Below are 236,818 nucleotides of genomic sequence, written 5' to 3'. Positions count from 1 at the left end.
CATCCCCGCGGTGTGAAAGTGGCCTCCCACGCTCCAGCGGCACCCCCGTAGCCCAGCAGCCTCCCACAGCCTCACAACCGCCTGCAACCGGTTAACCCCCACCCGGTGCCTTCCCTGGGGCCGAGCAGCTCCGGTGCTGTGTCATCCCATGCCCCGGACCGGGGGCTGCAGCCGTACCCCTACCGTACCCCTACCGTAGCCCTCCCCTCCCGCCGCCGAGGGCACCGCTGGGACACCCCCCAGCTGGGGGCCGCCGGCCCCTCCCTCCCCGGGAGAGGGGCGGGGAATCGGCAGGGGGGCGGGGCTTCGGTAGGGGGGCGGGGCCACGGCTGTCCTGGCGGCGGGTCCCCGGGGTGCTGCTCGCCCCCAGCATGGAGCCCCCGACCCGCACCGAGAGCTCCCGCCTGGTCAACCCACGGGACGGTCACGCCGACGGCAGCCTCCGCCTCAAGAGGTACCGCCAGCACCGGCACCCCATCGCCCGGCATCTCCATCACCATTTACCACCGGCACCCCATCACCCCGGCACCCTCAGCACCTCCATCACCGGCATTTCTTGGCACCGCCATCGCCGGCACCCCATCACCCCGGCACTGGTAGCGCCATCTCCCAGTGCCCCCGGCAACCCCGACACCACCACCCCTCCATCATCCCCTGCATCTGCAACCCTCTATCCCACGCACCCTCACAGCCGGTACTGGCTCCCTCATCACGCCCGGCATCTCCATCACTCCCCATCTCCCCGCATGCCCGCACCCCTGTCTCTATCCCACCCGGAAGCGTCAGATCCCATCCCCCGGGACCCGCAAGCCCCCGTCACGTCCCGCAGTGGCCAGCTCCCCCTGTCCCCGGCATCCCCCAGCACCTGTATGGCCAGCACGTCCGTACCCCCCACCCCCGCGCCTTCAGCCTACACGAACATCAGCACCTTCGCAGACCCCAAGGTAGCCCCGACAGTCCGTGTACCGGCACCCTTATCCCCGACACCGGCAGCTCCGTTCAAGCGGAACCTGTGCGCCAACCCCGCTCCCCCCTCGGGCGTCCGTCTGGCTGAGTACCGGCGCCCAAGCGTCACCCACCCGCAGCGGTACCGTCCATCCCCCCTCCCGCACTGTTGCCCCATGCATCAGCGCCTCCGCCCGCCCCCCTCGCCCACCGGCCCCCGCCTCCGCCGCCTGCTTCCTACGCCTCACGTCCCGCGACAGTGACCCCGTCCAGCAGCCCGGCCCCAAACGCAAAACCTCGGTCCCAACGGTATCTCCGCCGCAGGCACCTGCTCCCACACCGCACTGGCCACCGCACCTGGGCTCCCCGCCGCTCCGCCGTGCAGTTGGTGCGATGGGGACGGCCCCGGCTCCGCCGAGAGCTCCGTGGCTGTGCATCCCGACGGGGGCGCCCGGCTGCGGACCCCGGTGCGGCAGCGGGACACGCCGGTGGCGGGGCTCGGGCGGGCACACAGCGGGCCCCGCTCCGGGGTCACGCCGGCATCGCACGGGCAAGACTGGTGCTTTGAGGGTCGATGGCGCTCGGCCACCGGGAGCCCCAGGCAGCTCCTGGGGGGGCCGGACAGGGGTTCTGGTAGCCGGTACGGCCGGAGTGACCCCTGCCCCCAGTCTGTTTGCAGGTTCCCAGGACACCCTGACACAGCCGGGACCCCCGGCTCTGGCTCCCCATTGCCGCTGCAGCCCCCGTGCCCCCAGCCCGGGTCGGGGCAGGCTCCAGGCCCGCCGGCAGCTGAGCATTGCCTGCACCCTCTGCTGCATCTTCATGATCGGGGAGGTGATAGGTAACAGCAGGACAGGGGTGGGAACAGGAGGCTGCCCCAGCACCGGGTGCCAGCTGCCCTGTGCCTGCAGGTGGGTACCTGGCACACAGTCTGGCCATCATGACGGACGCAGCCCACCTGCTGACAGACATAGGCAGCATGTCCGTCAGCCTCTTCTCCCTCTGGGTCTCTACTCGCCCACCCACCAAGATCATGAGCTTTGGCTGGCACCGCTCAGGTGAGCTGGGGGGGACACAAGGCTCCACAGGAGCACTACAGCCAGGATGGATGCTGACAGTTCCTGTCCTGCAGAGACACTGGGTGCACTGGCCTCTGTCCTCTCCATATGGGTCGTGACTGGGGCCCTTGTCTACCTGGCAGCTGCCCGCATCATCAGCAATGACTACGAGATTGAGGCACGAGCCATGCTGGCTACATCTGCCAGTGCTGTTGGCGTCAACTTGGTGTATGTCCCACATGGGGCTGTGCATACCCACATCCCCCTGCACACCCCCTGCCTGAGCTCTGGCCTCCCCTCCCACACCCCTGCTCCATGGCTGCCCCTGGTACCCCAAGACCCCCAGAAGCCTGGCCCACAGGTCACCTTTTATCTGTGTGTACCAGCCTCATGTCCCCAAGCACTGCCTCCTCTATTCCCCTTTCCCCATACACTCCAAGCTTCCAGTTCACATCTTCTAGACCCACACTCCCTGCCCCCCCAAGCAGCACCCATTTCAGCCCTACCCCCATGCCCAGTCTGAGCCCTGGCCCCACATACCTTCCTGCAATGCTGTGACTGCCCTGTCCCTGCTGCACCTCCAGCCCTGCCCCACACCTCTACTCCCTCCTGGGGCACAGGTGTGCCTTCCTGTGCCCCCTGTGCCTGTGATGCCCAGCCACCATCGTCTGTGTGAGGGTGCAGGCAGGGCCACTGCATCTTGCCCAGCACAGCACTGAGCCTTCCCTGCTCTCCCCAGCATGGCCTATATCCTGCACCAGTCTCCTGTCAGCCATGGCCACGGCCACAGCACAGGGGGCTATGAGCAGCTGGAGAGCACTGGGGGCTGCCTGCCCAGCCATGTCCCCCTGCCTGGAAGCACCAGTGTCCGTGCAGCCTTCGTCCATGTGGTGGGTGACCTGCTGCAGAGCATTAGCGTCCTTGTGGCTGCCACCATCATCTACTTCAAGGTGCCCAGGCTGGACTTGCGTCCACAGCCTGTGGGAACAGCCCCCTCAGTCCCACACCTGGGTGCCCAGCTTGGCTCTGTCCCAGAGCCTCACACAGACCCTGCTCTCCACAGCCCCAGTGCAAGATTGCAGACCCCATCAGCACTCTCTTCTTCTCAGTCTTTGTCCTTGGCTCCACCTTCACCATCCTAAGGGATGTCTTTAGAGTCCTCATGGAAGGTAAGCAGTGGGTGAGGAGGGTGCAGGAGCTCACTGGGGCTGCAGCTGCCACAGCCCCTTCCCCACATGGGAGCTCACCTGTCAACCCAGTCACAACCCAGCCCATGCTCCCATCCTTCCCTCACACCCCTGAACCCCCACCAGGCAAACGGCCCATGGTGAGAGGTCACCTCACCCTGGAGCCACCATCCACAGCCCCCAACCCACCCCTGGCTGCTCCTACTACAAGCCCTGACCCCAGCATGGGGCTGGGGGCCAGGTCTGCCCCCTGTGACCAGGTGTTACTGGCAGGGACACCACGGGACCTCGAGTTCGATGCAGTGAAGGAGATGCTGCTGGCGGTGAATGGGGTCAAGGGTGTTCATGACCTGCATCTCTGGGCCCTGACGCTGAGCCACCATACCATGTCAGTGCATGTGGCTGTTGGTGAGTGCCCCATAGACAGCTCCTATGGACCCCAGGGCACAGCTGAGGCACCCACTGGCTGCACCCATGCCAGGGCCGAGCCCCACTGTGCTGCATCCCCAGACACCAGCGCTGACCCCGAGATGGTGCTTCACGAAGCCACCACCCAGCTGCAGAGCAGGTTTGGCTTTGCATCATGCACGGTGCAAGTGGAGCGGTACCAGGAGGAGATGATGGGCTGCCAGCACTGCAAAGACCCCTGTGCCTGACACCTTTATGCCCCAGACCCCCACCTGCTGCAGAGCTGGGTCAGGCCTGGCCCCAGCCCCACATCCCAGGAGCAGGGGGTGCAGCACTCTGGCTCCTGTCCCAGTGTTGCACCCCCAGAGCCCTGGGGTAGGGCAGTGCCCCTGTGTGCAGGGTCCCAGGGGAGACACATAGCCTGCCCCCCCAGCACAGAGGCTTCCCCAGGATCCTCCAGGCCCAGCTGTGCTGGCAGCAGCCCCAAAGGAAGAGGATCCTGCTCCATCACATCTCCCTGGAGCCCTCTTTTACCCAGTGGGATCAAGGGCAGGCAGGGACACCCCCTGGGGGAGCAGTGGAAGCAGCCATACCTGGCTATTACTCCAGCCGTTCCTGTGCCCCCAGGGCCACAGGGGCTGCTCCACTGCCCCCTTAACCCTGGGTTTGCAGGTACTGGGGCCGCAGGGGGGCCAGGGGAGATGCTGCTGGGGTGCAGGGTGAGGGAAGCCCTGGACTTTGCTTCCCTGCCTCCCAGCCAAGACTGGGCCAGATGCTGCCACACCTTGGCCTGATCCTTCCCCACTGTTGTGATTTCGTGTCTGTCGCAGCTGTGGAGTGTGTGTGTGTGTCTGTCTGTCCGTCTCTTTGTGCAGAGCCCAGCGGGCGGTGGCAGAGTCTGCAGCCACCAATAAACTTGTTGGAGAGCAGCAGCCAAGGCAGCCAGGAGGGGACTGGGCGGGGGGACAGCCCTGGCTCTCACAAGGGCAGAGGTGGGGACACAGCCACCCCAGGTACCAGCGCCTGCCCCACAGCCCTGTGCCAGCACCACAAACAACCTTTACAAAACATCACATTTACTGCACAGCTGAACACAGCTCAATGTGAGCAACTCCAGAGCTGCCGGCCCCCCATGCCGGCCCCATCAGCCCTGCCCACGACATGGCTGGGCTCCCCCAGCCCCCTGCATGGGGGTGGTCAGCACAAGCACAGCCCCACAGAGAAGGGGGTCTATGGGTACTTCCCTGGCATCAGGCCCCAAGAACCACAGCTCAAGCCAGGGACATGCACCAGTCCCAACACCCCCCCTACCGCACCAAACAGCGCAAAAGGATCCTCCTGGGCCCAGAGCACGAGGATGAGCGTCCTGAGCATCCCTGGTGGCAGCCAGGAGCAGCCGTCCCTCCCCTGAGGTGGGGCCCAGAGGGCAAGAAGCACCGAGAGGGGGTACACAGCCCCCCAGGAGAGCACAGCCTGTCCCAGCCCCAGCTCCTGCCTGGGGTGAGAACACATGGCAGCAGCATGAGGGACCCACCATGCTACTCTGCTGGTGGCAGCGGGGAGCACCCAGTGGGGCTGCCAGGCTCATCCCCATAGAGGGAGCTGAAGCGGGCACGGTACTGCGGCAGGAGCCGGCGGCTCCCAGCGGAGGCCAGCCCCACCAGGCAGTGTGCCCGCACAATGCCCGCCTGCCCCCCCGACACCAGCCACCCATGAGAGTCCAGGTTGGGGCTGAAGCGCACCTGTGGGAGGAAACGGGGGTCAGGAGGGAGGGAGCCCCAGGATCCCAGCACCCAGCAGGCACCAGGGGCAGCAGGGCAGAGGCAGACCCTGACTCCTCCTCCGCCTCCTGAGTCTCTCTCACCTTGTGCACAGACTCCAGCTGCAGGCGGTCGAGACTCAGCTCTGCCTTCATCTCCTGTGTGTGCATCCTGCGCATGGGCTCCCGGCTGGAGAAGTTCTTGAAGCTGCGCTGTGAAGGGGTGGAAGGCAATGGGCTGCAGGCCTGGGGTAGGAGCGCTGCGTGCACAGCCCCTGCAGCACCGGGACTGCCGCAGTCAGGGGCCGCTCTGGGGACAAGGGGCACCCTCAGGGTCACCCACCAAACAGCCACAGCCCAGGGCATGAAGAGGCAGACCCCAGGGAGGGCCAGGGCAAGGAGGGCTGGAGCATGGCAGACCACACTGCATGCCCCTACAGCAGTTCTGAGCCCCTCTGTCTAGAGGACCTTTGAGCACAGGCTGGCCCTGGTGGCTCAAGCTGATATCCCAAACACAGCTTGGAACACTGGGGAGCAGGCTGCAGGCAGGCTGTGAGTCCCCAGTCTCCTTCCCAGGGCTGGGCACTCCAGGCTGCTGCCACAGCCATGACACCAAGAGTGCAGCTCTGCCTGGGACTGATGTCCACAGCCATGCCCCGCATAGCCCTGTGACCAGGGAGGAAGGCAACCCATCCCCATGCTCTCGGGGCGGACAGGTGGGGCTCCAGAGGTGAGGGGCTGCCACAACACCTGGGCAGCATCTACTCACCCTGCTGCTCCCGCTGCCCAGCCCCAGCTCCACAAGCCCCAGCCCCACTCCCACAGATCCCACTCATGGTCAGCACCACCCACCACCGAGCCTGCCCCCTGCCCCTCCTACCAGGTCTGTGTCCCGGAATAGGATGTAGCTCTTGGTCACCATCTCGCTGTAGCGCCTGGTCAGTGGGGGCACCAGCTCACTGCCCTCTGACCCATCAGGGCTGCAGGGCAGCAGGTCAGCTTTGTAGACAGGCTGTGGGCAGGATATGGCTCAGGGCAGGGGGTCCATGTGCTCCTCCACAGAGAGGGACCACCAGGAACTGAGCCAGGCTGGAAGCCCCACGAGCCCTGCCCCAGGATCCACAACATCAGGGCTGCTACCAATGCTGCTCCCCACCACACAGCCCCTTCCTGGGCAAGAAGGGTATGACATGCATCCAAGACATGCTCACATGTGTGGGGCAGCAGAGGCCCTGAGGCTGGCTCAGGATACTCTTCCTATGACCCAGCATAGAACTCCCACCCTGCCCAGTCCCACAGGTGTCAGGAACAGGCCCTGCTGAGCATGACGGTCACTTACAAATCTACGGTCTGAAGTGCGCTTGACGTTGAGGGGGTTGATGGCCAGGTCGGGCAGCACCGCAGCCACCAGCTCACCAGTCATGTCTCCCGCAGCCACAGTGTTCAGCCAGTCTGAGCCAGAGATGCTCTGCAGGAACAGACGTCCCTAACGCACAGGGTTCCAGCCGGCTCTACCACCCCCAGCCAGGCTGCAGCAGCAGCACCACCACCACCTTCCACCCACCAGGGAGGGATGGGCTCAGAAGTGCAGCCAGCTTGGACACAGGCAGGGGCAGCACCTCACACAGTGGCCATGGTCCCTTATCCAAGGAGCAGAGGGTGACCCAGGAGCCAGGGCCTCACACGGCCGGACTCTGTCACCCCTGCCTGTGAGCTGCAGGACCCAGCTGGCACTGGGTTTGGAGCAGGTACCCACCCCTCTAACATGGACCCAGGGCACAACTGCCCTGCACCAGCCTCTTACCCACACAGTCCCCTTGCGAGGTGCCACAAAATAAGCCTTGAAGCCCAAATACCCTGCATCAATGTAGTGGATCCCACAGAGACCGTAACTGCAACAGAAAGGGAACAGATGAGGACAGAGCTCTATGGTGTCACCCCAAAACTGCAAGAGCCAGGCTCAGCTCCCCAGAGACTCCTGGGACCTAGGCAGACGAAGAGGGGCTGTCCTCACTCTAGCAGCATGTCACAGCATCATGAGTTACCCCAGGGTGGCTCCCAGAGGCTTGAGAAGACACCAAGAAACCAAAACCCTTCTGCCAACTTGTACCAACCTGGGGCCACATAGGAGGCTTGCTGCTCACCCAATTCAGGGGCCTCATCTTTCCCCTTTGCCACCTTGCTTGTGCCCCAGGACGAGATGTGCCCCAGCAGGAGCAGAGCCTGCCCTCACCACAGCACAGTGTGTGAGATGCCCCTTGTGAGTTAGAGCAGATCCGAGCCCAGCTGGCCCCCAGGCACAGAGCAGGTACTGCCATGATCCCGGCACTCACGAGGCATAACAGTTGTCCTGGGCCACGGTGACTCCATTGTAGGGCAGCAGCCAAGCCACCTCTGTGCTGAGGAACCTCTTGATGCTGTTGATGGGCTCATAGAGCCGCCGCAGGTCCCAGAACTTGATCTTACGGTCGCTCCCTGCTGTGACCAGGAAGTTGCTGAGAACCAAGAGAAAGGCAGCACTGAGGTTCTAGTGCAGAGCCATGCCCAGTCCCTGCTGCAGCCATGGGTGGCCCTGGTCCCACAGAACAATGCTGCTCCCCCAGGCAGTGGCTCAGCCCCAGAAAGCCCAACCCAACCTCTTCAGTGCTTCATCAACACCAAGTCCTCTGAAGCCCATCTTGGCAAAGGACCCTCATCTGCAGGAGCGAGCCAGCTCTCCCAGGCAGTGCCCACACCATCACTAGCTCTCCTGCCCTCACCTGTCGGCCTTGCACCACTCGATGCTCCGGACTGCGTGGTCATGGGCTAGAAAGCACTGGAAAGGATAGAGCTTGAAGGAGCCATTGGGCTGGTGCACACATTGCAGCAGGGACTTGGTGAGCAGGTTCCAGACAGCCACAGTGCCTGCAGGACGAGACCTGTGCCTGTGAGGAGCTGCCCTACGACTGCACCAACGCTGCAGCCGGGAGCGTGTGGGAATGGAGGGGACAGGCAGCAGCACAGGCAGGGACTGCAGGAGCTGAGAGGCCCAGCAGCTGAGCCAGAGCTGGAGCTGGGGCTTAGAGCACGAAAGGATGGCTCAGGTACAGCAGGTCCTGGCAGCGCAGCAGAGTGCTGTGGATTGCCTGAAGCCAGGCACAAAATTGCATCCAGGCAAGTCAGACACATGTGGATTAAGCCAGAGCCATGTCTTGGCTTAAACTGGAAGGTATGTGAAGGAGCCTGTGGCCAGCCAACAATAAGCTCTTCCCTATCCCAGGGATGGGCAGGGGTTCCTGCACAGTACCCACCACTTGCTGCTCCTCATCCTGACGCTGCCCCCATACTCATCCTCAGGTTCCCCCATTCCCTGCCTGAGGCTGAAGGAGCACAAAGCTCCACATGTATCTCTGCCTGCTGCAAGGTGAAACCTGCTCCTCAAAGGCTCCGCCACAGGATGCAGGCCATTCTTGTGCAGGGTGGGGTACTCACCGTCATAAAAACCAGCTGCAAGGTAATGGTGGGGCTTGGATGGCATCCACGAGAGGCTGAAGCACTGCCCACACTCAGATGCATTTCCTGCCTGAACAGAGCCCACCTGGAGCGTGGCAATACCCTGCACCTGAAGGCCAAAGGACAATCATCAGTCACAGGCCCGTGCCAGCACCATTGATGTCCCAAGAGCTGGGGACACCAAAGGATGGGAGTATGGGTCTCCTCTGCCACCCCAAAGCTGGGGCTGGAGAGCTCCACCGGGGTCCCGATGCCCTTCCCAGCTCTCCCACCAGCCCCACTTAGGAAGCTCACTGGTGCCAGCCCCAATGGGGGACCACAGTGGTAGGGGACACTGACCTTGCAGATAATGGGCTTGTGGAAGGACCCATCTAGAAGAGAGCAGAGGAGGGTCAGGACAGGCCCCAGCTCTCCCAGGAGCTCCCTGCGGCAGGAACTGCTCAGTGGTCTTGCTCACTGCTCCCAGGCAGCCACTCCTGGGGCAGGCAGATTGTGCAGACCCCTGCACTCAAACAGCTCAAGACAAGGTACCCGCAGGACCCCCCATGCAACACCTTTGTTTGCTGGACAATCTCCCTCATCGGTGAAACAACACGAGAGCCTTAGGGTCTCTGTCAAGCACCTCCTGGGCCAGAAGGACCCCCCCCCCCGTGCAGAACCTCAGGCACAGTGAGCATCAGACAAGCACATCTGCACCTCAGAGCCTGACAGCCGCAGGCGGAGGCGGTGTCCTCTAGAGCTACAGAGGAGCCATGCATCTTCTCTGGCACCTCTGTGACAGCCAGGGCATGGCGCAGAGCACAGCCTGGGCATGGCACACAGCACAGCCTGGCTCTGTACGGCAGCAACCCTGGGTGCAGGTACTTGGAGCCCTAGGAAAGCTGGTGCAGCCACACCATGCCATGCCGACGCATGAGCTCCCGGCAGCACTGCAGTCTGGCACTGATCCTGCAGCTGTAAACCAGCACCCCCAGCCCGGGTGTGAAGCACAAGGACGGTACGTGCAGCCGCAGCCTGGCTGATGCTACGTGACAGGACCCGGCCTGTCCACAGGAGCTCTGCAGGCGGGGGAAGGATCTGTGCCTGCTGCAAGCTCCTGACGTGGCGGCTGCAGCAGCCGGAGCAAACCACCCAGAGCTGGTGCTCAAAGAGGGGGATGAAAAGGCAGTGCCAGCACATGGTGTGGGGCCAGTGCTGCTGGGGGTCAGCAGCCACGTTCAGGTGCAGCAGGGAATCCATTTCCCATTGTCAGCCAGGGATGTGCAGTGCAGGCTGTCAGCCATGGCTGAGCGACCACGAGCAGAGAGCAGACCATCAATCTCCCCAGACTCTCAGCAGATGAGACTATTACAAGCACCATTAGTCTAAGGCCAGCCGAGTTGCTCAGAGCCCCAAATCCCTGCTCCCAACAAACAGTTCGAGCCAGGCTGGAATAAGCAGCTCTGCCACAACAGGACATACTCCCAGAAGCAAACGGTGAGCTGGGGAAAGGCTCAGGAACACACTACCACAGCTATGCCTCATCCTACAAACTCACTGTGGTCACAGAACTAATGCTGAGAGCACCCTCCCAGTACACAAAGCCCCAGGCAGGGCTGCCCAGGAGCCATGCCCCGCAGCATCCCTGGTTAGCAGCACTTTGACATCCTCTGACACCAAAAAGCAGCCTGCTGTGCCCTTCTGCTAGAAGCCAGGCTGGTTCCGAGCCTGAGGTCATGCCAGGGCTGCTGCCCCACTGCACACAGCCCTCGGGCAGGGCAGCGCTGGCTTTAGCACAGTCCCACTGCCCCACAGCTGTGTGCCAGCCCCACGACACAGAACAGGCTCCCTTGCACACCGGCAGAGGGGCCCCAGCCCCAGGGCTCACGCGCTGCCCAGCCCAGCATGGTGGGACGAGGGCCAGGACACCCCTGCCCGGCAGCGCAGCTCTTCCTACCTTTTACCTGGATTCTCTTGGAGCGCCGCAGGGCCCCGGGGTGCGGGAGGGAGTACAGCACCACCTTGCCATCCGAGAAAGCCACGGCCAGCAGGCCCAGCCGGCTCATCTGGGGGTGCTGCAGAACAACACACAGGCTCAGGCACATGGTCACCATCCCTAGCCTGGGAAGGCAAGGCTTTAGCAAGGGCATGGACTTAGGAACCCTGGGGGAAACCAAAGGTAGTCTCTAGGGCCTGGGTAGCTCTTCCATCAGCACACTCACCTTCCTGGCAGTGGTGGGCAGCTCCCAGGCACCGCTAGGGCAGAACTTCATGTCCCAGACGCAGCCATGATCAGCAGCAATGGCATAAGCCAGGCCAGCGTTGTCTGCAGAGCTGCAGGCATGGGTTGAGCCATAAAGAACACAGTAGCTGGTGCCCAGCAGTTCCAGTATACACCAGCAGCTTCCAGTGTACACCAGCAGCAAAGCTGGTTACTAGCACAGCCCATGCAGGGTTCAGGCCATGACTGTTGGCTCTGGGAGAGGATGATCTCACCATCCACTCACCCCTGCTCCGGCTGCAGCATGCCCAGGCCCCAAAGCTGCAGAAGTGCAGGGCCTCCGTGGAGCCCAGCCATGCTGTGGGTCTCCTCCATGCTCCTGTGGCAGTAGACAGCCACATACTGAGAGGCCATGGAGCCCTCCGGGGACGGACACCACTCCATGGCCCACACAGGGCCACCCACAAAGAAGGACACGTCCAGGCGCTCCTCATGGGGCTGCAGGGAGCTGAACCTGCCAGAGGAGAGGTGAGTAAGGGCATAGGGCAAGAGCAGTGCTGCTGCAGGGTGTGAGCACATGGGACAGACAGGGCAGCACCCAACTGGTGAGAGCCCAGGCCTGGCTGCTGAGCCCACAGCCTCTCCTGCTGTCCTGGGGTGCTCACTGGGTTCTTAGACCTGCCAGAACCATAGCCCTGGGGGGTTCTGCCTGTCCCAGGCATGACAGCCACCACCCCAGCAGTGCCTCGGGACACCCCGTCACAGACCTGTTTACCCTGTACAAGACACCATTGTCTTCGATGCCCTCCCGCTGGATGGAGAAGAAGGGAGACTTCTCCTCTGCTGGCAGGTATGGAGCAGCTTCGCTGGGGAAGAAGGAGGTGGTGAGAGGACTTTTCCTCACCCCTCACCCAGTCACCCCCAGCACAGCACCATGCCCCAGCACCCATCCAAGCCTGGTGTGCCCTGTCACTGGCCACCCAAAAGGGCTACTAAGATTCCATGGCCCAGTCCATGAAACTCTCAAAGCCCAAAAGAAGGCCACATCCTTTCTGCTGGAGCCTGATCCTGTCTGAAGGTGCAGGAGTACAGCACCAATCATGCCCTCATTCCCCCCGCCAGCACTCTCCCTGCTCCAGCACAGCCTGAACATTGCCAGAAATTGCCCCATCCCACAGCCTGAGCACAGGCAGTTCCTGCGCAGTGTGTCCCTCCCAGCCCCTCTCTCTTCTTACACTGCTCCAATGGTACCTTTCAGAGAGGCATGTCCAGTTGTGCACTAAAGGGATCCAGTCAGGAAACTCCCACTGTGAGTACTTCTGCTCCCGCCTGCAGGGATGTCCAGACATCAGTGACAGCCTAGCCCAGTCCCTGCCTGCAGCACAGGCAGGCCCACGCCAAGGGGTCTCAGCCCTTGCCCTTCCCCACATCCCATTTTTGACTTGGCTGACATTTCTCATGTCAGTCCTGATGCTCCTTTGCCCTCGTGCCTTCAATAGCAACAGTACCCAGGGCACCAACAGCTGCTCCTCCCCACAGCCCATCCCGAGCCCTCCACTCACAGGCTGCAGGTGAGGCTGTAGCATTTCTCCACTGGGGCCATGATGGAATTGTGGAAGCCGTTGGGAGCGAGGCCTCGGCACTGGGGCTTGGATCTCTGGGCACAAGAACAGATTCAGAGTGGGTACCCAGCCAGGGCTGTTCCCATGGGAGGCCTGCCTGTCCTGCAGCCCATGAACACAGAGGTCCCTCCAGGCACAGAAGTCACCAAGACCAAGTCATGCATGGCTAAAGATACAATGTCCCGTTCTGGGGACTTCAATGAACTACAATCTCCAAGACCCTGCCCCTACCTCCCACTAGCTTCAGGAGGAGCTCAAGACAACAGCACTCGCTCCCAGGAGTACTTGTTTTCTGTCCCCATCCACCCTCACTTGGAGCCGCCTCTGTCCACACTTAAGCCCAAAGAGCTCATGCCCAGACTCATGGCTGAGAGGCACAATGCCATCCTCACATCCTGCTCCAGGATTTTCCTGCCCCCAAAAGCTGGGCTGAGGACACCAGAACAGCTCAGACACTTTGACAGGCCAAAGGTAAGAAGTGGCCAAGGCAGAGATCCTGCCCTTACCCCTGCAGATGATGTCTTCCCACTGTGTCCTCGGAGGACCTCTAGCTCTGGCTCTGATTCTTCACTGAGTGGTTCCTCACTCCCTTCTTCCTCCTCAGCCTGCAGCAGTATTTCCTTTGAGGGCACAAAGTCAGCATCTTGGGCAGGGTCATCACTATCTGCTTCATTCTCCTTTCTCTTCCGGCTTCGACGCTTCTTCTGGATATGCTCAAGCTCTGGTTGTGGCTCCTGGGCACCCTCGGTGGGAGCTGGAGGCTGGTACACTGATGTCAGCTCCTCTGCCAGCTCCTGCAGGTACAGCAAAGCCCTGGGACACCAAAGACATTGCCCAGAGGTGAGTGGAAGCACCACACAGGGCCCAGCCAAGCCTCCCTCCAGGACCAAGCAGATGCACTGCTCAAGCTCATTGTCTGGGTGAGGAACTTGCTCCAGTGCTGCCCAGCCAGGCTGCAGCAGAGCCCATGCAGATGCACTACCAGCCTGTGGACCACTTGGGCAGCCAGCATCCCCTGCTTCTCCATAGGGAACACCAGCCTCCTCAGCGCTTTGGCAGCCGGCAGGGAATGCATCCAGCAGGCAGAGCAGTGCATGGCCCTTTGCCAGCCAGAAAGCCAGAGATCTTCCTGCTACTGCCATCAGCAAAGGGAATTCCTGCACTGGCCATGCTGCTGCAGGTACCACATCTTCCCTCTGCACAGCAGAATGAGGGGACTTGGGGCACTGCAACCCCACCCTTGCAGCTCCAGGGCTTCTGCAGGCACGTGGAGAGCATAGGCACTGCCTGAGCTGCCTTCAGAGGGACCAAAGTACCCAGGCTCCCCCAGGACCACCTTTCAAGCAGTGGGGGCTCGCACAGCTTGTTCTGCTCCCTCCCTGACAAGCCTCCTGGCTTCATCAGGAACCAAGGAAGCCTCTTATTCTCTGCAGACAGTCTACTACTGTCAGAGACCCGACGCATGCAAGCTCATTTAAGCCCCTGCTGCTCCCCCCACCCTTGTCCTCCTGGATCCAAACACCGTCTCCTAAAGGAAAAGGTCATTCTGTGAGGAACCGGTCTATCCCTCCACCATGAGACAGTCTTTCAGAAAAGACAATAGGACCCTCTGGTGAGGCAGAGATCTCCATAAAACCCTACAGAAGTGGGTCTGCCCATTCTTCCCCATCTCCCCGCAGCAGCCCCTTCCAGACCCCAGCTTACACTTTGGCTGCTCGCCTCTTGGGCCGCCCGCTGTGGGGGCTGTCTAGGATTTCTGCAGTTTCGCTGCTTCCCAGCATCTTCTGTACGCAGATGGGCTCCGGGGTCGGGCACTCCACGTCCTGAGACAGCTTCAGCAGCAGCATCTCCGTCTTGGACTTCCGCCCGCGCTTCCTGGGTGTCTTTTGGGGCAGCACAGCCCCGTTCTCAGAGGTCCTCGAGGCCTCCCCATGACCCTCAGTCTCTGCGGGGACTGGACCATTGGGGTCACTGGGACTGCCTTTGGGGTTTTGATTTCGGATAGGTTGTTTTGGAGACTTGGCAGCTTCTACTCCCTCCTCAGAGTGGGCCAAAGGATCCAGATCTCCAAGCGGCAACAGTTCCCCTGCCCCAAAACACCAACAGTTAGCACGAACACACACAGCAGGGCTTGCCTCCCCGGCACAGCAACTGGGGGAGCTGCCACTGCCCAGCCGGGAACTGGCCCGGCGCCTGCAGCCAGAGCAGCAACAGCGGCACTCAGCAGGAGCCGGGCACCCGCAAACAGCGGCTCCCTGCTCGCCAGCACGGGGCCGGAGCAGAACCACCGGCAAGGGTACACACACGGACAAGCTGGGGCCGCTGGAAGCCGGGGAACCGGCACACACCGCCCCGTCCCGCCCCTCCGCCCGCCACCGGTACGTACGGAGAGCCCGGGGCTCGCCCGCCAGCTCCCGGCTCCGGCTCCGGCTGCGCCCGCCGCCCACCGAGCTCTTCCCCGAGCGGCCCCGGCGGCTCCGCTCCCGGCAGCGCGGCCCGCGGGAGGCGCTGGAAGCCATTGACGGGTCCCGACGGGCTCCCGGAGCCACCGCCCCGCTGCGGGCCGCGCCGCCAGCACGGAACAGGCTGCAGGAACGGCGGCGCAGGCGGATGGCGTAACACGGAAACGTCACAGCGGGCAGCACCATGTGACGGGGCGCGTGGGCGCGCGCAGATACCGCGGCGCCGGGAGCCGAGAAGCAGGATCGAGCGCGGCAGCGCGCACCGGTGACTGACAGGCCCGTCCCACGCAGGGGGGAAGGGAGGCGGAGCCGGGACGGGAGGGGGGAGGTGCAGTCATGGGGGGAAGGCAGCCAGGGCAGCATCGCTTGGGGCAGAGCTCAGACCCCGCACACAGCAGACACCGGAAGCGCACGCAAGGGGAGTCAGGAAGAACGCAGACAACGGGCGTGGACTTGGGGCTGGGGCTTGTTTCAAAACATGGGAACTGTTCTATTGTTAACCAATTAGACCAGGGGAGAGCGCGAACGCAGTCCCCCACTACCACAAATTATGCAGTCGAGTTTCCCGCATTTGGGGAAATCGCAGGGGTCAGCACACCCGGAGTGCAAGGGATGAGCCTCGCCCTGGGAAAACCACCTGCTTGATCATGGTGTCTCCCCTGCCAGGTAAGTATGACTGCCTCTCCCCCACACACCAACACACGCCAAACAACACACACACACCTCACGGACACCGCACCCCACCATACCCACACCAGCCCCGCACAACCGGACGCGCTCCCCACCCCTCTTCCTGCCGCCGCCGCGCTCCCAAACAGCGCCCGCGTGCGCCCGAGCCCACGGGGGTGGTTTTGTGTCGCGGGAGTCCCGTGATGCCTCGCGGTGCTCATTTGCATGGACACGCCCCCTATCCGAAGGCCCCTCCCCCGCTCTCACCCAGGCGCCCCCTGCGGGTTCGGTCCGCGGCCTCTCGAGCACCGGGGGCCGCTCGGTCCTTCTGTCCCCCCGCACCGGAACCGCGCTCGGCACCGAGACAGGAACCGCCGGGAGAGGGCTCGGTCAGAGCCGAGCGGGACCAGGCCGGAGCCGCCGTGTGTGCGCCAGGGGAGATGTGCCCAGCGGGGCCGGGGACAGGAGCTCAGCTCCACTGGGGGCTGATCCTGCAGAGGCAAAGGGATCTGCGTCCCCCGCCTGTGGTTGTCACGACACGGACTCAAGTTGATGAGGAGACTCAAATCCCCATCGAGACTCAAATCCAACCTTATTACAAGCCAGCCCTTTTTCTCCCCTTGTTCGGTACTTTCCCAGCCTGCACAAACATGCCACGTTCAGTCTCATTGGCCCCTGTAAAACTCTCCAGGCAGACAGTCCAATAACACTGTTGCAGCACACGTTGGCCAGACGGCGACAGCTTCACCCCGCCGGCTCAGACGCTCTCGCAACCCCGGCATCGTCTGGCTCCGACTGAGACTCCTGCCACAACCCATCCGCCCAAGGCTTGTTTTGCGACCTTCCGTGTCCTTCAGCAGCCCAACTCATCGCCTCAGGGCTTGTTAAGCATTAAGGCCTCGGAGCTCATTCTCAAACTGTTTCTCATGCAACTCTTATCGCCTTCACCCCCACAGGCAGCCAGAGTAGAAAGCCGGGTCCCCAGACATGGGGCTGGGTTCTGGTAGCTGGGCAGCCCCCTCTGGGTGGCGCTGGAATGGCTTCTGGTCGAAAGGCCAACATTACAGCAGTACAGGGCGGATGGGCAAAAGCGTTCACAGCCTGTGACCGCCGATGCCAGAACCATGGGGTCTGGAAGCTGCCAGCAGCATGGCAAGAGCAGGTACCCACGGAAGAGCCAAACCACGGGCACAGGGTGCCATGACAGCACCAGGGAACATTTCCTGGGGAAGCTGAGGGGCTGGGAATTGCAGTGCTTGCAGTACCCCAGCCTCACCACAGCTCCAGTGCTCCAGGCTGTCACCCCTCGAGTCTCTGCACTCCCTCGGCACACACAGACCCCCGATTCCATGCCTGGTGCTTGATACAGGGTATTTAGCTAATGTACAGGGGGGTAGCACAGGAGGGGCTTCCAATTAATGCACAAGAGGCTTGATATAAGAAAAGCTAGTGCCCGAAAACCATAGAATTATGTTGTGAGTCTGTGGAAATTGGTGGCCCCACTAAAACATGAGTTAATTGTTTCACAGTAACCTTCAGAAGTATCCTTAGCTTTAAAGAATAAGGTCTGTGTTGTAAGTCTGCGTTGAGATACCAGGATTTAGTGACTCCAATAAACATGAATCAATTCACACCATCCTTTAGCTTATCAGTTAGTTAGTTACTTTAGGAACAGAGCCTCCCAAACAAACTCCTTATTTGCCAGTCCTGCAATTAACTTTGCAGGAAGGTCACACTGTCTTAAATCCTTGCTAGTTAATCAAAAGAAATACAGATATAGCAGGTTTCAGCTAACTGTGTGATTACTGGGGCCTTCAACTGTGCCAGAGGTGAAAAGTACACTGTGAGGAGGACACTTCATCTTGAAGACCCCTGCCCACAAGAGGAAGACTCATTTACTTCATCCTGAGACCCTTGCCCATGGCCGGGGGGGGAGCACTGTGCAGGTGCAAAGGACCTTCTAGCTCACTATAATACAAAGCAGGAATAGATAATAAATATATATAGATGTATTGACTAACTTAATGCATATGTATACCTTAAGAGAATAAATGTAAAGGGAAAACAACCCTGAAGGGTGCATACTTTGGAGGAGCTATCCCCATGCACCTCAGCGCTGAATAAAAGCATTCCTACTTTACAACTTTAACGAGTTGTGGAGTTTTTCCATGCCTGGTGCCTAGGCACGGCTGTTGGGACTCTCAATGGGCATCAGAGCAGGTGAGTGCTGCTGTTGACTCTGCTCCAGCCCCACAGCCACAAAGAGAAGACCGTCAGCACGGGAAGTCAGAGCTGCTGAGGGACACGCTGGCTGCTCGAGGGCTGCTGGTGTGTGACAGTGGCACACGCTGCACTCGTGGAGCAAGGCCAGAGCCCAGAAACGGCCATGATGGAAACTGGGGGCAAACGTGAACCATGGCTCATAACGTCTGGGGAGAAACGGGTGGGAACAGCTCGACGTGCAGGTGGGCGGGTGTGAACCGGTGTGAGACAGCACCGGGGCTGGCCGGGCTCGTTAACGGTGGCGAGAGGCGGGAACGAGGCCGGGGAATGGCGCTGAGAGCACCGGCGGAGAGGAGACGGGACGGGACCGGAGCCGCGAGGTGGGGTCTGTGGGTGGGGAAGGGTCCATGCAAATGAGCACCGCGAGGCATCACGGGACTGCCGCGACACAAAACCACCCCCGTGGGCTCGGGCGCACGCGGGCGCTGTGCGGGAGCGCGGCGGCGGCAGGAAGAGGGGTGGGGAGCGCGTCCGGTTGTGCGGGGCTGGTGTGGGTATGGTGGGGTGCGGTGTCCGTGAGGTCTGTGTGTGTTGTGCGGCGTGTGTTGGTGTGTGGGGGAGAGACAGTCATACTTACCTGGCAGGGGAGACACCATGATCAAGCAGGTGGTTTTCCCAGGGCGAGGCTCATCCCTTGCACTCCGGGTGTGCTGACCCCTGCGATTTCCCCAAATGCGGGAAACTCGACTGCATAATTTGTGGTAGTGGGGGACTGCGTTCGCGCTCTCCCCTGGTTTAACCCGTTTAAAGAATAGAAATGGGATTGATCTTTGTGCAGACCTTGTTACTGTCACTAGTTCATGCACTGACATGTTGTATAAGCTCAAAGTAGACATCATTTGGTAAAGAGCATAGTCCCGTGAGTCAGTTTTGAGATCTGGATGGGCTGTAGCCATTGGTGTGAGGTTCAACAAGGTGAAGTGCCGGGTTCTGTATCTGGGCCACAAGAACCTCTCACAGCGCTACAGACTTGGGGAAGAGTGACTGGAAATCACTGGAAAAAGTGGTGGACAGGGACCTGGCGGTGCTGACTGGTGGCTGCTGGCCATGAGCAGCTTGTGGCCAGGCAGCCAAAGCAGCCAACAGCATCCTGGCCTGTATCAGCAATAGTGTGAGCAGCAGGGCCAGGGCAGTGATCATCCTCCTGTACTTGGCACTGGTGAGGCCGCACCTCAAATCCTATGTTCAGTGCTGGACCCCGCGGCACTGGCACCCACAGAGCCGTTGTCCTGCTGAGGCCTCGCAAACCAGGGAGAGCTCCGCTCCTCTCTGCCCCATTCTCATATCGGCGGTAACCGGACGCTCAAGCACGGCCTCGGCGCACCGGGAGGAAAGGGAGCTTCTGTAGTGTCCGGCCCGTCGTAAACTGCTCTGCTCAGAACCCTCCCAGGCGTGCAGATGCCAATTATCCGACGTGAACACAGCACCAACTACTTTAGGGTGTCTGCTCCAAGACCTGCCTTTTAAACTGGTTAAACCAGGGGAGAGCGCGAACGCAGTCCCCCACTACCACAAATTATGCAGTCGAGTTTCCCGCATTTGGGGAAATCGCAGGGGTCAGCACACCCGGAGTGCAAGGGATGAGCCTCGCCCTGGGAAAACCACCTGCTTGATCATGGTGTCTCCCCTGCCAGGTAAGTATGACTGTCTCTCCCCCACACACCAACACACGCCGCACAACACACACAGACCTCACGGACACCGCACCCCACCATACCCACACCAGCCCCGCACAACCGGACGCGCTCCCCACCCCTCTTCCTGCCGCCGCCGCGCTCCCGCACAGCGCCCGCGTGCGCCCGAGCCCACGGGGGTGGTTTTGTGTCGCGGCAGTCCCGTGATGCCTCGCGGTGCTCATTTACATGGACACGCCCCCACCGACATGCCCCACCCCTTGGCTCCGGTCCCGTCCCGTCTCCCCTCAGCCGGCTCCCTCAGCACCATTCCCCGGCCTCCAGCCCGGCCTCGGTTCCCGTGGGCCACAGCAGTTGGCAGCAAGGACAGACGACACCGGAGTATAAATCACCTTCTGCACAGGGCAGACTCACAGGCACCCCAGCAGGGCTAGGAACACGCACTGGCACCAAGAGCCCACAGCAATCCCTGACAGGAGTGGGGCAAGCAACAACTTTACCATACCAGAAATTGATGGGAATGCTTCAGAACAAGCAGCAGATCCTCCTCCCTGTGCCAGAGCCCCCAGCTTTTGCTCAGGCTGGATCCTGCACCAGGAGCAGCCCTGGCCCCCTCAGGGGGTCAGACGTATCCAGCTCTGGGCTCTCCTGCACAAGCCCATCTTAAGTGGATACCAGAATGACAGCCAGAGATGTGCGCTAGGGACTGTCACCATGTCACTGTTTCTCCCATGTCCCAGAGGAGGGGCCCCGGGACAGGGAAGATCCTTTGCTGCTGCAGCTTTGAGTGATAGGAACAGGCTGGGCAGCAGTGCCATCATCCCCAGGGACCACACAGAGCTGAGCCTGTGGTGACATTGGTCATCAGGGCTCCTGCCACCGCACAGAAAACAGACAAGGTGTATTGTGGCGCCTGGTTTATTAGTGTCTGTGCTGCTGCCCCTACTACTGGTCCACGTTCTTGACCCGCAGGACAACAGGCACTGAAGTGCAGGGGATCATGCCCAAGTCTGTGATGACCAGATCCACCAGGTCGGGTGGTGTCACGTCATAGACAAGGTTGAGAAGGCGCAAGGACTTATTCTCTGCCCAGCCACCCAGCTGAGCCTGGCCCTTCCGGAGCACGATCAGATCATCAGGGTCATCTGTGGAGAGAACAGGCAGCAGGATCAGGGACAGCACCTTTGAGTCTGCCCCGGGAGCACACACACTGCTGCCTGCCAGGCCACCCTTCTGAGAGATAGCCCCTGGCCTGGGAAGGGCAGGGCAGAGGAGAGCAGCCCATCCTGGCCAGCAGCAGGCGCAGGTCTCAGGTGGCAGGAAGCAGACAGAAGCCATACCCAGCTCATTGGAGACAAAAGAGTCCGTCTGCACACGCTCACAGAACTTGTAGGTCTCGCAGCACACCAGGACGGGCACATTGTAAGCCTTGGAGACAAGTGCTATCTGAGATGTCCCCACTCGGGACATGACAGAGCCGTTGGCCAGGAGTGCATGGGCTCCCAGCAGGACTTTAGACACCTGTCAGGGAAGCACAGGGATCTGTTGGCACCTTTCATCACCCTGCAGCCTTCCTTGAACTGCCCTCAGTACAGCCCCACTCTGCTCCTCACCTCAGGCAGCACATAGGAGATGGCGTTGATCATCACATAGGTGCAGTGAATGCCCTTACGAACCAGCCGCCGCAGTGTCTCCCGGCCTTCCAGCCGCGGACGGCTGTCCACCACAATCACACGGAAGGCTCGGCCCTTCTTCACATGGGCATCACACAGTGTGCGGTTCACAAGGGAAGAGCTGACAGACACCAGTTAGGAAGCTCTCACCCGGCCCATGCAGGCACTCCATGCTGCCAGCACTGCCCACAGGTGGAGCCCCATGCCAAGAGACTTTCCTTGGTGCTGGCTCCAGTGTGGGACTCATCGGGTGCTGGCTAGGCAGGAGGTTTCCTGAGTGTCACTCTGGGGTCTCGCCAAGGGGACAATCCTGACAGGCACCCAAAGCAGGGGCTGGCTGCCAGCAGCTGCAGCAGAGCAGGCACTGCCAGGCACCAGCTGACTCAGCAGCTCCCTGGGCACATCCAGCCCAAGCAGAGCAATGTCTCCCTTACCCAGGGCAGGACTTGGGCTCCTTCCTAGACACTGATGGACTAATGCTGTCTGGAGATGAGTCCAAGCAGAGCTGGGGTCCACACTCACCATTATAAGTGCTGCCACTTCCTGACACTCTCCTGCTACACTTGCTTCCAGGACCCTCCTCCCTGTCTTTGCAGTGGGGAAAGTTGTTTCATCCCTCCCTGGAAGCAGCACTGACCTCTGCCTGTCCATGACCACAGTGGGGGACTCTCCCCTCCGAACCCTCTCCAAGTTCTCTCAGAATGCTCCAGGACCACAATGACCTCCTGCTCCTTCCTTGATGATCCCCCAGGAGGCACATCACACCTGGACTCTTGCCACAGTGGTCTCTGTCTCCTTTTCCCATCTCTACCTTCTGGGACACAGTCCCTCAAAGGAAGAATGAGCTTCTCTATTTCTGCTTCCTGACATCTGACACTGCTACATTCTGTTTAAAATGCCAGTTAACACTCACAACTGTTCTGTAGGTGCCCTGTATTGAAGAAGTGGTGAATTTCTGTTTCTTAAAACACTCAACACTGGACACAAGCAAACACAGGACAGTGCTGAGCTCTGAACAGCAGAGACTCAGACAAGCCTTTGGTGCAGGCTTTGCTGACAGTGATGGCTTTAGGCCTCTGTCAGGCACTTCTCAGCCCAGTCAAGCTGTCAGCCGCCACTGCAGGCTGGTGGGCCTGTGTAAGTTGCAACAGCAGGCAGGGCAAACTCAGGCATTCACAAACCACGTGCTAATACAACTACATTAATCTGTATAGGTTGGTATAAGTCTACTTGATCAGACCCTCCTGTTTGTTCCCTGAAAAAGTCTGAGGACTCCAGTGCTTCCAGCATCCAACCTGTCCCAGCATAGAGAAATCGTAAACCACATGAGCAGGACACAACCCTCCACAGTGGGGCTCTCCAGGGATGCCTGCTCACAGCCAGCCCTGCCAACATGGTTCACTGTGCCCCACAGACACCATTTAGCATTCCCCTTGGCAGCTGCCAGGCAGAAAGCGCTCTGTCACCACCTCGTGACGTGAGCTCATCAGCCTGCCTGTCTCTTAGGATAGTCCCAATGAGCTCTCTGATTTTTCTAAAGCACTGACAACACATTTGTATCCATTGAGCAAGTGCTGATCCCACGCCATGCTCTGCTCTGTCCTGACACCCTTGTACAGCCTCTCACTTATTTTATTGCTGGTTGCTGGACCCAGAGCCGCAACCCCTCTTCTCTGCCCTGGCCAACACCAACTTTTCCAACCTTTAAACACTGCTTTTGCAAGAGCTTCCTGTGTTCCTTCAGGTTTCCTTTTCCTATCTACTGGCCTGGCTGCCCTGGCTCTCTTACCATCCATACACCAGGATCACATCGTTGTCATTTATCTTCTCAAAGGCAGACCTTGAAATGGCTTCAGCTGCCAGAAGAATCTTCTCCCGCAGATACTTGTCAATAGTGTCCTGCAGCTTCTCCTTCGCCTGGGGAGACAGTGCCATCACGTACAGCACAGCCTTCCTACACCATGGACACTCTGCTGTCCCTCGCAGCCTGGCATGGCTGTGGGCTCAGCCCTGCCTGGCTCCCAGTCAGACTGTATGCTGAATAGCAGCTTCCCCTGAGACAAGGGATCTGCAAGACACATGGGGCCACTCCTGACCCAGCACAAGCTCCCAGCAGACCGTGGTGCCTCACCATGTGTTTGAGCTGCCATAAGGCCCTCCCCAGCTCTGCCCTTGCACCTCCTGGTCAATTGCTCTGGTCACCCCATAGAGATTTTACTACTCAGCCTCTCCAGCTTGACTCCTGTTAGCCCACCAGCCACACAGCCTCAGGGGTTCTCATGATGTTCACCACCCCCCTGCCCCTTGCTCCATAGCCAGCAGGCTCCTGGGAAGCTTTTTACATGGAACATAGCTGAGCATTGAAAAACCACATTCTTCTGCAACTGTGACTTTACTAATGCTGTCAGTAAGACACCACCCTGGTGCCTGCTGCGCACATGAGGCCACTCACCTCTTCCTCTCGCAGGGTGTCAGGTAGGCACAAAATCTCCTTCTTAAGGAACTTAATGGCATTGCCCATGCTGGCTGAAAGGGGCCGGCACTGGTTCAGGAAGCTGCAGAGAGGAAATACACTTAGTGCCAGAGCAGCCTGGAGAACAGGACAGCAAGAGGGAGAGCACAGCTGGGCTGGAGATAGGGGGCTGGGAGGTAGGACTCAGAGCCCCAGTAAAATCAGACCAAGTTTGGGCGGACACCAAGCCAGAGAGGTGATTGACAGATAACACTTAGTGCAGCCTCAGTCCCTCTGCTCCAGCACCAGGAGCCCTCACCTGATGTGTGGCTTCAGCTTGGCCACTAGGTCCCTTGACAGCTCCTCACTGGGGGGAGTTGAGTAATCTCGGATCAGCTAAGACAAGAAGGAAGAGAGCATGAGCTCAGGGCACCTGCCCCTTATGGCTAGGCAGGGCATGCAATCACCCTCACACAACAGGCTGCAGACCAGACAGGAATGTGTATTGCACAGCTTGACACACTTTCACAGTGGGATAAAGGCGTGCTGCACGAACTCAAATTTGCAGGGGTAGCACCAGAACGGGACACCAGCAGGGACAAGCCCTGGGAACAGTCAGAAGGAAGAGGCTGAAGATGACTGAGCACAGATATAGTCTCGATAGCCAGGGAATAGGAAGAGATGCCTGTGCATGGTGTAACACCCCACTGCTTGGTGGGCACAGGTAGCTGCTCACATACCTGTTTGAAGACTTCCAGCAGGGCGATGCAACGGGCATTGGAGCCATTGATGATGCCCTGGGAGTATTGGAGGCCAAGGCGCACCACAGCTGGGTGAATTACAGTGGAGGGGATGCTGCAGGGACAAATATGAGAGAGCTACCAGCAGGGGCCCTCTACAGCCCAGGAACAACCAACCCAGTGCCAGGCCTCCAGCCAAACAACCTGAAGGGTGGCCCAGTACAGCCCCTCTTTGCTTTAAGGAGGAGTCAGGCTAAGCCCACAGCACCCTTTCCAGTGGCCCTGTACTGCCTGAGAGCAGCTCTCCTCACCCCATAGGTATGACATCTCACTGCCTCACTCACTGCTCCTCAAACAAAGCTAAAAGTATCCCCCACCACCCCATCAAGACTATTCCACACACATGGCTATGATACCCCTTCACTACAGCCATTTTGCAACCACAACCAAAACAGAACCAAATGCTTGCCAAGGGCCTGGGCTGGGGAGGCCATGTACCTCATCTGCTGTGTCAGTGGCTTCTTCCGGCTGTACTGGTGCAAGTGGGAGAACAGGTTGACCTTGGTGCCATAGTCCTGCCTCAGAGGTACCTGCAGCCAAACAGCATTGATGACTTAGCCAAAGCTGCCATACAGCCCTGCTCACTCCAGCACCACCGATCACACCCAGCACTCACTCACAGCACACTAGAGATCCCCTTTGCCCAGCAGAGAACAGACACTAGTCCCATCATGCACACAGCCTGCCCCCCACCACACACACCTGCAGCATGGCTGCCCTGAAAGCATGTGGCTTGTGACCCAGTCCTCCTCCTACCTGCTGCCGCTCCAGCTTCTTGGCCAGTTTCCTCTGGGCAACAGGATCATCCATCTGCACGTGTTCCGGCAGCCGCTTTACCACTGTGAGGGTAGCAGGGAGTGTAGTGTGAGGTGATGCCAGCCTGGTGCAGCCCCAGTCCAGTCACACTGCCTCAAGGCTCAGGAAATACACGGCATGGCAGTGCCCATGGCACTGTGCAAGGGTTGGTTGCCCACCCTAGGCCCCTCCCTCCCTGCTTACCCACCCTATGGTGACAATGGCTTTACCAGACTGGGGCTCAGTCGGGGTCAGCCTGGGCTTGGCTGCTGTGGCTGCCTGGCTCAGCTCTGCTTTCTTGGCCTGCTTCTGGGCCCGCTCAGCCTCCTGCTTGGCCCGGCGCTCTGCTCGCAGCTCAGCTTTGCTTTTGCCTCCTGTAGGCTTCTCACCATCGTTGGGGCCATCAGCCAAGGCTGGGGGGGATGTGAGATGAGCAGCTACTGGAGGAGATGGAAGAGGGAAGGAAGTCAGTGCCCAGCCTCAATCACCCTGAGACACAGCCCAAAATAAGGGGCAGCCTGTGGCAAGAAGATTCTCTTTTGAGCAAGGGTCTGCGTTTGGAGAGACAGATGTGAATACATGCCAAGTTGTCCAGCACCTTGCCACAACCCCTGTGCAGCTGACATGGGACCACCAGGCCAGCCCCGTATTCAAGAAGGCAGGGGACTGTCCTCTCTGCATCTCAGTCCCTGCAAACACCCAGGCACTCGAGGTAGTGAGGTCCTGCTGCAGCCTCCCATGACTGCAGGACGCTCCTGGCTCAGGCTGTTCCAGCACAAGGGTTCCAAGCCCCGGAGGCCACCGGGGACTTGCACATGGCTGCCCCTCTTTGGGGCGTGGGGAGGGCTGCCGGGGGAAAAGGGGTCCTCACCCTGCGGCTGCCCTGCCTCGGAGGGCGACCCCAGCTCCGGGGTCTCAGCCAACGGCCCCTTCTCGCTCTTTTTCTTTTTCTTCTGCTGTTTCTTCTCCTTCCGCAGCTGCAGCTTCTCCTCCCGGGAGAGCTCCGTGGCCTGCGGACGCAGACGGTCAGGTAACCCGCGTCCCCCACGCCCTCCGCGGTGCGGCGCGGCTCCCAGCACCGCTGAGCGGTCCCGGCCCTGCTCACCTGCGGTCCCTCCGGCGCGGCTGCTTCGGGGCCCGCACCTAGAAGAAGGAGAAGGGTGAGCGGGACCGGGTGGCTCCGGTCCTGTCCTACCGCCCCCCAGCTCCGCTCCGGTCCTACCGCCCCCCCAGCTCCGCTCCGGTCCCGCACTCACCGCCCAACGCAACCCGCTCCGCCATGACGCCTGCTCCGCCGCCCCGCAGCGCCCCCTGCCGGCGGGAGCTGCCGTGACGTCAGCGGTCCTCCGCATGACGCGCGGTGACGCCACGCCGTAGCTGCTGTGGGGGCTGTTACCTTTACCGGGGCGCTCCCCTCCCCCGCGGCCGGGGCCCGTCCGGCTCCGGGGCCGCGCTCAGCCCCGGAGCAGAGCCGCCGCCCGGTGCCGCTGGGACGCTGCTGGCACCAGGCGCGGGGCTGCCCCTGAGCTCTTGCGGGGCGGAGCGGGGCCGGCCCCTGCGGGCGTGTTCCGCCGGCCGCGCCATCGCGGGGGCCCCGCGGGGCGGTACCGGGGAGCGCCGGTCTCCGACATGGCGGCTCGCGGCAGGTAGCGGGGGCGTGCGACCCGGCCCGGCCCCGCCATGCACTTCTCCATCCCCGAGACCGAGACCCGCGCCGGCGACGGCGGCGCCGCCTACGTGGTGAGCGGGGTCGGTGCGGAGCTGTCCCGCGGGTGCGGGGCGGATCGGGGCGGAGACCCCCAGCCGGTGGGGCCGCGTCTGAGTCCGACGTTACGGGGTGGTCGGTGCCCGGCGGGGCTGTACGGGCCGGTAGTCCCGACGCCGGTGCCAGTGGCCTTGTGCGGGCCGGGGCCGCCATCCCCAGCCGGTATCCCGCTCCCCGGCCGCGCCGCCCCGGCTCCCTAGGGCCGGCAGAGACGGGGCCGAGCCGGCTGCGTTGCGGGGCGGGGGGAAGGACAGCGGGCGGCGGCCGCATCCCGTCCCGGGACCCGGCTCATCCTGGCCCCGCAGCCCGTCCGTCCGTCCCGGCTTCCTGTTTTGCTCGGCGCGCCGTGAACGCCCTCCGGCTTGGCAGCTCCTCCGGAGCCGGTGCCCCGGTCACCGGAGGGACACTGCGGAGGGCTGAGCCCCATGGGCTGCGCGGCGGTGCGGCCGGAGGGGCCGGGGCCAGGCCCACTGCTTCTTGCTCGGGGTAAGGGTGGGCGGCTGTGGGCTCATGGCCACGCGGCTGTCAACATGGGGGTCCCTCGCCTGCCCCTTTTGCCGCGATCCCTCTCTGGGAGGTCTCCCCGGTGCTGTCGGCAGCAGGAGGTGGTGTCAGGGACACACAGGGTGGTTGTGAGCTGCAGGAAGGGCTGTGAAGCTGCCTTGTGATCCACAGGCAGCGGTGGTGGTACAAGGGCCGCAGGAGCACCCTGCACTTTGCCCTCAGGTGGTGTTCCCAGTATCAGAGGAGAGCTCCTTTGCAGCTCTGAGTCTGGGCAGGAGCTGGTGACCCCACAGGGATGGTGTGAGAGGCCAGTGTGAGCTCCTGTGTGTGCAGGGCCAGCATGGCCTGGGCGGGTACCTTTGCTGACCCCAGGCAGCCCCAGTTGTCAGGGGCCGGAGGATGCTTGGGGCTTCCAGTGAGTGAAATGGCCATGGGATGTACGTGCCTGGGCTGCAGTCGCTGGCTGGAGGCACGTTTCCATCCTCTGTGGTGCAGTCCTGCCTTCCCAAACACTGTTCTGGGGATGGCAGTCCCTGCTCTGGCACAGAGGGGAACAGCCTTGTCCCCTTGGAGGATGCTGCCTGTGGCAGGGTGCTTGGGACCTCGGGCATGGAGTCATTGGGCCCTATGCAGCTCTGTCTGCAGTGACAGAGGGTTTCCATCCTCTCCCCTTAGCTGAGGAACATGTCCTGCTGAGCTCTCTGCCTCAGCTCTTATACTTTCAAGCAATCCAAAGTGCTGGAGCATGTTCTGGTGGCCCCAGGGAGGGCAGGCAGTACACGAGGAAAGAATCCCTTGCCCTGTGGTGAGGGATGGCTGTGGCCACGTACCCTGGGAGGTGCTGGAGGGAGCCCAGATCTGCAGCCTTTGGCAGTGGGTATGTCTTGGCCATGCAGCTCTGCAGCTGGCCATCAGGCTTCCCTCCGCTGGCCTGAGTGCAGCCTCGGTTGCTGTGCTGGGCACTGTGTTACTCTGCTTGCTTCTCCAAATGTGTTTGGGGCCTGCAGGATGGAGAGCTGCCGCCTCTCCTTGATGCCAGGAGTGTGGAGGGGTGTTCTTTCCTGCTGACTGGGGGGACAGCTGTATCCATGGGGCTGCAGTGTGGCTCTGCACTCTCCCTGTGGCCAGGCAGCTGCAGGATTAGCCCTTCTGCTGTCTGTCGGGCACATCTCTTGGATGTGCTTCTACTTCCTGAGTGGTTTTGACCATATCCCCAGGGCTGCATGTCTGCACCAACGCTGCCTTGTCTTTGGAAGAGCAGCACACAGAAACCTTTCAGTGCTGTACTGTACTCTTCTGTGCAAGTCCTGGGCGTTTGACCTGTCCTCACTTGCTAGCCCTTGGATGCTGACATAGCTCCTCCTGGTCCTGGCTGTGCATGGGGCCATGGCTGTGCATACCTGAGGCTGTTTGTTCCATGTGTCCACCTCCATTGGGGTGCTGCTCCAATGGGCTGGAGAGGGTCCTGGCCGCACACGGGCAGCACTGCTGTGTGCTCTGGGGCAGGCTCTGGAGGGGTTCCAGGTAGCGGGCAGCATGATGCTGGCATTGGCACCTCCGGGCTGGGGTTGGTGCCTGCAAGGCAAACACAGCTCCTGCAGTGGTGCCCAACCTGGGAAATGGCATGTGAGGGGAAAAGGTGGGTCCTGGCCCTTCCCAGGAAGGGGGCTGAGCTCTGGGGAAGGCTGGGGTGCCCCTTCTGCCCCTCGTAGTGTCTTCAGGAGCATCATCTCCTCCTGGGCTGTGGCCCTGCAGGGGCTTCATCCTGGGGTAGCCTGTGGATCTGGGGGGTGCTGGCATCTGACTGGTGTCTCTACCCACAGGCCTACAACATCCACGTGAATGGGGTGTTGCACTGCCGAGTGCGTTACAGCCAGCTCCTAGGGCTGCACGAGCAGGTAGGGAGCCATCCCCAATGGTAGTGGGAGCTGCTGTCATCCAGCCCCTGTCCTGTGGGCAGCACGGTGGTGCCTGCTGTGCTTTTGGCAGGCAGGGTGCTGGGTCCCACGGGCTGCTGTTGGGTGCTGCAGGAAGGCACCGTGTGAGAGCAGCAGCGTCGAGTGCTGTGCTGGCTGCAGGCAGCATGTGCTGCCCATGGGGCTGGGCAGGGGATTGTTCTGTTCCTTGGCATTGGGTACAGGCCTTTTCTCCTGTCCTGTGATGTGCTGGCTGGGTTCTTGAAAACTCCCCTTGCCAGGGCCCTGGAAATCAGCTGTGGGGGGGAGGTCAGACTAGCCACCATCTCCCTGGAGGCTCTCAAGGCACTCTGCTCTCTTCCCAGTTAAGGAAAGAGTATGGCGCTAATGTGGTCCCAGCCTTTCCCCCAAAGAAGATCTTCACACTCACCCCGGCAGAGGTAGAGCAACGCCGGGAACAGCTGGAGAAATACATGCAGGCAGGTAAGCTGGATCTGCACCGTGCTGCAGCTCAGGGTTGGCTGCCCCCTGCTTGGTCACTCAGGACACTACCTGTACCTTCCTTCCCACACTGCTCTGTCTGCCGTGGCACATCTTCATACTCACTCTGGCATTAGCTGGCCTTGTCCACTGGACATCAGCCCTGGCAGAGGTGGAGCCCCCTGGTGCCTTCACCTGTGGGATGTCCATGGCCACCCATGTGCATGCACTACACACAGCATGTGCTTAGTCTGAGTGTCTTCTCTGCATGGCTGCAGAGCAGACAGGCATTGCTGTGGGTCCCTCCCCCTTCCTGCGTAACAACTGACTCCCTGCTCATCTTCCATCCCAGTGCGGCAGGACCCGACACTCGGAGGGAGTGAGATCTTCAACAGCTTCCTGCGCAAAGCCCAGCAGGTGAGGTTGGAGCTGCTGGAGGTGTTGGGCTGCTGGGGCAGCCTGCATGGGGGTGAGTGCTGACCACTGGGGCCCTCGGACTGTGAGGATGGTCAGCAGTGGTGGGGCCACAGTGGCAGTCCTGTTTCTCTCTCCAGGAGACGCAGCAAATACCCACAGAGGAGGTGGTGCTGGAAGTGCTACTTTCCAATGGCCAGAAGGTCAAGGTCACCATCCTTACCTCGGACCAGACAGAGGATGTCCTTGAGGTGCCAAAGTTCTTATGCTGGGCAAGACCAGCTCTTCCTGTGGAGTTCAGTGGCTTCTCATGCATCCAGGAGCTTCCTTAGCCTGTCAGCCCCTAGCCCTCCCTGCTGAGTCCCTACCCCAAAGCAGCACTGTCATGGGCTGAAGAGCTGGAAAGGGTGTGCTGATGTGTGGGCCCAGACTAATGTCAGGAAGCCCCCGCTGTCTCATGGTGGATGTAATTCCCTCACTCCCTGTCCATTGTCCCCCCTGCCCTGGCCTCCTGCACAGCAGAGGTGCTGCTTTCCTGCTGTTGGGAGGCCCCAGAACACACACACAGGCTTAATCCTGCCACGGGGTAAGGATGTAGAAGGGCTGCCTCTCTGCGGGAAGTGGTGACTTCCTGCTCTCATTCCCAGGCTGTGGCCTCCAAGCTGGATCTGCCAGATGACCTGGTTGGCTACTTCAGCCTCTTCCTGGTGAGAGAGACCAAGGACGGAGCTTTCTCGTGTGAGTAGAGCATGCTGGAGCCCCATGAGGGCTGCAGTGGGACATCTGCCCTGTACCCTGCCCTGGCGCAAGAACTGTGTACTTGGACCCCACAGCCCTGCCCTGGCTGTGGGGATCCAGCAGGGTCCCCTGGGGTGCCTTGGCTGGCAGGGGTCTGGTGGGCTCCTGCTGCCCTGAGCTGCTGCCAAGTTGCTGTTTCCTTGCAGTCGTGCGGAAGCTGCAGGAGTTCGAGCTGCCATATGTGTCTGTCACCAGCCTGCACAACCCCGAGTTCCGGATCATCCTGCGCAAGAGGTGAGCAGGGCTGGAGGGGCACTGCCTGCTGGAGCAGTGGGGTCTTGTCTGGGCTTTGTACTCTGCAGAGGGACCTTTCTCTTCCTGCCATTGCCACCTGTGGGGGCTTTGGCCTGCAGGAACACACCTGGGCTTCCCCAGCCATGACATGGGGTGGCTGGACTGCCCTACTGGGCTTGTTTCCACTTACCCAGACACAGCCCTTCCTGCCTTTGGCAGCTGTTTAAGAGGGGGAGTGGGACCCGGCAACTGATGGTTAATGGGGGAGCTGGCCAGAAAACCAACCCAGCACCTTGTCCCAACATGGGGGGTGTTTTTCTCCCCGTTGCTGTTAGGAGCTGCGGAATAGGTTGACCCATGTGGTTTCCTTCTAGCTACTGGGACTCCTCCTATGATGACGATGTAATGGAGCATCGTGTGGGGTTGAACTTGCTGTATGCACAGGTGAGGGTCAGTGTGGCCCAGATGGGTGAGGAGGGACAGTGCATCCCTCATCTATGGCTGTGCAGGGTCTCAAGTGGCTCTGGGCTCAGCTGCTCACCAGCGTCTGCTCCTTGGTAGACGGTGTCAGACATTGAGCATGGATGGATCCTTGTCAACAAAGAACAGCACCGGCAGCTGAAGTCCCTGCAGGAAAAGGTCTCCAAGAAGGAGGTAGGGGAGGGCACAATGCTGTGACTGGAGCAGTCCCAACACCAGACTGGCACCGCTCACCTGTGAACTTGTGTTGCTGAGATTGTGGCCTGTTGCTGGCCCATGAGGTATGTTGGGAAGGTGGCAGCCTGTGCTGAGCTTCCCTGGCTCTTCCCTGCAGTTCATCCGCCTGGCCCAGACCCTCAAGTACTACGGCTATCTCAAGTTCGACCCCTGCATCACTGACTTCCCGGAGAAAGGATGCCATGTAGTCGTCAGCGCTGGCAACAACGAGCTCAACTTCCAGGTGCGGCTGCCCAACGAGCAGATCAAGGAAGGCAGCTTCAAGGTCACACGCATGCGGTGCTGGCGGGTCACGTCCTCGGTGAGTCCTACATGTCTGTGAGACCCTGGCGAGCAGGGAGGGGTCTGGTGAGAGCCGGCTGTGCTGGGCTGGTCTGACAGCTCTCCTCAGAAAAGGTGCTGGCTGTGTTGCCTGCTTCCACCCAGCTGCCCTGGGAAGGGTCTGGGTTGTGCTTTGGGGGTTGAAGGGGTCATGGCTTTGAGGACTTTGAGGGGATTGGTTGTGGTGAAATGCCAGTGGGAGCTGGGCAGGGTGTGCAGTGCCCAGCTGCAGCGTGCCCGCTGTCAGCACCGGGACCTGGGAAGCTGGCTCCTTTCCCTCTGAAGCCTCCCAGCCTCAGCATGTGCCCTTGCAGGTGCCAATGAGCAACGGTCCCTCAGGCAGCAGCCCGGCAAAGTCGGAGGTAAAGCTGGAGCTGGCTTTCGAGTATCTAATGAGCAAGGACCGGCTGCAGTGGGTCACCATCACCAGTCCACAGGTAGGGCTGCCTGTGTGCTAGGCTGGCTGTGCACAAGCATGGAGGTGAGGGAAAAGGCTGGTCTGGGCTTGGTGTGCCATGCTGGGAAAGCTGTGGGGGTGCATGAAGCCTTGTGACACGTCTTTCTTGCAGGCCATTATGCTGAGCATCTGCCTGCAGTCCATGGTGGATGAGTTGATGGTGAAAAAGTCTGGAGGCAGCATCAGGAAGGTGAGGGTTGGGGATGAATGTTGTCTCTGGAGCGTCATCCCATTCTGCCCCTCTGACTCCCTGGGGTCTAGGCTGGGCCCTGCTTGCTCTCCTCAGCACAGAGCAATATGAAGGATCCCCAGGGGCTGTCTTAACCTCTAGAGCTGCCCATGGGGACCCTGTGGCTGAGCTGAGCTCCTTCCCTGCAGATGTTTCGCCGGCGCATGAATGGAGCCCTGCGGCGCTCAGACAGCCAGCAAGCTGTGAAATCCCCCCCACTGCTGGTGAGTAGGACCCTGCAGCCCTGGTACAGGAGACAGCTGTGACCATGGGCTTCACTGTATGTTGGGTACCACAGCCCATTACCCCCGGAGGTCCTACTATCCCCTTGGCAGGGCTGGGGCAAGCGCAGAGGACAGCACGGCTGCAGTGCCCCACTCCTGCAGCCTTGGGAAGGGGGCCTGGACTCACCTCCAGGAGCCAGATTCCCTGGGGAGGGTGGCCTGGCCTTGTCTCAGGAGCGCAGGGAGATGCAGATTTGGGAAGGGAGGGTGGCATGTCCCACCACCTCAGTGCTGCCTGACCCTGCTGTCCCTACAGGACTCACCTGATGCCTCCAGGGAGCCAATGGCCAAACTCTCGGTGAGTTGTGTGCGGGCACACTGGTGCCATCACCCTCGGACTGAGGGGGGATCCTCCCTAACATCTCCCCTCTCCACAGAGCAAGCTCACCTCTGTCAGCCTGCGAGGGATCAGCCACTCCAGCTCTGCTAATGATGTGGGCGCTAATGACTTCCATGGCAATTATGCCTTTGAGGGCATTGGCGATGAAGATCTGTAGTGTCCCCCTTTGTAGGACAGCACCCGCCGAGGGCCTTCGCTGAGGAATGTATGACCTGCAGACAGGTTGCAATCAACGTGCCTCTCACTTGCTACTTCCACCTTTCCCTGCTCCCCTGGGCTGGGGAGCTCACCCCCTGCCCACTGCTGCCTTTGGGATGGGGGCAGCTGAACTCCTCCTGCTGCTGGCTCCAGCTGGGAGAGGGCCTGTTCCCAGGGTGGCACCAGCTCAACCTGAGCAGCGTGCCCAAGCCAAGCCCTGGAGCAGCATCACGGAGCCTGGCCCAGAGCTGGGGGGGCAGAGCTGCCCCTTCCCCAGAGCTGCCCTGCGAGGCTGGGCACAGCCTGGTGGCACCAAGTGGCCCTCGTGAGACTCCGTATATGCCAAATTAGCATTTAGGTTTCTGCTCAGAGACAGGCTGCCGTAAACTGTCTCCAGGGGGCTCTGCGCAGAGTCCCCTCTCTAACCCGCTCATAGACTCCAGCGTAATCTAGGCTTGTAACCGAGTATCTTCTGCTGCTCAGACCGACGAGAGCATTAATGGACAGTAACCGATGTTTACACACTGCAATGATGATTAAATGGATCCTGATTGGTATTGGGCTGTCCGTTGGGGGGTGGCTGCTCTCCCTCTCCTCCCTGCACACCCTGCCAGCCCACACTGTCCTCACCTGAAGCAGAACAAGGTCCCCTGGGAGAATAGCAGATAACAAAATTGACTGTTTAATGCTTTTATACACAATATAAATTACACTGACCAGCATGGCAACAGCCATGGAACCAGTCCTCCCTCCCCCCTTTTCCCCAAGGTCCGGCAGAAGATGACTCCAAAAGGCAAGAACAGGCAGGTATCACCCTCAGGGGCATGGCACTACCACCTCTGGGGCAGGAACCTGAGCTGCTGTTTGTAACTTTGCCAAGGAAGGACAGGGCTGCTGAAGGTCCCAGTGCACCCATGGGCACCACATAAGGCAGCCGTGAGCCCCTGTGGAGTCTGCTGCCTGTCCCTCCCCCAGGGAGGGCAGGGGCTGAGGCACCCTGGGCCTGATGCAGGGCTGGACACCCCTGCAGCTGGGCTAAGTGCTGTCTCAGGGCAGGGCCGTGCCCACAGCTGGAGGGGCCAGGAGGGCTTTGGCATTCCGTGGGTTTACCCAGCTTTCGGCTGTGTGGCCGTGGATCTTCTGGTGGCGCTTGTAGTTGTCCCAATGGCCAGTGGTGTAAGAGCAGTTCCGGCACTGGAAGGGCTTCTCACCTGTGTGCCGCAGCATGTGCCGCTTCAGGTTCATGCTCTGGTTGCAGCTGTAGCTGCAGAGGCTGCACTGAAAGGGCTTGTCGCCCGAGTGGATGCGCCCGTGACGCTTGAGGTTGGCCAGGTTGCCACAGGCGTAGTCGCAGAGCTGGCACTTATAGGGCTTCTCGCCTGTGTGTACTCGCTGGTGCCGCTTCAGGTTGTCAAGGTGGGCAGAGGCGTAGGGGCAGAGTGGGCAGGCGAATGGCTTCTCCCCACTGTGCGTCTTCATGTGCCGTGCCAAGTGGTTGGGGTAGTGGGTGACGAATGGGCAGAAGTTGCAGGAAAAGCCTTTGTCCCCAGTGCCCTTGCGGGGGCTGGCGCCCGGCTCGGTGCCCAGCACTGCCAGGCTGCAGCGCCCACAGACCTGCTCAGCCCGCCCCTCATCCTGCGCAAACCCATCGTCCAGCACCAGCCCGCACATGCGGCATGTGAAGGGGTAAAGCAGCTCGGGCAATGCAGCCGCCTCCTCGCCCTGCAGCCGAGTGCAGCCAGGCAGGAAGGGGCCACTGCCGCTGCCCACGTGCAGGCTCAGCTCCGGCAGCATTGGCTCTGTGGGATGAAGACAAAGAGGGCTGTGAGCAGGACAGCACAGCGCTGGTCAGCCTCAGCTCCATGAGAAGCCCCAGCTGTGGCTGGTGGCACCAGGTCTGGCACAGGACACACACCTTCCCTCTCCCCCATCCCCAGGGCTGTGCCATAGGGGTCCCCCAGCAGCTCCTCCCTTCCCCTCCACATTTACCTGGGTCCTTGTCCTGCTGGTGCGGCACTTCACCTTCGGGCAGGCGGTGGCTGAGCATGTGCCTCTTCAGGTTGCGGCTCTGGTTGCAACGATAGTCGCAGGCAGCACACTGGAAGGGCTTGTCCTGGCTGTGGACCCGTTCATGGCGTTTGAGGTTGCCCAGGCTGCTGCAGGCAAAGCTGCAGCATGTGCAGTGGTACGGCTTCTCCCCGGTGTGTGTGCGCAAGTGTCGGGTCAGGTTCACCAGCTGGGCAGAGGCATAGGCACACTGCGTGCATGCGAACGGCTTCTCCCCGTTGTGTGTTTTCATGTGGCGCTTGAGGTGGCTGGAGTAGTGGGAGGCGAAGGGGCAGAGCTGGCAGGAGTACACGATGCGCTGGCTGCGGCCCCCCTCCGTGCCTGCACACTGCAGGCAGCTCTGCCCCAGGCTGGCAGCCAGCTGCAGCCCACACTGGCGGCAGGGCAGCGCCGCGGGGCCGGGCTCCCCACCCTCCTCGGGGTCGCTCTCCACGCTCAGCTGCTGGTACCCAGAGGAGCAGTCGTCGTCGCTCAGCGCATACGCCGGCATGGTGATCTTCCCCACCAGGGTGTCTGCTGAGAAGACCATGGGATGGGATGGTGTCAGCACAGCTGGCCCAGGCACAACCTCTCAGTTGTGCAATTGGTCCCAGCAGGGCGCATCTCAAGAAGGGGACTGCAGCCAGGAGGGGCTAGGCAGCTGCATCCACCCAAGCAGCACCCAGCAGGAGCCCACCACATTGTGCACAGCAGGGTGAGGAGTCTCACTGTCATGACCTGCTCTGACACCCTGCTGCAGGGCCTGTCCTCGCCACGTTGGGAAACCCTGTCACCTCCACCCTATGGCTTGCTCCAGGAATGACAGGCATTGCGGAGCACAAGGGTGGATTGGGCACCCACCAGCACTGCTGGGACTGGCTGGTAGGAAACAGTAATAGTGGGAAGGTGTTGGGTGCAGCCTGACCCAGGCAGGAGATTCTCTGGGCTCCCTCTTGCTATGCTGCTGCCCTAGCAAAGGAATGTGAGCCAGTACTGCTCCCATGGCCAACCCTAAGGGGCTCCAAAACCAGACCACTTCCATAATGCAGGAAAACAGACCTTCCTGGGCCCCAGCCAGTGCTGCTGCCTCATGGCAGTGGGAGGAAGTCTGCACCAGGCTCTCAGAGAGCACTTCTGCTTCCTGCTGGGCACAGACCCATCCTCCTGCAGCCCCAGGAAGGGATGACAGAAGCTGAGCCCAGTGCCCTGCAGCCACCTCCAGGCTGGTGCTCGGGGCCAGAGGGGCAGCAACATGCAGCCAAAACCTTGCTACTATCAGCCTCAAGTGGTGTTCAGCTGTCTCCATGCAGTGCCTGACCTGGAGCTCTGGGGCCTGTGAGACCCGGCAGATGCCACCACCCCGGGAAGTGGCCTGGGCTGTCCACTGCTTCCCACCCAGGTGGGTCCAGCTCCCAGAGTCCCAGCCAGGTGCAGGGGTAAGGCTGCTCCCATGCTGCAGGACAGGGCTGTCCCTCCTGTTTCCAGTGCCTTTTCACAAGCACTGCCTGACGTGCAAATGTCAGAATGGGACACCCCACACTGGACTGGCTATTGCTGGATAAATTCTCGACCCTATTTCAAGCCTTACACTGCCCTGTGCCTATTCAGCTCAGGCCCACAGTCCTGCATTGCCATAGCATCCCTGGAGCACTGTTCCCTGAGCATGGCTGTGTCAGTGCTGCCCTTGGGGTAAGGATGAGGATATGGCCAGTGATGGCTCTCCTGACTTCCTCAGTGGGCTCCGAGATGCCCAGTCCTGCTCCCCAGCTGGGACTGGCAGTAGAGAGTTTGAAGAAAGGTATTTCTGACTTTCAGCTCTCACAGCATCCAGCCCCAGAGCTGCTGAGAGGCCTTTGTCCTGGCGCTGGGCTCTGCACACAAGCTGTGGGGAAGTGCAGCCCTTGGAGAAGAACCACATCTGCCAGGCAGCTGAGACTGTGCCTCGGCACGAGAGCGGGAGCTGCCGGCACAGCCCAGCACGGGTGCTGAGCACGCAGACCGCAACACAGCCCTGCTAGACAGTGAGGGGACAGAACCACAAGAGATGGGTGGTCTGTGCCCCCCTCCTCTCACCACACCTTATTCACCACACACTTGAAGGCAATGAGTGATGCTCCTGCCAGTCCTTGCAAGGCATCTTAATGGAGCTGATCAGTGTTTGCCCCTCTGGCTACGCTGTAGTGCAGCCTGACCTGCTGCCCGGTGTGCTGCCACTGGGCTGGCACAAAGGGGCTGGGGGACCCCTGGGCCAAGTGAGAAACAGGGAGCAGGAGCTGGAAGAGACAGCCCCAGCCCAGCTCCCCATACAACATCGAGGGGCAGCAGTGGGGCAGACTCCAGCTCCCGGATGGGCAACAAAGCCGTGCCCTGGGGGCTCCGGGAACCAGAGGCTCCCGGGCAGACCGGTGCGGGCGGCTCCGGGGATGAGACCCCAGCCCAACTGTGGAACACACGCGTCTGCAGCTCCTCACGGGAGGAAAACACGGGGATCGGGACCACCAGCGCGGGACCCCACCCCGGGAGGTGATCCGGGACGGGGAACACGCCCGGGGACAGAGCCGCCACAGGGCAGGCCTGCTGCCGAGAACAGGGGAGGCTGCCTGACAGGGCCGAGCGCGGGGCCGGTGCCGGCAATGTCCGGGCAGGGTCCCCAGCCGGCAGCACTCCCGGAGCCGGGGCCGTCCCCGGGGGGCGCCGCTGCCGGGCCCGGCCGGCGGCACACACCTGGCGGTCCCTTCTCGAAGCGCAGGCCGCGACCCAGCAGCAGGTCGCCGGGCAGCACCAGTGCCGGTCCCGCAGGCTCCTCGGGGCCGTCCTCAGCGTCCGCTGCACCACACCGAGCGCCGCGGGTCACCGCCGGGCCGCCGCCGCCCCCCGGCCCCACCGCGCACTCACCCTTCACCGGCTGCGGGTGGCTCTGCTTCCGCCGGGGCATCGTGGTCGGACCCGGCCCCGGCCCGGCCCCACCGCCTGCCCGCCCGCGGCCCGCCAGCCGCCCCCGCCAGCCCGGGGCGGCCGCCGCCGCCCCGCCTCGACCGGGCACTTCCGCTTCCGCCCAGCCGCGGGGCGGGGCCGTCGGCGGAAGCGGGAGCAGCACCCCGGAAGCGGACCGGGCGGCCGGAAGCGTGCGCGGGGGCCGCTTCCCTGCCGGCCCCGAGCCGGCGGCTCCGGCATGCGGCGTACGGGGGAGGGGGCCGGGCTGCGGGCGGGGCGGGGGGGGGCCCGGCGGGAGCGGGGCCCCGGGACATAGGCGGCGGTGGCTGAAGGGGGCGGGGCCAACGGGAGCCCTGCCCCTTCCTGGGCGGGCGGTGCCGCCGGTGCTGCCGCCCTGGGGAGCCGGGGGGCGCCGGGCCCAGCGCTGACAGTGTCCGTGTCCCGTCGGGGCGGCAGCGGCCGCTCCCCCTCCCCCCAGCACGGCCCTGCTGTGGGAGGGCGGGGGCCGCGGAAAGCTTCGGCAGCCCCAGAGCAAGGTGTCCGGTAAGAGAGCTGCGGGAGGGAGGGATGGCACGGTACGGCACGGCACGGCACGGTACGGTACGGTACCGGGGTTCTGTGTGCGGCACAGGCGGTCTCAGCGGGTCTAGAGCCCGCGTTGTGCTGGTGCAAGAGGGCAGGGAACGGGTCGGCAGCAGCGCACCTGGCTCGCAGTGAGTGCGCCAGACTTTGATCATCTTCGTTCTTCCGGCTCTGAGATCCTTTCAGCCTGAATTTGGTTGAAGGATCTGGGGCTTTTGGGAGTGCAGGGAGAGATTCGCTGTTGTGCGTATGGTCTAATGTCATGAGACAACTGAAAACGTCCTTTGGAAGTACCCATCAGTGTCCTGCTCCTTTGTACTGTCCTGGGGAGAGGAATGAGGCCAGTAATGGATTCATGGATTAGGCTGCCCAGAGACGTTGTGTCATCCTTGTTCTGGGAGGTCTTCTAGACCCATCTGGCCTAAAGCCTTTAGCCACAGGGGTGACGCTCATTTGGGTCACCAGATGAGGGCAGGAAGGTGGACTGCAGACCTCTTGCGGTCTGTTTCCTCCTGAATTACTTGGTGATCATGGTGACCCCAGTGGGAACTGGCTGCAGAGGGGGAGCCCAGCTCCCCACAGCCCAGGAGTGGCCCCAGTGTTGGGTACAGTGGCCATGCTGTGGTTCCTCTGCAGCCATTCCCTTTGTCAGTTCTATCTCCACACTCTCACAAGGACTGCAGAGCTGAGCATTATTGCTTGGTTCTCCCAGGAGTGGGTGATGGGCCTCCCTGCAATGCAGCTCCTGGAATGACCCTGTGGTTCATAACCCCTATTCCCAGAAAATCTCCCCTACTTGGCTCCCGGGTCCTCGGGATGCCACTGTGGCACTTCACAAAACTCAGTCACACCTCTGCTCATAGGGAGCTCAACCGTGTCATGCTTTCCTCTGCTGTGGTTGGTTTCCTGCAGCTTCTCTCCCTGGTGTCCCGGTGTTGTGCAGACCAGCGGCACCCAGGGCTTTGCATCCTGCTTCTTGGGGAGAAGGCCCCTGGTTACCCTGCCTGGGGGCTTGTTTGTCCCATCTCTGGGGGTGGCTGGTGCACAGCTGTGTGTGTTGGGGCAGCAGCCCCAAGATAGCCCTTCAGCCCTATCTTGTACTCATTCTTTTTCTGCCTAGGTCCGTGCCCTGGATGTGGTCCCCATTTACAGAACTTGTTCTGCCTTCTCTGTGGCTCCATTAGTAGAGGTGTCTGACGTGTCCAAACAACCCTGGCTGCCTGAGCTGCTGCTGACCCTCTTCACTGGTAGTTTTTGCTTATTTGCAGGTCCTTGAGGCTATCGAATGTGTTGGACTTGCGGCAGTCCCAGGGGAGCCATGTCTACGTGTGTCAGCAATGCTTCCCTGCTGACAGGTACCTCGGGGCCAGAGGATGGGGCTGATGACATTCCTGCCACTGCTTATTCACTTGTGTTGTGCAGCCATTTAGTCCAGTGTTGCAGTCCTGCTGCAGGAGCATGTTCCTTCCTGCTCTCCTCCTGCAGTACTTTCCACTCTAACAGCCATTTAAATCCAGTCTCAGTCCAATTTCCATGAGCTCTTCAGTTGCTACAGGAAAGTCCTTTATTACTTTGAGTGGCATGGTGAGCACCTTGCTTGTTCGCAGCAGACTCATTGGTCTTCCTGAGCCATCACTAATACCTGTTTCTTCCAGTGCTAGCACTTGGGGTATTTCAGCTGTGCTCAAAAGGAAAAAGCAGCAGAGGAGGTGGCTGTTGTGGGGGTGTAAAATGTAGAGTGCAGCTTTTGGGGTATAGATAAGGAAGGAGCAAGGAGAACTGTGCTCTCATGTCAGGAGGATGGATTGTCATGTGGCCATGGACTTGTAAGCTATAAATAAGGGAAAACTGGCAGATTTACCTCCTCTCTCTTATAATCACTTGGCTTTTGGGTCCCTTGGCTTGGTTTCCTCTTCTACAACCTCAGCAGAAGTTTGGTGATGCAGGTTGTAGGGCAGCACTAGTAACATGGGGAATCATTCAGAAGTGACCTCTCCCCATGAGGTCCTGCTGCCCTGGGTTGCAGGGCATGTGGATGAGCCCTTTCTTCCCAGGATGTGTCAGGACCCAGCCTTTGTGGAGGAAGCACTTTCTTTGTGGCAGTGAGATGTTCCCTGCTTTCCTGTGAGCTAACCCTGAGCAGGGTAGTGAGTGATGGTAGTTGTGATTTGCACTGGGTTTTTCTCTGGGCTCCCTCCAGCTAGCCATTGCTGGGAGCTTCCTGATGCAGGCTGGGTGAAGGAGCTTGTTTCTGCAGTGCCAAGTGCTGGTGTCTGTATGGGCCCAGTCTGTGGTTCTTGGACATCTGAATTTCAGTCAGAGCTTCATCTGTATCTCTCTTTGGAGAGGAAAGTCACACAGACTTGGAGTGGTGAGGGGTGTGATTGTTGCACTGCCCTATGTACAAACTCGTTCTCACAGTGTTTGCCTCTGCCTTCCCTGCAAAGACTGCTGTCTCCCCCTCCTTGGGGAATCTGGGAGGTCCTGTCCCTCTGGACATTATTGCTGAACTGAAAGAGATGGGAAGGGGCAGAACAGAGCTGGCTCAGGGGCATATGGGCAGCTGGAGAGGGGCTGTGGCTGCATTGCCCAAGCTCAGCGTGAGATAGGTCACCCATGGTACTGTCACTGGGGCCTTTGGGCCAATGTGGGTGGGCTATGGGTGACCATGGGTGTACTGACCAGGCAAGATATGTTTGTGGGAGCTCAAGGTCAGGTGCTTTGATTCTTCCCTTTGGTTTGATGGGAGGGAGCACATCAGCAGGAGCACGTCAAGGAAGGACAGGGTCTATCTTTGTGCTCAGTGGCTGCGCTGCCGTGCTGGAGGATGCAGGAGGTGGGCAATGTCCTGGGCCCTGCCAGAGTACCGCTGGCAGCTGTCTTGGCTTGTCCTGGAGCTGCTGGGGTGTTTTTGATGGTATAGCCCTGGGGTCAAGCAGGGTGGCAGGGCACTAGTGGGGTTTGTGGATGCTGAGGCTGTGTTCCCATGCCTGCAGCCCAGGGCTTGCTCTCATGTGTGGTTCCTTTGCAGGCTGAGCAGCGCCGACTGCAGCTGGAGATGGTTCAGCCACTGCCTGTGGGGAGGATGCTGGCTCTGAGGCCCGGGTAGGAGCCAGGCCATGAGGGCCGTGCTGGGGCTGGCACCTCCCTCCTGCCCTCCATAGCCTGACAGCAGTCAGCTGCCACCCTGGCGGGCCACCATGGAGCGGCCCATGCGTGTGCACCTCCGCCTCCTGGGCTTCTTTGGGCGGAAGCCACAGGCTGTCGGAGGGGAGACATCACCAGAGCAGGAGGCAGAGCTGGCAGAACCGGAGGAGATGTGCATCGCGCTGCCCCTGGGGGAGGACGGGCAGCTGGTGGAGTGTCCCCTGTGCCTGCTGCCCCAGCCACCCGAGGCCTTTCCCACCCTGGCCTCCTGCGAGCACCGCTCGTGCCGGGCCTGCCTGGAGCAGTACCTGCGCATTGCCATCAGCGAGAGCCGTGTGCAGGTGGCCTGCCCTCACTGCCCCGCCGCGCTGCAGCCCGACGACATCCACCGCCTGCTGGCTGAGCCCTCCCTCCGCGACAAGTACGAGGAGTTCCTCCTGCGGCGGCTGCTGGCGGCTGATCCCAGCACCCGCTGGTGTCCTGCACCCAACTGCAGGTGAGCGGCTGGGTCCTCATGTGGAGCTGGTGTGCAGTGAACTGTGCCTGTGCTTCATAGAACCACAGAATGGTTTGGGTTGGAAGGGACCTTAAAGCTCATCCAGTTCCAACCCCCTGCCACAGGCAGGGACACCTTCCACTAGACCAGGTTGCTCCAAGCCCCATCCAACCTGGCCTTGAACACTGCCAGGGATGGGGCAGCCACAGCTTCTCTGGGCACCCTGTGCCAGGGCCTCAGCACCCTCATAGTAAAGAAGTCTCCTATGAGTTTTTCTCAGACTCAGTCCTCTCATGACTTAGCCCTGTGTGGGGTTGGGCTTGCACAGAGATGTCCCAATTCCTGTCCCATCTGCAGAGCATAGGGAGCTGTGTCTGTGCCAGGGTTGGTGCTCTTGGCCATGCTGGGCCAGCCCATGAGATCCCTGGGGAGCTGTGGGTGCTGGATGGGGAATGCTGTGCTGCAGTGTGAGCTGGTTTCAGTGTCTCCTGGCTCTCCTGACCAGGGGCTGCAGCTCTGTTTCAGCAGGGAGCTGGGACCTGCCCCTGCATGGCCTGGCTGTGCTGGGGAGGGGAATGGCTGTGTGCTGTGCAGGGATGCAGAGAGGGTACTGCTGACCCCCCCCACACTGATTGCTTTCTCCCCACAGTTACGCTGTCATCGCCTATGGCTGTGCCGAGTGTCCTCGCCTCACCTGCGGGCGCGAGGGCTGTGGCACTGAGTTCTGCTACCACTGCCGGCAGCCCTGGCACCCTGATGGCCCTTGTGTGCCAGCGCTGCCAGCCCCTGGCCTGGCCACCGCAGCACAGCCAGTCCACCCGGAGGACTCGACCCACGGTGAGACCCCGGACAGGGTGGGAGCAAGCAGGTCAGAGGTTTGGCATAGCTGAGCCACACAGTCAAATACCTTTGTACCTTCCTGCCTGTGGGGATGCTGGAGCTAGGACCCAGGGATCCCCACTGGCTGCCTGTCTGTGGAGGCACGTAGCCTCTGTGCCAGTTGAGCTGGGGCTGTGGAGCAGGACCTTTCTTTGCCTAGCTCACTCCGATACCTATGGAACAGGCTGAAAACCTTGGTCAGTGTATATGGAGGTTAACTGCACTGTCCTGTCCTGCTCCCCCTGTCTCATCTCCTCTCTTTGCCCCTGGCAGCTGAGGCTGAGAACATCAAGGTCTGTCCCCGCTGCAGTGCCTTCATCATGAAGATCAATGATGGGAGCTGCAACCGCATGAACTGCACTGTCTGTGGCTGCCTCTTCTGCTGGCTGTGCCTGCAGGAGATCTCTGATGTGCACTTCCTGAGGTCAGTGCAGGGCTGGGGGGCCATGGGGTGTGCTGGGGGGTGAGGGTGGAGGATCTGCCAGGAGCTCAGAGGTGGCTGAGATGCTGGACTGGGGGTCCTGCCAGGAGTTGTGGGGATAGGAATGGGGGACAGTTAAGGCCCTTCTGAGAACCACAGCCACATTTGGGGATCCCGGGGCTGTGGGGCTGACTTGAGAGGGGAAGCAGAATGCTCTGTGCTGTCAACAGCCTTTGGCCCAGCCCTACTCTATCCTCACAGCCCCTCTGGCTGCACCTTCTGGGGGAAGAGGCCTTGGTCAAGGACCCGGAAGATCCTGTGGCAGCTGGGCATGGTGCTGGGGGCACCCATGGTGATCTCCCTTGTTGCAGGCATCGCTGTCCCTGTCATTACCATCGGGATCCCTGTCTACATGGGTAGGAAGGTACTGGCAGGGGCCCCTGGAGTCCCAGTGATCCTGCTCCCCTCTGAGCCTCAGGCCTGGACAGACACACAGTGCTCCCCACTGCATGTCCCTGTGTCACCTTTGACTCCCCACAGCCTTCCTTGTGGGGACCCTCGCTGCTGCCCACCCCAACAGCAGCTGGGTACTGTCAGCCTGGAGAGGTGGGAGTTGTGGATGATTGAAAGGAGGAAAGGGTTTGGAGCCCAGGGATGTTTTCCAGGGACACCTGAGTAGTGGTGGCAGCACCACTGTGGCAGCCTGTCCCTGAGGAGGTGAATGGGGTGTCTGGGAGCTGTGGCTGCAGCTGGAGGTCTGCCAGGGCTGGGAAGAGGCTATGTCCCTGGGGATTGTGCACTGAAATCTCTGCAGAGCCCTTCACCTGTCTTGCTCCTCCTGAAGGTGCTGGGCCAGAGCCGGAGGAGCAGCCTGTCAGGGTGCCAGCAGTGCCTCTCTGTCACCAGCAGTGTCCTTCTGTCTCTGTTTGTGTCTCCCATCATAACAGCTGTCACCGTGGGTAAGTGCACTGTGCCAGGGCTGAGGGTACTGGAAGTGGAGTGTCTCTGAGTGGGGGATGTCAGACCTGGGGCACAGGGTTTCACCCAGTACCTACCTGTCTGCCTGCAGGAGTCGGTGTGCCCCTCATGCTCACCTATGTCTATGGGGTGGTGGTGCTGTCGCTGTGTCGGAGCCGCTGGGGCTGTGGCCGCAGCCCGCCCGGGGACCTCGGTGTGGTGGAGCTGGAGAACCTGACCAAGCGTGAGTCCAGTGCTGCCATCTGTCTACTGGCCTGTGCCTGCCGTTGGGCCCCATGGGCCCTGCTCCTGCTTCATGTCTCTGTGGCTGTGAGCTCTCCAGAGGAAGGAGCTCCCTGTGGAGGTTCTGTTGGTTCTGCCCCAGGTGCTACCACACACACCTCTGTCCCTGCAGGCTGGTGTCCTGGGAAAGGTGCTGCCCAAAGGGCTTTGGGAGCAGCTTGTTGGCACCCTGCGCTGAGACCCTTGTGGGCTATTCTGCTCCCTGTTCTGACAGGAGCAGTACTTGCAAACAAGGTGCTCAGCTCCATATCTCCTTCCAGAAGTGAATGAGCTGCGGTCAGTTCTGCCCAGCCCCAGGCCCGTTGAGGATGGAGTCCCAGACACAACCATCTCTGACCCCAGCAGCAGCCATAACCCACACCATGGGATGGTGTGGCAGGAGCAGGACAGCCAGTCAGCCAGCACGGTGGCCCTCACAGGGAGCATGCTGACTGAAGGCGTGGACATGTCCAACAGGTGAGTGGGGGCTGCTGTGCTGGGGAGGTGGGGGTGAATGGCACATCCCCTTCCTAAGTCTTCCCCACACCCACTGTACCAGCCAAGGGCATGTGGCATCTCCTGTTAGGCTGCTGCCCACAAGCCCTGTATTTGTCTGCAGGGAAGGTATCAGCATCGAGGTGGAGGTGTCCATCGAAGCAGTGCCACATCCTGCCCGGCAGCAGAGTCTGTGCAGCGCCCCATCAGGGCAGAGCCTCTCTGAGGACTCCCTGGGAGGCACCAGCGACAGGTCCAGCAGTGTGGGCATCCCCACGGAGTGAGGGGGGAGATCCTCAATCCACAGAACCCCCCTGCCACTTGCACAAACATCCTGTGCCCTCCTGGGGCAGAGTTGGTCACTCTCTGCGCAGCACCACCAGCCCCACGCTGGATGGGCTCTGACTGTGCTTGGTGCTCCCTGTGCCCAGCCACATCCACCCATTACCTGAAAGCAGCCCTGAGCATTGGCACAGCTGGGAAATAAAAGCTACTCTCTGAGGGTCTGTCTCCTGCAGCACAGCCATGCCCTGATAGCTCATTTCCCATCACAGCAGGCTCTGATTGTGGTGCATTCCCTGATGGGTGTTACAAGAGAGAAGGGTGGGTAGGGTGGTCCCAGCCCCACATAGGTGCAGGCAGGGGGGACAGGTTAGACCCAGGGAATAGGGCAAGCATGGGGATACTTCCTTGTGCAAATACTCCAGCAAACTGGGCTCCATGGTGCCTGGCTGGCAACTGAGAGGGTGGGATGTTGCTGCAGAGCCCCTGCCAGCACCAGCAAACAAAGCAGCTCACACAGGGGCTGAGTCCTGCCCCTTCTGGGCCAGCTCCTGGTGCAGTGTGTGGCACCCATGGGTCCTTTGTGCCCCCAGCTACTGTTCTGGGGGCAGCATCTGGCTTCCTGCAGACAGACCTCAAGCGTGGTGCAGGACAGCAGCCACCCCTGATGGTGGGAGACCATGCAGTGCACCAGGGCAGAGCTGGGGAGCACAGGGGGCTCGCTGTGATGTCCTGTGTGTCCCTGCCTGCCCGTGGCTGGTCCAGCAGCATGCAAAGGGTTGCCAGGGCTGTTGGAGGGCTGTGCCTGGGCCAGCTGGGGGTGATGCTTTAGCCTGTGGGGTGCTGCAGCACAAGGACTTACTTGTATCCTTGTTGTGATGGGCACCCACTCCGAAGCAGGAGCGAAAACTGCTGAAGGTCCCAGGTAGAGGCACCAGCATAGCTGTGGGGATCCACATCCTGCATTGGCATCCCTCCCCACCCCGTGGGATGCTGTCACAGGCTGTAGGGACCCCATAGCTGGATATGGATGAGGTTGTCAACCTGGCACCTCCAGTAACCAACTCTCAGACTTCTGGTTGCTCCAGGAGGACAGAGCACATAGTAAATGATCTAAACCCTGTTACATCTCAATACAAATTACTAATGTGAGATCACCACTGGCCAGAATCATTTTAGAGGATACCACAGAGACTGGTGTCAACAGCTGTATCAAAACCTTTCCTTAATGACCAGGAAGAAAGTCTAAAACCAAACTCTAGACGGATGCTTTGCAGCAGGAATGGAAAGTGGGCACATAACAATTCAGACAGTGGTTTTAACCACTGAGTGAAATTGCCTCCTGGCCCAGATTCCCAGGGCAATGCAGCTCTGGGTGCTCCATCCAGGACTGGGATTTATCTCAGTGTATGAGACTGCACAGTAGCACTGCTGTCCCTGTTCTAAAAGGGATGTATTGAAACTAGAGGGACTTCAGACGTAACACATGCTTTTAGGACTGGAGAAAATAATTCCCAGTCATTCCTGTGACAATTCAGTCTGATTATTCAAAATCTGGGGGGCACCTTGGCCAGCACATTTATAGGATGGAGGAAGCACCAGGTACTGAGCTGCCCCTTAGCCGGAATGATCCTGAGACAAACCCACCTGGCAGCACATGAAAGATGCCCTGAGATGAAATGCACTTTTGTGAAGGAATAAACCCTCTCCTTGTGTGCTTTACTCAAGCAGCACCTTTCTGGGAGAATGCATCAACTCATCCAGACAGTTTCTGAGTGCAGGAGCAGTCCAAGCAGCAAGTCCAGCATCTGCAGGAGTTTGCGGCTCTCAACTTCCAGCCCTGAGCAGGGCTGCAGGAGCTGTATGATCCAGGGACCAAACCAGTTCATGTCTGGACATGTCACCACTGGAAAGTCACTAGACAGAGGGACTTAATCTCAGGGCCATCACAGAAGGGTTCAAAGATGGCATGAGATGCACCCATCCAGACTGGTGAGCCATGGACTGACTGAACTGCAGAAGCCAAACCAAGAGATCGGGACCAGGAGGGTGGACTTCATCTTCAGAGGGAAAACTGAGTGCAAGGCATTGTCAAGGGCACTTCCCTGAGACACAGGAACCCCTGAACAGCTGGAAGAAGTTGTGTTGGGTGTCCTTGCCTGCAAATTTTATCTGTGCTCCCACACCATGCCAGGTGGAAGGTGCACAACAGCAGGGAAGGACAGCCAACCTTTCCATCAGTGGTTCATAGCCCAGGGGCTTCACTCCTGCAGGAGTGGCTGCAGTATTGACATATGCACAAGCTTTACACCTTCCAGCACATCAGGTAGGAGTTGCCTGTTGTCATACCTTGAAGAGAGCAAACAATTCACACAGATGGGGTGCAGCAGACTGCAGGCAAGTCACCTCAGGAGGGTGAGACATAAACTGTCTCTAGAAACTTGTCTTCTGCTCTGTGTACAACAGACTCCTCACCTGAGCAAGAGAGGCAGCAGGCCCAAGCACACAGCAGGAGGTGGCACTCTACAACCACATGGCAAGATGCTTCTTGTGAGCTGCAGCCATTCCCCCCAGTGCCCTGAGACACCAGAGATTCTCCTCCACATCCCACCTTCCTCACCCCCCACTTCCAGGAAAGAACCAAGGACTAGGAGCACATGTATGTTTTTTGGGCTTTTAGTTTGAAAAAGGTATTGATTGAAAGTGTACAACAGAATGCGGTGTGGCGGCAGCACCACAGCCAGATTGTTTCACAAATAAAAACAAAGGGCCTTAAATAATTGGGTGTGGATTAAAAAAACCTCAACAGTGAAAAAGTTCTTCCCTCTGAACAGAAATTCACAGGCACAGAAATGGCAACAACCACATGGAGACAATGGGGGGACATCCTTCTCCTAACCAAGGGCTCCGTGCTCACAGGCTGCAGTGGGCTCCTGCGCTGTGGCTGGTGGCTGCTCCCGCACGCAACTGTGTCCTCAGCTCCCTCTTTGGAATGGTTACAGATGAACAGTGCGACATGCCTTTGCTAACCAGACCCACCCCCCACCCCGGACACGGACAAACAAGGCCTCTGCTAAGGCTAAAAAAAGGGCAAGACTTTGGAGTCTTGCATTCAGCATGTTTAAGAAACGAGAGTCTGGTGAGTGCACAGCAAAGTCCCTGTGCGAGGCCAGCTATTCCAGCTTGGCCTTCTTCTTGTTATCGCCACCATTCTCTTCTGCTGGTGCTGCCACGTCCTCCAGTTTCCGCTTCCCACTCTCAGCAGGTGGATGTGCATTACGGGGTTTGAAACTGATAATGATGCAGGTCATGTTATCGCAGCCGGTGCCGTCCCCTGAGGTGTCTGGAGCCAAACACTGATCCAGCAGCTGAAGAGGGACAGGACAGGTTAGCAGAGGGCACAGGCAGAGCACTACGAATAACTGAGACACCAGGCACCTTCTAGCAACTGATAGTGGCTTAGGGGCTGCCCAGGCCACAGTGGTGAGGACTGGGCTCAAAAGGCTGTTCTCAGCCAGACAGGGGACAGAAACAGCCTCAGCAGCATTGGTTTTCTGGAAGTGGACAGAAACTCTTTCAGCTTGACAACAACCTAGAGGTCAACCCCAGCGTTGAAGCCCAGACACCTCTACTGCTGGAACAAACCAGTCTGATCAAGAGAGAGGGCAGAGTCAGGCACCAAGCTGGGATGCAGAAACACTGTGTGCTGAAGGGATGGTGAAACTCTGGACCTTACCTCTTCTACAATGGAGGAGAGTGGCCTCAGGACTCCATTCTCATCCTTTTGGGTGATCTTGGACTGGATGAAATCCACCACTTCCTGGCTGCTCATCACATTCCTGCATAGAGTGGAGAGGTCAGAAGGGCAAGCGAAGGGAGCAGTCATGCCATAGTGCCTAACTAGCAGCCAGGGTCCCTGGGCCTTTTCAAGGCTCAGCTCCAGAGAAAGATCACAGTAGTGATCCAAGAGACACAGCTCCCTTTGCGACTCACCAGATTCCATCACAAGCAATGACCATGAAGTCGTGGTCATCATTTATTGTCAGCACTTTGATGTCAGGCAAAGCAGAAATCATCTGTTCTTCTGGAGGCAGATTCTTGTTCCGCTTGTAGAAGTGATCACCTGTGGTGGAGAGGAGGATTACTTTTTCTCTGTTTGGGCCCTGGCAGTGTTGCCTACCCCTGAACCATGAGAAACGCTGCTCTGTCAAAGGGCAGCCCCAGCAGAATCAGAGCCTGTGCTCCCACAGCCAGAGCAGATATGGCTGTTGGCCCATCAGACAGACACAGCTGCCACATGCTTTTACCATACAATGAGAAAGAGGTGCCTTTGCCAGTTCAGTGTCTTTTCACCCCAAAGTGCACCACATCTGACAAGGCTAGCTGATAAGTGCTAAGTGTTGCTTTGCACTGACATCTACCAGTTTCACAGCCATTTTCTCTAGTTAGACTGAAATCTCACCACATCAAATACTGAATAGGTTCTACTCATCACCTAGTTAAAAGCTGTTCCTTAAACTTAGCAGCTGGTATGTGCTGGAAGCCTGGATGTCCCGAGCACAGCACTCTGGAGGCCAAAGCCATGCCAGCATCCACCCCCATTCCTGCTCACCGATTGCTCTGGAGAGGTTGAGACCACCATTCACTCTCCCATCCATGGTGACCTTGCCACCAGCATTCTTTATCCTGGCCAGCTCCACCTCATCCTCTGGCTTGTGGTCATATGACATGTCGACGGCTTTGCCACCTTCTGACACCACGCAACGAGAGTCTCCAGCATTAGCCACGATTAGCTGCTTGCCCCGGATAAGTGCCACGACAGCAGTTGTGCCACTGTCAGAGCCAGGCTGAAAGAGACAAATTTTCCTGAGGCTCCTTTCTCTTCCTCCATTATGTCAATAGGGAACTGGCACTAGCCACTGCAGACCCACCAGTGTCTCAAACCCTGAGGTGCTGTGTCTCACCCCTTCTTCCCATAAGCATACACGAGAACAATGGAGAAATTGTGAAAGACAGCAGGAACATGTTCGTTGAGAAGCAGGGTCAAGCACTACCTCCATTCCAGCCTCACAAAGCATCAGTGGCTCAGGATTCTCCTGTGTTCAACATGTCCTGCTATACAGTCAGCTCTAGTGTGCTGATCACAGCCCCAGCCTTCAAGCAAAAGCTGGGGCATCTCTCCAAAGAGAAAAGGCTGGTACTTAAAAGCTGTAGTCCCCCTTTCCCTAACATCTTAGGTCCCTGGCCCATCGGCCAGCACTGCCATAGGCTGAGAGGCCACAGCCTGGGCCTGGCAAGGAGCAACGCTCTGCCCAGGAGCAGCAGTGCTAGTAGAATAGTCCTGCTACTGTCCTGTACTCGCTGTCCACACCAACCCCACAGCAGTTTCTAAGCACAGCATACCCAGCAGTGGGGTCAGCCTCAATGATCTCAACCTGTTGCCCAAATCTATGCCCTATCCCTTAGGCTTTTGCATAAAGTCAGGCTGTCAGCAGCTGTGTTCAGCCTCAACAGAACAAAACAGATGTTTTATCCTCATCCAAACAAAAGATGAGGATAAAACATGGCCTTGCTGAGCTCCCCCCCAAGTGCCCTTGGCTCCATCCTATGCTGCAGAACACAAGAACAGGGTGTGCACCTCCTCTTTCCCCTCCATGCCTGGTAACAACATTTCTTCCTCTTCATCCTCATCCTCCTCTGCTTCTTCAGTGTCATCTTCATCATCTTCGTTCTCTGCCTCTTCACTGCTATAACCATCTTCATCTTCACTGCATTCCTGTAAGAAATGAGAGACACCACCATGAATCACACAGGACACTCACAGTGCCCTCCCCAGACAGCTGGTCCCTCCATTCTGGGGACAGATGGTAACTTGCCCCAGAAGAGTGACATGACCTGGTACATTTCCCCCACACCTGATGTCTACAATCAGAGCAGCTAGTTTCAGCTCCCACAGTTAATGAAGGGATGGTGGATGCAGCAGGACCAATGGCCGCTGCACAGATGAAGGTATGTTTCCTTCAGGGTTATCTAAACAATTCCCAATGCTCCCATGAGATGGTCTCAAAGTATCAGCCTGAAAAACCTACTCCTAGGATAAACCTAGGATGAGCCAGAGGCTCGTAGATCAAGTACCACAGTAAGCAATGCATTCTGCCCAGACAGAAGGCCACTCTGTCCCAGTGCTGTTTCCTACCTCACTGTCTTCCTCCTCTTCCTCAACCTCATCTGACTCATCCTCACTGTCCTCAAAAAATTTGGATTTGGTTGTGCGCTGGGGCTTTCCCGTAGAGGAGCAGGAGGGCCCGGCCTCCCCAGTAGAAGAGGTGACGGCCTCGTCACCTTTGCCTGCTTCAGGCTTCTGCAGAGCAGGGCTGTTGCCTCCAGCGCTGGCTTTGTCTGAGGTGGAGGAAATACCCGTGATTTCTTCATCTGGCTTCCCATTCTTCCTCTCCTTGTGGTCGGTAAGCTCCCCTGGGTCAGCCTCTCCATTCATATTTGACTCCCCATCATGCTGCTTGCCTGTCCCCTCTGCAGCGTTCTCCCCAGCTGGAGCTAATGACTTGTTTTTGAGGTTCTTGGTGCAGTTTTGTCCGTAACGTGTGAGAAGCTCCTCAATGGTCATTGTGGCTTCTTCATGCAGAAGAGCAGCTTCCTCATTATCCACTAAAAATGCAAAGGGGGAGGGAGGATGAGGACAAAGAAGGTCAGAAAACAGAATACATCACCACAGCAGCACCGTGCAGCACACAGAGTTCAGTGAGCTGCCCTGGCTGGATGTTGCTATTGCAGATAAGTTTCAGCAATGCTCAACAGGCTGTTCACTAGCAGGAACAGTGCTCACTAGCAGCCAGGCCTACACCATTCCACAGCTTCCAGGCACTGCAGATGACCAATAAGCAAATGGCAGGGGAGAGGCTTCTAACCACAGCTGATGCATGCAACCTGCAAGTCCCCCTAACACCTCCAGCCTCTGATGCTACCTGGCTGATTTGTGGGCAGCACAGAGTGTTGAAAACAGACGTAAGGTTAGAGGGTGAAGAGCCTCACAAGAGCAGGCTCATCTGAAGCCATGGGGGAAGCAGAAAGACCACTTTCATGTAGAGATCTGTTCATTAATACTGCAACTGGGAATGAGAAGATTTTGTTATAGCAGTTGCCCCATGGGCCTGAGGCACCCCAGATATCCCAACCAGCTTAGAAAGAGATGATGGAATAGCTTTTAGGCAGTGAATGCACTATCTCCCAAGTGGGATATTAGACAGAAAATAGGATGACTTTCCCTAAACTATGAGCCTATGACCACCACTTCCCTATTGCCATCCACTTGGTTGTTATTTTCTTTGCTATTTAATCCCAAAAGGAAAAGAAACATCTATATCCAAAATACTCCTGAAAACACAGAACGAAGAAAAAAAACAAACACCCAACCAACCAAAATCCCACTTTGTCCCTGTCAGCTGGAGAACAAGGGCCACAAATTCAGCACTTCCAGACCCCATGCAATGTTCAAGGCAATGGTTATCACTTTACATCTGCTTCAAGGCTAGTCACGAGATATTCAGCTGAGAGCAGCACAGAGTTCCACCCTGGGATTTACCTTCTAGCTGGCTTCATAGTCTGACAACTACTTGCTGGTAGAGAAGAACATATGCACAAAAAATATTGCTGAAGAGACCAGAATCTACTCCAATCCTGCCTGCAGCTGGTGTCTGCCACCAGCTCGGGAGATCTAAGCACCAGACATCATAGTCTCACTTTCACAATGTAGCCTACCTCCCAGCTCAGAGGTTTCTGACATATCCTAGAACTCTGCACCCAATGGAGGAAGCCCTATGGAAAACTGTGACAGTTTTTATAGGATTATTTGTAGGATTAAGCTACCAAATGGATCAGAATTCCCCTAGCACCAGCCTGAAGCAATAAACGGTGCTGAGGGGGTGCAGTTCAACGCCAACTGAAATCTGGGAAGAAAACCTTCTGCTAAAGAAGGCCAGGCCCACCTGCTCTCAGTCCCTGTCCTGGAGCTGCAGTCTTGTGTATTCAGTGGCATCTGACTTACCATCATCTTCATCAGCAACCTTCTCCTTCTCATCTTCATCATCTTGGGGTCGCCCAGCCATTTGAGAGAGCTCTTTAATCACCTCCTCAGTGGTAAGCTTGGCATCTATGGCTAAGAAAGCATCTTCCAGGGCCTATGTATGAACACAGACATAAAGAGTGTGCAGTTTCACCTTCCTTACAGAGTGCCTGCCTGTCATGCTATGCAATCAAGTTTCGTTCAGAACACAGACCATAGAGAATCACAGAATGGCTGAGGCTGGCAGGGACCTTTGGGGTCCCCCTGATCCAACACCCTGCTCCAGCAGGCACACAAGGAGCTGGTTACCAAAGATCAGGTCCAGGCAGCTTCTGAAGAGCTCCAGAGATGGAGTTCTCTGAGCAACCTGTGCCAGTGCTTGGTCACCCTCACACTGAAAAAGGTTTCCTGATATTCAGAGGGAAACTCCTGTGGTCCAGTTTATACCTGTTGCCTTCAGTCCTGATACTGGGCACCACTTAGAAGAACCTGGCTACATCCTCTTGGTACCCTCCCTGTAGGGGTTTCCAGCCATGGATTCCATCCTCCAGAGCCTGCTCTGTTCCAGGCTGAGCCATCCCAGCTCCATCAGCCTTTTCCCACAGCAGAAATGCTCCAGTCCCTCCAGCACCTTGGTGGCCCCTTGCTGGACTGAAGATCTCCAGTCTGCCCACATCCCTCTTGCTCTGGGGAGCCCAGCAGGGGCCCAGTGCTCACAGGGTAGCCTCACCAGCACTGAGCAGAGGGGAAGCATCATCAATTCCCTCAACTGGCAATGCTTTTTCTAATGCAGCCCAGGGCACCATTCACCACCTTTGCAGTAAGGGCACATGGCTGGTTCACAGTCAACTCTGTGTTCACCAGGACCCCATGGCCTTTGCTGAGCTGCTTTCCCACTGGGCAGCCCCCAGCACGTGCTGGAGTGGTGGGTTTGTTCATACCCAGGAGCAGGACTTTACACTTCCCCTTGCTGAACTTCCTAAGTTTCAGCCCATTTCTCTACCTGTCTGAGTCCCTCTGCATGACAGCAGTACAGCTGCTGTGTACAGCTGCTCCTTCCAGCTCAAGGTCACCTGCAAACCTGCCTCAGCATCCAGATCATTCACAAAGATGTTAGATCAGACTGGACCCAGTACTGACCCTGGTGGTACACCGGTCATTACTGGCTAGACTTTGTGCCACAGATCACCCCCCCCAGACCTGGCCATGCAGACAGCATTCAATGTACCTCCCTGCCTGCTCATCTGGCCCACACTGACACAGCTTCTCCTGGAGGATCTCAGTGAAGAAGGCATCACAAGCCTTGCTGTAGCCCACAGGAGCCTGAGGACAGGATAGCATTAAAGCTGCTGTGGAATGGCTCAGCATGCAGGCCCATCTGCTCAGCAGACAGGCTTATTTGCAGTCAGCGAGTGCAGCCAGCTTGGGGTCAGCAAAGCATGATACTGGGGTGTTTCAGCCTAGAGCAAGAGCCACGAACTGATTCAAGCTTGCCTTGAAGGATATCCTCAGTCTGCATGTAAATGTGTAAGTTCTGGAGGGACTGATTCCCCCTCACCCACACTGCTACAGAGCCCAGCACCAACTCACTGGACATCTGACGTCAGATGAGGCACTAGTACTATGAAGGAGAATTACAACAGAGGGATTGCTTGGTGGAAGCAAGACATGAACTAACCTCTCACCTCTGACAAAAGCTATGCCTGCCCCCCCCCAAACAACATACCAAAACCTCTCCAAGAACCAGCCCATGCCTTTGACTGGAATGAGTTTGAAAATTTAAAATCAAAGCAAAATAGGCAACAACAAAAAATGCTGGAAAATAGAAGAAGGTTTAGCTTTGAAAATAAACCACACTTGGTATTTGCTCCTAGAAATAAGGAAATTAAATGGAAGACATGGCAGAGCCTGGGGGGACAGTGCCCTGCATATAAGCATCAGGTACGAAACAACAGCTTTCCTCTGCAGTGATGCTTACTTGTTTCAAGGCAGAGCTATATTCTTACCTTTTGCAATTTGCCCTCCTTATAGGCCTTCTGGTCTTTGATTATCTCAGGAAGATACTTGGCACAGTATAGGGCAACTTCTTCTCCTGAAAGAGCAGAAATCATTTAGAGACTGGTACTCCCACAAGCAGAACACATTCCTGAGCAACTGAATTCCTGAGGCAAATCTGGAGCCAAAAACTAGAACTATCCCAGACACAGGAAAGTTATGCAGCAACAGACTGCTGGGGATCTCACTCACACCTACCCACAGGCTGCATCTCCAGAGCAGCAGGATTTGCTGATGACCCCTGGAAAACCTCAATGAGTGCTCATCTATCAGGTTTAGCCAACACTATAAACTTCCTGAAAGGGAGTTTAGGCCCATTTTAGCACATAGGCCAACAGTTTACGCCCTTTTTTAGCACATAGGCCAACATTTTAGGCCCATCTTACCTAGAAAGCTCTATTTTCACATGTAAGCACAGGGATAAACAACAAGCAGAGAAAAAGGAAGCTGTTGGTCACTGTAAGCATTACCAACCCATGATGAGCAGCACAAAAAGTGTTACATATTCTAGTGTATGTTCTAGACCAAGGAAAACACAATGCCACAACCTTGAGACAAGCCTTTCAGGAAGATGGGTGTCCTAATCAGCAAAACAGGACAGGAAAGTGTGTCTGTGTGTGCAGAGCATGAGTGAACAGTGGCCAGAACACCAGGCTGATGAAAGCACAGAGGTCAACTTTGACTGATGGTCAACACTCAAACCAAGCATCCACTCCTAGAGCATCTAAAAGACTTTTAAAAGCCAGAAACACTCCAGCAGGACTTTATACTGGGTCTGAAATGAAAAGGATGGACAATTAATATCCACTGACACGAGCTTATGGAAACAGATCTTGCCAATTCAACATATGCTCTTAAAGATACTGGGATTTTGCTGATAAAACTAAGCATGCTGATGTAACTAAGCATGCTGACGATTTAGGTAAGGAATATAACATGTATATATATTATATGTAATTTACATTTCTATATATATATATAAGACATCACTTGGCTTAAAAAATTAAACTTTCAACACAGCAAATGCAGAAGAGGTTACAGAACTGCCAACTACCACTCATGAGATGAAACCCAACAAATCACAGGGGAAGATGTATTTGTATAGTCTGGAAGGACCAGCTTAAATATAACATTTTTATCACAGCCAAAATAAAACTTAATTTCTATGACATAACTGTAGGTGGAGGGAGTGGTGAATGACAGTGATAGGTCTTTCAAATCACTTGAATGGGGAAAGTCAGCAGGGGCTGCTGAGAGAGGTATGGCCACTGAGGAAAACATGCACAGCCTTAGATCATGGCAGAAAACCACCCAGCAGATACAGACTCTATAAGGACAGAGTCATGGCCAGAGAGCACACTATGTACATCTTTCCATTTAGGCTGCTTTTACTTAAAGCTAAGTTAGCAGGTCATAAAACAGTAGCCCTGACACTCTTGAAGACAGCACTGACAATTGCTACGTATGGCAGGGATTGAAGGTGACTTGGTCAGTCTGCTGCAGGGACACAGGACCCTGCCATGGACAGGGCAGTTCCAGGACTTGGCTGAGACATAGACATGACAGTAATGTGCTGCCACATAAAGGTTTGACCAATAAGCAAGGCCCACCATGTGTCTCTGCAGTCTAAGGAGGAGGAAAACTAGAAAAATAGCGGGGATACTCCCAGATCAGGAACTACAGGACATGGAGCAGGCCCAGTATAAGTGGGCTGCTGATGCAACTGCTGCAGTGGCAGCTGCAATTTCTTCCAGTTTCTTTTCCAACTTGCAATCATTCCTGCCTGCCCAATCTGAACCAGCATGATGGTGTGACATCTCTCATTTTGACACTCTCTGGGGTACTGAACTGCATCATCCATAGTGTATAACAGACACAGAGGTGGGTCATCTGCATGCAAGCCATGCAGTGTCCTGAAGCTCTTCAGAGGCTTCCCTGAGAAAAGAATCAAACTAGGTTGGAAAAGACCTTTAAGATCACCAAGTTCAACTATTATCCCATGACTGCAAGGACCACCACTAAATCACATCACTGAGGGCCATCTCTACATGGTTTTTGAGCACTTCCAGGGATGGTGATTCCACCATTCCCTGGACAGTCTGTTCCAATGCCTGGCCAATGTTTCAGAGATTTTTTTCTTACTATCCAATTTAAACCTCCCCTGGTGCAGCTTGAGGCCATTTCCTCTTGTCCTATCACTTGTTACTTGGAAGAAAAGACCAGCCACCTCTTCTCTCCATCCTTCTTTTAGGTAGTTGTAGAGAGTGATAAGGTCCCCCCTGAGCCTTCTCCTCTCCAGACTGAACACCCCCAGTTCCCTCAGCCATTCCCCACCACACTTGTGCTCCAGGCCCTTCACCAGCTCCACTGCCCTTCTCTGGACCTGCTCCAGCACCTCATTGTCTCTCTTGTAGTGAGGGGCCCAGAACTGAACACAAGATTTGAGGTGTAGCCTTGCAGTACCAAGTACAGGGGGATGATCACTGCCCTGGCCCTGCTGCCCACACTATTGCTGATAAAGTCCAGGATGCTCTTGGCTTTCTTGGCCATCTGGGCACAAACTGCTCATGTTTGGCCTGCAGTGTTGGATGGGCCTGCTGTGGCCTAAGTGCAGGACCCAGCACTGAGTCTTGTTGAACCTAAACACTGATGATCACACTGATGGTCTTACCCAAACGCTAAACAGAAATGGGGTGGGTAAAAGCCTCCGTCACTGTACCAATTAACTGTTCTGGCAGAAGAGGACAGGCCACAGCTACCTGCTGAGATCAGAAAAGGACAAGAGAATGACCAAAGGGCACCCTGATCTATGCTAGTGGAAGCAGCTGACAGATCTAATAATACCAGCATTGGCACCTGATCACCCACCTGATGGAAAAGATGACCCAACAGTGCAATCTTTCTGCCACAGCTAAGGGACATGGGATTTTCTTCACAGCAAGTAGCTTGATCTGAGAAAGCCACTGACAGCTTTGCAGCCTTGGTCCCATCCCCTATAATCAGGCAGAGCACAGGGCTGCAGACAGCACTGTGCAAAGCAATGCACTAGAGAAAGCTCTTGCTCTGTCGCCGCAAAAGTGGGAAGCCAGCCCCAATATGGAAAGCTTTGGCAGTTAAAACAAGCCATGTCTTTAACACCAGGATACTGAAATTAAATAGTGATCTGGGAACACCCAATGTGCCTCACTGTGGCTGCCCAAAGACATATTACTGTACAAGAATGTGTAGGTGCCGCAGATGAGGAATCTTTGCTGCTTCCTGTGTAGCTCCAGCACAGATGTCACAACAGACATTGCTGCTGAAAGTTGACGAGGCTTCACAGGAGACCCTTCTGCCAGTCTCACAGTCATCTCTCCATCGGCTGTAGCTCAAACCAGACCATTCCCTATAAGGAGAGTAGTCCTGGTGGTGCCCCATCTCCCTTGCTCAGGGGATACAAAGGTGCTTACTTACAGAGTTTTAACCAAAACATCAAGAATAAAAACAAGATTCTCCTTTGGAGTTCTCTGACTGTGGAAGATGACCCACCAAAATAACTCTTCAAATCTAAAGGCATGTGTTCCTTTGGGGCACAGGAGGCAGCTGTCAGCCCAGCACACAGACCTCAGGTCTATTTGCTTGCACAGCAGTCCCAGCGAGATATAATGGATTTTATAAGCTGAATCAGTGACTCAAAGCACATTGTTGCCACAGTGGCCAGAGAAATTGAACTGGCTCAAAGAATTCATCTTCTACACACACAGATGTACTACATTATACTGTCTCAGCACTTCTGGACCTGTCACAGCAAAAAACCTGCCAGGTTTTTCTCACTGAGGAAACATTTGTGAGAGTGCAATAGAGAAGCTCTACTTCATTCCAGGTCCTGCCTTTGCACATGGAGTGGCCTCTGGGTACCAGGGCCACCTGTGGCCTTTCTGCAGTCTATCCTGGGAGCAATTGGTGTAATTACCTGGTGGATGCTAATAGCTCCTTCCAGTTCATTCTATAACATACTCCTGGATTTGGTTACACTTAGATCAAAACCAGCTCACCCACCACATCTTACCAAGGTCTTTAAGCATCAAACACACTCCCTCAGAGGGTGGGGGTGAGGACATCAGCAACAGGGCTGAAGAGCCAGGTAATATGAAAGGCAATTTAGATACCTCAAGTCCTGCTTTGTGCTCTTTATCAAAGTCCTTCCCTGCCAGCTCCACTAAGGATCGAAGGATCCAGCCCCATGTGCCTGTGGCATGGAATTAGGGAGAACTACTATTAAAGAGACACCAGCTGCAAACAAGTAACAGTGGACAGACCAGAAACAGCTCAGAGCAAAAGACTCCTTTTACAGCCACTTGCTGCTTTTCTTTGATGGTGCCTCACCTGCTACAGCACTGTCTCAATTAAAGCTTCCCTCACTCCTGCAGTTACTGTTTTATACACACAAATTTACATTCTTGTTACAGTTGTATAGAGAAGCAACAGAGAATCCACCAGGATAAAACTTTCCCAGACCCACTCATGCTCACCTGGCCATCAGAAATTGACCAAAAACCTCAAAAACATCTGTCAGCCATGAATTAAGTGCTCAGGGCTGTAGAGTTTCCTAAGGAAATGGTCCTGGTTGCCCTCACCTGCAACAAGCATTTGAGACAACATTTCCAGCAAAATAGAAGTTGGGAAGAACTCTTTGAAGCACAAAACTGATCTGCAAAGCAGTAAAATGGAATGAGTTTTCCAAAGATGCAAACATCCAGAAAACAATTTTGTTGAAGCAAGAGAAGGATGAGTGCATAAGTACAATATGTCAGAGTAAGGTGTGAGAGATCACTACCCAGGCCTTCCCCCTCACCAAGGGGAGCAAGACTGCAGGACTGCCTCCTCAGGGGAAGAATGAAGCCGGCTGCTTTTAACTTCCAGATGAGGCTCTACACACTCCAAGGTGCACTTTAAACTGCAACAGGAGTCCTGGCACTGACAGTTTTAGAAAAGCAGAGAAAAGAAAACCTCACCAAATGCAACTTCCGCATCTTCACACTTCCCAGAGGAGCAGCAGAGAGGACACTGGAGGTACAAAAGCAGGCCCTGGTACGAATGGGTGTGGAGAGCCTTTGGCTGCTGGGGACTTGGAAAGCTTTCAGTGGCTGAATGCTTCAAGAATACAGTTACTCAGCTATAACCATATACATAACTAACAATGAATCCAAGATCACATCTTCCACGTCTTCAGTGCAAAACTCACTGTAAAACTCTCAAAGTCTCCATGAATCATTGTCTTAATGTTTTCTAGAGAGGCAGCTTCCAGCTAAGTAATGCCAAAGACTCAGCTGCATTTCCCCCTTAATGCAACACAGATGCAGTAGTAGGAAGGTCCTCAGAAGGCTAAAGTAAAATCTATCCTGTGTAGCACTGAATTCAGTGAAAAAGTAAATCTCCAGAGTGCATACTTTTGTGTTCCAACAGAATTATCCAAAGGGACTGCTTTTGTTCATGAAAGAGCACGTGGAGTTTTCAAGATGTCTGAAAGATCAGGCAGAAAGGTGAAAGCATACATGGGAAAGTTCAAGCCTCAGAGCATATTGCTGCACAGCTAGATGCCACTGCCAAAACCTACATCTCATTCAGGTTTAAAAGCAGGAGTCACATTCAGATGAAATATGGAACAAAGTCAATTTATCTTGGCATTTCTGGCAAGACTGGCTCCAGAGTACCTAAGGCCCAGCTGGAGTCTCACTGCAGTAAGATTTCTCTATCTCCAGAAGCACAGGCTTGAATATGACATGAGAAGACAAGAATGGGCAGCAGCCTCAGGGCAGAAACCAAGGCAAGAAAAAGGCCTCCAGAGATACAGGTTCCTAGATCAAATCCTTTTTATTATGTACATGCACAAACCCATTCTATCTCATCTTCAGAGCTGAAAGTAGATCCTGCTCCAAGATTTGATCTGTATTTAGACACATACAAGCTATTTAAATATAAAGTAAAGCAACCTTAGAGTCAAATAACAAATAAACTAGCCAAGAACAAAGCCCCATCCAACCTGGCCCTGAACACTTTCAGGGATGGACCATCCACCATTTCTCTGGGCAACCTGTGCCAGTGCCTCACCACCCTCACAGCCAATGATTTCTTCTTAATGTCTAATCTCAATCTCTCTTCCGTCAGGTTAAAGCCATTCCCCCTTGTCCTGTCCCTACAGGCCTTTGTCAAAAGCCCCTCTCCAGCTTTCTTGTTGGCCCCTTTAGGCACTGGAAGCTGCTCTAAGGTCTCCCTGGAGCCTCCCTCCAGGCTGAACAAGCCCAGCTCTCTCAGCCTGTCTCCATAGCAGAGGCGCTCCAGCCCTCGGAGCATCTTGGTGGCCTCCTCTGGACTTGCTCCAGGAGGTCCACATCCCTCTTGTGTGGGGGCCCTAGAGCTGAACGCAGTATTGCGGGGGGAGGGGGGGGTGAGTTAGGAGGTTGGGGGGAGGGGTGTCTCCTGTGTAAACAAGGCACACTGCTTTCAAGTTTCTGGTAATTTATTATACAGAGGATGCTCTTAAGCACAGTGACCATGATCACTTCCAGAATTTCTGGGCAGTTGTGGTTTCCTGGTGAAGCTCACTGTGTGAGCAGCGCAACCCACTTACCCCATGGAGCATGAGTTGTATGATGTGTAGAGGGGACTCTTTCTATGAGCGTTCAGCCCAGCACAGGCAATCAAGGTGCCAAAATGAGCTGCACTTTAGTACAAACTACTTCTGAAGTGGGTCAGACTCCTTCATACGCTGGTAATTAGAGTGTAACAGACTTCAGATCCTCTCTATCACTGGCATCAAAACCCGAGAGGTTGACCTTGAGTCTCCCCAGGTGCTTTCTGCCAGAAGCCCTGGCAAGCAGGCTAAAGCATACTTTTCACATCCTGTCCTGTCCAGACTGGTCCAAGGGCTACTGCACAAACTGTCTCCTGTTTAATCTGTTCAAAGACTTGCTGCTGCTCAGGGCTGCATTCAAAGTCATTCTTCTTTGACAGAGAAGATCGACAGTTGCCCGATACCAAAGGTTTATGATCAGAAGTATGCATTCTCCAAAACCCCACTTGTGTTTCTTTTTTGTTAGCTGCTGCAGACATAGCTGTTATTTGATTGATCACATCCACTGGGATATGATAACATCCATCTTGACACTTTATTCTTAAAAACTAGATTTCCTATGCAAGTCCTTTGACCTTATTTTGTTTTATAGCAAAAGCAGCTTTCAAAAGGATCTGGATTACTCTTCTCTCCTTCCCAAACACTTCCCCCACTGTGCTGCCCCACACAATGATGCCATCAGTATACTGCAGACGTTCAGGAGCTTCATCTCCTAGTTCTAGTGCAATCTGCATCAATCCAGCATCAGAGTAATCAACTGAGAATTAGCTCACCTGGTTAATGGCTAAAATCTTCTTACATAGCTCCCAGCTTACTTAAGGACAGGGTGATTCCTGTCATGATTTCAGCCTCTTTCTCCTCCTGTTCCTGTGACTGCTCTGCAGCAGTACAGGCTGCCTCTTCTTTCTTCTGCTCCCTCCCAGGAGAAGCTTCTTCATCCCTTACTAAATGAGCAGACTTGTACTTCCCTTGTTTCTCCAGGGGTGCCTGATTTAGTGTTTAGTTTACCCATTGTGCCTTTTGGCATTTTTTCCCTCTCTTCTTGAGGGTGCTGCATGACATCAAGTAGCACTGGTAAGTGCTGGCCAGGGCCCAGCACAGTGTGGTACGTTGTGCCTCTCTGGAATACCCACAACTTTTTTTAACATTCTATCCCTGCATCAGGATCCTGCACTTGTTTGGGAGTGAAGATCCAGAGTACTGGAGGTGAGAAGTTCTCTAGACACCTGCCCATATTCTCCCACATACAACCATATACCATGGAGTCTGGGTCATATTCCTAAATTGCTTGTTAGCCTTAGACAAAACCAAAGCAATATCCCAAGAAGTACCAACATATTTTAGCTACCCAAAGATGTTCAATATACTGAGACGTTACTGTAATGAGGGAGAAAACATGACAGAAGAAGGTTGCAAGGGCACCATTCTGTATTTCCTCCACAAAAAAAAAACTCTTGGAGGAAGAAATATAATTGCTAATTGTCTCCATGAGATGGTACCCAAAGTACTGTAATGGCTTCAGCACACAGCACAATTATCAGATTAAGCTCAAGATTGGTGTTTTAATAGCAATTCTCCCAGGTAAACATCACTTATCACTGTGGAGCACAGCAAACTGCAAAAGCAAAAAACCACCAATATCTTACAAATACAGTCGTTACGGATTAACCCCAGCTGGCAACTAAGCACCACACAGCCACTCACTCATTCCCCCCAGAGGGATGGGAGTGAGAACTGGAAAAGTGGGAAAATCATGAGATAGAGACAGTTTGATAGTAAAGCAGAAGCTGTATGTGCAAACAAAGCAAAACATGGAATTAATTCACCACTTCCCATTGCAGGCAGGTGTTCAGCTATTTCCAGGACAGCAGAGCTCCATCATGTGTAAGCTACTTGGGATGACAAACATCATCACTCCAAATATCTCCCCCTTCCTTCTTCTTCACCCTGCTTTATATGCTGATCATGACCCTAAATGGTCTGGAATATCCTTTTGGTCAGTTGGGGTCATCTGTCCTGGCTGTGTCCCCTCCTCGCTGCTTGTGCACCCTCAGCCTACTGGCTGGTGGGGTAAGAAGCGGAAAAGGCCTTGGTGCTGTGCAAGCATTGCTCAGCAATAATGAAAACATCCCTGTGTTACCAACACTGTTTTCAGTACAAATCCAAAGCACAGTCCCCTACCAGCTCCTGTAAAACAAATTAACTCTATCCCAGCCAAAAGCAGTGCAACAACCAAGATGGGGCAAGAGACATTGATCCCTCTGCTTATCTGCTTACAGACTGGAAAAATTATTACATGAGGGCTCACTGTATTCATATTAAACATCCTGGTAGCAGCAAAAAGAAAACCTCACTACGATAATATAGACCTCATATATAATATGAAAAGAGGGAACTATGTTAATGAAGGCACTTATTAAAATGAAATTAAAAGAAACAGCTAAAAAGGACAAAGCATGTGTAGATAGCAACAGAGATTAATCAGAAACATCATACTGGAGGTGCAAAGTACCCATATATTCTTCTCCAAGATTTGGGGGCAGGGAAGTGAGGGTAAGTAAAAAGGAAACTGGGAAAAGCAAAATATGAGCAGTATCTGTCAAAAACTGGAAGGGGGAAAAACATTAAAGAAAAACTGAAGAGTGAAACTGAAAGCTAAATATGAAAATACAAAACAACCATACAAAACCCAACCCAAATCAACAAAACAAGCACAACCACCAAAAAAAAGCAGCCAACAAAAAGCTAACGCTTTTACAAATAGCACATTAATAAAAACTCTTCCTAACCCATTTGGAGCAGGATGCTTACTGAAGAGTTTAAGGCTGAGAAATGAGCAAGGTATAAAAGAAAAGGTTAATTATTTTTTTTTTCCACTGGCAGCTAATAAAGCTGAGAGAGGTTCTCACACTAAAACCTTCCTTTACGTGGGACAGGCCTGAGAAACTGTTTCAAACTAAGAACTAATGCATCAATAAAATCATACAAATGTAAGGATGGGCAAAAAGTTCTTCAGTGTCAGATTCAACTATATCTGTATTATTCCTGATAAGGCTTGTCCAGTAAGAGCTGTAGAAATCCCATCACTAGAAATGTAAAATACAAGTTAGAAACCTGAAAATACGAATTAGAAACTCATGTCAATGCTTTGCTATTCTGAGTAATGCCTTTCCCTAATGTCTATCTTGAATCTTTCCTGTTGTATCTAAAATAAATCCCAACACATTATGTCACAAAGTGTCCAAAGTCTTTCTAAAATGCAACACATGGAACAGACCTTCCTATTAGCTGAGAAACTAACACACCAATCTTAAGGAAGAACAGGTTGGTTTGATATTATTAATTCTTGGCCAGTTTTTGGTAGATGCTCCTTATCTTTGTACCTGCTAGATGCTTATAAATGGTTTCTGAGTTTCTACAAGAAATAACATTAAGTTGAATAGTTGCCAAATCTGTATATTAATTTTCCTTTGTCCTTCTCTGCCTTTCATAACCAACTCATTACCCTGATGTTCTTAAAGATAACCTGCAGGATATCAGCAGTTGCTCCATCCAGCTCTCTGCATGCTCTAAGATGAAGCTCAGGAGAAAAATAATTTTCAAACATTAAATATAAGTGCTTCAGACCAAGATGACATCTTCTGAAGAGCTCCTCATCAGCTACCTACTCAGACTGACCTTTTTAGTAAGAACTATTGCAGAAAAGTTCTTAAACTCTTATTTACCCATTGGCAGAATGAGATCTAACAGTTCTAGAAGAAAGGGAGAAATTATGAACTGTGGTATGTAACCTTCCACTTGAGTCTCCATTATCAGAGAAATGAAAGGCATACATATCATACAAAAGAAATCTAAAATCCTCAGAGTGGTGGAAACTGGGTTCACAATACTACAGACCAACTTAGCTGGTTCATGAACATATCAAACAGTAGAAATAGTAATAAACAGAATTAGCAGATACACGGATACATATGGTGTGTTGGGCAGGGGTTAAACATACAACAGAGAACATCACAAACTGGTCACTGTGTTTTCAGACAGTCAATGAGCAGGAGGAAGCAGGCAGTTTAGTTGATCTACTCCATACAGATTTCAAATAAACTTTCAAATAAATCATCAGCAGTTTACATACTGAGGTGCTATTGCAAAGGAAGCAGAGTTTTCAAAATGGAGGATGGCACCGAGGAGGGTTCCTTGAAAACTTCTGTTGTTCAAGATCTACAAAAATAATCTTGAAAATCCATCAGAAAGGAGCAATGGATCAAAACTAAAATAATCTGTAAAATTTGACAGCAGGATCTTGTGCTTTTACATAATATTGACAGATGATATTCGTTGCTGACAAAGATCAGAAAAGAAGACAACCTCCATATGCGCACTGGATGGACTCAAAACCATCTATTACCACTTAAGGAAAGATCTGGAAGAAACTGGGGACAGAGTCCTAAAAATATCACCTTACAGTTTATTTGTGTCAAAATAGCTAATATGGAATTGTTAGGAAAAGAACTGAGAACAAAGCGGAAAACACGACACAATAAATTCATGATATGTCTGTAACTTAAAGGATATAGGCAGTTCTATTCAGCCTAACTAAAAGCATAGTACAGAGCTAGACTAAGTCCAAAAGAAGGACAAATACAACCACAGCTGTGGTACAATACAATGTTTAGAACCTGTGTCTATTTCCAGCCTACTGAGTTCTGTGGCCCAGGCATTTTATCACCTATGCTAAAAACTACTAGAATAATCCATGATGCAATTTTGGCATAAGCTAGTTATCACTTTTTTCCCTATTCTCACTCTCCCTAACTCCTGGACACAGTCCAGGATCTAGTAGGAACCAGGGACCAACAGCCAGTTTGGATGCAGCCACACTGTGCTAAACACTAAGACAGCTGAACAGCATTAGTGTGGCCAGACTGTGCCAACTGACCTCAGGGCCAGAAAATGGGTGCTGCTGTTTTTTTTTAATAGCAGAGATTCAGCTGTATGACCAGAGACAAGTCTGGGACTCTTCTGACTGGAAGAAAGCGCATGGAGTCCAAAATAATGAAAGTGAAAAGTGCTAACAGAGCGATCATTCACAGATTTCTCCTAAGTGTGGGGATACTGCAGTGAGCTCATCAGGCAGCAGACTTAGATCAAAGTCTTTTTTCAAATAACAAAGTTCTATTCAAATATCCTATGCAAATAATCACCACATAAACCTGGTTTAAAATGCAATTAGACAAGTTCATTAAGAGTTAGTTCATCAAGAAGACTCGAGAGTGTCTATAAGATCAAATGGCTGCAACCTCTAGCTCTTACGTGGAGAATGGAAGCTGGGAAGGTATGTCAGAGAATGGATCTGCCTTTTCTCTTCCTTCACTCTTTCCTTGGGCAACCAGTACTGTTAACCACCAGAACACACTGATCAGAGGCAGACCTTTAGTCCAATCTCGTGTAGTTTTTCTTACCACCACTATTCTGTGACTATCCTGTCTAGTTATCCATCAAGAAAACATTCTTAACAGTTTTAGAAGATGGAATGCAAATCTCATTTCAATTACTTATCAACCCATGACCTTCCTTCTAGAACACCTAAGAAACTTTCAAAACCTTAGTGAATTACATCTATCAAAGAAAATGGTTCTTAAAAAGGAGCAGGATTTCTAATGGTAGATAGATGCTTGCCCAGCAGCCACTAGGCAGCCTAGAAGAGCCACACTGAAGGACTCAGGAGAGAACATAATAGATTCAGTTACCTCCGTGTCCATCGTAGACTGAGAACATAGCTGTTTCACTGTCCAGCTCAGGTATGCAGTTGTGTGCATCCTGAAAGAGAGGGCAAAAGTCTGGAATTACATGGTTGCATCAGATCCTGCATAGAAGTGGGAGAAATGAGCAGGAAGGCTATGCACATTGACAAAGGGATTCTCAAACCTGCAGGGAGAGCAAGAACAGCAAGAACGCCTCCCCTCACATTCTCAAAAGCTTACCTGGTCAGCACTCATCTTCAAAGAGGGGGCATGGATCCTTAATGTCATGGTGTTCTCAGTGCTCAAATAGTAACCCAGCCTTGTCACCATGACATTATATCGGAAACCCCTTCAGGTCCTCAGTACAACAACTCTAGAGGTGGCCAAGCTGAACCTAGAATCAAATCCCTCTGCTTGCAGTCCTTGTAAGGCTTCTGTTACTGAAGTAGCTCACAGTCATTAATGAATGTGAGGCAACAAGCTGTGCTGTTGCTCAGACTGGTACCTATGCTGAGGGCTGTCTAGCCAAGTGTAACTACAGAAACACAAGTCATACTGGTACTAACACACTGGCTACTTCCCCCCACCCCCCAAGACAAATGCAATTGTCTCAGGGTCACCTGTGGACCCTGGTCACTCCCACAGATGCTCTCTTCCCTAGTTCTTGCCAAACAAGAGCCATGCAAACGGAAAAGCCAGAAGGTCAAAAATGAAGCCTCCTGACCTCATGTGTTCAGTCAAATGCAGCTTTGCCTTTGCTTATCCTGGTGAATACAGTCACAGACAGCACCAGTTGTCTATCTGAACAGCAGATGAAAGGGTCTTGCAGGACACGGGATTACCACATCCAGAGAGAACAAATTTGGCTGGAAAACCTTCTCTCGGGATTCCTGCTCTTCTTGCCATGTGGGATGGTCCAGGTTCACTGCTGGCCTCAGACACAGCTACCTGACAAGCAAGGCAAAAAACCTGGCCTCTCTGGTGTCATTTAAAAGCAGTGAAGCAAAGAATGAGCAACTACTCAACTAACAGTGCAAAAGCCAAAGTACAAACATAGGTATCACTTCCTAAGATACAACATATGTCTTCATTCTGGCAACTGTCCAGAAACTCTGAAAATCTCCGGGGGCAAACGAGAAGGAAGGCACATCTCCCAGGGGCATTTTGGGCTTAAATGTCGAGCTGCATCATCTTTTCCTTGTGCATGTTCCCAAACTACAAAGATCAATAAGAACATATAAGCTATATACACTGAGCAACCTTTTTCTTCACAGGGTCTCTCAGGAACAGCAGAGTTTGAAGAAGGCACCACCAGATTTTACAACCAGCTGCCTGACCTCTTTCACCCTCTGGGCAACCAAATCAAACTTGGCTATTTCAATGCAAAACCTCAAACTGATAGATGGATTGAATCTTTCTCTTAAGCCCTCCCCCTGCCCAACTAATCTACTGTTCCTTGAAGTTCAAGCTCAAACCTACCAATTAGCAGCATGACCGCACCCCACATGCTTTTGTTCAACAACAATCATGTGATTCTTTAAGCAACATGATATAGCCTCTTTGCTGTGGTTCAAGTTCATCACCTTAAAGTTAAATGTGCTACAGCTGTCCCCAAACACTGTACTTACTCCAAGACAGTTGGCTCAGAGATTTGGATGTGTTTATATTGCCAGCCATAACCCAAAATTCCTATACACGCACACACCTACACAGCCAAGTAACTGTTGAGCTCTTCTACTTTTTTACTGTAGGGCTTCTCGGATAAGAGCTCTTTGCCCTCCAGTCTTGTCAGAAGAGAACTCCGTTCCCCTCCAATTTCTATCAACAGGAAAAAAGAGGATCTGGCTTTACACAGTACTTAGTGCAATAAAACTCCTGACACCACAAAAACAGCATCTGAACAGGCAAATTGCAATCTTAACTCAAAATGAAAAAAAATTACTCTGAATTGTAACATAGGAAATTTAACCAGAGAGCTCACTGGAGATAGTGAATGTAGTAAGTATAAACAAAGAGCCAGCATGTTATGTGCACTTTTCAGAGCGTTTACAGAAGCTAGTGAGACAGCAAAACCACAACAAAGTAACTGGGATAAGCCCCAGGTGGCTAAACAGCAGTTTAATTAGAGCAAGTAATGCAAATGCTGCTGGGGAGGAAACCCAGTACTGACAGCAAAAATGGTCTCTACTCCATTTGCAGAACACTGAGAGCAACTTTTCCTGACCCTCATCCACAGCACTGCAGGCAAGGAGTGCAAACAAACGACGGCAGCATGTGTTGGTAGGAGATGGTTCAGCTCCCACACTGAGCACACGGCTTTCTCTACGTGAGCATGAGTGCTCATGGATTCACAGGGCAGGCTGTACACCAGTCCCTTGGCATTTGTAACACTACATCAGAGTGCCCAATGGACCACAAAGACCACCTTGTGCTGCCAGAACAAGAGGCTCAGTTACACATCTCCATCCCTGCTTCTAGGCCTGGTAAGCTCACTGCAGCAAGTGTTGTCCAAGTGACCCTGCTTTTGTGCTTTTCGGACCAAGGAAGAGCCAAATTCTAGGTCTCCTCCAGCCACCTCAGTGGTTACTACATCAGTACTGAAAAACAGTAGGTTTGAAACATAAACCATCAAATTCAGTTGAAATTAGCAAGCAAGATAAAACTGAGAGTTAATCTGGCAAATCTCCAGATTTTGAACCAAATTATTGCCTTGGTTTTTTATGCAAGGTTTCAGGAGTGAAATGAAGCTGCATATGGGGGTCGTTGGGTGTCTCGTCTTGAAGCTACAACCAAAACAGCACAAAAAAGCTCAGAGGCCCCATCCACCTACTTCCAAAGTGCCTCCTGCACATTTCACTGTATCCCAAAGCCATAAAGCCATCTTCAGCTTTTTCCTTTTTCTTATTTGCTCTTAGTACCCAACGCTATTTTCTGGGTATCCTTATCCTTTGGGTCCCTCATCTGCCCAAAACATTTCCTTACAAAGCAACTTCTCTGGACTAAGAATGGATTTTTATTATAGCACTTCTTTGGAGCCCCATGTATCTACCTCACTTGTGGGCTCCTAAATGTAAGTTAAAGGCAACAGACAACTCCTTTACACAAATTTCTGCTACCCAAAAATGCTTGTGTCCTTCCTAGCACTTGCACACACTCTGAGTGGCTTTGCTATCATAATACATAACTAGCACCTTAAGTGTGAACATTTGCTTAAAGCTATTCCCAAGCTTTAATTGCAAAAGTACAATTAAACACTTAGAAAAAATACAAACCAAGACAAGACACAGAGAAGAACACACAGGACTGGAATGCAAGAAAAGGCAACAGAACTTCTACTCAGTGGTGTGTGAAGCAACACACTTCTCTTCCATCACAGTCTCAAAAGCAATCTGCAACAGGTTCAGCTTGCAACACAAGTGCTCCTGCCATCTCTTCATTTCTTGTGATAACACAGTTAAGCCACATCTACACCAATGGCCTCAGTATTGCCCCTGCCAATAGGGAGATAAGCTGAAGATATTGGCTAGTGCAGAAAACCCAGCTAGAAGCTCTGGGCGTCATCCAATTTCCATAAAGGTCAACAGCAGCAAGAATAGACCTGAAGTGACTGAAATGATGAGCCAATGCCCCACCTGTGGAAAGGTTACTTTAGCCCACCAACATTGTAAATAGGGGCAATGCTGTTTTCCCTCATTCCTGTCTCCTTAAACTACTTTCAGCCTCTGTGCACTAAGGATGCCAGAGCAGTGCCTGCACTCAGCCTCTTAAACACGAACTAATCTCTTCACAGAGATTACACTGTGCATCACCTCAGTGTCCCAGGAATGCCTCTGTGCCACATTTCATCCCTCCAGGGGTCACCAGGATGGACCAACTGAGACACTGTGACAGTCACAGTCAGCATAGACTACTCTGAGTGGATCTTAAGAGCAGAAGCAGCAATCCTCCTGCATATTCTACCAAGCCCATGGGTTCGCTGAAATCTGATGCACAGAGGAAAAAACATCTGGTCACCGTTCTGCCACCAGTAAGATGGTTGTAGCACTTCAGTAGCAGTAAAGTATCTGACGGTATGGCTCATAGAAACATATTTGCGAGAAATGGTCTGAATGAGACAACCTCTGGCCAAAGGGTTACAAACAAGGTGGCTCCTTTACTGTGTTCAGCCAAGATGTAGCCTGAGGGGAGCTGCAGGGACCAAGATTAACCCTTAATTTACCCTGTTTGCTGGCTGCCTGGAAGGGGAAATAAACCAGCACGTTAACAGTACTCACAGAGGGTGTCAAATTCAAAGCACAAGGAACTGCTGGCCAGGCAGTGTATTTCCAGCAGCTCGACATCGCCCTTGTACAACAGCTTTACAAAGTATTCCAACAGACTCCCCCACCGGCAGAACCCAAAGCCAACACCTGGCTTCCACAGCCAGGAATGTATCCCGAGATAATTAATTTTCCCAGGCTGATAGGGCAGTAAAGCCAGGACTGGCTACAGGAGGCCGAGAGCAGCAACGACAATTCCTCCAGTAAGTTTGCCTAGAAAACAATTACAATAAACCCAGGGAAACGGGATAGAGAGAGACTGGCACTGCCTGGAAAGAAAAGCAGGGATTTCGCATAAGGATTTCTCACTTGCTTTCATTCAGTGCTTCATCCCAAGAGCTAAACTGTTCTATCCTCCTCCCATTTTAGCCCAAGCCTTTATTCCTCCCGGGATTTCTATGGGCTGTATGTGCCGGGAGAACCCTGACGGGAAACCAGCGGGAGCCAGGACAAACGGCAACCCATGGGCCGCGGTGGCACGGGAAGAGGCAGCCCCGCCCCGACAGCGCGGGCACCACGGGAGGGACCAACCGCCCACCTCCCCTCACCCCCCGCCCCCAAGGTGGGCGCCGGACACCGGGAAAGGTCCGGGGCAGCACGAAGCCTCCCCGCCATGCTCCGAGCCGCAGCTTCAGGTGCCCTGCTCACCTCCATGGAGACGCGCCAGCCCTGCATGGCGCTGAAGCCGAAATGAAGCGGGCGCGGCCCAAGCCCGGCCCCATCCCCAGAGCTCTTCACCGTGTTGGGCTGCGACAGGTACGCGCCCATGGCGGCCTCCACCGGCGGGGCGGGCGCGGCCCCCCGGCTCGGCGGCCCTGCGCTGAGGGGGGTGTGGGCTCGGTGAGGGGAACGGCGGCAGCCGAGCCACGCGTGACCGGACCGTTCGCAGGCGGACGCGGAGGGCGCGAGCGGCCCAGCGCGGGCGACAGGGCGCGAGGGCGGCGGAACCTCTCTCCCGCGGGCAGCCAGGCGGAAGTCGCGCGGCCGGAAGCGCGGCCTGTGGGAGTCGCCAAGGGAAGGGAGGGCAAAACGGCGTTCAGCCCTCGCGGCCGGAAGCGCCTACCATAGAGACGAGCCCCCGGCTAGCTCGGCCCTCTGCTCTGCAGGCTCAGCCCCGCGGGGCTCGGCCACCGCCCCCTCTCCTCCCTCCCTCCAGTGGTTCAGGGGCCCAGCCCGGCTCTGGGTGCGAGCAGCCCAGTAGTTCCCTCCGCTCCCCCTTCAGCCGGGCCGGCCCAGCAGCACGATAGCCAGTCGGGAAACACGCTCGTCCTGTAGCTGGGAAAGGGAACGGGACTCGGGACTGAAGGTACCACCGCGGTCTGTAGCGGCCCCACTCTCAGCCGCCCGGCTGCGGCGGCTAACCCCGACCGCGGAAACCTAAAGCCCCCCCAAGAGCCGGCACCCCGTGATCCTACAGACACTGATGGACGCGTGGAGGGCGGGCCGCAGCACCTTTATATAAACTCAGCCACGCCCATTGACCAATCAACGTAGACTGACGGTCCCTTTCTTGAGCTCTCATTGGCTGATCCTCTGGAACTAAATCGTTCCGCCCCACGGTCTTTCTCGCCGTGAGCGCGCGGGCCCCCTGGAGCTCGCCGTGAGCGCGCGGGCCACCCTCGAGTTCCGCCCACCGGCCAATTCGTGAAGGCTGACGGCACGCTCCCGAGCTCTGATTGGCTGTTGGGTGGGAAGCTCCGCCCCGGACGGCGTGTTACGCAGCGCGGCGGTTGGCGGCGGCGGCCCACCGGCAGAGTAGCGAGGCGCTTGGGGACCGGGAGGTGCCGGGCAAGCCCGGTAAGTGAGCGGCTCTGGTTTCTTCAGCTCAGTCCTTGTGCTTTCACCTCACTGTTTCTCCGCCGCTCTCTGCTTCGGGCTTGAACCGGCTCGGTCGGGCTCCGGCAGCAGGCCCGGGGCGCGGCTCTGGCTGACAGGCCCGGCGGGCGCGGCCCGGTCCGGCCTGGCGGGTTTGGCCTGGTCCCACCGCCTCCTCGCCTTATGGTCCTCTCCTCTGGCTCGCAGGTTGTACGACCGCAGCATGTCGGAGGGCGAGTCCAAGCAGGTACCGAGCAGTGGCTCCGACTCGAAGCCGGAGTCTGCGTCGTCTGGCCCGGGAATGACCTCAGTGTCTGCGCCGGTGACTTCCGCGGCGCCCCCGGAGGAGGAGGAGGAAGAGGAAAGTGAGGACGAGTCCGAGATCCTCGAGGAGTCGCCGTGCGGCCGCTGGCAAAAGCGGCGCGAGGAGGTGAGTGCGGGGGGCCGGGTGCCAGGGCTGGACCGCTGGGTGAGCAGGGGAGCCCCGGCCGAGCCGGGCGGGGGGCAGGAGCCGGGTGGCCTTTTGTCCCGCCCCGCCGGCTGTCTTCCTTCCACCTGTCCTCGGGCCCCAGTGGCAGGGGTCTGTCGTGCTTCCGGGGCAGCCGGGAGGTGTGGGGTTGCCTTTCCTCTGTCTCGGAACATTAAGATCGAAGCATGGTTTGCTTTTCTCCCTATACATTCGTTGTGCTGTGGGCTCTGTATGGGCAGTGTCACGGCCAGATATTGCCACTGTGTGGAGCGGGGAGTGTCTCCAGCACTACAATGTGTATCTCGTTTCACAGGTCTTCTGTTCTGGGTATGATGAAGAGCAATGACTAGGTTTTGCTTGATGTTTGCTGGGGTGTGTGACAGACAGTGGACCTGTCTCATCAACTTTAGAATTATGCCTTGGTTTGGTTTGCTTTGATGTCTTCAGTTAGGATAAAGCATAACCAGTTCATGCAGACTTGTTTCTTGGTTTGTCCTGTTCACATTCACTTCTCAGTATGTGTTTTGGAGTTGTCCTGTATGGACACACAAGTAGATGAGATCTTGTTGGTTTGGACCTCTTCTTTTTTCCCATCTTTGCTATGCTCTGTTTATCTTATTGGGGACTGTCTCCGCAAATTGATTTCTGCTTCATATTGGCTCAGTGAAACCTGTTCTGGGAGCTGCTGAAAGACAGAAAACGTTCATTCCAGTGCTGCAGCACAAGCGCTGATGTAGCTTTTCTCAGATGAGTCAGGGTTGAGCATTAGTCTGCTTTATCCATTATTCTAGACACAGGGTAGTTTCAGCTCCCGGGGTGGTGAAAGAGTCATTTATTGTGATGTAAATTTGGAGGTCAAAGTAAGGTTAAGGATCCCCTGCAGTTCCTCACCTTTGCTTGCTTGAAAGCTGTCTTGGTTTTGTTAACTTAGGCTAAATCCTAACATGGCTAGGTAAGAACGTGCCTTTTCTGGTGAAGCTGTATGGTTTGAGTTGCAAAGGGAAGGCATCTTTATGAAGCTTTAATTCTGTCTTCCACAATGTTTCTTATGATAATCTGAAGTGCTTTTTCCTGTGGTTTGTGCTAACATTGGGGATCAAAGCTGAGGTTCAGTTTGTGCATTCTTTTCAATATGCTTTATTTGATAATGATGATAATGACACAGAAGGATAAATTTCCTTCCTGGCTTTTCTGTAATCTCCTATATAAAAAGTAAGATCTAGTAGGTTTTGGTTTTCTTTCTTTGGATTTTAGTTTCCCTATCTGCAGAAAAATTAAAGCCTAAACATGTGAAGTTCCTTTATTTCTAAAAAAAAAAAAAAAAAAGCCTTTGGCATGGCTTAAGTTACTGTCTTCTGCTTCAGAACAAGGGTTGCTGGTTGGTTTGAAGGCAAGCTGCCTCTGTATGTTAGACACATTAAGCTTTGTGCCACCTTACAGTGAGAGGAGTGACTGTTGAAGCCCACAGATCATTGGCTGATCTGGGGTAAACTCAGGGCCTCTGATTCTCGATCCTTCATCTGTCCAGGTTGTGCTGCCTCGTTGCAGGAGATCTGCTGACTGGGCAGCTGCAGCCACTATTGGTCAGCCTCATGTCTCACGTATGGGTATGAAAAGCACAGGCTTCTAGTTATCACACAGTGAAATTCCGTTTTGTCTCTTCATTTGGTATGTGAATTTGTGGCTTGATTAGACCCAAACTTGTGCAGTGGCATTTGTTCACTTGAACCATATGATGTCCTTGCTGTCTTCAGCACTTAAGCTGATCTGTTCCCTCAAGTAAACTCCTGCTGCAGATGTTCCAGTGTGAAATTTATTTAGGAAAAAAAGCTTTGCTTTATGAGCATCTGGGCCTACCACTGCCAGCAGTGTCCTGAGAAGGGGCTGTTCATGTGGTGGCTTGGTCCTCACTGGTTATTCTGGTCAGTGCAGCTCTGCGGGCAGACTCTTACTCACTACCTCTTGCCAGTGAGGAGGTGTTATTCCATGGAAAAAGGATGTGCTGCCCTGTCCCCCAGCAATGCAATCCTGATTCTTTATCTCAGCAGTATCTTCTTTGGATGCTGAATTAGGCGGCTGCCTTGTAAGGCGATCAGGAGAGAAAAGGGCACATGTGATGACAGAGTGTGATCTGTATGGTGTTCCTTGGACATTACTTTCTTCACTGCTTGGAGTTCCATGCTTGAATGTACATGTGGACTTGTCAGAACCTCGCTTTTTTCTTTTAAATTTTATTATCTTTTAATAGCTGTAGTCTCGTTGAACCTCATAGAACAGATGTGGCGTTGCACAGTGGCTGCGCTGAGCTGGGTGCTGTGGATGCGAGGGGGCAAGCTGTAAGTTCTCGGGGTCGTTTACATTCAACCAGCAAGTTTAGGTCGAACACGGCAGCGATTCCCGAGCCCGTCCGCTACTCGCCGGAGGCTCTGGTACAAAACGGTCGTGGGGCGGCTGAGCGGCCCCGCTGCCCTCCCGGTGTCTGCCTGCGGAGCGCAGCAGGGGCAAGAGCCGGGCGCCGGCCGGGGCGGGGCAGCTCCCTGAAGGACAGCCGCTCCAGCCAATGGCAGAGGGCGAGAAGCGTTACATCACCAGCGCCAGCTCCCATAGGCTGCGCGCTGCTTTGGCCGCGCCCTCAGCGCCCTCGCCCTCGTGCCGTGGCGGCTCCGCCGGTGTCGGGCCGCAGGCCCTGGGCTGGGAGTGGGGCCCGGGAAGGGGCATCCCGGGGAAGGGCCTGGCGGAGCGCTGGAGCTGCTGGAGCTGCCGCCTCGGTGCGGGGCTTCTGCCGCCACCCGCCTGGTTCTCTCCGCCTTTGTTTCTCTCTGAGTCACATGGGAGCTCTGACCGTGCCCGGGTTCTCCAGTACATGGGGTGTTCACCAGTGCTTCGGGTTCGGGGTGCTCGACCTGTGTCCAGATCAAGTTAACAGGTCATCAGAGTCAGCCCTGGGAAGCATTTCAGGTGTTGGCACAACCAAGTGAGAGGGATTGTGCATTAGTTTGTCATATTTAGATACAGCAGCTTAGACTAAGCTATATCAACTGGGGAAAATAATGCTGGGCACGAGTCTAACCTGGGAGAGGAGTGGCTGGGGAGCAGCCCTGCAGGAAGGGACATGGGTGCTGGTGGCAGCAGGATCACTAGGAGCCAGCACTGGGTCCTGGCACCCAGAGGGCAAACTGCACCCTAGGGTGCACCAACCATAGCAGAACCAGCCTGCAGAGGGGATGCCCTGTTGTATTCAGCGTTGGTGCAGCCTCACCTGAGCATTGTGTGCAGTGCTGGGCCCCACAGTTTGAGAAGGACATGAAGGTCTTCAGATGTGCCCAGAGGAGAAGGAAGCTGTGAAGGCCTGGCAGCATTGTCCTGTGAGGAACAGCTGAGCACTTGGGGTTGGTCTTGTTCAGACAGAGGAGGGTGAGGGGTGACCTTGTTGCTCTGAGCAGCTCTCTGGGAGGGGATGTGGGTAGGGAGGAACTGAGCTCTTCTCCCTGGGATCCAGCAGCAGGGTGCTTGGGAACAGTTCAAAGCTGCGTCTGTCAGGGGAGGCTCAGGCTTAATATTAGGAAGCATTTCTTTACTGAGAGGGTGTTCAAACCCTGGCACAGGCTTCCTGGAGTGCTGGTTGATGCCCCAAGTCTGCCACTGTTGAAGACGTATTTGGACAATGCCTTTAATATGACACTAACTTTAGGTCAGCCCTGAAGTGATCAAGCGGTGGGACCAGGTGACCCTTGCAGCTCCTTTCCAGCTGAACTATTTTGTATTCTATTCTATTCTTGCTTAAACTTTAAGAGTTCAGAGTAGCCTAAACAAATTAAATGCTGCTGTGGCACTTTTAACCAAGAACTTATTTTAGATACAGAACACTTACCTTTCCCAAAGCTTGTTTCTTTGTGGAACATTTAACAAATCTTTCATTTATTGAAGTGCATATGGCCATTCAAAGGATGAAGTTGCTGCGAGGGTGAGGTGCCTGGGAGGTGGAGGGTAGAAGGTAAATGTGGCTAGTCCCACAGGGTGCTTATTTTCTGCCGGTTGAACACCTTGTGCAAGAGACTTGGCATCACTCTGCTCTTTCCTCACTGTATAAACTCACTGTATATATAAATAATGTGGGCATTTTCAGACATCCATTTCCTGTCCTCAAGGGCTGCAGGGACAGTTACAATCTGCTTTCTCATGCTGCTGCTGTGTGTGTGTCACAAACGTGGATCTCCTGGTGTGTTTTAGACTGCATTGCTTTCCTCCCTGTGCTGAATTCTCTCTGCAATTGTAACCACGCCCTTGGTTGGTCTCCTAATATATACAAAGGTGAGGCCTTAGCCTCTGCAAGGAACTGAAGATAAACTTTTAACAAGGGGGATCTAGTCTCATGGTAGAGGGGCTCAGAGAAAGGTTTACAGTGTGAGATTAAGGGAGAGACCAATGTCAGGCTCTCTAAGCTTGTGCTTGCCTTGGTCTGTTTTGACTGCTTCCTCTGCCGAAAGTCTCCCCATGTGACACCCCCTTTTCTTCTTTCAATCACCACCTACATGACTTGTTTTTATTTGGTTGTCCAGGTATCCTCAGAATTATCTGCTGTGCCTTCTGGGAATAGAATCTGCTTAAATAGAGATGGATTGGAGACTCTTTGCACTTCATTTTTAGATTCTTGTTGCTGTAAAACCTGAAAGCAAAAGCTTGGATTCGGAGCCTGCTGTCCCTGAGAATGCACAGATCAAACACAAAAGTGATGGGATTTCTTTCTATACCTTTTCTGGGTTGTTAAATGCTGATTGAACAAGTCAAGACTGTTGTTACGAAGATGTTAAGAAGTATTTACAATATGTTTAGTAACCCATTCAGTGCTATTAAGGTGGTCTGTACCATACCAGGAATGTGGGAACAAGCAGGTCCCCTCTTAGGTCACATGGACAGTGTGATTGATGCACCTTCAGCAAGATTGCTGGCAACACCAAGCTGTGTGGTGCGGTTGACATGCTGGAGGGAAGGGATGCCATCCAGAGGGAACTTGACAGGCTGGAGAGGTGGGCTGCTGCCAACCTCATGAAGTTCAACAAGGCCAAGTGCAAGGTCCTGCACCTGGATTGGAGCAGTCCCAAGCACAAATACGGTGGCAGGGGGTTGGAACTGGATGAGCTTTAAGGTTGAGATTGGCTGCCAACCCAAACTATGCCGTGATTCTGATTCCAGGTTCAGTGTTCAGTCTTGCTGTTCTTCATTGTATACTGTACTTGTATACTTGATTATATACTGTTGCTGGATGTTCTGAAAATTAATATAAGTAGCAACACTGCATTACTTTGCTTCTCTTATGAAAAATCTTGCTGTCATTTGGATACATGCTTCCCAGCTGTTCAGGGGGCCCTTGATGGTTGAATGTTACTGCTGAATTTTAGTGCTTGGACTAACAGACACTCTTGATCCATGCTAGCTCTATCAAATGTTAAAGAGCTGTAGTTTATGAGGAACTGAGCCAAGAGACATGAAGTAAAATACTGGTCTGCTACATCCTTGTTTTACCTCCATTTTTTTTGTCCTTTCACTCTTAGTGTGAGTCTTAGCTTCTCAAATAATTCTCTGGGGCCAGTTGACTTTTGCACCTTTGGATTTACATTTCTTCAAGGAGACAGTGCAGGGGTTTTGAAGAGAAAATGCCAATGGATTGCGTGTTTGGATTTTGTGATACTTGAGTCTGATTTCTTAGCCTCTGTTGAACTGAAAAGAAACTTGCTGAGATAGGAAAAGAAACACTAATGCTTATAATTTACTATCTCACATCTGAATTTCTGTATGTGGGAAAATGAGACATAATTCCTTGGAAAGGTGGTTTTGAGATTCTCTGAGCTTTGGATTCAGCTGCTGGAGAGAGGCTGGTTGCAGAGATTCTCAAAGCAAACTAGTGCTAGGAGGGCTGCCAGCTATTTGGCAGGCTTTGGCAATGTTTCCAGCTGGTGGTGAAAGCTAATGCCATGCTGTAGTTATTGTACTTGACCATTGGGAAGATACTAGTAGCATGTGCAGCTGATAACATTTTTATTTGTCTCATCTGTGGGCTTCCTGGAAGGAACCCTCGAGTTGTGCTTGAATGAGGTGAGGGGCACTGCAGGATATAGAGGGAATTGAGCTTTTATCTTGGGCCTGTTGTCTGCAGACCCATTATGTTCTTGCTTATTGACTGTAACAGGCAGCTGGCAGTTTGCTGAGTGCTGCTCCAGCCAACATCACTTTTCAGCCTTTCTGCTGCCTCTGTGGGGGAGCAGGGACAGGCAGGGCAGCTGACTGCTGCTTTTACAGCTTTCCTGGATGGTTAGGGGTGCTAGTTACACTGCAGCTGCCTGTGACTGAGGGATAGAGTTTGCTCTGTGTTCTTTACAGAGCTTTTCTAAAAATAGCATGGTCTGTGTAGCTTACCAGCAGCACCAAAGCCTTCCTCTTATCAGTGCTGTGTCTTGTTAAACCTGCATTGGGAGGCGCAAGAGAAGCGATCACAGTATCATGGTTGCTGCTGCCTGTTTGGTGGGAGTCAGATGTTACAGCCTGGGTTATACTTTGCAAGATACTGAATTCTGGGCCAGTGGAGGAGAGAGGTTGCTTGCCATCTCTGACCCCTGGCTGTGCCCGCAGTGAGGTGGCATAGCAACTCCCGATAAATGAAGGCAGCACTGTGAAAGCATGACCAGAGAGAAATAGGTTTGCACAAATGGGAGCATGTTGCTTTCCCAAGCATCCCATGGTAACATGGGTGACATGAATAGCTGTATCCTGTTTTTAAGGATCGGTGCTCATGGAAAATCATATTACATGAGTGTCTCTAGACACATCTCCCAGACCTTCTGTTTCTGCCCAATGTGTCCCTGAGACCTCTTGTCCTAACTTTCTGGCTTGTTTGATTTGAAATTTGCTATCAGATCATAGAATCACAGAATGATGAGAGTTGAAAGTGACCTTAAAGCTCATCCAGTTCCAACCCCTTGCCACAGGCAGTGACACCTTCCACTAGACCAGGTTGCTTCAAGCCCTGTCCAACCTGGTCTTAAACACTGTGGCAGCCACAGCTTCTCTGGACAACCTGTGCCAGGGCCTCCCCACCCTCACAGAGAAGAGCTTCTGCCTAATGTTTAATCTGAATCTACCCTCCATATTTAAAATTATTCCCCCTTCTTCTGTCACTACATGCCCTTGTAAAAAGTCCCTCTCCAAATCCAGGTAGATGATATCAGTTGCTCTTCCCTTATCCACCAATGTCATAACCTCATCATAGAAGGTTACCACATTTATCAGGCATAACTTACCCTTAGTGAAGCCACATTGGCTCTCACCAATCACCCCCTTTTTGTCCATGTGCCTTAGCACAGTTTCCAGTAGGATCTATTCCATGATCTTGCTGTGCACTGAGGTGAGATGGCTGGTCTGTAGTTCCCTGCAGATCTGTGTGCCTGTGTGCAGAAAGTAAGAAGCACGCTAGCACAGAAAACAGTTTTAAACATAACAGAAAGGCAGAGGTGATGGCGATCAGGCACAGGACTTGCCTAGTGATTGATCTTGATTCCTTTTTTTTTCCCCATGTTTTGCCCTTCCCTCAAACATCCCATGAATATTGCATGTGAATAATCTTGTTTGATCCCAAAATTGTTTGTCTTCTGTATTCCCTAGCACAGCATCTCCATTTGCCTTGGATAATATTGCTGAAGGGGCTTCTCCTGTTGAGTTGCCTTGGTGAGTTTTCCTGACAGGGACAGTGACTTAATTGCTCATCTCTGTGGCCTTGAGAGTCCTTGGTTCAGTGTTCACCCATCATGGTCAGGCTGTGGTTCTTCTGATCATTGATGGTGTTCTCGCTTCTGTTTTGAATAGTCCTTACCCAGGTATATTTCTACAGCAGTTTGATGAAACATATTTTGGCCTGTTAATGCAGTGAGACTTCAGCAGCTCTGCCTGGAGTTCAGTGAACAACTCTTACAATATAGAAGGTGAGAAATTATTGCAGTCTAACAGGATGGGTTGGTGTAGAATGGGAGTGCCTGACTTAAGTGTTCCTCCTGGTTTCAGAACTGAGAGCTTCCCAAACCTCCCAGTCAGTTTTATTTCTGGCTGAACTATATGTGGTCCATCCTGGTGTAGCCTGTTTGACAAGGGTTTTGATAATGGTACAGCCATGATAATAGTACAGTAAATATAAAGGTACCAGTGAGCTACTGTAGTATCAACAGACTTCTATCTGAATGGTTTTTATTTGTAGGATATTTGGTTTCCTTCCCTACTCTCTTATTTATTTTGCTGTGCTGTTTCTGTTTCCCTTTGGGAGTTAGGGATGGGGAATTCTTTGTGTCTTCCTAATTCCATAGTTCAGCTCAGTAAAATTTAACTCACTGATTCTATTATATTGCTCATTTGTTTTGAAGCACCAAATGAAACAAAGCAGTTGTCCCTTTGGGCTCTGGGCTGTTTTTTTCTGTGATAGAGTTCATTTTCTTCATAGTAGCTGGTAAGGAGCTGTGTTTTGGATTTGTGCTGAAAACAGTGTTGATAACACAGGGATGTTTTTGTTATTGCTGAGCAATGCTTGCACAGAGCCAAGGGCTAATCTGCTCCTCACACCACCCACCACTGAGGAGACTGAGGGTGCACAAGCAGTGGGAGGCACAGCCAGGACAGCTGACCCCAACTGACCAAAGGGACAGTCCAGGCCATATGGAATCATGCTCAGCATATAAAGAGGGGTGAAGAATGAAGAAGGGGATGTTTAGTCATGGTGTTTGTCTTCCTATGTAGCTGTTGTGCATGATGGAGCCCTGCTATCGTGGAGACAACTGAACACCTGTCTGTGATGGGAAGTGGTGAATGGATTGCTTGATTTTCTTTGCTTGCCTGTGCAGCTTTTGCTTTACCTGTTAAATTGTCTTTATCTCATATATCTTCTCACTTTCAGTCTTCCAAATTTATCCTTGTCCTGCTGGGGGGAATGAGTGAGTGGCTGCATGGTGCTTAGTTGCCAGCTGGGGTTAAACTGTGGCAGGTTCTTAGTAGACAACTTCGCTTCTGTCGTTTGTGGAATGGATGGGAATGATGCATTTCTCCCTTTGGGATATCAAGAGCAGTACTTTTTCTGTTCAAAGCAACTTGACCCTTCTCATATTTGTTCTTCCCTACTGGAGAGTCATCTGACATGACTTTTTTGTGAAGCCTGTCCCTCAGTATGTTGTTTAGCCAGAACTGTCAAAATACTTCTGTAGATGTTGGGTTGGCCACTGGGCTACAGCTTGCATGATGGTGGTGCGATTCAAAACTTGATGCTTTTCTACAGAATGGTTGTGCTTATGGACAAGATGGAGATGGGCTGCTTGAACAGAGTCCTAGCTCTGCGCTGTGCTCTGCCCTTTGTAGTCCATCTGTGTGGGCCAGCTTGGAGCAGGAGTCTCTGGGACATTGACTGGGTGTGCTTAAAAAGTATGTGTGTTTTTGACTTGTTTCTCAAGATGGCATCTCCTGAGCTGTTGCATGCGAAATTATAAATGAGGGCAAGCTTCAGCTCATAAGGGACTTTTAACTCTGTACTGGAATGGTCAAGCTTTTTGTGTTTGGTTACATAGACAAGCTTATTGCTAACACATTTTATCTTATTATTTGTTCCAATGCGTAGCTGTCTGGAAGAAGCAACTGCTGCATTGGTGATGGTCAGATTTTCTTTTCCTCATATTTTTGCCATATGAATAGTTGTGTATAGCCATGGGAATAACTGATATCTTCCTTTCCTTGGGATCATTATATCACACTACTTATTTTTATTTTATTTTTAAATGAATGCCTTTCAAACATATTACTGCCATGAATGTAATTGCAAAGGGTGGTGCTGCTAGTTTAATTAAAGCATGAAGCAGGCTTGCTGCTTTTTGTTGTGTTTGGATGTTTTTATTTATTTTCTTTCCCCTTTTCCTGCAGTGGATATTGCAGTCTTTGATTTTGTGACACTCTAGATAAGCTTCAGATCTCTGAGCCAGCTGTTTTTGTTTCTTTCTGTTGGTAAATATACTTCTTATTTCACCACAGTTCAAGGAGAAGTGATATTCCTCTGTGGTCCAGCTACTGCTTTCTGTAGGTATATTATCCCTGTTCTCCAGCTTTTGCCAAGCTGGTTGAGTAGAGCTTTGATCTCTTTCTCTGGCCTAAGCAAGTGGTGAGGGTAACTTTTTAATGTGTTCGTGCTGCTCTTAACCATATATATGGCTTTTTGTTAGTGTCTGGCCTAATGGCCTGCCATTCCTGATCTCTTTTCTTCAGTGGACAGGTTCATTCTATACTGACACTCTAATTATTATTTTTTCCCAATATTTATGCTTCTTTTTCCCCTTGATTGTAAATCATCACTGTCACTTGTGGTTTAGACTGTAATTTCTTCTTTTATTGACAGATCATGTGAGCTACAGGAACCTCTCCAAAAGCCTGTGTTCTTTAAGTGGTAAATATCCAGACATTTGAGAGCTAGGGAAAAAATATGCATTGGACAATTGGCATAAACTGCCTAAGGGAAAGAGATCTTCCAAACTGTTTTTTCCCTTACAGGGAAACTTCCCTTATGTTTCCCCTAAGTTATGCCTTGAAGTAACAGCATTTAAATCTTTTCCCCAATCCCTTTTGATTACGTAAATTCACTTGAAATTCTTCCTGAATTTCCTTAACTGATATTTATATAGACAAAGAGCTACATTAGTATTTCTGCTGTGAATTTTTTGTGGTTATGGAACTACTTCCTCTCTCATACTTCAGGAATTCGTGCTAAACTGAGTTCACTTGGCTGCTTCTTTCATAGTTTAAAAGCTGCCTAGTCTACATGGGCTTTCTGGGAAAGGAACATTTCAGAGTCATACATTATCTCTAGGAACACGGGATTTTATGTGAGCCAGTCTTTTGTCATTTCATCAGCTTGTTGTCTTTGGGCTGGGTCATAGAAGACCACTGGAAATTAAACAAGTTAAAACAGTCTTAAGTTACTTGACAAAGCTTGCAAGAAGTTATGGCAAAGTGAGGAGAGAGCCTGCATCATCTTCATCCTGTGTTGATGTTTTGGTTGTGAGGGCACCTTAGGGTATGACAGAATTTCTGTCATCTCTTTGGGACACCCGTGTTGCTGGTTGCACTCTTGCTCTTCAGGGTAAGTCATGGAAAAAGCAGTATTGTGAACATGTCATTGTGAGCTAGATGGTCTTAAAAGTCCTTTCCCAACCCTAGCCATTCTATGATTTCATTTTCTTTTGCTCAGTCAGGTTTGTGGGGAAGTTGAAATTTATATTCTTATAACTACCTCTGATTACAATAGTTTTAACTGCAGCATTGTTTCTGAATTGTGAGCTGTTAAGCTTACAACCATGTTTGGAGACAGCAGCTGGCTGTAACCCTCAGGGAAGGTACATGGCAATGCTTTCACGAGGGTTTAGGATTCCACTTTGAGCATGGAGAGGGATATGGAACAGTGATTTGGCGACCTGAATAAAGGAGGAATTTACTGTCACCTTTTCAGTCGTCTGTTTGCATTTTTCTCCTTTTACTCTTCTGTACAAACTGTTGAATCTCCTCTTGAACTGAGAATTACCATCAGTGACGTCAGGTGGGTTTGGTGTCTTGCGTCATATCTGCTGCTCTGGATTATTGCCTATGAGTCATGGCAATTATTTCTGTTTAGTAAACTTGCCCAGAAATGGAAGATGATAAATCCACATTCACTGGCTGTATCATCAGGGCAGATTCTGAGTAGTTGTCAGTACCTGAGGACTGACTCAACACAGTAAGCCTTTAAATAGGCAGCAAGTGTGATGAAGGCACAGTATGTTGAAGTGTGATGAAGATGTGAATAGGCAGCAAGTATGATAAAACAGGGATGCATGAGTACTGAGTGTTTGGTCATGGCTGTTATCTTGTCCTTATTGCCTGGGGGCTTGTTTAAGCTTTTCTCAACTTAAAGCCTTTTGGCATTCAGGTCTGTTAATTATACTAGGAGTTCTTGTACTACTATGATCCCCAAGATATTTCTTATACTAAAATTTGATGGAATAAAGGTTCTGCCCTTAATTATCTTCATTCTTTCAGCTTTCTCTACTGATGAAACATACCAGGCCTAGCCTGGTGTTTGGATGTCTGTATCGGGGTGTGTGTGTGTATATATATGTGTACACACACACATATATATATGCATATATATACATGCACACACATATTTATATATAAATAAATAAACTTAAGTTCTTGTAAATATGATGAATGTCTCCTTAAAATCAAATCTCAGATATTTCATCCCTTAGTTATACAGGAGGTGAGGGATGGGAAGGGAAGTAAGCTGTGGGTCTCATGTGACTGTTTTCAAGAGTTATTTTCTGTAGCTCAGCCTGTCTTTGTTGAACTATGGCCTATAATCTTTATTCCTACTTGTGTCACTGCATTGCATCTAATTTTACCTCAGTAATTTATTGCTCAGTTTACTGAGCACTATGAATCACTCTGGCTATACTGTTCTGGTAGTCATTTGTCACTCCAGTGTGTCATCTGCAGTAACAGAATATTGAATATAGTTGGGCTTGTTGGGATTCCCTTGGAAGATTATAAGGAAGTGTAACCCCCATACTATTGGCTGTCAGTCTAAACTGTCAAGCTACTGGTGGAGTAGAATAGAACAGTTCAGCTGGAAGGGAGCTGCAAGGATCACCTGGTCCCACCGCTTGATCACTTCAGGGCTGACCTAAAGTTAGTGTCATATTAAAGGCATTGTCCAAATACGTCTTCAACAGTGGCAGACTTGGGGCATCAACCAGCACTCCAGGAAGCCTGTGCCAGGGTTTGAACACCCTCTCAGTAAAGAAATGCTTCCTAATATTAAGCCTGAGCCTCCCCTGACAGACGCAGCTTTGAACTGTTCCCAAGCACCCTGCTGCTGGATCCCAGGGAGAAGAGCTCAGTTCCTCCCTACCCACATCCCCTCCCAGAGAGCTGCACAGAGCAACAAGGTCACCCCTCACCCTCCTCTGTCTGAGCAAGACCAACCCCAAGTGCTCAGCTGTTCCTCCCAGGACAATGCTGCCAGGCCTTCACAGCTTCCTTCTCCTCCTCTGGGCACATCTGAAGACCTTCATGTCCTTCTGGAACTGTGGGGCCCAGCACTGCACACAGTGCTCAGGTGAGGCTGCACCAACGCTGAATACAACAGGGCATCCCCTCTGCAGGCTGGTTCTGCTATGGTTGGTGCACCCTAGGGTGCAGTTTGCCCTCTGGGTGCCAGGCCCCAGTGCTGGCTCCTAGTGATCCTGCTGCCACCAGCACCCATGTCCCTTCCTGCAGGGCTGCTCCCCAGCCACTCCTCTCCCAGATTAGACTTGTGACAGGTGCAGAATCTGGTATTTTTCTTGTTCTTTTTCATGCTGTTGATGATTGCGCAGTGCTCCCATCTATCTAGACCAAGAGGCCCTTAAGAGAGTCAACAGCAACTCCCAGTTTGGTATCTAATGAACAGGTGTTTATAATGCAGACCTCTTAAGTTGATATTGTACAACAAACATATTGTCTCAGTGGACTCTTTGGTCATGATTCTCTTGGGTACATGTCCTGTTGCTGTGTTAGTCCTTGTTATTCTGCATTGTATCAAGAGCTTGAGTTTAGTTGGTTGTTAGCATGACTTACAATTCTTCTTGGTACCCACCTTGTAAAGAAACAGCATAGTTTCTTTACAAATACAAGCCTTAGTTTTTTTGCATTTCAGTATGGTCAGCTGGATGCTTTGAGTCTGTACCCAGCCTACCACGGAGTTAAAAGCATTGTCTGCTAGAAACTGATTTCTTCATTAGTTTTATTAGTATTGTGTTATCAGCAGTTATTTTCTATAGTATAGTGTTTAATTAATGTGTTGGATGAGGCAGAACATTTATCTCAGTTCTCATTAGTTTAACACTGTAAATGAAATTGAGTGAATTTGATAGTGTAGAAGTGGCTGTCAAGGGGATGGGATTTTTGAAGAAGCCCTTATATATGGTTAGAAGCTTCCAGTAAGTGGCATGCTCATGGGGTCATTTGTAGGGGATGTGAAGGTGAGAGCAGGAAAAGCTGTGAAATGGCCAGGACGTTGAGGTAGTGAAAGTGAAAGGTGAGTCTGGATTAGCTAGCCAAATCTCTGTATTAACTTTTACCACAAGAGAAGGGTTAGATCAGCTGAAAGTTACCTTTACGTCTTTGATGCTGCTACATATCGCAGGAAGAATAATGTTATGGTAAACTGCTGCTAGGAGTGTTGTTCAACATGTATCTATGCATTAAGTATTCCCACTGCCCTAGCTGTTCTTGTGCTAGGCTTTAAACTCTTGTTTTGTCAGGTCCTCTCCCCTTGTTGCTTTCTTAGTGTTCATCTGTGTCTTTGATACTAGCTGTGGATGTGCTTGTTCTTGTGCTTTTACACTTATTAATAGAAGAAATTAGTGTAGCAGTTTTGATTGTGTAATCAATTTCTAAGTTTCTTCCCAACTTGCAGCAATCCCTTTCTTTCTCTTTGCTTTGGTCAGTTTCCTCACTTGAGTTTTGTGTCTCATCATGTGTCAGAAAATTCCTCCAGAAAGTGGTGTCTGAGTTCTTGGGACTTTTTTTTTTTTTTGTATCCCTTTTGTATGGTTGGAGGGTTTCCTTTATGGTTAAATGAACTTTGGGTATCATAAAAGAAAATTCAAAAGCATTGTTGCCAAAAAGCAGCTTTTACTATAAAACAGCCTTTGTGCAGAACTTTTATCTCAGACATGCCCAGGGCTTGCTGCTTACACGGCCTATTTGAGTATGTCCCATTCCTGAAATACATGTGCACAACCCTGTCCTGGAATGCTCATTTAATTAAAAGTTAATGAGCAAAGTTCATAATACTCAAATGAAGGATGCGCGGCAATGTTCTGGTCTTGCTGGCTTAGAACTCTTCATCCTTCCCACACAGGTGAATCAGAGAAATGTCCCAGGGATCGACAGTGCCTACCTGGCCATGGATACAGAGGAAGGTGTGGAAGTTGTTTGGAATGAGGTTCAATTTTCTGAGCGGAAGAACTTTAAGCTTCAAGAAGTAAGTTGACCTGTTTCCCAACAAGACGTGAACAACACCTTGCACCAGGATGGGATTATAGACATTTATGATATTCCATGTGCATTATTGGCTGTATTCAGAGTGCTGTGATGCTCAAATGTATCAAATTCAGTTTAAGCTGGCCTGGGCAGAAATTGCAGTGGAGAGCTGTTGTGCTATTTCCATGGGCCTCTTGTGTTCATTTAGTCTTGGTGATCAAACCATGCTCAGCTCTGGTACAGTGTAAGGTGAAATCTGTTGCTGTTTGTTCTTAGCGTGGGAGTTTGAAGTAGTTTGAAATATACAGTGTTGTTTAAAGGGACCAAAACCCAAGAAAAAGGTAAGATATGAGCTGGTGCAGTCTCTGATACAACATGTCTTTGTCTTTCTGATGTTAAGGAAAAAGTTAAAGCGGTGTTTGACAACTTAATTCAGCTGGAACATCTGAACATAGTGAAGTTTCACAAATACTGGGCTGATGTGAAGGAGAATAAAGCCAGGGTAAGTAAAACAAGCAGTTGAGTTTTCTCAGTGTATGGCCTGTAGCTTATACAGGAAGCAGAAGGTAATGTCTCGTACTGCCCCTACAGGTGATCTTCATCACTGAATATATGTCTTCAGGGAGCTTGAAACAGTTCCTGAAGAAGACAAAGAAAAACCACAAAACTATGAATGAAAAGGTAGCTTTTCTGTGTATGCCTATATTCACTTAGTGCCATCAGCCTCTGGAAAGGTTGTTCAGCGGATTCTGATGAGAAGACAACCTGGTGACAGCAAGTGGCTGCAATTCTGTTTTTATTACTGTAACTAATTCAGTCACAGGTTCTTGTGGACAGCTGTCCTATGCTGTTTGGTTTGTTTCCAGCACTTCTGCAATTTTGTGTGTATGGTGTGACAGGCATGTCCCTTTCCATGTGTGCATACAGGAGAGAGGGAAGAGGTCTACATGAGAGGAGTTAGGAGGGGAGGTGTGTTCCTTGATCCATATGAATATGTAGAAACTAAACTGAACATGAGAGTACTGATCTTCCAGGTTCTTACTTCCTACATGCCTGTACTGTGTAAAATCTAAGATGTCACAGAATGCAGCATATATTCCTTCATATGGATGGTCTGTGAATCACAGAACTATGGATTAGTTCCTCATCCTTGAATTATTTTTATTCTGTCCTTGTGTCTGTAGGCCTGGAAGCGATGGTGTACCCAGATCCTCTCTGCTCTCAGGTATGTGAGTTAGCAATCTTGCTGTCTACCCATCTGTTTAAGGGTAGCTTCTCTTGTGCTAGAATATTAAAAGCTGTAAACATACATGCTGCCAAGTATTAGCAAACTTGATGGAATAGAGTCTGGAGGGCACTGTCAGTCACCCAGCCTGATTCTTATCCCAGCCACAGTCTGAAGAGTGTCAAGAGCGCTTCCTATAACAACCCCAGAGTCTTTAGTTAGACAGTATTGAAACCTCCAAAATAGAGAAATGGGTGCAATATAGGTTTTAGATCCAACAGTTGCAACTGATTGTGAGTGTGGGAGTTGAGCATCAGGGAAATTTCCAGAGTATCCAGCTTTATAGTCTGGATCCAACAGGATGTTGTTAGAGAAATCTCAAAAGAAATTGCATTCTGTGTGTGAGGAAAACTTTCTTAGCCTTGGCTGGCTGCAGTCCTGTAGCATGCAGTGGATTCCTAATTATTGTGGTGTGATATTGTTAGAAGAACATGTGGATCTATACATTTCATGATGATGCAGGTCTTTTTTCTGCCATCTTGATGCAACCCAGTTGCATACAATGTGGGGTTTTTGTTTTGGATTTAGACTCTTCCCTACCTGAGCCAGAGTTGGTATGTAGCTAACAGCAGCCTTGCAAGAATAGTAACCCAGATGTCCAGCTACAACTCCCACTTCATAGGGAAAATTCTGTTGCCATTTGGCTAAATATAGTTGTTGATGAATAGTTGGAATTCTAATAAGCTTTTCTGGGAGCTGACAGTCCTTATTTTTGCAGGCTCCTAACATAAACCCAAGCAGACTGAGGTGCAAAACCAGATAGCCTCAAGTGTACCTGGGACCCCAGCACTGAAAAGCTTTATTTGTGCCGGCTGAAAACATGACCAATCATGTTTGTACATGATTGTAGGGTCAGTAAGGCTCTGATGTTTTCAGTGTAAAACACCAAAGTGGTTTCAGCAGCCATCTCCGGTATTAGGATGGATGAAATAGTTTCTTTAGCTCTGGTACCATCTGTTTCTTGGGAACTGATCAGAGAAGATTTCTCTTTTCCCCCATGTTTTAGATATTGTTTGTTAGAGAAAATAGTTTAATTTTCATGATTTCCTTCTAGCCTAGAGGCTCATGTACAGTCACTTAATTGTACCTTGCTACTATTGTAAGTCCCTGGTATGTACCCTTTGCCCTCTTGTTCTCCTCTGATGTTTCTTGAGGCAGGGAAGGGATGAAGGGAAGGATTTCTGACTTTAGCCTTGGTGCTTTTCTAACCAGTGCTTTGTTCTGTACTTCTAGCTACCTCCACTCCTGTGATCCCCCAATCATCCATGGTAACCTGACCTGTGACACAATATTCATTCAGCACAATGGACTGATCAAAATTGGGTCAGGTAAGGCTTGCTGGAGTGACCTTTCCCTGTAAGGCAAACTGCTGAAACAGAAAGAGGCATCTAATCCTTTCAGTGTTATTTGACACAATAGGCATGTATGTACACATGTTGCTCCATCTCTGCCATTGATTGTTCCAGGGATTGATAGTAAAATTAACTTTTGGTTGGACCACCTTCAGGTGCAGGAAGGACTTATACTGGATACTCTTTCTCCTGTTAGCCCCTTTCTCAGTTTTTGTTCTCAGGGGGCCACCCTGAGAAATGGTGCTGAAACTTCCAGGTTTTATCTGCACCTTATCCTTGGATTCATCTGCCCTGCAGTCTTTTTCACGTTAATATACACAGAGTTGTGAAACTTTGAGAGCTGTCTGGAGAGCTGTGTCCACTGATGCCACATGAGTACTTACTATTGCAGACACAATCAAGCCTACATGTTCTGGCTGCAGCAAGCTACATGTCTTGGCATCCTCATCTAGCATCCCTCACTTTGGCCTGGACTTCAAGATGCTAAGTTTGTCTTGGACCTGTTTGGCAAAAAATGTGCCCTGTTCAGGCAGCCACCCTGTGCTAAAGTGTTTTATTTCATAAGTAAGAAGTAATTTTTCTGGCATGCAACGCATCCTTGCATACTGATTTTTGTTTTTAATTTTATTCTTTTTTCACCTTTGCTGTTCCTATGTCCTCACAGTCTGTCTGCATTCACGATGCATTATGTTGTACTTTGACATAACCTTCCAAGTGAGTTATCTGTTTTCCAACTTCTGCAAGTATTCTCAAACCTGAGAAGTGTGCACTTGCTGTCTTATAGGCTCTTTTCTGTGTATATTCTTGGTTTGATGCTGACTATGTACAGGAGAGAAAGCTCTGCTTCACCTGTCATTTAAAAATAGCCTCTCTTCTTAAACTGCAGACCTCTGTGCCCTCTCATCAAAGAATTCTTGTACTGTCTCTTTGTTCCAGAACTGGGGCCTCTATACTCTTTAACAAACCTCTGATCCATGCTTGTATGCAGGGAGACTGGCTCAGGGTAGAAGGAGCACTCAGTTCTCTATCTGCCTGTAAATTTGATGACTTGCTCTTCACACAGGCTGATGACATCATGAGGTTTGCTTTGTCATCTTTCCTTAACTTTGTCCAGGTGGGAGAAATTTCCAAGAGCTGTGTACATCTGATACCTGTATGTCCACAAGCACAACTGGCTCCCTGGCATTCAATTCAGGCCACTAATGGGAAGCTGATTGTAGACTTGAGTGTGTAAGAGATTCTTCCTAGTTTAGCTTAAAAGTATTATACAGCTGCAATCTTTCTGACTGGTAGCAAGCACTTTGTAGAAACAAACCATTTGAAGCTGGTGTCTAGAGCCCTGGCTTTTTACCAGAGGGAAGTTCTACAGATCAGCAAAGGTAACATTCTCGAGAGCATTCAGGCTCCCAGTGGTGCCATTCAGAGGTGGTCTAGAAGAATGTTGGCCCTTGAGCATGGGTTGCAGTTACCTCAACAGACTTACACCTTTGCGCACTCCCTCCAGTTCCATAGAGCATGGTGGGAGGGACAGAGGCAGTTAGACTGAAGCGTTCTTTCAAAGGCTAATGGGTGGCTGTGTGCTATAACAACTGTAACCTCAGCAGGGAGAGGACATACACTGGGAGTGTGTGTGTGCAGCAGTGCTTAACTGCAGTTGTTTCTGAGCAAATTTTCCCCACAGCTGTAGGCTGCCTTGCTCACCTTGTGTTTGGAAATTATTTTTCTGGGAGATACTGGTCCTTAAATAAAAAACAAAGTGATCATGAGTGGACTTGTGGGCAGAAGAGGAGTCCTCTGCATGTGAAAACTATGGCTCCAGTGCAGGTTGGAATTAAAATTGCCAATGTTGCAGAAAGTATTCTTACTCCTGTAGTGCCCACCCAACTAGAAAAGTCAAAACTGTGTCACCAGAACTGCTGGCTGTGTTTGAGCTTGAGACTTTATAGTACTGCTGACTGCAATAGCCTGAAAGGCTATTCTCATGTTTGGGCCCTAGAGCAGTAGTTGCTTTGGGGTTACTGGCAATGTTAGGCCCATGTTTATTACTTCCAGTAGTTATTTCTTACAACTGGCTGGTGGCTGAAAACTAAAAACTAGAAGTGGGGCAGTAATTCTCACGGATTTAAGGGCAACAATGATTCAGTGCACTATGATCTGCTCTTTGATACTGTCTCTGTCCCTAGCACCATTCTGAGCTATGTTCCTGAAAGCTCCTCTTTCCTCTATTTCAAGCAAAGAGAATACTTGCTGAATGTGGAGCAAAATCTGGGGATAGGAAGCTGCTACTGTTCTGCAAAACATCCTTCTGTCTAGTGCTAGACAAGTAATTGCCTGTGACTTTTGTCACAGCAAAAATGACTGGTACTTGTTCCTGTAACACTTGCTTAGGTGTGGGAGCAGCTCTTTTGCTAATCACTTCTTACTGCTACTTCAGCTTGCCAGAGCATGTGCACTAGGAGGACTGACCACTCTTCTTATTCTGCATGAAATTCTGGATCAGTCTCTTGTTTCTAGAGCCATCTGTGCACTGCAGGTGGAAAAGAGATTAGTATCAGGGTGTTGCTGTTACTGTTGCACTAAGTTTTGGAAAGAGGGATGAAATCTTTATATGCTGGGGGTCATCTGTGGAAGAAAAAGGGAGTGTGAAAGAGGGAGCATTTCTCATACTGCTTAAATGCAAAAGCCTTTCATAATCCGTTAATTTACTCTTTTCGTCTTTTAGTGCCATAGTAAATTTAAGGAGGAAAAGTGTCAAGTGATGAGCTTTGTAGGATGTGTGATAAGGATAAGAAAGATGCCTGCAGTCTTTAAACTTACAACTGGTGTTCCCAGAGTCTGGAATGTTCCAGATGCTTTCTGGAGTTGTGATCAGATGAAAACGTTCCCTGTGAGAGGTCCAAGTTGTTTTCTGTGTGCTCTTCCAAAGGATTCACATGCCAACACCTTGTTTCATCTGTGCATATCTATATTGTCTAACAAGTGGGCCTGCAAAGGGAGCATTTGTAAGATGTTTTACTGTTACATGGCAAAGGTACTCTCTAAAGGAGAACGTTGTGTTCAGACAGGGTGTTGGATGCTGCTGCTTGCTTGTGTTAAGTAATTTTGGGAGATGTTTCTTGTAATTCTTAATGGGAGTGTAAGAACCAGTCACAAATGGAAGAAGGTGATGGTGTTGAATTAAAATCCTTTGGGGCAGCTCTTGAAGTGCCCCAGCAGAACTGAAGCCTCAAACTGGAGTGTTTTGTAATGTCTTCTGGTGCCCTGAGACATGGCAGTGTACAGGCATGTGCTGAGTGAGACTTGCAGTAGCACAGGAGGACACTTAATGTTGTGCTAGTATATTTGCAAACAGTGGTTCTAGGCACTTGGCTGAGGTATGTGCTTTACTGCCTTCAACATATCTGACCTTTTAGATTCAGTATGTATTTAACAGCAGTCAGTCCAGAGTCTCCTTTCAGTTCCAGGCCAAGGTGCCAGGAGACTTGAGTCTTACTTGGTCTTAACTCTGCTATTAAATTATGTGGCCATTTATGTAAGTATGCGTTCTGCTGCCCAGGTCTGTGCTTGGATGTAGAGAAAGGTAGCTGTCTGCAGAAGGTGGTGCTAAGTGACTGTAGAGCACGAAACAGAAAAAGCAGAATTTCCAGCTGCTTAGCCTCAGAGTTGGCTGTAATCTTCTGCTTGGTCAGAGGTGTCTTGTCTCCCTCACCCAGTTTGATTCTCAATTAAGAAGCACTTGTATTTCTTAAATAAATTTATTTTAAAAAGGTGGGTGGAGACAGGGCCAGATTCTCAGTCTTGTCCATGTTTTGCCATGATTCTGATCTAGCTGTCTCTATCGATGTTAAGTGCTTGCTGTTTCATCAACTCATTGACTTCTATCTCGTTTTACTTCCCGCTTACGGGCTGCTCTGTTTCCAACAGTCTTTCATAGGATATTTGCTAATGGTGAGCAAACTTCTCCACTCCTGTGATGTGACTATCACTATATATGTAATGTACATTATTTTATTTGTGTGTATATATATATTTATATATATGTGTATGTGTGTATCTCTATTTGTAACACACACAAACATACACACTCTAAATTATTTATGCAGTGTTCCCTTGCTCTAAGGTGGCTGTTATGTAACACTATGGCTTAGATGCATCCTGCTTTGAGACCCTCCATTCTGTGTTGGGATACAAACTGTTCCTCATGCTCTCAGCCACAGACTTACAGAGAGGGAGCACTGCCCTTTGTGAAGTCTCCTGGTTGTTAGTTCTCTTCCTCTCCTTGTTCTTAGAGTGTGCTAGCCCATGGACTCTAGTGCATGCTGGCTCCTGCATGTCAAGCCAAGTGGATGCATTGCTCTGAGCTCTTTCCAGCTGAACTTTCCACATACATTAGGCTCTGTCCTGCTACTGCTCCGCTAGGCTTGGCTGGGCACCAAACTTGGACTAGCCTTTGCTTTGTGCTTGGCTATCCAATTGCTTGCTTGTAGTTTTAACTCCTTAGATGTTTTAAGATGAATGTTTCGGTGAATGTGTCTGGCTCCTGATGGCCAAGGAAACACCTTGTTCAAATGAGTCCATGATTGTGAAGTAAGGTTTACTGCTTGTTTCCCCAGGGCTCTATTTTCAGGATTACTTGTGCATATGAGGAGGGAGTTGGGCTGGGGTGGGTAATAAAGAAGGACTCAAGTGCTACAATTTGTAGCCCTATTAAATAGAATGCTGCATTTACACTTTTAAATAATTCTTTAATTTTTGTCATTGGGATTGTTCTTGTTTAGAAGGATTAGAGTTTGTTTCTACTGAGTTGGGAACCTAAGTGTCAGCTGGAAGTGGTGGAAAAGAAAAGGCCTGTCCAAATGGGCTGTGTGCCCCACCTTAGTGTTTGCAGGAGGAGGATGTGGTGGGCTGCTTTGCATCTCCAGCAGAGGAGAGACTCAAAAAGCTAAATCTGGGATCTTTCTTACCTGATCGGGAAGGTGGTGTTTTCAGGGCTTGAGGCATTGAGAGGGCATATTCCCTTGGAGATAGCTTGTTTGCCAGAGTGCTGTGAGCTGGACAGGTTGGGCTGTGACAGTTATGTACAGCAAGCTGCTTTTGTGGCATGAAAGGGGCAAAGGGGGGGCACACCAGCAGCAGACTGGTCCAGGAAAAGCCCACAGGATGGGAACAGGACTGTGCCTGGGCTTCAATATGGGTTCAGTCGCACTGATGGCAACAAGGCTTAAGACCAGCAAGCCATTTCTCAGAAATGTTACCACTGCGAGTAGCACTAGAGACCCTCTTTCTAGTAGGCAAGAAGGGCCTCAGCCAGTGGTCCCCAGGCCTAAAAAGGTGCTGTGGTGTCTCACTTGTGTTGAAACAACACCATTTGGCCTTGAAATACTGAGCTTTCTTGACTGGTTTCTTGAGAACTTGTTTTAACAGTGCTGTCATATCGGTATGCACTGTTCATATGAGGGATGGAAATTGTTTAATCCTTAGATCTTGAACAGTGACTTGGGTTTGAAAACAGTAAATATAGGGCTTCTGTTTTGCTTGAGCGTTGGCCTCATAACATTGCAAATGACATGCTTTCATAACTAATCTCTATTTTAGTCATTACTTCACTCTCTTGGATTTTGTTACGTGATGTTTAAAGACTTGTTATGCTGGTTTTCATATCCTTAATAGACACCTGTGACAGTAGGTCATTTAGAAATAAAATAGGGGTCACAAGAGTACTTTGAATATGGCTTTGCTTGTTTGTTTTTTTAGACTAAGGCAAGTGTGGTTTAGAGAAGAAATAATGGATAATTGAAATAAGCAGACATAAAAAAATCTGTCATAAAAATGGAAAACTTTCACCCATGTTTGCGTTCATTTAGGAAGATGTAACATGCATTTATGTTGTTTAGCTTCTAGCCATTCAGTTTTATGTGTAAAGTCAAGCACATCCTCTACCAAGACAACCATTTCATTAGCTTAGAAACTTTGCAAAACTAGGATAGGCTTTCACAAGCAGGGGAAAATGTTTGTCTCTGGTTACAGGTGCTGCAGGGAATGAGATCTGACAGGAATAGTTTTGAGTGGAACTTCCCTTTTTTTGTTGGTTTGGTTTTTTTTGTTGTTTTGTTTGTTTTTTTTTTTCCCAAAATGCTTCAGAAAGGCCAAAGTGGTAACAGGTCACTTACATCTTCAATAAAGGCTTTGTCTCATTTGGTCTTTGCTGTCTTTGAGAATCTCGGTGGTGTAAAAACTTGTCGTAAAGTGAAGGTTTTCCATGTTTGGACTGTCATTGAGAAACTCTGAACAAACAGTGGAATAGCATGAGGTTAATTTCTAATTGTAATAAATTGTCAGGCATCTCATGATTTAGCTGCTGTTAAGATTACTGGAGTGGCAAAATGGTTACCAGAGACCTGCCTTGATTTTTGTATATAAGCATGCACCTCAAGGCAGGAGGAGCAGTTAATGGGTAAGTGATGATCAGTGGGCTTTGAACTGATGTGGCTAGGTTTTGAAATTTCAAGTAGCGCTTGACTGACTGTGTTATGACTTTATGTGGTTTTGGGGGGAGGGTGTTGTTTTGTTGGGGGGGGGTTAAGTCCAATTTTGTGATTAGAATTGGTGTCTCTGGCCTTGTTGCGAAGTTACTGTGTGGAATGCATACTTAACAGATTTGGCTCCTGCTATGGCTTTATGGTAATAAAGTCTCATTTTAATTTTGCAAAAGGCTTAAAAGCTGGCTCTTGCTTCTTGTGTTTGCCTTTCTTGCTCAGGATGCTTTTGTGCTGCTGTGAGTCATCTCATTAATGAAAACACTAGCAAACAGCTGTCTTCTAGACTGATCGTCATTTTCAATTAAATAGGAAATTTAAACCTTTTCAGAAGATCCTATTTCAGTGCTCCAGGTTATGAGAATGTGCCTTTTCTGTGGCCAGATTTATTCTTTTTGTGTTGCACTAAAAGCAGGTGCATGCTGCTTCGGCTCTGCTGGACTGTGGTTTTTACTCTGCCTTTATGTGGATTTCCAGGATGTGTCAAGGGACATGTCTTATTGTCATCTGGGTCTTCATTTACCTATTTTAGTATTAGTATGGCAGGACTCCTTTTGGTGTCCTTTGTTTGAAGGCATGTGGAACATTAGCATTTTAGAAGGCTCCTTCATGAAAGATCTCTTGAATATAAACTTGGCAAGTATTTACATCCCTATGTACGTGCTCAGGGCTAACCTTCCGTGCAACCACTTCTGCAGATCAGGACATGGGGATCCTGAGGGACAGCAGGCTGACCATGAGCCAGCAACATACCCTGACAGCAAAAGTGGCCAGCAATATCTCAGGAAAGAACATTGCTGGTGGATTGAGGGAAGCAATTCTTCCTTTCTTTAGCACTGGCAATACAACATCTGGGGCACTTTGTCTAGATCTGAGCTCCACAGTACAAGACAGACATGGACTTAGTGGAGAGAGTCCTGACAGGGCCATGAAGACAATTAAGACTCTGTACCATCTGTCCAAATGAGGAGAGGCTGAGAGAGCTGAAGCTGTTCAGCCTGGAGAGGAGAAGCCTCAGAGGGGTCATTTCAATATTATAAATAACTCATGGGAGGGAATGAAGAGGAGGGAGCCAGCCTCTTCTCTATAGTGCCCACTGACGGGACAAGAGGCAAGGGGCATAAATTTATAGAATGATAGATAGATTGATTTGGGTTGGAAAGAACCTTAAGATTATATAGTTCCAACCCCCCTGCCATGCCTGTTTTAGCTGATCCTGCTTGAGCAACGGGAGTGAGCTATATTCTCAACAGGTCACTTCCAACCTAGACACTTTTTGTGATTTAGGCCTTGAGGCATGTGTTTTCACTCTAGTTTCTGCTCTCAGGGGGTGAGCTTTTCTGTTTAAGTCTTCCAAGGCCATTTGCACAGCTTCACTTCAGCATGTTGTGAAACAACAGTAATCAGACGTGAAGTTTGAAATTCAGGGAAGTTAAACTTGAAATACTCAAACTTGTGGGCCCTAATTGCATTTTAATCAAATATGCATTTGTACTGGTCCAGTCTGAATTGCTGTTAAGCAAAGCTGGTTAAAATATAAAATAACTTTCACAGTCATGTTTCTGAGGACTTCATCAATGTGTATCTTCTGGGAATAAAACATTCCCTCAGAGTAGCTTGGTTCATAGCATTTCAGTGAATGTCTTGTTTTTCTGATTGCATGTCATTCTTGCACTGAGATGTGAGGCTACTGCAGGTAATGACTGCCGTGCCATTTAAGAAAGAACTGAGTCAGAATGGCAGACCTACTGCCCCTTCATCTTTTTTATATAAAAACTGTGTTGCAGTCAGAAGGTGCAACCCAGGCAGGGTTTTACCTGCTCTGCAGGACCTTTGTTCTTAGGTCTGTAACTTAGAATTTAGCTTTTGTGCAGATTTTGAATCTCTCTATGCACCTTGTTCAGAATTAAGTTGTTTGTATCATGAACTCATTCAGATAAGTGCTAATCATCTGTTAGGTCCCTGTTTAAGACCCTGCATGCAGTCAGGATTGACAGGAACTTGTAAGATAAGTCCTCTTTATCTGTTCTTGTGTCTATGGTCTTCCATTTCTTGCTCTGTGTATTCCCACTTTCTGCTTCATAAAATGGATGTGGTCAAACATATAAGTTTAAAACTTAGGGTTTTTATTTAAACATAAAAATACCACCCACTGTTTCACAAGAAGAATGATAGGAAGGATAATTTTCCTTCCTATCATTCATTTGTATGCTTTCACATACGCACGAGTGAACAATGTGCCCTTGTCACAAAGGCTATTGATATCCTGGAATGCATAGGCAAATTATTGCTAGCAGCTCAAGAGAGGGGATCCTTCCCATCTGCTCAGCACTGGTGAGGCCACACCAGGAGTGCTGGGCTCCCCAGTGCAAGAGGGACTGGCAGAGTGGTCCAGTGAAGGGGCACCAAGGTGGTGGAGGGACTGGATCATCTCTGCTGTGAGGAAAGGTTGATGGAGCTGTGATGGCTCAGCCTGGAGCAGGGCAGGCTCTGGGGGATGGAATCCATGTCTGTAAATACCTGCAGGGAGCATACCAAAAGGATGGAGCCAGGCTCTTCTCAGTGGTGTCCAGTGACAGGACCAGAGGCAACAGGCAGAAGCTGGACCATAGGAGGTTCCTTTGAACACCAGGAAATGTTTTTTTGTTGTGAGGGCGACACAGGCATATGTTGCCCCATGAGGTGATGGAGTCTCTGTCCTTGGAGCTCTTCAGGGGCTGCCTGGATATGGTCCTGGAAAGCTGGCTCTGGATGCCCCTGCTGCAGCAGGCAGGTTTGGACAAGCTTGACCTCCAGAGGGTCCTTCCAACCTAAACCATGCCATAATTTTATGATTCTGTATTGATTTCTGTGGAGAAGGATAGCTCTCTGAAAGTACATGAATTTTTGTATGATACCAGCTCTCTGTTGCAAGTACCACTGGTTCTGCTTCAGCAGAATTTTCTGAGGTAAAACATGGGCAATGTTTTAAGCAGAGATTAGTTCTGCTACTCAGAAACAGTGTCAATGAATGTGGTGAGCACGAACATGGATGTAAGCAGCTGGGACCTGTTATGTAGTGAACTTTTCATATACTGAATTTCTTTTCCTCTTCATCTCATCAGATATTCAACTGTTAAAATAATAAAATCCTCTTGCTTTTGGTGACTCAGTGTTGAAAATAACTTTGCAAACACTGTTTACAATCCCCGATACAGATCTGCAGGGCTGTCGGATGCTTGTGTTCTGTGATTAACTTAAATATACCCTGCTTTTCCTGTTTGACTCGGTGTTTAATGGCTGTGTGCTGCATTTCTGTTTCCAATGGCTTTCCATTTGCTTATTTTTCTAGGCTTTGACCTCCCTAATAAAAATGCATTTGTCATCTTTGTGTGCAAATGAAGTGAACTGTGAAATGTCTTGTGTTTATGCAGTTTTATACCCTTTTGCAGTAGTGAAAATGTCTTGAATATGAGTGCAGGAGATAGCAATGTGGCCTCATAATGTGTCCTGGCCCTTCATAGCTACAAACAGATGGTCTTGTGTTCAGTTGATTATTTTTGTGTCCCTATGGTGCTGGTACAGTGCAGCACAGGTAAGGTGGTTAATCATCCCCTGTTGCTGGATTGCATAGCAAGCCTGGGACTAATCTTAAAGGTTAGTTGTTGATCCTTCTCACTGTTGTCTTGTCTTCCTCTGCTTTCTAAGCCTGCTGAAACATGGAGTATGGTGTAGTTGAGCACTTTACTAGAAGAGTATACTAATATGGTCTTGCTTTGGAGAATGCTTAGGCATTTGCAAGAGACCAGCTGTTTCAGTGGCTGCTTCAGGAGGAAAGGAAGGACTGTCTTTTGTACTTGCAGGGAAGTGTTGAATGCAGAACAAGGTGGGTGTGAACTGGACACAGGACAAAAGGAGAATGTCTTCTGCAGCGTGTAGTGTTTAAAAGGGCAGGTTGTTGGGTGATTTGGCATCTCTGCTAAAATCTGCTGCTGCTGACAGTTGGGAATTAATACCATCAAGTTCATTCTTGGCTGACTCTCCTAATGACTGATGGGCACTCTGAGCTGTCCATTTACCCTGGTGAGCTCCTTCCTCTAGCATGTCCTTGAGGGTTTGAAAAGTCTGCAAGTTCCTGTAGTAATGGTAATTATTTCTCTTTATGTTTTTATTGTCAGATTAATTTCAGCTTGCCAAAGGCAAGTTGCTTGTCCTACCTTCTTTTGTACTTCATGTATCTTCCTGTCATCTGCCCTGCATGACACCATATTTGGCTGAATCCTTTTCTAATGTTCATCTTTGCTTTGCTGATTCTGTGCCAGACTGATCAGTCATATTGTGCTATGTCTTGTAGTTTGGCCTTTGCTGTCATCTTCTCTGTGGCTGAGAAAGCCATGTTCATTGTTAATACTGGTGATCAGGCTTTCCTTTTTAACCTTTATTTGTCTTGCTTAATATAACTGCCCTTAGCCTTCATGCATCTGATCGTTCACAGAATTAAGTCATCACTAGATATAGCAGTAAATGGCAGGTAGCAACCATCTGCAAGTCATTCAGAAGAGCTTGTGTCAGAGGCATATTAAAGTGTGTATTCTTCTCTTGTACAGTTAAGAGCTTATTTTAAAATGTATGCTCAGGCAAAGCTCCTCTCAAGCCTATCTGTGCTAAATGGCTTGTGCACCAAGGTGATGGACCTACAACAGTGACCAAAACAGACCAAACCAAATGTTTCTTGTCCCAGCTTCTAAAACACTGTCATGAGATGCAATAACACTTTTGTCTGCCTTGTTTAACATTCTCACAGAGAATTTTTCAGAGTTGACTTCAGTAGCAGCTTGTTGCTGTCACAGTGATGAATGGAACAGATGTGTGTCTGGCAAAGCTGTATCTGCTTTGCCCTAAGGCATACAGTGAAGAATCTGGTGGTCTTAAGCCATTGCTCTACTGTTGTATTGCTTCAGCTTTGCAATAACAAAGCAAGGTTATGCATGTGACTTCCAGCCAAGTTTCACGTGAGCTGTGATATGAACTGCTAGAACAGGAAAGAGACTTGCCAAGTGTGGCTAATCAAACAGAGCTAGGTGCTGCAACAGTGACAGAAAAACATGTTTAAGAATTCCAGTGGGACCCTGCAAGTTCAGGGGCACAAGGACCAGAATGTCAGAGGGGACAGGTCTCTGGATGGCCTACAACAGCTAATTCAAAACTGACTTTCTCTGTGTGTGAGCTGGAAGTTCCTACAGACAGTGCAAGCCCAACTCTTTTCAGAAATACCTCTGCCACTGCAAAATGTCCATAGGACCTGGATGCAGGGAAGCTTATTATCAAGTCCTTAATGAGGTATAAACAGCTATCATAGATAGAGGTTGGGCTTCCAGAGGATTTTGGTGACTTGCCTTTCTGGTATGGGAGTTGACTATATTACATCACTGGCTAAGGTTTCTGTTGATAATACCTTTTGTGATTCCCTGTTCTTAAATGGGGCCCAAGAGTAAAGGACAGAATGGCTGGATAGTCAACTGGCCCTTGCCATCCAACATGCAGTAGTAATAGTCTTTAAAGACACATTGGAAAATTAAGCTAATCAGAACATCGTTTGGAAAATGACTTTGCACTTGGCTGTTTTGCTCCATGTTTGGCAGGATAGTGTTGTCCTTTGTAGTACCGTGCCAGAATTCCTGTCTGAGGACATTGGTCCAACGCTTGATGGTGTGTGCTGAGTTTCTGCAGTGCTGGCACTGTTCCCACAGTGAACTGCCTCTCTCTCAGGGCAGGCCTTGATGCCTCTGCTCTTCTCCAGGGGTCTGGCCCTGGTCAGACAATGGGGCTGCAGGATCTTGGTAGTGGTTGCCAGGCCTCTGACTGTACAGAATTGTGCAGCTGAAGATGGATGCTTGTTTATTCTTGCAATCCATTGTACTGATAAGAAAGGCAGAACAAATACAAGACTAATTTTCTAAATCTTATTTTATATTTCCAGATTGGCCAGTTAGTTCCCGGTAGTCAGAGGTTGTCATGCATACAATAGATGCTAGGTTTACCAGGGTTCACAAAGCTATCTATTTGGTAGTTCATGTATACTGCATACTGCACGAAGACACCCAGTATTCCATTAAAATAAAAATTGAGACTTTAGAGCAGAAGGGTTTCTGAAGTCTTTCTGAAGCATACTCTGTTGCAAGAAAAACTGGGACAAAGCTTAATGCCAAAATCTTAACAGTATTGGATACTCTGAGGAAAAATCTGTTCTTGGTCACAAACAGTGTTCAGGTGGTTGTGCATCTACAGCAATATTGTGTTTATGGATGTGCTCAGCCTCTGTCCTTTTGTAGGGCTGTAGCTGTCCTTATCTCTTCCCCTCATACCCATCAGTGATATACTATAGATTTAGGCAAAATTAGTTCCTGCAAGCCTCCAGCAAAAGTTCTGGAAGTCATGAGTGGCCATAGGTGCTGGTGGGTGTGTGTGTGGTGGGTATGGGTTTTTTAAGGCAAAATGTCATTTGACATAAAGTTGTTTGGTTTTACAGCGATGAATTGTTCTTTTTAGTAGAAAAGAATAAATTACTTGGAGGGCAAAGGGGCCAGTACTCTTAAACCTGATCTTGATTTCTTGTCCGAAACATCTACAGAAAGCAGAGAGGAGTAATGATGGGGAAATCAGCTGCTGGAGAAGACCTGACATAGCGTCTCCTCTCTCAGTAGCCACCTATAGACCAGACATACACAGTGGGTGATTTAAGGCAGATATTGCCTGTAGACAAGAACAAGTTAACAGGACTTCTCTGTTATGGATGTTTGGGAACCTCTTTAGAAGGCCAGTATGAGAACCTCCTGTGCTGGATAAACCTTGGGTGATTTACTCTGTATGCTGAGTTGAACACTGGCTGGAGGCATGGAGACAGGGCTGAAGCTGAAAAAGGGCTGCTCTGCCAGAGGGATTTGGAGTCTTTCAAGTACTGATCTCATTAATGTTGAGGATGTATAGAAACATTGGGAATGTGTGATGCTGAGGTAGGTCAGGATATCCTCTGGAAATGCAGGGAGATATTAGAGAACTGAACAAATTCCAGTTGTAACTCAATAGTGCAAAATACAAAGCTGCATAGAATTCCAGAGCTGCTCATTTGGGAACTGGGTAGGATGTGGCATCTACTAGCTATTCAGGAGAGGAATTTGACCCAGTTGCCTAATGTGCAGTGGTACAGTCCCCAGCAGAGAGAATTGATGTGATTGTTCATGGCCCTGTCCAGAGCTCCTCTAAAGCAGTCAGTGTAACTGACAAAATGCAGAGCAAGTCTTAAGAGGAAGACAGAATTCAGCTTACTTTACTGTAAGTAAGTGTAGTGCTGTGAAGCTGAGAGGAACTTGTGGTGTCTGTAAAGGGGTAAGCACTAGAAATTGAAGTAACCTACTGGACTCCTAAGCTAAAAGCTAGCGCAAGAACAAAAAGCAGTAAACTGCTTATGAATGGTTGATTGGGAAAGTAGACTCTGGCCATTGGAGCAAGCTCTATTTCCAGTGCTTGAGTAAGGTAATATGGTTTGTTATGTGCAACAGCAGGGTTGAGCTGATTTACCAAGGAAGATCTTTCTTTCCTGGATTAGAGCCCAAAGATCGTCTCTCCCCTGAGCTAGGAACTAGTTCAGTCTCATTCATTTAAATCCTCTTTGGTGTGTGCTACCCTAATCCAGGAACACCTGGAAAAATGCAAGTGCACATCCTACCCAAGTCCAGCAGTAACAGTACAGACCAGGAACAACTGTGATTGTTAAGGACACTGACAAAGCAGCTTGAGACTGTGGGACCAGGCATGTTCAAGGGTGAAAGTAGAAGGAATGGATGATCATTCTGTTCTCTCTGCTTATCTTGGTGTTTCTCTCTGGTAGAGCCAGCTGCTTAGTTTTGGAAAGTTGTTCATGGTGTTTTCAGATGTGGCTGTCCCAAAGGCGTTTTTTGGGGGGGATGGGTGAGGTGTCCATACTTTGTGTTCTGCTTGTTGTTCTTGTGGCTGAGAGTTAGTCCCTCCTCATACCTCTGAGTAGTTTATAGTTGTAGCTGTGGAGGCTCCTGGGAGACTTTTGCTGTGAGGGTGATCATCTCTCCTCATTCAGCAGCTTTGCTTGACTTTGTCTTGAGGCACTTTGGCACCGGTGCCCTGTTGATACGTGGAAAAGTTGCCTTGTAGGTCTGTCCTTCTAATAATGACTAATTGCAGTGATCTTGGCATCTCTGGCTGTTTCTCAGGCTTCTGTTGAGTTGTTTGTGACAAATGTTATAGATCTGATTTAAGTTAGGTGCTTTCAGGACTTGCACTCCAACAGGGGGTCCTTCCCAGCTTGTCTTCCTGTGTGGCAGAAGCTATGATCTCCAGGTTTGCTCTTCTGGTCTCCAGGTTTGCTCTCAGAGAATAACACTAAGCTGCCTTAGTTGAACTGCAGCCAAGGAAGCAGTGGAGAAATGTATCAGTGCAGGTGACCTAAGATGAGGGACTGATGAAGGGTCAACTACACTCATTTCTGTTGCCCCTTTGGCTACCCAGGCAGCCCTGGAGTTGCATGTGTTCCCTAGGATCTAGTCAGGGATGGGCTACAGTTTCCTGCATCCTAAGCATTCATGACTTTTGTTCTAGTGGCACCGGACACAATTAACAACCACGTGAAGACCTGTCGTGAGGAGCAGAAGAACTTGCACTTCTTTGCCCCGGAATATGGAGGTAGGGTGTGGCTACAGCTGCAAGCCTGGTTTTGTTGGCCTTACTAATGCTTCCAAGTTGTTCTGCATCTTGTTTTCAGCTACAGGCTCATGACAGATGTTGCATTAACAGTTTTTACTTATTTGCCTGCTTAAATGCTTCAACTCCTCAGACTTTTGATAGCAGAGAAGGGAGAAAAGTCTGCAGAGGGAGAGAATGCAGGGGTGGACTAATAACACTACCTTATTTCTGTTACAGAAGTTGCCAACGTCACTACTGCTGTGGACATTTATTCCTTTGGGATGTGTGCACTGGAGGTGAGCGTGGAAAACTTTGACTGTGGTAAAGAGAACGAATTTGAGGGAAGGAGATGGCTCTGTATATATTGTGGTTATGGGTGGTTTAGCTTGGTAACAAGGGCATTTTGTTCTCTGAGCTAAATGCACTTTGCCTTAGATCCCTATTGAAGCTCCCCCACATGCCTTGTTCCTAGTAAGGTATAGCTCAGTAATGGGTAGTTCTTTCTGAAATCCCTAATGTGTAATTAACTACTGTGCATGTTTTGTCCAGCTCTGAAGTCTGACCCACTGGCTGGTGGGAGCTGTCACTACTATAAACTGTACTTCAAAGTACATGGAGGAAAAAATCCCCCTTCTGGGGAGTACCTGTTCTTCCTGTGGTATCTGGAGGAGAGGACAGATGTAGTCCATAACTTTTCTGTGTCATCCTCTCCCTGCCTGATATAGGTGGTGATTGCAGTCAAGAGCGGGTCTGACATACATGATTTTATCAGCTTAGTGGTTCCTCTGTCCTTGCAATCAGCAGGCCCAAGTCTAGGAAGTGGGAATTGTAAGTAGGAGTATTTTCTGGGAAGAACTGTCAGCAAGAGCCAAAACAAAGTATTCTTGATCTGTGCTGCACATCCCTTAAGTGAAGTAGGAAGAGACCTGTGGAAGCTCAGAACTTTCAAGAGGCAAAACTTGAGCTGAATCTTAAGATGTTCCCCAGAATCTTTTGCCAGCCTTTCCTAGCTGGGAATTTGCGTATGAGTTGGCTGGAGCCAGTTCTGGATGGCATTGTGTGCTTGCTTTTCTTCCTGTAATACAGAGCTATTCATACAGCCAGGAGGGACACTGTCAGATTCTGGCAGTGATCCAGTTACTGCTTCATTAAGGGTTGGGAACTATCAAGCAGAAGTACTGGCCAGTGGATCATGAGATTCAAAATGGAGAAATATACTGTCCAAGGTGATGCTGGCAAAGTTTTTAGGTCTCCCTGATGATCCATTAGGCTGCTAGAAACAAGCGATCATAATGAGGCTGTCACTCTTCCTCTGCCTTCACAGACTGTGACCTTAAATAGCACCACACAACTTGATTGTTATGATCTCACGCTTGGCAGTGGTCTCCTTAAGCTCAGTCAGTAATTCTCCATGAAGTCTGATGCACTGCTTTGTGTTTGCAGATGGCGGTGCTGGAAATACAGGGTAATGGAGAGTCGTCTTACGTGCCCCAGGAGGCAATTAACAGTGCCATCCAGCTGCTGGAGGACCCCTTACAGAGGGTGAGTGAGGAGGGATCAGTGGCCCTCAAGACATATGGGCATTACACGTGGTCTCATAAAAGTTTTGGTTTTCAGGAGTTCATTCAGAAGTGTCTAGAACAGGATCCTGGCAAGCGTCCTACTGCCCGGGAGCTCCTTTTCCATCAGGCGTTGTTTGAGGTGCCATCACTGAAGCTACTGGCTGCTCACTGTATTGTTGGACATCAGCGTGAGTATGGAGTCCTAGGTTGCCACATTCCTGCATTCTTGCGAAGCTTCCCTAAGTTGTCAGTATATCTGGCATCCTGGAAAGCAAGGCCTTCGTGCTGCTTTAAACAAACAGGGACCATGGCCTTGTGAAACAGACCTGTGGTCACTGCAGAGCCTGGAGGACTATGGTTCCCTGCCTGTTCTGAGTGACTTTAACAGCCTAAAGCCTCTGAGGCTTTTATTGCTTTTCTTAGGTTGGAAAGGAATTGCAGTTGTTCTAACTTCTGTTTTAATAGATATGATTCCTGAAAATGCTTTAGAAGAAATGACCAAAAACCTTGACATGAATGCTGTGTTGGCAGAGATTAATCATGTGGACAGGGAAGGAGTCAAGATGATGTGAGTACCTTGTGGTGTGCTTGGAGGGAACTGCTCAGATGCATGTGGAACAGATGCCAGGGCACTGGGGTGTGAGCACTGACAGATCTGCCTGGGACTCTTCAAGTTAGTGGTGAAATACCAACACTGGGAAACAAAAGGGAGCTGGTGGGTGCTGCTGGTGAAGGGTACAAAAGATTGTGTGGAGGGTAACTCCTGGGTGGAAGATCTTGCACTCGTCATGTGAACAGACCCCATGCAGCTGAGATGTGAATTGTTCCCCAGGTGGAGGGGTTCGAAGCTAACACACTGTAGTTGGAACAGTCCTAAGCAAAACCTGATTGAATAGTTTGGAAAAGTGGCTCTAATCAGTCACAGGCTTGTCAGATGGAGTCCTTCATGCTGGAGAAATGGTTCATCAGTGTTTTCTTAATGGAGTACCTCATTCTACAATACGCAAGGGGAAAAGCTGTTTTCAGCAGCTACCGATAACACAAAGCAGCCATTTAAACTATAGAGGTGGCTCCCTAAGTAAGTGTATGGAGCAAGTAGAATGCCAAAACGTTATGTTAAATTTTGGATAATGAAATCTTGCCTGGTTGAGGGGTTAGCTGAAAAGAATGAGATGTACATACTGTATTACCAGAGAAGACCAGGGTGTTTTCAGGGTAGCCGAGCATCCCGGGGTCCTCAGGCTACTGACAGTAGAACACATAGTGATAGTACAAGTGGGAATGGGTTTAAACCGCCAGAGGGGAGATTTATATGAGCTATTAGGAAGAAGATCTTCCCTGTGAGGGTGCTGAGGCCCTGGCACAAGTTACCCAGAGAAGCTGTGGCTGCCCCATCCCTGGCAGTGTTCAAGGCCAGGTTGGATGGGGCTTGGAACAACCTGGTCTAGTGGAAGGTGTCCCTGCCTGTGGCAGGGGGTTGGAACTGGGTGAGCTTTAAGATCCCTTCCAACCAAAACCGTTCTGTTACTCTATCAAGTTAGCTGTATATATACACATACAAAGTTGCAACCTTTGTCAAGAGTCCTGAAAGAGAGCTGACTTCACCAAGGGGATGGAAATCATTGTCATCACATGGAAGAACTCTGTGTCCTCGAGAGTGAGAAAGAGGAAGAGCAGTAGACATATGACAAGTTATGACGCAAAGGGGAGAGGCTGTCAGTGCTTACTGTCCTCTGCCAGCAAGGAGGGTGTTCAATTGAATTATTGGCTAGGGAAGCCAGCAAGTTCAACAAACAGTTTGGGAAAGAAATTAGAGAACAGAAAGTATCCCAAACTTCAGTGAGAAATATTTGGGCAGAGCACTACATCCTGAAGTATAGTTTCTAGTTTTTGGTCTGGAGTGATATGGCTGGTTATATATGCATCAGCTGCTGCAGAGGTCCTTGCCTTTGCACCACTGCGTGCTCTTGCTCTTGAGATGGGACATGCCTTCATGGATCTGGTGTAACAGATGTCTTTGAAAAACCTTGCTGGGAGCATGGTGTTATTGGGCTAGCTATTGCGTTGGACAGCTCTGTACAGAGAAGTGATATGTGTTCTGCTATTATTAAAATGCTGCCTCATCCTTAGCTTCTGTGAATAGTTGCTTCCTATACAGGAAGATTGAAGTCTGTATCACCTTTGGCTGCCTGCCTGTCTATACTCATTCAGCCAATGATGCAGCTATAGTCTAGGACACAGGGATTTGAAACTGCATCTGAAGAGATTTGAGTGGATGGTTCTGTTAGATAACTTTTCATCTCACTATTTCATTTTATTATTTTTTTTATTGCCAGCTTCTCACAGTCTCCAGCACTGGAGCTGGACAAGTTCCTGGAGGATGTAAGGTGAGACACTTGTTTGTGGGGTTTTTTTTAAGGGTAACTTTAACTCTGTGTGAGACTGGGAAAGTTTCAAGGAGGCATAACCTCAGGCCTTGCTTCTTTCCTGTAGGAATGGCATTTACCCACTCACAGCTTTTGGGATGCCACGACCCCAGCAGCCCCAGCAGGTAGTGGTGAAATCGCCCATTGCTCCACCATCAGTGAAAACTCCAACTCCAGAGCCTGCTGAAGTGGAGACCCGCAAGGTGAGCAGTGGAAGCTCCATTCCTCCTCCTCTCAGCTAGCTGTGTTGCACAGCAGCAGCCAGTCAAGGGGTGTTTCTGCTTCTGTTTCAGGTGGTGCTGATGCAGTGCAACATTGAGTCAGTAGAGGAGGGAGTGAAGCATCATGTATGTTCCCACCTTCTGTCTGAGAATGTTGTGGGGGGGGTTGTACCAGGGCAACTGTGCAGAGCTCATAGCTTCAGCGTGCTGGTGCTGGTGGGACCCTCTGCAGATCCTTGGAACCCAAAGCCAGGTCCAGGCCTGGGTCTGTGGCAAACCTGGCACATAGCAAATGTTTTTGGCCCACCCCCAGATTCAGGCTTCCTCCACAGGATGGTGCTGCTGGCTCTGGTGTGGGATGGACCTGGCTGTGGTTGCTCTGTTTAAACTACCATGGAGCTCTGGAGGGGGGGTGGTTCCTGCACTGATGGGGCTTTCTGGGGATGCTTCTGCCTGTGGCAGCCTGCAAGACTGCAGCCCCTCATGTGAACTTCTCTACCCTGTAGTTAACACTGCTGCTGAAACTGGAAGACAAGTTGAATCGACACTTGAGCTGTGACCTGCAGCCCAGTAAGTACCTTTCTTCCCATGCTTTGGTGCACTGGGGAAAACAGTGCACTCTGAGACTTTCGTCCTTCCGTGTATTGCAGATGATAACATCCAAGAGCTGGCAGCTGAACTGGTCCAGCTTGGATTCATCAGTGAGGTAAGCACACTGGCAGCTCAGGTAGGGATATAGGTCTGCATTCCTTTGCAATACATCAGTGGTTTATACCAGATCAACCCTTTCTAGGTGGGGAGGTAGAAGAAATGGGACATGTCCTTGCCTGTGTGCCCTGACAGACTCCAGCCAAGCTCTTAACTTTGTGTGAACTGGGCCAACCCCTCACTGTAGCTTGTTCTTCCCAGGCTGACCAGAGCAGACTTACCTGTTTACTTGAAGAGGCATTCAGCAAGTTCTACTACACCCGGAATGGAGCCCTGACGGCAGTGACGGTGTCATCTTAGCACCCCTCAGCGTCCAGGTGGCCGGTGCAGCTTTGTTGCCTGTGACCCCTTCTTGTGTCTGTCCATCACTGTAGGGCATCAGCAAGACCCCAGCTGCAGTGCTTGGAAGCTCATCCTGCATGTGCCGCCGTGGCTGGGCTCAGCAACAGTTCTCCCTGCCCGCCTATTAAAGGGGACTTTGCGCATCAGTATTATTTCCAGCCCTGTTTTTGTTGGGATTTTGCCAGGTGGTGCCGTGGAGCTGGGTCCTGGCTTTGGGGTGTTCTGTAGCCCCATTCATGTGCATGGAGTTTGTTCTGTTTGAATTGTACAAAGTGTCTTTTGCACAGCACAGAAACGGTTGGTTTTCTTTTTTTCTTATTTTTCTTTTTTTTTTTAATTTAAAGGTAAGCAGGGGTGAGCCCCTAAGCCCTGCCCCCCCTCCCTGCACCCACCACTCCCTCCCCTCTTTCCCGGGCACAGGGAGCCAGGGGTGGCCGGGCTCCCCCAGCTCCTGCCTGGCGCTTTGCCTGCCTTTTCTGCTCCCATGGGCTGCACTTTGTTTACTCGTTTTGCACAGCTGCTCAGCCCTGCACTTGGGCATGCCCTGGACGTGCAGTGCTGCGGCGTGTGCGACCCACACGGGCCCGCGTCCCCTGCAGCTGCCCGGAGCCCGGTGTTGGCCCAACCCGTCCCGCTCTCCCCGGGGCTGAGGGGGAGCCTGGGGGAAGTTGCAGCGCTGGGACCTGCCCCACAGGCCTCTTATTCGCCCCCGTCCCGGGTGCGCGGCGGGGCTGAGCCCGCGGTCCCGCTCCTGCATCTCATTTCTATCATTTCCTATTTTTAATAAACTGTTTTGTAAATACGCGAGTGCTGCCTCTTTCCGGGTCGGGGCGGGGGAGGTGGAGCGGGCCCTGCCCCGGGGCGGTGCCGACGGCTCCCGGCGGGCCGGTGGAGCCGGAGCCGGTGCCGGTGTTATGGCCGGTGGTCGGTGGCTAGTGGAGCCGCGGCGGCTGATGCGTGCCGGGCTGGGGCTCATCGTGCTGGGGCACGGCGGCCTGGCGCTGGGAGCCATCGTGCACGGCTCGGTCCTGCGCCATGTGGCCGGCACCAGCCGCGCCGTCACCCCCGCGTACGCGGTGGCCAACGTGGTGTCGGTGGTCTCGGGGCTGCTGGTGAGAGCGGCGGGGCCTGGCAGGGGAGGGCCGGGCTGGGGAGGGGGGAGCCGGCCCCGCGGTGAGCGCGGATCTCTTCCTCGCAGAGCATCGCCGCGGGCATCGTCGCCATCCTGGTGTCCCACAACCTGTCCCGGGCAGCGCTGGTGAGTGCGGGGCCGGGGGGGCAGCAGACACGGACGTGAGGGGGGGATCGGGGCTCGGCAACGCTTCAGGTCCCGGCAACGCCTCAGGTCCCGCCGCAGCCGCTCCCCTGGACCTTGTCCCCGGCGGCTTCTTCCGCCTCGGCGGCTCAGCCCCGGGAGGGCGGCAGCAGTGAGGGCGGCACGAACGCTTCAGCCGGGGCTGAAGGTGTAGCCGGGGTCAGGCATCCCCCCCCGGGCTGCGTGCAGATGGTGGGGGCCGGGCCTGTGCTGGGCTCCCCAGCCAAGGCAAGGGGTTGTCTCCGAGTGGCAAAGGATGCAGAAGGTGCAAAAACCTCGTCCGAGTGCGGGGCTGAGCAGAGCTGGAACGTGCAGGAGATTGCTTGTGCTGGCTCAGTGCAAACGTCTGAGGGGCTCCCAGAGCACCTGTTGTGCTGCAGAGTAGCTGTGGGGTGCCTGGCCCCATGCAGTGGTAGTGCTGAGCCCCGGCGGGTCCCCAGCTTTGGCCAGCCCCGATCTCACCTGTTCTCTTCCTGCCTGCAGCACTGGGCCCTGCTGAGCGTGTCCCTGCTGAACTGCCTCCTGTCCACAGCGTGCAGCGTGGGCCTGGCGCTGGCCATCGCCCTCACCGTCAACAGCCGGGGCACGCACCTTATCACCGGCTGCAACAGCTCTGCGCTGCCTGCTGACGCCCGTGCAGCCATAGCGACCAACGACTGTCCTTTCAACACCACTCGCATCTATGTGAGTCTGCAGGGCTACCATGCACCGCACCCCTACTCCCACCACTTCCTCCTGCCTCTGCTTCATCTTTGTTTCTTTCTCTTCCCTTTCTTTTCCTTCACAGAATCATGGAACGGTTTGGGTTGGAAGAGACCTTAAAGCTCATCCACTTCCAACCCCCCTGCCATGGGCAGGGACACCTTCCACTAGACCAGGTTGTTCCAAGCTCCATCCAACCTGGCCTTGAACACTGCCAGGGATGGGGCAGCCACAGCTTCTCTGGGCACCCTGTGCCAGGGCCTCAGCACCTTCACAGGGAAGAACTTCTGCCTTATGTCTAACCTGAACTTCCCCTGTTTCAGTTTAAACCTATTATCCCTTGTCCTATCACTACGGTCCCTGATGAGTCACTCTCTGGAATCCTTGTAGGCTCCCTTCATAGGAAAGCTGCTATGAGGTCTCCATGCAGCTTCTCTCTCCAGGTGAACAGCCCCAAGTTTCTCGCTGCCTCTCCCATGAGCCACCCTCTCTCTGTCACTCTCTCTCCCTCCTGCTCCCTTTCTTTCTCTTTCTGCCCCCCTGCACAGCCTCTGCTCAGCTGCATGGGCCAGGCTGGGTGCAGTGGAGCACACAAGCCTCCCTTTGGGACCTCTGACCCTCTGCTCCACAGGACACAGCCCTGGCGCTCTGGTTCCCCTCTATGGTGCTGGCAGCTGCAGAAGCTGTGCTGTCTGGCAGGTGCTGTTTGGTGGCTCTGATCTTCCGGGGCATTGGGCCCTGTTCACGCAGCTACACCAAAGAGCAGGTATGCACCATCCATCCAGACAGGTCTCCCTCTTCTGCCCCATCACTGCTGCCCTTTTGCTGCATTATGAAGGTGCTGGGTTCTATTGGGCCTCTCCTAGCCAGCCTTGGAGACAAACTGGCACCTTTTCATCTTGGGTAGTTGCAGAGGGACCTTCCTTCTCATCCCTCTGATAGCTAAACCTGTTCTGTCTTGGCTATCCTGAGCGAATGCCATCCCCCCAACCCGACCCAGCTCTTCACACATCCCCTCTTTTTGTTTGGGTTCTTTTTCCTCTCACTAGCTGGCTGGACCAAGTACAGTGAAGGAGGGGGCACCACATGAGATGCAGAAGTTCCTGCCAGGACTGGCTGAGTCTTGTACCTAGCTGGAGAAGTGAGTGCAGTGCACAGGCTATGCCTGGGGTGATGGGAGGGCCCCTGAAGTGCCTCTTTCCAAGTACATGCTCCTAATACTGGCCAGAGGTACAGGTGATGCCTGGCCCTCACGCATACTCTTTCACTCCCAGGTAGTGCTGAAGGAGTGCTGTGACCCAGTGAAGTGAAGTTGCACCTGCACCGTGCTCTTGTTCTAGGTGTGGGTAGGACGGGCTGCAGGGGGTAAGGGGTCTGCCTTCCCCACCAGCTCCACCACCCTGCCTGGGACAGACCCGGGTTCCAGACACAAGCTGCCCATGGTCACCAGCCAGCCTTTGCCCAGCACGTGCTGTGTGCCCCAGATGCTGTCCCCTTCTGTCCCCAAGCTGCAGGGCCCTTGAGGGCACACTGAAGGCTCCATCAATCTTTTACACACAGTAATGGGGGCAGGCAGAGCTGCAACAGGCAGGGTCCTGATGGCCCTGCTGCAGAGCAGGCAGGGTCAGCTTGCTGTGCCTGTGCTCAGGTAGACCAAGGAATGGAAGGTGAAAAATCCCTTTATTGTGAGCCTCTGTTGTTTCCCTGACTAAATAAACTTTTATACTGACTGCTCTAAGTGCTTCCCAGAGGAGATGACTTCTGGGCCCCCAATGGAGGGACAATGCAGCTGGGATGTAAGCCCATCTCCATGCTCACCCCCTCACAAGGCACAGGGATGTAGTTAGGTCCCAGCATGGCCATCATGGTGCCAGGTGCATGTTTGGCATAGCTAGGTTGAGGCCGAGACATGCATGTGTACAGGGTTATGGCCCTGTGCACTGGGCGTTATCTGTGTTCCTGGGCTCTGCATCCCTTGACAAACAGGAGCACAGCAGGGTTAAGAAACATGTTTATTGAGGGTGGAAACGGAGGGTGCTGAGAAAAAGGACTGAAAGCTGCCATGGTCCAGCTCATTGGAAAGAGAAATTGGTGCTCGGGAGTCCCCCACACCACTGGCTGAGGAACTTGAGCACATCTTGGCACGCAGGGCTGTGGGATGTCTGCAGAATGAAAGAGGCCTTGGCACTGGCAAGGGGATACTGCCATCACCCCCCACCCAAGGACACCCCTGGGGGCTGACAGAGCTGCACAGGCAGGGCTGGCCCTGCCCCAGCACTATAAGTGAGGTTAATCCCTACCAAGCAGCATACAGGAGGGTGCATTAAAAACTGCCCCCGTCAGTGTATCTTCACCCAGCGGGACAATGTTTTATTGTCAGCATGAGGGGCTGAACACCCTGCAGCCTGTCTCCTTGCCCCATGGGTGCCTGGCTCACCTTGACAGCCATCAGGAACTTGTTCCACGCGTCCTTGTTGGCTTCTCGGCCTGGCCGTTTGAAGTCTATCTTGTTTCTTAGCACAGGGTACCCTGGTCATGCAGTGACACCTTCAGAAACTAGAGACCCACAGCAGATCCCTGTTTTGGGCACCCTTTCCCTCTCTGGGAAGAGCAGGGGCACAATGCCACCTCTGGCTTTTAGAGACCAGAAGGAGGGAGTGCCCACTGTGGCAGGGCCAAAGGAACATGAAGGCTGAGCTGTCCTATACCCAAGTGAGTATATCCAATGATAGTACTCCACCTCCCGAACTTCAGAGCCAGACTGATGGTGGCCCACTCGTGCTGCCCCCTTCACTGAACCCACTCTTTAAGTCCTGCACCACAATCCCTTGCTGAAGTGTGGAGGTGGGGATGGTACTCACTGGAATAGATGGTTTTTGTGGAGCAAGGGCAAAGCAGGAGAGGAGCTACATGTGTATGTGTGTGTCAGTACAGGCCAGTCTGGACAGTCTCCTAGGTGATGCTGTGCCAGACTGAGCAGTCACAGAATCATAGAAACACAGTATGGTTGAGGTTGGAAGTGATCTTGGGTCTATATATGGTCCAATGCCTGTGCTTGAGCAGGGCCACCTACAGCCAGTTGTCCAGGACCATGTCAAGATGACTTTCAGTTGTCTCCAAGTATGAAGATGCCACAACCTCTGTGCAATATGTTCCAGTGCTCCATCATCCTCACAGTAAAAAATCCTAGAATCCCATGTTGGAAGGCCCTCAAGGATCATCTGGTCCAACCTTTCTAGGCAAAGCATGAGTTAGACTAGATGTCCCACCATCCTGCCTGGTCAAATCTTAAGTGTCCAATGTCTGGGGGTCCACCACTTCCCATTATTCCAATAGCTGATTGTTCTCATTGTGAAAAATTTTCCTCGTATCCAAGAGGAAAATCTTCCCAGGAGTAACTTGTGCCCATCACCTCTTGTCTTTTCCATGTAGCTCCTTGTAAAAAGGGAGTCTCTATCTTTGTATCCACCCTTTAAATACTGGAACATGGGGATAAGGTCTCCCTTGAGTCTTCTTTTCTCAAGGCTGAACAGACCTAGTTAGCCCTTCCTCACACAGCAGGGTCCTTGCATTTCCTCCAGCAGAACAGCTTCCTGCAGCCTTACAGTCCCCCTCCTCCTCTTCCAGCAACTCCCTCCCAGATGCCCCCTGCAACATGCTCCCACTCCCTGCATGTCACCATATGCCCTTCCGTATGTGTGAGCTGGGCTGGAGCTTACCTGTAAGCACACAAGGCAGGGCACGCATCCCTGTGTTTGCTGCCACCAGAGAGGCTTCATAGGTGTCCCGCTCATCCTGCGGCAGCACCTGCTCCAGCCGCTGGTCCACGGACATGGTGAGCACCCAGTCCCTGACCTCCTCCCGCTTCTCCTCCTGCAGGGCAGAGGAGATACTGCACGCTGTGCCACCATCCAGGTGCTTTTCTGTGCAGCACTAGGGAGAGCAGCACACACACACTGTGTATTTGGGGGATGAGTGTGTGCATTTATACTAGGGGGAGCATAACAGTGCGTGTGTGCATGTGTGTGTGTACTGGGGCTGCATGTGTCTGGGGGGAGGCAGAGGGCAGGGGGACGGCACTGAGTACACTTCCATCACCTGTAGTGGTGGTTGTCCCAGCCAAGTCCCTGTTCAGAGAGAGCCATGAAAGCAGCATCACTGTTCACGGGAGCTGAAAAAAGCAAATGACACTCACAGGCACGTGCTGTTGGGCTGGAAGTGGCACTTCAAAGGGAATGTCTGTGTTCTGGAAATCAGAGTGGTCCAGAGAATCCAGGTTCCCATCTTCAATGGCCTGAGAAAGAAGAAGTGGTGGAGCACTAGGCAATGCCATCCTTGGTGTTCACAGTACAATCTACACTGGGAGGATGGCATTACTGACACCCCATCTATTAGTGCTGAGGTGACTGGGCCCTCCTGGGAGGTGGCATTTATGGCCACCCTCTGCACTGTCACAGAATGTGTGCCCCTGAGACACTCTGCTACTCAAAGTTGTCAGGTGGCTTCAAAGAAGAGAAAGATGAAATGGGGAGCTTTTTTATCCTCCCCAGCAGCTGCTGACAGCACTGCAAGACTCATTCTGTAAAGTCTGACAGCTTCCTGCGGTTTGGAGTTTTCTTGTGACCCATTAGGAAAGGAGCTGCCTGGCATGGGGGACTCCTAAGTTTGTATCATAGGGGCTAAAACATTGGGCCATGGCCTCCACCCCTCGAGTAATTTCCTTCCCTTGGAACAACTTGGACGAGATCATCCTGAAAGCTGTAATGGCACGTGCAGCCATGAAGACTATAGGCCTAAACTGTCAGGGCAACTTACTCCTTGCTGCAGCAGTTAGGGCTGCTCAGGTGCCCTGCATGGCAAGTCCTTCCACAGCTACTGTGGGGGATACACATACTGAATGCCGAGCAGTGTTCAGGGTTCTCCATCAACACCAGCTCAAACTTGTGCTACCACATTTGAGCCTCAGGAGTACCCTGGCTAGGTTGAGGGTCCATTGTTGTCCAAGGTCCTACAGCCCGTTTTAGGTATGATAGCCCTCCCTTCAGCAGACTATACGCACATCTGAGAGGTCCAGGAAGTGGTTCAGGAAGATGAACGCCATGCTCTCCCAGTTGACTGCCTAGTACAGAGAGGAACCCAAGGTGAGACCAGGCAGCTTATCTTCACAGCCACAACTGTCCTGCCTGAGTGATGGCTAGAAAGGATGTGGTTCTGTTTGTGCTACAACATCCCACTTGCAGCACAGATAATAGAGGAAGGCCTTCAATGCACATGTATGGCTACTGGTTTACCAGGGCAGGTAAACTGCACAGGTAAAGTTAAGAAAAGGGCAAGATAAGTTGAGAAACTCTGAGTCCTGGGTCCTCCACCTCCTTAGCTGCTCTGGTGGCAGACAGCTCTTACCTTGGCAGCTACCCCAGCTTCATAGAACACTTTGTCTGCAGGGAGCAGCTCAGTGTGGCGCAGCAGGGAAATGGACAGCTTGGCAGCCACCGTGTCCTGCAGACACAGAGGACAGTAAAGCTACAGTGTTCAGCACAGAAAAATGAGGTTGGATAAGATCATACTGCCCCAGACACATGGCAGGGACTTTGCACCTACATATTCCAAATATGCAACAAAAGTTGAAAATGTCAGTCCTGACCCTAAATACCCTGTGTGAACACACAGGAGGACTGTCACCTGAAGATTAAATTCTTCTGCTTTACAAAACCTTGCTATTTTTTACTGGAAACCATGTCCAAACTCCCACATCCCACGTAGCAGTGATTCATGGCCCAGGACAGCTGAAGAGCAATGCCTCACCTGGGATGACCAGATTTTTGTGTGATCCCTCAATTTCTACTGGTGCCTCTGCTCTCACAAGTGATGGCAAGCATATTAATCAGCTTTCCTCTGGTTTACATCTCAGCCTCAGTGACAGGGGGCCGGTGCTACTAGAAGGAGCTTAGACTATCTTCAGTTCCACCTGCTAGTGGTGGGCTCCCATATGGCTGTAGTCCCATTCTTATGCATCCATAATGTGTAAGTGATCCATGAAGTGGAAAAGCGAATCATGGATAACACTGAACCTGCATGTGCCCACAGTGCTGTCCAGTCAGGGTGGTGACCTGGCAAATGAACTTCAAAACCCTTACCAGCTGCTTCACACCCTGAGCAGCAGAGCGGGTGGCGTAGTAGTGAGAGATCAGCAGCATTGTTTCAAACTCTTCATGTGCTGGAGTGTTTGCCTCACTTGACTTTACTACACTTTCACACTGAAGAAGAGAAAAGGAGAACAATTAGAACATGAGAGCACAAAGACACTCTTCACCCATTTGAACCCAGGGAGAAGCTGGGAGAGAAGGATCTGAAATATCCAGGCACCTCTGGTGACTAGGAAAGGAGTGGGCCTACAGAGTGCTAAAGGGAGGAGGCTGTGGGAGATGGGGAGAACCAACAGTGCTGCAACAACAGACAGTGATGGAAGCAGAGGTGAGTTTGGATGGACAAGGGATTTTGTTTGTGCTAGAGGTGAGTATTTGTGGGACAGAAACAGAGAAGAGGCAATTACAGGCTCTGGCTGAGGCATTTTGGGACAGGGAAGAAGAAGTAGAAGGCTCTAAGCTTCCCTGGGGAGAGGAGAAGGACTCTTTTTTTCCAGGCTGAGTAGTTCTCTGCTTTCCCCAGAGCCTTGCCCACCCAGGCTGCTGAATATGGGTGTAAGACAAAAAGTGGACAGGTTATGATAGGCTCCCATGTAGCACTGACACAGTGAGCTCCACAGGTGCCAGTGTCCAAACCCACTTCTAGGATTTGGCCTTGAGTGGAGGGTCATCTCCTGCCCAGCCATGTCCACTTCACAGGATCCCGTTCTACTGTCCACATTGTCACCTCTTTCCCTTTGTCTTGTGTTTTACAAATACTGCCCATGTCACCTGGTTAAGGACTGGTTCTTCTTTCTCCCTTGCTAGGAGCCACCAGGATGCTGGAGGTTAACAGGCAGTGGTGGTGGCTATGGCTCACACTCACCAGGCTGAAGAGAACATTACGCAGGTCAGCCCAGCTGGAGTAGGCCTCAGCACAATTCATTCCGGGTGCATTCACCATCTCCAGAAAGAGACGCTTGTAAATGTTGAAATTCTGCAACAAAAAGGAGAGAACTCTTGAGCGAGCCTGATGGGGAGTCAGTGAATGTCTGGAGCTCTGCTCCTGCAAGCACAGGCTGAGAGAATGGCAGCTCCTGCAGCAGCATTGCTGAAGATTGCTGGTTGCAAGAGGTGCTGCAGGACAAAGCAAGAAAATGGGGAAGAATGGTTCCTCCGGCCAGTGCTCTCAGGCAAGCAAACATAGTTCCTTTTGGATCTGGTAGTTAAGGTCTTCAAAACAAACACAAATACTCAGCTCCTTCCCCATGGAGAATATGCCAGGAGATTGCCTTTAGTCCTCTAGCTGAGGACCCTCTGGGAAGAACACATAGCAGGGTTGAAGTGGCTTGGACATGTTGAACACCTGGCAATCCCAGTTCTAGACGGGAAGCCTGATTCACATAGCAGACCATAGCATGCTCTGGCAAATCACACAGGGATGTCATGCTGTCTCCATTACCTGTGGGTTGGCAGGTGTTCCATGGTGGACATACAGGCTCAAGGCTTTGTCCCAGCTGCCCTCCCGGATGAGGTGGCTTGCATAAAGAGCTATATACTTGTGTAAGACTTTATAGTTCTGGAGAAGGTACACAGAAAGCAGTAGGATAAGATTCATCAATTGAACATTTGTCACTTGGTGGGAACAGTTTCAGATGTGGGCACACTCCCATACACCTGAGTCCCAAACAGCAAGAGCAGGGAGTCAGAGACAGACTGCACAGCAGACTTGGTTTTGCTTTGGGTCCCTTCTTATCATCCCCCAAGGGCTGACACAGGCACTTACCTGCTTAGCTGCAACCTCCATGCACTTTTCCCATTGCTCCTGCTCTGCATAAAGATCCAAAGCAGCTATGACATCTATTCCCACCAGCTAGGGATGAAAACAGACATAAGCTCACTATGCAAGCAAGGTTTCCTACTAGCATCAAGGCAGGCATAAACCCACCTAGGTCTTTTTGTCACATGCACATAGTCCCAACCCCTCTATGGTATGGAAGCACAGAGCCAGTATGACCCATTTGGCATGCAGAAACCATGACTCACAGGCACATACAGATTCCTCACCTGTGGGCATATTCAGGCAAAAACCCCATTGGAAAGGCCTTAAGGATCTGCAGGGCTTTTCCTGACAGATCCTGACATCAATTCCTAGCTTGTGAGACATCCCAAATACTTACTGAATCTACCTTTCCTTGGTTCTTTAAATACTCCTTGTAACGCTGGTCCACATACTCCTCTGACCTACCAGGCAGAAAGAATCTTAATAGGCAGCAAGATTAGTAGGTGTCTTGCACCAGTGCAGATGATGGATTCAACTTTGTCTACTCTGGGAAAAGAGGATTTATAGCTGTGCCATGTCTCTCTGGCCTGCTGCTGGGAGCTTAGGCAGAAGTGGGCAAAAAGGGTCTAGCTAACTCTTTGCAATATAATGTGTAAGGAGAGAAAGGGATCACAGGACTTTCAGAAGGAAGTGCATCCATAGGATTATGACAAGGGAAGGGGAGGTAGGGATAGGGATGGGACAAAAGGGGTAATGATTTCCATGGGATGTGTGATGTCAGGATTGTTAAGTGACTTGGGAACAGCAGCTGTGGAGATCAGGCCCCATTGAGCCTGGGAAGGTCACTGTGAGGAGAATTCAGGGAACCTGAAGGTAGCAGGACAGGACAGGACAAGGGATCATATGGGGCTGGGAGAGGAAGCAGGAAAAGTATGATTTGAAAAGTTCAGGGCACACCTGGGGTCTAACTCCTTGGCCACATGCTTGGCTTTGCTCCATTCATCCCCTTCAATGAAGGCATCAATAGCTTCTTGGATGAGATCTAAGCTGAGGTAGAGTTCAGCTGCCTGCAGGGCCAGAGACACTCTCATGGGAGATGAAATCCCCAATGGCACTCTGTAGCCCAGCACACAGCAACAACAGAAAGTCTCTTCTCAACAGATAACCTCCCTTCTCTGCTTCCTGTCTCCTCCCAAGGCCTGTCTCACACTATTCCGGGACTTAATTCCCTCCTTCCTCCTCCTTGAAGACTCTGCTTTGCCTGACTGGATAGAGCCATCCACCCATTACCCCAGGATGTGACTTGGCCTCTTTCCTTTGGATAGAGCTCTCCCTTCCTATGTCAGTGCTGCACAGCCAGCCCTTACCTCACTGTATTTCTTCATGGCCACCAGCTGAGGAGCCACAGTCCGTGTCACCTGCATGCTCTGTGACCGACCCAAGAATTTAATGGCCAACTCGGCAGCCTGTGAAGAGAAATTGTCAGTAACACAAGTGATAAAAGCTGTTCAAAAGGGGATGAAGCTGGGAAGAGCTCAGTCCTAGCAAAAAGACTGAAAGTTAGAGTCACTTGAAATATGGGGTAAGGGGAGAAGAAATGACAACACTCCAGCAACTCAGAGCAGTGAAGCCCAGCTGCTTTCACACATGGGAAAAGATCAGACAAGGATACAATTGTTGTTGAAGTCTGTAAAAGGAATGAGTGGAAAGTATGAACAAGAACACATCCCAAAGGCTGGTGGACATTGACCATGAGAAGAAGAAAGTGTGCTCATCTAGCCAAGGGCTAAGTCATAAAGCCCAGCTCTTTGGTGCAGAGATGTGGGCACAAGGATGCTGGCACGCTGCTGGAAGTGGTGCCAGAGCAAGGATGTCAGTGCAGTGAAGGATAAGCACACAGTCCTTAATATCTCAAGGCAATGGTCATAAAGGATTTCAGACTCTGCAGTGACTGGAGCCTGCAGTGCCCTATGCCCTGGGGTGACTGCGTTATCTCTAGGATGCACTACAGGTTGTAGGAGCCGACAGAGCAGATGAAGGGAACCATAGCTCCTAACTGTACCTTCAGCAAGCACTTTTCCATCAGGGCACTGTTGCTGGGATCCCGCACCTTCAGATAGCAGTCCACTGCCCTGGCATGTTCCCCAGCCTGCTCCCACTCCCGTGCCTGATCCAGTAGCCCTTCTGTTCCACTGTGGGGAGAAAAGTAGACTGTGAGAAAGATTGGGATTCTGCCACAGAGATCCTGTACATGGGGAGGAAGGTGCACAGCAGAGGTAAGCCAGGGACCTCAGAGGGAGCTGAGCATGTGACAAGGAATGTACACAGCCAAGGCAGAGTTCAGACTTGATTAAGGACCCTGGGGAGATGCATTTGCAGTACAGGAGACCTTGGAGAACTGTAAGTGGTAAGAAGACATCCAAGGAAAACCTTAGATGGTAAGAACAAGCCTGGAGTCCCCCAGAGCAGGAAGGAGAGATGTTAGGAAACTTGTGCAGCAAGAAGCAGGTCCTCAAGAAGGAAACAAAGGGATGTCAGGGATCCCATCAGGCTATGTCAGTAAGGCCTAGTGAAAGAGCTCCCTGTTCCCTGTAGCCTGACCACAGCATTCCTTACTTGGAGCCCTTCTTGATAGCCTCCCTGCTGCACTCTTCCTGTAACTCTTCCAGCAGACTAGGCACGTATTCCTTGCAGATCCTCAGGGCCTTGCTCCACATTCCAGCCTCCTGCATAAGCACAAGGGGAAGGAGAAATTTTCACCAGTTCATCAGGATCTCCCACTCCTGGCATCAAATAACACATCTAGCCTCTCCTATCATCTTGCCAGAGGACCCACTGGAAGAAACAACCACAGCAGCACAACCAAATCCTTTTCTCTCCCAAAATGACACCTATGCCTATCCATTCACACAAGCTACCTCAGAGGAAAGTGCTCATCCATCCTAGGTACCTCTGTGGAATGGGCACTTAGTCTCCAAATGAACGTACTTGTGCTACCTCTAAGGGCCATCCATATTCTGACAGGATACTTCCTCCCAGAGCTAAGCTGTGTTGTGAAATCTCTACCTCCTAAGAATAGGTCAGAATTAAGTTCTACTAGGAACCACTGAAATGGTTTCTCTTTCGCTACTAAGCTGGCAGGGAGAGGTGGGATATGGATTTCACTCCTCCATCCAAATTGGGTTCTTGTTCAGTGAGGAAGGCAATAATGTTGCTACAGACTGTGCTCACCTTGTAGTACTTTACAGCCAGCTCAGGTCTCTGTGCTCGCAGGAGGAAGGCCTCTGCTTTCTGGAACTCTCCCTGCTCAAAAGCAAAACGTGCCTGTCCTACAAGCACATCAGCCACACTGTCTGGGTCATAAGCCTCAGCCACACGCTGTGCAGCATCCCAGTTCTGGTTATGCACAAACCTAGGGAATCAACATGAGATGGAACAAGACAGATGGCAAGGAGCAGCCCAATGCTAGAGAAGCAACCAGGCTGGTATCATACAGTGAGAGGAGATGCAGCAGGCCAGGATGGGGAACAATACGTACATCAGCACTGCCTCTTTGGGTTTACCAGCTTTAATAAATTCTGTTTCAGCCGCTTCAAATTTGCCCTAGGAGAGAGGAAGGAATTTATTTGCATACCTTCCTGTCCTGATGCCATCGCATGATCGACCTCCTCTACTCACCAGGCGGCAGAGAGGATTTATGAAGCAAAGATATGTGTGGAAGCTGGGGGGCTGTAATTGTGGAGCCTTTTGGGTAAGCAGTGACTGCAGCCATAAAAGTGCCTGCTGCAGCAGCCCTTAAGGACAACTGTTCAATTACCTGAGTGACCACAGAACTCCCACCTATTCCAGAGGATAAAATTACCTCATCTTCTAGGAACATGGCATATTTTAAGTGGATTTCAGGCATCTTCTGCTTCATGGAGAGGCGGGCAAGTTCAAAAGCAAATTCAAAGACCCTGCAATGAAAGAGAAAATGGGGTGAGAGCAGGGCTATGTGCTGTGAGTGCTTACCTTCATCAACAGCAAAATAGCACGACATCAAGTAGAGCACAAAACAGTGGGAGAGGAGGGACAGGAATGCAAATGGTCCCAAATGAATAGGCAATGCCCATTCCTCTAGAGAATAGGAGCTTTTAGAGCCCCCACTAAGGAAATTCAGCTCCTTCACACTTGGTATTCATGACAGAGACTTTTGGTTCAAACCTGAGCGAAGGTCAAAAGACTCCCCCAGAGCCTAGCAGTGTGGGAGAGCTGGGGAAGAGCAGCAGTGAATGACAGTGCAGTTGGATGGCTGGCCAGGTGCAGAGTGGGGAGACAACTCTTCTGGCAAGCAGTTACTTGAGTACAGTGACATGAGGAAAACCTCCTCCTGTGTGCAGCAGCTCTCTCAAGGCCACTCTGCTGAGGTTAAAGGGTAAATAAACTGCTTTTGCCTGCCCAGCTCTGACTTGACACTTCAGAGACTAACAGGTGGACAGAAAGTTTGATGCGTCAAGGAAAGGGAACGTCTGTGTGAAGTACAGCTGGGGTGGGAAGACATGCTGCATCCTGAACCTGCAGCTACCATGTGCATACACTTATCTTGCAACACCCTTTTTCTCTCAGGTCAGGCAGATGGGAGAGGTGCTGGGCTGATGGACCTGCTTACCCACTGTTTACTGCATAATCAATGGCCATCTCCAGAAGTCCGAATTTACTGAGGAGTTTCACAGCTGCCTCGCCACCCAGGCTCTTTGCCCACATATATGCCACTTGTTTATAGGAGTTTGCTCCCCCATGTGCCTTGGCCACCTGTCCAAAGAAAAGACAGCAGAAAAGCTTAATGCATCCATTTTGTCTTCAGTGGAACAAGCCAGGACTCTCCTCTCACATGATGCCTGTCATCATGAGGAGCACCAAAAACAACTGTTCTCTCCTGAGGAACCCACCTGTAGCCACCGCTGAACTTGGGAAAGTGAGACAAAGGCTTATATGGCAGAGTAGGAAAGACACTACTGCCTCCTCAGCATGGCGCACACTACTGTTAGGTCAGCAGAAGTGACCCCTGGAAATCTGTGTCCACACTGAAGGGGAGCAGTGTTTGAGCAGGGGCTATGGGCAGAGCAATACCTCTGAGGTGCAACATGATGCAGTGGTTAGGAGCAGAGCAGCAACTGGAGGAAGGCAGTCCTGCAGAGCTGCTAGGGGTCAAGCCCTGCTTTTGGGGTGCAATGCTGCAGAGCAGCAGGCACAAGGGCCTCCAGTGCTGTGCCACTTGCTGAGGCTAGGTAGTGTATGTCAAGTCTTCAAATTTTGCAGCGAATAGGGACAGAGCAGTTCCTACCAGGATCCTGCAGTTAAAGGCTGATCCCTGCACAGTGGGACAGGTGTGAAATGATTGTTACCCTGTAAGCTTCTTCCCACATGTCATTCACTCTGTACATGTTTACTGTGGCCTTCCAGTCCTTAGCTTCCAGGTAGTGGTACTCAGCCTCCTGTAAGCGTCCCTCTGCCTCCAACTCCTGCAATTAGAGACAATGAGTTAAGGACACTTTTGTCCCTGCTTGGCTTAGTTGATCCCCTACCATGAGATGCACTCACCTTGCCCAGGTGCAAGTGGGTGTCACTGAGTAAGTTCTTGTGGTACTTGGCTACTAGGCAAACCATCTCATGATACATCTTACAATTCTTGTACATGGCAATGGCCAAATCAGGTTCATTCACAGTGATATACAGCCTGTGATCACAAACACATTCAATAGCTCAGTGAGAACATGACCACTCCCTGCAGTTTCTGGATCCTGCGCAGCTGGAGCCAGGTCCTGGGCACACTGCTAAGAGGCATGACTGGTGTGCTGCATGACTGTTGTGGGCTACAAGGCTTAACATTGCTTGGATAGAACCCTTCTGTTTGCCACCATCAGCTGTAATAGGGCAAAGTTATTCCCTCTGTTTCTACTTGTCCCCCTGAGTTCTAACTTGGAGGGAACCTCTGGGCTTCTGTGACCTGTTCTCATCTTGGCCTCCAGCATGAGGCTGTTAGTCATGTTGGGATGATAACATGGCAATGTCAGCTCAGCTGACTTTTGGCCATCCAAAAGATTAAAGCCAGTGTGATCCCACCGGCTCCCTTTCATGTATGGGCATACTTGAGATCAGGTACCCTGGCAGCAGATATACACCTGTGTTTGTCGCTGTACCTACTAACCTTATTGTGTTGTTATTAATCTAGAAATGACAACATTAGTAACTTGGATGGGAAACACTACACTTTTCATATCTTATCCTCAGCTGACCATGACAGATCAGATGCAGCACTCTGCAGTGGGAAAAAGCCTTGCCAAGTTTATTCTGCTGTGTGAGAAAGCTGCACCTCACCCAAACCTCCTTTCTGTCCTGGTGGACAAAGATACATTAACAGTGACTTTTCTTCCTTTGAACTATGAAATACCAACTCTAGGTCTTCACATGCAGAGAAAGTACCTCTGACCTTTCCAAACCCCAGTTCCAAACTCTGCTCCTGCCAGGAGTACTCTACTCACTACAGCCATTTTTTTCAGGGCTCAGTCTTGGACTAGTACCAAGGAAGATGCTCACCTCTCTGCTTCTTTGTACTTGCCCTGCTTCTCCATCTCCTGGGCCTGGGTTATATAGAGCACAGACACATCTTCCTGACTCATACACTTGACTGCCAGCTGCCAAAAGGAGCACACATAGGAGAAACTGCAGCACATTGCACAGCAATTTCTTCATATATGATGGTAAAGAAGAAGGGAAAACCAATTTCCTTCCCATTACAAACAGGTATACATGCTGTGTGCTCTGCAGAGAATGGGTAGTCATTTGTTACTGTGATGAAAACACACAGGACTGACCCCCTTGGAGAGGGCTTTTGGTGTCACAGATGCATGCACATGAGGCTGCTGAAGTAAAGAATGGACATGCAGGATGTGAATACCAGGAACTGGTGTCTTGGTGACTACTGAATGGCCCCACATTCATCCTTTGGGAAGAGTGCTTGTTGATCAGGTGTTGGTGCACAAGCATCACTACCTCCCAAAGAAAGGCATTTTACCAAGTGGGGTGAGGTCACCAGAAGCTTTGACTTCTGATTTTACCTTGTGAGCCTGTTCCCAGAGCCCAGCCTGTGTGTACATGTCAATGGCATCCTTGATCTGGTCTCCTTTGATGTACAGCTCCTCTGCAACCTGCAGGGAAATGATCATACTCAGAAGTCCTAAGTGACACACAGAGCATCAACGATTGTAGTCTGTAGCCTCACCTGATACTCCTGTAAAGCTGCATAGTGCTGGGCAATTTTGGGGTAATATTTGGCTGCTGTCTGTTTGTCCTGCAAGTCCAAAATGTAGATGGCCTTCTTCCACTGCCTGGCTCCCAAGGCTGCTTCAATGGCCTTAATCGAGCACCTAGCATTAAAACCATAACTCTTTACAGCCAGCCAGCAGCCATCTACTCCAGCTGAGTTAAGCCAAGGAGATCAAAGTGGTCTGCTGCTTAATTCTTCTCCGTGGATTAGAGCAGCAAAAAGGATCTGAGTAACTGGCGAAGCTAAGGGGAAAGAATGAAGAACTAGAACAGCAGGGAAGAGTAATCAGGGCTGAAAGACCTTGGGAGAGATGCAGGAAGACATCCATAGTATCCTAAGGGTCAGCAGAGACTGCACATAGGCACCAGGGGCATTGGCAAAGCGGAATTGAGGTTTACTCAAGCCGCTGATTTAAGCGGATCCTATCAAATCCATAACATGCTTCTGCTTATACATCCATCACCTGTCCCCACCTGGCTTCAATATAATGGTTAATAGCAGCATCCAGCTGTTTCTGTTGCACCAGATGGTCTCCCCAGGCCTCCTCCAGCTTCACAACTTCTCCAGGAAATGCCAGGCGAGCCAGCTCCACTGCTGTAAGGGGACATGAGAGCTGTGGTGCTGAATCCAGCAAGGAAGCAGAGCTGTGGGGCAAACATGGGGCTTGGATGTGGCACAGTGGGAGGGGATTGGTGATTGTCTAATCCACTCCAGCTACAGGCTACTCAGCAATCTGGACCTTGTGGAGAACTGGAACAGGTCCATGCTGGTGCTGTCAGCATGATCTAGGCCTTGGGAACAGGATGCTGTTCTGGGACTGTGTGTGCAGGTACAACTATGTGAAAACATATACATTGAATAAAATGATATATGGAAACTTCAGATAATCTAGGCATCTCTGGGCTCCAGGGCAATAGTTTATGCTGACCACGACAGAGTACCTAGGCTCCTGCTGGGGATGGATGGCAGGAGGGACATATTTAGCACAGTACCTTTCAGGAAAGCACTGCCTTTGCAATAGCACTCCAGAGCCCTCCGTGCGTTCCCAACCTTCTCAAGCAGGTCTCCAGCCTAATGACAAATACAAGCTGACAGTTTCCAGAGCCATTATCACCCCACACCATCACGTACCCTACCAGTCCCATGTACAGAGTTTGTCAGTCCTGCCATAAAGACCTCTCCATTAGCTACGCCTTTCCTACTAACCAAGAACATGGTGGTAAAGAGAACTTGAAGGAAAGACTGCATGTGCTGAGACTACTGTCCTCTCTGCTGATCAACATACCCAAAGTTTTTCTGGTGCACCATCTTCTAACAAGAGTTTTTTGAGACAACCTCCCTTCTCTGCACAGGGGCTGGGGCAGCAACAGCCTCTCTATGACGATGGCCCCTAGGAGCTCCACTATGCAGATGATTGTACCAGAGTTGTCAGCATGAGTAGTGAAGGGGAAAGCTCAGTCTCTTGCAGCAGTTTTTACCCTGTAGGAAAGGGTGGTGGCCAACAGGGTGAGATGAAGTTCAAAGCTTGTAGAACTTAGAATATAATACAAGAAAGGCCATTCTGGCAGACCAAAGATTCATTCTCCTCAGTATTTGAATGGGGGTGAAAGCACACGTCTAGAGAAAGATTGTAAGAATAGAACAAGTGTACACCGGCCTTTCCTAAATTATATCTATCCATCTCTGACAATCTGCATTGTAGAAGCTTCCTGAGTTTGTGTCATGATGCCCTCACATCATCATATTTCATGGCTTTTGACAGATCCTACCTCCATATGGCAGCATTTTGTTTCACAGTTGTTCTTTCAGCTGAAGGCTTACGAAAAGGTAACAAGTTTGGAAAAGCACAAAATTCTCTTGGGTCAAATGAAATGGTGAGAAAATTCCCAAGGTAAAATGAGACTGGAGAAATGTAGTTTAAGCAGGGCACATAAAATAGGCCAGCAAAAAAGAACTGTTTTGTTTGGGTTTTTTTCACACAGCACATACTGAACTGGGTAACTCATAGACAACACTGTACAAAAAGTACAGATGGTTCAAACAGTAATTTAACAAGCTCACAAAAGTAAAATTTATCAAAAGCTCTCACACATAACCCCAAACTTGTTCAGGTACACTGTAGTCTGCAAACTGATGGAAACCACAGAAGTACGCTAGGGGAAGCATCACCCTATGTTTGCCTGCCCTGTTCTTCATTTTTCTTTCTTAAACATCTGCAAGAGGCCTCTCTTAGCCAGGAGATCAACCTGTACACTGATCAGACTCAGCACTGCTTTCTTACATTAACACGACTATGTGCTGTGTGAAAAACATCCTTCTGTTTTAAATGTCACCTAATGTGACAGATTAAAAAATGGGTACCCATTTTTGTGTTATTAGACACAGAGAGTAATCGCTTCTTTTCTTTGTGATATTCACGGTCAGACTGTCTCATAACCATCTCTGTTCTTCCTTAGCTTTTCCATTTAGACTATCCCATTTTCCCAAAGGCCTCCTTGACTATTACTGAACTCAGCTGATGTTGTCAATGAGTTATGATCTTCCCTACTAGTTCTAGACCTCACTCATATATATATACAATGGATGCAGTTAGGATTTTCTCCCAGTTATCAACACAGAATTACCTCCGCTACTTTCCAGCTCAGTCCCCCTGTATCTCACAAAGGCACAGGACAGGGTAAGAGGTTTGACACCACTAAGAAGAAGGTCCAGTGGGGTCGACCACTCACCTGTTCATACAGTTCCCCTCTGATCAGTGCCATGGAGACCCTATTGATGATATCTCCATTGGTCAGGAGCTCATCCCTGCTCATGGCCAGCTGCGCTGCTTTGGCTGGCAGCCCTGCCCGCAGGTATAAGCTGATGGCTGCCAGGTAGTCGCCTTGTCCCTCTTGGACCTCCCCAGCCTTCTCTTCCTGCTGAGTATCCAGCAGCCACTGGTAGTAATCCCGACGTAGCTTATCCAGCATTGGGTGTCCCTGTTGAGAAATGCAGCATTGGTTGATATGGGCAAGGCAAGATGTTGTCCTGCTCACCCTGCAGGCTCTGAACAGCTAGCTGATGGCACCAGACCTCTTGCTGCCCAGTCAGCATAAACCACAAAGACAGCCCTGTGGTTTATTCACCTTTCTGCATCACCTTTCTTTTTCAAAGCCCCAGACACTCCTAAACCAATTTCAGTAGCTTTTCTTCCTCACTATTCACTGAGGTCCACACTTACATCAGTGCAACCTTCCCATCTGCTTGGAACCCCTCCAAGCAGAAGTGAGGCCCTGATAGGGCAGGTAGAGAGAACTCAGACCTCAAATGGACTCCCAGCCAGAAGACTTAAGTTCAGCTATATTCCATACCTTGGCCTCAGCAACAACAATGCATTCATCCCACATGTGCAGCTCCTGGTACATGTCCATGGCCTCCTCTGTGGCATTCTGTGTCAGAGAGTAAAGTGTCAACTTGGAGGCTCTATTTAGCAGGCACATTGCCATTGAGCTCTCATAGACGGCAGGGTCAGGTGTGCAGAGAACACTTGAAAATGTGTACCATCTCCTTTACAAGCATATACATCCTCCCTTACCCTTTTCACACACCTCAGGGCAATCCTATACCTTGGAACAAGAAATACTTCCTTCTGTTTCAAGGAAAAAAAACTCTTCTCCAAGGAATAAACAATCTCTTCCTTTTCTCTTTCACACCAGGGCACAAATCTCCCTTCCCAGAAATAAATGATGCCTTTTCTGCTCCTTATTTCTTCTACTCACTTGCTCCAGGAAGATCATCTCTGCCAGCTTGTAGTTCTTGTCTAGCATGGCCAAGCGGGCTCGCACCAGATAATGGTCTGTACCATCCCCACCCTGCAGACAACATCAATTAGCTTACTCAGTTTACTGAGTGAAAGAATGGGCTGTGGAATGATATAAGGGAGGTGATTGCAAGTGGGGTTTGTGTCATTACAGAAACAAAAGAAGACAGTTGAGGATCACAGAAGTGACAAGACAGGAGCAATATGGAATGACTAGCCAAAAGAGGGACCCGGCAGGTACGGATGAAGAATTATGTAAACAGTTTCTACACAGCCAAGTACTGGTCTGTAGCAGGATACTGATGAGCATGGACAAAGAAGACAATTGTGTATGCAAGGAAAAGGAAAGCAGCTGCCCCGCACAGCAAAAGAAGTTTGACTTACATGCTCTTGAGCTGCCCGGTCAGCAATGATACTGGTTTCATGCAGAAACTGAGCCTTTGCCATGTTGCCCAGAGCTGCAAAGCACCTGGAAAGAGCAAAGCAGTTGGTCAATAAGTGGGTTTTGTTGCCCACTTTTGGTCCCAGAGAAGAAAATCAGAACCTGGGCAGCAGACCCAGCTCTGCAAGCTGGAGAGGTGGGGTAACCCTGCTTCAAGAGAAGGATTTTGCCAAGATGTGCCCTCTAGCCTTGCTCCACAGGAAAAGCCACATACACGACGAGGGCTCCTGCTTCACTTCCCCAGGCTTCAGAGACACACTGAGCTTGTCCATGTCTGCCAGGTCCCCGTAGCCTCCCTATATACTGATTTGGGTTCCATGAGCAAAAATTGATGCTACAGAGTGATGTCTTCCTGACCTCAGTTCTAGCATTACTGTCTAGGATGAAAGGGTGAAGTTCTTGCCTGGAAGCAGAACACTTAATTCTTCAGTGCAGTGAATATTCCAGGACAATGGTTTCTCTGAGAGATTCATCAAAGAGAGTGTTTAAGCCTTAAAGATGATATAGCTTCTTTTTGTACCTCTTTGCAATGTGCAGCTGTCTAGCTTCCAAAGCCAGTCTGCTTAGAGTCTTCCACATGGCCTCAGCCTCTGCAGACATTTCCAGTGTCTCCAAAAATGCTGTAGCCCTTGAGACAGAGAGATTTGCAGACTTTCAGTAACAGAAGAGCTCTCTGAAGAAAGTCATATGTTGAGACAGGAGCTTCCTAACAAGAGTTACACTGAAAGCAAAGCAATCTGGGTGTGACCAGTTCTGAAAAGGATTGTTTAACACTGGGCCTGACATATCAGAGAAAAATTCAGAGATCTAGGTCATCGCTGCCTGGGCTACTTAGAGGCACATGCTCTGCTACAGGCAGTGTGGGGCAAGTCCAAAGTGTTGTGTCTGAAGCAAGTCCCCAGTGCAAAGAAGTCTCTCAAGTGGTAATAGTTCTATGAATATATGAATTTTATTTGCTGGTCAATTTTAAAGCCCTATAACAATGCCAGCAGTGCCCAGGTGTCTACCATGACTGCTTCAAGCAGTTTTTACCCTGCACAACTCCTGAATGTTTCCATGCACCATCCCTGGAGGGGCAGCAGTAAAAGCATCTGAGTACCACTTCACATCTGGCTGCTATAGAAGACACACTTGTTCACTGCAGTTAAGTGAAAACTGCCTTCAGTGAATTTCTGTCAGTGTCGCTGGGACCACAGCGGCCAGTTTCTTGTGCCACTGAGCTTGAAACCACAGAGCTGTGAGGGTGAAAAGGTGGAACTCCTGAAGGATTCTGCTGCACATTATAACCAGACTCGGCACCAACATCATACTCATCACCTGAATTTGAACTCTGTATGGAAAGCTGTGCTGCTGTAACTCATGGATTGCTGACTCTTAGACACTTGCTACATGAAGTGGGCTACCTGCCATCACCATGTGATCTATTTAGCACTTACCTGTGATAATCCCCATCATCAATGGCAGTTCCAAACTCTATGAGGCCTTCATCCAGAGTGTAGGATACAGTGTTCACCCCTTCAGATACTATCACTTCAGTCTTTCCATTATGCCGTTCCAAGTCTACAATATCCCCCTGGAAAGAGAACCAGCTATCAACATACCCATGTCCTCCTAAAGTATGCAGGGTAGCAGGGATGTGAGGACAGCACTACAACAGCTCTGCTCATTTCATGTTCCGCTGAATGAGCTCACACTGAGCAGCTCCTTGCTATATTAACTATCTCCATCTTCTGTCAGAAGTGCCTGTCACAAAGTTGACAGATGAGCTCATATTTTGTCCAGAAGAAACTAGCAGTTCCCTTCGGTCTCCTTGTCTCCTTTCTGCAACTATTCCCACACACATGAGCAAGAAGTAATAGAAACTGCTGGAGGTAATCCAGGTCTCCAGAGTTTTACCTTCAGAGGAAACATGGTGACTCGCTCTGGAGCATCAATGTTATACCAAATGCAGAGGCTGTTTCTGTTCTGAGCCACCACCACATCACTGCCTGGGACCCACTGCACATAGGAGCAATAGTTCAAAATGGTAGTCTTGGTGCTGCTTTCAATGTCATAGAGATGCAACTAGAGAGGGGGAAGAGGAGAAAAAGGCTCAGCTGGGCTCATATCTGGACTGCTAGCTCACATGAACATCACAGGAACATCTGAGCAAGCACCTCTAAACATATTACCCATTAGGTATAATTATTCTGACACATGTAGCCAGAACTCCCACACTGTTATTTACACACACTACTATGCAAGACTTGTGTCCTTTTTTAACCCTTGCAGTATTTTAAGCAGCATGCTCAGATCCTGCCTTCCGTACTGCTAGGCATGTACATATATAAACCAGAATTGTGCTTTTTCAGTTCCCTCTCAGTTGGAGAGCTGGAACAGGAGAATGGTCTCTTAAATCCTTCATGCAAACTAAGAGGGAGACCAAGAATGGTCTTCCTCAGCTGTTCTGGGCTGAACTGTGCATCCTAGGTAGAGTACTATTGCAAGAACTGCTGCCATTAAGGTGAGAAGATGTTTGTAGAATACACTGCCCTGAAACAAAACTGACAATTTGGAAGGTGTAACTTGACACATGCCATAACAAAGATGTGTAATGTCTTGTAACTTAAAAGTCCTTGACTATCTCTGCTCCTTGTCATAATGGTCCTCACCTAGCAAAGGTGAGAAAAAGAGGGAAGAATTGTGCTAGTCTTATGAATTACCAGACAAAAAAGAACAAGAAAATACATTTTAGTCTATACCAAACTGGATGGAGAGACATGTGCAGACATAGCTTAGGAGAATCATGGTACTGTCTGACTTAGGCTGGTGGCAATATTTAGTGAAGTTGTCTTTGTGGCCTCTTGAGAAGCCTAAAAAGGAGCTGGAAGAAGCAACAGCAATCTTGATGATGCCACTGTCTCTTGTTGAGACAGTAAATTAAAGGACCCAAAGCTAAACTGAAAAAGACTGCAGAAATAAATATAAGGAGAAATATTGCTGGGAAAGTTCTCTCTTCTCACATGATAGGAAAATACAGCTTTGTGGAAATGTACATATCACTTACAAACAGAAGTCTGTTTCAGCTGGAATCACAAAAGGACTTCTAGGAGTCCTTGTTCTGTGATGACCCAGAACCAGAACTACAGTGCTTGTGCAAGAAAGACTACCTCCAGCACACTCCTTTGTGGTAAAGAGTTTGTGAGGTGGCAGATACACACATTGTAATCTTTCACTAAAAAGTTGAGCACTCTGGCTGCTAGCTGGTAAGCTTGACAGCAATTAATCAGTCATGGTCTGGGAATCAGCACAAGCCAAGGACCATATCAAACAAGCTATCTGGTTGTGACTATGCTGTTTTAGATAATTAGAGAGTTCATCTTATAGACATAAACCAAGCTGTTGCAGAGAACACCTTTTTTATGTGCACATGTTCAAGTGCAATATCCTGAGGTTAACCCCCTTGTCTCCATCTCATAGCAGAAGAGCCTATGATTTTCATTTTCAAGTGTGATGAGATGAAGCAAGATGTCTAGTAACTGACTTCAGGATTAGCTGTGATTCAAAACAAACATCAAATGCTGCCAGTACATGTAATCTGAATATAGTCTATCTTTCACAAAGAAGTGGTCAAAAAATCATGAGTACTTCAAATGTGTTTTTCACCTCCATCCCTCCATTCAGGCATATCTATCTGTCTTTACCTCTCCCCAGCATGCCATATTGCCACACTCCCCCAGCTGTGCCTGCCTCACCCTCATCTTCTTGTCCCTGAAGAGCAGTTTGTGACCCGTTTCATTCAGCTCCAGCCAATCAATCTTGCTGTCATGGCTGATGGTGCCAGTGTTGTAGCCAGCAACAAGGTCCACTTGGGAAGGAAAGAGAGGAAATAGTGTAAGTACCTAATGTGTCTCAAAGTGCTGAATATTCAGTGCTGCCTTATGGGGATCAGATGCCTGGGACCTAACTAGGGCAGGACCCCCTACAAACTGCAGTGACATTTTATCTTGTTGCCTTATCAACAGTAGTAACTCCTTCCACCCTTCTGTTAGCATGCACAGGCAATGCAGGCAGCAATATCATCATCATACTGAACTGCACAGAATCTCAGGTCCAGGACACACACAGCCACCCCACAGCTGTGTTCACACCAGGCAGCCAACCTGCCAAAAGTAAGACAGGTTGTCTGCAGCCAGGCAGAAGTAATGTAAAGGGGACCTCCAGGAATCTGATGCTTGGTAGAGTGAATACAAAGAAGACCTGCAAGGATATGCTGCTTGGCACAGAAAATGCAAAGGAATCAAGAAGGCTGACAAATACTGGGGAGGAAGGTTTATATTCACCTGTTGCTATAGTCTTGATGTCTATCAGATAAGCCAGCCGCTTGTTCTCCTCCACGCCTCTCTGCTGTCTCTCATTGACACGGACACTATTATTTGAAGGCAATGATGATTGTTACCTTTATTACTCTTTAAATTCACAGGACTGAATAACATAGTCTCTACCAGATTTACCTGCAGTTCGCCCAAGCACATGGGGCCTCCTGCAGTTCTCTGACCTCTGACTCTTGCACAGTACCTATAGCTTCCTCAAGGGAGAACAAAACTTTCTGATTCATGGCTCCATTCTGGAAGCTGCCCCTTTGGAACCAGGGTCCCCAAGAGCAAATTAGTTATGCTGCTTCCACCTCTGACCAGTACATGATCCTGCCTTCTCTTGAATCAGAAAATAGAGTATGGTATTTCAGAGGGACAGAGGAGGTCCTGCTGGCATCTTGATTCCCTGATAACGCTGTACACGGATAAGCTTGATGCAGAGATGCTTCTATATACAGAGGTCCCTCTTCAGCAATAGCCAAGTCAGGCTTAAATAAGCATGTATCAGAGGAAAATGGACTCTTGTCCTTCTAAAACTTTACAACCATTAAGTGTAACTGAGCAATTAAACCCCACCATTGGTCACTGTCAGAAGCAGATTACTCAGGTCCCAGTGTCTACAGAGTCAGACACTTCCAAGTGTATATATCTGAGGTCAGTCTCACAAAATGCTTGAACTGGCCACAGAGGTAGATATACCACTTACCTGATAAGATGAGGGCTCATAATTTCTGTGCGGACAGACCCCAGAATGTCATTGCTTCCATATTCCACCAGTGTCAGTTCGCCACTGTTAAAGATCATGCAGACCTGAAGGTAAGAAGGGAATAAACATTTACAGAATATCCATGTAAGCACATATACCTACTAGTGAGGTGTGCAGAAAAGAACTCTCCTTCACACAAGTGTAAACTCAAAACCCCTGAGATGAGTAAGGAATTGTCCCTGACTTCTTCCTGTGACTGACAGCTTTTCCTCAGGGTTAGGGACTTTAGTTCTGGGCCTATCAGTCCTGCAGGAGCTAAGCTATGATCCTGTACCTCTAACATCCTCCTCTCTGGCTGTTGCTCTTTTATTGCTCCTCTCTCCTGTAGGGTTATGATTTATATAACTTGACAGTCCACACACTGAGTTTGTTTTGTACCTGGCATGTGGAAAAGGCAAGTATGGGGAGGAAGCAGATGAGGATCTGCATGGAGAGAGTAAGTCCAGGAAAGTGCTGAGAAACAGGGTATTCCAGAAGTGCAGATGACACTTTTTCTGCTGGTGCACACACAGCTTTATTCACCATTCATGAGTAACACCTTGTCCCATCCAACTTACACTCTCAGTGTCGAAGGAGAACTTCTCATTGCCTCCAGATCCTTGCCAGGCTACCTACAAAGCAAGGGCATGGAGTGAGCAAATGCCAGGCTGACAGCTCCTGCAGGGTTGCAGGCACTGTGGTCCACTGTCCTGCACTCAACTCCCACAACAGATAGCAAGAATTATACTGCAGAAGGAGTCATGTTCCAGCACTTCAGCTGTCAACACTTGTTCAGTCATTCACAGCTTGTAAGTTACTCACTCCCCTCTCCTTTTTTTAACCTCTGCTTCAGACTCCTGATGTCTTTATGTAGTATCTTATTGCCTTCTGGACAAGAGACCTTTATGTGACCAATGTACTCCCTCTAGCCTACCCTTTCACAGGCACTTCTCCACCTTCTTCAGACAAACTTTATTATGAAAAGCACCCCCAAAAGCCCCTTTCCATCAATTAATCTCCACAGAATCAGTTATACCATTTGTGGGGGCAGAATCTCCCCACCTCATGTAGCTGAAACCATGCTTTTTTGGCATCATGTTAGCAATGACTGATCAGCATATTGCCAGTGGGGCACTAACTGATTTGAGAAGAGCACTGGATAATACAATAGTTACTGTGATGACAACAGGCAAGTGGTCAGAGAGGCACAAAACTGAAAGCCAAGGCTGCAACTGTTGTTTTCCTTCCTTGAGCAAGAGCTCTAAGTCACTGCTTCAACAAACTCCAATGAGACAGAAAGATGATAAATGGACTCCTCAACCTTATTCTTTACAAGAAGTGAGCGTATCTGTGCAACTGAAAGAAAAAAACTCCTCTGTGCAGTATGATGTAGAGAAGCCTGGGAGATTTAGCCTGGACAGATTTTCAGATGGATTACCAAGTATCAGTGTCCTTCAACTCAAATCTGTAGTCAGGAGCTCCTGCTCCCAGCTACGCTGATTAGCACAACATTAGACTGACTAAAAGTATGGAATGCCTGTGAGAACAGAGCAAATATGTTCTGAAGCCTATATAATACTTTTATCAGGTACTAACCGACTGCCCATTTTTCTCCAGGCTTGGCACATAGGCTCAGCACTCAGTGCATTGTGAGGTTCAGGGTATGGACAGTGTATTAATTTTGTGGTACCAGAAATGATAATTGCATAAGCTGTGGTACTGAAGTGATGGATGAGGTTTGTTTGGTTGGTTTGGTTTTGGGTTAGTTTGTTTGTTTTCAGGGTTTTTTTTTGGCTTCTTCAGCCTGGAGAAAAGAAGGCTTAAGAGATCTCTATGGTGATGCCAGGCTTTTGTTTTGGCAGATGCACAATGAAAGGGTGAGAAACAGTCATAAATTAAAATAACAATTACAACAAGACTTAGCAAAAAAGCTTTCCTCATGAGGACATAAAAGCATTGGAGCAGGGAACAGAGAGACTGTGGAATCTGAGCAATGACATTCAAATTTAATATTGACTTTCCTTTGGGAAGCAAGTTTGATAAGAGACCTCCCAAGGTCTCTTCAATATTATTCTGTGATTCCTTGAAAATAGATATATTGTTCCAAGCAGAAAACACATCCTTTGAGATACAAAGTTAAGCATTTGACACTCAAGAAATGCCACAGATTTTCCAGTACCTCACTGAGCTTGTTGGAGCTGATGTCACCCAGCAGTAATGTGTCTGAGGTATGGGCCACCAGATATCTGTCTTTCCCTAAGATCTTCACCTCATCAATCTCATAGCCATACTGGGATTTCAATACAACTCGAGTTCCTGTTGAAAGGTTCTTCACAATGACCTAGAGAAAGTCAGAAAAAGCAATATGAGGCCATGCACAAAGAACACAGACTTCTTGCCCCATGGAAGATTACACAGTAGATGATACTTGGGTATTAGGAAGTCTCACATCAATTCAATCTACTTTTTAAAGAAACTTTACCATTCCTTTTTATGGGATGACAACTGTAGTAGAAGTGTGGGATTCTCACTTCTGCCATTTAGAAGTTTCTAGACCAGCTGAAGGACTACTCAGGCCCCTGAGGAGGAGCCACCATCAGAGAGTCCTGCTCTTACTTCTCACCACAGAGGAGTGCCTAGACTGCTAACTCATCCTTACTATCTCATTTTGAATGAAGTTGCCTGAAATTAGACAACTTAAGGAACCTGCTTTTGGCATGGAGGTATCCCACACAAATTCACAAGCCAGGAAATAAACTCCATTGTCTTAGTTTCTAGCCAATTTCCACCCAGCCTTGACCCTGTCCCTGGAGTATACCCTATGACTTTTCCAACAAGCTGATATGAACAAACCATGGCTGCAGAACTCCAAATATGTCTCGTTTTAGCAAGCATCTCATTTTCATCAAGGGACATGACCTCACTGGATATTCTCTTACCTGGCTTGGTCCCACATACGTCATTTCAAATTTATTTTTATAAATGCTTCTGTGAAGGCAGAAGTCAAATTGTTCAACTCCTCCACACAGAGTGCCCTGGGGAAACAAACACATTGTACACAGTCAGTGAATTCTGCTAAGGAGAGATATTCCAGACCCTAATTACATGAAGAGGATCAAAGGTGAGACAGAATTCCACAGGTCCTGGCTGCTCTGGGGAACACGGCTCAAGCCGCCAGATGCCTGAGGACCAGTTCTGTCTTGACTTTTTTGAGAGAACAGCAAGATTGAGAAATTCTCAGAGAAATAAAGCTTACCAAATACTGGCATGGACATGGCAGAAGGAGAGGAAGGGTTAAAAATCACCTTTATTATCATCTTCCCCATTATCTTTGTTTACCACTTCTCCCAGTCCCAGCCTTCCAATCTCTCCTCTCTTTCAGCAAAATCATTCTACCTTTATCTTTTTCTTTATAACATCCCCATTCTTTTCACCAGTCTCCTATCCATTGCCTCCTTCCCCTTGTCTGCAAGTATTTGTTCACATGTTCAATAATTCCGTCTGAAAATATGTCAAGGATTTTTGATTGTTGAACATAAAAAGATGCAAAACCTATTAAAGAAAAGTTGTATGTAGCAACCTTCCAAAATCATTTAAGTGCTTTAAAGAGTTATTTAACTTAATATAGAAAATTTGCAGAAAGATTAACATAAATAATTAATTATCTTTAAATAATTAATTAGCTCAATAGAGAAAGACAGATCAAGACCCAACAGCTGAAAATAGAAGAAAGACAACTCTCAACTGAAATATAGCACATAAACATGAGCATAAGAGAGAAGCTATGCTGACCTTATAATGCTTCTGTGAAAAAGGAGGACTGCTGCTGCCAATGAACCATTGCACAATCATCCATGCCATTATATTTTATTGCTTCATACACTGCACACTATACATCTGACTGCAGCAGTGTCCCTTGCACAAGGTCTCAGCCTTGTATCTCACACCTAGGTGATGGAGTGATCACTCTCATAAGCCCTCCCTGTATCACATCACTTTGAGTGATGTGAGACACATGAGACTGTCTCTGGTGTGTGCCTCAGGGGCTCAGGGTTGCTGACTGATGATACAAACCACACAGATGCGTGAACCATCCCCCTTCCATGCTAACGCTGTGACGGTGTAGAGGTGAGCTATTTCTTTGGGATTGCCTTCCTCCCAGGCACTGCGGCGTGGACTCCAGTTCAAAACCCTTAACCTGTGAGAACAGATGAGAAAGCAGAGATAGGAAGCACTGTATATGTCTGAAGAAGAGAGCACTATAAAGGGGAGACTTCACCATCAGCACCATACCTATCATAGCTGCCAATGACAACAGATTGGCCACCAGGACTGGCAGCTGCTGTGGTGAATTCCTTCTCTGATGAGTCCCGGGTATAGTCAAAGGTTTGAATCACGTTGCCCTCCTTCCCATAAGCTACAATCTTCTTATCACAGCCTGCAGCCACAATACTACTAGAAGCCCAGGCGAGGGCATAAGGAGGACAGGGATGCATCACCAACTTACCCTACAATAGAAAAGAAAGAACATCCTGAAAACATGAATGGCTCTAGCCCCAAACTGGCCTCTGTGCTCAGCTATCATGAGACCAGCATGAGGCCCTCCTGTAAAGTCCAGTTCATGGGAGTCACTTTGCCTGACCCAATCTAGGAAGGTATACTGAAACCAGGACTGAGAGATGAATCAACTCTTCCATTCATTTAACCTGGAGAGAAGATTCCCGATACCAGTAAGACCAGTATCATTAACTAGACTGGGATGGGCTCTTAACATAGTAGAGTGTATATGTGGTTTCAGCATATCATGGTAGTGAGCAGACATGCTCAAACTGCTTCAGCTGGAAAGAAAATATCTGAATGAGAACAACATTCCTTTCACCACAGCTCAAAGCATAGAGACTATTCTCATAACTTCCTCTCTTACCATCACACTCATCTTTATTAAGCATCTAGTTACTGGTCTGTTTTCATCAATGCTCCATAACACCTGTGCCTGCAAACACTGACTGTAGCTCCTCCCCAGATCTGCCCTCTCTCCACAGCCTGATTCCTTTCCAGAGCTCTTGAGCTGGTGACTAAGCTGTACAAACAAGAATTTTACTCACTGAAAAAGGAGTTTTGATACCTGTGATTCACCTGAGCCCTCATCATCAAAGAAAAAGCGTACTATAGTTCCATCTGCATGGCCAGACAGGATTCCTTTCCCCGACACACTGCAAGGAAACACAGACAAGATGACGCAATTATGCAGTAAGACTTGCACCTTAACTTTCATATTCCTGTCCAGAGGAGCAAGTCCCAGGGTGATCACTGATGTTCCTCATCAAAGGAACCTTCACCAAAGACAAGCTGCATGATTAGCACAAAAATATCCAGTACCTGTATCAGTGTCTGTAAAAAAGAACTCCACAAAAGTATGGAGAATGGAAAGAAGAGTGACCAGTTAAGTATCTTCATCATGTAAAATCACAATAAACAACTTTCTGTATTACTAAAATGCAGAGAAGAAGCTAAGTATCCCTAAGTGGAATAATGACTATGCATGCAACTTCTGATTATCAAACAACCCTTGCATTGGAAATGCTACAGAAGTGAGGCTGGATATTGTGATGCCAGGAATCCCCCAAAGCAATGCAATTTAGAGGAAAAAACATATGGACAAACACTCCAGGCCTAAGTCCATTATTTGTAGCATTAATGTCTTGGCAGAAGCAGGGAGAAAAAAGCAAGGAAGAAGAAACAGGACTAATGCAATGTGTTCAGAAAGAACACTTCTTAATGATGATTCAAGTACAGAATACAAATCGTATGAACACTGTAACAATCCAGGAATCATATATGTGTCTTCTGTTGACTGCAATCCCAAATTTGTTACTGATACATATCAATAACAGCATGAGTTGTGCTTAGAAATAAAAGGGGGGAGTTGTGACTGGGGCAGAATGAGAGGAGGACAAACAGGGAAGAGAGATTGGGAAAGAGGGGGGCATGAAGAGGGAGGAGGACAGAGAGCAAATAGGAACCTTCTGGAAGAGAGGCAAAGACAGATTTTGAAGGGATTTCTCAGCAGTAGGAAGTCAAAAGTCCTGGACTAGCTTTAGTTTTTTCTAATTTGTTTAGCACTCAAAACCCCGAATGACACCATTTAATGAAAATCCCACTGCTAGGACCATCACATACCATTTTTTTTAGGTAGATGATACTAAAGTAGCTAAAATTAAATCTTAATTAAAATAATTTAAAACTGCACTTTATTTTCCTAATTACAGCCCTGTCACAGTTTCAGCTGGCAGAGTATTTTTACTTTTCTTTAGCCCTTAAACTTGATTAATGTTAGTAGTTAGCCAGATGAAATTGGCAAATTTAATCTTTATCAAGTACTGGATTAGATAAATCAATGTATGTAAGTAATCTCACAGGGACTTGCATCCTGAAATGTGTTTGAGGGATAACCAAACTGCATGGGTCAGTCTGGCAGAGCCAGGTATCAGATTTTAAGAAGGATTTCCTTTTGGAAAGCACACTATTTTATTATCTTGATGAGGAACTAACAGCAGAAAGACACTATGGCAACCTTCCATACTGCCACCAGTTACACCAGGGCCAATAGTGGGTAGGAGACTGAGCCAAAGCAGTGTAGGCTAAAGCAATGCCATACTCACTTGGAAGTTAGCGAGACCACATAGGAATCTGTCCCATAAATGGTGGAAGACTTGTTGTTCTTTGTGTTTGCTAAACGAACCTAAGAAAGAGAATCTGATCAATGTTGCTTCTGTCTGAAAAATGTGGATTTCCCCCAGTGTAACATCCCCACAGGTTTCCCAGTCCATGACCAGCACCAGCAATCACAGGAAGCTCATTGCATTCTGGCAGTTTGAAGAAGAAATTGAAAAGTTGGGAGTATACTTCCACATTTCTAGAAAGGCTTGGGAAAAGAAGCAAATGGTCCAGCAGAGCCTTCAAGGACTAGCTGGAAACCAGAACAAAAAAAGTCACTCATGTAATTCCGTGACCAGTGCCACATAGTAATGGCTCCTACCCTACAACCCGGGTGCTTGCAAGCCCTGGTAGCTCCTGCATGGAAAAGAAAATCAGGCAAATAACAAGTTTCTCTACCTTTCCTTCGGCAAGACCAAAGACAATGATATTCTCCGCTGGCCACGATAAGCAGGTCACAGCACTCTGCCAAGGAGGAGGTAAAAACAGAGATAAGAGCTCCACTCTACTTAGTTTCTTGCCCCATTGCTACACAAGACAGATCAGGAACAGTAAGACCACTCAGACCAAGAAATAGAAGAGATGGGGGCATTTGGACAGACCTTAAAGTAGGATTGAGTCCTTCCATGCTGAAGCTTAAATTGGATGATAGTGAGCTGAGGTGAAGAAACAGGTTCAAAGGGCTAAAGCAGGGCATCAGAGCTATACCAAATGTGTTCAGTATGGATGCTCTTATTGGAGGATTACTTATTGATGAGATGTGTGGCTATTTTAAAAGTGGGGTTTTTTTTCAACAAAATGTATAAACCAAAAATAATTTGATACTGCCAGCTTCTGTGATAGATATGAGAATACTGCTACATTGGACTTTCATTTGATGAATCAGAAATAGTCTCTTTCTAATTTACAAGCAAGATGGTTATCAGATGCTACCAAGTAGGTCAGGTAGAAGCAGGTTTATTAAATTCAAACCAAAGGTATTGTCAAAATCTGAGGTGGGGGTCAGGATAAATAAAGCTGATCACAAAACCCAACTGTAACAGAGGGCCAAAAGAGTTAGTGAAACCACTTCACATTTGAACCGAAGAATTTCAGTCAATAAGAAGGCTGGTGTTTGGAACTATGCCACTAGTACTAGCTTCACTAGCTCATCTGCTCCTTTTTAAGCATCTGGGCCTGCTTTAGACATATATACACCCTCATTTATTCATTTCATTTTGTATCCTGCACTCTTACCGTTCACATCAGCAAACACAGCTATAAGCAGACACGAAAATGTCTCTGGATACCTAAGCTGCTCACAATTTCTATGTCCAACCAAGGACCAAGGCACATTTTTTATTACCCGTTTCCCACGCATTCATATATTTCATAGAATCATAGAACAGTAAGCCTTGGAAAGGACCTTAAGATCATCAAGTTCCAACCTCCCTGCCATGGGCAGGGACACTTCACACTAAACCAGGTCACTCAAGGCTCTGTCCAACCCGGCCTTGAACACCGCCAGGGATGGAGCATTCACAGTTTCCTTGGGCAACCCATTCCAGTACCTCACCACCCTTACAGTAAAGAACTTCTTCCTTATATACAATCTAAACTTCTCCTATTTAAGTTTTAACCTGTTACCCCTTGTCCTATCAGTACAGTCCCCAGCATCTTTATAGGATGTTTCCCTCCTTACCTGCCAGCCTCTTCTTTTCAATCTATCACAACCACAAGCAGTCCAGTAGCTTAGAGACAGCCTCACAAAGTGGTAATGTGCTCAGCTACTAGTTCATAGAAGTCAAATTTTACATACTCATCCTGACCCTTTAGCAGGATGCCTTGTTTGCCAGCAAAGCTGAATAGTGAGACTGTATTCATAAGATGTGGAAGAGTACTTAACAGGTTTTTAAAATGGCAGGAGAGGAAAAGGTATCAATGAATGATCTCTCATCTTGACTGAACACATAAAAAATTTGTAAATAACAGTATTTAGTTACAGGAGAAAACTGGACACTGGGGAAAAACCACACATATAGCATTAGAAAAAATAAAGGATTTATTATGATAGAAATGGCAGAGAAGCATGAGGAAAATGAAAGAATGAGAGAAAAGAGAAAAGAATGACTACATTAAAAATACAAAAAAAAAATGGATGCATGCTGTGCACAGCATTTAAGCTTGTGAGAGGCAAGCAGCCTTGCACCAGGCTGTTAGCCAGGTGCTGCAGCAAAGGAGAGCCTGAGAGGTTGATGCTGCCTTTCACCTGAGAGGCAGCTTGAGAAAGCCTGGCACAGAATCTCCAGCAACTCCCTTAGAAGCAGCTCTGCCTCTCTCTTCTGGGGATTTGGTCCAGGAGGCTGATTCCTCCTAACTGGTACTGGCTACTTCAGAGGCCAACCTAGCAGAAAGCTTCTCTAGTGACACAGAGCAAGTGGGTGTCACAGTGTGTGGCTGGAAAGCCTAGGGCAGCTGCTGGACATTATCTCCTGAAGGTAAAAGGTGTAAGTCAGTGCACTGCGTTTTCTCATACAGATGGCTTTCTATGTAAGGAATTTATAACACCTTTGCCTTTCATAGATACATCCTTGCCACAGATCTAATGAGCTGACTGCTCTCTGACACATGCAGAAAAAGCTAGAGAAGCAGAACACAAAGAAGGCCAAGGAAATAACCTGACTGAAACCACAAACCTGAGGCCAAACATGCAGAAACTGTGCAGTGTGACTGAATTCCACACACTTTACATTTTGTTTAATAAGGAACCCTGGGGCTTAGAGTTGCCAACCTGTGAAAAACAGCAGGGCTCACAGTTTCTCCTGTTTTTCTCTTTCAACTTCCTTAAGACATTCTGTCCACTGGTGCCTAAAGTAGCCCCCAAAGTTTTGTAAGTGATGACATTGATTATTTAACCATTAATTACTGTTTGTACCTAAGCAACAGGAGGCCTCTGAAGCTTGGCAAGTAATACGTGCCTCAAAATGTAGAGACTGTCTTTGGATCTACCTGTATCTTTTGGAGATCAGACACCACTGACAGTTTTGCCAGTGTGAGTGTGAAAAGAGAGGCCTCTAGTTGTCTACCCTACATATACTGGAGAAAATGGAGTTAAACAGGAGTCTGAATCTCACCGTTTGGATGAACTTGTTGCATATCACCTTCTTGTCACCCCTGCAGAAAAAAGTTGACAAACATTACTATCGGCAAAGGTAGTGATACTGCCTATTCTACTTACCCTACTTCAGCTTGCTTTAGTATTACCAAACACAGCCCATATAAGTTTTGTACACTATTACAAGCCAATTTTTGGCAGTAAATGTCAAAACCGCCCAGCTTAAGAGCCTCCAAAATTCTGACATGCCTTTAGCACAACACACACCTGCAAATGAGGCTGAAGTGAGGTAGGCATGTGCCACGTCTATGGGACCAGGGAGAGGCTTTACTCAGAAGCCCACAGAAGTTCAGCTGGAGCATGCTTGCACAGAGTTTCACAGGAGCTGTGCTCAAGGAAATCTCACCTGCTGCTGACCACAGAAACATCTAAGTGACTCCCTCCACGTTCTATGATGAACACCACGATGCGTATCATCCAAGGACCAGACCAGGACTCTGATGTGGGTTGTACCAACACCCAGAAAGCAACAGTATGGTGGAGAGTGTTGCCCCCTCCAAGTGGGCTCTGGACACTTCACCGCCAGACTTACCACTCCTCTCCGATCCTGTAGACGTAGACAACGTTGTCTGTTTGCCCAATGGCGATTTTGGTGGAGTCCGGGGAAAAGGCCATGCCTTTGACCACGTAGCTTTTCCTGCCGTACTGTGGGAAGACGGCAGAGTGTCCGCAGGGGAGGGCTGCCCCCCACCAAGCGCACTCCCCGGCCCGCGGGCACCGCTGCCCAGCTGCAGCAGGCCCCGCCGGGACCTCACCTTAGCGTCCAAAGGTTTGGTGGAGAACTTGTCCCGCCGCTCGCCGTGCTCGTCGTACAGCAGCACCACCCGGTCCGCGGTGCACACAGCGAATCGGGCGCCGCTGGCAGACCAGGCCATACAGCTCACCCGCGCGGTCCCGTCCTGCGGGGCACACACAGCATCAGCAACTCCACCGCCCGGGGCCGTCCGTCCCGTCCCGTCCCGCTCCCGACCCGGACAGACCTGCGGGACCAGCAGGGTCCGCTCGTGCCGCAGCTGCATCGCCCCCAACTTCGGGCCCGGGATCGGGATTGGGATCGGGGTCGGGACGGGCTTGAACCGCCGTAGGGACCACTTCGCTCCGCCCCCCGTTGCCTCGGCAACAGCAGCGCCTCCGCCGCTCCTGACGTGATGACGTTAGCGAGCCCGTCCGTCCTGACCGGGCCTCGTATCTCCCTGCCGGCAGCTCCGGTATGGAGGCGCTGCGGGCAGCGGGACGTGCCGTGCTGCGGAGTCCGCGTCTCGCCCGGCACGGCCTGGGGCTCCGCCGGCGGCGCAGTGAGTGCGGGAAGGGGGCGAGGGCCGGGCGGGGCATCCCTCCAGCAGCGGAGCCCGCACCTCGGGTCTGGCCGAGCCCGGGCCGTGGCCGCTGCTTGCTGTGGGGAGCGGTCTGGGGTCTGGGGAACGGGCTGTCGCCGTGCCGTGGGCCGCGGGCTGCCGGCGCAGTGGAGCAGCGGGGGGCGGCTGTGGGGCAGGCGGTGGCAGTGCCTGGGGACAGGCTATGGGGCAGGCAGTGGCAGTGCCTGGGGACAGGCTGTGGGGCAGGCAGTGGCAGTGCCTGGGGACAGGCTATGGGGCAGGCAGTGGCAGTGCCTGGGGACAGGCTGTGGGGCAGGCGGTGGCAGTGCCTGGGGACAGGCTATGGGGCAGGCGGTGGCAGTGCCTGGGGACAGGCTGTGGGGCAGGCGGTGGCAGTGCCTGGGGACAGGCTGTGGGGCAGTAGGCTGCTGGCCCGGCTCTCCCTGATGCACTCCCCTGGCTGCCGGCCTCTTGCCCCAGTTCTGAATCGAGGCCACCCGCATTGGTGGGCTGGTGAGACAGGTGGTGCTGGTGGTGCTGAAACACGATGTGCCTTATGGGCACCCTCTGGAGGCCTTGGCCTCTGGAGTGCTTGGTCCCCTGCATCGTGGACACGTGTGGTGAGTGCAGCGGGCCTGTATGTATCTCACTGCAGGCTGGCTGCTGCGCTGCCTGTGGCACAGCCAGATCCGAGGCTGATCCTTCAGAACCAGTGGGAGAGCTGTGCTTGGGCTGTCCCAGTCACAACTGCCCAAAGGCTTTGTTGGAGCAGCAGAGTTCACTCTGGCAGCACTGACGTGTGTGGGCTGTTCTCAAGAGTTTGCAGGGAAACATGGCTCGACTGCCCTGGGTAAAGGTCCCTGATGCCCCATGGTACCAGGCAGTTGCCATTTGTGGAGGAGAATGCTGAGGCCAAGTAAGGTCTCTTGATTTCCCTGTGGGTTCAGGTTATTCCAATTATGAGTTGGAGCCTTCTGCAAATGTGCCAGTGGTGTTCAGGGAGCTAATCCCAGGAAAGAGATGAAAAAAATAACCCTGAGAAGTATTAGCTTAGTGTGAACAGTAGGTAACTGAGCAATTCCCAGGGAAGTGTAGGAACATGGTGTTTGCAGCAGAGCATGTAACTTATGTGCTCTTGTTCCTTTCCTCTGTGGGCTAAATCCCCAAGAAGAGAGAGACTGTAACTCCGTGTCCTGGCCCTTCTGCATATCTCCTCTCTTGCCATCCTTGTGCTCTTTGGGATTTGAAGAAAGTAAGTGTGTGCTAACATCTGCACCAGCTCTCCTTGAAAATTGTCACCAGAAAGTGCTTGGCACAAGAGAATTGTTCCTTTGTGTGCAGCACCCAAGTCCAATAACTAAAACGTTTGCCTTCAATGAGAGTGAACTTCCTGTTGAAGCCAGTGGCTTTGCCTTGTGGGAGCAGAGATCAAATGGATGCTTCTGCAGTGCTTGTCTTGTTTGTTCCTTGTGAACAGCAGTAGTGTCAGGATTGACACAGGATCAGGACTGCTTCTCCTACCAGCACGTCTGCCATATGGCAGAATGTGCTGGTGATATGGACTTGTTTCTGAAGGAAGCTGGAGATGTTGAGGGCTGTCCCTAGTCTTTTTTGAGTTATCAGACACTCTGCCCAATTTTATGTTGTGTTTTTTTACTTGATAAAAGTAATGAGATTTGAGAAGAGATGACAGAGGCAACAGAAGCCAGTGCCCCTTTAATTCTGTGACCTGCAAAGTAATGCACTGGGGAGCTCTCTTCCCTCTGTGCACTGCAGTTCATACATAAAATGTATATTCCTAGAAGCTAATTTGCATCTTTGAAATACCAGTCTGAGCTCTTCCTTAACACAAAAATCAGCAGTTGCTTCCCAGTTGTCTCAGCTTGGACTGTGAGTGCTGGACAAGCTACCGCTGCCTGGCAGCCTGCTGCTGCAAATGACAGCTACCAGAGGGTTTGGCTTTGGCTACATTAGGACAGCTTGGGGGTTTTGATCTGACCAAGCATGGCAGCAAATGCTGCTGTTCCTGAGGTGTGTCAGCAGCTTAGGTGAGTGAGATGAATGCAGTACAGAGAACATCCTGCTCATAGTGAAATAGATGAGACCCAGGAACACAAGGTTGTTGCAGGTAGCAGTGAACACTGCAACATCTGAGGCCCTATGCAGATACGCAGGAACTTACTGTCTGTGCTGATAGAGCCTGTAAGTAAGAGCCTCTAGGGATGGAGGTTTAAAGCTTTGGGGGTGAACTCTCCTCTCATTCTAGACCTCTTCCAAGAGTGTCACAGTGCCAGGAGGGCACTCACTGCTGCTGGGAGCAATAAAGCTACAACGAAGTGGGGTGGCTCTGCTGGGCATAGCCATGGGGCTGCTAGTACTTGGCTTCTAAGGCATTTTGTCTTTGCAGAGCTTCCTGAGAGCTGGGCTGATATGCAGGAGCCACTGCTTGAGGGGATGTGCTTCACGCTCAAGTATCTAGGCATGACACTGGTAGAAAAACCCAAGGGAGAAGACATGGCTGCTGCTGCTATTCGCAGGATCGTGGCCACAGTGAGAGATGTCCCTGGGGCCCTGCTGTGCTGGGGTGGAGAAAAGCCAATTCAGAGCCCAGCCCATGGACTTTGGGAAGCATCCATGTCCCAGCCCTGAACCCCAGGGATGGATGGAGCTGTTCCCAGGAGGAGGGTGATGTGCAGGAGGCTGGCTGGTCTCTGGCTTTGTGCTGTGAGGGAAGCTATTTTTCTGCTTCCACACCTGGAACATGGCTAGGAGCTGAGCTGTGCCTGACACAGCATGGGGAGGAGGGTGAAGTACTGGGGGAGGTGGGGGCTATCCTTTCCCATATGCATGGCAGTAGTGTGAATGAATTCCATGGGCATTTTATGCAGGCCATGCCTGATCTCCAGGCTCTGCTTTTCCATCCCTGCAGCAGGAGCCTTTGCAGCAAGGATCCAAGTGGGTGTCACCCCATACAGAGTCTGGGGGGCTCCTGACAGCAAGGGTGGGGGTGAAGATCCTTGCCAGATTAGCAGAGGTGTCTGGTGTCTCCCCACTCCCAGGCACGGGCGGGTGCTCGCAAGTTCCAGAAGGTGATTCTGACAGTGTCTCCGAAGGGCATCTCACTGCAGGATGCAGACACAAAGGAGATGGTTGAGAACATCTCCATCTACAGGTGGGCATGGCATGTGGAAGGCTTGGGTATTCCCCAGCAGCCAGTGGGGAGACTTATAGGATCTTGAACAGCCAGGGAAGGATGGGCCTTCTGTTAGTGGGCCCTTCGGGCTCCTTTGGCTTGCTGAGGCCCGTGCCCTCTCCCTGCTGAGCCTCACAGCACTGCCTAGGGTGGGTCCTTGTTAACCTTGAGTTCTGGCCTCCAGTCATGTCCTTGGAGGCAATCACCCACCCTTCTATGCTTATTTTGTCTCAGTGTTTGAGTTCATACATTGGGTTGAGGACTGAGGAGCACACTGGGTAGCACAGGAGGTGACTGCCTGTAAATGCAGCCTCTGGACCTTGCTGGGCACATGGGTTGTCTGATCATTTGGGGCAGACGAAAGCCTCAGGCTGTTGGCACTGCTTGTTGGTGGGCTGGCAGCACAGCAGGCCTGTGCTGGGGTCCCTTATTACCCTGAGCAGCTCCTCTCTGCTTGCAGGATCTCCTACTGCACAACAGACAAGCTGCAGAACAAAGTCTTTGCTTATGTTGCCCAGAGCCAGGAGAGCGGGGCACTGGAGTGCCATGCCTTCCTCTCACCCAAGAAGAAGATTGTAAGCACTTCCCTTCTGTTCTTGGCTTCACCAGGTGAGGGTGGGAGCAAGGGCCTTACTTGCTTCTGTGCACTTCAGTGGAAACAGAGCCAGGGAGCATGTGTGCTCACACACTGCAGAGGCAGGTGGTGAGCAAAAGGAGGTTCTTCAGTCCCAGCTCCTCAGGGATCCCCTCTTGGGAGTGACTGGGCCACATGTAAACAGACACAGCACTGAGCTCTAGCCTTGTGTGTGTGTGCTTTGCAGAGAAGGGCAGTGAGAGAGGCCTGGGGGCTCACATTTCACTGTAGTGGGGTTATCTTGGCTTGAGGGCCCAGATGGAAGCAGACATTCCCTCTTTTTCTTGTACACAGGCTCAGGCTGTGACTCTGACTGTGGCCCAGGCCTTCCAGATGGCACTGGATCTCTGGGAAGCAGCACATGCAGGTAGGAGGAATTTCTCAAACACATCTCTCTGCCTAACTCTGAGATCAGGGTCTCCAGTGTGGGACCCTGTCCTGGGCTGTGTGGAGGAGAGAGAGCTCACTGCCTGGCTGCTGTAACATACCAAGCAGAGAGACTTGTCCCTGCTGTTGTGTTCTCTGCCTCTGCCCCACATGGGGAGCCTACCCTGTCTTTGGCTGGGGTGGGGCTGGGGGCATCCCTGCTATCCATGCTGAGCTCTTCTGCATTGCTGAGCTTTAGCACAGCTCAGGGCTGTGTGGTACCTGCCCTGAGCAGTTGATCCCGCACCCTGAGCACAGCAGGGGCATCTGTTCCTTGCCCACAGTGCTGCCTGTGCATCCCTTGCTGGGCCTTCTGCAGGTTGCAGGCACTAACTCTGCTGCTTTTGCCCTGTCCCAGGCTCTAGGCAGGAACAGCCCCTTCACCCTTCATGTGTCTTGGAGAGCAGTGAGCCCGGCAGACCAAGTGAGCCAGCCCCCCCGGGGAGCCCTCCCTTCAGACACCAGTTTGGGGTACAGTATGTGCAAGTCTGGCTCATGTTCAGGGCTGTCTCACATTAAGGCAGGGAAAGAGTAACCCTTACACACCTCCTTCCAGGACCCTGTTATGTCTGCACAGCCTCCCTCACACATGCTGGCCTAACATGAAGAAGGGCACTATGCTCTGTCTGTCTCACAAAGCAGGCACAATTCCTCAGGTGGTCTATGCCCCAGGAGCTTTCCTGGCATACCCAGCATTGCTGCAGCCCTTAGCCCTGCTCTGCCGGCACTGTCAAACAGCAAACCAGGATCTGCTCTACACATGGTGCCATGGCTAGGGGTGAGACACTGTCTCTGAAGCTCAGCCCTACCCATCTGCACTACACCTACTGCATGTCCAGAGCCAGTCAGAGCATTGCCAGTATTGCCGGTCTCACTGTGTCCCTGCCCAGGACCATTAGTCTTTGGCCTCATGCTTCCAGTGCTGGCCCAGCCTGGCAGTGCTTGGGGTTATACTTGCTTACAGCCTGGGTGATCCTCTGCCTGGCCCTCCGGCTGCAAGATGTGCTCACCCCACTACTGTCTGGGCAAAGGTGTCCTTTATCTGTGCCATGCCTGGTGGGTGACTGTGGCTTGTGAAGGGGCCAGGGACTGATCTGCTGTTCCAGAACAGGCGCTGGGTGGACCAGCCTCAATCCTAGCAGCTGCTTGCCCAGGTAATGAGGTGTCAAGGTGGGTTTTTTGGTTTGTTTGTTTACCAGGAGGAGGAAGAGGAGGAAGAAGATGATAAAGTCATTGAAACCTTATCTGGGTAGGTGGTGAGCTGCTGCTTGTGTTCAGGCATCTCTCTGATGAACCCTGTCTTGTTTCCTGCTCTGCGCCTCATGAAGGGGGAGCTGCTGGGGTCATGGGCATGGTGGGAGCACAGAGGAAATCTGCATGGGGGCAGTGGGGAGCTTCTTGCTGCTTTCTCTGCCTTTGTCAGCTGAGAGGTTGAATGAACAGGGAGTTGAACTGTGGGGGGCAGATCTTGCAGTTCAGCTTTTGAGTGGAGCTGTGTGGGATAGATGCTGACCCTCAGGAAATGTACCCAGAAATGTTACTTGTTTTGTTTCTGCCATTCTTTGCTGAGGCCAGCCTATGAGACACACTCTGGTGGGACTCAGAATTGTCCCTCTACTTCCATTGATTTCCCTGGGCTTGGGCTGGGATGGAGGCCTGGTCACGCTACGTTTGTGTGGACTAGCGCCTGGGGCTGAGCTTGCTGGTGTCTGTCCTGTGTCTGGGGGGAGCTGGTGGCACCAGTCCAACAGTGGAGGATTAACCTGTAGGTACAAGCAGCCTGATCCAGTTGAAGATGTCCCTGCATATTGCAAGGGGTTGGACTAGATGACCTTTGAAGATCCCTTACAACCCAAATTATTCTGTGTGATTCTGTCTTTGCAGAAGTGCCTGTGGTGGTGGGTGCGAGAGGCCTGTTCCACTGTGGGTGTTCTCTGTAGCACCACAGGGCTGAGCCCAGGCTGAGCTGATGTCAGCCAGGAGCCAGTGTGTGCACAGACTAAGATTTGCATGTGGCCCTGTGAAGTGGCAGCCCTTTGTATGTGGGAGCTCCTGGTGGGAAAGAGATACGGCTTTTTATCTTGGAACAGGCTGGCCTGGGGAAAGGGTTTGGTAGCAAGTAGGTGAGGACCTTCTGTGCCCCGAGTGCCTGGTACTGCTGCACCATGCCTGTGTTGTCAGGGTCATGAGCATGCTGTGTCTCTCAGCAGGCCTCGCTTGGAGTATATAATGAGTGCTCTCTTCTCTTCTAAAGCAGCATGGAGGAGCTGGGGTGGGGAGCCTACTGCCCAGCAGGTAAGTTTCTTCCTTCAGTGCTGCTTTGCCACATCCCCCACCATGGCCTCTGCAGGTAGAGGGCTGATGGCTCACCTGGGAAGGTCTGCTTTCGCTCCCAGGCTGTACTGGCTTCCCAGCCACACACCTCATGGACCAGGTCTTCCTCTCTCTTGCTTTTCAGAGTCAGCACCTCCTGTGCCCAGAGTGAGCTCTCCTACTGCACAGCTACTGCGCTACCGTTTGGGGCAACCCCCAGACAGCTGGAAGGAGCTGGCGGTGGCTGGAGACCTCCACACAGGTGGCCCCAGGACTGCTGGCCCCAAAACTCCCCTGGGCTAAGCCAGATCTCTGCAACCATGGACCAGCCACTCAGGATTCACCCTGTGCCTGCTTCTGGGCCAGACAGTGCCTGCTCCTGCCACTGCCCACCAGGCGTGGGGTCTGCTGGCACCGTTGCCATGCAGTGCACAGACTGTGACATCCGCTCCTTGTCCTGCTTTCTGCCTGCATGAACTGCCTCAAGCTGCAGCTGTTCCCAGCTCAGGCTGGTGCCTGCTTCCAGTGCATGCAGAGCCACTCCAAGTGCTCTAAGCCTGCAGGATGCAGCCAGTGTGCCTTGGATTGCACTGTGTCTGACCTGCCTTGCTTGTTTCTTCCACCTTTCTCCTCGTGGTGGCAGCTGGGGACCAGCTGAAGCTGTGCAGCCCCCCTGGAGACGGTGGAGGACTTGCTTAGCATGCGTGACCCTCAGGAGCAATAGTTCTTGGCCTGGAGAAGTGAGGGACGCCTTGCCCCTGCCGTTCAGCCCTGCACCGTCTCACGAGTGAAAATGAGCTGGTTTTTAAAGGAAAGCTATGCCCTTATAGGGAAATAAAATGATTTTTTTTACTGTTATCATTTGGGTTTGAGTGCTGGATGGGGTGCCACACACCAGTGTGCTATGGTACCGTGCGTCTGCTGTGCTGCCTGGGCTGTTCCCTGAGCTCATGGGACCCTGCAGCTGCCCTGGACCTCCCATGTCTTCCTATCTTCCTCTGCTGCTAGCCCTGAAGGAGTGGGTTTGCCTGCGTGGAAGGCTGCTGGGGCCCAGGGTGTTCTTTGTTATCTTGGGGAGAGCTGGTCCAGGCTGTGCTGGAGTGGTGTGTCTTGAGAACCTGTGAGTGTCATCTCCAATGAAGAGCACTGACAACTAATGATGCTGAGGCTGGGAGGACACAAGCCTCCAGTGTGCCAACAGGTCTCAGCCTCTTCCCCTCATTTGCCTGCTCTGCTCTGGGGTGCCTTTACTCTGCTGCATGCCTGGCTGTGGTCTGGACACATGGGCAAGCCATGTACTTGGTTTCCTTCCCCAGGTAGAGCAGGAGATGTCTTTCTCAGATGGATGTCTGGTTTCTCCAGCAAGTTAACAGTTTGCAGCTGCCTTCTGTCTGAGGAGCTTGCTGCTGGGTTTCTGTATCATTGCAGCACATCTCCCCTTCTAAGGCTGGTGACATGCTCTCCAGCTGAGTGGCACTTGTGATGTGCAGCCTGGGGTGGCAGAACTAGTCTCCCAGTGGCTGCAGTAGGCAGGTGCTTGGGGAAGGCTTTCACTCTGGGATCCTTGGGTCCCTGCAGCTCAGCGAGGAGCTGCACACTGGTGTTCTCACTTGCAGTTTTGCATGTTGAATTGTGGGATCGTGCCTTTCCTCCCACAGCTGAGTGCACAGAGCAACCTGGAGATATTATTGGTGCTATTAGGGTGAGCAGGTCATTGTTAAGCCCTCAGCTTCCAGCACAGAGGGATGGCTGACCTGTTTGTGGTGTGGGTTTAACAGTCCTTGATGTGGCTTCCTGCCCTGCACTGAAGCAGGATGCTTGGCATCCATGCTGTCCTGCAGCTGAGAGCTCCAGGTAGTGCTGAGGGGCAGACAATGCTGCTATTGATGCTGGCACATGCTCATGGTTTCATTTGCCCTTTGCTCTTGCCCTGAGAATGACTCTTCACCATCTCCTTGTCACTGGGGAGGACAGTGGCCTCTACCTTGCTCCCTGGTTGCTGTCACATCTCTAAAAGGAAGCACTCCAAACAGTTTAACAGCCTCTCTGTGGGACTCACGGTTGCTGAGGAGTGCTCTTTTCTGTGACTATGCCTTGTATGGCTTTTTGCAGGACTTCATGGGTGCCAGTTCTGCTGTTATTCCTGGCTTTAACCAGCAGTTGCTGTAGTCAGTGAAGTGCTCCCTGAAACACAATCTCAGCCTTGTGTGTTGAGAACCTTTGCCAAGTCTGTTTAGTTTTAGTGATGTCCAAGCTAGCAATGAGTTCACCATCACTCACATGTGCCATCACTGTCCAATATCTCTTAAACTGGTGTGCTAGAATTTCTCCACGAGCCACACAGCATTTTCCTTGTGCCACTGTGGTGCTGTTGCTGCAGGGTGGGTGGGATGTGTGCCTGGATGTGTGTGCATGTCCTGCTCTGCCATGGCACTGTTCTGTGCTGATGCTGCCAGACTCATTTGTAGGGTGTCTGTTTGTAGGTGCCCCACAAAAATACCTTTGCCCAACCCTGGTGCTGCCTTTCATGTGCAGCACTCATCTCTGCAGTTCTCTGCCTTCCTGCACTGCCATGGTCTGGGAAAGGACTGGGGGCTTGGGGTTCTTTGTGTGTGTGTGTCTTTTGTGCCTCAACACTGCATCCAGTTTTACATTGAACGTAACAGGCTTTGTATGTGTTCACAATGACTGCACTTTGACGTGTATGTTTTTGGTGCCTCTCCCAGCTCCTTGGCTCTGCTGCAGTTGTGCTCCTTTGTTTCTTTGTGTGCCCCTGCTCTGATGGAAGATGTCATGATAGTAGACATGTGTCTTCCCTGACCCTCCAGGGCAGCACCTCTAAATGTCTTCCAGGGCACCAGAGCTTTTCAAAAACTCTGGTAGTTCTCTGACAGCCCTATATTTTTGTAAGTACCTCGCTAAAGCTTAAAGTTAGCTGGCTGAACAAGGTGTTTTGTGCCTCTGGCGCTATGGCCATGCTCCTTGCGGCCCAAGTTACAGCACAAAAACATTTGCACCCCACAACCACGGTGCTTTTGCTGCTCAGGTACTCCTCCCTGGACCACAGAGCAGCACAGATGCTCTGGCCAACAGCCTGCTGGGCAGTGGCCTTATCCTCCTTCCTGGCCCTGCTGCCAGGGTGCCTCTGCTCTCTGCAGCCTGTTTTGTTGGTGCAGAGAAAGCAGCTGTAGTGCCACCCACAGTGGGACAGCACTGGCATGCCATTGAGGGTCAGAGGTGTGCATGACCTTAGAGGACCTGCACCATTTGCACAGCACACACAAACAGGTCCCCTCATAAGAGCCATACCCACATGTTCAAGAAGTGCTGATACATGTACCCACGCAGGCACACACACAAACCTGCAACTCAACAGGAGCAATACTGCCTTTGAGCCAGGATGCTTTTATTGAAAAGACCCTGCCACAGGGAGTCATTTATCCTGCCCCATTCCCATCTAGCCCTGCAGCAGGAGCTGAGCAGCACCTGGAAGTAAGAGTCCTGAAAGTGCTTTACTGGGAAGTTTATTCCTGGAAGACGATGGATCCTGTGATGCTTGAGTCCAGGGCTGCAGAGCCAGTACCCAGCTCAGTGACAGCCTGCAGAGCAGAGCACAGAGGGAGAGCAGTAGCCAGGGCACTAGTTGCCATCTCTGCAGCAAAGAGCCTCCAGGTATCACCCTATTCTCTCCTACCACCAGTAGAAAGGGCTTGCCTGGGCTCAGCCTCAGCTGTGAACAGAGCAGTGCTGATACCCATTGAAAGACTTCTGCCTGCAGTCTCCGGGAAGCAAACAAGCACAGTCCAAGCATCACCTCTTCACCAGCCCCAGTGTGACTGATGGCTCATGTTGTCCTCCTATGAGCAGATTGGGCACATGACAACAAGCCAGCAGTCCACCAGCTCTGGGCATTCAGGGGCAGCCCTTTCCAACAGGACTGTTGCATCAGCCAACCTGGTGCAAGCCACTGGGCCACCCCCAGGAGTGGAAGCATCAGCAGTGACCATACCATACCCCTTATGAGACAGGAGGAGCCAGGAGTGGGATATGATACTGTTGAAACTAGTGTTGTCTCCGGAGCAGTGATGAGCTCTGCAGCACACATCCTGCTGAGACCCTGCCTGACCTAACCACATCACCTCCTCCAGGCAGCACAGGCATTGCACTGCCCCAAGGGTGCTCAGCAGCTCCCCCACAGACAGATTGAATGTGTCAGGACTGAGCCCTAGCTAGGAAATGGCAAAGCCACAGCCATGCCCTGGCACTGCCTGCTCCCATAGCCCTGTGGACATCACACCACCCCACAGAATGGCAGTGCATTCCCTGCCCTTGGCTGCACACTTTGCAGGCCAGCCAGGCATTGTGGCAGCACTAGCTCCTCGTGCTTTTTGTGTCTTTATCCCCTGCAGCAGGGAGAGGCCTTGAGGCCCCTGCATGGCAATGATGGAGTGCAGTGGAGCCCCACTCTCCAGCAGGGATCCATTCTTCAGCTGTGCTCAGCCCCACAGATCACCCTGCCACCTCCTGGCCACGACTCCCCTGGCAGCACCGGGGCAAAGGCCTGCATTGCCCCAGCCCCTCAGCCTCAGGGCCAAAAGGGCAACCCCCTGAGCCCAGACACAGCAACTGAGAGCACAGCCTGCTCCATGCTGCCTGCCTGGAAGGTGTCCAGTGCCACAGAGCTGCACCATGCCTTTGGCCAAGCCAGCACGCAGGGACATTGCCTCCCCCCAAGCTGGCGCTCCAGCCCCTCTGCTCCCCTTGGCTTGCCCCTCCAAGGCTGGTGGTGCAGCCCCCAACCCTTTCTCCACTCGGCGCTCTGCAGCGGCAGGGCAGCGGGGTCAGGTGTGCGGGATGGGCATGGCCACACACTGCATGCACGGCTGGGAGCCGGCTCCATGCGCATCCCTGGACGGGTGCCCTTGGGAAAGCATAAGTTCTGATACGCGGATCTTCTTCGCATGCAGAGTTCCAGGCCGGGCACCTGGTGCTGCCTCTTCTTCCAAGGCCTGCGCTGGCTCTGGCAGGATGCCCAGGACCCCAGACGCAGAGCTGGTGCTGCACCTACACCTCGATTATATTGACCGAGGGAGACTTCTTCTATGGGAGAAAAATCTGCTTTAAGGCTCCGCTTTGCTAAGCTCCTGGGATGCAGCCCCCATGGCAGAGCCCCCAGCTCCCGCAGCAGGCACCAAGACCAGCACACCTCCCCTGCAAAAGGGCTGCCAGCTGCTTCTGAGCCCTCTGCCCTGAGCTTCCCAGGAATGACCTGTGTGATGTTCCAGAGCAGGCCCCAGTGAAGGCAGAAAGCGAGCAGGGATAGACCAGTACAGGAACCATAACAACTGCCCAGCTTGTCCCCCTCCTGCCTGAACCTGCCTATGGGATACAGAAAAGGTGCAGCTTTGGAAAGGCATGGTGAAGGGGCTGTTACAGTGAGAGGACAGGTACCACACTGCAAATGTGGGAGCTGATATATCCTGCCAGCTCTTCCAGTGTTTCTCCTGCAATCACCCATGGAGCATACACACTACCCCAGAGAGACCAGGGCTCACTGCACTCTAAACCCCCTCAGTTTTTAGGGGGAGAGCATGAGCTGGGGTGTCTCTGGAGAGAGCCAGAACCTGCTCAGGCAGCAAGCCACAGCAGACACCATATGCCATCCCCCCTGCCAGCCCTTCCCTCACCTTGCTCCGCAGCAGCCCTCCGCTCGGTCGCTCTGGTGTGCTGTGCTCCGAGGATGGCTTTGTCTTTTCCTTGTTGTTGTTGGAGTCATTGTCCTTGATGATGTCGTACTGTCTGCAGAAGAGGGCGATCACCGCTGCCAAAAGACAGGGGATGAAGGCCTCTCTCACACTTACTGGCCCCTGCCTCCCCACCCCCAGCATCCCAGATGGAAATCAGGCAGGCCCAGGGGTCTGGGTGCTGGTCATATAGAATCAGAATCACAGAATGATTGGGGTTGGAAAGGATGTTAAGATCATCAAGTTCCAACCCCCTGCCATAGGCAGGGACACCACATGCTAAACCATGTCACCCAAGGCACTGTCCAGCCTGGCCGTGAACACTGCCAGCGATGGGGCAGCCACAGCTTCTCTGGGCAGCCTATTCTGGTGCCTCACCACCCTCACAGGGAGCAACTTCTTATATCTAACCTGAATTTCCCTGTTTAAGTTTAAACCCATTACCCTCCACCTGTGCCATACTGGACCATCCTAGGCACCTAGGACAAGGCAAGATTCCTGAAAGTCACCACCAGAAAACCCACATTTACTGGGAAGGGAGTTGGGGACAAATGACTTCCCATTCACAGCAGCTGCATATGACCAGTCAGGTGCTGACATAGCTCCTAGGCTTCCTTACTCCCAGGGCAACCTGCTGTTTGCTAGAGCACTGGCTTTAATCAGGTGCTGTACAGGAGCAAATCACCCATCCTGCAGTTTTAGCAGACTGAGGCATGAGCTCCTACAGAGATTCAATGGACTTACTGGAAAGGATGCCAGGCCTGTACCAATATGACTGTGCCCTCTTGAACCCCATCCTTTTCATGGAGCCTGGACTGCACCTCTGCACCAGCCTGCTGGAATGTTCTTGTGGCACTCACCTGCCCACATGAGCAGCACAGCCACGATGATGATAATCTCGCCTGTCTGGAGCTGCCTGTCTTTGTCCAGCCCTTCCATGGTGATGTCACCTGCAGAGAAGAGAACCCAAGCAGGGCTGGCAGCTTGTACCTTCCCATCAGAATCTACTTCAGGAGCAGCAATACTCGAGGATCTGAGAAGATCCAGAGGAAGGAGGCCCAACCTCCCCCTCATAAGCATGGGTATAGGATGACATCTTGGCTGGAGAGAGGACAATGCAGTCTGTGGCTTTCCTGTGTCAGATAAACTGCACTCAATACCGAAGGCAGTCAGGGATTCAGTTTGTTTGGGTTCAAGTAGGGACTGCACAATGCATGGGAGTAATCACTGAGGTTACTCCCTATGTAGAGACCAAGGCAGGTTAAGAAGGCCCTGAGTCCAATTCAAAATTACTGAGGGGAGTAAGTAAACTACTTGCCCTGTCTTCTCCAAATCGCCTTCTTATGGCTAGTGCTGGAGACAGACTCCCATGCCCAGTGGAACCCCTCTGGGCATCATATCCCTTGGATTTTTGGATTATCTACCATGGACCAGCATGTAGACAACTCCAGGTCAAGAAGGCACTATGTGCGTATGAGTAGGAAAGGAAAGTGGGTTTCCATCATTTGTTCTCTGGTAGCTTGCAGGCTAGGAGATCTGAGAGCCCATTCAGTACTTGCTTCCTACAGGCAGCAGCTGAGCAGGTCACGGCAGTTGTCCTGACCGTAACCTGCTTAGCTGAATAGGGTGCCAAGACTTGGGTTAAGGAGGGCTGTAAACCAGGTCTTGGGGACATCATCATGGCCATAGTGCAGTGTACAACAGCAGCCTATACAGCCCTGTTACCCATCATGACCCCATGTGTTGCAAGCAGCCTGCTACTCAGTGCAGCACCTTCCTCACTGCCCATGTGCTATGGAGACCTCCACCTGTGGACCCATGGCAGCACTTGGGCAAGCTGGGAGGAGCCGCTTCACCTTGGTTGGAGCTGTTGGAAGGGAGGCGGTCGGTCTCCTTCAGGGTTCGGAAGTGGACACGCTTACTGGCCTGGCTTTCTCCATACAGGCCGATGCTCTGCACCTGGATGATGTAATCTGCATCCTCCGCCAAGTCCCACAGCACGCAGGCACGGTTGGTGGTGTTCACCTCCCGGATGAAGCGCTGCATCTGTCCATCCTGCCGCTACCAGAGTGAAGAGCTGTCATCACCAGGAGGCTGTTCCCAGCAGCACCAGCCTCAGACCCCTGTCTGCAGGGCTGTGCTGGCCCTGCACGCTGCCCTTACTCCTCCCTTCCCAGGCAATCATCCACCCCTGAGATGGGCCAGACTGGCCAGCACTTTGATATGCAACATCCCTGTGCAGCCTGAGAGCCCTGGAGAATTATCTGGGGCTGTGGAGGTGGAGCAAGGCAATCAAAGAAGGGTTATATCATGGCTGAAGCTCCACCATCCAGAGAAATTGCAGGGAAGCACTGGTGGGACAGCTACCCTCAGTGCAGCCCACAGTCTGCAGGATGGGTGGCTCAGACAGCACCCTGGTTTCTCAGAGGTGTCCTCAGGCAAGCGGCAGAGGAGCTCCAAACTGCGGTAAAGGGCTGACATAGGAGCATGCTGGTAATCAGTGAGAGGGGTCCCCTGATCCCTGGGGATAGAGCCTGGTACCTGCTGTAAGATGGCATAGCCGATGACCACGTCTCCTTCTGGGACGTCCCAGGAGACGGTGGCAGAGTTTGCCTTCAGCTGCGTCACAGTCACGTTGACAGGGGATGGTGGCCTGTCTGGTGAGAGGCAATGCACAGGAGAGAGGCAAAAGAAGTCTCAGAACAGTCACTCACCCCCACATACCACCATGGGGGGGGCTCTCCATAGCAGCACATTGGCCAGGGCTGCAGGGAGAAGCTTCTCCAGTGAATCTGTCCCCAGCAAGGGGTGGCACAGCAGGTCCATGGGGCTGAGCCCCTGCCACCACTAACACATAAGACATGTTCCTTCCTGGCCTAGTGGGCAGCTAGTGGGGCTGGAGGGAGGTGTGCAGGCACAGAGCTACTCCCTGCCTGTGCACCTGCCCTTCTGTGGCACCCAGTGGCTTTGGCAGTCCTTGCTCACTGGCCAGAGCTCCCCCCTGCCTGGCTGCTGGTGAGAAATGTGCTCACTGCACACCTCACCCTCTGCAATGTCCTACAGCCAGGAGGGAGGACAAGCTCGTGAGGCATCTGACTGCCTCTTCTCTAAAGGGCTTGCTGGCAGTGGCAGATATAGCCCATTGCTCATAACACGTGTTCCATGTGAAAGGGATTAGCAATGCTGACCACGTGCCCAGGCTGCCAGACCCAGCTAAAGACACAAAGCGCCCCCAGTAGGTTTCTTCCACCTTGCAGACATCAAAATGGGAAATGCATGCAGGCCTGTCCTAAGAAAAGAAAGAATTAGAGTTTAAGAGACTGTTGTGACAATTTAACTGATCCCTGCAGCTCAAAATAACATGAAAAGTGCCTGCAGCTTGTCTCAGAGCGCTGCAGACACCCTGCTATCAGAATGACATTCACATCAGTTCTTCACAAGGACATCTGCTTGCAGATCTGAAGTACCTTCACTGCTGCTCAGATGTTCATCTGTTGCTAAGTTTACTTCATTCAGCTCCAGCACTAGCAGAAGCAGGTTACCTGACATGACATGCTCCTGCATAGCATGGGCACAGAGTAGATTTCTTGGCAATGAAGGCCCAGGTTTCTGTAGGGTCCAGAAAATCCTAACAAATCCTACATTAATGCAAGTCTTCAACCAAGACTGTGATGGTAAAAATCAAGCTTCTCTAAGCTCTGGGGCTGCCCCGTGGATATGTGCAACACTGAATGCCTGGCATACCACCCAGAACTGCGTAGGAAGCAGCCCAAACACAGTATTTATATATCAACTGTGACAGAAAAATGGGGCAGCTTTGAATAAACACACTATGCAACTCAATCTGGCCATCTCATCTGCCTGGAATTACTCCTTGCTCTAGAGTGAGAAGGAAAACCCAATGCAGAAGGCAGAGCTGATTTCCCCAGCAGTGCAATGCCATCGGCTGCAAAGCTTGCAGCAACACTCAGCTGTTGCTATCCTTCAGAAAGCTAGCCTGACTGACCCATGCTCTGCACCATCATTGTTTTGAAGTTCCACAGAACTAAGAGCATGGCAGGATCCTGCACAGGAACAAACACCTGCATAAAGCTAAATTGTGTCTGGAAATTACAAACAGGAGCACACGAAGAAAGAAATTGAGGCTGCTGTTCATGTATCCTCTCTCACGGTAAACAAGGCAGCGTCCTTCTACAAGCTGCTCGTGTAGTTCAATGCTGAGATTTATAAAGATAGAAAAAGAGCCCCAGAAGGCACCTGAGAACAAGAAAAAGAGACAACCAGAACAGCATCAAGTAGCACATTTAGAATTACTAGGAAAGGTAATTTCTGCAGGTCAGCTATTTAAATTCACATCTGAACAGACACAGCTCCAAGGCAAACCAGGAGAAGGCTGTGATTCCCACTCTGAGAAAGGTAGGGTTGTGGTCAATTGTGGGCAATTAATACATATAGGACAGTCATCCACAGAGCCCAGAAAACACATTCTCAGAGAGACACTGGGGCTGAGTGCATCCCCAGCAGAAGTCTGCTGCATCACCAGGAGAGAGTCATTGGAGACAACACGAGCAAGGACATTAAGGGATGCTGCACCTTCTCCTTAAGAATAGGAGGCTGAAAAACTGGAAAGGATTTAAAGATAGACCCAAATGTCCTTTATTCCACAAAGAGCGTGTCTCAGAGTTTTGCCAGTGGGAATCTGGTTCACAACTCTAACCTATGAGAGGGAGTCTCTGAGCCATGTCTTTATCTGCACATCCTTGTCTCCCACCGGCAAAAAAGGCTGAATAAAGCTGCAGTCCCCAAGCCTGGCCACTCACTGGAGCATGTGGATTCTGTGGGCACATGAGCTGAGGTCCCCATAGATGTGGTCTGGTCTTCCACTCCATCCATGGCCAGTGTGCAAGGTAGTTGTACAACTAACAACTGAGCTGTAGACAGCACCTTGTCAGCCAGCAAACAACCACTCCCTTGCACTGTCCCAAGCAGAAGCATCTTAGGGGTGGCTGCAGTGTTTCTACTAGCCTTCAGGTTGTCCAACCAGACCACTGTAGAACAGTTGTCCAAGGCTACCTCTATGCTAGCAAATATAATGAGGTGAGAACCAGCCCAGCAATCCCATGGTAGAGGCTAGTCCTGGGAGCTGCTTTAGTCTGAACCAGCCAGCATGTGCCCAAATCACCCTTGGGCCTGGCTTGGGAGTTAGCGCAAGCTATGAACCGTTCCTACTAGATAGCACTGATGTGATCTCCTCTTTGGAACTCATGAGCTTAGTGCTATGGGTGTGACCAGACCCTCAGAGCTGGCCTTAGGACAAGAGCAGGACAACAGGATACATCTACAGTAATAAATTAGGTATCTTTTTGCATCTAACAGAATGAGAAGAGGTCTGAACATGCCCAGAGAGGGCTGTTGGACTTCCCAACCTTTAAGTGCATCCGAGGAAATTAAAGGCAGGGTCTGATACCTCAGGAATGCAAAAGTCTGTGGATGGAGCTTGTAGCACACTCCCTGCTCTGCAGAAGAATTTTCCAGGCTTCCACAGGGAGTCCAGCCTGGCCCAGCCCAGGTTTTCAGGCTGGGGATGCTGAGATGTGGCCCTAGGGCTGAGTCACTCCATGGTTTGAGAACACGGACATTGCACTGATCCACAAGCCACGCTGCTGGGTGCACACAGGGCTGACAGTGTTGCTTGAACTGCACTTAGCTTGCACAGGCTCTGTGTAGGGACCTTCATTCACCAGCAGCAGAAGGGCATCCCGGGGGGTACACCACCCTCATATCAAAGACAGTACACTCAAAGCCAGCATGATCCGCTGCTACACCCAGAACCAATGCCCGGATGTCCCACATGGAGAAAGGGGAGGGCAAGAGGACATGGGGACACAGCACAGCCACAGCATACATGGCTTACTCAGTGCTTCAGATCTCATGCATTGTAAACACACTCTGTGCAAGCTCCAGGTAAGCAGACCTGAACCTGTGTGATGGTAAGACCTGAAGGTGCCTGGACTGCAGTTCTTCATTGGAAAAACACTCCACTTCATTGGAGTGTCCCTTGGTCAGTTTGTAATTCAGAAAACAGCAGAAAATACGTTCCTGAGCACACAGGATTTACACACCTACCATGAGGAGATGTTTCAGAAGCTGAAGCTCACCCTAGAAATACAGGGGAAATGTTTAATCCCAAAGATATGTAAGACTGAAAGCTGTCATGACAAGAACTCCAAGGAACAGCTCTGTGAGCTGGAAGCTTTGTGTATGATCCTCACATTAAGCCTAACATTCTCCATCCTGCTCTGCAGCTGAGGTAAGAGCAGTTTCATGCCAGAGCTGTTGCCATAAAGATCTGTGAGAGCAAGGGCTCCAAAAAATGTACTCTTTTGAAGCCAACTATTAAAAACATTCTGTAAAGCCAAGATGCTCCAGCAGCCTGCTGGGCTCTCTGCGAAAAGCATGCCACAGTTAAGCTCTGCCCAATGCATTAATTGCTAATGGTTCTGCATCATTTATAAGTTATCCAGGTTCACTTTTGATTAAAGGCATATTAAGAAAATAGGCACCACCACAGAAAGAGCAATCACTTACTTAAGGCCTGGCACACCCTTTTGTCCTGTCAGCACAGCAATGCGTTCCTTTCAGGCCTGCTGAAGAGGTGGGAAGAGTTGGTCCAGTGTGCTGGAGCCAGCAGCGCTGCAGCCTGAGGCTGGGCATGGGCACATGGGGAAGGCTGACCTGTGGGCAGCTGAGCACTGGGCTAGATCTGCCCCACAACCTGGCTTTGTAGGTTAGGGAAGGGGCCAGACAGATGCCCTTCAGGAATGATGCTGGCAGATGTGGTTCTGCATAGGGATGGGGTAGAGCTCCACTGGAGTCCTCTCCATCCTGCTGTGACTCCAGAGAGGGGACCTCACCTGTTCCTCAGCCCATGCCCTTGGGACTGCTGCTCAAGGGCACCCAGATGTTTGCCCAACTTATCCCTGCAGCAGGGAGATAAGCATCATACTGCACAGCTAAAAATAAGTGCCCCCTTTTTTAACAGCCCTAACTGCATCTCTTCCCTAATTTGTCAGGCCCTGTAGTACATATTTTGCAAAGAGACTAAAAACATGCAGAACATATCAGGACATGTCTGATACTGGCAATTCAATTTAATATCAAGGGGCAAATAGACAGCAGAAGGCTGCCACTGACACAGGGTCATTCAGACAAGTCTAGGGAAGAAAGGACACAGTTACCCCAAGGTGCCGACAGTGTCTTAGCAAACATCAGCCCAGAGAAAGCAAGGCAGGAAGGCACAGGAACAGCCTGTCAGCCAGCAGCCCAGCCTACAGCACTGGAGCATCCCTGCCAAGGGGCATTAACTCTCTCAGGACTCGCTGGTGAGGAACAGGGTTGCGACACGGGGAGACCCTCCTCAGCGGGGGACAAGGAGAGCCAGCACTTCCCCACAGCCTCGGCTAGAAGGGAGGCTTCGGGAGCCAAAGCCATGGGCAGCACCTCCAGGTTCCCCCGCCGGAGCCTGGTGCCCTCCAGTGCGAGCAGCACGGCCGCACCATCTCACCCTGTGTCACGGGGAGGGAGCGGGACGCGACACGGCCGACGGCATGGCCAGCTCGGACAGCACGGCGTCCCGCGGGGTCTGCCCAGGGGCCGGAGCGGCAGGACCAGGCCCCATGGCCAAGGCCATACCAGGGACAAGGGGAAGCCCTCGGGGGAGTACGGAGGGGCCCCAGCCCACAGCATCATCCGGCGAGCGGCGGACGGCCCGGACGGCGCCCGACATGGTCCCTTGCCCGGGAAGCGACAACCCCACGTCCCCGCCGGCCCCGCCGCAGGCGGCACCTCGGGCCCCGCGGCAGCGAAAGGGGCGACACGAGTCCCCTTGCCCCGTCCCGCCGCACTTACTGGCTCGCACAAGGCAGAGGTCGCAGCTGAAGAGCATCAGGACGGGGTTGAGGAACGCCGAGAAACGGGCCATGGCGGCGGGCCGGACTGCGGCCCCGGCCCGGGCGGCAGCCCTGCCACCTGCCCGGCTCCCTGCGCCGCGGGACGGAGCGGGGCCGAGCCCCGGCCGCAGCGCGGGGAGGGCGGAACGACCGCCAGGACCTCCCCCGGTCCGCTCCGCCCTGCGCCCCCCCCCCCGCGAGCGGCACCGCAGCGGCTCCGGCACCGCCTCCAGCCGTATCCCCACAATGAGCAGCACCGCCCCCCGAGCTGGGCTCCCCACAGCGCCAGTGCCAACCCCGAGGGCTCCGGTCTGTGTGTGTGTCAGTGCCGTACCCCAGTCCCCATCGGCGCTGCTCCCCGCGAAAACCAGTGCCCGCCGCATGCTGTACCCCCAGGAACCATCACCGCCGACTGTGCTCATGCAGTCTTCCCTCATGCGGTGTGTTCACGCGTCTTTTGTTACACAACCACCCTCCCCGCTTGCAGTGTCCTGGTGTGGGCATTGCTCCTGCACCCGTGCACAGCTTCTCAAGCCCATGGCTCCTGTCCTGCGGGTTTGTCCCATGGCAGCATGCTGCCACCATGTCTGGCAGAGGCTGGCTGCCGCTCCATCCTACTGAGATGGTATCGATGTGTGAAGAGTGGCCAAGCACGGTGCAAAAGGATCCAGGACCCTGGAGGGCTCCTGTGACGAGCCAGCCTCACAGACCCGCGGAGCTGCAGATGCAGAGTTGTCACCCATCAATCAGCCTGATCCTTTCTCTGATGATTCTCACTCCTGTGTTATCATCAGGTAACAAGTTTAACCTGACCATGGCTACCTCAGGGGCTGGCCTGAGCCTTTGGCAAGAGCTGGTTCCAGCAGAGCTATGCTTGGTCTCCAGGGGTTATGCCTGTGGGTAGGGTTCTTGTTAGGTACATGTGGAAGAGAGTTGCAGCCGGAGATGCTCCTGAATTATGGCGCCCACATGTTTGGTAATGGGGACAGACACTCTTCTGCCCCATTGTGCTGTAGACCTATCTCCAACATGAGCTCTTGCTCACCTGCTAGGGAAGTCGGAATGGAGGCAGGGAGACACTTTGAAGTATTGCTGAGAGCAATTTTTGTTATTCTGTGGGATGCTGGCTATCCTGGAGGTAACTCCATCCTCATTGCTGTCTAGGCTGCTACTGCCTCAGGCTTTGGGGTAAGTGCTTTCTGCAGGGCCGGCTGAGCTACACTGCAGTCCACAGGCAGTGGTTAACTGTAAATGCTGATATTTGGATGCCTCTTCTTGCCTTCCATCTGAATGGAAAATGAATCATTCCACCATAGAATCATAGAATCACAGAATGATTTTTGTTGGAAGGAACCTTAAAGATCATCTATTTCTAACCCCTCTATCTGCATGCTGGGGAGAGAACTTCAAGGAAAGCCAAGGGTAGAACTGTTAACTGCAAGAATGTGACTGCAGGGGGGTTTAGTGGAACACTTTATTGTCTCTTCTCTGCAAGACCCGTTCTCACTCAGTCTCTGTAGCTGTGTTCTGATCCACGCTTGGTTATTACAGAGCTGTTAACCTGGCAGGTGGTGTTAATATTGACTACTCCATAGCCTGTTTTCGCCACCAGCCACGAATTCAGGCTCTTTGTCACTGCTCTCTAGCATTGGTTCTTCCATTCAGGCAGCCCAGTGAGCAGCAAGCACTGTGTGTACTGATGTCAAACAGCTTCTAGTCATGCTGCAGCTCTAACCTGAATAACCCAAGTCAGGTTCTTCCTCCATACACTGAATCATAGGCATAACTTCATACTGTGCTTTATTCTATTCACAATTGACTTCTATAATTTGGTTTATTTGTATTTTAGTGGATTAGTTATTTTACTTGCATACTAAGCTATTACTTCAGCTCCAATTGTTATCAGCACTATGACTTTGCTTCCTGATATACATATGTTTGCATATATGGAAGTTTATACCTGACCACCCTTGGCCACCATTGTTGGCTGAAAAGCATTCCCAGCCTTCATACACCCACCAGATCAGTTGTCCAGGATGTGGGGAAGGACATGCTGTGCTACTCAGAGGAAGCTTACAACCATCTGTCTCCAGTGCCACACCATCCCCTTATGTGTGGCAGTGGAGAACCCTGTCACTGTGCACAGGGGGAAGCACAGTGTGCTTTCAGAGCAGAGGAGGGCATTTGTATCTATGGATTCAGTCTATAAATAGTAAATACTGAGAGTGCAAACTCTCCACACATATTTTATTATCATTTGAGTGCTTGGGGTTCTGGCCAGGCAAAATTCGATTTGCAATCACAAATCAGAAACTAATACATCTAAATTGCATCACATCACCCTGCTGTCATCTTTCCCTGCCCAATACTGAATACACCTGCAAGGCTTCCCAGTGCAACAGGAATTTACCTCTGTGTCTATGCCCATGAACCTTGAGAGCTGAGAAAGTCTTAGATTTATGCTTTTGTCATGCCATACTTTTTAGCATATAAATGCTATTGATTAAATGAAACCCACAACATATGTGTGCATTTTGCGACCCTAATCTAAGCCTTAGTCAGCTTTTAACTAGTGTGAGGTGGGTGTTTACAGATTTATGGAAAGAATTAACACGGCATGACCTGCAATAGCTGAGACCTGACCTCTGTCACTGAGCTGTGACAGTTCCCTTCCTGGGAAACCACACTCATGCAATTATTTCCCCAAGAAACACCAAGCTGATGAATGCCTGTGTGAATGTCCATGTCCTCCATCCTGTCTCTGATGGAGCAAGTCAGAGAGGGTCCTGTTCAGCCTGTGTTTGCTTCCAGAGAGCAGCAGAATAGTGCTGCCAAGGCTGAAATCCTGACTGCTCCAGCTCCCTGCTGAAGAGCCTCCAGTGGCCAGCTCCAACCTGATTATGCCTATGGAAACATTCAGCAGCTTCTGCTGTGACTCCGGGTGGCCTTTTCTAGGTGAGCATCATCCTTCTAACAGTGGCAGGCTGCCTTAGAGGACAGTGCCAATGCCAGATCTGCCTCTGCACCCGCAGGCCCTGTCTTCTGACTAGTCCCATGACTGCCTGCCATGTGCTCTCACAAAAGCTGCTGTGGCTGCTGTTCTGCATGGGCTGTTGTCTTGCCTCGTGCCTGGAAGATCGTGTCCAATGTATGTTGTGAGGGTTCACCCATATCAATTCAGGTGCTGCCTGCTGTATCTCATTTCTGTCTCATAGAGGTGGAATTGGCTCATTGATCCCTTGAATAGTAACAGTGGAGGGCAAAGTTACAGCAAATCACAGATATTTTCTATAAAGCTGATACAGGCAATTCCCCCATTGTTTTCAGCCAAGGAATGGGATCAGATCCATCACCAGCTTGTGGATATCAGCACTTGGATACTTCATGAACTTCATGAAATGCAGAAACCCCATGTGCTAATCATTAATAATTCCCAGTCCTCTTTGTTTTTGTTCATTTGGTGATAGTGGTTTTTACAATCTGGGGCATAATTGGTGTGGGGGAATTCAGTGCTGCCCAAGAACAGACATGTATACTTTTGATTATCACAGGGTATTGTGAAGTCAAGAATTATGCTGTGTAATTATGTACAATATGGAAAGTAATTTATTCTGTTGGGTTTAGACCAGCTGCCAAATTATATCCTCTGGTGCTTCCTGGCTTCTATTGTAGGAAGCACTTAATAATTGTTTGGTATGTATATGCACTGCATCATTTGTGACACTGCAGATCCTTGACAGCTTTCTCAGCTGGTAATTTCTCTTCTACCCTTTAAGACAGGACAACTAGACAGCATATGGTGTTTGGGATGTGGGTGTCCTGTGTATTGATACACTGATTATAATGTTACCACTCAGCCCTTCCTCAGATCATTTACACCACATGAAAGCATTCAAGCCAAGAGCCTAGTAAAGCTAAAAAGAGATCTGACAGGTGTGTTGATAGCAAAAGCAGCCAGTATTATCATGGTCATCGAGCACACAAATGATGGCAGCTACTGAGATTCTTCGCTTATGAACTCAAATCAGCTTCTATTGAAGCAGATGCTTTGTGAGGCCACTCTAAAAGGAAGATGTGCCTGAGGACTGGAAGAAAGCAAACACCACATGAGCCACTGCCGTGCTGTGTCTCTGGTCTGGGCTCTAGCCCTGAGCACTGACCCTGCAGCCCAACGGTAGAGGCAGAGCTGCTCACCTTCTTACCCTCTTCTTTCTTGCCCAGTGCAGGACATTCAGCACCAGGAGCCTGGAGAGGCTGATGGAGGGCCAGGCAGAGGTGAGGATGCTGCTGTTCACCCACTGTTGGCTGTGCCAGGTATGTGTGGCCAGTGGGGTGAGCTTGTGGAGGAGGGAGAGCTCTGGCTGCTGCTTGGAGAGCAGAGAGGGTTGGGGAGCCATAAGGAATGCCTGCACATCTTTAGTGCTGCTGTTGAGAGGAAACGGGCTGGGAGAGCCTGGGAGGGCAGAGGGCCCAACCCTTCTGTGCTCAGGCTGCTGGTGCCAGGTGGCAGCTTGCTGGTGGCTCTTTCTGCTATGGGGCTGCTCTTTAAGCACAGCCTGGTTCTTGCAGGCTGATGCCAACCAAGGGCCTCTGCCAGCTTCATTTGGCAATGGAGGGGTACTTTGCTGCTCATCTGGTGGGTTTGGAGAGAAAGGCAGGGAGGCCCTTCACAGGCAAAGCAGTTGGGGAAATCAGTTTATTACCAATCAGGATACAATAATTAGAAATAAACTCTAAATCTTAACACATCTTTCCCCTACCTTTCCCTTGTTTCCGGGCTCAACTTCACTCCCAAATTTGCTACCTCCTCGCTCCCAGTGGTGCAGGGGAATGGGGAATGGGAGTCCTGGTCAGTTTGTCACACATTGTCGCTCCTTCCTCCTGAGGGGGGGACTCACACTTTTTCCCTGCTCCAGCATGGAGTCCCTCCCACTGGACTCCTCCATGAGCTTCTTCAATGTGAGTCCTTTCCACAAGCTGCAGCTCTTCATGAACCGCTCCAGTGTGGGTCCCTTCCATGGTTGCAGCCCTTCAGGAATAGACTGTTCCACTGCGGGTCCCCTATGCCTCCTTTGGGCATCCCCCTGCTCTGGGGTGGGGTCCTCCATGGGCTGTAGGTGGATATTTGCTGCACTCTGGGCCTCCATGGGCTGCAGGGGCACAACCTGCCTCACCATGGGCTGTACCATGGAGTGCAGGGGAACCTCTGCTCCAGCACCTGGAGCACCTCCTGCCTCCTGCACTGTCTGCAGGGCTGTTGCTCTCACATATTCCCATCCCTAACAGGCTGTTGTTGCACAAAGGTTTTTTTCCCTTCTTAAATCTGTTGTCACAGATGTGCTACCAGTATTGATGATGGGCTCCGCTTTGGCCATTGGCAGGTCTGTCTTGGAATCAGTTGGCATCAGTTCTATTGAACACAGAAGAGCTTCTATCAGCTTCTCACAAAAAACACCTCTATAGCTCTCCTGCTACCAAAACCTTGGCTCGCAAACCCAATACAGAGTCCTTAAGAGGGAGGTTTGGGCAAAGCAGCTTATGGTGAAAGCCTAAATTATCCCTGGTTGTTTAGCCTAGAAACTATGAAACAGAGGGGGATGTGCTGACAACTTCTTTTTATATGCCTGACAGCTGCTAGGTATATTCAAAGCTGCTGCAGAGACTGGAATGGTCTGTTCTGTGTCTGGAGGTAGGGCTTGAGCCCATGTTGGCCTGGCCTGCATGGAGCCAGGGCTAGTTGCCATTCTCAGTGTGAGATTGGGGGATGCTGAGCTGGTTTCCAGCTTCCCATCCCAAGGGCTGTCTTTCCTCTGACACCTCCTCCCGAGTGTTTATTCTGATTAGGACCACAATAATTTGCCACCTGCACCACTGACACTGGGACTGTGTTTGCTTGTGCTCACTGTGCAATTGGTCCCATTACCAGAGGTACCCATTACCTCTGGTAGCAGAGTTGAAGTTCCCATATGAAGGATATGCCTGCCCGCCAGCCATCCTGGCTCCTCCTTATGCTTCTGTTCAGCACAGGTAGCACATCAACCTGCAGTGCTCCACAAAGCCAGGTGGAGAACCAGGGTTGCTCTCTGATGGGAAGGAGGCAGATCTGTGTAAAGCCTTCATGTCACGGGCTATGGGGCAGGCAGCTGTCAGGGACATGGCACAGCAAGACAAGGCACTAACTGTGAGAAAGAGAGCTCTGTGTGATTGGGGTATTACATGCCCCTAGCATGGCAGTGGTGTGGTGGCAGGGAACCTCCCTCTCCAGCACAGTGTCTGCCCTGGAGTAGCCCTTGCATGGAAGTGGCTGGTGGTCAGGGACATCAGAGACCAGTGACACGGCCTGTCCTTACAGCAGGAGGCTGGGCTCCAATGCAGTGCCTGGAGCTGCAATTGTCCTCCCTGCTTCACCCCTGCTCCACATAGCAGCATTCCTGTGGCAGGGCCATGCCTGTCCTCACCTGCTCCTGTGCTGGCCCAACCACCCTCAGCTTGACTGGGCTATGCTGCCCAGTGAATAGTGTGAATAGTCACAGCCCTGCTCTAACTGCTTGGTGCACTCTGCTTATGTCCCATAGCATCACAGAGCTGTTGTGTTGCACTAGACCCAGATACTTATCTACATCCCTGTAGGCTGAGACAAAGGCATAGGGATCCTACCAGCCCCCTCCATTCACAGAAAGTATCATCTAGTACCTTCTGATCTCCTCTCTTTGTTGTGTCCCACACCCAGGAGTCAATGCCACCTGTCCCAGCCTGTGCTGGGACTGGGATCATGTCCCTCTCCTCATGTGGGATCTGCAGATGTTGTGGAAGCTGTGGTTGCCCCATTCTTCACAGCATCCAGCACCAGGTTGGTTGGGGTATGAAGCAACCCAGTCTAGTGGAAGGTATCCCTGTCTGTGGCAAGGAGGTGGAACTGGATGACCTTAAGGTCCTTTCCAACCCAAACTATTCTATGATTCTATGAATCTGGAGATCCCTTTGCCCGTTCAGAGACCTGCTGTTTGCAAGGTCTGTATCTCAGCCCCATGGCACTGAGCACCTGCTGGCTTTGCTGTGCTTGCCTCCAATAAACTGTGTTGAAATTACTGCAGATGGTTTCAACACAGACACAGGTTCAGGTAATGGCTCTTTGTGATCAGGATTGTTTGTTCTTCACCAAACCCACAGGGTACTGAACCCTGCTATTTGTGCTCTCTGCTCACTCACAATGGGATGTCTATGAGCACCAGTTATTGCTGAGGTCTCAGCAGCCAGCACTGCAGTGCTCACACCTCCTCAGTTCCAGGGGAGCTCCATTGAGACAGGAACCCCAGGAAAAGCTGCAGAAGGAAAAAATGCACTCTTACAGACATATTCAGACAGAAGCATTGGTTCTTGGATTTATCCCCAGTGTCCAAATGTGTTACAGACTTGTCAGGAAGCTGAAGAGCTATAGGAAATCAGACTGTTGTATTATTAATACCTCTTATGACATGTGATATATAGATGGATTATTGTAGATTTGAAAGTTTTAAGACTGTTTATGAACCTGTCTGGACAAGAGGAGTGGGTTGGAGACAGACACAAAACATCACAGTGAAAGGAAGACAAAAGAAAAATTGGTTTAGCCAGGAAATTATCAGCATTAATATTAGTGATAATAATTTCCCATGTGTCTCCCATTTGCTTAGCAAGAATCACATCATGAAGCTTGTTGAACATAATTTAGAAGTGAAGCCCAAGAAATTCCCACCAAGGATGTTCTCAGGGGCTGAGGCATCTTCAGAAAGTCTGTCTTGACAGTGGCCAAATACATGTATTTATTTCACTCCATGTGCCGCAGGTGGCATGTTCCAGAGCCTGTCCTGTCAAGTCACTGCATTTTACTTGTAACTTCCTGTCAGGTATTTAACTGTTTAAATATTTAAACTCTGGGGAAAGAAAATATCCTCCCATCCCCACAAACAAACCCCTAAACAAAACCCCCACAACAAACCCTTAGCTTGTTTTTACTACAAAGGCCACCTTGTGCACAGCAGGACCGGTACTGCAGCACTGAACTTTTCAGTAGCTTGCCCTCCAGAGGCACTGAAGCAATGAAGCCATGTAATGCAGGTTCTGAATCTCTGCAGCACAGCATGGAAAATGGTCCCTGTGGGGGAGCTTTGCCTTGGTGGCTCTGGCAACAGGAGGTGCAGACAGAGGCATCTCTTGAGGAGCATCTCGAGCATCTTTTGTCTAGCCCATCCCAATGGCATTCCTAGGTCACAGCAAGGCTTGCCTGGCCCCTCTCAACTCTGCCCTTTGTCTATAGAAGTCTGGAAACCTGGTTGCATACATGCAACAGCTTGCTATTGAACTGTCTGGATTAATGATACAGTGAAGGGCTGGCAAGGCAGGATGAAGTGAGCTGCAGTGACTGGTGGAGTGCCCAGCCCTTGTTGGACCTGAACCCAGCCAAACTGCAGCAGTACCTGGCTCTGGGCCTTGCAGTCTGCCTGAGCTGCTGTGTTCTTCTGGGGCCTGGACCATGGAAGGGATGAAGAAGTACAGGCTTGTAATTGAGACACTGGATCCTGACAGGTGGGAACTGAATACACCTGCATGTTTTGGGTCAATGTGCTTCACCTGGGGAGGGATGGAGAGAGGGAGAACTGGAAAATGCCTTGCCATGAGCTGGTGTCTGGAGCATCCAGGAGATCTTTTTCGCTTGCTGTTGCTCCATGCCAAACTGCCCTTGCCAGCCACTCTTCCCCTGGCATTGCCACCCTCCTTTTCCACTTGAGATGGGAACAGTGAGGACAGATCCTTCGGAGCAGCTGCAGATGGTGCCAAGATGCGTCCTCCATGCCCTTTGTGTCTGGCTTACAACAGGGTTCATGTGTTATCACAGAATGGTTGGGGTTGGAAGGGACCTCTGGAGATCGTCCAGTCCTAGAGCAGGTTGCACATGATCTTGTCCAGGAAGGTTTGGAGTATCTCCAAAGAAGGAGACTCCACACTCCTCTGCAAAGCCTGCTCTAGTGGGAACCCCAGACAGCACATAAAGAGCTCTTCTTTCTAGAACATTGTATTTCACAGGAATTGCTCCAGCAGAGATCTTTAAAACTGCATTTTTTGTTGATCAACTTTTCCAGAAAACTTTAATGTATAATCCAGCTTTTCATTGCTTTCATTTGTCATCAGCTTTTTTAATCTGCAGGTTTTCTTTGCAATTGCTGTATAATTTCATTAACATTCTTGATAAAGATGACAAATACTCTAAGAAAAATCCTTAGTTACTAACTAGCATTTAATATGCTCTACCAATACTTGTATAACATGTGGGGCCAAGCACAATGTCTACATGAATTTATGATGTCAATAGCTTCATTTACCAACCAGGACATGTAATCAGTTGAAAAATGCTTACAGAAAACTGCTCTCTGTGAAACCACATTGGTTGATTTTCACTTATGATATCCTTTAATGTCAACTGTTCTGTTAGTTTGACTAGATCCCACACTGATCAGCTGCACTTTCACTGACCATGCAGTTTACTGGCACAACTCTAGAGCTCCGTTTCATCTTTTCTTGGAAGCGGAGCAAGAATATCTCACTGATTTGGGGGTGCTTTTGCTTTCTTCTTAATCCTCAAGGATTTCTCCATTGTTCCAAAAATTGTTTAAAGTCATTAATAATTCAGAACTTTTCAGACTACTTACCCTGCAAGTTATCCAATGTTGCAGCTTTAGAGATGTTTAAGCTTTTTTAATGATGCCAGAATGTCCAAAGAAATGGAGCTGTTCTGTGGAGGTTTGCAGGAACTGTGAAACAAGGGATATATCTTATGCAGAGATAATACAGGCAATTTGTCATTCCTGCCTGCATGAAACAGTCTGACTGCTGTGTGTGCACATGGGAGTAAAATCATTGCAGCATATATCATACACTTGGCTGTACAGCCATATGAAATACATCTGACTTGGTTATTTAAATCTCTGTTGGTGAGGACACCACACCACTGCAAGGAAGCTCTTCCACTGTTTTATTTCCCTTGCACTAGTATTACCTGTAACTTGGATGTTTCCCTGTGCAGCTGCAGTGTGCTTGTGAGCAGAGCCAGGGTCTGGGACCAGAGCAATGTGATTTGGTGACCTGCACTGCCTGAGCTGCTGTGTCCTTTCGGGGCCTGGACCACCAGTCTCACTGTGGGACACTGCTTGACGGTGATGCTAGGGATGAAAACAACACTCAGCATGACACTACTTCTCCAAGCGTTGCTTGGCTCTGAAGCCCGGCTGCCTTCAACATTAAGTAGGTCAATTTCATAATTAAAATACAGCAGGATTAACACTGAGACTGGGGGTGGTTCTCTTGGGCAGCTCTGCTGAGACATTAACTAGTGCAGTGTCTCTCTTTATGCATGCTGTATCGGGTCCAAAAAGCCATCTGCATTATGCTCAAAGTTTTTTTAAGTCAGAAGCAGGTAACCAAAGCCAGTTAGTTACTCAAATAAAGGCTTTATTTTATCATAGAATAACCATGAACAGAGAAACAATCCTAGTGATTCCTGTATGAGACAGAACCAAATAGAAGGTTATGAAAATCACAACCTCATGACCAGGAAGGGCTCTTAGCCCCCTGCATGCTGCATGTCATGCTTATCCATGTGTGTGCTGTGTGGACAGAAAGGTCTGTACTTCAGCTGCCCTTGGATGGCCCTGCTCTTTCTGGGCATCCAGAGCACAGCACTGCACCCAGGCTGTCAGTGCTCCTACTGCCCTGGATGAGGACAGATGTGGTCAACGTGGTGCTGTGTCTGTGGGCAGCTGCTTCACCTCAAGGAAACCAGAGACCAGTCTGTGTAGCAATAAGGGTAACAGTAAAGAGAAGGACTAATGTGCAAAGGAATGATGGGGTATGAAGGAGGCACCAGGATATCCATAAAAGGAAGACAGACTTCACACATCTCAAGTATTTTGAAATCAGGTAAAGCTCACAAGAAGACTTTTCCACACATCTTCAATTATTTCTTTCTGCATCGATTTGAATTTACCAAAGATTTGATCAAGTCCCTAATCCAAACCTTTTTAAGAAGTGAGACTGCCATGCATCAAACAGAATGGTTTTCTTGGTTGGAGGTTAGAGGAAGCATTTGGAGGAGACCTTTGGCATTTTCAGGGGAGTGAGGCCACTGCGGGTATCCCTTAGGGATCCACATTAACACTGGGCTGTTCAAGATTTCCCCCCATGGTCTACAAAGTGGGCAGGGATAAAGACCAGGTTTGAGGATTACGCAGAGCAGTAAAAACTAAAAGGTAACCACAAGGAAACGCTGAAGCATTTTAGAACACTATGCTTAGAAGATGGAACAACAGGTGAAATACAGTATAATAAGATGCAAGGCACCCAGTAACCTCTGTACATTGCACTTGCATCCCTCGGGCTCCTTCAATGATACATCCTTGTCACTAAATTGAAAAGATAGGGGTTTGATAGGTTGACTATTCGGTGGGTAAGAAATTGGCTGGAGGGCAACATCCAAAGAGTTTCAGTCAACAAACATTTCAATGTCCATTTGGAGATCAGCAACAAGTGGTGTCTCTCAGGGGTCTCTGTTGGCACGGATAGTATTTAAAACTTCATCATTCATGTAGACAGGGGGATTGAGTGCAGGTATGCAGATGACACTGAGCTGTGTGGTGCAGTGGACATGCTGGAGAGAAGGAATGCCATCCAGAGAGATGTGGACAGTCTTGAGGAGCGCATGTGAACCATGTGAAGGTCAATAAAGCCAAGCGCAAGGTCTTGCACATGTGTTAGACCAATCCCCAATGTCAATACACACTCGGGGGAGATCCATGGATGGAGAACAGGCCTGCAAAGGACTTGGAGATACCAAAAAAAATTGACATGATATAATGTGTGCCTGCAACCCAGAAAACCAAACATTTTCTGGGCTGCATCACCAGCAGGTTGAGGGAGGTGATTCTTCCTCTCTGCTCTGCTCTGATGAGACCCTGCCTGGACCACTGCATCCAGTTCTGGGGCCACAGTACAAGAGACATGGACCTGCCAGAGAAGGGCTATGAAAACACAGGGCTTGAATGCCTCTCCTATGAAGAAAGGCTCAGGGAGTTGGGTTGTTCAGCCTGGAGAAAAGGATGCTTCAGGGTTATTGCAGCCTTAGGCATACAAAGGGGCTTATAAGAAAGATAGACTTTTCGAAAAGGCTCGCAGTGACAGGGCAAGGAACAATGGTTTCAAACTGAAAGAGGGTAGAGTTAAATTGGAAGACTTGTTATGATGATGTTTGTGAGACACTAGCCCAGAGAAGCTGTGGATGCCACATCATTGGAAGTGTTCAAAGTCAAGTTGAATAGGGTTTTCAGCAACCTGATCTAGTGAAAGGTGTCCCTGCCTACAGAAAGAGAGGTAGACTAGACTGTCTTTAAAGGGTCCTTCCAACCCAAACCATTCTGATTCTCTGTTCTACACCTGTATTTGCAAGATGTTAGGCTAACTGACCTCAACAATGGACTGAACAGTAGGATCATGGCTGCTTTAACATGGTAAGCCATTAGCTGTTTTATTAATGTTATAGACCTGGATACACATGATGTGGATTCCCTGACTAAAATACCTTCCACAAGGCTGTATTTTCCAGTGTTCTCAGAGCAGTAGAGCACAGCTGAAGTTATACTGGGTAGCATGCCTTAGTCTATTTACAACAAGATGCAGGTGCTCCTGCACAGATCATACTCCTCAGCAGCAGTAGACTATGCTGGTGCAGCAGTGCTACTACCTTTTACCAGCTTGAGCCAAATCAGCAAACAATCTGCTGTAACACTAATGGAGCATGGATGGACAGTTTGATAAGGATTCTTTCCCACACACAATATTATGTGGGAAAATACGTTGTTGAGAAAGCAGGTCTGGTTAGTAACTCAGAAATTACAGTAAAAAGGATTCTAGACTCAAATTCACTAAGAAAAACCTACTTTAATTCCTTGGTTTATCCTGTCCATCTATTGGACGGGAAGGCAGTAAACATGTGTGGTCAAAGGACAGCTGTGTAGGGTACTGAGGAGAAGCAATGCAGACATCTCAACGGGACCAGAGCATGCAGGAAAGCCAAGTGGGCTTGCTGGGGTGTGTTGTGCAAACAGGGATGGAACCAAGAACACTACACAACAAACAGACAAAAAAACCCACATTCTCACAATGGCAACATTTTATTTTGTTGTCTTCTGACCTTGCCCACCTTCCTGCACACCTTACACATCTTGCATACGAGTCCACTTACTTATACTTGCAGCACAGCACTGCAACAGTGTACAGTTAGTTCCAAAAGGCAACGTAACCACTGCATGTAAATCACAATGGAGCACTACATACTGTCTCACTACCATACATGTGTTACTCCTCATGACAGACCATGCTCCTCTGGAGTCTGCTTTGCTTACTGATAGTATTTAAACTGATATTTACTGATAGTATTTACTGATAGTGGAGAGGCAGCTACTGAGAACACCCTTGGTTATACAGCACTTCCCATTGTCAGAGCCAGTGATTATTCTGGTAATCACACATATTCAGGTTAGATATTAGGAAGAAGTTCTTTACTGTGAGAGTGGTGAGGCCCTAGCGCAGGTTGTCCAGAGAAGTGTAAATGCTCCATCCCTCGCAGCGTTTAAGGGCAGGATGGACAGTCTTGAGACACATGGTTTAATGTGAGGCATCCCTGCCCATGGCAAGGGAGTCAGAACTAGATGATCTCTGTGAATTTCAGAACCAACAACTCTGTTAGACAATGAATATTCACAGGGAGATAACACAGAAGCAGTTGCCTATTTTCTTGCCTGGAAAATTGCAAGAAAAACAGCAAATTTTGCAGCTTCCTGGTACAGTGAGTCTTTGGATAAAAGGAATTCTGGAGAACTCATTCTCTGAAAGACAGAGTAGGAATGCCTGTGGTGCTGCTTCCTACTAGCTTCTGCTGCATTTATGGAGCACAGGAAGATACTCCCTATGATCCACAGTTCATACCAACATGTGGCTTAGAATAATTAACCCCCTTCTTTTAATCTTTTTCACACAGGGAAGCCACGGCTAATACACCTCATTCACACAAAGGAAGCAGTATTGGAAAGAAGCAGGTGATGTAACACAATGAAGGTGCCATCTACAGCACAGAAAAAAAGAACACTATAGGAGCGTGGGCATGACAAAGAACACTACTGGCAAGGTAGTTTGATGTGACCTGGGTTTTAGCATCAGCAAGACTGCTACTGTATATATGCACTGTCTTGCAATAAGTTTGTTTCTCAAGTGAGTCTGAAATAAGTAGTATTCAGAGGGCTCAAGAAGACCACCTCGCTGCATTAGTTACTGGGGGTTTGTAGGGTCAGTGAATCTCCAAAAGGCTGTAGAGTATTTATTCCTCACTGGACTGGAAGACCCTTTACATACATTTAATGTCCAGTGCTACAGAAGACAGATGCCAGGAGAATACTGGGTTCCTGACAAGGGTAATAATTATGTACCATCACTTTTGAGCAGACCAGAGCTCACATGGTACTGTCTGGTGCTGAGCCTAAGCATCAGTGTATGAAGACAGTGCCTTGTGCAACAGAGTAATTCCTGCCTGTTGGCAGCCTTGCTGATGACAGGACAGTTACAGGGCAAGCTAAAACCTTGGTATTCTGCACAGCACTGTTCAGTTTGTGTGCATACTGTGCAAGAAAGGATTTCCCCTTTAAAAAGACCTAAACACTGTGCTAGTCAGTCTCTTAGAGAAAGAGCTGCTATAAAAGAACCCTGATCTCACCCCTCAGAGCAAGATGACATAAGACACCTGCTGTACTGGAAACCACTAAACAAGCAACTAAGGTGACCCAAACTGAGACTGTAACCACAGCAGTAACTACACTGGATACACTGCTAGTGCCACTGTTCAGGGGTATTACAGCAGGAGAGGCATCCTCTGTATCACAGCTTTGGTTTGAAGTCTCTCACAAATGACCAGAGGCAACAGTTTCAAAATCAAGATCACTCAGTAGAATGGAGTCACAGTCTCAAAGACACTCAGTTGCTTATATCAGTGTTGTGGGTTATGAGCTTGACAGAGGTGGGGCTTGTAACTGAAAAGCTTTAGGGTTATTCCTTCTCTTCTAGGGATTTACTTCTGGCCTCGCTTGTGGCTGATTTTTGGAAATTCGGCTCTCTGTGCAACTTGGGGCTCCCCCTCCTCACTACTCGCACTCTCATTGTCCACCTGCTTTGGACGACCTCTCTTAGTTCTCCTGATTTTCTCAACTCCAGCAGTGGGGAGTTTCTTGACAGCCAGGGTCGCAGTTCTTTTCTTTTTCCCCCTGGTCAAAGGACGTTTCTTCCGTTGCTTCCTCTGCTCTTCTCTTTGGCGGATTTTCATTAGCTTCTCAAAGCTTTTGGTGGTAGTTGTATTCATATCAAACCAGTCCTGCAGGGTTGAGAGGGCAACAGGTTGGTATTGATGATGAAAATACTATATAAAGCCTATCAGGGCTTATAATAAAGCTGCTTTGTGGAACAACGATTTCCTGAAATGTGAGATCCGGAAAGGCAGCTGCCTAACAAAGCTCTGTTCTTTGATGTTCCTCCTCGGGTCTCAGAGATTTGATCTGGCTGTTGCTAAAGGCATGGGAAATATTGAATTGCTGAACTGAGCAGCAGCAACTATGGACAAGACATGTGACATGACACAGTACTTGCTCCCCAGACCAACATATGAGATCAGCTATGTTTAAACAAATCGAAGGCCACTGAGTCTAGGATCCTGTTCCCAACAGTGAGCAAGATGAAAATAAAACAGGACAAGCATCCAGCATTTCCTTCCCTCCTCCAACAACCTGGGGTGTGAAGACATCCATTCTGCCTGCCTTACCTCAGCATGCATGGAGTTGATGTGATACTTGACTCCACTCTCTGAAATGAACTCCTTCTCACACAGAAGACACTTGTATTTACCAGCCACAAAGTCTCCCTGGCAACAAAACAAAAAAATACCTTCACCAATTGCTGCCTAGAAGGCTGATACACCTATATATTGCATTTGAATTTGGCTCAGATATAAGCCAGCCATAGGAAGCAGAAACTCTTATACCAGACAATGATTTAGCTACAGCAGCACTGACATTATTTACCAGTTATGCCTACAAAGCATCTCACCTTGTAACATCTGTGAGATGTTACAAGGTCTCCAGCACTGTACCTGGTAAAAATGTTCTTGTAGCTGTGAATCTACAGATAGGACTGCAGTTTCACTAAAATGCATGCCATTAAGACACTTCCTCCTTGCCTCAAGCAGTGTTTGCTATGGCAAACCCATCAGCACATAGGGAAGCACTCAAGACTGTGAGGAACTCAGGTTAGCAGATGGCAGGACAACAGCTTGAACAAGCCGATATGTGAGGGATAGGGATGGTAAGGCTATTAGTATAAAAGACGGTGAATAGAGGAAGGTTACTAACCAAGGTACATGTGCCAAGGTGAGATTTGAGTCCTGAGACACTGCCATATACAGATTCACAACCCTGAAACAGTAAAAAAAAGTTAATATCAGCAAAACTCTGTCCCCTTTGAGGCTTTGGAAACAAGTACTTAATGATTACCTCATTTGGGCAGTGGACTCTTCGGTACATCTTTATCTCAGTTTTCCATTTGCACAGCACATCTTGACTAAATGTGGGCAGTCCAGGACGAGTATATTTCAGCTGAGATAAAGAGATGGAATTGAAAGCCAGAAGCAACGCTGGCTATGCTTAGTCCAAGTATGTCCCTTTCTCTCCCAGAGACAGAAGTGCTATTTCTTCTCCTGCTCTAACAGCCAGACTCTAAATAACCAATCTCTTTCTGTCTCCTCTCTTCAAACATAACTAAATCTATAAAACTCTCACAATACCAGAATCCAATACTTCCCTTACCTTTGACTACAACAATTCCTCTAAATGTACTTATCCCATTAAAATCATAAACTGTCCTTTTCCCTTGGGTTTCCTTTACAGCATAAAAGATACCCCTGGAGCCTCTGAAGCCTGAAAAAAACTATACAATGTCACTGCATGGCAGGAGCAATCTGCAGCCTATAGCTTGTGAGCAACATACTGCCTATAACTGCCTTTGTTACTTATGTCCACTGAAAATTACAGCAGTAGGACTTGAAAGTCATTATAGCCTGGATAAAAGATTTCTACCACAGCAATTGCTACTTTCGCAATACCATAATCAAAGATCAGAGAGAGCAAAACCTAATCCCTCCCACAAGACATTACTTCTTCAGAATTACTTTGTATGGGCCACGAAGCACTGGCAACATTGGGTAGATGCCAGTAAAAGACTCATCTGCTATGAAGAAAGCCTCAAAACCTATACAGTATTTTTAAGGCCTTGTACCTTGCGATCATCTGGAATCAAGTCTTGCAGAACTTTTCTCTTGGGCCACTCTTTGGCCAACTCTTCTCCAGCTAGCTCATGGAGATAGTAGATTGCCACCTTTGCAGATCTCCTCTGAATTCTGCCTGTGCTATTTGGCTCCCGTTTTATTTCCTTCAGGCTCTCTGTTCTTCTCTCCTCTTGGAGGAAAGTGACCTGCAATGAAGGCCAAAAAAGGTGAGCCTCTTTCACTAGTTCCTATTTCAGCTACACTAAATATTATGAATAAATACTGTGCCAAATCCCTCACAAAACTGCTGCTGCACCTGTGGTTCACTGTCACATATAAAGGACAGAAGTGGATCCCACTAGTGAGACAGATCCCCACACCTATTCAGGGAGGCCACAGCAGTAAGGCTCAAGCAGAGTTTCATGCAGCTGCTGGTCTTGAAAGGATAGCACATAATTTACTGTAAAACCCTCATGGACAACAAGCATATTACTGCCTGTTCTGCTCCAGTGTTGGGTCTTTTAAGAGCAAAACAAAGGTGTCTCACAAGTCACACACGTTAGCATCATTATTCCATGGAGCTAAAGTCAAGACAGGGAAAAGTTTACTGCTGCCATGGTGATTTACTGTTAAAAACTTCTTTCAGGTCATAAAACAGCAATAGCTGCAGCTAGAAGAAAAGTATCAAGGACAGAACACTCTATTTGCTATCCCTCATTACCCACCAAAAGAGCAGACAAAAGCCTACATGTGTCTCAACTCTGAGCAGCTGTAGTATGACCACAGTATCCTGATAACCTTGGCAATTTGCACTTACTGGCCCATGCTTAGATCGGAGATGGTAGACAAGTCCTGCCTTTGATCTGTATGCTTTTCCACAGTGATGGCACTTCATAGCCATTTTCTCCAGCTCAGAAGCTGCCTTCCCACATTTTTTAACATGATACAGGTATCCCATTATGCTAGTGAAGCTACCTGTGCAGCCCTGTCAATGCAAAAGAAAATTGCATGGAAGAAAAGCATTTTCCAAGTAATCACGAGATTAGTGTGTATAGAGTCCACTGTATATAGAATCTACAGTTCGCTGACCAAACTACTACCACTTTTCCTGCCAGGTCAGAGACAATCAGGCAGTAAACTTTAATGTCAGCATATTCAGACAAGATAAAATCTAGCACAAAGAACTGGCTGCAACTGGGAGACACCGTTTCTTAGAACTTCTTTGTAGGTAGTGGGCAACAGAAGATTTCAATATATGGAATGAAGAAGCAAGATGTTCAATGAGGATACACAAAACAAAGATTTTCAGATATAAATGGAGGAAGTGGGCAGAAAAGGAGGAAGGTTTTATACTTGGTTGGCTAGTCAGACTGTCTAGAACACAGCTATATCAGGGTGATGGTAAATAAAACTTTCAGCTATTCCTAGGATACAGCTACTGTCTCATGCTGCAGCAGAGGACAACAAAACCTCAACGGTTTCTGCGACTGTCAATTACTAGAGTATCCCCTAACCCTGAATCCAGGGATCAGCTTGGCACTGAGCTTGGAAACAGGACAAATAAAACATTCACCAGCAAGTTTTTATGTTCTTAGATATAGCCCTTCATCCCCTTCTCTAGTTGTGGCCAATCTCAGTATTTTCAAAATCCACAGACACACAGTTAATGATGTATAAAAACACCTTCCCAGCTATCACAAACTACTAAGGAAAGAGCAGAAGTACATATTAACAAAATACTTTCGGAGCACACAAGAAACAATCCAATGTCCTCCTGATCCCCCTTGAAGACACCAGCTCATCAAATACTCAGAGAATCTAGCTCACTCTGCTTGAACACAGGGGTTGAAGTAGATGACATTAGAAATTCCCTTCTAGCCTTAACAACTGCGTAATTCTGAGAGCAGTTTATAATACTGTTTGGAGTACTGTGTTCAGCTCTGGAGTCCTCAGTACAGGAAAGACATGGACCTGTTGAAATGGGTCCAGGGGATCATTTGATTGGAGGGCTGGAACACCTCTCCTGCAGACAGGCTGAGAGAATTGGGCTTGTTTAGCCTGGAGAAGAGAAGGCTCTGGGGAGTGGTTATTGCAGCCTTTTTATACTGCAAGAAAGACGGGAACAAACATTTTAGTAGGGCCTGTTGTAATGAGGGGTAATGGTTTCAAACCAAAAGAGGATAGTTTTAGACTAGATACCCTTTTTTACAGTGAGGGTGGTGAAACACTGGAATGGGTTTGCCCAGAGAGGTGGTGAATGCCCCGTCCCTGGACACATTCAAGGTCAGGTGGGACAGGGTTTTGTGCAACCTGATCTAGCTGAAGATGTCCCTGCTCATGGTCAGGAAGGGGTGGACTAGATGATCTTTAAAGGTTCGTTCCAACCGAAACTATTCTATAATTCTATGATAGTCTGTCTTAAAAGCATAGCTACGATCTTGAAACAAACGCAGCTGCAGCCAGCACGAAGCATACCAAGCAGAACTCTCAATGTGTTCAGGTTTGTGTACCTGCTGCTGGTTAATTCAGGATACTTAGCGCAATGCAGCTTACCTCCCTCGTACACTTTAGTTTTCCCATCCGCTTCAAAATCTTCCGAAGGCGGTCTCGCTCAAGCTGCTCATCCAATTCTCCTCCCTCCTTCACAACCGGCTAAAGCACAGCACAAAAAAATAAAGAAAACCTCAGGATGTTCAGCATTTACAGTTCTTCTCATAGGGAATTCCCTACTCAACACACTACTGAAGGACAGCTTCTAAAATAATTAAATCTGTGCAACTTATGATTTTACAAAAATGTATCTAATATAGTGATCACTGTCTATATCCCAGAACAACTGAGTTATCTTTAAAAGGGGTAGACTGCCTGAAAACCACTTTGCAAATCAGAGTTTTAACATTTAGATTTCTATCTATAAATAAAACCTTCTTAAGAAATGGTCACAAACTATAGCTGCTGGGAAAGACAAAGGTATGTATTTCCATGATTACTTTTCTCTCCTTCTGCCTGTAGAAAGTACTTACTCATGTGCGTCACGCATCTTTTAACATTTATTGGTCCTACCATTACCTCTAAGCCTAACTAAAGCTAAGCAGACTACCCAGCAGTAATGGTTACTCACCTATGCTAAAATACAGCTCAAGTTCTTCTCTATTCTCTGATGGTTACTGTATACTATTTGCTACACTACTTGATAATAACATTACACGCAGCCTGAAGAAACTGGGTGACAGACCTATTTACTGGGGCCAGAATATTATCCCTGACCTATTTCATTTACTAGTACAGCTGTAGGTTCAGAAACCACAGCACCGGGAACTATGTGAAAAATAAAAGTAATGTATTATCTAAACCTTACCCAAACTTCTGACGCCTCTTTTCAAAAGTTTTAATTTGTCACAACTAGTCCTGCTGACTATTACCCACTTCTAGTTGTCCATGTGGATGCTAGTGATACAGATAGCAGTAGCCCGGAGAACATTGAGAAGGACTACAGAGCCCTGGGAGAGGTGGTTAGCAGCTCTGGAGCTCAGACAGTCTGTTCATCAATTCTCCAGGATAAAGTGAAAGACCTTAAAAAGGCTAGGAGGATTTGGCACGTTAATAAATGGTTAGAACGGTGGTGTCAGTCAGGGGTTAGGTTATTTAGAACATGAAACTCGATTTGGGAGGCCAGGTCTACTGGAGGCTAGTGGAGCTGGTCTGACAACGAAGGGGAAGGGTGATTTTGGTAGGAAGCTTGCCAGGTTGGTCAAGAAAGCTTTAAACTAGATGTGTTGGGGAAGGGGGGCATCATTCCATCCCAACACTCCCAGTCAGTTGCCAGCATCTATAATAAATCCTCAGAGCAAAGCAGAGATATTGCAGCCTCTCCAGCTGGGGGCTGGAACTAGATGATCTTAAGGTCCTTTCCAACCCTAACTATTCTATTAACTACAACAGGAGAAATCGCCTTTTTTGAGGAAATAGCAAAGAGGAAAAGCAGATTGTAATTTTTGTATGTTTACAGTAAATAGAAAAGGACTAAACTGCTGCTTCTGTTTTTTTTACCTTTGAACTAAAATCTAGTCTGCTCTGGATGCAGAAAAACTACTTTCTAGCAAAGGACTGAAAATTGCAGCCTAATGAGCAATCATTTCATTTATTCTTTTTCTGACTGAAAAGCAGTCTAAACAGAAATCCATCTCTTCTTTCTAAGCCCTATCATGCTAGCATCAATACTGAAGTTCTACTAGTTTTTCAGATGTCAAATCCCAAAGGAAAAATAACAGGTAGACAAGATTTGAACAGCCACATTTGAACAAACACACCATGTTCTGTTTCTGTGTGCACCGAGGAAGGAAAAAAAGACTGTCTTGCCTGTAGAATTTTTAGATGCACAGCAGTTGTGTTACCTGATTGTTATGGTCTGCCATGACATGGTATCTCATCCCTCCTAAAGACTTCAGCTGCTTCCCACAGTGATGACATGTGAACATTTCCTGCAAATAAACAAGGACAGTGTGTGTATAACTAAGTTAACTGAAATACTGGAAAACTCTTTGGCAGAAAGAAGAGCAGAACGTTTTACTTGGGCCTGGTAACTGCCCATTAAGAACAGAAGAGATCCCATGGAGTCTCATATTTAGGGGAACAATGAAATACCTACACCTTTGTTCACTACCTCAAGCCTCCAGCAAAAGACTGAGCAAGAAGAAGCAATCACAGCATCTTACAGATGTATAAAGAACTTTTACTTAGAGCCATGATGACGAGATGAAGCTGGTTTTTTAAGTGCAACACAAAACAGAACAGTGTGCAAGCACTTCTTTCAGTAAGCTGAAGAGGAGTAAAGAAAATATTGCTCATCCCTCGTGTTCTTACCTGTCTGCAATTTACCATATGTTTCTTCAGTCCTTCCACAGTCTTTCTCACCACAGCCCGACATGTTGGACAGGTAACTCGACCTTTGTCCTGAATTTCCAAAGACCATTGCTCTTCCATACTACCTGTCAAAACAAAAGGTTTGGAATAGAACTGCAAATGCAGTATCTATTTTTTTTCCCTTTCCTTCCATATGAACTATGAATCCTAGAAGGAAACAAGTTACATGCTACCAAACTCATGTTCAGCTATACTTCAATGTTTAGCTCATTTGCGGCTTTAAAGCTGCAAAGGCACACACCACTCCTTTTGGGAGACCATTTTATAAGAAATCTTTAACCCTACCATTCCCTTGCAAGGAGTCTTCTTCCACCAGTTTAGTACAGATTTTTGGTTTATTCATTTTTATTACACAATTATTTTAGCATGCAGGGGTTTCACAGTAAAAGTAGTCACAGATGTGACTGAACAGTTTCAGACAAAGTCCCATGTTTCTGTTCTACTAACCAGAGAACTCCATTTACATTGGTCAGCAGTTTTGGCACTGAAAGTGAAAAAACAACACCACTAGACCAAGTTATTAAACAGCCAGGGAAAAGTACCCTGTGTGGCATGGTTTCCAGTTCCTGGCCTCTTTTTGACATGCCAAGCAAAAGCTTGGCATAATCCGTAAGAACAATAAACTATTGAAATGGGTTCTGGATCATGGCTTAGCAGCCATCTGCCTGAATTCTTATCATAAAAACACCTAAAGACTTTCCTCTTTGCCCAGTAATTATAGGCAAGGGTTGTTTTTCCCCAGGTGTCTGGGGGATAAGTGTGTGAATCAAATAGCACTTGGCAGAAAACTGGGGTATTTAATGAGTGCTGTGAGCTACACATACTGAGTCCACGTCCTGAATTAAGGCTAATGTTATTTTTCCAGGATTGACTGCTTCTGTCTCTGGCTACCAAGTTGCCAGAAGAGGCAATTTGGCAGTAACAGCTACAGACTTTTTCCTGCAAACATATTCTCCTGAGTAAAAATTTTTATGAGTTTCATAGTGCAACTATTTTATCAGGCCTTTGATCAGTTCAAAAGTGATTCCTCCTTCACTATTCCATTATGCAATGGCAAAAGCACGTGGAACTACACTATCCCTTCACTCCTGTTCTGCAGTACTGACACAGTGCCAAAAGGAGAGCAGCCAGTTCTTCCTTGTAAAAACTAAAGTGAACAAAAATACCAGAAACACAGCTGTGGCTCAGATGAAATCCCAAAACACCATTTATCTTTTATCTGTTTTATAAACAATTCTGATAAACTGCTTCTTTTTCTTACCTGTGCCATAGGTTTTTTGTTCTTTCTGAACACAGTGTCCTTCTGTTTTGAAGTTTCGTTGTGTTCCAGCTTGCTGTTTTTTTCCTGTTATAACACAAACAAGAAAGACCATAAGACTTAATTCTGTGAGCATTGTTATAGAATCACAGAATAGTTAGGGTTGGAAAGGACCTTAAGATCATCTACTTCTAACCCCCCTGTGATGGGTAGGGACACCTCGCACTAAATCATGTCACCCAAGGCTCTATCCAACCTGGCCTTGAACATTGGCAGGGATGGAGCATTCACAACTTCCCTGGGCAACCCATTCCAGTGCCTCAGCACCCTTACATCAAAGAACTTCTTCCTTATATCCAAACTTCCCCTGTTTAAGTTTTAACCCATTACCCCTTGTCCATCAGTTCCGTAGCCTCATCATAGAAGGCCACTAAATTGGTCAGGCAGGATTTCTCCTTAGTGAAGCCATGCTGGCTGTCACCAAGCACCTTGTTGTTTTTCATGTGCCTTAGCATGCCTTACAGGAGAATCTGCTCCAACATTTTGCCAGGCACAGAGACTGGTCTGTAATTCCCCGGGCCATCCATATTCCCCTTCTTGAAAAGGGGTGTTTGATTTCCCTTATTCCAGTCATCGGGAACTTCACCTGTCTGCCATGATTTTTCAAATATGATGGCCAGTGGCTTAGCAACTTCGTTTGCCAGCTCTTTCAGGACCTGTGGATGGATTTCATCAGGTCCCATGGACTTGTGCACATTCAGGTTCTTAAGATGATCTTGAACCAGATCCTCTCCTACAGTGGGCTCAAGGGCTCCATTCTCACAGTCCCTACATCTGTCTTCCAAGACTTGGGTGGTGTGGTTGGAGCATTTGCCAGTGAAGACTGAGGCAAAGAAGTCATTAAGAACCTCAGCCTTCTCCAAATCCTGTGTAGCCAGTTTTCCTGATAGCTCAAGGAGAGGGCCCACATGGTCCCTAGTCTGCCTTTTATTTGCAGCAGAACTGTAGAATCCCTTCCTGTTATCTTTCACATCCCTAGCCAAGTTTAATTCTAACTGGGCCTTAGCTTTCCTAACCTGGTCCCTAACTTCCTGGACAACATCCCTGTATTCTTCTTCAAAAATAAATTTTCAGAGGTTTAGACTGGATATAAGGAAGAAATTCTTTACTGTTAGGGTGGTGAGGTACTGGAATGGGTTGCCCAGGGAGGTTGTGAATGATCCATCCCTGGCAGTGTTCAAGACCAGATTGGATGAAGCCTTGGGTGATATGGTTTAGTGTGAGGTATCCCTGCCCATGGCAGGGGGGTTGGAACTAGATGATCTTCAGGTCCTTTCCAATCCTAACTATTCTATGATCTTTGCACCCCTACACTAGACTCACCCCAGTATGTTCACATCTCTTTTCTATTGGGGAACCCAGAACTGGACATGGGACTCCAATGTGGCCTAACCAGCACTGATGAAGAAGGATCCCCTTCCTTGATCTGATGGCAATGCTTTCCTTAATACTGCTCAGAATGCTGTTGGCTGCCTTTACCACAAGAGCAAGTTGGTGGTTCATGGTCAGCTTGCTCTCTTGCGGGACACCAAGATCCCTGTCTGCAGAGCTGCTTTCCAGAAAGTTAGCCCCCAAAAGATTCCTCTGTGCTTAATTCTCCAGCCTGCCTGGGCCCCTGCAAATAGCAGCACACCAGTCAGGTATACCACTACTTCTCTCAGTTTTGCATTATCTGTGTACTTGCTGAGGGTGAACACTGTCCAGGTCATTAATGAAAATTTTAAACAGTACTGGCTCCAGGTTTTTCCTCTGGGGTATGCCATTAGTGATGTGCCTTCAATTAAGACTTGGCTGCTGATCACAACCCTCTGGGCCCAGATGTTCAACTGATTGGTTTTCAGTCCATTGCACTGTTAATTTATCTAACCTCTACTTTGTCAACTGATTGGTTTTGAATCCATTGCACTGTTCATTTATCTAATCTCTACTTTGTCAGCACATCTATGAGGATGCTGTGGGACAGAGCACCAAAAGCCTTACTAGAAAGGACAGCAGTTGGGCAGAGAGGAAGTCTGAAGTACCTGGAGGCTTGTAACTAGGAATTACAAGTTATTTGAACTACCTGAAAGCTTTCGCTTCTTCTTTGGGGAGTCTTTAAGATCTTCACTTTCCACTTCCTCAGATTTCCTCTTGCCTTTCAATAGTACTTCTCCTGCTAACAAGTAAGAACAGAAATGCTTCAGTCTCATTATGCAGTCTGGATTACAGCTTTTAGTCTGCTGCTGCCTCAGCTTATCCTTGTATTCAACAGTTTAAGAAAAAAAGTATTTTTTTGTAAGGCACCTGGACACCAGTGGGTTAGACACAGCTTTTGGACTCAGTAATATTAATTCACTCCACACCCTGCAATTCCACACAGAACATATGGAAGAAACAGTACCACAGCATGGCCTGGAAAAATAATACTCCTCAGGAAGAGAGCTACAAGGTGCTAACTTATGTCATAAAAAGCTTATCTGCACAAACACAATGGAGCATAGAGAAACAATGGCAGATGGGGAAACCCAAAAAATATTCTGACTCCTCTCAGAATTTCCAGGCCTATCAAAGCTTAATCTCCATGAACACAATGAAGTACAGAAGCATAATGGCAGGCAGGGGAACACAAATTATGGACTCCAAGAAACAAACACCTTCCTCCCAGGTCTGTCCCAGGAGACACTCCAGGGTAAGTCAACGTGAGCTGCTCTCTAGAGCACCCTTCAGAAGGGGTAAGGAGGGGAGTGGTGAGAAGGGAGAGTGTGGTATCAATATGTAGGGTTACATGACATATTGTATACTAGTGCAGAGCAATTCACAATTACACAAGACTGGGTTGTTTAGAAGTGGTATCACAGAAAGGGAAAGGAAGGGAATTAGCATACTTGGGGAGGATCAAGTGTGGGAAAACAGAGGTGTAAGAGGATAAAAAGGGCCACTTGCTTATAAACAGGTTAGTATACAGGTCTGGTCATGCCTGACACCACATCAGAGGGACCAGTCAAGAGCAGTGTCTGTGAGTGTGAGCCTGTTTGCAAGGAGGTGCACACCATGAACCAGCATGACTCTGCAGGCCTCAGGGGATAGTACATCCATGTACTAGCACTTGAGGAGACCAGGATCCAAAGGCCACGTACTAAGTAGAGTAAGTTCAGCTAAAGGACAGAGTCATATTGCACATATATGTGCACATACAAATGTACATACATATATATGCACTTCTTCTATACACACTTTTTCTACAGGCCAATCCTCTCTCACAACACATATTCATCCTGATCAGGTGGGGAGGGAAACAGGATGGAGGCCATTGATACTGTCTGTGTGAGTGCTGAGTATGCCTCTTTGTGTTGATCTGTGTAGCTGACTATGAGTACATATCATATATGTGTACTTATAGCTACAGGAATACATGCCTAGACTTGCTACTGGTTGGACATGGCGGTGTGAAGCTGCAGAAACTTCACTTCTATGAAGCTACCAGATTCAGCTCTCCCCACAACAGAATGGAATACAGGTTCTGACTTAAAGATAAGAAGAAGGTGCATGAAAGAAGAGCAAAGTTTTGGCTCTCTGCCACACAAGCAAGTCTGGAAAAGACTCCTAGGGCAGGAAAACTGAATGTCCCTGCAACAACCTAAGACCCAAACCACTCCAAATGAGAAAACTGTGACAGAAGAAAGGAAAAGAAATAAAATAATCCTTAAAAAAATTACCACCAACAAAAGCCATGTCTAATCCACAATACTGCTGACTGGTTACCTTTTGTACATCTTTGGTGTTGTTTGTTCTGTTTTTAAAGCTCTCAAAGCATCTTTCTGACATGATTGACAGAAGTCCTATACATATCTCTTCTACAGATAAAACTGAGTTCAGCCACAGAATCATTAATTTTGAAAGACAAGTCACTCAAAAGGAACTGTATAACATTAGAGAATTTTACCTGGGTTTCTGCAGTGGAGGGAGTCTATTTCTTCTAATACATGACTAGCATTACCAAGTTTGCAATTTGCGGCTGAACTGCAGCATGCATTTCAGAAGTCATCTAATCTCTCATAAAAGAACCAGAGAGAAAAACAGTTCTGCACCAAGCCAAAGTGATGGGTACCTTTTTTCTCTGAAGACTTGGTAACGCTGTTTTTGATCCCTCTCATTTCCAGCCAGTAAGCAGGCCTGCGAATGGTCCTCTTGCTCCTGGACTCTGTGTTGCCGTTCACTTGATCCTTTGGTGCAGCAGAAGAAATGTTGCTCACTGTCTCATCGTATCTACTGTTCAGTCCCAGGACAGTAGTTTCCACCTCCTCAAACTGCTTAGACCTGGAATACATCAACTTGAAATTGTATGCACATTTATGCATACATACACACACAACCACAATAACTTGACAGACAACATCCCTTTCATCTTCCCAAGTACTCTAAGAATTCATCTCACATATGAGTTGGGTTATCTCCAAGTTTTGTGAACTGAAAAGTGCCACTAAGATAAAACATCATAAATGTTATTTTTTTTCAGTACAACTTTTAGAGAATGACATTAGAAAGCTCTTGAGAGGAGCAGAAAAATATATGCACTCTGTCTTAAACCTTTCACTTAAGAAGAAAGCACAAGTTAACCTCAATATAAAAATAAGTTTATCCTGAAGCAGCCAATGCTGAATATAAGAATTATTCTGCAGCCCATCATTTCAAAAGACATGTTTTCCATACCACAAAGGGCAAAGTCTCCTTCAGTATGTATTCCCAGTCAGAGCTAACACTACACAATTAAAAGACTTAACACTAGTAAGAATTTTAACCAGCAAGGTCTTCAGCAATGAAGACAAACTAGCAGTATATCCTACAAACCACATTACAATAAGACTGTTTTAGACTGGCCATCAGCACTGATTTTACTTCCTAGAGAACTTTGCTTCACTACTGGCATGTACTTCCCTCAGTCCTGAAATGCATGGATATTTCTACTACTGTACATGACAGCAAAATTATGAGCTATCAAAGAAACACAGAGTATCTATTCTCTGGGCAAATACCGTTAATGTAAGAGCTATGAAGTTCACATGTTGTAACACATCAATCCAGAAATTAAGAAGTGGGTACACTGATGGTACCAGCTCAGATCAGTATATACCATGTTTAAGGAGGTACTTAAGAAGGATGGGTGGAGGAATCCTCAAACTAAAGCATTTCAGTTGCAATCACACTCAAACACATAGATTTTGGAGTACCATTTTGTCTTGAGCATAAATATTTATATTCCCAATCCTTTCCAAAACAATAAATGAATGCTAGTATGCCTTCAAGTGTCAGAAAAGCACTCTTCCTACAAACCAGTAAGCAAAGTCTGTTGACATTCTCATCACACAAACCAAAATCACTTGCAACTTTTAAAATTCAGAATATTATGTAAAGGCCAGATATGGTTTTCCAATATGAATCTCTCAGCTTTTTTCTTGCCCTCAATCAAACAAGAAACATTCACATACTTCTTGCTTCCCAGAGACCTCTTGACCTTCTGTTGTCTGGGATGTCCAGGCCTGGTGTCCTAACAAAGTAGAACATTTCACATTAGCAGCATAATTTTTTTTTTTGCATGTTTTACTTTTCAGATATACACAGGCACCTGCACCTTGAGGATGTGCACATCACCCTTTGAAAAGGAAACAACTGCTTTCTGCAACAAGGGAGTGTTTAATCTTGTCAACTCCATCTGAATTAGAACTAGAATCAAAATAGGGATGAGCCCATCCACACTTCGCATATTCATCTTTCAAGGGTGCATGATGGGGTGTTCTTTGCCTCCAATTCATTTAGTGTTACCTACTTTCTGCCTGGACTTTATGGTCTCAGCTTACTACTTTTTACTTTACTTTTTTTTTCCCTTAAGGAAATAATTCCTGCATTTCCGATGCCAAGAGTGATGTCCCAAGTCTCTTTTACACTCTTTTTTAATTTTCTGTGTCAATTATTGTGTCATTCCCCATTGGGTGCCAGGATATTCACTTTACCCATATCACAGAACCATTCTTCTTATTTAACAAGTATTTCTTTGTCATTTATCACTCGTTGCTTTTTCTGCTCCTATTAAGACAAGTAATTTAACAGTTACCATTGACATTCCCAAGTCAGTATAAACAACTCATATGCTCATTTGTATAAATAACAATGCTGTTCCTGCCCTGTGGACGAACATTTACCACCTTCTTCCAAGTACTAATAACGACCTGATGTTGCTCTTCATTGGGAAACCCAGGACAAAAATCTTGACTAGAAAACAAAAATCATTGCCCAGTAGAAGCATATGAAATACCAGAAATGTAATCAATAACAGAGACAATATTTTGCCATGTATAGGAACTGGTTAAAAAACTGGGGTGGAGAAAAGGAATAACATGGGTAAGTTACACATCTTCCTTACAGAAAAATGTACTGCACGTAATCAACTGGGCCATGCTGTGAAATGTTTTAGTTAGAAAATTGTTATTAGAAATAAGTGCTACACATTATTGGGGGGAAAGAGCAAACAGGGATATGACAGAATTTGAAGATGACAGAAAAATATGATAACTTGTCAGATGAAAAATTTCAGGTGTTGTATCAAAACTAGGAAATAGAATTCAGGGCAAACAAAAATCACCACTACAAAAAAAAACGCACCATAAAAAAATAACTTCAAACTGTCTTTAATGCTCTTGCCTTCTAATTTATGTGTAGGAACAAGCAATAATTCACTCTTCCCAGGACCACAGTCAGTGAGAGACACCCTAAGGACCAGGTAGGAAATTAAGTAGTGGGCACTGACATGAACTAGATGAATTTTTAAGATGTGACTATGGAGTGCCAGACTCTCTTGGGCCTCCAGCCCCAGTCTTCTCTCACGGAATGGTTAGGGAAGCAGCAGGAGAGAAATTCCCAACTGTTTGTTCAATGACTTCACAATCATCTGGATCTGGTTTGAGACCATCTTAAGAACCTGAACATGCACAGGTCCATGGGACCCGATGAAATCCATCTGTGGGTCCTGAAGGAGATGGCAAATGAAGTTGCTAAGCCACTGTCCGTCGTATTTGAAAATCATGGCAGTCAAGTGAAGTTCCCAACAACTGGAAAAAGGGAAATAAAACGTCCCTTTTCAAGAAGGGGAATATGGATGACATACTTTTTTATGGATGACGTTTACTTTTCTCTGCTTAACTAACATTACAGACATAGAAATCATTCTGTCCTACTTATCAATTAGGAACTGTAGTGTCAGGACAAGGGGTAATGGGTTAAAACCCATTTTTAGGTTTAGATTGATATAAGGAAGAAATTCTTTACTGTAAGGGTGGTGAGGCATTGGAATGGGTTGCCCAAGGAAGTTGTGAATGCTCCATCCCTGGTGCTGTTCAAGGCCAGGATGGACAGAGCTTTGGGTGACATGGTTTTGTGTGAGGTGTCCCTACCCATAGTGGGGGGGGAACTTGATGATCTTAGTGTCCTTTCCAACCCTAACTGTTCTCTGATTATATGATCATATCTTGTCTGCTTGGGAAGAAAAAGTCAATTGCATGTTTGTGTTCATGTAACTTTGATATGGTTTACACACCTGTAGTAGTGCAAACAAACAGCAGTGTTAGAATCACAGTTAGTGTTAGAATCTAGTTCCAACCCCTGTTTGGGAAATCCCTAAATCAGAAACATGGAGAAACATCACTGAGGAGCAGCTAGAAAAAAAATAGGCCTGTGAAGTTGTAACAACAAAAATGAACGAGAAAGTGGGCAAAATGAGCTGCAATGAGCTGGCCTACACTGCCATTAGAAGAACCTTGATGACTGACAAACATGGTACGTGTTTTAAGACTTTTTTTTAAGAACTAACAAATTTTGCATTAATGTAAAGATTAGCACGAAGAATTTAGGCCACAGTTATGGATCTGGGATAAATAAAGGACAGTACAGATGATCTTCTTTAGCCTTTCTTTCTGAGAAGTCGATAGCAAGGAAAGTTGTGAAGGAAACTTCTAGACAAACTGGTGTTTCAGCTTTGAATGCTTTGTTATTTAACCACTGCACTTCCCACTTAAAACCAGAGACCTAACGTTCAGGAACACTCGAAGGCTGGACATCTGGGAAAAAAAAAACAACAACTTCCTTGCACAGTTTAGAAAAAGAGGAACAACGATCTAGAACCTGAAAAGACAAAGAAGCTTCATTTATAAGGAGCTATTTCAGCCTCTCTGTGGACCATGGGACATTTCTGTGACCTGGAACATGTCCTGCTCCACAGCAACGCATCTGAAAAGATGTGGTTTAAACAGAACAGAGGCTCTCACTGAGGTCCGGAGACTGACGGAGTAACTGCCATCGAGTCAGTCCTACAGCTACAGAGGCGTCTGTGGAAGCAGCAACTGTCCCACACTGTCATGTGCGTCCCTACCCCCGAGAGAAAACACCGTGGACAGAGGCCAGCGTGACGGCTCAGCAGCCCTCGGGGAACTCCCCGTTCCAGCTCCAAGTTTCCATTCCTACTACATACTTTGTGGACAACCCTCTCCACCAATAACGGCCTTTCGGACAAAGCGCACGACCGGTACCGGCAGCGCCTGCTCGGGGTTCCTCAGTCGAGCACAGCCGGGCCCGCCTCTCCTGCGGGCCGTTCCCCTGCCCCTCGGCCTCCCAGCAGAAACCTGGCCACCGCTGGCCGCTCTCCAGGCAGCCCGGAGGGTCCCGCTCGCCGCCCGTCCGCTCAGTGACAGGCCTCAGCGACGGGGGGCGGCAAACAGCCGGGGTCGGTCACCGAGCCAAGGCCGCGCTGCACGCCCAGACCAGCACTGGGCAGGACCGGGCGCCCTCTCCTTCCAGGCGTGAGCCCCGTGAGACTCGCGGAACGGAGCAGAAATCCAACCGCGGGTGTTCCGGTGGCGCCGGCCGGCTCCCCCCCACCCCCGACCGGCGGAGCCCATCCCGTTGCTGCTTCCTACCCCGTGGGTGGCGGCACGGTTGCCTCGCTCAGCCCCGGAGCCACCGGTCGGCCGCGTCCCTCCCACCCGAGCCAGTAGCCCCAGTGGCGAGAAGACGACAAGTACTCACTGAGCCGCCACTGCCCCGCATGGTGATGGTGATGCTGCCGCCGCCGCCACGTAAGCAGACGCCCCGCCCGCCCGCGCACGGCCGCGGGGTCCCGCCCACTGGTTTCCGGCCGCCTCCTGTCAGCGGCCGCGGGCCTGAACGCTGTGGGTGGTGCTGTGGGAGCATTGTGGCGGCTGCCGGGGTGTGGGGAGCCCACAGAGTGCACCCGGCCCGCGGCGGCACGGCCACAGCCGGGCTCCGAGAGCGTCATGGCCACAGCCGGGCTCCGTGAGCGTCATGGCAGGCAGCGGCGCGGCCTCCCCGCCACCGTCGTCCTTTCCGCGACCCGGAAGGACAAGTGGGTGCTGGGAAGATGGCGGCGGCAAGCGGAGTAGGGGCAGCAGCGGCTCCGGTGTGCGTGCTGGTTCTGGGCATGGCCGGCTCTGGGAAAACTACCTTCGTGCAGGTGAGGGGCGGCCGGCAGGCTATGGGAGCTGATGGTTTCACTGTAGGGGCCTGACGCCTCCTTGTGTCCTCTTAGCGGCTCGCGGTGCACCTGCATGGACAGCGCTGTCCTCCTTACGTGATCAACCTGGACCCCGCCGTGCACGACCTGCCCTTCCCCGCCAACATCGGTGAGTTCGCCTGCCCCAGCCCGTGGTTCTGCCATGCATAGGTGAAGCTATATTGAGTATACTGCTTTTCACGTGGTTTTTGGGGTGAGGGTGGGGGGGTTGGGGTGTGTGAGGTATTTGGTTAGAGCCACAAAATGGTTTGGATTGGAAAGGATCTTAAAGCTCATCTAGTTGTAACTCCTTGCTATGGGCAGGGACACATTTCACTAGAGCAGGTTGCTCCAAGCCCCATCCAGCCTAGCCTTGAACGCTGCCAGAGATAGGGCAGCAGGTTTGTTTTTATTGTGTTTAAGAGATTTCAAGTCCTAATGTAAGAAAAACTTAAAGGTTTGGTTTTTTAATTATTTAAATCCTTATTTCTGCTAACCTTTAACTTAGGACCAAAGGCATTCATCCATTGCATGTATACATTTTTTTTCATGTCATTTGGTGTGACTTGATATGTATATGTTCTTGTGAGGTTTTTATCAGCAGTGAACATAGTAGTAGATTTAACCTGGTTCTCTATATCCAGAACAGTGTTAGGGCCATTGGAACAGACTGCCCAAGGAAGTGATGAATGCTTCATCCCTGGAAGTATTCAGGGCCAGGTTGGATGGGGCTTTGAGCAACTTGGTCTAGTGGATGGTGTCTGCCCATGGCAGGGGAGTTGCAACTAGGTGATCTTAAGGTCCTTTCCAACACAAACCATTCTAAGATTCTATGATATGAAATAACTTCTTCAAAGCACTTTAAAAGGCATGGATTTCAGAGGAAATACGTTAAGAGAACAGACTTTATGCTTAGCCATTCCAAAGAGCTTAATAATCTTTAGGTTTGAAGGGTCCTGTTTCTTGATATCTGGGGTGCCAAACTGATTCGGAGAAAACTCCAGGAACAAACAACAGAGTTTCAAGTTGACAAGCAGGTATTCTTTATTGTGGCGCCGGGAGACACGGGGGATAGCTCCTCCTAACGTGTGTCCCCGTACTGGTCTACAGGCCATCCTTATATGGTCACTGGGCATATTGCATCATTTTCCAGAAAGTTTCCTGCATGCACACAAAAATGTGATGATGGTCTTTAAGGGTCGTTTACTTTTCCCTGCTTAATTAACATTACAGACATAGCAAACATTCTGTCCTACTGATCAGTTAGTTTAAGTGCTCCCATCCTGGCCATCAGCTAGTCCCAGATACTCCCCAGGTCCTGTTTTCTATTCTCCTTTTCTTACACCTTTTGTACTAAGGTCCTAAGGACCTGAAACCATGTTAACTACCTTCAGGCACTGCAGCTATTTTCCATTGCAAAGCCATCAAACTTAACATTACTTAGAACTTATTACATTTTGTGCTTTTGTGCCTCTTTGTCTCACTTTTAAACTTTATGCAGTTTGTCAGTTTCTCACTCCAGAGTATAAGAAAGGTAGTGTTGACACAGAAGTTGTTTTATTGATGTTTGTTGAATAGTGAGAGTATCTGTTCCAGTGGTGGATGTCTAATAACACAGATACATATACTTTGTTAACTGATGTTGATCAGCTGAGAATTAAATTCAACTGAAGCAGTTACAGCTAAATACCTAAATTGGTGGTGTTTCACATGATTTACATTGGGTTTCAAGTGTGTGTTGAGAGCATAGCTAATCTGTGAGATTTTATTCTGTTTGGGAGATTTTTCCTGATGGTGCTAGATTTATTACTGAGACAAAAGAAGACTTGCTAGAAGGAAAGTTTTTATCTATCAACAAATTGAGGAAGAAGGATATTTTTAAAGTAATATCCTAACACTATTTATGTTTCTTTCTCTTCTAGATATCAGGGATACTGTGAAGTACAAAGAAGTCATGAAACAGTATCCTTTTCTGTCTAAATAATGATGTTTGAAATCTCAGATTTTGTGAAAATAGCCTGTCACCTCTGCACACTCTGATGAAGGATGCAGGAGGTGGGGTGGATTGCCATAATGTAGAATATTGTGTGAAGATCAGTAGTTTTTGACCACGTGTTTCTTGCATGTGAGGTTAGAAATGTATGTTCTATCAGATCTGATGCTTCTGTTCCCTGTTCTTATGAAGAGCTTGTATCTTTCTTTGTGGAAACCAGCAGCCTTTTCCTTGTGTTTTAACAAAACATTGTTGACCGTATACAATCTATAACAATTTTCCACATTGTTTGACCATAATCCAAGTCTTTCTGAATCTCAGTCATTGGACTTTTAGCTTTTGCTGCGCAGTGTTTTGATGGCAGTAACATTACAGTAAAATGACTGCACTTCAGAAGGGTATGGAGGTCCTTTGTTTCTTAAGTAATAGCTTGTGCAGATGAAGGTATAATATGGTGTTTGGATTTGCTAGTGTGACTCCTACATTTAATATTTAGATGGGATAAAGATGGTGGGGGATATGATTCGTTATTTTTGTCTGTTGTATGATTTAGAGTTACCAGCAAAGCATCCATGTATAAGTTTCAGTTTGGTATGTAGACAAATTATTTGCTTTACTGTGTCTGCTTTCCTAAATGTAGTGTCTAGATATGGGCTGGGCCCAAATGGTGGAATAGTGACTTCTCTTAATCTTTTTGCTACAAGATTTGATCAGGTATGAGGTTGTTCCTATGTGATAGTGTGCTATGGATACTGTGCTGGGAGACTGCAGGGGTGGTTTGTGTATTTGAAGTCTGAGTGTATTTGGAGTTAGGATATTCTCCATACAGAACCATGTATTTTACAGTGCAGCAAAACTGCATTAGCTTTCATTTGCGATATTTCAGTTTTTCAGCTTTTTTAAAAGTAAAATTTAGAAGTCATGTGCACAAAACATTCTTTAGTCTTTGTACATACCTGTTCTATTGCACTATGTTCTTTTGTATGGATGCTGTGGTTGTGAAGTAGGGAAGCTCAGTTCTAGAAAGGGGTTACGTTTTCCTGGGGTTGTTTGATAATTGCTCTCTTAAATCATAATGCTAAATCAGTGCTGAGGTAGGAACTTAAGTATGTTATTGAGACAGTGCACAATCCCTTAGTAAAAAGCTAGGGAACAACTGCTTTGTTACACCATTTCTTTAGTTGGGTATGAAAACACAGACAAAATCAGGATTGTCTTTGACCTCTGCAGTCTTAAGGCATTTTCCACCCTTCCTTAGTAGGGCATTTTCACACACTGAAAAGATTTAGAAAACTTTGATCTTTTGATAAGTACGTGCAGCTGTGCAAGTTAATGTAGTTACAGTTAAGAAATTATTATGAACGTTTCCTGTTGTGAGCTTAAATACAAATTATGCTTTTTTTTTCAATCAGGTGATGAAGTTTATTGAAAAAAGACAAAATGCATCCAAGTGAGTACATTCTGCCAAGTTCAATTTTTCTGGGATCAGTGTGGGAAAAACATGTCAAATCCTGAAAATGTGCTCTGCATGTTTTCTAGTTATTTGTCATCTTTGGCATGAATTTTATGTGGAAAAGGGCATAGAATTAAACCAGATAAACTAGACTTTCTTTAGATACACTGAAGAAATGTCTGCTGATTCCAGTTCTCCTTTTCTTGTCTTCCATTAGACTGTAATTTCATGCACTGTTCATACAGGCAATAATTCTTCTTTTGAAGAGTTTGCAGTACTAAGTGTCTATCAAATTGAAGCCTTTAACATAAATAGAATCTGAAGGGAGAATGTGCTTCTTAGTTACAAAATTCACACAGGGATTTTTCAAACATGCCCATAAATCTTGTTACTGTCTGGGAGAAGCTTTTCTGATCTGTAACAGAATAATCATGTAATTTGCTGTTACATGCTTGTGGTAGTCTAGTTGGAACAGGACCTATTGCGTAACTAATTTTCCCTCTGGGGGGGGATGACTTCTTACCAGGTATGTTATTATTGACACACCAGGGCAAATAGAGGTGTTCACTTGGTCAGCATCTGGAACCATCATAACTGAGGCCTTGGTAAGTGCTTTCTACATAACTTGGCAGTCATGTAGAGGCTGTGTGAAAGAAATGGCTGTTGAACAGCATGTACTTCTAATTAAAGTATGTTTTACTTTGTATTTCCAGGCTTCCTCTTTTCCTTCAGTTGTTGTTTATGTGATGGACACCTCTCGCAGTACTAACCCTGTTACCTTTATGTCCAACATGCTGTATGCCTGCAGGTAAGAAAAGCTGAAAATGCAGTCTGTGTGCTCTGATTGCTGTGTCTCTTCTGAACTTACTTTGGAGGGGAATAACAGAATGGTTTGGAAGAGATCTTTAAAGACCACCTAGTCCACACTCCTTGCAACAGGCAGGGACATCTTTCACTAAATATGGTTGCTCAAAACTCTGTTCACTTTTAATGATGGGGCATCCACAGCTTCTGTGGACAACCTGTGCTAGTGTCTCACCACCCTCATTGTAAAATATGTCTTCCTTATGTCCAATCTAACCCTATCCCATTTCAGTTTAAAACCGTTGTTCCTTGCTCTGGTCTATGTCTCTGTCTTTCTTATAAGCCCCTTTATATACTGAAAAGCTGCAGTAAGGTCTCCCTGAAGCCTTTTCTTCCTCCAGCTGAACAACAGACCTGTCTTCATGTTAAACCAGGGACTAAATACTTATGTAAAGATCAGCATATCTAGAGCTGTCATAATTCATCATAAATGTTGGTAAAAGATTTTCAAAGAACCTACCAATCCTGTTACCAAGGTCAAAAGCTGTGTCACTGATAGGAGTATGCATAAGCTGTCTCATTACATGCTGCAATTTCTGACAATGTTGAGCTAGATGCTAGAATATAGACAATGAAATGAATATGTAAGCTAGTGTTTCAAGGTAGCTTTGCCTTATAGATGTTTTGAGTTATTTGAGTTTGTTGCTTGGTTCACAAATAGTATCTCAAAACCTATAATCTGAGTAAAAATAATTAGAAAGTGCAAAGAGAGTTAAAACCAGATCTGGCAGTCATGCAAAATAGTAATCAAAATCAGCTGAGTGTGTGGGAAATTTTCTATCTTACAAATACATACTTACATCTGGCAAGCATATTTTGTTCACCTATGATAAGCAGGATCTGAGTAAAAATTGCATTCTAATTGATGTGGAGGAAAATAATTATCTTTTGAGTCAAATATATTCAGTTTTGCACAAGTCTGGTCTGTCTTATGCTTCTTTGCTGTTCTAGTGAGATTTAAATTAATTTTACTTTTTTGTGTGTGTGTCCCACAGTATCCTGTATAAGACAAAGCTGCCTTTCATTGTTGTCATGAACAAAGTAAGTTAAAGCTTTGGTTTCTGTGTCCTAGTGGAACATTGTTCTGTTTAGCTTGCTTTGCTATAGTGTCTTTGTCTTACTACAAGAATAGATTTTCTAGAAAAGAGAGGCTGGGAGGGAGCTGCAGGCTGAAAACCGAATCTAAAAGGGTCTTTGGTATATAAATGCACAAGAATAATCAAGGATGTTACACCCAGGCATTCAAGTTTGAGATAATACTAACAATTTGAAAAATGTTTTGCACCATAACCCAAGGCTATAGGGAAACTTTGTAACATGAGGGTAAGTTCATTACTGAATCTGCTCTTCCAGATCCCCACCTTGTCATAACAGTTGTCTTAATCATTAATTATTTCTACTCAGCAGCAGACTTACAATGAGAATTGTTTAACACCTGCCTGTTTTGAGGAGGGAGTCCCATGTATTTTAGCAGGCAAAACATAAACAAAGGTGTTTGGTCCTTATCAGTGACACTAAAAATCTGTCAGTAAACTGCTTGAATACTAATCCATGTAAAATTATGGAACCATCTCACCTGCTTGTGTCCACCATCTTGTTTAGATTATAATTCTTTAGGTCAGAGCACAGCTCACATTTTATAAAGATTCTTTAGGCTGATACCAGGTGTGGAAATGGCTCCCTTTCCCTCCTAATCCCCAAGCCAATCAAGAAAGCATGGGATCTTCACTGAGGACTGTCTTGTCTGTCCTCAGTCACACTATTTCTAATATTTACAACTTAAAGTTTCTTTTACAGTATGAAATACTTAGATGCCCTCTTTCAGTAAACCATAAAGCCTTTAGTCTTGCAGTTTCCTTAAACATGCCTTCTTAAAACTGGGATAGAGATTTTTTGTCTTCTCTTCCTGTATTCAAGCAGTTGGTTTGATACAAACAGAGCTTGAAAAACTTCAGACCAGGGCTGAATATTTTCAAAAGATCAGTACTTTGAAAGTAAGTTTAAAATGGAAATTTTATTTGTCCACTTAGCCTATGGCTAAAAAGTCATCATTATTACTTCTGAAAGTTTTCTCTTCTCCTAGACTGACATAATTGACCACAGTTTTGCAGTGGAATGGATGCAGGACTTTGAGACTTTTCAGGATGCCCTGAATCAAGAGACATCCTATGTCAGTAACCTGACTCGTTCTATGAGTTTAGTGTTGGACGAATTTTACAGTTCACTGAAGGTAAGAACCTTCCTTTTTTTCACTACCTCTCAAAAGCTTAGAGAAGAGAAAGCTCATTGATATCACTGACATATATAAATACCTGGTGGGAAAATACAAGGAAGAGAGCCAGGCTCTTTTCAGCAGTTCCCAGTGAAGACAAGAGGAAGTAGACACAAAGTGAAATACAGGAAACTGTTTAAACAGAAGAGGAGAAAAGAACTACTGTAATTTTACTGATTGAGCACTGGGAAAGGTGATCCAGAGAAACAGTGAAGTTTCCATCCCTGGAGATACTGATTTGGAGAAAACTCCAGGAACAAACTCTTGAACAACAGTTTCAAGTTGACAAGCAGGTATTCTTTATTGTGGCACCAGGAGACACGGGGGATAGCTCCTCCTAACGTGTGTCCCCGTATTGCTCTACAGGCCATCCTTATATGGTCACTGGGCATATTGCATCATTTTCCAGAAAGTTTCCTGCATGCACACAAAAATGTGATGATGGCCTTTAAGGGTCGTTTACTTTTTCCCCTGCTTGATTAACATTACAGACATAGCAAACATTCTGTCCTACTGATCAGTTAGTTTAAGTGCTCCCATCCTGGCCATCAGCTAGTCCCAGATACTCCCCAGGTCCTGTTTTCCATTCTCCTTTCCTTACACCTTTTGTACTAAGGTCCTAAGGACCTGAAGCCATGTTAACTACCTTCAGGCATTGCAGCTATTTTCCATTGCAAAGCCATCAAACTTAACATCACTTAGAACTGATTACATTTTCTGCCTCTGTCTCAATACTCAAAATACACTCCAACAAGATCTTGTGCAACCTGTTCTAGACAGTCTTGCTTTCTGAGCAGGAGAGGTTGGACTAGATGATCATCAGAGGTATCTTCTAACCTTAACCCATCTGCCCTTCTCTAAAAGGGCTCCTTTTGAGCTGGAATCTGTTGATGAGCTATGCATTTTGGGGGCAAATCCTTGCTGATTTGAACATAAAGTAACTTTAGTTGCTTGTCACACTGAGTGGCAGCCTGAATAATTTAGTAGTGAATTGTGATTAGTCATCTGAAGAAAGCAAGGATAGGCTGTTAAGTGGTAATGTTCTGTATTCCAGTGTCTCAGATCTGAGACAATTTTCCTTGTTCTGAATGTATCAAGTACAGTTGGTAATTTACTATGTAGGAAGAAGGGAAAGAACCTCAGAAACAATCTATTTCTGTTGACTCAATAAAAAGTTGGGTTTTTTTCCCCACTTACTGGGGTTTGAGAGAACAAATCCATTCAGTTTCTGTGAAAACACTGTGCATGAGAGGGTGTTGATGATCCCATAATCTGTGCTAAAATGGTTCAGTTAATCATGGTTTTTATCAACTTTTACTTAAGAAAAAACAAGCAGTTGGTTTTGTGGCTATTGCAAGAAAGCGCATGAAAATAATTAAGTTATTCCATTCATATAGATAATGATAATTTTGCCAAAACAAAAATAGTGTAAATGTTGTATGTGGAACAGTATTCAGAATTTCAAAACAGATTGTAGTGGTGCCATGTAGGACTAAAATACTTCTTAGTCCTTATTTGCTAATGAAATCTTTGTATGCATATCAGATCTGTTAGAACAATAGACTGGAGAGCAGGACTATAAAGTAGAAGGCAGCTTGTACTTAAGTTTTTGGTATATTGAAAAATGTGGGATCTGAGCATGACATGAATGATACGGAATAAGGTGTGGTTACTGTCCTGAGTTCAGCAGTAGCAGTCATTTTTCTCCTTAGTAGCTGGTGCAGTGCTGTGATTTTGACTTTCAGCCTGGGAACAATGCTGATAATACCAATGGTTTTAGTTGTTGCTAAGTAATATTTACTCTGACCAAGGACTTTCTGAGTCTCATGCTCTGCCAGGGAGGAGGGGAAGCCATGAGGAAGCAGAGACAGGACACCTGACCCAAACTAAACAAAGGCGGGGGGTATTCCATACCACAGCACATCATGCCCAGTATATAAACTGGGGGCAGTTACCTGAAAGGGCTAGATCACTGCTCATGTTGGGCTGGTTGGTGGGTGGTGAGCAGTTATATTCTCTTCCCTTGTTATTTCCCTTATCATTATTATTATTGGTGGCAGCAGTAGTGGTTTGTGTTATACCTTAGTTACTGGACTGCTCTTATCTCAACCCGTGAGAGTTACACGCTTTTGATTCTTCTTCCCATCCCTCCATGAGTGGGAGGAGAAAGGCAGAGGGGAGTGAGCCAGTGAGCGAGCAGCTGCATGGTTCTGAGTTACCAGCTGGGCTTAAACCACAACAGCAATGAAAGTATAAATATTTGTAACTGCACAATGCCTAGACTATTGCTTAAAATCCTTGGAATGCTTGATTGTCTGCATATTCACTGTACTTTTGATAAGATGCAAGTCTGTGCTTGAAAAAAAAAAAGTCTTCCATTTGAAAGAGTAGTTAAGACTGTTTTGCTTCTGAAAAAGACAGAGGGTGTTCTGGTTGAAGCTCAGCTGGCAACTAAGTACAACAATGAAACCAGGACAAAGGGTCACCAAGTACTGGCAGATAAAAGTCTTAATTAAAGGCATTTTTAGATAATTGATGTAATAAAAGCTGAAAAAATGCCCAGACCTGTAATGACAGACGAGTTCAAATTAGAAAGATGTGCATTTTGAATGTAGTAACTCATTACATAGTAACTGATTAAAATCTCCATCTCTTGCTGTTCTGGAGGTTGGATTGGGTACCTCTTAAAATTTGCTTCAGCTAAATACAAAGTATTGGACAGAATTTCAAAGGCAAAAAGACAGTTTCTATGGTCTGTTTTACTCTTTAATTCTATTACACTGATATTGCAGCATTTATAATAAAGTTCAGAATGAGAACTCGTATTATTAAAGATAACCAAGTAAACAGAAGAAAGACTTGATTGTTCTTTTAAATTGCTCTATCTTGTTTGTTATGTTTAGGCATTATATTGTCTTATCTATGTCTTTTGGGGGGACTGAGATTGGAGCTATAAGGATGGGTACAGAATAAGTAGTGTTTTTTAACTGTTGTTTCCCTCCCTGTGGTAAAATTTGTAAAACAGAAAGAAAATTCAGGTTCCTGAGTTAAATAGAGGAGAAAAAAGGAAGAAAACCCAAACTACACACCCCCATAACAAAACAAAAAAACAACCAAAAAATGGAGGCAGCAAGAATTAACATCAGGTGGAGAAAGAGGCTGAAAGTAGGAATGACAAAAGTGGAAGTATTACTGCATTCTCATATGCCACTGTGATGATTAAATGGGTATCTTTAGATTCCCGTGGGGTTTTATTAGTGTTTGTGTGGAGTGTTCTTTTTCTTACAATGCTGCTTGGTCTTACCGGTTCTGAACAGCTACTTAAAAACTTCAGTTCTCTTCAGTTCTCATATATGGGTTTTTTTATAGGTGGTTGGTGTTTCTTCTGTGGTTGGCACAGGACTGGATGATTTTTTTGTCCAGCTCTCTAAAGCTGTAGATGAATATGAAAGGTAAGGTGATAACCTGTGGTCCCTGACTCAGTGAAGACTTGAAGTTACTGATTTTGATTTGAAGGGCTGTACACTTTTTGCAGCCAATGTAGTTCAGGGTTTCTAACCACCTTCAATGCAAAAGTCAGCATGAAAAGCAGCATCCGAAAGGAACTATTTGGTGGTGGATTTTTGTCCTAACTCTTCAGACAAAAATAAAAGAGCCTTTTATTCCCTTATCCTTCAGTTTCCCACATTTGTTACTCCCCATATGTGCTCTTTCCCTGCATCCCATAATATGTCTCACACCCATAGTCAGCCACCTCTCTGTGCTTGCAAGGTGATCCAGAATGCTCCTGATAAGGCATGTTGATGGGTCTCATGCCAGGACCATGGGGCTGACTGGGAGGAGCTGGGATTCCTCCAAGTCATTAATTTTGATTCCTTGCCTGCAACTGTGTCCCTGCGTTCCTCTGGGCTTGTTGAGATGGATCTTTAATGGTTTGATGGCTCTTCTGTGATGGGCCTGGGAGTATTTGAGTAGGGTGTTCTTTGTGCTTCTTCCCCCACTTCCCAAATGTCTCATTTGAGGTGTGGAGGAGTTTTTCTGCATAACCTAAAAATTCTGGGATACAGTGCCTACATAATGAAGCCCTAGCTAAGGGTTTCACATAAGCTGCCAGTGTGTGCTTGCAGCCCAGAGAGGTGATTGTATCCTGGACCATATCAAAAGAAATGTGGCCAGAGGTCCAGGGAGGTGATTCGCCCTCTCTATGCCGTTCTTCTGAGACCGTGCCTGGAGCACTGTGACCAGTGTGACAGCCCACAGTTGAGCAAGAAATACATGGACCTGTTAGAGCTATTCCAGAGGGTTATGAAAACAGTCAGAGCTCTGGAACATCTATCTTACGAAGAAAGACTGAGAGAGTCAGATTGTTCAGTCTGGGGAGGGGGAGGCTCAGGGGAGACCTTATTGTGACCTTTCAGCATATAAAGGGAATGTACAAGAGAGGCAAGGGAGGTTAGACCAAATGATCTTTGAAGGTCCCTTCCACACCAAACTGTTCTATGATTCTAAGAACAGGGTATCCTTATTTCATTAGAGAAGTAGTTCAAAGGTCCCATAGTAGTACAGTAGTTTGGAAGTCTGTGAACAGTCTTCCTGTATGAGTTCCCACTGAGCTGTCTTAGGAAACACAAGTCTTGGCAGAGAAAGTCATGTCTGTGATTAGTGATAAATCTGTTGATTAGATACAGCAGTGAAATCACTACGTCAGTGGCTTACTCCTAGCAGCCTCTGTCCCAGGCACTGCTTGGTGCGGGCGGGATGCTCTGGGACATGGGTTCATCCCCCTGTGCTGCCTGCATGCAAGTGGGTCACCCTAGGGAGGTGGAAGGGAGTGTCCCATGGAGCGCTGCTCAGGCTGTGCCTCTTTGCCCGTGTAGTTGTCTTGTGACATGGGTTAGTGATGGTCTTGGCAATCCCAGGGTAACAGTTCGACCTGATGATCTTAAAGGTCTTTTCCAACCTGGTTGATTCTGTGGCTGAGGTGGTTTAATTTCTTATCTAATAAGATAGTATGAGAAAAGTTTGCTATTTTAATGATGTACATTCACTTATTTTGCATCCTTGGTTTCAGAATCCAAATGCGGGTAAAAATACTATTAGTCTTTCTGAAATGTCCTTCAAACATGAAGAGAGAGACGTTTTTTTTGGGGTAGAAACAAGATGATCCTTAATATGTCATGTTCACACTGAATGTACTTTACTTGTATTTTCAGAGAATATCGTCCAGAATATGAACGCCTGAGAAAAACACTGGTAGGTTTTTTTAACTTTTATATACCTGGGCAGTGTATCTTGGTTTCACTTTTATGCACACAATTGCTTCTTTATTGGGAGGATCTAACATTTCATTTACTAATCATATTCATTGTGGGAAAAAATCCTGTTCTGAAGCTCACCATCTGTTTTTTCTTCCTGGATGTGGTGGAGCGTATCTTCACAAAAATAAAAGATGTTTTTAAAATCAAATATTCGTCAGTGGTTTAGTGCTAATAATTTATTTGGGCAAATTGTGAGAAAATGGTTGGGAAAGATTTTTATATCTTCTGTTCAGAATGATGAGACTTTTTAAAAAAGTGATTTGTTGAGAATATCACAGTATCTCTTTGCACTAGTGAAAGATACTGTTTTGAGTTAGGCAGTTAATAATGATGACTGAATTGCAGTACCAAAGTTGTTAGCTCTGCTCACCTGGAGCTCTGGCTGTCCAAAGGACAGTTCTCTGCAGGCACAACTTCACAACTTCGGCTTCCTGATGCTGCTGAAAATGTTTTAGAAGCCCATCATGCTGGAGGTTGCTTTCCATGCTTATCTGGAAGTTCCATGTAAAACTCAGTTGTAATGTAAAGACCTGCTTACTGACTTCTGCTTTCTGGCTAGGGGACAGCTCTTCCTGGGTGAGATGAATCTTCTACTGATGTTTTAAGTATACTCAGAATCCACGTATAACTTTGTACCTACAGGAGAAAGCTCAAAATGAACAAAAGAAAGAGCAGCTGGAACACTTACGGAAGGACATGGGAAGCATGTGTGTGCAAGGCAACACACTTGCAGGTATATTAGTAGAAAGATAAAAGTTTACTGCAAAAGTTGTCTGAAGAGTCTGTCTTGAGAAGTCACTTAGTGCTTTTCCGTCTTCACAGCAAAAGCTTGGAAGCAGCTTCATGTTAAGAAGGACGAGTAGAGCTTTAGTTCCCATGGGGTTACACTTAGCTCTTTATATCAGTCACAGATGTGGAAAGAAACCCTGCTGTGTAGATAAAGTGGCAAAACTGTCAAATTAGAAATGAGAAAGCGCTGCTGTTGGTTGAACTGTTGCATTATATGAGGTTAAATACAGTGCTGACAGTCTGTCCTGTATCTTCGTAATCCACAAGCAGCTTTCTGTCATTGTAGAGGAAGCATTTACTCCTGTGTTTATGTGTAAATAGAAGTTGTTGAGGCAGGAACTTACTTGTTATCATGCTGTTTCATGTATAGCTATTTCTGTTCAAGGGTCTGATGATGCTTCTACGATGGGTCCCTCCGAGCTGATCCTAACACGAGGAACTCTTGATTATGAAGAAGAAGAGAGGGAGAGTGATACTGATGATATTGACCATGAAGGTAAGGGAATAAAGGATCTGATCTGATTTAAAAACCGCCTGTCTAGTCAGGAAATATCCTCTGTATTTCTTTAACTGAATTGAGTGAATTGGGAGCCTAGAAAATAAGCAGACATTGTCACCTAAATGTAGGTGTCTGACTATGTAGCAGAAGCCCAGCTGCAATGCTTAGTTCAGTGAAATGTTTGTAAAAGTTCAAGTTTAAATTTTTAATTCAGGTAATTATTTTTAGTAGTGTATAACATGCATAAACCAGACAAACTCATTATGCTTCGAGCACACAGTGACCTCTGAATCTAATCAACACACAGTATGTTTCATTATCTTTTTGTCTTTACAGTTTCTGCCCTGGCTTTCTTTTCCAGTGACTCCTGGTCTTGGAACACTCTTCTAAGTTTTTACAGTGTGTGATTTTTTTTCTCTTACACAATTCACAGACTTAATCTTCATTGTTTCCCTCTTCTATAGATTTTTAGGGTAACTTATTTCTTTTGCCTTTTAATGAAGATCAGGTAGACATAAGGGGTTGCTCTGCCTAGCCTGACCCTAGCTTTCTTCAGTAACAGTAGAACAAGTGTCGAAATAGTGCTGAAGTACGGATTTTTCCCCCCCCAGTTACTGAGGAGAGTCATGAGGAACCAGCCTTCAGAAACTTTATGCAAGAAACACGGATGAAATACCAGAGAAGCAGTAACCCAAAGGAATGAGACCTTCAGAAATAGATGGTTTGGAATCCCTTACGATGGAGTTAAAAGTAAAAGAACTGCATAAACTTGCATGGAACCATGCATGAAGTCTTCTGTCTGTGAACAGCTTCCTCTGATACATTTCTGTCTTTCTCCCTGCAGTAACTTTTGGTCATATGAGTTGAAGGTCTTGTAACCAACAGACTGTGCATTTGGCCATCTGCCACTCAGACTTCCTGAAGCTGGAGGAGCCAGATAACATTTTTTTTTGCTCCAGATTCCGTAGATGTGCCTGTTGAGAGCATCTAGAGTACTTCCTGGTTTCCAAAAGTGCATTTTGTTCACCTTGGGCAGACAGGTGTCTGCTGCAGCCAGGACACAAGCGAAATCTGCTGTGTGAAACTTCATCAATCTAGTATTTGATGTTTTGGTTTTAATTAAATATATTTTATGTACTAACAATTGTGTGATCTTTAAAGAAAGGAGATTTCATTTCATTGTTCTAATGCAAGAGTTTGTGTCTGTGCTTACAGCCCATCCATATGGACACAGCAAAATAGAGGCACAGAATCACCTCCTTTGACCTGCTGGATATGCTTCTTTTGATGCAGCCCAGTATACTATTCTATTCTGTGATTCTATGCAGTTGGCTTTCTGGGGAGCAAGTGCACCCTATCAGCTCGTGTCCAGGTTTTCATCCACCAGTACACCTCATCTTTCTCCATGTGGCTGCTGTCAGTCCCTTCATCCCTGTGGTCTTTGTTCATTCAGTCATTGTCTACCGAAACCCAGTCATGTTTTCTAAACCTTCTCACATATTTACGTAGCTTCTTCACCTCAAACGCGGTAGCAGCCGTACTGCCCACGGGTAACGGTGCTGCTCTCACTGCTCTCGCCCAATAAGGCACCGACCAGGTGCTTGCGGGCGTGTTTGCAAGGTGGTGTTTTGGTACCTCCGGTGAGCTCCCGGCACGGGCCGGGGAGGGCCTATAGGAGGGAGGGAGAGGGAGCCGCTTTGGTGGGTGCAAGAGGATCTCCTGCCCTTTGGCTACCGGGGGTGGCAGGACGGGAAGCTCAAACCACCCAGTGCTGCAGCTCCTGCTCAGCGGGGCAGCCCCGGGGAGTTCCCTGGGAGCTGGCAGAAGAGAAGAGGGGAAAGGTGCGCACAGTTCTTACAATGCAGAGCCACGCGCATCCCTGCCTCACCAGAGCTCCCCCTGAGCCTGCCCTGGCCCTGCTTGCTTGCTGCAGCAGCTCCCAGTGCCATCGCCTCCCTGAACCCTTTCCCATCTCCCCAGGCTTTCAGCGTAGTTGAGTTAACGCTCAACAAAGTGAGCGGTGACACCATAGTGCTAGTGAATGGCTAATTATTTGTTCCACTCTCCTCACCCCTGGGAACTTTGGTAACAATAAACTCCACAGAAGACACTGAAAATAATATTTGTCAGACATGGGCAATAAGTGTCTGTCTTAATGGTAAACTTGTGAATACCGCAGAGACTACATACATGTGAGAAGGTTTTTTTTGCGTAATGGAACACAGTGAGGACAAATCCAGATAAAAATGTGGCTTGTAACTTAAATTTACCAGATGAATAAGTAGGGGGCACTCACTAAGTTCAGTGTTAAATTGATGGTTTGCAATAGGAGTATTTTAAATGACAATGCCTTTCTCCTGGCAGAGGGGATCTGCTCTCTGTTCATGACCTAGTCTGGGGAGAATATAATGACCTTATTCTGGGCCTTAAAGCCCAAGCCTAGGTCAGTCCTATTCGTGACAGACAAATACCTGGTTTTCCCTGTGCAGGGGTAATGAAGTATCCGTATTGTTTTTAGGTTGCAATATTTTATTTCTTACCAGAATTGTAAGAAATATGACTTCTTATTTCTAAGAATATATGTAATTTTCTTTCTTGCTTAAAAGCTCTTGATTGGCCTTGGCTTCTAGGATAATGGAAGGTACTTTGATGTTGAACTTTTCTAATACTGAGCAAGTAATTGGTGTCTTTGTCACTGGTCAAGAGCTGTAATTTCTGCATGTTTTGAGAAGCACTAGAGGTAACTTGTATTTCTGTTTGTAGGTAAAATTGTTATAAAATTGTTGTGCTGTAAGTATTGAACCAAGGATGGTCCAGGAAATATTTCCAGGCAGTTCTGGAAGGGCTGCCATGGAATGATAGCAGGGTTTAGGGGGGAACAGACAGCTGGAGGTCCTGTCATCTGCTCAGGGTGGGGTTAACCTGAAAACTGGGTCAGGTTGCTCAGGGACTTGTCCGGTTGAGTTTTTAGCATCCTGAGGGATGGAGAACCCATAGTCTCATCATTTCACATGCACGTTCTGGTCCCCACATCCTGGTGTGTGGCTGGCCTTGATCACCACAAGGGTGCAGTGCTGTATTGTGATCAAGAGAACTGACTGATCCCGGGATGCAGAAACTCTGGGTAAATACTTCGAAGACCCTAGGTCAAATAGAATCCAAGTGATTCTGGCTGTAACCGGACTGTTGTTGGAAAGACTGTTGTATTGCTGCTGAGCCGTGATCTCCACAAGCGCATGGATGGCATTACCAAGTGTGCTGAACATTTCTGATGGCACAAGTGAAACCACAACTGCAAAAGCCCTGCATGCTGATGGAAATTCTTCCTCCTTGGTGAATGGTGTTGGAGAATCCTTTCTCAGCAGCAGATAGACACGTTTCTGATCTCTGGTTCCACATGGCATCTATGGGGTTAGTCTTGGAAAGAAGGATGCTTTTATATACAAATATAGAATCTCTACTGCTGGTAATCAGTAGCTTTCTTGTACTGTGCCTAAGTGAACTTGAACTCTGGTACACTTGAAAGGCAGCATGGCAGTAATCCAGGCTTCTTGGCCCAGGCAGAAGAGGTTTCCTGGGGCTCTAGCTACAGCATGCTGCACTGCCCTGTAGGAATGCTTGGTGCAAACACTGTCCAGGCTACAGCCCTCTTGGTTTATAAGCTTTCTCTGCCCTGCAGGAGATACCATTTCCGAGCCTTAAAATGGCAGTTGACACAAACACTTTAGACAGAGGCAGGTATTTTACTGCAGATACTGTAGCTTAAGAAATGCCTGATAACCAAGAGAACATCCAGGAATGGACAGGAGTAATTTATTTCTTTCCTCAGTGCAGTGATCAGAATAGAAATTTTGGTTATTTACAAACTGCATGAGAACTTGGTGTGCAAGGGACACACAAGGAGACACGAACACATGCTGATTGTCCTGGTTTGAGGTGGGATAGAGTTAATTTTTTTCTCGTACCTGGTTCAGTGCTGTGATTTGGCTTTAGTCTGAGAACTATGCTGATAACACACTGATGTTTTAGTTGTTGCTCAGTAGTGCTTACCTTAAGTCAAGAACTTTTCAGTCTCTTGTGCTCTGCCAGTGAGGAGGGGTACAGGAAGCTGTGAGGGAGCAGGCAGGACACCTGACCCAAACTAGCCAAAGGGCTATTCCATACCACAGTATGTCATGCCCAGTACATAAACTGGGGGAAGTTAAGCAGAAGGAACTGATCACTACTCAGGGTCAAGCTGTGCATTAGTCAATGTGTGGTGAGCAATTGTATCGTGCATCACTCTTATGTTATCTTTTGTTTTTTCCTTGGAAGAGGGGCAGGATTTTTTTCCTTTTCTCTCTCTATTATTATATGATTATATTTTACTTTTTTATTTATTGTATTTTACTTTTATTTCAATTATTAAACTGTTTTTATCTCAGCCCATGGGTATTTATGTTTTTTATTATTCTCCTTCCCATCCCACTGGGGAATGTGGGGGGAACTGAGCTTGCAGATATGTGGTATTTAGTTGCTGGCTGGGCTTAAACCATGACAGTTCTTTTTGTTCTGCTTGTTCCCAGGGTTGCATTATATGCTATCTTACCCAGTATGTGTTCCCTATGGTCATGTTTGTTATCCTTGATGCCTGGGCTAAGATTATCATTCTGTTGTACTTTGTAACACTGGTTTATAATATGATGAATCCCTGGGTATGAAACTAATCTGGTATGTGTACTCAGCATTGGTGTCACCTCTGTACTTCAGGAATCATCTATTGGGAACTATTGATTACACATTTTGCCTTTTCTCCTTGGAGAGCCAACTTACGGGTGAAACATCCTCCTTCCCTTCTTCCTTCCCTCTTTCCCCTCCAGGCTGATTATGGTAGTATTTGAGAATTTTAAAGATTTTTAATATCCTTTGAGTACCCTTGAAATCAACTTGATCCTTTTGCTGGGAACCAGCACGTTGCTGTATATGGTTCAGGTTTTATTTAAGGTTAAACAGTTATTTGAAAATACCACCCAGAGATCTTCCCTGAGGCTGAACAGTTACAAGTGGCAGGGTGTGTGGGATAGTATGGACAAGTGGGCACCTCCAGTGTTTTGGAATTTCACCCTTGAACAAGTGCAGAATCCAGAAGAACTAGTAAAATGTTTGGAAAAAGTATGCTGTCATCCTGCAATTCCAGAGAGGCACAAATTGCTGCAGCATGCTACTGCACGCCTACTAAGCCCTGCTCAACACTGCAGTACCCTCAAGGGGAAAAGAAGGTCTCTAACAACAAACCAACAGGCACTGCAGCTGCTCTCATCCCAGTGACTGCATTGTGGCACGATGCTGTTGCCTGGCTGCAGAACTTGGTGGTGAAGGTGTGCCACGTAGATGCTCATGTACCGAAGAGTTGGGCCACTGAGGAACACCAGAACAACCAACAAGTGGATAAAGCTGCTAAGATTGAAATGGCTCAGATGGATTTGATTGGCAACATAAGGGTGAATTATTTTTAACCTGGTGGGCCCAAGACACCCCGGCCATGAAGGCAGAGATGCAATATACAGATGGGCATACGATCAAGGGGTGAACTTAACTATGAACACTATTGCCCAGGTTGTTCACAAATGTGAAACATGCTGCAATTTAAGCAAGCCAAGTGGTTAAAGCCTCTCTGGTATGGAGGGCAATGACTAAAGTACAGATACAGCGAGGCCTGGCAGATTGACTACATCACACTCCCACCAACCTGCCAAGGCAAGCGCCACGTGCTTACCATGGTGGAAGCGACCACTGGACGGCTGGAAACATACACTGTGCCCCACGCCACTGCCCAGAACATTCCTGGGCCTTGAGAAGCAGATTTTGTGGCACCATGGCACCCCAGAGAGAACTGAGTCAGACAACGGGACTCATTTCTGAAACAACCTCTATGAGGCCAAAGAGCACAACATCAAACGGGTATATCACATCCCCTATCATGTGTCAGCCTCTCGGAAAACCAGACAGTACAATGGACTGTTAAAAACTACAGAGAGCAATGGGTGGTGGGACCTTCAGACACTGGGATACACATTTAGCGAAGGTCCCCTAATTAGTCAACATTAAGGGATCTGCCTACAGGGCTGGCCCAGCCCAATCAGAACTTTTCTGTACTGTAGAGGGGGATGAAGTTCCTGTGGTGCACATAAAAAATAATGTAGGAGGATGGGGAATTCTGGTGTGTGCCTCTAGGGTGGTTTATTTTGGATGAGAATAGCCAATGAATTAAACTGTATGATGTTTACTGCTGCTTAACACTGATGTTATCGTTTCTATGGCACAGAGATAGTGCAAAACATTCCTATGAATGAAATAATTGTGGTGTTATTTTGAGGTGTTGCATAGTGTGAATAACAAATGTTAGGCCTTACTACCCAAACAACTTGCACCCAGCTTTATTGGCATTAGTTATCTTGGGCGGCACACAGGTGATAATTACCGTCATTCGTAAAGTTCTCATGTATTATCCAGTAATGCAAGGCTAAGCCCTAGGTCTGTGGTTGAATTGCATCCAGCAAACTTCTTGATCACTGCTTTTAAGAATAAGAGAATCTCCTGTCAGCCATGCCTGCCCTTCAAACAGAGCAAGGTAGCCAGAGCCTCCATCTGTGATCAGATCTGACTCACAGGACACAATTAGATAGCACAAGCTGCTGTTGTAGTGCCAAATTCCCTGCGTGAGAGCAGGACCTGCTGCACACCTCAGAGCAGCCAGGGGAAACTGTTTTGCCTGTGCTTGTGCAATCTGATGTGGAGATTAGTGACCAGATAATCCACCTCCATGGTGGCTCTTCACATACCTCTGATGAGGAACCATTCATGGTGAATCCCTCTCCAGCTCCCTGCCAGACACCCTTCTCTCCCAGCCTAGGGTTTCTGTTGGGTTGCTTCTCCTTAAGTGTTTTTCATTAGGCTGTGTTTTTCATCAAGCAGCTAAATTTGCTATGTGCAATGAGCCTTCCTCAGGCCTGTGTTTTCCAAATATATTAAAAAATACAAGGCAATGCTACAGTGAGTTACAGCTGCTCAAACCAAAATATTTTCTCTGGCACAAGAGAAGGTCTTGTGCTTAGCCCTGAGTTTGGATGGTTCAAACTCATGCTGGCTTCATTGCTTCATTTTCACATATTTGACTTTTCCTCCCACTCTAAACAACCTCTAATTTTATGACTATGACACTTTTTTAAAGTACTCCCCTTTTGTACATCAGTATTAAATGAAACATTTAGTCCATCCTGAAGGACTGCAAACTACACCAAGGGACTGTTACGTTGTGGGGAAGACATCACTTTGTTAAGAGGAGGGAGCAGTTGGTTTAGCCCCATTGTCCTTTTCTGCTGCTGCATGAGGCCTAAAGCATTTTTCACAGGTTTTTTGTTTCTCATTATTGGTTATTGCACTTGTATGAGTGAACAACTCTACTCCTGCATGGCACAGTAACTGGAGATCGGAAGGAAAGCCGTGCTCCACATACTGGCAGCACATGCTACCTACCCAAGGAAACCTGGTGAAGCCTTCATCTGTAATTAGCATGCTGGAACAACATGTTACCTGGCATCAGGAACAGCAGACCTGCGAAGTGCTGGGTGCAGCTTTCCTCCCCAAAGAAGCTGACTGCTGCCACAGTGCATCAACAGAGAAGAGCTGCAGCCATGGCCAGGCATCTGGCCATGATCTTTCTCAAGTCTGTTTCCACCAAACCCAAGAAATCAAGAGTTGGTGTTATCATAGACAAGCCTTCCCCTGCAGGAGGAATTGAGGGACATGCAGAAATAGCCATGGGTGCAGCTGGCCCATGCCAGGCACACACCCACGGTAGAAGTAATGCCAGACCTAGGAGTGAGTACTTTGAAGTAGAAAGTGATACTGTGACAAGGCTGCTACAAACCAATGGTTTTGTAATTGAGCTATAAACTTCCCACCATCATTTCAACCATATAATCATACGGCTTCAACCGTATGACCTCCAGGATGTGGGTGCATCATGGTTTTATACAGACACACCATGATATACTCTTTGCTCTCTATTTCCTTCTAGGGTTTAAATTTAAAGCAACTTGGAAGGATAGAAATGCTCCTGTTTCTAAAGGCTGGGGAGTTTCCAGGCAGACAGGTTCTGCCATAATTGTTTAGCACATGGCTTCTGGTGTCTCCTGCTGGATCTTTTCCAGTGACGCATTTTCAAGCTGGTGTCTGTGGAGAGGGGAGGTGAGATCTGATCTGCCTGTGAAAGGTGGCCAAGAGCAGATTACATTCAACAAGCTTAAAAACCCTTGTGTGTGGTGTTCGTGCTTTCCTGAGCAGACCATAGTGGCCTGCAAATCAAAATGGAGGTGAAAACTGCTGATGACTGGACCCTGATGGGATCCTGCCTCCTCAGCTGCCTCCTCTGCAAACTCATTGTGTCTCATTGCTGTGTTTTCGACATGAAGGGGACAGCACGAGCCATGGTCCTTGCCAGGGAGCAGTGGGCTGTGCTGAACACTTACAGAGCAGATGACATTCATTCTGGTGGATCATGTTTGTTACGCTGAAGGGGACATTGTGCAACCCTACCAGATGGGAGAAGTAGTACCTGATAGCAGCGCATCTGGGAGTGATGCCTGCCAGAGAGGAAGACAAGGCATTCCCATACCAGGTAACCAGCATTGGTCTCCTTCCCAGTGGTGGGAATTACCCCCCTTTCTTGCAGCTAGACCTTGTTACCTGTCCTCCTCCTCCCCATCCTTTTGTCATCAGCTTGGCTTTTGCTCACCCCTTCTCCTCTGAGTAATCAGCTCTGCCCAGCTTCTCCAAGTAGCAGAGACCATCAGTGGCCAGCAGCAGTCATAAAACATTACCTATTACATGGGAGCCTGACTTTTCCCCCCCTCTTTTCCCCTTCCGAAAGGTTACTGGTACGCTCTGAAAGACACAGATGAGTATTTCCACAAAGACATGAAGAAACATGAGGAAATGCTTACTACTGGGCTGCTGAGCAAAGGCAATCAGTGTTTTTCCTCTCACACTACACTCGTGCCTCCCCTGGCAAAGACAAAACCTTCTCCAGAAAAGCCCTGCACTGCAGCAGGAGACACAGTGCTCTGAGTAATGCAAAATCACAGGAGGGAACCCTGCCTGCTGGGAACTGGCTGTTGCTAACTTCTCCCAAGCTGCACATGCTGGATGGTGGCCGTGCTGGCTGAGCCATGGAGCTTGCAGGGGAGCAGGAGCGAGGGAGGGAGACAGGCTGCATTCCAGTTGTCACATGCTGCACCAATGATTGATATCCCCAAAGGGCAAACACCAGGGAGATGTGCCCTGCCTCACCCTACAGTCATTCATGCTCTGGGGCATGTTTCCCTACAGAAAACTAGTTTTGCCTTCCGCATTCTTTGCAGAGCAGATGCCAGCATGAGCGGTCACTGCTGGTACCTTGCTTCTGTGTACCACAGAGGTAGCTGCTCTAAAAGGCAGTCCCTGGTCATGCAGTCACTGATGAACCAGGCACACAGTGCAAAGGGTCTCATGCTGTGTGGGTGCCCGTCCTTGAGCCAGGGTACTGGGTGCTTGGGAGGGTGGAATTGGGCTTGCTCAGCTGAGCAGGGATCAACCAACAAAAGGCAGCCCAGAACAGATGGGAATCGATGTTGGATGCCAAAAGGAATTGGTGCCTAAGAGATGCTGGCTGTGGTCAGGGGAGGCTGGGGGGGGCGGGGGGTGCAGACAGCAGCTCGGGAGGTTTTAAAGAGCAAGAGAGCACAGAAGAAGCCAAGTCTTCAGACTGTTGACATAACACTGGAAGGACTCTTTTTGTGAAGTAGAATGTAAAAGCCTCATGTTTGAGGAGAAGGAGGAAATGTCCAGGCTGCACTGCTGCTTTTTTACACTCTTAAGAGTCATCCCTAAACGTGTGAGGCTTCTCTCATTTCCCTGGAAATCAGGAGTGACTGCAGCAGGAGTATACCAGTATGGGCTTGGGCAGTATGTGCATGGGCCTCCCACATCTGGAACCAACTGGACTCTCTAAATTTAAACTTCCCTTCATACACTTTCTTTGGGGCACTATTTACAACCACAACCAACCTGCCCTAGGACTGACACAAACCACAGCTCTTCCCCTGATGAAGGCAGCCTTCAGCATTCCAGAAAACACCTGCCTACCTCTGTGTCTGATACAACTGGGCTCAGGCAGGTGATCTGTGGCTCTGTAAGGACATCCTCCCTGTCACTGCAGCTCTTCCATAAGCAAAACGAACAGGCTGTCCCCAGGCTATACCATTCCTCCATAGCTCCTTGTCCTTTCCATGCCAGAGGGCTGAGAAGGGATCTCCTGCTGTGGCAAAGTGCACTGGTGCAACTTGAATGGAGGCAGGTGGATCCTGCCAACGCACGCTGCCTAAGGAGACAATGCTTTTGCTTCAAACAGTGGCCAGAATTTAGGGCTTTAAAGCATGAAGTAGCATTTTGGACCTAAGCAGCAGTGACAGGATGGATGGGCTGTCAGTGCAGCTGGAAATAACAAGACATTCAGCTTCAGCAAGGTATTTTCTATGTCTGTGGGGTGCTCATGATCTCTGGAAGCATAGCAGTCAAGTGTCCCAGCAAATCCCCCACCATCACCAGAACAACTCTTAAAGCAAGATCATTGAATGAACAAAAATGTTTAACATCCAAATGCATTTTTTTATTAATTCATTTGACTTTCCTGAGCAATGCTGAAGAGGAGCCCAGTCTGCCTCCCTGCAGCATATGGCTCAACTGTCCTATACATCTAAGCTACATCTAAGGAATAGCAGGAAAAAGGAAAAGCAGGAAAAGTTGCCCCAAATCTTGAAGAAGCAAATGATGCCTGATACCCATTTGATCTGACCTGTTTCTGAAGGCAGCAGAGGGCACATCTCTCAGCTCCATTTGTCTCTTTTACCAAGGTGAAGGGACATAGACATTCCTGAAGAAACTCATGGGTGTTTTTGTAAGAACAGAGGAAGCACAGGTAGCTGCCATGGGTAGAAAGCAGGATTTAAGGGGAAAAATAACTCTTCATTCATAACAATTTCTATCCAAGCAGAACTTGACATAGGAATAACTATAACCCATTTCCTCTTCAATGAGATAAAAATGATGACTGAGATGCAAGAGCAGGTGGGTGATGAGGTTATCGGTGTCCCCCAGCAGGATGTCTGTCAGACTTTCCGGACAGAGCTCAAACTCCCTGTCATTTCCTTCCATAATTCATCCAGAGCTGCTGCTACTCCTGAACTTGTCACAGAGCCTAGTCCCCTTGGATTGGCTCTTGGAGTTATCTGTGGCAGTCCCATCCAGCTAAGTATACCTGCTGCCTGTGAAACAAGGGGAACACAAAATCACAACATGGAATATATAAACCTTTAGAATTAGTTTTAAGCAATGTTAAGTTCGATGGCTTTGTAACAGTACCAATGGGAAATTACTGAGGTGCATAGTACATAGAAAAAAAAAATAGAGTACAGATAGAGAACATACTGGCACAAGATAAATTGTTATAGTTCATGTAGTCTTAAGAAAGCAGTCTAGAAGAACAGGATGCAGGGATAAGGAGTATCTGGTGTCCAGGATAGGCTACTGTTAAACTAACTGATAAGTAGGAGGATAGGAGGGTTATTATGTCTCTGGTGCTAACTAACCAATTAAACTGGTATAAGCATCTACTGCGCATGCTTCAGAAGCTGCCAGGAGTGATGAAGATTGTTGGAAGAAGTAAACGACCCTCAGAGACCACCACCACAATTCTGTACGTATGCGGGGAGCTTTCTGGAAAGTGATGCAATCCATACATAGCCTCATGAATATGTATGTATGCCCAGTGGCTATATAAGGACAGCTTGTGTAGCAATAGGGGAGACACATATTAGGAGGAGTTATCGTGTCTCCCAGTGCCACAATAAAGAATACCTACTTGTCAGCTTGAAAGCTTTGTTGGCAAGTTTGTTCCTGAAGTTTTCTCCGAATCATGTGTCCCAGCTCTTCCGCAGCAGAAAGCAGTACAGCACGTTCCAAAAACCTCCATCATGTGCCAGGAAAAATCACAGCGGCCTGAATCCAATTTTGGCAGGTTTTACTTGTGAGAGCAAAGGTTGTGAAAATGAAGCCAAGGACAGGGATGCATGGCCCAGGGTGACTAGAGCAATAAATGCACTGACAGACACTACGCAATTCCACATCCATCACTGCTACACTTGCCGGAGCTCAACCCTCTCAGCTCATTGTCTGCTCTGATAATGACCCACTGAAATGAGGCCATGCCCAGCTCCCCATCCCCATGCATCTTCTCAGTGGAGAGGAGTGTCCCCGATGCCAACACCCTTGGCAGGGCAGGTAGGGTGGCAAGCAGTTGGTGCATCTTTGAGCCCAAAGTCACCCGTCATCCCACTGTTCTCATTTCACCCATCAGTCACTGGCAGCAGGAGTGTGGTGGGAAAAGCCGTATTGACCAGCACAGAGCCCAGGAAATGCCCTAGGAGCCACATGTTGCATAGCAATGTTCCAGGGTTGTATGTAGAGTCATAGAATGGTTTGGGTTGGAAGGGACATTAAAGCTCATCTATTCCCAACCCACTGCCATGGACAGGAACACCTTCCGCTAGACCAGGTTGCTCAAAGCCCCATCCAGCCTGGCAAGGGGAGAAGAGTTCCCACAGCCACCTGGCACTTGTTCCCCACACAGAGGGTGGGGGACACAGATGGGGAGGGAGGCCAGGACCCATGTGCCTCCTCTATGCTGGAAAGCCATGTGCAAGATGGGAGTGGGACTGGCAGCACTGGTGTAAGAGGAGGGAAGGGTGCACACTTTATCCTGGGGGGGATGCACAACACTCCAAAAGTCACAAAATAAGGGGAAATAGTCCCATGGATGAGGGGAAGAGGTTTCCCAGCCTGGGTGTGTAGGATTGGTGCACATGGATGCTGTGTCACTGGTGTGGGGGACTGGCAGGTGCACAGCATGGTGCAGATGTAAGGACATCCATAACACGTGGTTCCTCCACAAGAGCTCTCAAAGGCCCCAGAAGCTATACCTGGTCCTACACCTGGGTTGGAGCAATCCCAGGCAATGCTACAGGTTGGGCAGAGAAGAAATTCAGACCAGTCCTGCAGAGAAGGACTTGGGGTGTTGGTTGATGAGAAAATTAACATGAGCCATCTTCAGTGTGTGCTCGCAGCCCAGAAAGCAACCGTATTCTGGGCTTCATGAAAAGGAGCGTGACCAGCAGGTCAAAGGAGGTGATCCTGCCCCTCCACTCTGCTCTTAGGAGACCTCACTTGAGTATTGTGTGCAGTTCTGGTGTCCTCAACATAAAAAGGACATGGAACTGTTGGAACAAGTCCAGAGGAGGCCACGAGGATGATCAGGGGACTGGAGCACCTCCCATATGAAGAAAAGCTGAGAAGGTTGGGGCTGGTCAGCTTGGAGAAGAAAAGGCTGTGTGGAGATCTAATAGCAGACCTTACAGTATCTGAAGGGAGCCTATAAAGATGCTGAGGAGAGACTCTTCATTAGGGACTGTAGTGATAGGACAAGGGGTAATGGGTTCAAACCTAAACAGGGGAAGTTTAGATTGGATTTAAGGAGGAAGTTGTTTACCATAAGGGTGATGAGGCACTGGAATGGATTGCCAAAGGAAGACCCTCGCCTACAGCTCTTCTTCCCCTACAGGCATTCCCACTCTCCCAGACCCAGGAGCAGCCCCACGGCGACGACTCTACCACTTCAGGAGAGGGCTGAGGGCTCTGCTCAAAGCTTCCTGTTTCTCCTGCCTCACCCCATGTGTGGAGGAGTAGAACTCTGCTGCCAGCTCCAGGCCCAAGGGAGCTGGGCTGAGGATGTCATGCTGCAGCCTGCACTTGTTGTGGGTGCGTTCTTGGGCCAATAAACAATAGCTCTTCCCCCCACCCTCCCCACCCAGTGCTGGTTTCTGCCTGTATGTTGGTTAGAACATATTTGTGTAATTCATGGACCTCTATATTTAGTTAATGTAAAACAACTGACTTCAATCTAAGCGGCTACCTATCTGTTGCAATTAGTTCTTGTTTGAAAATTAGTTGCCAATGGATGATTAAGGACGTATTTACTGATGTTTAGCAGTGATCAAGACATGTATCTAGTACTCAGGGGATTTACTATGCAGTGACTGGGTTGTTGAATTAAATTCTCATTGGAGACCTTTAAAGTGTGACCTGAGAAAATTTCTCTGCAGCCAGTGGGTCCTCTAAGGGCTTGCCCATGTCCTCCTGGAACTGCTGCCATAGGCAGTGTTGCTCCTAAGAGGGGGAGACAGTGTGGATCCTCCTGGCTCACTGGAGGGAGTAACTTGTTTCCATCTGCAAGTTGAAGGTGAGGAAAAGCAGGATCCCAGCTCTTGGCTGTGTTGGTGGAGCAGCTCTGCTGACACAGACTCCCAAATACTGCCTGTCTGGTCTGACAGTTGTGCTTCATCTTTGACTCTTTGCTGATGCTCATAACATGTCTCACTGCAGAGAGACTGCCATGAATGGAGCCTTTCTCTATTGAGACTTGTTTGCCAAGTGGCTTTGGCTTCTGCATGCAGCGCTTTGGGTTTACCTTTTTGACAATGTACTGGATGGTTTTGTTGAATTAAATCTCTGTGGGTTTGTTTGCAGATTTAGCCCTTGTATTTACGGTCTCTGTGGTCACCAAACCCCAACTTTCTGCTGACCACTTGATGAATGAGAACAAGATGAGTAGCTGCAGAGAGGGTGCCTTTAGGATAGGAGTGTGGGAAATCACAGTGTCCAGGAGTCTCGATCCTGAAGGGCAAAGAGCCACCAAAGCAGCCCCAAGTCCCTTGTAAGGACTTGCGGAGAGCTGTCAGCGCTCCTGCTTTACAGGGATCAGTGCTGGGAGGGGTGGTGGCAGATTTAATATGGTTATTGGCTGCCATTGACATTCTTTTGCCAAGGTGGGGGCTGTGCCCTGAGAGGGAAATGCCACCCTCAGGAGCGCTGCGGGAGATGGGGGCTTGGGTTGAGTGCTGCAGGGCTGAGCTCAGCCCTGCTCTAGGGTGGCATCATCTGGACCCATAGCAATCAAACTCAGTCCTCTCTGCTGGCCAGGAAGGACGTGGCGACACAGACAGAGATCCCTCGTAACCGTGTAGCTGTCCAGGCTTCTGGCTGTAGTGAGTGCCAGAGCCCGTTGGTGATGTTGGATGACGGCTGTGTAAGGTGTCAGCTGGATGGTGCTTTGCTCTGCACGGTGGCAGCGTGAACCATTTAACAAGTATGCATATGGTGTGGGGGGAGCTGAGATACCAGGAGAAAGTAGTAGGCAAGGATGGCAAGGGAAAGGAAATGAAAAACAGATGCAGTGGGAATAGAAATGCAGATGACCTCTGTGACCATTGATTTTTCAAGTGCAAGCACATTTTCCCTGTGCAAGCTTTGAGATGATCAGCGCCAGGCCCTGCGCTACTGGGGAAGGTTGGTGCGGTAGAAATTCATATGGGCTCTATCCTGTCTGAGTGCATGCTGCTTGATGGTGCTCCTCCCTTTGCTGGGGTACATGTTTAGCCCTGGCCAGGCCCTTCCCGTGGTGCCTTTCACCAGGGGGAGAGGTGTGATGCCTCTTGATGTTTGAGTGCTGGTGTCCACCAGAACCTGCGAGGTCCCAGCCATGCTCCCTGAGAAGCTGCTTTGAGAAGAGGGCAAAAAGAGAATAGGACAAGACTGACAGCAGCCCTTTAGATTGCTTTTGTTAATGAACCAGTAATAAAATAAGCTTTATCTTGAAACGTTCATGGAATGGAGACTTTGATGGAAATAGGCTTTTTGGGTTAATATATTTTTGATAGATAAAGCAGAATGAAATAGAAAGACCAGGGAAACACACAGTATGTGAAGGCAGACATATTTTTCCATCCCAGCATTCCCGGTCAGTTGCTCGGAGTAATGTAGACCTATTCCAGCCAATGAGCAGGCTTCATCTGGTGCCGCGGAAAGGACTCAGTCAGAGATCAATATGATAAGACAAAAAGCCACTTATTGCAAAGCATTAACTCCTTATATACTATTGCTTACACACACCTACAGCAATTCGGCATATCATGATTGGATACTTGTCTTGAAGACCCTTAGTGACTAACATATAATTGGTTAAACACAGGTGTGAGAACTTGACCTCGAACGCTTGCCAACAGTCCACAGTTCTCATAACTCAGTGAATTACAGCTTCTTCTTATCTTGCTTGCTTAGGCTTCCTCAGGCCTCCCACGGCCTTGCTGTATCCCTCGGAGTTATTCAGAGCTTATGTACCAAATATCCATTTTCCTGTGAGAACACTGTCTCCACAATCTGGAGCTTGGCTCAGATGCCTCTATACAAATACCCATAGCATGGGGAACAAACAAGAGGAATTAGAGATGGGTGCACGTCTATGGGGGTATGATATAATAGGCATCACAGAAACATGGTGGGATGGCTCCTATGACTGGAGTGTTGGAACGGAAGGTTACAGGCTTTTTAGAAAAGACAGGCCCAGCAGATGGGGAAGTGGGAGTTGCTATTTACCTTAGGGATAGAGGGGCTGGAGAGTATGGAACTCTGTCTGGGGACAGGTGATCAGTCAACAGAGAGTTTGTGGGTCAGGGTTAAAGAGAGAGCAGCTATGGGGGACATTACTGTGCAGATCTGTTACAGACTGCCTGATCAGGAGGACTCTGTGAATGAAGCACTCTATAGACAGATAGGAAAAACCTCATGCTCACAGGCCCTTGTTCTCATGGGGGACTTCAACCACTCTGATATCTGTTGGAGTGATGGTACAGCCCTGCACAAGCAATCCAGGAGGTTCCTTGATTGTGTGGAAGACAACTTCCTTCTGCGAGTAACAGAGGAGCCGACAAGGAGAGGTGCCCTGCTTGACCTCGTGCTCACCAACAGGGAAGTGCTGGTTGGAAATGTGACGCTCCAGGGCAGCCTTGCCTGTAGCAAACATGAGATGGTCAAGTTCGAGATCCTCAGGACAGTGAGAGAGCAGACTTCAGACTCTTCAAGAGCCTTCCGTGAAAGGTTCCATGGGATATAGCCCTAGAGGGCAGGGGGGCCCAAGACTGTTGGCTGATATTCAACAATCGCTTACTACAAGCTCAGGAGTGTTGTGTCCCAACTAGAAGGAAGTGCAGCAGGAGGGCCAGGAGACCTCCTTGGATGGATAAGGAGCTGCTGAGGAAACTACAAGGGAAAAAAAAAAGAGGCTTATAAATGGTGGAGGCAAGGCCAGGTGGCCTGAGAAGAATACAGGGACATTGTCCAGGAAGTTAGGGACCAGGTTAGGAAAGCTAAGGCCCAGTGAGAATTAAACTTGGCTAGGGATGTGAAAGATAACAGGAAGGGATTCTACAGTTCCACTGCAAATAAAAGACAGACTAGGGACCATGTGGGCCCTCTCCTTGAGCTATCAGGAGAACTGGCTACACAGGATTTGGAGAAGGATGAGGTTCTTAATGACTTCTTTGCCTCAGTCTTCACTGGCAAATGCTCCGACCACACCACCCAAGTCTTGGAAGGCAGATGTAGGGACTGTGAGAATGGAGCCCTTGGGCCCACTCTAGGAGAGGGTCTGGTTCAAGACCATCTGAAGAACCTGAATGTGCACAAGTCCATGGGACCTGATGAAATCCATCTGTGGGTCCTGAAGGAGCTGGCGAATGAAGTTGCTAAGCCACTGGCCATCGTATTTGAAAAATCATGGCAGTCAGGTGAAGTTCCTGATGACTGGGAAAGGGAAATATAACCCCCATTTTCAAGAAGGGGAATATGGATGACTCAGGGAATTACAGACCAGTCAGTCTCACCTCTGTGCCTGGCAAAATCCTGGAGCAGATTCTCCTGTAAGGCATGCTAAGGCACATGAAAAACAACAAGGTGCTTGGTGACAGCCAGCATGGCTTCACTAAGGGCAAATCCTGCCTGACCAATTTGGTGGCCTTCTATGATGAGGCTACGGAACTGATGGACAGGAGTAGAGCAGCTGGCATCATCTACCCGGACTTGTGCAAAGTGTTTGACACCGTCCCACATGACATCCTTGTGTCTAAATTGGAGAGACATCAGTTTGATATCCACTTGGTGGATAAAGAACTGACTGGATGGCTGCACACAGACAATTGTGGTCAATGGTTCGATGTCCGGCTGGAGACCAGTAATGAGTGGTGTCCCTCAGGGATCGGTGTTGGGACCAGTCTTGTTTAATATCTTTGTCGCTGACATGGACAATGGGATTCAGTGTGCCCTCAACCAGTTTGCCTATGACACCAAGCTGTGTGGTTCTATTGATACGCTAGAGGGAAGGAATGCCATCCAGAGGGACCCTGACACGCTTGTGAGGTGGGCTGATGCCAACCTGATGAAGTTTAACCATGACAAGTGCAAGGTCCTGCACCTGGGTCAGAGCAATCCCAGGCACAGCTACAGGTTGGGCAAAAAGGAAATTCAGGGCAGCCCTGAGGAGAAGGACTTGGGGGTGTTGGTCGATGAGAAAATGAA

General features: G+C 49.6%; 14 protein-coding genes and 3 non-coding genes across 29 annotated transcripts; 8 read left to right on the top strand and 9 right to left on the bottom strand.

Annotated features, from left to right (window-relative positions):
- Positions 1-371: 371 nt before the first annotated feature.
- On the top strand, positions 372-3,846 carry SLC30A3 (solute carrier family 30 member 3). The gene is made up of 9 exons (XM_034060388.1): positions 372-1,087; positions 1,331-1,585; positions 1,686-1,786; positions 1,857-2,003; positions 2,078-2,231; positions 2,743-2,953; positions 3,067-3,172; positions 3,464-3,598; positions 3,701-3,846. Exons 1-9 carry the CDS (start codon positions 372-374, stop codon positions 3,844-3,846), a joined length of 1,971 nt encoding a protein of 656 aa, XP_033916279.1.
- Positions 3,847-4,657: 811 nt separating this feature from the next.
- GTF3C2 (general transcription factor IIIC subunit 2) lies at positions 4,658-15,218 on the bottom strand. 2 transcript variants are annotated; one of them, XM_034061019.1, is made up of 18 exons: positions 15,058-15,217; positions 14,376-14,757; positions 13,178-13,484; positions 12,612-12,706; positions 12,301-12,378; positions 11,817-11,915; positions 11,336-11,563; positions 11,051-11,162; positions 10,786-10,903; positions 9,189-9,220; positions 8,829-8,958; positions 8,117-8,261; positions 7,691-7,852; positions 7,162-7,249; positions 6,697-6,825; positions 6,238-6,369; positions 5,463-5,570; positions 4,658-5,340 (listed from the first exon to the last, which is right to left on the bottom strand). In XM_034061019.1, exons 1-18 carry the CDS (start codon positions 15,188-15,190, stop codon positions 5,137-5,139), a joined length of 2,682 nt encoding a protein of 893 aa, XP_033916910.1. In that variant the 5' UTR covers positions 15,191-15,217; the 3' UTR covers positions 4,658-5,136. The 2 variants fall into 2 exon arrangements, with proteins under 2 accessions (XP_033916910.1, XP_033916911.1); XM_034061020.1 differs by lacking the exon at positions 11,817-11,915 and having other exon boundaries at positions 15,058-15,218.
- A 425-nt stretch (positions 15,219-15,643) lies between these two features.
- LOC117435975 (U1 spliceosomal RNA) lies at positions 15,644-15,807 on the bottom strand. Its single transcript, XR_004549521.1, has one exon. It is a non-coding gene; the product is annotated as a U1 spliceosomal RNA (small nuclear RNA).
- A 2,847-nt stretch (positions 15,808-18,654) lies between these two features.
- On the top strand, positions 18,655-18,818 carry LOC115946158 (U1 spliceosomal RNA). Its single transcript, XR_004549520.1, has one exon. It is a non-coding gene; the product is annotated as a U1 spliceosomal RNA (small nuclear RNA).
- Positions 18,819-19,563: 745 nt separating this feature from the next.
- LOC117435974 (U1 spliceosomal RNA) lies at positions 19,564-19,727 on the bottom strand. The gene has a single exon (XR_004549519.1). It is a non-coding gene; the product is annotated as a U1 spliceosomal RNA (small nuclear RNA).
- Positions 19,728-20,621: 894 nt separating this feature from the next.
- Positions 20,622-26,770, bottom strand: EIF2B4 (eukaryotic translation initiation factor 2B subunit delta). 2 transcript variants are annotated; one of them, XM_034060259.1, is made up of 13 exons: positions 26,696-26,770; positions 26,545-26,582; positions 26,311-26,449; positions 25,670-25,879; positions 25,401-25,483; positions 25,083-25,174; positions 24,585-24,699; positions 24,164-24,240; positions 23,845-23,947; positions 23,182-23,309; positions 21,333-21,513; positions 21,060-21,240; positions 20,622-20,864 (listed from the first exon to the last, which is right to left on the bottom strand). In XM_034060259.1, the coding sequence occupies exons 1-13, from the start codon at positions 26,718-26,720 to the stop codon at positions 20,665-20,667; spliced, it is 1,572 nt and encodes a 523-aa protein (XP_033916150.1). In that variant the 5' UTR covers positions 26,721-26,770; the 3' UTR covers positions 20,622-20,664. The 2 variants fall into 2 exon arrangements, with proteins under 2 accessions (XP_033916150.1, XP_033916151.1); XM_034060260.1 differs by having other exon boundaries at positions 25,670-25,876.
- Positions 26,771-26,916: 146 nt separating this feature from the next.
- On the top strand, positions 26,917-34,653 carry SNX17 (sorting nexin 17). The gene is made up of 15 exons (XM_034060261.1): positions 26,917-27,179; positions 29,532-29,606; positions 29,990-30,107; positions 30,457-30,521; positions 30,659-30,769; positions 31,166-31,256; positions 31,463-31,550; positions 31,925-31,994; positions 32,112-32,204; positions 32,365-32,568; positions 32,903-33,025; positions 33,158-33,235; positions 33,424-33,498; positions 33,815-33,856; positions 33,936-34,653. Exons 1-15 carry the CDS (start codon positions 27,120-27,122, stop codon positions 34,053-34,055), a joined length of 1,413 nt encoding a protein of 470 aa, XP_033916152.1. The 5' UTR covers positions 26,917-27,119; the 3' UTR covers positions 34,056-34,653.
- Positions 34,654-34,762: 109 nt separating this feature from the next.
- Positions 34,763-39,813, bottom strand: ZNF513 (zinc finger protein 513). The gene is made up of 4 exons (XM_034060387.1): positions 39,676-39,813; positions 38,867-39,341; positions 36,086-36,679; positions 34,763-35,895 (listed from the first exon to the last, which is right to left on the bottom strand). The coding sequence occupies exons 1-4, from the start codon at positions 39,811-39,813 to the stop codon at positions 35,144-35,146; spliced, it is 1,959 nt and encodes a 652-aa protein (XP_033916278.1). The 3' UTR covers positions 34,763-35,143.
- LOC101868481 (E3 ubiquitin-protein ligase RNF19B-like) lies at positions 39,463-46,852 on the top strand. Of its 3 annotated transcripts, XM_034061075.1 has the most exons (10): positions 39,463-39,619; positions 40,927-41,013; positions 42,690-43,301; positions 43,951-44,138; positions 44,454-44,604; positions 44,863-45,025; positions 45,446-45,560; positions 45,671-45,802; positions 46,122-46,317; positions 46,460-46,852. In XM_034061075.1, the coding sequence occupies exons 3-10, from the start codon at positions 42,859-42,861 to the stop codon at positions 46,617-46,619; spliced, it is 1,548 nt and encodes a 515-aa protein (XP_033916966.1). In that variant the 5' UTR covers positions 39,463-39,619; positions 40,927-41,013; positions 42,690-42,858; the 3' UTR covers positions 46,620-46,852. The 3 variants fall into 3 exon arrangements, with proteins under 3 accessions (XP_033916966.1, XP_033916968.1, XP_033916967.1); XM_034061077.1 differs by lacking the exon at positions 40,927-41,013; XM_034061076.1 differs by lacking the exon at positions 39,463-39,619 and having other exon boundaries at positions 39,650-41,013.
- Positions 46,853-49,277: 2,425 nt separating this feature from the next.
- On the bottom strand, positions 49,278-74,414 carry PPM1G (protein phosphatase, Mg2+/Mn2+ dependent 1G). The gene is made up of 10 exons (XM_005147393.4): positions 74,074-74,414; positions 69,113-69,182; positions 56,704-56,789; positions 54,680-54,812; positions 52,814-53,283; positions 52,256-52,393; positions 51,230-51,464; positions 50,611-50,740; positions 50,354-50,456; positions 49,278-49,985 (listed from the first exon to the last, which is right to left on the bottom strand). The coding sequence occupies exons 1-10, from the start codon at positions 74,191-74,193 to the stop codon at positions 49,791-49,793; spliced, it is 1,680 nt and encodes a 559-aa protein (XP_005147450.1). The 5' UTR covers positions 74,194-74,414; the 3' UTR covers positions 49,278-49,790.
- A 669-nt stretch (positions 74,415-75,083) lies between these two features.
- Positions 75,084-114,056, top strand: NRBP1 (nuclear receptor binding protein 1). Its single transcript, XM_034060882.1, has 18 exons — positions 75,084-75,222; positions 75,448-75,670; positions 90,663-90,785; positions 91,185-91,286; positions 91,376-91,465; positions 91,969-92,009; positions 93,303-93,397; positions 108,568-108,651; positions 108,889-108,947; positions 110,095-110,193; positions 110,269-110,401; positions 110,679-110,781; positions 112,550-112,600; positions 112,707-112,842; positions 112,933-112,986; positions 113,367-113,430; positions 113,511-113,566; positions 113,770-114,056. The coding sequence occupies exons 2-18, from the start codon at positions 75,464-75,466 to the stop codon at positions 113,866-113,868; spliced, it is 1,596 nt and encodes a 531-aa protein (XP_033916773.1). The 5' UTR covers positions 75,084-75,222; positions 75,448-75,463; the 3' UTR covers positions 113,869-114,056.
- Positions 114,057-114,810: 754 nt separating this feature from the next.
- On the top strand, positions 114,811-117,665 carry KRTCAP3 (keratinocyte associated protein 3). The gene is made up of 6 exons (XM_034060933.1): positions 114,811-115,022; positions 115,109-115,168; positions 115,709-115,909; positions 116,559-116,693; positions 116,977-117,068; positions 117,202-117,665. Exons 1-5 carry the CDS (start codon positions 114,825-114,827, stop codon positions 117,058-117,060), a joined length of 678 nt encoding a protein of 225 aa, XP_033916824.1. The 5' UTR covers positions 114,811-114,824; the 3' UTR covers positions 117,061-117,068; positions 117,202-117,665.
- Positions 117,666-117,924: 259 nt separating this feature from the next.
- Positions 117,925-151,439, bottom strand: IFT172 (intraflagellar transport 172). Its single transcript, XM_005147394.3, has 48 exons — positions 151,334-151,439; positions 151,109-151,252; positions 150,886-150,998; positions 150,313-150,352; positions 147,599-147,664; positions 147,145-147,224; positions 145,608-145,695; positions 144,776-144,990; positions 144,557-144,680; positions 143,422-143,517; positions 142,662-142,823; positions 141,061-141,114; positions 140,444-140,547; positions 139,705-139,790; positions 139,117-139,229; positions 137,279-137,446; positions 136,819-136,955; positions 135,903-136,010; positions 135,325-135,409; positions 134,900-134,992; positions 134,492-134,569; positions 133,871-134,119; positions 132,134-132,212; positions 131,615-131,735; positions 131,097-131,241; positions 130,933-131,022; positions 130,412-130,509; positions 129,416-129,551; positions 129,220-129,336; positions 128,484-128,626; positions 127,698-127,791; positions 127,374-127,438; positions 127,067-127,247; positions 126,452-126,561; positions 125,898-126,027; positions 125,203-125,301; positions 124,793-124,902; positions 124,233-124,296; positions 123,839-123,925; positions 123,515-123,631; positions 122,939-123,049; positions 122,065-122,184; positions 121,331-121,426; positions 120,987-121,046; positions 120,123-120,221; positions 119,647-119,800; positions 118,365-118,456; positions 117,925-118,089 (listed from the first exon to the last, which is right to left on the bottom strand). The coding sequence occupies exons 1-48, from the start codon at positions 151,370-151,372 to the stop codon at positions 118,000-118,002; spliced, it is 5,250 nt and encodes a 1,749-aa protein (XP_005147451.2). The 5' UTR covers positions 151,373-151,439; the 3' UTR covers positions 117,925-117,999.
- A 76-nt stretch (positions 151,440-151,515) lies between these two features.
- LOC101870266 (low density lipoprotein receptor adapter protein 1-like) lies at positions 151,516-159,070 on the top strand. 5 transcript variants are annotated; one of them, XM_034060282.1, is made up of 9 exons: positions 151,516-151,648; positions 154,077-154,219; positions 154,729-154,841; positions 155,323-155,437; positions 155,791-155,863; positions 156,281-156,393; positions 157,122-157,171; positions 158,180-158,217; positions 158,381-158,669. In XM_034060282.1, exons 1-9 carry the CDS (start codon positions 151,564-151,566, stop codon positions 158,536-158,538), a joined length of 888 nt encoding a protein of 295 aa, XP_033916173.1. In that variant the 5' UTR covers positions 151,516-151,563; the 3' UTR covers positions 158,539-158,669. The 5 variants fall into 5 exon arrangements, with proteins under 5 accessions (XP_033916173.1, XP_033916172.1, XP_033916175.1 ...); XM_034060281.1 differs by having other exon boundaries at positions 158,177-158,217; XM_034060284.1 differs by having other exon boundaries at positions 158,133-158,217; positions 158,381-158,546.
- A 2,552-nt stretch (positions 159,071-161,622) lies between these two features.
- FNDC4 (fibronectin type III domain containing 4) lies at positions 161,623-172,009 on the bottom strand. 2 transcript variants are annotated; one of them, XM_034061250.1, is made up of 6 exons: positions 171,888-172,009; positions 166,521-166,636; positions 165,836-166,040; positions 164,840-164,929; positions 163,923-164,056; positions 161,623-163,335 (listed from the first exon to the last, which is right to left on the bottom strand). In XM_034061250.1, the coding sequence occupies exons 1-6, from the start codon at positions 171,958-171,960 to the stop codon at positions 163,300-163,302; spliced, it is 654 nt and encodes a 217-aa protein (XP_033917141.1). In that variant the 5' UTR covers positions 171,961-172,009; the 3' UTR covers positions 161,623-163,299. The 2 variants fall into 2 exon arrangements, with proteins under 2 accessions (XP_033917141.1, XP_033917142.1); XM_034061251.1 differs by having other exon boundaries at positions 161,623-163,332.
- A 13,099-nt stretch (positions 172,010-185,108) lies between these two features.
- ZNF512 (zinc finger protein 512) lies at positions 185,109-204,880 on the bottom strand. 2 transcript variants are annotated; one of them, XM_013128637.3, is made up of 14 exons: positions 204,607-204,880; positions 201,021-201,079; positions 199,643-199,851; positions 197,618-197,707; positions 195,499-195,582; positions 194,178-194,302; positions 193,709-193,795; positions 191,868-191,966; positions 190,132-190,299; positions 189,326-189,520; positions 188,545-188,646; positions 188,404-188,466; positions 187,818-187,916; positions 185,109-187,373 (listed from the first exon to the last, which is right to left on the bottom strand). In XM_013128637.3, the coding sequence occupies exons 1-14, from the start codon at positions 204,769-204,771 to the stop codon at positions 187,074-187,076; spliced, it is 1,845 nt and encodes a 614-aa protein (XP_012984091.3). In that variant the 5' UTR covers positions 204,772-204,880; the 3' UTR covers positions 185,109-187,073. The 2 variants fall into 2 exon arrangements, with proteins under 2 accessions (XP_012984091.3, XP_030903469.2); XM_031047609.2 differs by having other exon boundaries at positions 197,618-197,710; positions 204,607-204,879.
- On the top strand, positions 204,726-219,419 carry GPN1 (GPN-loop GTPase 1). Of its 3 annotated transcripts, XM_005147398.4 has the most exons (15): positions 204,726-205,051; positions 205,127-205,220; positions 207,013-207,052; positions 207,731-207,797; positions 208,496-208,533; positions 209,063-209,141; positions 209,250-209,344; positions 210,396-210,441; positions 211,484-211,630; positions 215,042-215,124; positions 216,886-216,925; positions 217,633-217,723; positions 218,165-218,275; positions 218,890-219,028; positions 219,123-219,419. In XM_005147398.4, exons 1-14 carry the CDS (start codon positions 204,959-204,961, stop codon positions 218,979-218,981), a joined length of 1,116 nt encoding a protein of 371 aa, XP_005147455.2. In that variant the 5' UTR covers positions 204,726-204,958; the 3' UTR covers positions 218,982-219,028; positions 219,123-219,419. The 3 variants fall into 3 exon arrangements, with proteins under 3 accessions (XP_005147455.2, XP_033916334.1, XP_030903471.2); XM_034060443.1 differs by having other exon boundaries at positions 218,890-219,419; XM_031047611.2 differs by lacking the exons at positions 204,726-205,051; positions 205,127-205,220 and having other exon boundaries at positions 207,724-207,797; positions 218,890-219,419.
- Positions 219,420-236,818: the final 17,399 nt, after the last annotated feature.

Source organism: Melopsittacus undulatus, chromosome 3 (assembly GCF_012275295.1).
Source record: "Melopsittacus undulatus isolate bMelUnd1 chromosome 3, bMelUnd1.mat.Z, whole genome shotgun sequence".
In the NCBI taxonomy this organism is placed as follows: domain Eukaryota; kingdom Metazoa; phylum Chordata; class Aves; order Psittaciformes; family Psittaculidae; genus Melopsittacus; species Melopsittacus undulatus.
This window is presented reverse-complemented; position numbering and strand designations above follow the sequence as displayed.

Excerpts from the sequence above, each read along its gene's own strand:
- IFT172 (XM_005147394.3), bottom strand. The coding sequence starts at position 151,372 with ATGCAGCTGCGGCACGAGCGGACCCTGCTGGTCCCGCAG. Across the intron at positions 127,792-128,483 it reads GATTATGCAGTAAACAGTGG|GGTCTTTGAATTTGCTTTTG; the intron begins GTAAGCAGGTCC and ends CTTTCATTGCAG. Across the intron at positions 125,302-125,897 it reads TGGAAAAGTGCTTGCTGAAG|GCTGCCGAGTTGGCCATTAA; the intron begins GTACAGTTAGGA and ends TTCTCTTCACAG.
- GTF3C2 (XM_034061019.1), bottom strand. The coding sequence starts at position 15,190 with ATGGCTTCCAGCGCCTCCCGCGGGCCGCGCTGCCGGGAGCGGAGCCGC. Across the intron at positions 13,485-14,375 it reads AAGAGGCGAGCAGCCAAAGT|GGCTTTGCTGTACCTGCAGG; the intron begins GTAAGCTGGGGT and ends TTGGTGTCCCAG. Across the intron at positions 11,916-12,300 it reads TGGACATGCCTCTCTGAAAG|CGAAGCTGCTCCATACCTGC; the intron begins GTACCATTGGAG and ends CTTCTTCCCCAG.
- PPM1G (XM_005147393.4), bottom strand. The coding sequence starts at position 74,193 with ATGGGCGCGTACCTGTCGCAGCCCAACACGGTGAAGAGCTCTGGGGAT. Across the intron at positions 69,183-74,073 it reads GCTGGCGCGTCTCCATGGAG|GATGCACACAACTGCATACC; the intron begins GTGAGCAGGGCA and ends CCTCTCTTTCAG. Across the intron at positions 54,813-56,703 it reads AGGAGGGCAAATTGCAAAAG|GCCCTGGAAGATGCTTTCTT; the intron begins GTAAGAATATAG and ends GTTCATACATAG.
- SLC30A3 (XM_034060388.1), top strand. The coding sequence starts at position 372 with ATGGAGCCCCCGACCCGCACCGAGAGCTCCCGCCTGGTCAACCCACGG. Across the intron at positions 1,088-1,330 it reads AGCGTCACCCACCCGCAGCG|TTGGTGCGATGGGGACGGCC; the intron begins GTACCGTCCATC and ends TCCGCCGTGCAG. Across the intron at positions 1,787-1,856 it reads CATGATCGGGGAGGTGATAG|GTGGGTACCTGGCACACAGT; the intron begins GTAACAGCAGGA and ends CTGTGCCTGCAG.
- FNDC4 (XM_034061250.1), bottom strand. The coding sequence starts at position 171,960 with ATGGCCCGTTTCTCGGCGTTCCTCAACCCCGTCCTGATGCTCTTCAGC. Across the intron at positions 166,041-166,520 it reads GCTATGCCATCTTACAGCAG|CGGCAGGATGGACAGATGCA; the intron begins GTACCAGGCTCT and ends TCACTCTGGTAG. Across the intron at positions 163,336-163,922 it reads GAGGGCTGCTGCGGAGCAAG|AAGAAGTCTCCCTCGGTCAA; the intron begins GTGAGGGAAGGG and ends TTTCTCCCATAG.
- KRTCAP3 (XM_034060933.1), top strand. The coding sequence starts at position 114,825 with ATGGCCGGTGGTCGGTGGCTAGTGGAGCCGCGGCGGCTGATGCGTGCC. Across the intron at positions 115,023-115,108 it reads CGGTGGTCTCGGGGCTGCTG|AGCATCGCCGCGGGCATCGT; the intron begins GTGAGAGCGGCG and ends TCTTCCTCGCAG. Across the intron at positions 115,910-116,558 it reads TCAACACCACTCGCATCTAT|GACACAGCCCTGGCGCTCTG; the intron begins GTGAGTCTGCAG and ends TCTGCTCCACAG.
- ZNF513 (XM_034060387.1), bottom strand. The coding sequence starts at position 39,813 with ATGATCAAAGTCTGGCGCACTCACTGCGAGCCAGGTGCGCTGCTGCCG. Across the intron at positions 39,342-39,675 it reads CAGAACCCCGGTACCGTACC|CCCGGCCCCCTCCCCCGTAC; the intron begins GTACCGTGCCGT and ends CCCCGCCCGCAG. Across the intron at positions 35,896-36,085 it reads CCAGCAGGACAAGGACCCAG|AGCCAATGCTGCCGGAGCTG; the intron begins GTAAATGTGGAG and ends TTCATCCCACAG.
- ZNF512 (XM_031047609.2), bottom strand. The coding sequence starts at position 204,771 with ATGCTCCCACAGCACCACCCACAGCGTTCAGGCCCGCGGCCGCTGACA. Across the intron at positions 189,521-190,131 it reads TCCGATCTAAGCATGGGCCA|GTCACTTTCCTCCAAGAGGA; the intron begins GTAAGTGCAAAT and ends CCTTCATTGCAG. Across the intron at positions 188,467-188,544 it reads GAGTCCACTGCCCAAATGAG|GGTTGTGAATCTGTATATGG; the intron begins GTAATCATTAAG and ends TTACTGTTTCAG.
- LOC101868481 (XM_034061077.1), top strand. The coding sequence starts at position 42,859 with ATGGAGCGGCCCATGCGTGTGCACCTCCGCCTCCTGGGCTTCTTTGGG. Across the intron at positions 45,026-45,445 it reads CTGTCTACATGGGTAGGAAG|GTGCTGGGCCAGAGCCGGAG; the intron begins GTACTGGCAGGG and ends CTCCTCCTGAAG. Across the intron at positions 45,561-45,670 it reads CATAACAGCTGTCACCGTGG|GAGTCGGTGTGCCCCTCATG; the intron begins GTAAGTGCACTG and ends GTCTGCCTGCAG.
- EIF2B4 (XM_034060259.1), bottom strand. The coding sequence starts at position 26,720 with ATGGCGGAGCGGGTTGCGTTGGGCG. Across the intron at positions 25,175-25,400 it reads AGAAGCTGGAGCGGCAGCAG|GTACCTCTGAGGCAGGACTA; the intron begins GTAGGAGGAGGA and ends GTTTGGCTGCAG. Across the intron at positions 23,310-23,844 it reads ACACCCTGCGAGAGGAAGAG|GCGAAGGAGAAGCTGCAGGA; the intron begins GTGAGTGGCCTC and ends CTGTCTCCCCAG.
- SNX17 (XM_034060261.1), top strand. The coding sequence starts at position 27,120 with ATGCACTTCTCCATCCCCGAGACCGAGACCCGCGCCGGCGACGGCGGC. Across the intron at positions 27,180-29,531 it reads ACGGCGGCGCCGCCTACGTG|GCCTACAACATCCACGTGAA; the intron begins GTGAGCGGGGTC and ends CTCTACCCACAG. Across the intron at positions 29,607-29,989 it reads TCCTAGGGCTGCACGAGCAG|TTAAGGAAAGAGTATGGCGC; the intron begins GTAGGGAGCCAT and ends CTCTCTTCCCAG.
- NRBP1 (XM_034060882.1), top strand. The coding sequence starts at position 75,464 with ATGTCGGAGGGCGAGTCCAAGCAGGTACCGAGCAGTGGCTCCGACTCG. Across the intron at positions 110,782-112,549 it reads AGGGAAGGAGTCAAGATGAT|CTTCTCACAGTCTCCAGCAC; the intron begins GTGAGTACCTTG and ends TTTTATTGCCAG. Across the intron at positions 112,843-112,932 it reads CTGAAGTGGAGACCCGCAAG|GTGGTGCTGATGCAGTGCAA; the intron begins GTGAGCAGTGGA and ends CTTCTGTTTCAG.
- GPN1 (XM_005147398.4), top strand. The coding sequence starts at position 204,959 with ATGGCGGCGGCAAGCGGAGTAGGGGCAGCAGCGGCTCCGGTGTGCGTG. Across the intron at positions 207,053-207,730 it reads TACAAAGAAGTCATGAAACA|ATATGGGCTGGGCCCAAATG; the intron begins GTATCCTTTTCT and ends TGTAGTGTCTAG. Across the intron at positions 215,125-216,885 it reads GCTGTAGATGAATATGAAAG|AGAATATCGTCCAGAATATG; the intron begins GTAAGGTGATAA and ends TTGTATTTTCAG.
- LOC101870266 (XM_034060280.1), top strand. The coding sequence starts at position 151,564 with ATGGAGGCGCTGCGGGCAGCGGGACGTGCCGTGCTGCGGAGTCCGCGT. Across the intron at positions 154,842-155,322 it reads GAGAACATCTCCATCTACAG|GATCTCCTACTGCACAACAG; the intron begins GTGGGCATGGCA and ends CTCTGCTTGCAG. Across the intron at positions 155,438-155,790 it reads TCTCACCCAAGAAGAAGATT|GCTCAGGCTGTGACTCTGAC; the intron begins GTAAGCACTTCC and ends TCTTGTACACAG.